Raw genomic sequence first — 243,793 nt, 5'->3', positions numbered from 1 at the left:
ACCTATTTCTCTTAAAATGGATAAATTTAAGTGGGTACTTCTATTTCCTAAGATATTTTAAAATATGAATTTGTACAAAATAAATTGCATTCAAGAACCAATTTGATTTTTACCTTTTGAACTTCATTTTAATTAATTATGTCTAAGATTTTAAAAATTCCAACTCCTACCATCACCTTGTTAGGATCGATACCTGTTAGCTCTGATACCAATGTTAGGATCGCTCAACAACGCACACACTCATCAAGATGGACACAAAGATTTAAATCTACCACATATAATCTAACAAATATATCTCTATCAAATCCTTTACCAAATATCTATCGAAATATTTTTTAAATATATCTCACACCTAACAAAAAAAAAATGTATAGCTCACCAATCAACTGAATTTTTTATTTTTAAAAATTCAATCAAATCAAAACTGAAAAAAAAAAAAAAAAACCATATCCAATAACTCACTAGGCTTGATATCCGTGTAGTCTTGTCTGTCCGTAATGGTCGTCACCGTCCTCTTCGTCGATTAGCTTTCTTGTCCTACTTATTTGCCTTCGCCTTCCTTCTTGGATTCCCGATTGCCTTCCTTCTTGGATTCCCGATTAGCTTTCTTGCCCTACTTATTTGCCTTCCTTCTTGGATTCCTGCACTTAGAGGTTGTAGCTACTTGGGGAGAGGGAGGAATGGAGTTCCAGGCAATTTCTTGCAAACCCCTTCATTATCAAAATGGAAAAGGTTGGATTGAGTAGTCTAAATTGGTCGGATTGTCGAGTTATATAAATACTTAGTCTAAATTGGTCGGATTGTCGAGTTATAAAATACTTTTAAGGGCAGGAGCGAGGACTCAAACTTCTTAATTAATTTTTTATTTATAAAAAAATTTAAAAAAAATGGATGAGCTTCCCTAGTTTAATGAAATAAAAATTAAGCTTATAAAACTATTTAATGAAATAACATTGGAACCAAATGAGAGAATTCAACCAAAAGAAATAATTATAAACATAGCTATTCTTCTTGCCATATATACTTCCACTGCATATGGGAGAGCCTGAAAATTGTGTGGGCTTTACAGAACATCAATGGCCCATTTTCCATACTATTTTGATCAATCAAAATTCATTCACTAAACCTATTTCGTCTTCCATATGCAAAATTTGTTCATGTGTACACTAGAACCTCTAATCCCTCAAGACATCAAATAATTAAGGAATACATCATCTTCGGGATGAGCTACGGGAAAACTTACCAAAATTGTTCTTCATGTGTCGATTGATATTGTCTTGCCCCGTTTCGTTATGTTATTACATCTTTCAAACTAACAATGCAGATGGGGTCTTCAATTTTTTTACTAGAATCATCATTTTCGTCATCGCTGGTACTGGTACTACTCTCATTCTTTTTGTATCTCTTGTTATTCGGCCAAGTCTTATGAAAGTTATACATATTGAGTGTTGTTTGATCTAGAGTCCCTTCTCTATAAACAAAATTACCTCCTTCTTCGTCCATTCGACGCCACTTTCTATTTCGATCATGGTTTCGATACAATGGCAGTCCTCTGCAAATAAAAGTAAACATTAATTTGTTTTCATATTTAGATTCACAATTTACGAAAGAAAAAAACACTTTACACGCATCATGAACAGAATCTCAAACAAAAAATTTTAGGAATACAACACATAGTTATACATAAAAAAAAAAAAAAAAAAAATACTAAATTAACAATTTTATATGAATAATAAAATTTATTTTAAAAAAATAGAAAGATAATAGTTGTGTTTGGAATAACTTTTGAGAATAATTATAGAGTGATTTATAAAAATAACTTTAAAATATATAGGAAGAAAAAGAATTGTAACCAATAGAATCATAAATATAATAGACAAAGAAATTAATTTGATTATAAAGAAATTTAAATTATAATGATGCTAAGTTACATAATTAGTTTTTGTATTTAGATTTAAAGGTAAATTTTATCCCTAGATTTAATTTTAGTTTAAAAGACGTTTAACTCCAATTGTGTTTATTTGAAACTAAAAAACGAAAATTTTGAAATTTAATTAAAAATTCAAAAATGTTCTTAAAAAATGTGAAAAACTCACCAAAAGCATAATGATTGAGGAAGCTAACAATAAAACAAAAAACAGAAATCATCATCAAACATTTTTTATACTTTAATCCTTACTTTAGGGAAAAAAAAACTATCTAATTTATGAAAAATATATTTATTATCTATACACGATCATCTTTATGATAGAGACATAAATATGAAATTTAATGAAAATAAAAAACCAAAATTGACTATTAAAAATTTAAAAGATTTAATTAAATTTGAATAAGTTAAAAGATCAAAAAAGTTCAATAATAAAATTTAAATTAAAAAAAAAAAAAAAAAAAAAAATTCATGAACTTTATAAAAATTAGATAAACTTTTTTTTTTTGGGTGGTCATGTGTTAGGTGATAAATGCAAAAAGCATGTGAAATTTACAGTATTATTGCCTCTGCCTGCACTACATCTACATGCAGGCGTGGAGTTTCGTGCTGTCCAATACTTAAATATAATCTTATAAAAATTAATTAATTAAAAAAAAAACAACAAATACAGAATAATAAATAAATAAATATTTCTCGTAAAAAGTAAATAAATCTTGTTTCCTTTTCAGCAGCGAAATTAGTTAAATAACAAATTTTATTGTTTGGATTTGAGTTAATGGAAGAAAAAAAAAAAATAGTAATTGTAAAAAAATCATAAAAAAGAATAAAGATATTAAATTTAAATTATGTAACTGAACACAATTTAAAAAAAAAAAAATTAAGATTTAAAATTCTTCACTACAATATTAATTTTTATTGAGTTATTTGATAATAATCTTTTCAGTTAGCTCTAAAATAAATAAATAAATAAATAAATAAATAAATAAATTTATAATTTTTTTTTATTGTTTTCTCAAAATTTAGATTTTAGAAGCAATTTTAGAAAGTTAAAAGAAAACTTTTTTTAAAAAAATTAAAATAGGAAAAATCAAATAAAATCAAAGAAATTAATTTGAAGTAATATTGCAAATTAAAATACTAGTCAATATGGATTATATATATATATATATATTATATACAGGTAAGAGTAATATATAAAAAGAAAATATTGTCCAAAATTGACTTTTCATACTTGGGAGAAAGGGAATAGCCTTAATAGCTTTACCATCTAAGAAAATAATAACTAATTTTACATATATTAATTTTTTTTTATTTTCCTAATTGAAATAAATATAGTAACAAAAAATAATTAAAGATAAATTAGAAGGAATCAAAGATTTCCATCTAATCGATAAGAAGAAAATTTTGCTTAATGTTATGATATTGAAAAGGAAAAGAAGAAGAAGAAGAAGAAGAAGAAGAAGAAGAAGAAGAAGAAAAACTGTCAATCATCAGAGACGAATCGAGTTAATATTTCCATACATATGAAATTCATTCGTTGAAAGAATTTGAAGAAAAAAAAAAACTGAATCAAAATATTATGATTTTTCAGTTCATTCTCGATCAAACCAGTAGTCAACTGTAACTACGACAAGAAATCTCCTAAAATCAGAGTTGAAATTTTAGAAAAGAGCAATCAATTTCGTCATAAACTTGAAAATAAATGAAATGGCGGTGGATGATGAAACGTTCAAAATCAACGAAAAGCGAAACAGCAGCGAAAAAAGCACAGAGAAATTTTCAACCAAAATTAAAGAAAAAGCACAAAAATTAAAAGGATTAAACAACATTGTTACCTAATATGGAAGAGATCGGAGATATCAAATTTCTCGAGATAAAAATTGACGGCATCGAGAAATGCTCTGTACGTATAAATATGAAGACCGTCGATCCTCGGATACGGCAGTCGCGGTATTGGCGGCGGCGGAGAAACAGACTTAGTACGGCAATCTGCGGCGGAGTATTTGTAGGATTTCCAGGAGATTCCGGCGCCGTTGACGGCCGGTTCCAAGGCGATAAAGCCTAGAGTAACCATAATAGGTTCGAGCTCGTCATGCGTCATGATTGGCTTGAAGGTTTTGGTTAACCAGAGGGCTAATTTTCGCATGGACTCCCTCAGGCAGTCCTCCATTATAGACGGCGGCGGCGCTCCGGCGGCTCAATCGGAAGAGAAACTGGAAAATCGCTGGGTTGAGTGAAGGGGAAGTAGAGGGAGAGGTTTTTAAGAGATTTCTTTGGGAGGAAGGGATCTTGAATGTAGGGATTTGAGGGAGAATTTTTTGAGGGGGCAAGTTTGAAGCGGACTGCTTTCATTTGCCCTCCATTTTTCATTAAATTACTTAATTGCCACTATCCTTTTTTTTTTCTTTTTTCTTTTTCCTTTTCTAGATTTTACCCAAAATAAAATAAAATAAAATAAAAGTTTATTTATTTTTTTTTTTTTATCCGCCTCTCGTGCCAAGATCGTTAAGACCTAAAACCTCAAAAAAAAAAAAAAAAAAAAATTTATCGGTATGCTCGGGTCGTAATATGTTGGGTCAAGAAAGTGTTCGATTTCTAATATTGCCTACGATTACAGTATCAGTCTGCCCGGGTCTTAATATGTTGTTCACCCAGAATCATTCTTATTTACAAAACACCTAAATCCGAAACTCGTTTTTTATTTTATTTTATTTTATTTTCGTATTACGTATGAAAAATTGTCACGAGATTAGTCTTTAGACCTAAACAATCAGTTAAAAGTTGAAATAAATTTTGCAGATAAAAGGGGAAAAAGGTGATAGATAAATTGAGAAAAAACCAAAATTAAATAAATGGTGTATTAATATCGTTTGAACGATTTTAATAAATTTGGAAAATAAAAATATTATGATTTAGGAAATAATTTCATCAAATTTTCCCTTAATTATTTACTTTTTTGTTATTGTCCATATTTTAAGGAAATAACGGAAAATTCCTAAATTTATTTGCAATATAATAAAAACAAAAATTGAGATTTAATTGAAGTTAACCTAAGAATTTTAATTTAATTTTCGATCCGTTATATATCTCTAGGTTACGGTTTCCCGTGTTTCGAATCAGTGTTGCCCATTTAAGTAACCGACAACTTTCTTTTAGAAAAATCTTCATCCTGCAATCTCAGGCGACACCCAGAAGTTGACAGGTGTTCTAATGACTCGGGTGAGATGCTAGATCAGGTGGGGCATACTGAACAGACATGGGTCTTGGGGGAGTTTGTCAAAAGGGTCAAAATGAGAAAGAGAGATTATTAGTTCTCTCGTAACCGCTCAATGGACCTTTCGGGAGTTATTCACCATCAGTGTAGCCCATTTAAGTAACCGACAACTTTCTTTTAGAAAAATCTTCATCCTGCAATCTCGGGCGACACCCATAAGTTGACAGGTGTTCTAATGACTCGGGTGAGATGCTAGATCAGGTGGGGCATATTGAACAGACACGGGTCTCGGGGGAGTTTGTCGAAAGGGTCAAAATGAGAAAGAGAGATTAATAATTCTCTCGTAACCGCTCAATTAGACCTTTTGGAAGCTATTCACCAATCAGGTCACTCAATCGTCATTGAATTTTGAACCGTTTTGCTCACGAATAGTGCATCTCGATAATCTATGTTTCAAGTACCGTAGAATCAACAACCATTAAATCGCTCCACTACTAGCTCATATTAGTAATATCTAATATATTCAAGAACAAATTTTAAGTAACCGACAACTTTCTTTTAGAAAAATCTTCCTCCTGCAATCTCGGGCGACACCCAGAAGTCGACAAGTGTCCCAATGACTCAGGTGAGATACGATCAGGCGGGGCATACTGAATAGACACGAGTCTCGGGGGAGTTTGTCGAAAGGGTCAAAATGAGAAAGAGAGATCAATAATTCTCTTATAACCGCTCAATCAGACCTTTCGGGAGCTATTCACCAATCAGATCACTTAATCGTCATTAAATTTCAGACCATTTTGCACATCAATAGTGCATCTCGAGAATCTATATTTCAAGTACCGTAGAATCAACAACCATTAAACCGCTCCATTACTAGCTCATATTAGTAATATACCAAGAACAAAATTTAAATAATTTAAATTGTTTTTATCTTCGTTAAAATTATTTTAAAATATGTTTTTATTAATTTAAAACTATATTTTAATAATTAATTATACACTTTTAAATATTTTTCGTACTATTTAAATTATTAAAAATATATTTTAAAGTAATTTTGGAAATTAGTTTTTTTTTTTTTTTTTTTTTAATTTGCTGTCGTCGTTGTAGAATAAAACGCACCGTTTCGATTTCTTGTGGGCCAGGCTAGAGAGCAAATAGCGGCCGTAGAAAGCCCGGCTCCAATTAGGACTAAGGTCCACTGATTCTTTCCTTTTGGGGCACTCTCTCTTTCTCTCTCCTCTCTCTCCCTCTCTCTCACATCCATTTTTCCTCTGTGAAGAAAGTCATTCATTCACCATCCGCCATGGCTTCTTCACATGCCGAAACCTAACCAGAAATTTCATTGCAGACGTTTGTGGAAGCTGGCTTAGATTCTCGGAGAGGTTGTTGTTGTTGTTGGATTGAGAAATTGAAGGTTTCGAAGTGTAATTGGGCGGAGTTGGCGATGTCTCTGAGAATAAAGGCGGTGGTGGATAAGTTCGTGGAGGAGCTCAAGGAAGCTTTGGATGCGGATATTCAAGATCGAATCATGAAGGAGAGAGAGATGCAGAGTTACATCGAAGAGCGTGAACGTGAGGTTGCTGAGCGCGAAGCTGCTTGGAAGGCTGAGCTCTCCCGTCGCGAGGTGCTCGATTGAATTCTCTTTATTTCCTCTTGTTTTCGTTTGTTTCTGTTTATCTCTCTGTATTTTTTGTTAGATAGGACCGTTCATTGGAGATTACCGGTGAGTTTCGATGGATATACGTGCACATTTTTATCGCTCACGCTATGTTTAATCAAGAAAAGTATTCTGTTTTCGCTACTTCTCTTATACATGCTCGATGTAACGTGAATGCTTGCCATCTGAGTTTTTTAATGCTTATGTAATGTGGAAATGAAGAGTTTTGCTACTCTATCTTACCGTTTCATAATTGATATTTTTTAGCCTTGTTCATAGCATAATTATTAGGGCTGAATTCTTGGTTGTTCTTTCCTAATTACGTTACACATTATCTTGTTGTGTTAGAAATTTCAGTTAAAAAATAAGGTAACGAGAGCTCATGTGTAGTAGGATGCCTTTCTGCTATCTATTCAAATTAAGCATTGCACCTTCTTTATTTCTTCCCCTGCTGTGTGTCTCTCACCTTTTGGGTAGTCAAATGCTTGTTTTCTGGACTTCACCAGCCATTACTGCATGAACTATAGGATGCCCGTTTCCCTTGTTTTTTTATTTTCATGTTTCCCTCCAAATCCAGGAAGAAAAGACAAGGAATGCGGGATGATAAGTTCCCATGGGATGTTTGACATATGTAGTAGTTGGTCTGGCCCTGAACCTACGTGCCTATGACTTCGTTTCTCAGGAAATCCGTGGGAAGATCCTGAATTTGAGACTTTCTATCTATACACCCAAAATCTTCTCTTAAACGAAGTCGTGCTTGGATGGCGGCTCAAGATCAGCCTCATGAAAACACACCTTACCTTATATTACCTGAGGAGGTTCTACCCCGTGGAAACGCTCTTTAATGGGAAATTAGATTTATGGGGCCTGGAGTTGGATAGTCCAAGTTCATATGGTTTCAAAGAGTTTGAAACTTAAGTTTATGGAGCCTTGAGTTGGAATTGGATGGTCTGAGTCCATATGGTTTCAAAGTGTTTGGAACTTTAGGTTTATGGAGCCTGGAGGGTTTTAAAGAATTTGGAACTTAGGTTTATGGTGGTTTATGGTGCATGGAGTTGGATAGTCGAAGTCCATATGGTTTTAAAGATTTTGGAACTTAGGCTTATGGAGCCTAGAGTTGGATAGTTCGAGTTTATATGGTTTCAAAGAGTTTGGAACTTAGGTTTATGGAGCCTGGAGTAGGATAGTCCGAGTCCATATGGTTCAAACAGTTTGGAACTTAGGTTTATGGAGCGTGGAGTTGGATAGTTCAAGTCCATATGGTTCCAAAGAGTTTGGAACTTAGGTTTATGGATCATGGAGTTGGATAGTCCAAGTCCATATGGTTTCAAAGAGTTTGGAATTTAGGTTTATGGAGCGTGGAGTTGGATAGTCCGAGTTCATATGATTTTGGAGCCTAGAGTTGGATAGTCTGAGTTTATATGATATCAAGTAGTTTGAAACTTAGGTTTATGGAGCTTGGAGTTGGATAGTCTGAGTTCATATGGTTTCAAAGAGTTCGAAACTTAGGTTGATGGAGTCTAGAGTTGGATTGTCCTGAGTTCATGTAAAGGAACGAGCTATAGATTCATGGGTTGGTTTATAGGTTCGTAGGTTTATGATCGACATAAATTAGTAACTAGTAAGATCAGTAAACCTGTGGTTTAGGACAAACAAATAGACTTGGTTTCTTAAACTTCAGGTTATATAAAGTCGACTAGTGAACCAAACTGGCAATTCTATTAGTTTTAATGGTGCAGCACAACATAGTAAATTCAGCTCTAGCTAGACAACTAAGTTAGCAACAATCACATAGATTATCTTCTCTTGCCTTCAAGTCTACGAGTTAGGTGCAGAACAACTCGAAGTTACCCAATAGGTATGTAACAGCCTAAGCCCATCACTAGCAGATATTGTCCTCTTTGGGGTTTCACTTTCGGGCTTCCCCTCAAGGTTTTTACAACGCGTCTACCAGGGAGATGTTTCCACACTCTTATAAAGAATGCTTTGTTCTCCTCCCCAACCGACATGGGATCTCACATATACTGGTTGTATCGAGTAGTCAATAGAACAATTCAAGTAAAGAGGTGCTTGATTAATGTTTTTCCTCCCCTTTTTGTGCTTCAATCAATTGACCCATTCATCCCTCAAGATTCTTAAAACGCATCCGCCAAGGAAATGGTTCCATACTTCTTATACTTTGTTCTCCTCCCCAACCGATGTGGGATCTCACATATACTGGTTGTATCGAGTAGTCAATAGAACAATTCAAATAAAGAGGTGCTTGATTAATGTTTTTCCTCCCCTTTTTTGTGCTTCAATCCATTGACCCATTCATCCCTCAAGATTCTTAAAACGCATCCGCCAAGGAAATGGTTCCACACTCTTATAAAGAATACTTTGTTCTCCTCCCCAACTGACGTGGGATCTCACATATACTTATTGTATCGAGTAGTCAATAGAACAATTCAAGTAAAGAGGTGCTTGATTAATGTTTTTCCTCCCCTTTTTGTGCATCAATCAATTGACCCATTCATCCTTCTAAAAAGAAAACTTCTTCTACTGCTGAAAACAATGATAATGATAAATGTGAAACCAAAGATGGCTTATCATCATGTTTTGATTTCCTTTTTTCCTCTGCTCTTTTAGGCCGAGATCGCCCGACAAGAAGCGAGGTTGAAGATGGAGAAGGAAAATCTGGAAAAGGAAAAAAGTGTACTAATGGGAACTGCATCAAATCAAGACAATCAAGATGGAGCTCTTGAAATTACTGTAAGTGGTGAAAAGTACCGATGCCTTAGGTTTGCAAAGGCAAAAAAATGAGGCTGACATAATTATAGAAAAAGGTATTGTCTTGTTTGTGCCATGTTCTTCCTCTTAAGCTTCTTATAATTTTTTACAAAGCAAAATCATTAGGGTTGATAGCTTCTAAGATGTACATGTAGGTAATTATTTGCTACATTATCATGATGCTAGCCCTTTTATTAATCATTCCATTTCATTTATTTAGTGAATGAAATCAACCTCCATCCCCATCCTCTCTAGAGATAGACTTCTCTCTTCTCTTTTGGCAAGAAAATGCATAAACACGAACTACTTGAAGATAAAACAAGATGATTGTAACGACTCAAGCCCACTGCTTACGTTTCTTTTTTAACTAAAATTGATAATATCTACTAGCAGTGAGCTTGAGCTGTTACAAATGGCATCAGAGCCAAACACCTGTTGGAGATCCACATCGGTTGGGGAGGGAAACGAAACATTCTTTATAAGGGTGTGGAAACCTCTTCCTAGTAGACATGTTTTAAAACCGTGAGGTTGACTGTGATAAGTAAGACGATATCTGCTAGCGGTGAAATTGAGCTTGATTATAGATTTTTCGAACATCCTCAATCTAAAATGAGAACAAATTATTCAATGCGGCTATCTCGTAATAGCACTTGAATGAGAATCTAAAATTTGCAGGTTCTTTAATAACCACGAACAATAAATTTAATGTACTTTCAAGTTTCTCTCATATGTTTATTAGTGCAAAATTATCAGCTACATTGCGATGACATTTGGACATTTTTCAAATCCGTTCCTCTTGTCATAACAGGAAATCAACTTGAGAATCATAAACTCCGTAATTTGCTATGGCAAGTTGAAACCTATTCCATTTTGGTAAAGCTAAGACGATTTGTATTTGTTGACAATAACTCGAGTCTCTAACTTTTGATCGAGGATATGAGCTAGTCTTAAGTTAGCAATTGGGTTCTAGAGTTACACGAGAGTGTCGTCGGTTAAAAATGCCTCCATTTTGACATAATTACCCCTCATGTTTGTCAAAGTTTTCCATTTCTGCCCTTCCCTTCAACCCTCTCATTCTAAAACAGCTTAAAATTTATCTCTTTTTATTTTTTCTCAAGCATATGCTTAAATATTCGATAAATATTTAGAGATTTAGAAAAAAAAAAAAAAGAAAAAAAGGGGGTAAAACTTGTTTTATTGTAAAAAAAAATTGGGAAATAATTTTTAAAATCAAATCTTAAATCATAAATTAGTATATAAGATTCAAATTTATGGTATGAAGTATGAATGAATGAATATATACGAGAGAATCTTCCATATTGCATGAATCAAAAAGAACAATGGCGCGCAAGGCACACGATCTCCCTGCAGTTCTTTCAAGTAACTCCCAATCTCAACCTCCTCGCCGGTCTGGAGGTCCGACGAGCTTCCGGTTGCCGGAGCGATGGCCGATTTATTTCTCTTTTCCATTCCTGCGACGGTTAACAACCAGAGACTTAGTGGGGGGAAAGGAGTTAGCGACAGTTAACAATGGCGAATTCAAAATCGCCTCCATTTTCTCAGCATCTCCGATTGCGAATTTAAAGCCAAGTACTCTTCCATTCATGAATCAGTAAGTTAAAACAATCTCTTCCGATTTCAATTTCACTGAGCAGAAGCAAGGTTGTTAAGCTATTGGCATGAATTTCCCCTTTCGCACCACACTGTTCTTGGTGCTCTCATCTTCCTGTTTTAGCTCAGTTCTTAGTAAAGGAATATTGGAAGCAGACATTTCAGGAAGCTTATTGCGTTACAGAGCTAAGAGTTCTCGTGTTTTCAGTGTTAGAAGCTTTGGTGCTCGAGCAAATGGCTTAACTGATGATAGCAATGTCTGTTCTATGTTTGTTTGTGTTGATTTTCCTTGAGATTTTATTTGATGAACCGAATACCTTAATCTCTGTTTCTCCCTTCACCCGTTGAGCCTCGTCGCTGCTGCAATTTCCTGTAATTTTTGTGCCATTTTTTGCTTTTCCGTTAAGTTCATTGTTCATCAGGATTTCCACTAGCTGTATACTCATATTTAGAATTGTTGAGTCACATGTGTTCTGCTACTTAGCTCAATTTCTTGCTTGCTGGAAATGAAAAACCAGTTTCCTTCCAAATGGAGAGTTTGATTCATTACTTTATGTTTGATTCAATCCTGTTAAAAGGGGTTTTAGGTGCTCCCCTAACAATCACAGGGTTAAAAGTTACTATATATGTAAGATTTCTCATACACCAATTTGTTTTGTTTTCTAAACTCAACAATATATTATGATGTTCTTGAGTAGGAAGTGGTTTTGGTCCGGCAAAAAATGCTCTCAAACACACCCTTAAAAGAGTAAAAGATTAAGAACACTTTTCAGAAGTTTTCATTTGCTTGTGATTCAGGCCTTCTCAGAAACATGGAGAATGGCCTGTGGTTCAGCTGGAGTGGTAACTTTCCTGATTCCAAAAGGAACCTATTTGGTTGGTCCAGTTAAATTTTCAGGCCCTTGCAAAAATGTGTCGTCTCTAACGGTTAAAATGAAGGCAAGGGTCTAATCTTCCACGTATTTTCATCTTTGACGTCGAGTCCGTTTGGTCTGAGCTCGAATTTTCTTTTGCAGGGATATTTGAAGGCATCAACAGACCTGTCAAAGTATGGTTCTGGTGCAGGCTGGATTGAGTTCAGATGGATGGAGGGGCTAACGTTGACTGGAGGTGGAACCTTCGATGGCCGAGGCGCTGAGGCGTGGCCATTCAACAACTGCCTTGATGACCACAATTGCAATCTCCTTCCTACTGTAAGTTCCATTCCACATTTTGTTCTGTTTGATTCTTAACCAATTCGTGTCTTGAAACATTAGAAATTGTAAGAACTAGTGAAATTATTTCAAAGAATCATTTCAAACTCGTGCCTTAAAATATTAGGAATTGCAAAACTGTTCTGTTGCTGTTGTTGTTGCTGCCATTTGTAACATTAGCAAGATTCTTACAATGATTCAGTTCTTTTTCAGAACTTGAAATTCGTGGCTATGAATAACACGGTTGTTCGACGCATAACTTCGCTAAACAGCAAGTTCTTTCACTTGGCTTTAGTACAATGCAAGAGGTTCAGAGGTAGCAATCTCAAGATTTCAGCTCCAGCAAATAGTCCTAACACGGATGGTATCCACATCGACCGAAGCTCTAACATCCATCTTTCTCGATCACATATTCAAACTGGCGACGACTGCATATCCATTGGACAAGGGAACTCTCAAGTCACAATCACCGGGATCAATTGTGGACCGGGTCATGGGATCAGGTATATAGATTGCTGCCAACAAGTATTATGCTTCTGTCATCATGAACTTGTATTCAGCTTACTAGAAACAGCATTCTGGACAACATGTGTTTTGTTCATTGCAGTGTTGGAAGCTTGGGAAGATATCAAAATGAAGGAGATGTAAGCGGATTAGTAGTTAAAAATTGTAGCCTCACAGGTACCACCAATGGGATCAGAATCAAGACATGGCCAAATTCTCCTGGCAGCAGCTCAGCCACAAACATGACATTTAAGAACTTCGCCATGAACAATGTGTCCAATCCAATTATCATTGATCAATCATACTGTCCATTCAGATCATGCTCTTTTAAGGTATGCCAGTGCTCTCTCAACATATATATTTCTTTTTTCAAAAAAGTGATTGCAAAGTTTCCTTCACGTGAGAACGGTAACGGTATAATATTTGTTAAGTTTATATCTCATTTTAGTCCTTAGACTTTCAACTTCGTTTATATCTCATTTTAGTCCTTAGACTTTCAAGTTCATTTATATTGCATTTTTAGTTCTTAGACTTTCAAGTTTGTTTATATCTCATTTTAGTCCTTAGACTTTCAAATTCGTTTATATCTCATTTTAGTCCTTAGACTTTTAAGTTCGTTCTTAGACTTTTAAGTCCGTTCTTAGACTTTCAAGTTCATTTATATCTCATTTTAGTCCTTTGACTTTCAAGTTCATTTATATCTCATTTTAGTCCTTTGACTTTCAAGTTCGTTTATATCGCATTTTTAGTTCTTAGACTTTCAAGTTCGTTTATATCTAATTTTAGTCCTTAGACTTTCAAGTTCGTTTATATCTCATTTTAGTCCTTAGAATTTGAAGTTCGTTTATATCTCATTTTAGTCCTTAGACTTTGAAGTTTGTTTATATTGCATTTTAGTCCTTAAACTTTCAAGTTCGTTTATATCTCATTTTAGTCCTTAGACTTTTAAGTTCATTCTAAGACTTTTAAGTTCGTTCTTAGACTTTCAAGTTCATTTATATCTCATTTCAGTCCTTAAACTTTCAAGTTCGTTTATATCTCATTTCAGTCCTTAGACTTTCAAGTTTGTTTATATCTCATTTTAGTCCTTAGACTTTCAAGTTCGTTTATATCTCATTTTATTCCTTAGACTTTCAAGTTCGTTTATATCTCATTTTATTCCTTGAACTTTCTGAGTTCGTTTTGTCTCACTCTCTGAAATTACAAATTTGTTCAATCTTCTATTAAGTCTTTTAGTTGCCGAATTTCCAAGATGTCTAGTTTTTAGCTATTCTGATACCTACATTTTTCTAGTCGGTGGACTTTCAAAAAAGATAACTGATAAAAGTTTCGAGACACCAAAATAGACGTTCTCAAAACGAAAATGGACATTTTGAAATCTTAAACACCAAAAATAGAATAAACACGAAAGTTTATGGGCAAAAAAGATACCATCTTAACATATTTTTTTGAAAGTTCGGTTCATAAAAGATCATTTCCTAAACAAATTTCAAAATCATTGCAAAAAATGATTATATGAACGTGATTCATTTGAACAGGCACCATCTCTAGTGAAGCTGAGTGATATTTACTTCAAGAACATAAAAGGAACCTCTTCCTCTAAGGTGGCTGTGGCATTAGAATGCAGCAAGGGATTCCCATGTCAGAATGTGAACCTTGAAAATGTTCACTTGCTTCTTTCATCAGGTCAAAATCACCCTTCTTCTACTTGCAAATATGTTAGAGCCAAATATATTGGCACCCAAATCCCTCCCCCTTGTGCTTAGCCTTACAACAAATCATATGATTTTACCTTATTTATGTTGCAAGCCATGTTCTTACGTTTTTAAACATTGTCTTATGCACTTATAGCTTGTGAAATCTTGAAACCAATATCCTTGATGCAATATGGCTATGTTCTTGCTTATTGCTTCGGTGTTCTGTTAGAACTGGTTGATGGAGGGCCAAGCTGTTAGAATCACGACTCTCCACAATAGTATGATATTGTCCACTTTGAACATAAGCTCCCATGGCTTTGCTTTAGGGAAAAGGCCTCGTACCAATGGAGATGTATTCCTTTCCTATAAGCCCATGATCATCCACTAAATTAACCAATGTGGGACTCACTCCCAATAATCTTCAACACAAGCTTGCAAACTCAAGAGGTATTTGAAGCTTTTCTTTTTTATAGGATTGTTTGAAATTGTTCCTGAGATCAAAATATGAAGATATGATATGCAAAAATATGTGTCGAAATATATTTATATGTATATCGGAGATCTTGTATCTTAGTTATCAAGTTATATCCAATTTCGGTTGTCTTTGGTAAGATGATTTTTCTTTTAGGAATATGCAATATTTGATTTTTTGGTCGTCGAGAGTATGTACTTTAACTTGTTGAGTTATGTTCGGTTTAGGAAAAAATTCAACTGGTTTAGACATGCACCATCGACCAGAAGGGCAAAAGTTTAAATCTTCAATCCCACCCGTTGAATAGAAAAATGTCCCTTGTAACGCTAACGCCCCAGATCCACTGCTAGCAGATATTGTCCTCTTTGGGCTTTCCCGTCTACTAGGAAAAGGTTTCCACACCCTTATAAATGGTGGTTTGTTCTCTCCCCAATCATGTGGGACATCACAATCCACCCCCTTCGAGGCCCAGCGTTCTCGCTGACACTCTTTCCTTCCTCCAATCGATGTGGGACCGCCCTCAAATCCACCACTTTTTCCCTTTCAGGCTTCCTCTCAAGGCTTTAAAAACGCGTCTACTAGGGAAAGGTTTCCACAATCATGTGAGACATCACAATCCACCCCCCTTCAGGGCCCCACCTTTACTGGCACACCGCCTCGTGTCTACCCCCCTTCGGGGAAGAGCGAGAAGGCTGGCACATCGTCCGGTGTCTGTCTCTGATACCATTTGTAACGCCTCAGATCCACCACTAGCAGATATTGTCCTCTTTGGGCTTTCCCTTTCGGGATTCCCCTCAAGGTTTTAAAACGCGTCTACTGGGGAAAGGTTTCCACACGCTTATAAAGGGTGGTTTGTTCACCTCCCCAATCAATGTGGGACATCACATCCCTACATAGTCAAAAATCTCGAAAAAAAGACAAAAATATTCTTAAGGTCAGCTGTTGTAAGGTTGGAGTCTCGAACCATTAACCTTCGAGATATTAATTGATGTATCTATCCACTAAGCTATATTCAAATTGGGATAAAGAACTTAACGACATTTTATCTGCATTTTGGTTTTAATTGGAAGACTTGTCAAGTTGTTGAGGTTTAAATTTGCAAAAAAATTGTATATTCCACCGTGTCAATGTTTTTATTTGTTGAATTTAACATCATATGAAGGTCCGAAATTTAGATATTTGATCTATTAACCGAGAGCATACGTCTTAACTAGTTGAACTATGCTGACGTTGACATATTAATAAATGAGTAAGAGTCGAGTTAACATGTGGCTAATTGTGGTTAACTCAATTAATTAAAGCATTAATCACGCTAATAAACATCAATTAAAGTTAAAATTTGTCAAATTAATAAACTATTAACATTATTAATAATTAAGTAATATCAACAACATTACATAAAGGAAGGAGGACTATGAGCGGATCATATAAATACATAAAACGACACGTCGTTTCCTAATATTTCCCTCTCCCAGCGTGGTCCGATTTTCCTCTTCCCTCCGCTGCTTCGATTGCTCTGCATGAGCCTGCGTTTCAAGCGAAAAACCTCGGGAAGCTACCAAGATCGCAGTCGCATCACATCTTAGCTCGCCGGAGATGGAGAGCGCATCGGAGCTAGTGCCATTTCCACTGCTGCTCACACCGATTGAGTCCAATTACAGAGCCTGCACCATCCCTTACCGTTTCCCTTCTGATAATCCTCGCAAGCCCACGCCCATTGAGCTCTCATGGATCGACGTCTTCTACAATTCCATCCCTTCCTTCAAGTACATCTGATTTCTCTATTTCTTCAATTTCGCTTCTGTTTCCGTCTCTTTTAATTGCGTATTCGATCAATCTGTTCTAGTTTGCGATGTGGATGTTGTCTGATTTATTGAATCTTTGTTTCTGTTTAATCGGTTGCTCGTCTTTTTGAATGCCTAGCAGATAGAGAGATTTCAGTCTGATTGATAGTCGAGATTGGTTTTCTTTCGGTTAAAAAAAATTTGTTGGATCTAACTCATCGTTCGTTTTTCTTGTTTAACTTGTGCAATCGGCAATATACAGCTATCTTTGTGATTTTTTCTTTGTTCTTCACTTTTTCCATGAAGATTTTCTGCCCTTTCCTTGTTCCCTCACGTTGTTTTCCCGTTTTTTTTTTTGTGTTTATAAGTGTCAAGTTTAGAAAAATATTGATGGCTATCTGAGACTTTGGTGGTACTTCCCCAATCTTATTGATATTGGTTTGACATTTCTAGAGAACGGGCGGCGAGTGATCCCACAGTCCCAGATGCCGAGGCTAAAGCTGAAAAATTTGCCCAGAGGTGAACTTCCTTTGCATGTTGTTACATCAAATATATTTTTTTTTCATTCTGCCTCATTTTTCAAAAAAAAAATTACTTTGCTTCTTCCTAGTTAGGATCATGATCAACATATTAGAGCAAGCAGAGCTGCTTTATTTAGGAAATTGTTCTTGATTTAAAGAACTAATCGTTTGGATCATATCAGTTTTTCAGCTTAAGATTAGCCTTCCTGCACCTAAAGAATACACTAGTTCTATGGTGTTTCAGCTATGGGACTTATCCTAGAAACAAATGATATGGGTCTCATTTTGTGCTTTTGTATAATTTGTTGAAGGTATGCTCAAATACTTGATGACATGAAGAAAGATCCTGAAAGTCATGGAGGACCTCCCGATTGCATTGTAAGCAAATTTTAGTATTCCTAAATAAAGAAATAAGAATATGCTCAGCTGACGCCTTTTAGTTTTCATGTACTGACTAATTAAAAATTGTAGCTTCTATGTAGACTTCGGGAGCAAGTCCTGAGAGAATTGGGATTCAGAGATATATTCAAGAGAGTGAAGGCAAGTATATATGTTTCTTCTCTTGCTTCAAAAAGAAGAAAATTGCAAAACTGTCACCTAGAAATGGTGGGAATTGGAAAATTCTTACGTCTTAAAGGGGGACAATAATGATTCTTGTAACTGATAGAAATCAATTTACACTCTTTAGAGTGTAGACTAGCATGGATACCCTATGACTTGATAAAGATGTAAAGGTCCTTGGAACCACTGGTTTAAAATCTCCCTGGGGTCAAGCAATCAGGGTTATTGAAGATGTCATGAGCTTCTAATTTCTAAATGTTACATAGCTTGGTGATATTCACCATTTTCTCCGATATGTTGATAGCTAAGGGATTTTGGATATAAAAAAGAAAAAGAAAAAAAAGGGAGTAATGAGTCATATGACATCATTTATGATTACACACTTCTGATGTATTTGTATCTTGCTTCCCAACTAATAGGATGAAGAGAATGCAAAGGCTATATCCTTATTTGCTGAGGTCATTCGCCTGAATGATGCCATTAAAGATGATAGTAAGCGCTTGGAGAATCTAGTTAAAGGAATATTTGCTGGGAATATTTTTGATCTTGGTTCGGCTCAGGTGTGTCAACCTTCCATTGGGAAGTGTTGTTCATATTGTTTCTTGATGCATGCACATCTTTATTTTTTTCTAATAAATATAACTGATTCTAATTACTTGAGGTCATTTTGAATGTTAGTTTGATGTGAAATTAATTCATGTTTTGAAGCTAGCTGAAGTTTTCTCAAGGGATGGTATGTCTTTCTTAGCGAGTTGTCAAAATCTTGTTCCTCGACCTTGGGTGATTGATGATTTGGACACATTCAAACTCAGATGGAGTAAAAAGTCATGGAAGAAGGTTAGTTCTGAATGTGATTTTCTGCATGTGTTCTATTTTTTATCATGAAAGTTCATATCTACTCATAACTTGGTTATTTGTTGAAGCGAATGTATAACAGGACTTTTTTACATTATTACAGGTTATAATATTTGTTGATAATTCCGGTGCGGATATTATTTTGGGCATTTTGCCATTTGCTAGAGAGTTACTCCGGCGCGGAACTCAGGTTTAGCTGTAGATGTGGTTTATGCATAATACACAATCATTCCATTTGCAAACTCTAAAATTTACAATCGAATTCTTTTTTGTCAAATTAGACTACATGTTTTTGTGCTAGTTGAAATTGATTGAAATGTTATGTAACACACAAAGAAGAGAAAATTGTATTTTGTTGTTCATAATTGTACCTTGCATGATTGCTCTGTTGAATTATTCATTTGATGCTTATGTCAAGGAGTTATAGATTATCTATTTGCTGTCTGAACTCTGTACAAAGGAAAATTATATTCAAACTCAAAACTTTTAGATTCAGCACGGAAATAGCTGTACTGATTAGGTTGTAAAAAGAAATCCCAACTCTTACCTTCCCCAAATTGGCGTGTTTTATCGTTTCTGAACTTGTAAACTATGGTTCCCCTTTCTTCTTGTACCATGTGTTCTTTTTGTTTAGTGAATATTGCTCAATTTATGCTACCTATGAAGAATAATCTCTCATCCGGAAACTAGTGATCGAACCTGTGAATCAGTCTTGTTGACATTTTAGTTTACTTGGCAGTTAATACTTATACTTTTACTCCCCCCGAGGATAAATCCCTTACGTATGAATCATTCTATATCTGAGTCTACAGGAACTTTTATAAGTTTCTATGATATCTTTTTCTTGAATGATACCATAAAGCTTTTTTCAATTCCAATTGTGTACTTTTCTGGAAAAAAAGGTTGCTTTTGTAATTAACTCTTTTTCTATGTTGCCAGTTGAGTATATTTAACTTGTTTTCTTTTCATCTGCAGGTTGTCTTGGCGGCCAATGACTTGCCCTCGATTAACGATGTAACTTATCATGAGCTAATTGAAATTTTATCTCAGGTAGCTGAGAGTAATATTTCCTAGTATTTATGAATTCAGTTTATTTATCACTTCTAATTTAACATTTGGCAACTTATCAGCTGAAGGATGACCGTGGAGAGCTTGTGGGCGTCAATACTGCCAACCTTTTAATTGCCAATTCTGGCAACGATTTGCCGGTAAGACATATGTAGATTTTTATGTTAAACTTGTTGAGTGGATTCATTGGTTTTTCATATTGTTCTATTAGTTATGGGTGAGTAATTTATGTTTTTGTTTCCTTTAAGGTCATTGACCTTACTCAAGTATCCCAGGAGCTTAGCTACCTGTCAACTGATGCAGATCTAGTTATCTTGGAAGGAATGGTGAGTTCTTATCAGTTCATCATGCTCTACTAAAATTAAATCTGAAGTGAATTTATTGTGCTTTAAATTATAAAACTGTCTTATTATCTTACTAATGTCGCAGCAAATTTTGGTTTTCCTCTGTATAGTTCTTATTCAGTTGCAGTTTGAAACTCATTTGACAATATTTGAGGATGTTATTTAGAAATACTTCAAAGCTTTGGGAGTAGATGGTAAAATGGAACTCTTCGAAGTGGCATAATTGAAATAAACCCCAAACTTTAGGAGTACTTTGTATAATTTATCCCACTCTATTTTTATATCATTTGCTTTTCAGTAATCTTAAAATGATTAAAAGCATAGAACATTTCTAAAAGAGTCCTAACTTTGGCTTTCAAAGTTATGACTTTTTTTTCTTTAACGACACGGTGAACTGAATTATTTGAACATCCCCTACCTAGTAATAGATATTTCTACGAGTGAACCGATGACTGATGAGATGTTTGTTTTTTTATTTGACATTTGCAGGGTCGTGGAATTGAGACAAATCTTTATGCTCGATTTAAGTGCGATTCGCTAAAGATCGGCATGGTAATGATTTCACTTTTGTGATCATGAATGTTGTTGTCTCAAAGTTAGCCTAAGCAGTAAACAGATTTGTTCATTTACCAGTGCTTTTTCTGGATTTACAGGTAAAGCATCTGGAGGTTGCACAATTTCTTGGAGGAAGGCTCTACGATTGCGTCTTCAAGTACAACGAAGTTTCTAGTTGATCATCCTTTGGTATATTTTACCTCATTTTTTTTATATCATTAACTATTTGATCCTTGTAGGATTATTTAGACCCCGCTGTTGCTTGAAAAATACCTTGCTTTATTTATATGAACGAACTTGAGTCCATTCCGTAATTATGAGGAGACGGGAGGGATGTATTTTTTTTTTTTTTAATCTTAGAAATTAGCAAATAAATATAAAAAAACCTGGAAAATTGTTGACATGCTGCAGTGAGTAATTTCCCTAGTCTGCTGCATATGAATATATTTTTATATATTAGGTAAAACTTGTCTCCAGTAAGTCTTGCCATTCATATGCCAATTGGATGGGTTTTTTGATGTTTTTCTTTTTGGTTCTTTTGTTTCTTTGTATAATGGCTTAGGGTTTCCCATCTCTTCTCAAGTGGGTTATTTCTTTGGGAAATTGTGCTTAAATTCATATGTGACAATTCACCCCAGATCTCTTCTTTAGTTGGGGGAAGAATCCGCACGAATTGAATCGTTTGAGGAACATATCGAGAGAGGATTGGATTTGGTTAGACAATGTGGTTGGTAAACAAGGATCGATTTTTTAGCAAGGTACGGAATGTCTTGTCAAATATTCAATATGATTCCACGAGATTTCCTCTTCTCCTGTTGTGATTTCATTTATCAATGAAATTCCTGTTTCTATTGAAATCTCCAAACTATATAGAGAGTTTGCTTCATTGGATTAATTCTCTTTGGTTAGATAAGAAGCCATTTGGTTGATTCCGCAAAGTCCTTCGGTTTTTGGTCCATATGAATTCTTTACTGTAATGTAGTTTGTTCCCTGTGATGAACCATACCCACCGGCTGTCACGCCGTGATCCATGTCGGTTCCACAACGTCCCGTGAAGTTGAAGGACAACCCAATGATTTCACAGTTGGGTCTTGATGAAACCATCCATTTTGAATTGTTTATCAAGGGAAGTACGACGGTTTATGTTCTTACCCCTTTATAGAATTGGAAATCTCCACCAGAAGCCTCAATGGCTACGATGATAGGTTGATGACTCGATCAATACTTTTAGGAGACTCTGTTCATCGTTTGCTGGCACGTCTTCATAACCGCTAATGGTTACTACCTCAAATCGTTCCTAGGGATTATAGTAACACTGTTTTTAGTAAATATCTGGAATGCAACCTTCATTTATGTGTGTGTTTAGAAGATTAAGTATTTACCTTCTCTGATACATCTTCCTTCCTCCATTAGATATGGATAGTCTCCCTCCCTTACGAAGTCCAGAATTAGACATTATGTATTCGAAGGTGTGATCCATCGAACCGCCATAGCATCCATTGTTGAAGCTTCGGTCATGGTCGACCAAGCAGTTTGGTTTATACTCCGCACTGCTGCTACGGTCGAAAATGCCTCGAAACTTCCTGCATTGCAATCATACTTTCATCATGTGGGGAAATTTTGAACTCTTACCATAACTAGGTAGAGATAAATAGATAGGAAAAGAAAGCGACCACAGGAGCCTTAGTTCTTGACTGGAGTAACAGCTTCTCTACTTCTCCAATCAACCCAACCGACTTGAGCAAGTCCACCACATCTCTGTAACTAAACCCATGAGTCGACCTCTTCCTCGGAAACTCGACCTTCAGTCCCAAATATTTACTCTTGTACTCTTCATGGCTCAGGTCTGCAAAATTCATTCATCCCCAACCAATAGCTAGAACCCTTCTTGTTTGTCTCTTCAATGTGCTTCAAATTGTCAACGAATGTCCCAAATCTATGGAGCTTCTCTTCAATGCTCTGATACGTTTTACTGTGCCTCGACATGCATTACTCAAACAGCTCGATGGGTTTATCCATGGATGCTAAGTGCTCGGGGTAATAGCCTACAGTCGAGAAATCATGAGCGATAGCGTTGGTGATTAATAAAGTTGCAGAGAAGATCAGGGCTGTTATAGGAGGAAAGAAAAGGAAAGGAAAGAGCTTGGTGAATGAGTAGAAAGGGGTGAAGATTCTCTTTATATAATACCCATTTTTGAAGCAGTTTATACCATTTTTGTCAATACTAAATAGCTATTTTCAATTTGTTTTTATTTAAAATTGGCTCAAAATAATTTAAATAATTTTTAATAAAAAAAAATCCATAATATATTATTATTATTATTAATAATTAAGTGGAGAAAATAGGAGAAGATGAAAATATGAAAAATTACTATTCTCTATTTGGTTTTCAATTTTTTTAATTAATATTAATTTTTTTATTTAAAAAAAGTGTTATACACCTATAAAACTTTAATTACAACAAAAATTTAATAGAAAGTTTAAATTGATTTAACTATAAAAGTTAAGAGTTTAATTTAAATGTAATAATTAATTAAGAGTTTTAATTGATATTTTTCGAGAAAAATCATAAATAACAATCGTGTAATATTTAATTCTTAGATAAATATAATTTTGTATCTATTTTAAAAAATATCAAATAAATTTCTCAAATTATAAATTTTTGTTTTAACAAATATTCGACAGAGTAACAAAAATTAAATTAATTTATCGAATAAATATGAAAATAAATTTTATATCTAATAAAACATTAAACATATAAAAAAAATTTAAAAAATATATATTAAATATAAATATAAAATTTATGTTTAATGAAACTAAAAATTACGAATAAGCAGTAGTTTATTAGAAAAAAAAAAAATATATATATATATATATATAAAAGATAATTTAGGAGCACTAATTCTTCGGTTTTAATAAGACTTGAACTTTTTTTTTGGGTTCGGTCTCGAATTTCTAAACCGAACCGGTCCTTAACCCGAGTTAAATACTTTAGACCTTTCCTTTTTTTTCTTTTCGGATTTTAATTTCGCTAGATTATTACGTCACCTTCTTCCTATTCTTCTGTAAATAAAACCCTTTTGGACTGTAACATTGGCCAAGCACCATGGAGTTTTATCAGACGGATTCTCAAGCACTTTTGTCACAGCTTCGTCGTCAAGAGGAGCTTTTGAAATCGAAAAGAAGGTATGTGTTTTTTACGTAATCGGCTTACGATTCCGTTTGCTTGCGCTCTGTTCTTACGATGTGTGGAGGAATCAGAAAAATATATAAGGAAGTTTTTTAATTATTGATATGAGAATTTTGACAACATATTTCTCTGTTTGAATTCAGTTTAGTTGCTGAATGTTTGCATATAAATGTAGTGCTCGGACGGCATTTGTTTATTTTAGTCGTTTGGATGTTGATGCTGCAGTTTCCGATTTGCCGGAAACGGATTCAATAAGTTTAGAGTGTGGCATTGATAAATATCATCGATGGTTATGGCATGTGATTTTGGATGAACGGCTAACAAACGGATTGGATTTGAATGATATCTGATTCTCTTTTTTGAATTTATAGTTGGAGATGGTGTTTTAGAATTTTTGTATTTCATTGTGAACTCATGAGGGAGTTTGTAAGTAGGATTTTCTGGAAGAACTGAATATGTTGAATGTATGCAGATGGCTGCTGGGGCTTCCTACTTCTGTATCTGGACCGAAGTATTCTGATCATTCAGACATTTTGAATAAACGGTAACTGAAGAAGATGTATTTGACTAATCATATATGAAATCAGTACATTGGTTTCCTTACTCTAATGAATGATTCGTGGCTTTCTTGTTAGAAACTTGCCTGAATCGTTGCTGAGAGAAGATGATGTAAGTTAGATTTTCCCCTTTTTCATTCCTTTGATTACTTTACTTTGTACAAATTTGAATGCAGTAGTAAACAATTCTTCCTCTTTTTTTCCTCAAATAACTTTGGATCCTTCTCTACTATGCTAGGTTTAAGTCCCAACTTTACAATATGATTTATATAATTATCCATTTTTTTGAAAATGTGAACCATATCGTCTGTGTTTTGTCATTTTGAATCTCTCCTTTTCAGGTTTTTTTTGGGACTGTCAAAACAAGAGTTGAAGAAGCTTTTGGAGTGTTAAATATTGAAACAAGGCATCTTGGTATTCGAGCTGATCAAATATTAGATACTTGCAAAGTTAGAAAACTCATCTTGTCATGTCTCGATGATCTGAGCACCAGGGGACTTTACGGTCTTGCTAAAATACTTTCAGAAGACTCGGTCAAATTGGAAAAAACTCGATGGAAGCTGAAAAGGGTCATCAGAGAATTTATTCCAAAAGTTCTAGGAAGGAAAAGTCAAGATTGCTATCAATTGGAAACTTTTAAACGAATGTCTCAACTTCTCAATGACACAACAAATTTTCGAAGAATATGCTCAGCAACTTCGACTTCCAGTACGACATCATTCCATGATGCTGCATCACAGGTACTTTATGGATTAGGAGACATGCCCACCCAAGTTCTCTTAGCTATGCGTCGAAAACTTGAAGGAGTTCGATTTTTGCCTCAGATAAAATATCGCAAGCCTGGGTGGGGTCGTGATCGTCTTATTAATCTTCTTACAAAAATTAGTAAGAAGATGCTTTCATCGCTTGGTGAAGGAGATGAATTGCAAGAATCACTTGCAAAGGCCATGGCAGTGGCTGATTTATCACTCAAACTAGTACCAGGTCGTCATAATTCGTCCGTAATTGAGTTTTATCCCTTCTCACCCCAAATAAAAACCTTGCACAATGAAATAGTAAAAGCCATATGGTTTGTTAGTAAGAATTGCAACATTGAGAAGCTCAAACGGTTGAAGTTTTTGTTGGATCCTGATGCTGAAGTGTCTCATAGGTGTCTAAGATCTGGTATTAAGAGGATGTTAACAGACTATCTTTTTGAATGTAGTGATATGGACACTGTGCCAAAGTCTCTTTTGAAAGCTTTAGCTATGATAAAAACAGATTCTCGAAGTGCGCCACATTCAGTTCTCCCACAGGATGAAATTGGAGACGAGGTTGAATATGTATTTAGTCTGAGTGCTCAGATGAAACAAGTAGTTTGGGACTTACTACCTAACTGTGACTTTGAACATGACTTTGCTGATGCATATATGGAAGAGTTAGAAGAGAGTGACGATGATTATGATGATAACGACGATGATATTTTTGATGGCTTGCCTCAAGAAGACCATGGACCCCACTCTGTTTTCGTTGAAGGTATGGGGGAATCAATGCCAGCCAATCTGGATTATGCATCAGTGGGGAATATCTTGTCTCCTAGTCAGGCGTCCTTGAAAAATGCAGATGTGGAGCGTTTCGAATGTTCTAAACCTACCCCATTTACTAGGGAGGGTTCTTTAGATTCTTCTTTTATTTACCACCCTTCATTCATGGAACCCAAAGTTCAGCCAGATACATATAACCTATCTTCTAACCAACAAGTAGGGATCAAAGACACGCCAAATACTTTGTTGGATAATCGCACTACGAGTTATACCTCAAAATCAACCTGTTTAACTTCTTTGAACATGTCGTGTCCAATACCCCAGATGGAGCCTAGTAAACCAAGCACGTTTAAGAATCATTACCTTGTGGTTCAAGAAGTTTGTGATGAAACTAGCATGATTGCTTATAATTTCATTGGCCGCTTGCTAGAAGAGTATGCAAAGAGTGAAGGCATAGAGTTAGATTGGTGCGCTAATTTATATCTAAGTTGCAACTCTTCAGTTGAAGAAGACCTTCCTGGTATGTGTTCTTAAATTATAGATGCCTTTGTTTGGAGTCTGATTTGAGGCCTTTACTACAGTATTTATTGAATATTACATGAAAAGAACCTGTGAAGGCCTAGTTGACAATAGGGTTGAGGCACTTATTAGGTTGACAAATCAAAGAAAAGCATAACTAGTTAGTAATAAGTTGATTTTTTCCCTGATAGAAAATTATTTTAGTTAGACTAAGTTTGTTAGTTTCATTTTGTATTGTCAGAAGTTGAACAGATTCGTATTAAGGCGAAGGGAGGCGGTTCAGTAATTATTCAAGTTTGTGAGGAGTTAATACCTTCTCTTTCTAAGAGGTATGACGATTTAATGATTTCTATGTTCGTGTTCGGTAAAAAAATACTCGTACGTTGACATTCCACTTTATACATATGCTTTATTTTCGTTTCGGCCATTAAATTTTTGCATGAATCTAGAATAGGATCTGAAACATATTTGTGTGTGATCATGTTGGCAGTGGAACAAAGAGACTTGAACAGTTGCTGATGACTGAAACAAAGGGATTTTGTTTGTCTGAGTTAGAAGTTGGTCTTTGGGCAGTCTGATGGTGGAGCAACCAGAATCGAATCACTCGAGTTCATCCCAGGGCGCAATGAAGCAGTTGATATTGTGTTTGAGGAAGTTCGTATGAGGCGTTTTGGTAAACTTATGTAAGTAGATATATCTTATTATGAATTTAATAGCATTTTCCTTCAGTAGAAGATGCATCATTGTGAGTTTGATATCCTGCAGAACTAGTTAGTGATTTATAACATTCGTTTGTTACCTGTTCTTAGAAATGATTTTGAAACGGTTAAAATCACTTTTTTCATATTCAAAATCACTCCTAAACATAATCTTAATCTTTTAATATTCCGTTTGATGACATAAAAATTGCGTTTAAAGTTGTAAAACCAAACATTAAATTGATTTCGAAGGGTAGTTTTAACTATTTCAAATCCCTTCCAAACATGCCTAGAATATACTCTAACTAGTTTTCTAATTCATTAACGGGCACGATATCGATATGTTCATATCACATCTTCATCATGAGATCGAAAAAACTTGTGCCATTGAAACATTTAGTATTTACAAATAGATCACACTAACACAATGGCTTTCTGGCACAGCAAGAGGCAAACTAGAATGGCCGGAGAAGAAAAGGACAGCCTCATAGTCCGGGGAGCTGAACCACTTCTAGTAGAGTTATTTCTTCTCTACTTCCCTCTCTCTCTATCTCTCTGAACTTACTCGCTCGAGTTACGGGGTTTCATTACCGTGACGGTAAGGTTACGATATAACTTGAAAGTAATTAGTCCGAGGACATTTTTAGTGTCCTTAAGCTGTGACTTGATGAACCCTCTTTATTATGCAGAGCTTTCAATACCCTTGGCCTTCGACGGGTCTCGTTTAAAATAGTACCGATTCTAATTGGTTCGATATTCAATCTCCGATGTCGAAAACCGAGTCGAAGGGAACAGGAAAAGGTGGTTGCAGTAGCCAAATTCTTCTGTTGTGTTGATGATGAAAGGTAGATAAAAATGAGGTACAAAACAGCTGAAGTACAAGATGAGGAGGAAGGGGGAACTTTTGAGTTTATTATTATTCTTTTTTTTTTTTCCTATTTGGATAATATCCACTTTTAATTATTTGTATTAATTTTTTATTATTTAATTAAATCAGTTTTAACGATTGTACTTCAAATTTACCATCTTACCCCTAAACTAAAAAATGTTGCAATTTCAACGTTCTAATAAGTTCTCGCTCAAAACATTGTTAATTTTTTTAGGTTTCTTAATTTAAATTTATTGATTTTGTGTAAATGAGTTATAGAGTTTATAGAAATTTTTAAATTTTTTTAATTAAAATAATTGGGTGAATTAGCTAAAATTAAATAGAGAATAAAATTTTCAAAAATTATTTTACTTGAGACTATTTTAATAAAATTTAAAGAAAATTGATATAAGGGCAATTTTGGTAGTTTTGCAAAATACAAGGAAATAGGCCCAATAAGGGCCCAATTCCCAAGTGTCGTACATTCAAACGGGTCGGAACTTTCGAGGGTTAAATTGGTAACAGCGCCTGAAGTTCAGCTACGAGAACGCTCATCTGACTCCAACTGTTCGGCAATGGTACGACTCAATCATCTTTCCGATTCTCCATTTTCATGGATTTTTTGGGTCTAATTCTTATACCATACCTGGTCGGAATTGTTGACCGAATGCTATCGCTTCAATAGTTGCAATCTCGAGTTCTAGGTGCGTATTTTGTGATATAATTGCTCTACTATCATTTTCTGGATTTCGTTGTTTGTATGCTTACTTCGATTGTTCCGTGAATAGTTTTTTGGTTATTAGTTTTGAATTTTTCATGCGTGTTTTTTAAATTTTTTTGGAGAATACGTTTTTTTACATCTAGGATTAGCTGATTTGATGATGTTTTATGTGGATTTCTGTGATTCGTCTTGCGTTACTGATGTTAGTGTATTAAGCGATCATAATAAGTGGAGAAGGCTTACTACTATTTTTTTAAATTCTGGAGTCTGAAAATTCTACTAATATGATTGTTAGCAGCAGTGGGAGAGTGAATTGAATTTCCATTTCTTTGTGAAAAATGCGAAGAAAGAGACTAGGAAGGAAAATTAACTGAAGGAAATACTAAAACTAAGCGGCTAATATCATATTGGGAGATAACTTTGGGGCGGGGCGAGCGTTGTGGCGGGGTGCCGTTGTAGGAAGGAAAATTTTCAGCTGTTTTGATGGGTTTTATGCTTCTTGTTAGTCATAGGTTATTCCATTTTACAAACTTGTCCTGTAACTTTTTTTTTATCATGTCCTCTGCTTTGATTCATGGGTAATGTTCTTGATCATTGAACTGGACATGGGCATGTCGATGGCTTGTTGCTCTTGTAAAATTTCTTATTTTTCAATATCAAGTTAATAATGTATTACCTGCTGATAGTTCCGAAATTGTATTGTTTTCACAGGCAGTTGTTTAAATCTTGTTTTACTGTTGCTGTTGTGAAAAAATGGTGGGAGATGCTCGTGTGCAGGTTGCAGCATTTTCTGTGGCGTTACCCTCATCCTTGGTTACCCTTCCACATAGATCTTCAAATAGGTTGTCTTATCATCCCCCATTTGGTCTAAAATCCAAAGTAAAGAAGATAAAGGCTTCATCTGCTGATGCTGGACATAGTCAGCCACCCTCATCTTCAGAAAGAAGGAATCCGCTTGCCCTTTTTCTCGATGTTCCTCGTACTGTATGGAGGAGAACATTGCGTCCATTGAGTAATTTCGGGTTCGGTCGAAGGAGCATATGGGAAGGTGGGGTTGGGTTGTTCCTAGTGTCAGGTGCTATACTTCTTACACTCAGTTTGGCTTGGTTGAGAGGCTTTCAATTACGGTCTAAATTTAGAAAATACTTGGCTGTCTTTGAGTTTGCTCAGGCTTGTGGTATTTCGACTGGAACTCCTGTAAGAATTAGAGGAGTTACTGTTGGCAATGTCATTCGTGTTAACCCTTCCTTGAGATGTATTGAAACTGTTGTTGAGGTATGCTTCTAATTCATACCCTTTCTCTGATTGACTGTAACGTCGTATTTTATCTTACTAAGAATGTGTTTGAGATCGCTTTTGAAAAAGAAAAGCTTTTAAACAAAAGCACTTTTTCTATTAATACTTTGGGAAGAAGCATTAACAATTGTTTCTCCTAGAAGCACTTTGATTGCTTTTAGAGTTTTAGAAGTCACTTTGATTATCTAATCAAAACTATCAAATCTTGATAGATATTTTAATGAACTAAAAGGTAGTCTATATAGGCTTGTTAACAAAGAGGGTTACCATTTTTTTGTGCACAAACTAAGATTTACCTCCCGTTTTGCAGGTTGAAGATGATAAAATCATTATACCCCTTAATTCATTGGTTGAAGTAAACCAATCTGGTCTTCTTATGGAGACGATGATTGACATTACTCCCAGGGATCCTATTCCAGTGCCTTCAGCGGGACCACTCGACTCCGAATGTATTAAAGAAGGCTTAATATTATGTGATAAGCATAAAATGAAGGGACATCAAGGGGTAAGTTTGGATGCATTAGTTGGAATATTCACTCGGCTTGGACGGGAAGCGGAGGAAATAGGGCTTACCAATACGTTTTCTTTAGCCCAACGAGTTGCTTTGGTTGTTGAAGAAGCGAGGCCTTTGCTTTTAAAGGTGTGACTCCTTACAATTTCATGCTTTAATCTTTATTTTCTATCTTGGTTTCTGGACAAATAGTTATTGGAGTTATGTATGCTCATATTTTTTAAATGTTGTAAAAATGTATTTTGTTGGTAACTCGATGGGATGCTTACAGATTTCTTGAAGAGGATGGAAGGCTTATCAAAAGAATAATGAGTAAGGACTAGGAAGTATTCGTATATCAGTATCATGGAATCTAATTACATTTTTTTTTTTTTTTTTATAAGAGACAATTTCATAGGGATGTAAAATCCATGGTGTTTACAAAATACCTTCCCAATTTACGATGAGGGAGGTATAGTCGGAGGGAGTAAAAATATTAGACAGTTTATGTGAGACCCCACATCGGGTGGAGAGGGGAACGAAGTACTCCTTATAAGGGTGTGGAAACCTCTCCCTAGTAGACGCGTTTTAAAACTGTGAGGTTGACGGCGATACGTAACTGGCCAAAACGGATAATATTTGCTAGCGGTAGGCTTCGGCTGTTGCAAGTGGTATCAAAGCCAGACACTGGGCAGCGTGCCAGCGAGGGCGCTAGGCCCCCAAGGGGGGTAGATTGTGAGATCCCACATCGGTTGGAGATGGAAACGAAGTATTACTTATAAGGGTATGGAAACCGATCCCTAGTAGACGCGTTTTAAAACCGTGAGGCTGACGGCGATTCGTAATGGACCAAAATAGACAATATCTACTAGTAGTGGCTTCGAGCTGTTACAGTATACATGGACCGTTATAGTAGGTAGGACCTTGATTGTAGCTCAAAAAAAATTCTTAAAACAGTAAATATTATAGAACATGTTTAGTTCGACATAAATAAGGAGCTGCATTCGTTTAGAAAATGGGTGTTTGCTTGGGTATTCTGTTATTGGCCTCTGAAAAGAACCAAGAATTTACAGCTTTAAGTTCCTCGAAAGCTTTAATTTTTTGTATTAAAATGTATTAGGTTCGTGTTTTACGGTCTATCTTGGTGAGTTCGATATATAGTCCCACGGATCTAACTATCTTCTCATGCACACTGTTTTGATTTGATGTAGTGATGTCTCAGATTCAAGCCATGGCTGAAGATGTTCAACCTTTGCTTGCTGAGGTTCGTGACAGGGGTCTTCTAAAGGAGGTTGAAAACTTAACTAGCAGTCTTTCACATGCCACAGAAGATTTAAGGTGAACTTTTCCTGAAGTCTGATATTACAATTTTAATGTTGATGAACTCTGATTTCTTAATGGACTATAATCTCTCGGTTCTTTCACAATTTTCGCCTGAGATTAGTCGAAAAAGATAATAATATTGTAAATTATTATGAATTCCTTTTACACGATGTATGCTGATCGAGACTTTCTTACAGAAGCGTGCATGCGTCGATTATGACCCCGGAAAACACCGAACTTCTTCAGAAGTCCATTTATACGCTAATTCATACTTTGAAGAACATAGAGGTGAGATCTTAATTGCTGAAACTCCTCTTGATTTATCCGAACATCAGTGTTTTTTAAAGCTCTAGGTGCACTAAAGCACAATAAACGGGACTTCATTAAGGGAGCTCCGCTTCTTCGAAGCGAGACACCGCGCACGCTCCAGTTGACTTTTTAAAACACTGCTCTTGATAACTATATCTCTCTAATTCCCTCTTTGGTTTATCCTTCCTATCTCGTTTCAGAGTCTGAGCTCCGAACTTCTTGGGTTCACGGGTGATGAGGCGACAAAACGGAATTTAAAACTGCTGATCAAGTCTCTGAGCAGGCTACTATGATAATACACATGTGATGGCAATGGTACTTGTATGAATTCGGTATTAGGCGACAATTTATTTTCAATCCTTTCATATTTCGGGTGCAAAGCTTACACGTCTAGACATGTTTTCGTATGCTTCCCTAGGGAGGAGGGAGATCCATAGTTCATGCTAGCATAGAGATATTTGTGAATGTTATTAGGTTGTAGCCCTGTTTAAACAGAGGGAATTTACATTCTTATTATTCACACATTGCTCCTTCATTTCTGTTATAAAGACATTTTTCTTTCTGGCTACAGCCTTGGCTGGAAAAAGCTATGGATGATGATGGCCATTTACTTTCCTATCATTGGGAAGCGCTCACAGGTACTGATTTTTTTATAAATTAGGTCGTGTTCGTGTTGGAGTGAGGGATCGAACCTTCGACCTTAGAGAGGTAATTTATCCCTTCGACTGGATTGACCCAAAAGTTTTACATTTTGAACGGTCTAATTTTGGGTTAGTTGGATGGATTGACCTAATTTTTCGTCCAAACGAAACTTTTTTTAGGAAATTTTTATGGCTCTCTTCCCCTCACCTTTTTCGTTATGCACCAACGAACCACAACTTCAATGACACACGTTCTACAATAGCGATCTATGTCGTGTTAAGTCGATTTACAATAAATATGTTAAGTCGATATATAAATGATCCAAGTTTAGAACCGTGGTTGAGATATTTAAAATATACTCAAGATTACGGTTTATATTATACTAGATAATCGATTAATTATTATTATATTATACTTGATACTTGATTATCTTTGAGGGGTATAGTTGCAAATTGGGTAACTAGTATGAAAAAAAAAAGATTGTCATTTATTGTATATCGTCATAGTCGAACTGTTATTTGGAAGAGCACAAAATTTGATGTATAATAATAATTTTCAATATATACGTCAAAGACATAGTACCATAAGACGTGTTATTTAATGTTCTAGGACAATTTATTGTAAAATTGACATGTAAAAATGTTTGAGGTTAAGATACGTAACTCTCTTAGTCCTTTTAAAAAAGGATGTGGTATTGTATGTGGGATTGTCGGGATTGTGTATAAAATTTAAATACAGGGACATAAAAGTTCAAAGATTTATTAGTTCAAAGATTTATTGGATAAAAAATTTACTGTACATAAAATTTAATCCTTAGATTTTAAAATATTATATTTTATCCTTCGGTTTGAGTTTAATCTCAATATTATACCCTTTGAAATAAGATTTGCTTTAACGTCTACAAACACAAAGATGAATTAAAAATTAACTAAAATTTAGGGGTAAAAATATAATATTGTAAAATTTAGGGACTATATTATAAAATTAAAATACCTTTTAAGTCTTTTTTTTTATTTTTTTATTTTTTTTACTTGGATGAACTTTTTCGGCCAGATAGGTCCAAAACGACAGCTGATTGGGCCAGGCCAGTGGAACGTCCGCTGACTGACACGTAGAGGAGTTCAGCATGTGGTTGACGGATAGCCCAAAGCGACGTCGTTTTATGACGAACAGTTCACATGCCAAACTGAACTCAATTTCGCATTTTCCTCTCCATTTATTTATTTATTTTCGCGATTTTTCTTCCACGAATATTCTTCTCAGACTGCCTTCTCCGGTTCTCTCTTCTCCTTTCAGAATTCTCCGATTTCTCTTCTGCTCCGGCGAGGCTGGGGCTGAGGAAACCGGAGAGTTTCATAGATTTCATCTAATCACAAACTAGTATTGAAGGTTTTTTTGTTAGGATTTCAATGGCGTTCGCTTCTTCTAGTAGTGTTATCTGTCAGAACAGAGCCTTGTCATCCTCCGTCGTTTCTTCTCCGGGACTTTTACACCATCGCTGCTTCTCACGGCTTCAATCGCAGCGTATTCTTCATTGTAATCGTCGTTTGTCTTCGAACATCGGGATAAACGCCGCTCCGTCTCTTTCTTCGGCGCCCTCTTCCGTCGTCGCTAAAACTGCTCTATCCGATGCTCATGTTCAAAGTCAGAGCTCCAGTTCTGCTCCTGGTACTGGTAAGTGTTGTTGGAATAATTTTCTGTTACTGTTTTATTTCGTGTTCATCATTAGTTCTTATTGGAATGACTTGCAATGTCAGTTTGACTGGATTTTCAGTGCTTGGTTTCTAATTAACTGAATCCATCCGTGTTTTGTGGTATTTTTTTTCATGGTTTTAAATCTTTGACACAAAATTTGGCTCGAGTGTTGGATATTTGGAGAACAGACGATTTATTTTGTGTATCCATTCGTTTTAAGGGTGGTCTGATTTTGCCAAAAACGTCTCTGGCGAATGGGATGGATATGGTGCGGATTTTTCTTCTGGAGGAACGCCAATTGAACTTCCAGAATTCGTTGTCCCCGATGCTTATAGAGAATGGGAGGTTAAGGTTTTCGACTGGCAGACTCAGTGCCCCACTCTTGCGGAACCTGAGAAGCCCTCTTTCATGTACAAGACAATAAAGCTACTTCCTACAGTGGGATGTGAAGCCGATGCCGCAACCCGTTACAGCATTGATGAGAGAAATGTTGGAAATGGAATTGGTTCAAATGATGAAGTGACTGCCTTTGCGTATCAACGTAGTGGATGTTATGTAGTTGTTTGGCCGGTTAAGGTTGGGGGTTCTTATAAGTTAATGGAGTTGGAGCATTGCCTGGTTAGTCCTCAAGATCGTGAATCCCGTGTGAGGGTTGTTCCGGTTGTCCGAGTCGAAGGCACACGGCTAGTGTTGCAGAGTATCAAAGTTTTCTGCGAGCAGTGGTATGGACCATTCAGAAACGGAGAACAGCTTGGTGGATGCGCCATCCAAGACTCATCATTTGCTTCTACAGCTGCCTTGAAAGCTTCTGAGGTTGTTGGTTCATGGCAGGGTCCTGTCTCTGTTGCCCGATTTGATGGTTCTCAGACTGTAAGTTATATAATCTTCCTTTGCTTTTGATCATCTTTTACAGCACGGTGAAGTGATCCTAAAATCTCAGTTTTTAGTTCGATGCTACCATTTTTAGTTTTGCATTGCCTAATGCTTTGGTGTTGATCCATAACTTTTGTTTTTCTTTTCCTTAAGATTCTTAGAAGTCAATTTTTAATCTTTCGCTTAGACAAAATCTTTGATACTATGAATTTTCAGAAAATATCAACAAATTTTGTGACTTCTATGCAAGGGTGATTTCTCTTGAATGATTGATTACAATTTACAACTTTTTTCTAATGATATTTGCCCACACCCCAACATTTTTTAAATTATGATGGCAAGTTATGTGTTAAGCTGAGGTCTTGAACCTTAATTTTGTTGACCGATGGAAAAATGTGTATCGAAGTGTTCGTCTGGTCAATTATCAGTGGGAACTAGCTTATAGTTTGAACAGCATCTATCCATTCACCAAACTTTTGATAGCATATTTGGAGTAATCCTTGAGCAACTTGTTGTTTACTTTGATAACAATTTCCTCATTCCATTTTTTTTCAAGACATTTAGTCTATGGTGTCACTGTAACCATGCTAAAGTGAATTTAACAGGCACAATATAACTCCGTTTCCTGTTTGAATATGTATTGGAAAATTGACTGCAGAATGTTATACAAGAACTTTTGGCTGACAATGTGCAAAAGTCGGTGAGAACTGAATCAGAACTCAAGGTACTTCCCAAGCAACTATGGTGTTCCCTTAAAGAAAGTGAAGACAGTGGGGATACTTGCTGTGAAGTAGGATGGCTTTTTGATCACGGGCATGCAATTACATCAAGATGCATCTTCTCAAGCTCAGCAAAATTGAAGGCAAGTTTTTGCGTTTAAATACGCTGAACAGTTTACTCTCAAACGTTTAAATGATCTTCTAAAAAAATACTTTGATGCTTGTGTAACGGCCCAATTCCACTACTAGCAGATATTGTCCTCTTTGGGCTTTTCCTTTCGGGCTTCCCCTCAAGGTTTTTAAAATGCATCTGCTAGGGAGAGGTTCCCACACCACACTCTTATAAAGGGTGTTTCCTTCTCCTCCTCAACCGATCCTCAACCGATGTGGGATCTCACAGCTTGTCTGTACATGTTTATATACGCTCCCCACCAACCAAAATTAGCATGTCCAATTTTTAACTTATACTGCAACTTAAACTGAAGAACAGAACACATTACCTCTGGCTTTCATGCATAGTTGTGGACTGGTAACCGTCTAAGTTTTTTCTCTACCCGCTATGCTTTCGTGCTTCGTACCAAATGAGCCTCTAAGCTAGTTGGTCTCCTGAATCATGTTTGTCTAGGGATATATATGCATTTCGTTTAAGACGGTTTACATTCACATGTCGAAATGCTTATATGAGAGAACTGAAGTTTGTTGGCCATACAAGTTTAATTTCTATTTCTAGGCTCTGCATTTCTTCTCATATCCCAAATACTTGGATTTGGTTGGAGATTTTTTTTAGTCGTTTTCTTAGGTCTCTCTTTTCCTTGGTGGGTAGTGGTTGAAGACAAAACAATCTTAGTAATAAGGAAAATTCTTCGAAATTTAAACTTATATATTTAGGCATAAATTTTTCGTCTTGTCTCGTCTTTTGTTCTTCGGCTCATCGACATGTGCTTAATCAAGTTTGACACTGCCTACTTTTCCCCATGCAGGAAATATCGATTGCAAATGAGACCCTTGCTTAATATGGTAACCAATGGACAACGGTTCAATCGAGCTAGAGAGAAGGCACCGATTCCTTCATTAGCCATCACATAAGCGTTCGGATTACATCAAGGTGACGTTGGATAAAGTATAAGCTCTGAAATAAGTATGCTATGTATTTGCCATTCTACAGAATGAAGTATAAATATATAAAAACTCACTTGTAGTGTGCAATCGTTTCCAGATCTAGTAACAATCTTATTGTTTCTAAAGAAGCTCTATATATGACCAACTTCTCCACATGATTTTGGTAGTGCTAGCACGATTTAATGTACGTTGAACCTTTCATACTTCAATATATATATATATATATATATACATATACCACACACATACATATACACATGTTCATTTTTGCTATATTTGAGTGTCAAGAAAACTCGTAGGAGATTCTTTTGAGATTATCTCATTGAACAATCCGACCCTATAATGTTCGAGTGATAAGGAAATTCTATTACATCTTAGGTGGGTGATCATCATAGATTGAATTTTAGGCTGATCATTAGGTCGATGCATGACCTCCCATCTATAAGAAGAATAGTTCTAGCTCGCTCGAAGTCGATTATCTTTAGTTGTAAAGCATAAAAACAAATATGTGCATATACATTACTTCCTTTAGGTGTAAGGAATCACAAGTAGGAAAAATTCTCACAAGCTGCAATAAGATAAAACTATTCATTTGGTCGAACAATGGAATTAGCAATGGAGAAAAGTTACAATATTGGAACGAAATCCGGGCCAGAGGTAGAAGATGGTATCTATACAAACATTTAATAGTCCCCAATTGAAAATGTTATGCAAAAGAACCTAGCAACTCAAACAGCTCTTGCAATTTCACACACTCAGATGTTCATATACCACATCATCCTTTGGCTATACAGCGATAAGAAGGAAACGTTAGAGAAGTGCTCGAGAAGAGTTCTCACCACAGAAATCCTTGGCAACGATCCTAGAAGCTAGGAGGAAAAGAAGCTCAATTGTGTCGGGAAAGAGTCGATTCCCCAGCTTTACATCCGCTGTACAACCTGCAGAATTCCAAGGCGTCATATGTATCGATAATCTCGGACAACAAAACCTATGCTGTCTTTAAAGCTTTTTTGCATTAGCCTAGATTGTTGAGTTCAGACTTGAGTCATAGCAAGTAGCCATCATTGTAAACCACTTAGTTATCTACTCATCAAACCTGATTCTAAGTTTTTTAGCCTCCCAACCTCTCGAAAAGGGATCAAACCGAGAAGTACATGTCGATAGGCGCTCAGTACCTGTATATCAGGCACATGATTCGGAAACTAAAGAGCACCAGGTCCGTCTCTCATGCTCAAATTCAAACTGTTTCTCATAGTTCGTCTTCCAATTCCTGCATTGCCTTTCTGCATCATGGCAACAAACTCGCTATAATCAATCCTTCCATCCTGCATTACACAACAAAAAGTCATCACTTTGTTTGCCCATTTAATCAATAGATCTTCTGCAAGGGAAACTCAACCAAGATGCATTATGTTTTATCAATAATCCAATGTTACTCACATACGCTAGACTAATCCTCAGTTTTCTCGAGTTCATTAGAACCCCGTCTCCATTTTTCTTTTCACACCATGCCCCAAAATAGTTCCTCAACAGCATGGAAAAACTTGAGTAATTTATATGCCTAATCGAACTTATCCTAGTGTCCCAATCTAAGACCATGAACATATAATCATGATATAGACCCAGTGGATAATCAACATACGGTCATGACCGAAACTCTACCCCAGTTAGATTCTATTTATAAAAGATAAGTAACGAGATTGATTCTCGAATAAGTTTGTGAGAATTACATTATCTTGATCAACTTCTCTGATTATGTCTTCAAGGTACGCGTCGGTCATATTATGTTCTGCACAAGCTTGCTGCAGTTCATCTACTGTGATGTAACCACTTCCATCTTTGTCAAAGTATCTAAACGCTGCAACAAGGTGTTCTTCACGCTCTAGTTTGTTGAGATGAATGGTTGCAGCAATAAACTCCCCATAATCAATAGTCCCACTATTGTCAATATCAGCCTGAAAGAAATTTAAGTAAATTTTCATGGGGTTCAACAACTAGTAAGCATAAGAACCATACAGATTCTTATGAAAATTCAACAACCACATCAAACAAGATATTTCCCACTGTTCTAGTAGCTATCAAAAACAAAATAATTAGCCTCGACACCACCAACTATACTATGCCCGGTGACCCTTAGTCTTCCGCTACTGCAGCTATATCGTATCCACATGTACATTTGAAGTTTCTCCACAGTAAGATGCACTTAATGCCTTGATTGACTAAGAATGTGACTAGTTAATCTCAAGGAATTAAAATGCGAGTTCTATGAATATGAAATTTCTTGAATCAAATAACACAAGGTAAAAGAGATGTAGCACATCTAAACCCGATAAAAATGGAGGGGAAAAAATTAACAATGTCTATGTAATCAGTGACGGTGAAAATCATAAATATGCTCGTGCAAAAGAAATGTAAATTTCCCACAAGGCATGCAAAAGTTACCGCTTCCATGAGGTCACGTATTTCGGTATCTTTCAAGGTTGAACCATATCTTCTCAAACCAGCTTTGAGTTCATCAAACGTAATTGCACCACTGTTATCAGTGTCCATAGCTGTAAACATTTCTCTTAGGCCAGCAATCTCCTCTTCAGAAAGGCTTTCAGCAATCACCTAATGGTACAAACAGTGCAGATTAAACATCAATGTTGTTTAAGACAATAATGTGGGTGAGTGCGAGCATGCATTAAGCCTTTCCAATAACAAGATATTTGATCCATGCAAACTTGAAAATAACATTTAAATAGGTGTCCAACTTCAGTTCTCCCACCTATGCGAAAAGTATGTTGTACACTTACTCGTAATGCCATCTTCTTCAACTTGTTCATTGCAGAGAATTGTTTGAGTCGAGAAAGTACAGCTGGATCGAGAGCCCTATCAGGAGCAACTCCATTTTCGCAAATCCAAGGGTGGCCTGTACAGATTATTAAGGTATAATAATTCATTCAGATTCAGTATAATATGAATAATGAATGCAATTACCCCATTTGTAACAACAAAACCATAATTTTCGAGGTATGAAGAAATGCGTGTAACAGCTATGATGTAAGAGAGAATGACATTATGTCTTGGTCCGTCAGAAAATTCAAGAGATGTTAAAAGGATTCTTTATTTGTTCATTTTTTCTTAATAAAAAATAAACTGACCAAAGTACATAATACTACGTTCAGAAAGGTGTGAAAATACACATTTCAGAAAGGAGCATCTGAAGTTATCTAGAACAGTGTGAAAACGCTTATTAAAGACCTAAAACACCTAAAACGAAACTTTTTTTTTCTCTAATACCATATACTACATTCATAAAAACTTAGACATGTAGAGAAGTAAACATACATAATACTTCATGTGCACTCAACCGATCTGATGGTCGAGAACATAGCATCTTTCTTATTAGATCCTTTGCACTGTCAGATATTAGGGGCCAAGGGTCAGAGTCGAAGTCGATATGTCCCTTAAGCACAGCATCAAATATTCCTTGTTGAGTTTCTGAGTATGGAGAAGAGGGAGAAAAGAACTATTTAGCAACCATACATAATAACATGTTCATTTGTTACCTCTTTTTATAAACATGGTGCTGGACCCCACCCCACTAGTGCCTAAAGAGATATCTAGAGCCTTGATAATACTACCTACCAGAGATATCAAAGGTTTCCTTAATAATCAACTTGTCCGAATGATCGATACCTAGGATCTGGGAGCCATTACCACCCAATACCCCAATTCCTCAACCAATAGGCAACAACCCATTCAGGTTCTTAGTAGTGTTTTAATTTGAAAACTACAATTACCTGCCCAAAACGGTGGCACGCCACTTAGCAATATATACAGTATAACTCCTGCAGTCCACACGTCCGCTGCTGGCCCATAATGCTTGAGCAGTACCTCTGGAGCAACATAGTATGGGCTTCCAACAACATCAGTGAAGATTTGACCTGAAGTGGTTTTGTGCATATTAGCAATGAGAAACCATTTGATGCAGTGATTACAGCAATGTGCATGGAAGAAAAAGAAGCCTAAGTAAAGTAACCTAATCTGAACCACGAAATAAACACAATTAAGGAGAATATATTGCTGAACCGTGTCGAATACGACTCATCAATAAAACACAAAAGGAAAAGGGTAACTACTGCTCTTTCTTTTCACCTGGTTTGAAGAAAACAGAGAGGCCAAAATCGATAGCTTTAAGAGAGAAGTCATCATCCTTATTAACCAACAAGAAATTCTCTGGCTTCAAATCTCTATGCATAACTCCAAGCGAATGGCAAGTCTCAACAACACCAACAATAATCCTGGTCAATTCAGCAGCTTTTCTCTCACTGTAATGCCCCCTCTGGATGATCCTATCGAACAACTCACCGCCACTACAAAGCTCCATAACAATATGAACATACAAAGAATCTTCATAAGCACCCTTGATGGTAACAATATTCTTATGACCTGCCAAATGGTGCATGATCTGAATCTCCCGCCGAACGTCCTCCACATCCTCCTTTGCAATCAACTTCCTCTTGGAGATAGACTTACAAGCATACTCAATGCCAGTCGTAATCTCAGTGCATAAATAAGTAGTTCCAAACTGTCCTTGTCCTAACTTCCGACCGAGCGTATACAGATCTCGAATATTGGCAGTCTTATGACCCAAAACATAATAGGCTTGATTCTCGGCGCTTTTCCTCATTGTGTAGTCTTTCTTGCAATCGTTGTCCTTCGATTTGGTTTTGTTCTCTTCAGCAAAGGCTTGGGAAATTAGATTGTTAGTGTTGACGCTGGAAGGGGAATGGTCAGAAGAACCGTTGATGTTGCGCTTATAATTTGGGGTTGAACTCTCCTCGGGCTGGCTGTAGCCCTGAAATATATTCCCTTTGAAAGATCCACGGCAGGTATTGCCCATGAAACACAGAATCGCGCTTCGACTCGGACCCTCACGGTCTCTCTCCCCCAAACTCACCAATTATGCCTCATCAATAACATCATCAATCACGAAACCCTAAGGACGAACAAGTCAAACAAACAAAAAAAAAAAAAAAAACCAAAATCAATCCAAAATCGAAGAAATTAGAGACTCTGAATTCTTCAGATTAACCAAATCACTACAAATCGAAGGAAGAAGAACTAGATCGGGGCTATAAACTCATGATCATCATCATCATCATGAATCTCAAAAAATCGAGAGACAATCAAAGATGATGAACTGAGATGGAAACAAAACCAATGGGAACAAAAAGATTATATTCATGAGAAGGAAAAAGAGAAGAAGTACCGTGTTGTTGATCTGGCAAAGAAGGAAACAAAAATGGATTCCATGAACAGCGAAAGCAGATGAATTGTTGGAGCTGGAAAACTAAAAAAAAGGATAAAAATGGGTAATATAAGAGGATGAAGAAGAAGTTATATAATAATAAAATAGGAAAAGAAATCGGGGGACCAAGTCCGATTTGTTATTTCTGAGGAACATCGGAATTCAGTGCTCACCAGCTACTCTTCCTCTCTTATTTATTTTTTTATTTTAATTTTATTTTATTTTTATTTTTAAGTTATAACGAGATTACATCGGAATGAAAGTGATACGAGGGTTAAAAAAATGCTTAAAAGAGTTGAAAGTTATTCATGTACTAACTGTTAAACGTACAACAGTTCATATTTGTGATGTCCCATATTGGTTGGGGAGGACAATAACCCACTGTTTATAAGAATATGGAAACCGGGAAGCCCTAAAGGAAAAGCCCAAATAGGACGATATCAGTGGATCTGGACTCTTACAATATCTATACAAGAATTTACGGATTTTCTGGTTTGTTACCGTCATTAGGGCGGCCCACCATATATTTTAAGTTCCTGTATGATTACATGAACTTAAATGATTGTTTTGCTTGAAGTAATTGTATGTTTAGGCGACTTCCTATAAAATTTGTTTAGAAACATGTGAGTGAAGATAAAACGTGCTAAAATGAGCCATATTGGTTTGTGGGAATAACCTTCGCTCTTAAAATCAGCTCAAGACATGGTCATGTCGCTTAGTGAGGATAAATGAGCCATATTGGTTTGTGTAAATAATCTTCACTTTTTAAATCAGTTCAAGACATGGTAATGTCATATGTTGGAATAACTCGTACTGGTTTGTGGAGATAATCTTCACTGTTCGAACTAGCTCAAAAATAGTCGGTAATGTAGTAATATCGTAAGAGAGGCAGAAAATGATAATAATATAATTAAGATTTTTAAAAACTAATAATTTAAAATTTACATTTACATTCAAGAGAACTTTTAAAAAATCTAAATTAAATAATTAAATATTTTATTTTCCAACTCATTAGTTATAAATTAAAAAAAAAAAAAAAAAGGAATTTCGCGTTTTAGTGGGAAAGAGAGAGAACAGATCCCGTTTGACTTGCGCTCACGTGTATGAGGCTCAAGAATGAAAATGGATCCAACTTTTACAACTTTATATTATTATTATTTTTCTTTTTTATTATTATTATTATTATTATTATTATTATTATTATTATTATTTTAATATTGCTTTGTGCTTGAATATTCAACCAATAGAATTTTTAAATAATATTTAATAATTTCTAAACTTTTGATATGATATTAGTAGATCTTAAAGTATATCAAATAATAAACTTTTTGATATTAGTAGATGTTAAAAGTATATAAAAAAAAAAGTTTATTTTAACCGAAGGTATTTTCTTACATAAAATTGTTTAATTAAACCAAACCGCTTATAAAGTAAAGTTAAAAGACCAAACCCGGCTCCTAAAGTAAAGTTAAAAGTCGAATGAAGATCGAATCAGAACGGTGTAAATTGATTTTTCTCATTCAGAGACAATGAATGAACCGTGAGAAATATACCTTGAATCATTTAAAAACGGGATCTCAAAATTTTAAAAATCAACTTAGTATTTACAAGTATCATATTTGGGTACCATTAAAACTAATTTTGAATGCTTAAAAGAAGTTTTGAGCTTCCATTGAAACCATTTCAAAACCAAAATGTAAAGCTAGAACATGAAACATATCTGAAATCACTTTTCTTTAAAAGCACTTGAAAACAGTGAAGTAAAGCTGTCCTTTTGAGCAAGAATTATTCTCCTTTAGTTAAAATGGCTAGCGCCAGTGGATTGTTTCATGTTTGTTGCCCAAGATTCTTGGACGAAGAACCGATATGAGAAGATGCTGAACAGAGACCATCCACGTTTTAAAAATCAGATGCTGATTCTGTTGATCATCAAGTATTGAAGCAACAAAAGGTAATCAAAAACCCATACGAAATAGTCTTTAAGGAACAGAAAATCAGCACAAGATTTGTTACAAACCATGCCTCTGCAACCAAAAAGAACCAACAAAAAAGCCATGAGAATTCCGCATAAACAGTAGGTTTCAGAGCTCATTTCCATGGCGGAATCATATCATGATTTATTAACCAGTCCTATAATGGAGCCAGAGTAAGCACTAGAATTAGAAGCAGCAGCAGCAGCAGCAGCAGCATCAAAGCATCATAAACAAATTCTCTGATTAAACTCTGTCTATGGGAGTGGATCCGATGAGCCTTGCACCAACTCGATCCAGTCTCTTTACAGATGCCACAGCTTTCAGATTCCCTTCCCTCATAAACGCCATAACCATACTTTCACCGATCTCCTTCCCCCTCTCCTTGTTGTCGGTCACTGCCACCGCCGTCGGCCCTGCTCCACTAATGGTGCATCCGAATGCCCCGGCTGCAATGGCTGCCTTCTTGACCCCACCCATCCCTGGAATCAACGGAACCCTCGTTGGCTCTACAATTTTGTCGGAGGACAATGCTTTGCCCAATCCTATCACGTCTCCCTGCAGCACAGCCGCTACCAACGCCCCTGCTTGGCTGCAATTCCAGACATGGTGCGGCATCCCAACTTCAGCTGGCAGAGCAGCACGCATTTTCTTCGTTGGAGCTTCGAATTCCGGGCTTACCAATACGAAGAACAGCTCCTTCTCAACCGGGAATTTCAGGCGGATCAATTCCAAGGGTTCGTAATTCCGGATCAGAATGAAACCGCCCATAATCGCAGGTGCGACATTGTCCGCATGGTATCCAGAAACTTTCTCTTCCGATTTCAGCCCTGCGAGAACCAAATCCTCGACTCCTAATTTTCCGCCGAACAATCCATTAACAGCAATCGCCGCAGCAGCGGCACTCGCTGCGCTCGATCCCAATCCACTCCCCAGCGGTAGACCTTTCTCAAGCGAAAGAGAAAGACCGACAGATCGAATCCCTAGCATTTTCATAACCTCAATGGCGGCGATGCCAGCGCAATTATACAGAGGGTTTTTACTGAGTTTATTAGGGTCATTGCCTGTAATATTAGCGATTGCGACCTCACCTGGACGAACATTGGAATCAACGCTGAGAGAGACGAAATCGCCCAAGCCATCAACGGCGCAGCCAAGGAAATCAAAGCCAGGGCCTAAATTAGCGACGGTTGCCGGAGCGAATGCCTTCACAGAGGCGAAGACTGGTGCAGGTTCAACGGCAGTAACGACGGTTCTGGATGGAAGAGACAAACTGCAACAGACGGCGACAGATTTAGGGTTATATGAAGGAACTTGAGGAACCGCAAACGACTTTAATGGAGGCTGAAAAGAGATCATCGCCATGGAAGCAAGTGAAACAGAGAAGGAGATTCAGATCGGAACCTGAAAATTTCTCAGGGATGAAAATTTTCAGCTTCAGAGGCTCAGCGCAGTCACGGAAGAGAGAGAACTTCAGAGATGAAACGAAGGTGGAGGACCTGAATCCTTATATAGGGGCAACCAAATGACCATTTGAGGCAGTTTTCTGAAAGAGAGAGGTTGAGAAAGGCGTTGAAATTCTGGGTAATTTAGTCCTTTCACTGGTAAGTTTTCTCGAAGAGAGAGATTGAGAGAGGTGTTGCAATGATGGGGGCAATTTGGTCATTTCCTTTCGACAGTACGATGCACACAATTCACCTAAATTGTATGTACTCTTTAAAAAAAAAATTAAAATAATAAAATATTTCAAAATCAATAATTTAATCCAAGCCCTAGTCAAAATGGAATCAGTGTGTATGTTGGACCCTTAAAGCCGACAATATTTGTTGGTGATAGACTGTTCTAAATAGTTCCTTTCGAACTCATTTATTAAAGAAATTTTTATAAAAAAATTATTCTAAAAGAGAAAATAAAAAATTAGAAGGGAAATATATATATATATAAAAAGCATAAAATAAAAATATATTAAAAAATGAAAAGGAAAAAGGTTAAATTAAAAAGAATATTAAAAAAAAAAAAAGAAGTGAGAAATCCTAGGTTATCCCTAGTATATGTACACAATCGTTACAGAGTCTTGACTCTAATTCTTCAAAATCTTATATCTTAAAACTAGATTAGTTTTTTATTTTTTTATTTTTTTATTTTTGACGAGTTACGTTTTCCATAATCGAAAGAACTCACAGTTCATCGTTGAGCATATGTAGATAAAGATATACAATTACGTCTTCACTAAACTCTGACACGTTTTTCATCTATCCAATAGGTTGAGGTCAAAAAGAAGATCGGTCATTTTTCAATAAGTCAATACAATAAAGTAAAAATGTTGAAGAAAAAGATGGAACATTTTCTACATTTTTTATAAGATTAAAATTAGAGTTTGATTAGGCATTAGGGGTCGATAAACACCCAAACCTTAATCTAGATGCCTAAATCTAGGCCAAAATGACTAAGGCCAAGATGACTCAAATACCATCCATGCATGCCTCAAACATGCCCCTACCTTAGAGAAGAAGAAGTGGGCGTGGGATGGCTTAGTATTTATGGCAGTAAATGAAGAGCATAACCCAAAAAATGGTTTAGATCTAACAGGTTTGGATTGGTCAATCTAGCTCACTAATTCGAAGCAAGCATCTAAAGTGCAATCCTGACACACTATACCACAACTTCATGAAGTTTAGTTAAATTAAGTACAATGCTGACACACTATACCACAACTTCCCGAAGTTTAGTTAAGTTAAGTAACTAGATTTCCATAAATGAGTTACAAAATAAAGCCCACTTGATGATCACTCTCACTTATGGAGCACACCTCGGAAGAAAAAAGTTCAACACACGAAATCACCCTACGAGGTAGAAGACAAAGAAAAAGCATAATACTCGAGGTTTATATCCCTGTCAAGCTCATGAAAACTCCAACTTAATCTTATGAATGAATTTAGCTAAGATGGTATTATAATTTAGAGAATATTCAAACACTTGAGAAGTTTGACTGGAATTTATTTGGGTATTGGATTTGGGGATCTAATTTTATGTTTTACAGTAAAGCAAAATAAAGAGTTGTCAAGTTATTCTTGGAATCAAAGATTTGAGACTTTTCCCTCTTTTCCCTATTCCCAAGACAGACAAACCAGGGTTTACTATTCTCATGTTCTTCCAGGAATCCAACTCATGTTCTTACAAAATGCTAAACAACCTTGCATCCATGGTTTGTTTTGAAACCTATAAAGATTCGAAACAATATTACTACTTTGAAAGAATCAAAAGATTCTTAAAACAAAAGACAAAAGTTCAAATTAGTGTCTAGGATTTCTAACTTAGTTTCAAATTAGTCCCTAAGATTTAAGGGTTCGCAGCCACATGCAACACATATGAGCCACACATGACATAAAAAAAGATGCCAAAAAGAGGCCTCCTTACCTTGTTTACTAGAGACAAGCCAACCTCAGAAAGATGCCAAAAAGAGGCCTCATTTAATGGGGTAATGCCAACAGAGTGGTGGGGGCCCTGACATTGCAAAATGGTCTCTAATGGAAAGCAAAAGAGGATAAGTTAATGTACAAAAAGCTAGATCCATTATCTAAATCAAGACCGACCCTCACGGAGCCTTTTCAATGAACTAAGAAGCCGCTTAACTCTTTTAATCAATAATAATTCATCAATCAAGGGGCGTTTTCAATTGAAACATGAACAATCTAACATTAATCCTTGAGATTACCCACCTAAATTTACCAGAAATCAAAACAAATAGAACACAATAAAACAGTCCATACTCGAATCAAAATTCAGATTATAAGTCTTCAAAACTCTGTCGAATTAAATATGGCATACAACTCTAAACAGTTGCTGTTTTTGTATCAAAAGAGGAAGCCTACGTTATTTAAATCCCTGCAAAAGCCTTCTTCCCACTACTTGAGGATCCAGCAGGAATGACCTTCAACACATTGAACCTAACTGTCTTCGACAATGGCCTGAAATTCATTCAAACCCCGTAAATGTGAAACAAGTCTTGGAAAAAAAAAAAAAAACAGAATAAAAGATATAATAACAGCAATCAATGGAAAGAATTCTTCATATCTTAATGTACCTGCATTGGCCGATAATAACGTGATCTCCCTCCTTCACACGAAAGCAAGGAGATATGTGGGCAGGAATGTTGGAGTGCCTTTTCTCATACCTGAAGGAGAAAGAAGAAACACAATATGTCAAAACCACGAAAAGAAAAATCAGATGGCGGTGGCAGTGGTGCCAACTGTGTGTGGGTAGAGTGGAGTTCAGTAAAGCACCTCTGATACTTCTTAACATAGTGTAGATAGTTCCTCCTGACAATAATGGTCCTGACCATTTTAGCACTATGACATGTTCCAGCTAAAATACGTCCCCTGATAGAGACAGTTCCGGTAAAGGGGCATTTCTTATCAATATATGTTCCTGCATGAATGTAACAGAATTGGAATAATCAGTAAGTAAATAGCATTCTCATATTCAGCAACAATTCAAAAGAACATAATAGCAAGATATGCCTAAATAGGGTCTTAAAAACTTAGAGATAAGGATGCATACAATACATAGGGTAAATGAGGATGCAATATTGCAAAGAAATTCCCCTTCACGGGATGCATTCTTATTTGCAGCAACAATTCACAGAACATGAGAGCAAGATACGCCTAAACATTGGGCCTTAATAAGAATGAATACAGTACATAGGGTAAGTGAGGATGCCAAGCCTAGAATGGGGATACGGCATTAGCATCCTAATATTCAATCATGAATCTCTCGATAAACGCAATGCTGTGACAATTTTTCTTAATCATACATAATTGATTGGAGAGAATGAATACAGTACATAGGCAATTTTCCTTAATATTTTGGACTACCTCAACCATCCATCTAGTAGATACTGTTGTATAAAGGCAGAAACATACACCTATTCTAAACAAAAGATAATAAAATCCTCAACACAACTATCCCTTCAGCTCATTACGTTTTTTCAATATTTTTTTTCATCAGAATTGTATCCTCTCAGCATTCGAACAAATGGCAATTCAATAGAGAATACAATCAATGAAGCTCTATACAAGGTTAAAAATGATCGAAGTACAAGGTTTTTTATTGTGGATAAAAGTACAACGGGAAGGTTCAGAGCAAACAATGAGTCTGGCTTCCAGTGTATGATACTCGAGCAAAGTCGAAAGACAAAAAGACTAAAAACGTTCATATTAGCAAGCCAACAAACACAAGGTGAACAGAGTTGTGAAAAACAGAACCTTCAACGGCTTCCCTTGGCGTCTTGAATCCTAATCCAATACTCTTCCAGAAACGGTTCCCGCCCTTTCCAGGTCTCTTCCCCTTCCCGCCCTTTTTAGAGCTATTTTGAAAAAATGAAAGAGATTAATAATTAGAACAACACAAATCATAAAAACAAAATCAAATCGGGATATAAAAGCAAAACAGAACAACAATTCAAAAAATAAGAACACAAACGCATGTCATTCAAAAACTGAACAAAAAACAAAAAATTCAATTCGTTTACCAGAGAAAAACCTTGGGTTGCTTCAAAAACGCCTTCTCGGTCTGCGGAAAAAAGATAAAGAGTACAGAGATGTTAAAGTCACTGAAATGAAAAAGGAAATGAATGTCGCCAATTCAATAGAAACCTGCTCCGCCATGATTAGGGCTTCCGAAGAGATCAAGCGTTCTGGTTCGCTCGGGCGGCCGAAGGAGCAGAGTTCGATTACAGAAACCCTAAACCTGCTTCAGAGAGTTATAGAGCAGACGACAATAGACGGGCTTTACAGGAGAATTGGGCTTACCATATGAAAATGGGCCAAAATTTTCTTTTGAAGTTTTAATAAAGATATACACTCCATAAATCTTAAATTTAGTCTTTTAAAATAATTTATTTTTAAATTTGGTATAAAAAGTTAGTTTTGTTCATGAACAGCTTGATAAACTGCATCAAAATTAAGTGCGATTTTCAAGAAAATCTTCAAGATTGAGAAAATCATAGCTGTTCTTAACATGATTTTGGGAACCTACTCGCCAATCCAACTAGCTCGGACTCTAATTCTTCCATTTTTATTCCTTAACAAGCGGATATAGATGATGAGACCAGAAATTGTGTACAATTCATAGATATACTAACAAGAAAATGCATACGAAAATAAGAACGAGCCATTAAGTGTAGAAATTTCTTTCGATAGTGAATTTGATCAATGCAGGCACGATTTGATCATTTATATAAAATAGCATTATTTATGCATAAAATTTGCTTATTTCAATAAATGAAAAAAAAAAAAAGAAAAAAAAAAGATGCATCTCGACTCTTACATACGATGGCGCGATCTGAATTTGCAAAGCACTAATTCTCTCCGCGTTCACTCGAGAGTGTATCTTCGATCTTTCTCTTCGATAAGCCTCCTCTCTTTGCATCTGCAAACGATAAGAATTTGCGCAGACGCGTAGGGTTGGAAACGCGATTGCTCGAAGCTTCTGGATCTTGCTTCAAATGGCGGTTGAATTGGCACATCGTCAAGAAGAAATGCAGGAAAAGTGCGAAGAGACATACGCCGGCACAAATGGAGAAGAGTCCAATGAAACTCTGCAAGTGAAGTTGTTCTTGATCGAGATTGGAATCTCCAGAACTGCAAGACTTTCTTGAGAACCACTGATCGTGAATCTTTTGAAGACCGCCATTCTCAGATAGAGTGAGTATGGCCGTCGACAAGTCTCCCGCCAATGGAGAGTCTCGCGGAAATGCCTAACAAAAATGCAAAATATAAAGCCATTTTTTTAAATTTATATATAATAAGAATTTATTATACCATTTTTAAATATCTGGATCTTATTAGACGCAAAATTTAAAATATAAAATTTAATAAATAAAGTTACTAACGGGTGAGAATTCAAAACTCGAAATTAGTCCAAATACACATTTTGTTATGAGAAACTATGACTCGGGTAATTATTATTAACACTTACAATTTTATATTGATCAATATCTAGACCAGTTTACGCACATCTGAACTATTCTTATCGAATCACTGGTACACTAGTTTACGCACATCTAAACCAGTTTTCGTCGTGAAAACCACCCGAGCTACAACATTTGATTGCAAGGTAATTCGTCGGATATTGAATCACTGGCTACCATAACTTGAACTCATTTGTTTTCGGGTGTGTCGACAATGGACCACGTTGTTTTGGTTTTACTTCCATGTTTTCTTAGCTGAAAAATGACCACTTTAATGCTGAAAAAAAAACATCTTGTCTTGTTCAAGTGGCTTCTCTCCGAGCCGAGTATGTATTCATCATATCCGTTTCCTTATCTCAAATAACCTAAATGTAACGGCTTTTAGCAAATATTGTCTTTTTTGGACTTTTCTTTTCGGGTTTCCCTTGAGGTTTTTAAAACGCGTTTGTTAGGGAGAAGTCACAATCCACCCCCTTCGAGACCCAGCATCCTCGATGGCATTTGTTCTCTTATACAATCAATGTGGGGTCCCTCAATCCACCCCCTTCGAGACTCAGTGTCCTCGCTGGCACACCGCTTGGTGTCCACCCCCTTCAGGGTTCAGTCTCATCACTGACACATCGCTCAGTGTCTAGTTCTAATGCTATTTGTAACGGCCAAACCCACTGCTAGCAAATATTGCCCTCTTTGGGCTTTTCCTTTCGGGGTTCCTCTCAAGGTTTTTAAAACGTCTCCTAGGGAGAGGTTTCCACACCTTTATAAAAAATGTTTTGTTCTCCTCTCCAACCGATGTCTCAGATGGAGGTGGATTGTGCATTCTTTATGAGGGTATAGAAACCTCTCCCTACCAGACGCGTTTTAAAAACTTTGAGGAAAACCTCGAAAGAAAAAGCTCAAAGAGAATAATATCTGCTAGCGGTGGGCTTGAGATGTTACACTAAATGATTTATAACTGAGAAAACTTTAGTAAAACAGTATTTGTAAACGCAAGGAGATGAAAACTTGAGAGTTATGTCTGAGATATACTTACAAATCCCCATCCACTTTTGGTGAACTGTTGGCCTTTTGTCGAATAATCGCAGTACTCGGCGAGAAAAACATCGATGTATGGCTGCTCGTCAACGATAGCGCCCACCGTGCCGTTCTTGAGAGCAGCAGCATACTCTTTTGGGGATCCAAGAGCAATGAGCCTTGACTTGTGGACGTTAAGTTCCTCACTTAAATAACTTTCAGCAAACGAACCAACTTGGAATCCTATACGGACATTGGTAGATATCAATGAATCAATTCCTGTGATAGGTGAGGTTGCTAGCTGTACCGTGAATATCGACGTTAGACTAGCGGTGTAGCTCGAGTTTATAATTAGAACCACAAAAAGCCATATGACAAGCACGAAACGACCGGGCGTGCTCATGACGTTTTCTCCTGAAAATGAGAATATCAAAGACTGAGGAGAAGTTTGGTTTCAAACCGTTGTTCAAATCTCGAAATGAAAGACTTACTTTGTGCAAAAAACATAGTAGAGAAGCCAAACCTGCATGACAATATAAGAAACACTGAGATGAGGATGGATACCAAGATTGAAGAACAAGCAATACATTGCCTTGTCTAAATCGATATGGAGAGATGAAATTTCGACACGCTCGAGCGATTTTTAGCTAAAAGAACCGAGTTTCCTTTCGTTTTTTCTCAAATCCATCTCGTTTATGGTATTGGATCGGTTTATCTTTGTAGCTAATCAAACAAACATACGAACAAGAAGAAACTTTCATAAGAATGCCCGTTGCTCTTGGAGTGTTCATATGACACAATAATGGTGAATGCATAAAACCCTAGTTTTCGGGTTCTAAAAAATGAAGGGTTTAAGTTGATGTCAATCATAGAGTTAACGTGTGAGATCCCACATCAGTTGGGGAGGAGAGCGAAACATTCTTTATAAGGGTGTGGAAACCTTTCCCTAGCGGACTCGTTTTAAAAACCTTAAGGGGAAGCCTGAAAGGGAAAGCCCAAAGATGACACTATTTGCTAGCGGTGGGCTTGAGCCGTTACAAATGGTATCAAAGCCAGATACTAGGCAATGTGCCAGCGAGGAGACTAAGCCGCGAAAGGGATGGACACGAGGCAGTGTGCCAGCAAGGAGGCCTCAAAGGGGGGTAGATTGTGAGATCCCACATCGGTTGGAGAGGAGAACGAAACACCCTTTATAAGGGTGTGAAAACCTCTTCCTAACAAACGCGTTTTGAAAATTCAAGGGTAAGTCCGAAAGGGAAAGCCCAAAGAGGACAATATCTACCAGCGGTGGGCTTGGACCGTTACAAATGGTATCAGAGTCAGACACTAGGTGATGTGTCAGTGAGGAGGCTAAGCTCCGAAGGAGGTGGACACGAGGCAGTGTGCCAGTAAGGACACTGGGCCTCAAAGGGGGAGGGGTCCTACATCGATTGGAGAAGGGAACGAAGTGCCAACGAGGACGCTGGGCGCTGAAGGGAGGTGGATTTTGGGATCCCACATCGGTTGGAGAGGAGAACGAACAAAACATTCTTTATAAGGATGTGGAAACCTCTCCCTAACAGACGCCTTTTAAAAACCTTCGGTGAAAGTTCAAAGAGAACAATATATGCATGAACATCTCATAGATCACAAAACAACCATAGATCTATATAATACTCATTCTTTGTTTAGATCGAGAGCTCACCAGAGGATCGTGACGAATTGCTTCCTAGGATGTCCTTGGAATTCGTCGTTATCTCGACGTTCCAAAATCCACACGACTAATCCAATGAGAAGGAAAAAGGCTGCCGAGACAATCCACAACATTGGTGTGAACGGTCGAAGGAACGCCAAGGGACTCGAGTTCAAATTCTTCACAGGGGCCAACACTATTAGCCCCGACTCGATATAAGGTTGCGTAAAATCGACAATCTTGGTACGACTCGTCACAATTGCAATATCACCAACAGCAGCATCAAATTCCTACAAAACCAATCTCCCACATTTAGTCATTACAAAACAAGAAGCCAAAATGCATCTTAAAAACATACTTACTTTCAATGCAACATTATTAACAAGCTCAAAGTAGCTAGGATTCTCCTTGCCATCTCCAAACAAAACAAACTCATAATTAACAGCATATGGAAGCAACTCGACCGCAGCAACGAACACGTCAATGCAGTATCCTTTAATCGTTTCGTTACCACTTCCGGGCGTCACAAACTCCTGATAACTAACTCGGCGTGGAACGCCAATTCTTAACCGTCTTCCATCGAGTGGAAGAACCCAACCACGAGGCTTTGTTGTCAATCCCCCAGGCCACACCGTGGTGCCTAACTGTTCGGTACGATTGACTGCTTTTCCATACAGCGTTTCGGGCGCCACGACAGATAGCCCCGAATGGTTCGACCAATATCCAATCCTCTTCATACCAGATTTCACAACATTCAAGATATCATATGAGGGATGTAAAGGGTATCTATCTTGAAACTGAATAGGCCCTGTCAGGCCAATCATACTGATATTCAATAGATTGTTAAGCAGCTCATTTCCCTCATTAAACACTCCTAGTGAACTAAAATCCAAGCTCTCTCCACTAAGACTACCAGCATGTGTATATTTGGAGAAAGAAATGGTACCATTTTGATCAAATAACTCTTTCAATCCTCTTGCAATCATCCAAACAGTATCATATGCATATAGGCCATAAGTATTCAACCCAATCGAGCCATTACTCAGCTCGTTCCAATGAGATATAAACGATTGCTTCCTTTTCGACTCGGGTGTATGTAGCCGAAGCGTAAGAACGCCTTGTATGGAGTTAGCCATTTTCAAGGGAAGAGGTGAAGTAGAATCTATAACTGTTGATAGCCAACTAGAGGTTATCCAAACATATCCAGCCTCCATCATTCCAAGGCTTTTAGCCATTTCGAAAACCAAGAAACCTGTTTTCGAGAACGTATATAATACGATAACTCGAGATTCCATCATTTTAATCTTTACGAGCGCGTTGTGAACTTGAGTTCTTGTGGCTGTTGGGTAAGGGGGAAGTGCTACTTTAGAGGGTATTTTCAAGCCTTTTTCTTCGATTTTGTCGCCTAATGCGATCATACTGTTTCGACATTGATCATCGTCGGTGAAAAGCACGACGACGTCGTGCCAACTGTAATAACTAATCATATCTGCTATTGCTGTCATCTGGAATTGATCATTTGGAGCTGTTTGAATGAAGTATGGATATTGCAAAGTTGAAAGTGTTGGATCCAATGCTGTAAATGATAGTAATGGGACATGGAGTTCATTTGAAAGATGTGAGAGTATATGTCCCATAGTAGCATCTTGTGGACCAAGGATAGCAACCGTGTCAGATACCATGTACTTTATTGCTGTCATCACAAAAGTTTCAATATTAGCTTCTGATTCAGATATTCATATAGGCAAGATACAAACTTCTAGCACCTTATTTTGGTACTTGTACTTTTCAAAATGGACTATAAATTCTGTGAGGTCCCACATTGATTCGGGAGGAGAACGAAACCGTCTTTATAAGGGTGTGAAAACCTTCCCCTAGTAGACATGTTTTAAAACCTTGAGGGGTTAAAGCTCGGAAGGAAAAGTACAAAGAGGACAATATCTGCTAGCAGTGGGCTTGGGCTGTTACAAATGGTATTAGAGCTAGACACTGGGATGTGCCAACAAGGACGCTAGGTCCTGAAAGGGGGTGGTTTGGGGGTTTCACATCAATTGGAGAAAGGAACGAGTGTCAGCGATGACGTTGGGCCCTAAAGAGGGGTGGATTGTGAGATCTCACATTGGTTGGGGAGGAGAACGAAATATTTTTTATAAGAGTGTGAGAATCTCCCCCTAGCAGACGCGTTTTAAAACCTTAAGGGAAAGCCCGGAAGGAAAAGCCTAACGAGGACAATATTTGCTAGTGGTGGGTTTGGGCTGTTACAAATGGTATCAAAGCCAGACACCGGGTGATGTGCTAACTTGGAGGCTAAGCCCCAAAAGGTGAGTGGACACGAGGCGGTGTGTCAGTAAGGACGCTAGACCCCGAAAGGGGGTAGATTGGGGAGTCCCACATTGATTGGAGAAGGGAACAAGTGTCAGCGAGGACGTTGGGCCCTGAAGAGGGGTGGATCGTGAGATCCCACATTGGTTGGGGAGGAGAACGAAGCATTCTTTATAAGGGCGTGGAAACCTCTCCTTAGAATACTCATTTTAAAAACCTTGAGAGGAAGCCTAAAGAGGACAATATCTGCTAGTGGTGGCTTGGGCTGTTACAAATTCTATGAAGAGACAAGAGAGAAAACAAAGGGGCTAGGGACGAAAACGAACACTTCACAACGACTAGGACTAACGCTAAAATAGACCGAAGCTGAAAGTACAAAGATCAAAATAGTCGAGTCCACCGACAAAAGAGAAGAATCGGCCTTCGTGGGCCGAGGCGTACCTCCTGTGATACCAAGAAATCCACTGTAATTTGCATCATGTATGGATATAGATAGCTTTCTTCCACCAAGAACACTTGGATCAGAGTTCACATCTTTCTCAGCAGCCTCAATGGCAATCTTGGACACTTTTCCATTAACAGAACGAAGTGAAAATATAGCTCCAACTTTCACTACTTCAGTTCTTGAGGCCCCTTCGGAAATTCCTAGAATACAAAGAAGTAATGAAAGCAACCAAACCATATTCATAGAGATTAAGCTGAAAAATGAGCTTTGTTTGATAGAATATCACAACAAAATCGTTCTTGGGGCGACGACGACGACGACGACGACTCGTTCAAACGTAACAAATCAATAAAGAACAGCATGCTAGAACAGTAAGCAGCAACAAAATCCAAAAAGAAAAACACAAGGAAAGGGACCAACACAAATGGTACTAGAATGTCAGAAAAAACCAAACATCAAGCTCTCCGGCAACAAGAGGACAAAATACCTTGTTTTCAAATTCAGAAAAACACAAATAAAAAGAAGTTCAAACTTAGCTGTTAAGTTAAAGGAGATTGAAGTTGGAGGAGTAATGAAGATCCCACAATAAAGCAAATACAAGAAGTAGTAGCCAAGAATGCTATTAGCCAAAAAACAGAGAAGCCAATGCTTTGTGCTTTTGATATCAAGAAGCATAAGCTTTGTTCTTTTAAGAACAAGAAGCATATATTGAGCAATAAATGTGTTCATAAGGGCTTGAGATGTCTACAAAAAGGCTTCAAACTCTACGCACAAGGTAGCTATTGAAATTCTTGTTATATCCAAAAGCTAAACTTTTAGCGACGGTTTTTCTTTAAGTAAGAGATTGGTCATCGCTCAAAGGCAGTCGTTTATGCCCTTATGCAATAAAGAAAGCAAGTGAGGTGGCCTCTGCATGCCGAGGCCTTAGTCGACCACTACTAAATAAAGAGAATCGTCGATCGAAACTGGTACACGTCGAGCGACAAAAACAAGCAGGAGTTAAAAGTACAATTGTGGATATAATACAAAGTGTTGGGTCTTCACCGTATAAGTTTAAATAAAAAGTTATAGAAAACAAGAAGCATATGAACAAATGCTAAAAAGGCTAAAAATTAGTTGAAAGCAAGAAGCTTAAAGGTGAAGGCCAGTGGCCACCAAGCTTTGTGATGGCGCTTTCCAATATAATATATCATACTGTACTTTATCGTTGTTGTCCTCTTTAGATTTTTTCTTTTAGACTTTTCATCAAGGTTTTTAAAACGCGTCTGCTAGGGAGAGGTTTCTAAACCCTTATAACGTTCTCATCCTCAACCGATGTGGGATCTCACAATTCACCCCCATTCGGGGCCTAGCATCCTCAGTAGCACTTGTTCCCTTCTCCTATCGACGTGGGACCCCCCAATCCACCCCCTTCAGGGCCTAGCATCCTTGCTAGCACACCACCTCATGTCCACCCCCCTTCAGGGTTCAACCTCTTCGCTGGCATATCGCCCGGTGTCGGGCTCTGATACCATTTATAATGGCCTAAGCCTACCGCTAAGAGATACTGTCCTCTTTGAACTTTACCTTTCGGATTTCCCCTCAAGGTTTTTAAAACACATATGCTAGGGAGAGGTTTCCACACCTTTATAAAGAATGTTTCATTCTCCTCCCCGATCGATGTGTGATCCCACAATCTAAATCACTTTAAAACTTTGGATAGAAATCGAGACCTTAAATGGTGTTATAATGGTGTGATGATCAGTTAACCAAAACATAATTTGGTAAGTTGAGAATCCACTAAGTCCTTGCAGATGAATAACCCAAGTAGGAAATCTCTTCATTCTGCCATATCCAATCCCGAAGGTCCCAACAGGATTTGTCAGCTCCACTGAAGCAATGGTGACCAGCAAAACCTAGGATTCAAAGACAATTGATTTTCTCTTTGTTTCTTACACGAGGGGAAAAGAACAAGAACGACAAGAACACAAAAAAAAAAACAGAACATGGGTGTCTTTTCAAACAGGTCGTAGGAATATTCTGAGAGAAACAATCCCATTTTCGGACCTTTCTTCTGAAAGGGATGGAAGGAACTGGAAAAAACATTCCCATTTTCTGTCGTTTCTCTTTGAAGTTCATAGGGAAAAAGGACACGTGAATTCTAAGAACAACGATGGAAAAGGGAAGTGGGTGTGTGGAGTATAATAGAAATGAGAATAGGAATGGGAATGTGGAAAAGAATACCTCTTTTCTCTTCCATGGCCGGCAATATTGGAATCCAATTCAAAGTCTGTACATATTCTCAATGTCCACCATTTCCACACCTTTTCCTTTTTAGATCACCAATTATGTAAGAGAATTTGGAGCTTTCACTCCAAACAAGTCTTTAAACTATAACTTTCATGGTACTCCTTATACTTAACTTACTTGAAACACTTAGCTCGAGCGGCCGTCGAACGAGTAGTTAGTGGTCAATAGCGTCCTCACCCTTTATAATGATAGGTGCTGGTGCGCTCCAATTGGTTTGATTGATTGAGTAGTAGAATCAGGGGGTGAGTTCAAAATTTTGGTCTTGCATCGACCATCTAGTTGACCCCTCTCTATCGAAAGAAATGTTCTTTCGATTTTCGAGTAGTATGTGAGTAATTTTTATACTTTATATATTTGTGAAAGTAATAATTTAATCTCTGAATATTTAATTGTAACGATTTAGTTTAAATTGACATGTAATTTTAATGAAATCTTTCACGTTGAGAAAAGTATATATTATTCATTAAAGTTGAGTTACAAATCTCATTTTATTGAATAAAAATTACCTTCAAATTAACAAACTTAAACTAACAAGTATGGGTTTAAAGGGTTTACTAGAAGTATAAACTAAATCTAACCCAGTTCATGAGCTAACCACTGAAGTTAAGTTCATTAAACTTCAATATAATACACAGTTTTCAAATCCATATGGTTGGAAATATAAAAGAGCATTAGAAACTACAAAAATGTGTACTACTACTGGCAAAACGTTAAGAATTGCATCCAATTCCCACGAACATAAATAAAATACAATATTAGAGAACTTCAAAAGTTGTATCAGAAACGCCAATGGATTCCTATGAATGAATAAATACAGCAAAACTGGTGCGAAAAATGGACTAATGAAGGAAATATGACCTCTCCCTTTTGTACATGGAAAGGCTGCAAAATTGACCTGCCACTCTGGGTGATAAACTGCTTCAAAGACTCAAATCTTCCATGACAAAGATGGGTAATCCAGGACCTGGCAATTCGTATAAGCGATTTGTTTTTCTAACATTTTTCGGTTCTTTCCCGAACACAGTTCTCTTGCGGAAGGAAACAGTGTCCTAATGTTCTCGAGTTGAAAGAGGTGAAGAAACCTGGTTTGGGTTATGAGCTCTCTACGCGCTGTCTTTTTGCAGGAAGATGATCGCTGCCTTCGATATTCTTCTCACTGTGTTCGTGATTGAAACTCCAGCCAGGGAAATCGGACTCTGAGAATAACGAGGTGGGGATTGCTTGGTAGAATGCCAGAGGGACTCGCTTCATTTTCTTTTTCAACTGCAACCAAAGATAACATTCACAACCAAAATAATATTCGAATTTCATTCTATCCTATTTTGTTCTTTCTATCCTACTTTATTCTATGCAGCCGATGGATTTTAGAGACGACATCAAAAGTTGTAAATAGCTGGGAGATTCATCCCGAACAAATGAGAAAACTTCCACTCTTTCCATGGAGTAAAATTCAATAATCTAACCATTATAATTTCAAAAGGGGCAATTTATCACCTTATAAGAAAATATATAATAGCTAACTAATTAAAGAAAAATTACTAAACCAGAAAAAAAAAAGGGCTAGACTTACCTCTTGCCCGAGTATTGTCGCGTATGAACCAGCAACGAAATCCTTAACATCAATTTCAGTTGTTTTCGACCTCACGGTCAGATCATTCTCAAGCGACAAAACTAACCTACAAGAACATACATAAGGGCTAGTTTTCAGTATGCAATCCAAAACAAATGGAAGTTTCTGGATCAATATTAAACTGCATACCTTGAAACGGGAGGGCAATAATGGTGTCGAAGACAATCAATTTCCCAGAGTGAACTTCCTGTACCAATAATTCTTGTTAACAAGACAAAAATTAAGCCACCAAAAAATAAAAAGAAAGTGTCCACCAGTAGCATCGATGTCATGGATTAACTCAATAAGGGACAATCCAAAAATTGAGCACACATGGACTCTTGTGAAAAAATCATCACGTGACACGTAGTTAACAGTATTTTCGGTTATTAAATTTGACAAGACTTTATATGAATTAAAAGATCCTGTGTAACCCATTGAATAGTCAAGAAAGAAACTTTGACATGTGATGTGATACTAACAGTTTTTGCCACCTTCCATCCAACAAAGAAACAATCGACTTGGAAGGCATGGAATAAATTTTCAAACACATAATGATAAGAATATAATCCTTTGGAGTAGAAATACCACTAATCTACAAAGTATGCACCAAGACTAGAAACTTTTCTCCTAAGTAAAAATAAAATGATTCTAGAAAGGTAAACTGTAATTCATTAATCATAACACAATCACCAAGAATGGTTAATGTTTGGAACCTCAAATTAAGTGAATTTAGACTTTGTTAAAGATTACACTTACTCAAGGCACTAGATTTTATGGGATCAGTTTCCTCGTAGTTAAAACGGTCAATGCCTGGTTTCATGTTGGGTGTATCAGCTTCAACTTCTGAAGCATCCGTGCCTTTAGCAACCTCTTTACTTGTTGAATCGTCATTCTTACTCTCGCTAACATTTTCCTGCCCACATAATATAACGTAAATTACATCCAGTATAAAACAAGAAAAGTTGACGCAGGTTGTAGAATCTATCTATAACAATAAGATTAAAAACTGTGCTCACTTCAATCATAACCAATATCCATAAGTCAAGGACAGTTCTCAAATAGAGATCCAAATCCACCTAACGACTTTTCAAGAGGTCATAAGATTTCACTACCTACCTACTCTACCTAATCAGAAGAAGAAAATAAATTAATTACCCGGTGAACCAAACAGTTGATTGAGGGATGTCTTCGTAAGAGATTGTGAATAAGAGCTATAATGATAAGGGATCCTGATGGAGGAACAACAAGTGATAGCCTACTCAATTTCTTAGCAAAAGCGGCAGCCAAGTATGCTGGAAGAAGTGGTGACTTCAAGCAGGAATCAAGAAGCTGCCAAGAAAGGAATCACATGTTAGGAAATCACCTAAAATGAACCATATATATAGAAAAGTCAATAGTCATATTACAACTTGGTTTCCATCATTGATGACTACAAACCCCTCGGACATATGTGTCATTCTATGAACAAAATAAATAAATTGGAGTAGCTTCAATAATTAATCATTTCCTCAATCTCCTACAATTTTTCTTTAGTACACACGGACCAAAGATCTCTCTATCAATCCAAATACCCCCCCCCCCCCCCCAAAAAAAAAAAAAAAAAAAAAAAACATGCCAAAGGCCCTCCCTTTACATTGTACTATCTATTAGAATTAACTCAAACTAAGTGAGCCAAATATAAATTAGGAGATAATAAAACTCCGTAGTTCGAAGAGTATTTAAAATTCCAAGAGATACTTGAAATCACTATCCATACTCCTGAAAAAAAAATAATTTCTGAAAAAGATAATGTAAAAATAATTGACAAACCACTCAACTTTACCTGAAAAAACTTGGCCCGATGTTTTGCCATGAATATTGAAGGAACCAAAAGAGCATATAGTTTTTCATAGAAGTTTGGATACTCTAAACCATATTTTGTCATAAGGAGGAAGAGGCTGCTAAGAGCCATAACACTGACAACGCCACCCATATCATAGGATTTTGTTAAGAAGTCGCTGCATTTTGTTAGGTAACAGATGTGTTAAATGAGAAATACAAACTTTAATTGTAAGGGAGAACATACAAGCCACACTATCACTAACCATAATATGATTGGATTAGAAAGATAAGGAATGACTTCCTGATCAAGAATTACAAGAACCTGCGTAGCAAATGGAAGAGCAAAATAATATTAGATGAAAACAAATCCCAAAAAGGCCAAAAAAGAATTAACATGTGAAGACAATGGGAAGGGAAGGTTGCTACACAGACGGCCGTAAAAGATTTTCGAAACAAACAGACCATGTATTTATTAAGAACAAGTAGTAGAAGAAAAAAACAATAATATGGTATAGATGAACGATGCAGTATACGTACAATGGTACAAGAAGTATCTGTGCAGAAACACAGAGAGAAACTAGGATAATAAAGGAAGTGAGAAAAGTAACTACACAATTTCTTACCTAAATTAGATGGGATCAATCATAATAAGTTCGCAAAAGATCGGCAGGATTTTCTTTTTAGGCCTAATCTCAGACAATAAAGCTAGAAAATAGTTACCGTTGAGGTGGTTTTCTGAAAATTAATTTCTTAGAGTTGTTTTATGAAAACACGTTATACAAAAATGAATTCTTATATTATTTCATGCACTACGATGTTCTTGAGCCCATTGACACAACTTATGTTTTAAGTATAATATATTATCAAAAATACTCAACCAAAACAACGTAAAAGATTTACAGTCCAAACATTTATATATTAGAATACAAATTGTTTGAAATTGTTGCGAGAAATCTTTTATCAGTATTTCCAAACAGCTGAAAATTGTATGATATAAATTTTCCATCTGGCTCAAAGGTAAAATGAGATGTAAAATTGTTTCCAGAAACAATGTTGACTTTTCAAGAAGTCGAGTCATCTATAACAGGGGTCAAAAGCATGATATGCAGACCAATTTTCTAATAATGAAAGCTTTTTATACAAAGCCAAAAATAAAGATGAGTGGTTACCTCCTTGTACACATCAATTGGAAGCGGTAACCTAAGAAACGAAATCCATGCTTTCGTAAATTTTGGTTTCATTTTTCTTACAATCTTTGATGCCGTTAAGACCTGAAGGATGTTGTCAATAATGTTCTTAAAAGGAGGAATAATGATAGAATTTAATGTAGCCAATCCAAGGCCGAATAGAGAGAAAGAAAAAACAGACAAAGAATGAACTAGTTGTAAGGACCTCTTCATCATTTTTCCTCATCTTAAGCTGCTTTGCTTCTTGATTGTCAGAGAGCACTTTGTTGTCACCTTTAATTGGAAAAATAATGACTTTAGCAAAAACTCTGGTCCATAAAAGGAGTGCTGACAGTAAACGCCAAAGATAATTGCAATTCTCAACTTATCTAGCCGGATAAAGGAGTGTTTGATTAAAAATACTAAAACTTCTCCTGCTGGATAAAAGAGTGTTTAGACTATAAATGCTAAAACTTCTTCAGCTGGATAAAAAAGTCTTTTTACTAGATATTACAGGGAAGTTTCCTAGTCAACCTTGATTATCACTCACTATTTTGCAATTCAATAAATAATCTTTTTTGGCCATTTGGCTGGAAGGCCCCTTAACAACAGTTATTTTTGGAATGCACCACGAGGGTTTAAACATAAAAATGAGTGATTCCAGGTGTAAATTTGTTTTAAAAGATGAGAAGAAATAACCTAAAAATTCAATTACTCAAATGGGCCCAAGTACAAGATTGAAAGTTTGGCCTGCCATGGCCATTTTGGAAATTCCTCATTTTAAATTGGAGCTCATGATGCCATTTATATGCCCAAACTAAATTACAAGTCAATATGAAACTAGAAAAGTTCCATTATGCCTCCACAAAATTCCAGCACTTGTTGTAAAAAAGTAACCAAACAAGATTATCAAAATACCCTTTGAGAAGGTTAGAGACGTTAAACTCGACATGTTGAGAAATCAAGATCTATGCATGCAGTTAGAAGGATAGGAAATTATGTAGCTAACTGTATTACAAAAGGAGACTGTGTGAACAACTAACTTTTACACGCTGATTTAAAATGGACAGTATCAACAACCAAACATAAATGAAATCTATGGAAATTACCTGATTCAACCCACATAGTGTAGTCAGATTGATTTGAGTTTTCTAAAGGGGGAATGGAGGATATGATAGAGTGCACAATGTGTATGAACTCCACTCTGCATGGAAAAAGGTAAATTCCATGTATTCAATACAAGCGTTACAAGAGATGAAACAATTTTTAAAAAGATTTCATAACCCAAATGCCTTAAATTATTTTTCAATGGGGATGATGCAAAACACAAAATTGTTGTTCAAGGTGATTAAAAAATATTCCTTGAGATCTAAATATCGTATAACCGACAAAGAATTGAAGAAATTACACTTCTATTAAATTAACAAACTAATGTGCGGAACATGTCCCAAATGTCAGTTGTTCGAACCCCCACTCCCAAATGTCAGGATTTTCCCCATTCCCTTAGACAAAGTACACCAACTCCCTCCCTCATCATATATAGGAGTAACTATAATCTTAATGTACTTCAATTCAAAGAAAAAAGAAAACCCCGTGCATAAACAGAAGTATAATGATTAGAGATCAAACATTTACCCTTCTCTTGAATGATCACCATCATCGGCATTAATCCTCACACTTCTATCACCTACAAGAAGAAAGTAGTTTCAGTGAACGAAGCAATCAGAAAATAAAAATAACAAAATGTCAAGTAATATGTGGGAAAAATACCAGACATGTACTCAGCCTCAAAAGTCCTCGTGAGTTTTTCGATGCTAATATATGTAAAATAACTGCAAAAGAGAGTGGCAGGTGAAAACGGATCTCTTAGGCATTCTAAAGCATGCCTCTCTTAACCTAGAATCTTAGACGTGAAAATTTCAACAAAAAAATTGGGGAAAAAACTAAGGCATGCATTATTTTATGGAATAGAAAGCAATAATTTAGGGAAAATGATGCAATATACAAAGCTAAAGAGGATAGAAATAAACTTTAAAATGAATCCCAGTCAGTCAGTGCTCAAGGAGCTGAAGGAAAATATTTTGAACCTTAAACTGGAAAACGTAAACTTTATAGTGACATATAGGCCCGGGATGGTAAGGGTGAAGAAGAAGAAGAAGAAAAACATACCGGACATCGAGGTGATTGAAGTACTTCTTGACAAGCAAGGCTATCAGAGTATTAACCGGAGTCGAAGAATGAGCCTACAAGCAAGAACAAAGGTTAAATGCTCAGATATAGTGCAATCAGCAACGCACAAACTAGCAATGGACGATAGCGATGTAACTTACAATACTCTGTAGAAACCTGTGATATACAGCAGAGTGGAATTTCCCCTTGTTACCAACTTTAACAAACTCCATAATCGCATCCAACACAATTTCCTAAAACACGCATTACAACAGAATAAGGAAAACGCACAATTAAACTAAATCACCAAACCCAAAACAAAGCAGATAACAAACAACACAACGATTTGCAAAGCAACGAAAGGCCACCTTGAGAGTATCGTCGCATTCAGAAGAGACAGAAACATCGATGAGCGACTTAACGAGTTCATCAAACTTGGAACGTAGCCAGGTCCGGTAAATCAACTCGGCGTCGTCCTGAACATCGGCGGCAGGCTTGGAGGAGGAAGGGAGGGAGGGGAGGACCGTGATGAAAAAGGACTGGAGGGAGAGAAGGGCTTCGAGGACATATTGAGGAGGTTTAGAAGGAGAAACGAAGGTGAGAAGCAGAGGGAGGTTGTTGATGTGAGCTCGAGAGGAGAGAAGTTGGAGTCCTAGGGTTTTGAGGTCGGAAAGCTTGTGATTCTTCTCATTCTTCTTCTTCTTCTTCTTCTCGCTCTGATTCAGTGAGGGAAGGGACGCCATTGCAGCTCCTGTGAGAAAGCTTTCGGCGGGAACAGAACTGTGTCAGAGGCTTTGGTAGAACACAGCGCTGGTTAGGTTTTTGAACTGAAAGAGTTGACCCGTTTGTGTGTTGGGGCGTGGTACTCCTTTCCTGGATAAGACTTTATACCTAAACCGGAATATGATATCCTTCGCGCTCTTTTTTTATTTTATTTTATTTTTTTGGAAAATTATACTCCCTTGTATTTAGTTGTTTGAGTTTCGAAATTCAATTATTTAAGTTTACTTTTTGTTTTTATTTAATTCAATTATTTAAGTTGTTTGAGTTTAAATATTTAAAATATTTAATTGATCAATTTTATTTAATTGTACTTGAGAGAATTCTAATCAGACGTCTCTTAATCGATAATACATATTTTGTATCAATTAAGGTATATTTATTTTAATAATAGTGGTATATCTTGTACTAATTACGTAATTATTAAATCTTTTTCCAAAACTTTACTTAAAGTACAAATTACAAGTGACCATGTTATGAATGACGACTCTTCACAATGGTATGATATTGTCCACTTTGAGTGTAAACTCTCATGGTTTTGCTTTGGGCTTCCCCAAAATGCCTCATAAAGCTATTCTTCACTTATAAACCCATGATCTTCCACTAAATTAAAATAATCCTCAATAATCCTTGTTCATACAGACCTCGATTTTCGAATAATCTACATAAGGTACCTAATAAATAGATCAACTATTCCACAAGAAAATTTGACTACAAATATCATGCATTGTTTTAGGCTAAATTAGAAAATGACCCTTTTAATCTTATCATTTGTTAACAAGTTACGATGTTATTCTTGACTGAAGTGGCAATTGGAATGTCAAACATAAATGAGAACCTAGAACGATGTGGCAATGACCTAAAATAGAATTCTGGATTGCATTTTCTTCGTTTTAGATCTCCTCCACAACATTCTAAGTCTCAATTTTCATTTGTCATTCAAAGCAATTTATCCTCTAATGCTAGTTTTAAAACGTTTACCAAAGGTGTAAACGTAAAAAGATAATATTGTAATGTTCGAAAGAATACAAATTCGTTCTATAATTTAACCACATTTCAATAAAGTCAAGGCAAACAACTAAAAAACCTACCCAAACCAACATTTGAGATATAAACCAAGTTAGAATTACACAAAAGAAAAACCTGTTGTAAGAGTATGAATGTTGGACAAAGCAAAGCAAAGCAAAAAAGAATTGTATGATCTTCAAGTTACAATCCCTTTCAGATTCAAGCAAAACCAGCATGCCAACAAAGAAGGCTCAGATTTAAGTTGGAACCTACAAAATAAGAATGCATCTGTGTTCTGTTCTATCTCTCTTATTTTGCAGTAGTGAGAACTTGCCAAAACCCCACCACACCTTGAAAGAAACATTTGAATTGACATCTAGATATGAAGCTGACTATACCTTAACATGCTAATTTTCAACAGCAACTTCACCTTATCAAAGTAAAATGCTAACAAATTTAAGCCAAAAGGACATTTTTTTTTCTTGCCTGTGACCAGCAGCACGTTTGCCATCGTCCCCGAGAAAAAAACCAACCAGTGGAACGCGAAGAATTTTGCCTATGCAGTAAGTTGAGAATGGGCTGTTAGAGAAGTTCACGAGATCGAATAATTAGTAGGTCGACCGTGCTCTGTGTCTGCATGGAGTGGGAGAGGTAACACGGCTTTAATACTCGGGCGAGTTATGGAGACAAAAACCGTTAACCTTAAATCTATGCAATTTGCTAACTGAATTCAAACTTGGTACATTATCAGATTGTTAAATTTAGGAAACTATTGTAGCATTGCATTAGAGTGAAACTAAAAGGAATTGCATCATCCCGGGGGTTTCTTCGAACGAGGTTACACGGTGGAAAACTAGGCTGGTTATAGATAGGAGATTACTGACCTCATATATCAATGCGTGCTTTATATTCCCAAACGCTCGAGAGAATCTGGGCCAACCAGGAATATACGCCTTTGTGTTTGGTGCCTAAAAACCACCACTCCTTTATACGCGGTCCTTGGAATACCATCCTGGGAAACGAAAGAAGAACATGAGATAGCTTTTAATTAACAAATGCGTTCACCAGCATATTAAGTTATAAACCTGCATTATTATAGGAACAATAAACTACGATGTAAAGAAAAAGGTTAAGTTACAAATTTAGTCCCCAAGATGATCTTGTGTCTATTAGGTTTGTAGACTTTAAAGAGTGTCTATTAGGTTTGTAGACTTAGGTTTTGTGTTTAATAGGCCTCTATACTTTAAAAGTGTGAAATAACTTTCTAAACTTCCAATTTTATGTAGGGACGTTTGCATTTTGTGTAATAGAGTTCTAACATTTCAACTTTGTATCTATAGTTACGTAAATTTTAAAAATAAATGTCAATTAAGAATAGACCTATTAGATACAAAAGAGAAAGTTAAGAGATCAGAGGTTCAAAAGTTATGAGACAAAACTTATAATTCAATCAAAGGAAAATTAAAATATCCAATTCCAACCACTTCGAGAGGCTTGGACTTTTCCAGCAAAACTCTAAAAAAATTCTACACATTTCCAAACCCTAATGCACCCTATTTATATCACTTTTCACTAGCCAACTTCGAATATGCTCTTCTAATATCCTAGTAACATGCCTGATATTTCCCTACAAAACTCCTAATAGGAAGCATTTCATTTGGCCACAAAGAAATTGCAGAGATGGAAAGGTGGCGGACAATTACCTTCCACTCTTCAAAAATACCAAACTGCCGAGCAATGTTTTCAAAGTCTGATTGGTCTCGGTACTCAATTCGAACATCACCCGCAACATTAAAAGCCTTCATAACTGCATCATTTCCATAAACAGGTTTTGCTTTTTTAACAACATCTGCAAAGTGCTTCACGTATTTGTCCTACAAAAAGGAATAACAATTAGTGATAGTTATTTTTTTTAAAAAATTCATTTCAAATACATAAGCATGCACATTACCTCCATCAGGTAGCTCAAATCCATAGACATCCAGTCGATCTATAGCAAGCAAAAGATAAAAACTTTAAATTCAGTTTCAATTTCGACTGAATGACAGCGAGAAGACCATACAGAGCTTACTTGAACGTCGTTCAACTTGATTGGCTCAAGGTATTGCTTGAAAAATTGACCCATACTGGAACCCTGCAAAGGATCCAGGCATTCAGAAAGACTAGCGTGAAAATGCAGAAGTATAGAAAAGTTGTCATGACACGTGAATGTTAAATTAAAATACATTTATCCTCTCCTCGTGGCTCAAAGGAAGTGAATAAGTCAAAAGTTACTTACATGCTCACCAAAATTATATGTTCTGCACACTTCTGGACGAATAAATTGGCGACCTTTGTGATTCTCCTTCAACCTCAACCAGTCATCCCAATAAGTTTAATTTTGTCAAAGAAACAGTTTTAGGGAAAGCTTACCATACTACATAGATCATTTTGAACCAGATTCATAACTAAACTAAAAGTAAAGGATATGCCTTGGGCCACTTCGGTGATAGTTCATCCCAAATAGACTTGGTTAACATCCAACCAAGTCCTGGAAAAAAATCTGAGCGATACAGTAAATCTGCAGGGCATATGAAGGTGGATACAAATAAGGCAATTCACTAAAGATTGAAATGTAATCATATTGATAAATGTCAAGCAACCAAGTTATAATACAAAATCTTGATGAGAGTGAACTTTAGTAGCTTGCATTATTTAATTGACTGGTAATCTATCTTTAATACCAATAAGAGTTCAAGCTACTGAAGTGTTCTAATTTTCCAAAAGATTTCTGGCAAATATAATTTATTCCCAAGTGGAATCCAGTTCAGTTTTGGCCTAGACGTCTTCTTTTTTTTGCTTCATGTTGATTCCAAAGAATGGAATATCCCATTCATAGCGTGTCCTTTTGGAATCAAGTGTTGGAAAAGGCTAAAAAGCGGCTGTTTTGCTGGGAAGGGGCTTTATTTTCTATGGGTATGACTAACTCTCATTCAGTCGATCTTAGGTGGAATCCCAACATACTTTGGTTCTGTATTTAGAAAACTGGTAGCAGTGAGCAAGAGCATAGAGAGTTATGAGGAATTTTTTATGGGAGGGGGAGGGCAAGGGAGGTGGTTTGCATCTGGTTAATTAGGAGGTGGTCTCAAAACCGTTGGAGTTGGTAGTTTAGGCATTATGAACTCAAGACGTAGAAATGAAGCTTGGCTAAGTGGTATGCAGTTCTATTTCGAAACCAACACTTTGTAGCAAAGCTTCTAGTGAGCAGATATGGTCCATGATTTTTCGAGTGTACATCAGCCTATGAGGCTAGGGGCTACTCAAAATGTCCCCAAAATGCATTTTTGTTGGTTTATTTTTTTTTTTATTATTATTATTATTTTTTTATTATTTTCTTTTTTGCCTCCCACGGCTTGGTCCATTGGGAATGGCTGATGGGTCAAAGGTCGTGGAAGGAGATGACCGTCTTTGTTCTTTGTTCCCTCAGTTATACCATCTTTCTGGCAAGAGGTTGCATTTTGCGGCCACTTTTATTCCTCCTATTGATTCAACTGTCATCTTCATTTGTCTCTTTGGATTTTAGTCGTTCTTCGACAGATAAGGAAGTTGTTCTTCAACTCCTCCTTTGTGATTGGCTCACAATGGAGATCTCTTTGTCATGGAGTGGTAGAGGATTTGGATCATATTGTGGGAAAATGTTAGTTCACCCTTTGGCTATTTGGAAGCATTGTTGGGCCTCGTTCAGGATCAACTGGGTTTAGAACAAAGGCAGTGATGCTATGATTGAGGACTCTATAAATCTCCCTTTTCAAGATGAAGGCAGAGTCATATGGCAGGCATGTGCCTTTGCTATATTTTGTAGTTTGTGGCTAGAGAGGAATAGTGGGATTTTTAGGGACATGGAGATGCCTGCAAGTGAGGTTTGGGAAATTTTCAATTAATACCTAGCTGTGGGCGTCGGTCTCTCCATTGTTTTGTAGTTATTAATTAGGATTATTCCATTGAATTGGAGTCATTTCCTTAATTAATTTAGAACTCTTTCAAGGGGCCAGTTTCTTATAAAAAGAATAAAAATAAATAACGTATGGTCTCATTCATGCAACAGCCATAGTTATTTAAATATAGAATTACAGTTCTTGAAATATTCTATGGGAAACATGAACAGTGGCACATAGACAGAGGGAGAGGGAGAGGGAGATGGGAGGCCAGTGAACCCATCTACAGTATGAATTATAGATATTGTGCACTAAAAGGGAGAGAAAATAATTCCATCCTTAAACTCTGGCAATGCTCTCGAGAAGAATATTTTACGATAGGAATTTTCATATCAGATCCACAAACGTATGGAGAAAGAATCTACAACTAACTTACAAGGATCATGCACAAACTGCTTTTGTCCATTGTCATTCCATGAAGAGACGGCCATTATGGTCCTGCCAGTGTTTAAAGGAGTTAAAAATTTTGCGATGTTATAGTCAATAGAAAGAACAGAAAATGAGGTTGAATGATGTATTGGACACACTTATCCTTATCAAGTAGCATTGCAGCAGCCTCAAAGTAACTGAAAAAATCCGGAGCAATTTCCATATCATCTGTATAAAAATAAAATTATTTATCCACAAGCAACAAAATAGAGATAAAAGGAAGTAGTAAAAGTCAACCTCACCTTCAAGTATAATTACTCGGCTGAACTTATGGATATAGAATAATTGATCCAACGCCCATTTGTAATGACCTGGGACAACCAATTGTTCGCATGTTAAAATGTTCCACAACTCAAGAGATTATGAACTGGTATTTCTTTAAGATATCATGAAGCATGGGAATGGGGCTAACGAGTAAGTAAATCTAATTAACCTTCCAAAGCATAAGTACAAAAAGTTCTCACCTTACACGATCATAGAAAACTTTCAAACTTGGTGGCCTTTTGTAATATTACTATAGATATAAGGAAATGGAAAACTTCCATTTTCCTCAGAACATATCTATTATTTGAGAATATGTTTAGAGATTCCTTACATTCTATATGATAAAGAAAAAGAAAATGAAAATGAAGCTAGTCATAGAGGCCAAAATTTAGTTCGGTGGTGTTTATGTGGGGGGTAGTCCATTCAATGTTTGTGCCTCTACAAATTTCGACTGTAAATATTTTAGTACCAATTCATTCCCGTTCAATACATTCAATATGGTAATGAAATTTTTTGTTTGGTAGCTACTTACGTGAGTATGTAATTAAATTGAAAGTTTGGACAAATCATGAGAGTGGTGGCTAATTAACTTTTGCATTTTTTAAAAGTTTCAAATAGATTCTTCAACTTTCAAGATTGTTTCTTTTGGTCCCTTTAGTCTAAAAAGAATCTAATAACTTTCAAAATTTTATGCCAAATAAATCTTTGTCCTTAACTCCAAGTCTTAAGCTCAAACCACCCATGGCTAAATTGTAACAATCCAAGCCCACCGCTAACCGATATTGTCCGCTTTGGCCCGTTACGTATCGTCGTCAGCCTCACAGTTTTAAAACGCGTCAGTTAGGGAGAGGTTTCCACACCGTTATAAGGAATACTTTGTTCCCCTCTCCAACCGATGTGGGATCTCAACAACTCATCCCCCTTGCAGGCCCAACATCCTTGCTGGCACACCACCCGGTGTCTGGCTCTGACACCATTTGTAACAGCTCAAAAGCCCATTGCTAGCAAATATTGTCTGTTTTGACCCGTTACATGTCGCCGTCAACCTCACGGTTTTAAAATGCATCTGTTAGGGAGAGGTTTCCACACCCTTATAAGGAATGTTTCGTTCCCTCTCCAACAAAACCTACTGCTAGCAAATATTGTCTTCTTTAGGCTCTCTTTCAGACTTCCCCTCAAGGTTTTTAAACGCGTCTACTTTGGAGAGGGTCTAGCCCTACTCCGACCAATGCCTCGAACCGTGTGGTGACTGGCTCTGATACCGTTTATAACAACTCAAGTCCATCGCTAGCAGATATTGTCTGCTTTGGCCCCTTAAATATCGCCGTCAGCCTCACAGTTTTAAAAGGTGTTTGTTAGGAAGAGGTTTCCACACCCTTGTAAGGAATACTACGTTCCCCTCTCCAACCAAGGTGGGATTTCACATAAACCTACCACAAATTAACCCAACATATAATATTTCAATAATGTCAAAATGATATTGTCAATGTAGCACATAAGCACTAAACAGATGAAGTTAACCATCTTGACCAAAGACAAAAAAAATAGATTAAAAATTTTTAAAAATACAAGAACCAACCTTAAATGCTCATAAACTTATTAAAAACTTTTTAGAGTACAAAGACTAAATTAACACAACATTTAATGTTAATGGACCACACGTACAACAAAGAAAAAATAACCTTACGTGCAATTTTGTAATATGCAATCAACTCCCCTGGCCTTTCAGTTTCCACTTCTCCATAATCTAAATGCTGCAACAAACAGAAGTCGGAGATGATGAAAGAAAAATGGCCTGTAAAGCAAGATTATCTTGAGCTTGTATGGAGAGCTTATCCATCTAAAATCACGCATCAGACCCAAAAATAGGTTTCCAAGAAGTGTACACATAACTCATTTGATTGCCCGTGTCCATCATTTTCTTCAAAAAGAATCCTCATGTTTATGCCAAAGAAACATTTGGCATAAGCAATAACCGAAGGGAGCAAGGAAAGATGAGATATTCTACCCCATTGCATGCAAATCTAGATTACAAAGAGATCTCCAATTGGTTCAAGAAAAGGAGAATAACTACCAAAGAATTTTAAAAGGAGCTTGAGGCCACCTATATGCATCACCTATGCTAAGAGGAAGAAAAGGAAGGCTAGCAGGTGAGCGTGTCTTAGTAATGTTTCATCTAATTAGATTGCGGCTTAGGACATCTAAGTTTTTTGCTTACAAGTATCACTAGGCAGGAGTGAGCATAGGAAATTTGGTTAGGTATCAGTATTTAGTTCTTAGTAGTGCAGTTGAGGTGGCAAATATTTTTTCGTCCTAGAGAGCTAACACTAGAAGGGAGAGCCCAACCTCTTGGAAGCTCAGATGTTCGGAAACTGCTTCCAGAACAGAACTCAATTTTGTTAGAATAGAAGTTTCATAAAAAGGCGTTTGGATAACTATTTCTGAAGTTTTCTTTTTCATCCCTGCGAGTGTTCAGGCCAGCTTGTTTTGAGATGATTTTGTCGTAGCTCTTGATTTCAGCTGGTCAACTACCCTTATTTGCAATTAAAATGGAGTTAGTAATTTGTCTACCACGAATATGGACCAACTCGTAAAGCAAATTTTTTGCATTAAGGATCTTTTCAAACAAGCTGCTAGAATTTGATCAAGATTTTACAAACTGATGTAATGAGGTTAATTCTTCTGAAATCCTCTATTTCAGATAGTCATGGGAATTCGGGGGGGGGGGGGGGGGGGGGGTTCTTTTTCTTTTTCCTTCTTAACATATATACTCATAATAAATTTAAATAATTTTTTTTTTAAAAAAATCCTTCAGAGTTTGTGGGTAAGAGAGATCGGCTTAAGGAAAGGGGTTTTTGGGAGCATGGTTCTTCGGAGAAAGGAGGCTGTACTACTTTCTTTGTTGTTTCAATCATGCGTTTGTTTATCACAGTTATCAAAAGACGATTACATAAGAAATACAGGTCTAACAGAAAAAGTTTGCCAAAAAAAAAAGAAAAAGAAAAAGAAGAATGGTCTAAACAGGTATTCACCAATCGCCAATACCAAGTAAATAAAAATAGTTCCAATTAGCTATAATAAGGAAAAGGGAAAAAAATAATGAAACTCCGGAGTGTGGGAAGACCAAACAGCTGCGTCAAAGTGCCCCGACTCCCAAACCTCTTCTATCCTCAAAATTCGCCACTATTAATTAAACATTAGAGAAGAGTGTACTAGAAGCGCAATTTGACCAACTAATTTGAAGAAATTAGGAAATGGAGATTGAAAGTCCTGGGGATTTCCCATCTAAGGAGTGGAGTTCCTTGTACGGGGAATCACTAATCCCAACCACACTACAAAATTTCCAAGATAAAAAAGAATGGGGATACAAACCCCTGAACAACCTATCCCATCACATCATCATCCTACACCCAAAAATTGCATAATATATTGACGCAGCATTATCACCTCAAAATATATGTACAGATGCGCACACACAAACGATATCAGTATAGAAAAAACATAATGAGTAACCATGGTCAAATCATGGCACCGTATACAGGATTATTGCTTAACTAACCTGCATATAGGCCAGCCGATCAAAGCTAAGAGCCTTTTTTTTTACATCTGGGTTTGAACCATCCTATGAATAAATACAATTTAGAAATATAGATTACAAGTACGAACATAGATTTAAAACACAAAAATACAGTAGTTTCTAAAGCCACAGAAGAATTTAAGATACATACCTGCGAAACAAAAACAGGATATTTTGAAGCAACAGGTGTTTGATATCTGAATAATATCACGCAGCTGTTAGTAAAGCCAGAGATCTATAATGCATTGACTACAACGAGCAACCAGAATGGTTAAGAGGTCTAATAAGACGTACTTTAGAACAGACTTAATAGTCTTGTCCAGATAATCTGCACGATTGCATGCCATAATTACAACAGCTGCCACAGGCACCTAAATAATTCAAGCAAAATAATTTGTAAATTTAAGGTGAACAGAATTTATAAAGCTTACAGTCGGAAGGAAAAAAGGGTTAGAAGCACTTCATTTAAGTATACCTGTGTTTTGTCTGTGAGTTGCTGCAGACCTTTCCCTACAGATTTTAGAAAGAGAAAAACAATCAAAGAGCCTACAAGATAATACTTATGAGCAAATGTCGATTTGATCCTATGAAGGGAATTGTAAAAAAAATAACAACATAGAGTTGTCAGTCTTATTTACAGAACATTGAAGTCGTTTCCTTTTGTTTTCCTCTCTTCAGATGGTAAGAAATTTATGGAACTAAAGGGTGAAATAGAATGCTTTTAGAATGCAGAAGCCAGTGCATCATTCGGCCTTATCAATCAAATAGAACTACGAGCATTCAAATCAAACCACTTTTAATGTTCAATGGAGGGCTCATTTTTTTTTTTATATATTTCTACTTCAGTGATTAAAGACCTAAAATTCAGACATATGACATGAGCCACATCCATAAAAGACAAAATATCGCAGAATGGGTTTTCTGACCTTCTTAACAAAAGAATATGGGTAAAATTCAGGAAGTAAGCTGTTAAGCAGAAAATGAAGTCTACTGAAGCGCATACTTTCAAGATCTTGAAGGAGAGTCTTCATCTGGAGGCGTTCTTCAAAGTGGCGTTTCCTTTCATCTGAAGATTAAGCAGTTTTATTAGAAATAAGTGTAATAATTCTGATGGTTTTGCCTCCAATCTCAGAGAGAATATCAATATATTGATTCTTATTAACAAAATAAAAAAAATACGAAAGGTTAGAGGGCTGAAAATAAGTAAAATAAATAATACTGTCGATTTTCTTCTGAAGGGGCATATCATTTCGTAGTGAGGAAGATATTCTAGCAAGACGATAAGAATACAAAGAAAAACACTGCAAGTGAAAATGATAATAAAACAAAATAAAATAAAAAGAATAGAGTTGGTAATGATGGCATAATAATCACAAACAACCTCAATGTATCTGAATGAGAAGGAACAATGATACTGAATGGAGCAGCCACATGTCACTCTTTTTGTACAATATAAATTTGTGAGCTAGAACGGAATCTCGCAGTGAAACACATTCTGAGCATCAATAAAGAGCTGAGAAATATGCTGTGCTCTCAATTTTACCATTAACATACTTTGAGCTGCTAAACCTACTAGATGTATAATCAAAACTAATTATTTGGTTCTTGTTTTTCTGACGAAGACAGTCTCATAGTATGGTGGATTCAACAAGTTGGCCTGAGATCCAAGTATAGATGGGCAAGTTGAAAAGTTTTCTAAACCAGCTACCAGATTTGATTGACATTTTCATCATTTTAGATTGAAAATTTGCAAATTTGCATGCCAAATTCAATTAAGCTTAACGCACTATGACAGACACCGCACCTTCAAAAGCCACTATTTGTCCTTGTTGCATGCTTATCTGATCAATTAGTAATCGCATTTGACCGGTACAATGATTCTCTGATTCAACCTGAAATAAGGAATAGCCCTTATAAACCGAAATTGCACTCACAGAAGACAAAATTGATCAAACTTGAGCATAATTCAACTAACTAAGGCATAGAGCCTCAACCAAAATGTATGTGGTTCGAAATGTATGTGGTTCGATTTTCCAGATCCACACATTGTCGAACCAACATAATGTTTCTTCAATTCTTTAAAATCGAACATTATAATAATGTAACGATTGTAATTTAGTTTATTGTTGTCCACAGCATCCATCCATTCGAAATGTGTTTTCGGTAACACAAAAAAGAAATATTGAGTCCTCAAAAACTAATTCATAGGCTGTCCGTTAAGAAATTTCGACAGAGGAAATCAAGAAAGCTATCATTGATAACACATTAAGGAGACTTCAATTGTAGAATAACATAAACTCTTATCATGCATTGACTACAGTATTAATCCCACGCAATATTAGAGAAGAATGAACGACGTACTGCCTCAGCTAGCCGATCTGCGTATTGAGATTGTGTCGCGAATAGCCGCATCTAAATAAAACAATAATTCGTCAAAGATAAAAATGCCAGTGGCTTCGTAAATTAACAAGTAGGAAACGAGTACTAACTTTACTGATTCAAAACAACACTAGTTCAGCTGAAAACCAAATGAATTTCGCATAGACAAAAACAAAAAGGCAGCCATAAACACAATTTCGTGAAGGATTTGATTCGTACTAAAGCCAAATTCAAATCTAAACAAAACGAAAACAAAAGACGATCGTTAATCTCAAAATTACGACAAACTCCGTGAGAGCTTGATAGGTACCTGGATGTAGATGAACACCACAGCTGCAATCAGAAGTAGGAAGCGAAAATCGCAGAACAAATTCGCCATTTCTGAACAAAAGATCAAAAAAAAAAAAAAAAACGACAAAGCGGATGATAATTATAATCCGAATCGCTGAATTTCTTTCAGGAATTGATCGGATTTTCAGTCGCGACGACTGCGAGTCAATTCAGTTCATCAGGCTGAACAAAAAAAAAAAAAAAAAAAAAAATTAGAAATTTAGAAATAAATCTAAATGGTTTGATCCGCGCGGCTTACCATTAACCAATATCTTATTTTGTTTAAGAAAAAAACAATAAGATTTGGTAAATTAAAAATAAATAATTAAAAAAAAACCCCAAAATAGACAAAATACATAAATTTTTCCATTTAATCTTAAAATTTTTAATTTAATTTCTAATGCATTAACAAATTATTAATATTATTTAATGCTAAATTAAACACGAGTAAAATAAGGTAAATTTAGATAAATAAATTTAAAAAATTACATTTTAGGGAAGAAAATTCTAAATTTCTACTAATATTTAAAAAAAATTAATATTTAATTTATTAAATGACATTTTTGTCTGTTCATTATGTATTATGACAGATAATTTTAAAAATAATTAAATCTTTATTTATTTATTTATTCTATATTTGAAATTTTTTTCTCTTTAAATTATGGAAATTATTATTATTATTATTATTATTATTATTATTATTATTATTATTATTATTATTATTATTATTTTATTTTTAATAAAAATAATGTATAAAAAATAAATATTAAAATGATATGCGATAACTGATCACCTCCGAACTCCACCAATAATTGTCTTCCCCAACTGATCTTTGTACGGCCAATCACAAACAGCGATAAGCTCTTTTGCCGGAATTAATGGGGAACGAAAGGAGCGCCGCCGTGTACGATTCGGCTCACAGCCGGAAACCATCTCCACCGGGAGAAAACACGCCGCTCCTCGGCGGCGGACTGCCTCGATCCTCTCAAGCCAAGACGTTCGCCAACGTGTTCATCTCGATTGTCGGCGCCGGTGTTCTCGGCCTTCCTTACGCCTTCAAGCGCACCGGATGGGCTACAAGCTTGATAATGCTTTTCTCCGTCGCCGCCGTCACATATTACTGCATGATGCTTCTTGTCTACACTCGTCGGAAGATCGTTGCCGACGGTTCCTCCGAGGTTAATTCATTTGGCGATTTAGGTTTCTCGGTCTGTGGCTCATTTGGCCGAGCGATTGTCGATATTTTGATTATTTTGGCACAAACTGGCTTCTGCGTAGGGTATTTAGTCTTCATCGGCAATACGTTGAGCAATTTGTTCGATTCATCCACCATGGCTTCGGGCTCTGATTTTCTCGAAGCTTCCCCCAAGATCTTGTACATACTAGGCTGTTTACCGTTCCAATTAGGCTTGAATTCGATCAAAACACTGACGCATTTGGCTCCTTTGAGTATTTTTGCAGATGTGGTTGATTTAGGAGCTATGGGAGTGGTGATGGTTGAGGACATTTCTATTATCTTAAAGAGAAGGCCTCCAGTGGAGGCTTTTGGAGGCTTATCGGTGTTCTTCTACGGCATGGGAGTAGCTGCTTACTCCTTCGAAGGAATCGCAATGATTCTTCCTCTAGAATCAGAGATGAAGAACAGAGATCAATTCGGGAAGATCTTGGGATTGTCAATGGCGTTTATAGCCGCTCTTTATGGTGGATTTGGTGTTCTTGGATACTTCGCGTTTGGACAAGAAACAAACGATGTGATTACTTCAAACATGGGTCCAGGATTGTTGAGCGCCATTGTTAAACTAGGTCTCTGTATAAACCTATTCTTCACCATGCCATTGATGATGAATCCAGCATATGAAATCATCGAGAGGCGATTCTCAAGAGGAAGATACTGTTTCTGGTTGAGATGGTTGCTGGTTGTAATGGCAACTTTAATGGCGATTTGGGTTCCTAATTTTACAGATTTCTTGTCATTAGTTGGGAGTGGATTGTGCTGTTCATTAGGATTTGTGGTGCCTGCATTTTTTCATCTGCTGGTTTTCAAGGATGAGATGGGATGGAAAGGTTGGTGTTTGGATTTGGTGATTGTGGTTTCTGGAATTGTTCTTGGAGTTGCAGGGACTGTAAGTGCTGTGGAACAGATGTATTTTGCAAACTAGACCTCCATTTTAGGTTGGAAATGGAAGCTTCTCTGAGCTTCAAATTTGAAAATGGTGAGTTTCTGTTGCAGAGGAGACATTCAAGGCTAAGATTTTGTTCATAGTTTGTGGGATTTCTTTCTTTGTATTATTATTTGATACTGTACAATGTATCATAAGTTGTTGAATTACTATGAATTTAAATAATTTTGTGTTGATGTTTTAAACTTTTGAAATATTCATTTTGGTATCTTAAACAAGATTCGGTATGTTTAGCAAAAAAGTTGATCATTCTCGAAGGCGTAACCCTAATCATGAAGATGTTGAGGGCAATAGTAATGATTGATGATGAACGTCACTTTCAACAACGCGATTATACTCGAGGGTTCTTTTTTAGCGCTCCTTAAAAAAAAAAAAAAAAAAAAAAAAAAAATGGAAAGGCCACCATAATGTAGTTAGCAGGTTGAACTATTTAATGAAAAATGATCGACGTCTTCTGACTTTGCGCTCGAGGGTCAATCTCTATTTGATCCGAGGAAACCTTTGCATGCCTCCGTTACCTTTTGGGAGACCTTCGCCCCATAGAAAATGTCTACCTAAGACTATCCCTTGGCCTGTAGGTCGTGACGCTCTTCTGCCTTTGCACTCAAGGACCAATCTCTGTCTGACGACCAGAGATTAACCCTTGGCCTGTATGTTTGTAGGTCGTGACACGACGACCTGAGATTAACCCTTGGCCTGTATGTCTGTAGGTCGTGACACTCTTCTGCCTTTGCACTCAAGGACCAATCTTCATCTGACGCAAGGAAACATATGCACATCTCCGTTACCTATGCACATCTCTGTTACCTTTTGGGCAGCCTACGCCCCAAAGTAACTGTCTACCTTTAAAATTCTAACTCTTTGCACTCAAGGACCAATCTCCATCTGACGCAAAAAAACCTGTGCACATCTCCGTTACCTTTTGGGCAGCCTACGCCCCAAAGTAACTGCCTACCTTTAAAATTCTAACTCTTCTAGAGTGATATCTCACCGATGACTCGGCCCCTTTAATTCTAGCTCTTCTAGAGTGATATCTCACTGATAGCTCGGTCCCCGAAAGGAGGCCTTCTTCGCCCTCCACAAATTACTTTGTAATACTTTATTATAATATATGCATATTCTTATTATTTTTTTTAGCGGTCATTTTTCTAATTTATTTGGTAAAATATAATTTCAGTCTCAAAAATTTAAAACATACTCAACCTTTATTGATATTTGAGTTTAATTTTTGGACACATGACATATTTAGTTTTTGAGATTCAAATTCAATTTCTAAATGGTCTCTCATAATTTAAAACTTGTTCGTAAAAGATCTCGAAGTAGAATTAAATCGATAATATAATTGTTTTACTAATTTTGTTTCTCATTCTAAAAAAAAAATCATACAAAAAAATGTAAGCCACTTAACAATAATATTAAAAAAAATAAAGTTTAACAAAATACTTAAAATAAAATAAAATATATATTACTGAAAATGAAAATGAAAAACTAAAAGCACATTACGAAATTTAAATAAATAAATAAAAATCTCTTCCACAAAAATAAATTCCACTAATTGGCAAAATTAATGCAAAATAATGAAATTATCATACATGGAAGCAAAGCCAGCCTCGCTCAAGGCTCGGCGGTGGGATCATAATTCAACATGAACTCTGCAAATTAATCAAATTCTCTCGCCAATACTGTAAAGCATCATTCTCTTTTTAAAAAAAAAAAACAAAAAGAAAAGTCATACAAATGAATTTAAAATTTATATAAAAAATTGAATACACGAGGTGAGCAGAAGAAGCATCGACCTGAGGCAAACATGGCACACACTGAGGACAAACCTACGTCTCAAATATCATATCATATCATATCATATCATATATCATCCCAGCTTAGCTTAACCCGTTCTAGAATGCTTTAGACAAAACATATCATTCGTAAAATTAGTATTTCAAACCTGGCTAAAAGGCACTCCAATTATCTGATCCTTTCTTTGGAGTTTGATTATCCAGGGACGCTCTAAACGGCCCTGTTGATCCAAACGGGTCTGGATCATCGAACGATGGGAATCCGTGACCTTGATCGAAGTCTTTGCTGCTGCGCATTGAGTCGAATCTTGCCAATGAAGGGAATCCCTGGTCAAAGTCCTTGCTGCTACGCATTGAATCAAATCGTGACAATGAAGGGGATCCCTGATCGAAGTCCTTACTGCTGCGCATTGAATCGAATCGTGTCAGTGATGAGGATCCACCCTGATCGAAGTCTCTGTTGCTGTACGTTGTATCGAATTGACTGAATGAGGAGAATCCAGGACCCTGGTCGAAATCTCTACTGCTGCGCATCGAATCGAACCGTGTAAATGTGTCCTTGGGAGGGAAAAAACCACTGTCATGCACGCTGGAAAAATCGAACCTTGAGAAGCTGTCGAAGCTTGGTTCCGATCCATCATGGTAATTATTTGGTGAATTTCCTGAGTTGACGAGTGGGGTGCTAGGAACAGACTCATCAAAAGCAAATGTGCTTCTCTTAGCCTGGAATGGATCTGTTCTAATAGGATTCAAGCCGAAATCCCCAGAATCGAAAAAGTAGCTGTCCCGGGTTACATCATTGTCGGCCTGTAAATAGTAAATAGCAAATTAAATGTATGCATCAACAGGTCTCAAGAACAGCTGAATAAACAAACGCTGGAGCAAAATGAACATTGGCAACAAGCACAACATCACAAGTAGATACAGGACCACCATACAAAACGATGACATATTTATAACACATAATAGAAATGTCAACTAAATAGGTACTGAATATACGTATATATTGATATTATTAACACTTCTAAATAATATGCGTATATTTCCTAAGTCTCAAGTATACGAAACTGAATGTATCGAGAGGAAAGTTTAAGGAGAAAAAAGCTGATAGGATAAAGTGAAGAGCTAAGAAGCACGGATACTTTCAGTTTGCCTCGCGTGTTTGCATCTGACACTTGTTCGACACATATCGTACATTTGGTAGCACAATAGACATTGTTAGACATTAGTTTGTACAAAGTCAATATAGGTACAACATTTGTCAGGCATGTATCAAAGTCATATTTTTAGCATATAAATGCATAAAGTTGTTGATTTTAATAAATGTGTTCTTCCCGTGTCTGTGTCCTAGATTTTTTAAAAAGTGGCGTGTAATCATATATTGTCGTGCCAATATCTCATATTCGTATTCACGCTTCTCAGGTGAGGAGCATTTGTGCTAATTGAGTTGTCAATTATGAAGTACAATTTTCTGCTCACCTTGGTGGAACCTCCTGCGTTAAAGCCCCAAACAGAGTCAATATCATCGTTCGCATCAAATGCTCCCCAAGCTGGTTCGTCGTAGCTCTTGTCACCAGAAAACACAGATCCTGCACCTCCATGATCACTGAAGAAATGGTTCGGGTAAATTATTTATTCAAGAGCAGAGAGTATACTTCAAAGAGAAAAAAACCATAAGAATGGTGGTAGTTATGAACTCCTTTTGCAACTCTAATTTCTTACTAAAAATGAACTTCTTCTGCAACCCTTATTTCTTGCTAAAAGAAAGTCAAGTGTTTCCTGTAATTCACGTTCTCACGGAACACCCAGGCACTCCTTTTTTCATCCACCTTTGTGAATTGTTGCATGTCTTTTAAAAACATGTAGATAACAATGGTAATCAATTAAGGACCAAGACCAAGACCCATTAACCACAAAGAAATGTTCAAACAGAAACAGGCTATAGAAGTGAAAAATAGAAACAAAAACTCTTAGAGAAATAGACAACCAAGAAGAAAAGTTAGATACCTTAAAGCGTCCTTAGCACGGGGTGAAGCATCAAAGCCAGCAGCCTTTCCAAAACTGGAATCCATATATTCCTTGGGACTTCCAATAACACTACTTGCAAAGGGGCTGCTAGGAGCACTTTTGGGTGCGAAGGGGCTGCTAGGTGCACTTTTGGGTGCGAAGGGGCTGCTAGGTGCAATTTTGGGTGCGAAGGGGCTGCTAGGTGCACTTTTGGGTGCGAAGGGGCTGTTAGGAGCACTTTTGGCTGACCCATTTTCACTTTTATTATCATGTGCGGAACCATTTTCAACAGCTGTTTCATCCATAGAGGGCAGTTTCTCTCGCTTGGTATCAGCATCTGGTGCAGAACCTCCTTCCTTGGTATCAGCATCCTCTGCAGGTGTAACGTTTTGGCTGTCAACGGCTGAACCTTTTTCTTTTTGTACTGACTTAGATTTCTGCTTAGGAGGGGCAATGACATTTTGTACATCAAGAGTGAGCTCCTTGACAACAGAGAAACCTGAAAAGAAAGTATGAACGATTCATCCACGGCAGTCACCACAAATAAGGTAATGCAAGAAGGCATAAAAAATCATTAAATGCCTAATATAAACTCCTCAGGCATACCTTCCTCTTCGAATTTGTCCCAATCTTCATCCCAGTCAGCAGCACCCACTTGGATTCCAGGTTGCCAGCCTTCATTTGAAACATTGAGGCGAAAATGATCAAACAACGACAAAAAAGAAAAAAAACAAAATAGCAAAGAGATCAAATAAAAAAATCTTAAGGAGAACAAAGAAGAACATAGAGGAAGAGAGAGAGAGAGACACTATTTTTAATGGTGATGTGAAAGTAACGAATATTAAGACTTACGAATGCCAATAAACGTGATGATGATTAGGGTTTCATTACATAAATGATGTAAAGTAATGAATATTAATTTTTAGTGGTGATGTGAAAGTAACGAATAGTAAGACTTACGAATGCCAATGAACGTGATGATGATTAAGGTTTCTTTACATTGAACGTGATGATGATTAAGGTTTCTTTACATAAATGATGGTAATGTTGATAAAAAATATCATTGGATAAAATAGTTAAATGCAACTTCAATAACCACTAAACAATTCATTAGTTGAAAAGAAAAGGATGATGATAATTGAACGGTGAGTTTTTCTTCCACGTACAAATGCAACTAGATGTTTTATTGTCATAGGCATGATTAGAATGGTTGATAGTGTTGAGTATCAAATTGAGTTTTTTATTAGAGAAAGAAGCAAGAAAAGGCGAGATTATGATCTCCATGACTAAATTCCAATCCGTTTATAATGTACCCAAAACTGAATGGTCTGTAAGAAAATTTACATTCACTTATTTCTCGTAGTTAATCGTAGTGAAGATATCAAATAAGCTTAAAAGAAGTACATGCTCCCAAAATTTTGTAATTTAAGTTACATGAGGGGTAATTTACTTTTTGCTTTGAATGCAAATCATTCACAACCAAGACATCTTGATTGCCAGAAAACTTAAAATTGGCAGAGGACTAAATAACACAGTACAAGAAACTTACCAAAAGGAAGTTCCGTCAGAGTTATTGGTTTTGCACGCAAACCATAACTCTTGCAGCGTTCATTGAGAACTTTCACCAACTCTTCAATATCTGACTGAATACGATCAGCACGAGCCTGATATTTGGAATATAGAAACGACATTAGATGAGTTCCTGCAGGGTTCTATTGGCCCAGAAAACTATATTTACCTGAAGAACACCATCTTCACTAATATCTTGTTCCATCTTTACAATCGTGTGATACAGTTCCATCTTCTTTTCCTAAACCAGCAAACAACAGCATCCAATATAATTAGTTTCTGAATGCATATCAAAATTGAAATGGCTTCTCACAATCTGATTTACAAACAGTATTGAACACCTGTATATCACGGAATGTAGCTTCTTCAACGGTTAATCTGGAGGCTACATCACCAGATTGTTTATATTTCTCTTCATATTTCTTGGCAAGGGACTCTACCTGTTAGAATCAAAACCTCCGTTGAATTCACTGTAATCATTTAAATTAAACACAGATGAACTGCACGTTGTTCCATCAAATAGATACCTCACGTTTCTCTGAAGACACTCTTTCAGATATTTCATTCAACCGATTGTCACATCTGCTCTTGTACAAAATCTTGTTGAGAGGAAAAAAAAAATCAAGAAAAAAAGCAGTAGGGTAATCAAACGTTGTAACTGTAAAGCACCTGTCATATACAACTAACAAGTACACAACTGTGCGACGTATTAAGAATTGAAAGCCGAATTTTAAAGAAAAAGAATGAGGGATGTCCTCCATCACCAAAATATAAAACCAGTGTAATGACTCGTGACTTTAAAACGCTTTCAGTGGTAATGATGTAAAATATAATACCTGAATTATCTGAAAATAAAAAGTATCTTACAAAGAATGTTGATGTATTATGAACTAAATCCATCTTCAATGAATGTATACGGTACAAAAGAAATCTTTAGCAAAAGCATAACAATAGTTGGTACTTGTAAAAACATAAACCTTTCACTCAAACATATGATAGCTGCTCAGTTACATTTCCAGTATTTTATTATGTTTCATAAGAAACAAAAACTTTTAATTCATTGAATGAAAATAAATACAAGGAAAAAGACGCAAAATTCCTTGCTTGTGTTAAGTATTGGGGGCGTCTCTCAACAACAGAACCATCATCTTTCCAAAACTTTTCCGACCACACTCCATTAAGTTCCATATATAAGCATAACCATGAATATCTCATGGCTAAAAGAAAAAAAAAATGCATAAAACAATTCTTTAATACTTACAAGTTCCTGCATTTTAGTACGATAATACTCAATTTTCTGTCTAGAGTCCAAAATTTCTTTCTCCAGTTCTTCAACCTTCATTGAATAAAACAATATATGTCAGAAACATGAGTGACAGACAAATCAAAGTATTTAATATTAGACCAAATGATGATATTGCTTAATTTGTAATAATGTGAGAATCTTAATCCACATGATAGCTATTACCATAAACTTCCATCGAAACTTTCTACTACATGAGAAAAGACAGAAAAGAAAAAAAGATAAGGGAGAAAAACAACCAACTTCAAGTTGTCCAATCCACGAACCTAATTTCAATAAATAGAAAGAAAAAGAAAACATCTATGCATAAAAAGTGAGGTGTTTTATTTGTCATTTCATGATAACCCGGAACAAATCTAACCAAGACCACAACTATGTCCATATCTGAGGATAGAACAAAAGTAAGACATATAAGGAAGTAAATGAGGTGCCTTTTTCTCAGCATCTTCTGCTTCTTGGAACTTTGAGTTGAGGGAGTTCTGCTCTTCTGTACTAAGTTGACTAACAAGATTTTTATCCAGCACGGGAACCTTTGATTTAGGTTGATTGGTCTGTGGCTCATCCTCAACCGGGAGGGCAGCAGCAGGTATAGGTGGACGTACGCCAATTGTAGGAGCTCCATGAAGATTACCAGACCCAGGAACCCCTTGGTGCTGTTGGTGACCTTTTTAATAAAAATTAAAAAAAAAAAAAAAAAAAAAAAAAAAAAAAAAAAAAAAAAGAGAAGTTAATATTGAGGAAAATATTGTCCCACCTAGAGGTGTCCAACAAATTGCAAAAGGCCATGAAGTGACTCGTCATAGAGATTACCAGCTGTCGTTCTCCAAGCTGCATTGCTATGGTTAGATGCAGCTGGAGTCACAGGATGACCATTGCTGGGAAAATCAAACATGATGTTGCTAGGAAGCATAGCAGGAAGAACATGTCCTTCCCTATGCCGCTCCAACAAATAAAGTGCGATACAGAACTCCCTGACAGAAAGCATGCTATCATTATCTTGATCGGATAAGTCCCACACTTGCATTAAAACCTCTGACAGATGTCAACAATAATATACACGTGAGAATATCATTATCAACCAAGAAAACAAAATAACATAAATTTATCGAACAAACAAACAGCCATTCAATGGAGAAAGATAGAAATTCTATACTGACCATCAATGAAACAATTCTAATTTTTCAAACTTCTAGAGAAAGAATTATTTGGCGTAGTACTAACCTCATAGTAACTAAAGCAAGTTCGGGAAATTTAAAAAAAAAAAAAAAACAATTAACATTCCGCATGAAAATAAAATTGTTTCTTATCCAAAGAAGAAGAAATAAGTATCAACCAGGAGAAGTAACAGAGTATTCTACGTTAAAATAAAAGGTCAAAGGGTATTTCTCTCTCCTACATCCAATGGTACAAAATTTTCAGCCAGATTGTTCCAACTTTCTTGAATAATTTCTCCACCATTACACTACTCAAAGATAATTCTTGAATATCACATGAAGTAATCCAAAACTGGAAGCTACATTCAACTTCGTGTTTGAATGTGCTTTATAAGTCAACTAAACAGTCTGAACTTGTTCATAACAGACTCAAATCAAAATAAGAATCGGGAATGATGATAAATAGGACATGAAAAAGAACTCAGTAATTTTGCAAATTTTAAAATGAAAAGGTAAAACTCTCCTCTAAAGGGATTTATACCTCTTGGCAGCCTCCAACTCAAGAACAAGTTGCGTGCTTCTTGAGCGGTAATTTTTCCATCTCTATCTTTATCCACCTCAACAAAAACTTTGGTATACTTCTGCACATCAGTCTGTGTCATTCTAGGCCAAGGGCGCTGAGACTGTCCATAAACAGAGTTCTGTAATCCTGTTGATAATCCAGAGGAAGCAGGTTGCAATATGCTCTGTTGATTGGGCTTCACATGTGGCTGGTTCCGTAGGGCCTGATTAGCGAGAGGCGGTTTCATAAAAGAATTCTGCAAAGAATCAAGGGAAGTTGCTCTAACTATTGGTTGTGTAACAGAAGACACAGGAACAGTGACTGATGTGGAAGTCTTATTGCCAGTAGGGACATCTTGTTTTGAAGAAACTGGGGTTGCAGGAAACGCATCTCTTCCAAGATAAGATCCAGAAGCAGTCCCATTTCCAGAAATACCTTGCACTTTACTCTCCACAGGTGATGATGCAGCCGGCATTACTCCAGGAGCAGACTGAGGCCTTTGGGGTTGAGAAGTTGTTAGTCCAGCACTTGATTGGCCAAATCCGACCTGCATTCCAGCAGGACTGACTCCTCTGTTCGGAGGTTGCAAGGGTGTCCCCTGAGTTCCACTGGCACGTTCACTAACCCAATCATTTGAGATGATTGAATTTGTCGGAGGTGGCCCCGAGACAGTGCTGACTCCTGAAAATCCCTGCGCTGGACGGAAAGCAGAATTTGAAGTTGCCAACGGAGGCCTAACTAACTGACTCTCTCTAGAAGAAACCAGCGGAACGTTCGTAGTGACGTTTCGTGGAACCTGTAATTCCAACCCAGAACTTTGGGAGGGCGTAGGAGTACCAATGCCACTCAGAGGTGTAGATACTGGTGCAGTAGAATTGAACTGAGGTGCAGGCTGAGTATTGAAATTTATTTGTGGTGCTGGTATTTTGGATGCAGCTGGGCTAAACAACGCTGCTTTCACAATATCAGGAGTTAATTCCCTCTTACTCTGTGCTACGGTGACCAGCCTAAGGGCATTATAAAACTCCGCCCGACCGAGGAAGCCAATCTGTCTAGGGTCTGAAAGCGCCCAAATCTGCAGATAGATCAACAAAACAGTAACAAAAAGAACAAGAGCTGAAGCCAAATAATCAAGATACATGAGTAAAAGTTGTCAAAGATTCTCGGACTAACAAAACCAATAGGTATCAAAATTGCAATTCCAACCTCTAAGAGAAGAAAGACCAACAGACCTGATTCAAATCTCAGTCATACTCAACCCAATCAAACAGCAATTAAAAACCCACCACCCAGAGTGCAAAATTACACAAACCCAGAAGAAAAAAGAACAAAGAAAAAGGAGGAGCGATGGAGTTACCTGAAAAAGAACCGGTTTGGGCAATCCAGAGCCTTGAAAGAAGGAAACCGCTTCAGCGCCACTAATTCGACCATCGCGATCCAAATCGGCACGTCGAAAGTAGGCATCGAAGAGATCCACGTTCGGCGCTGGGTTCTGCGCCGATGCCATTGCTGAATTCAAAATCTGCAACTCTTGGATCGGAGCAACGAGCCAAGGGAACCACGTCACACGCGCATGAGAAATCAAAACAGATCAAAACACATGGATTGAGCACATGTCCTAAGAACCCTAAGGGAACGAAATGGAGTGATTGGAACGACCCTCCCAACCAATTCAGAGAAAAATCATTCAAAAGAAAAATGGAAATTGAAATGGGATAAACACTGACGCGCGAGCAGGGTGGGAGATGGGGGAGGGGCGAGGTTTCTGTCGCTGAGGGAAAAGAAAATAAAAAAATAAAAAATAAAAAAATAATAATAATCAGACGCTTTTGATTTCTCCGCTTCAGAACTGATCCGGATTTGTTGATCTTATTTACAAAACTGCCATTTTTCTTTTCCTTTTTACATATAATTCTAACCTCAATTAATTCTATTTTACGTATTAAAATATCAATTATTATTATAAAAAAATGTATGTAATATATATTTGAAATGTTTGGAATGGTAAAATCGATACAAATATGAGGTCAGAGGTCAAATATTCAATTGTAGATAATGTAATAAGTATTTTTTAACATTAATGGTTAATGTCGGTATATTAAATTTGTAATTAATCGATACAAATATCAAAGACGTATTGATATTTGTCCGATAATAATTTATTTCGTCCAAAAATGTATGTAATATATATTTGAAATGTTTGGAATGGTAAAATCTAAATATTTAAGGTTTTGTTGGATAATTGTGTTGGTTTTCATTTTATTTATTATTTGCTTATTTTCTCACCATTAAATTAAAATAATAATAATAATTAAATTTTTTAAAAAATCCAATAATTCGAAATTAAATTACTTTTAAACACGAGTTAGTGTCACAATTCCAAAACTACCCTTTAAAGCCAATGTATAGGCCCAATTTTGGGCCCATTTAGTTTGTAGCTACCTTCATTAGTGGGCCCATGTCAAAGCCCAAAAACACGCTTGAGCAGTGGATTCGATTCGTGGCGCTATTTAATTGGGCGGCAATAGATAAAAAGAATTTTGCTTCCGAAAAAACGCTCTCTCTTTCTAACTTTAATTTTAAAAATATAGCTTTTTTTTGCTTTTTCTTTTTGTTAAATTTATTTTTTATATTTAAAATTAGTTTATAATTCGTCTTTTAAAATTTAAAATACAAAAAAAAAAAAAAAAAAAAGCAACGAGTTCAAATATTTGTTTGAGAAATGTAACAAAAGGGTTGGTTTTAAAAAATATATAAATTAAATATAAAATAAATTCTACTTTATTCTAGAACTATTATTAAACTTTCGATATAATTTATTTTCAGTGGAATTAGAGTAACGATTCGTTACATATAAATACAATAATATTTCATATAAAAAAATTTATATAATATTTTTAAAATTTAATATTACTATATAGTTTTAAAATCTATTTTCACTCTGCATTCTGAATTAAAATTAAAATATTTTAAAATAAAATGACGAAAAATGTTATTGTTATTATTATCTTTGAGATAATAGTTACTAAATTGATTTAAATATTTAAAATTTCAAAATTGACCTTAAAAATTTGTCTAAATTATTGAGAACAACTAATAAATTAATTTCTCCACTTGCCAATATCATGCCCCTAATTTTCCAATTTTATTAAATTATTATAGTTTTTTCCCCTAATTAATTAATTAAAAAAATCAAATATTGTTTTATTTATTTATTTAAAATTTCACTATAAATTCAAATGTTTTGTAATAGTAACAACAAAATTTTAAAAAATAAAATAATTATTAAACAAAAGTTAAACAATAGATATTAAATTATTTATTTTCGTTCCATATAAATTTACCTCTACAATTACTAAAATATTTTAATTTTAATTATAAATAAGTTAACTAAACTAAAAATATAATAAAAAATTTAAAAGTAAGGTACAAAATTAAAATTAATTTCATATAACAAAAAAAAATAAAAAAAATATATAAACATTTTAATTTAAAAAAGAAAAAAATCAAAACATATTTTTGTGTTGCAACAGTAGTTCAAACATGTACGATGTACACATTCGTCCGAGAAGAAAGTCACGTGTCAAGCACGCGTTCCACCTCCTCAAAGTTACAAAACTCCTTTAAAAAAACAATTAATTCACTGAAATAAATAAATTTACATAAATAACTTTTTGAGTTTATTTCCAATTATATATATAAAGTTTTATTTTTATTTTTTAATAACAATAATTGACGTAACGACAAAATTAAAAATCAAAACGAAATAATGACGGGCGTAATTTTAAAAAAATGAACAATTTTCTGTAAATCTATGTAAAATTATTCGGTAAGTATCGATATTTGTCATATTTACCATTTATTTGGTAAAAATGTCGATATTTGTATTTATAATTTGACAACTAAATCAATTTTTATTATTTATTTTTAAAATAAAATTATTAAAAAAAATAAAATTTGAATAATTTTAAATGAAATAGAAATAAATAACTTTTGAATTTATTTCCGGTTATATATATATATATATATATATAAAGTTTTTTTTTAATAACAATAATTGAGGTAGCGACAAAATTAAAAATCGAAATTAAATAATGACGAACGTAACTTAAAAAAAAATGAACAATTTTTTTTTTGTGTATCTGCGTAAAATTATTCTGTAAGTATCTATACTTGTCACATTTACCATTTATTTGGTAAAAATGACGATATTTGTATTATAACTCGGACAATCGAGTCAATTTTATTATTTACTTAAAAAATAAAATTTAAATAATTTTAAACGAACATAGAAATGAATTATTTGTTAAATTAGAGTGAAATTAATATAAAAGTCATAAAAAAATTGTAATAATTGTAAAAAGAAATAATAATGAAAATAAAATAAAAAGAATAATACGGCTTTGTTTGTTTTATCTCTCCGGGGAGAGAGAGGAGAGAGACGCGGGCTGGGAGAGAGAGAAACAGAGGAGCAGCAAAAAATGGGTAAGGTAGTGGAGAGGAAGAAGAGGAAGAAAGGGCGGCCATCGCTGTTGGATCTTCAAAAGCGGAATCTCAAGGAGCAGCAAGAGCAAGAAGAGCAGGAGCTGGAGCAGAAGCAAAAGCATCACCACCAAACCAAGCGAATCAATACCTCCACCGGAATTTCCAACCCTAATTACGCTTCTCCAACTCCGCTGCGGCGATCTACTCGCCGGAATCCCAACCCCGACGCCCTCACTCCCGATGAGGTCGCTGATGACCACGAGGATGCCGAATACAACGACCAATTGACTGCGAACCACCGCGAGAGGAAACTCAAGCTCGTCGTCAGATTGCACTCCCCCAAATCTCCGGTTAATTCGTCGTCTCTCAATTCCTGTCGTTCCGATTCTAATGCGGACGTGGACGGTAATGCTGCGTCGATTAACAAAAAGCGGAAGATCGACACGATTGGGGAGGGATCTAGGATCCAACACTCCGAGAAGGTACTGCCATTTTGGGTGTTTTTGATTCGCTGCTTATTTTGGGGGTTATCGTATTGGTTTTCCCCCTCTTTTCTGGCGGTGAAGTAATTGTCAAGGCGCCAAAGTTCTTGGGAGATTTGTACGTTTTTTTTTTTCAAATTGTGGGAGAGGGGAGAAAAATTCGTTGACGGTGTCTGAAAGAGATTCCTTGAATTTCGCACTTTTGAATTTTGTTGTTGGGTTTTCGAGTATCTCAGTCAAGGGTGGTTGACTTGGCCAATTTGAGATGGCTGGCTACGCCGGATTTAATCTGCGGTGCAAATTCTTTTGTTCAGCATATTTAATTTTGATGATTTATTAGCATTTATCTTCCTTAAAAACGATATGATTTGACTGTCCTATTTTGAACAAAAAAGTTCGGATTTGTCTTTTCCTTCCTTAATTATTTCTCAGGTGATAGCTGCGTTCTTTTTCGCAATCGTGGCACACTGATTCCTAGTCCTGTTTACCTTTTTATTTGGTCCAGTCTGTTTTTCTGGAGCTCACCCATAATGGGAAAGTTATTTGTCGAATGTAACTGTTGGCGTTGGTTTATTCTTTTTGATGTTTCAGGATGAGAAGTCCATGTCTGCTACAAATCCCTCGGAAACCCTCCAAGGTTTTTGTCAATAATCGCACGCCACTTCTTTGAAACTCATGTTTGCGACTGTTTTTCATCATTATGAACATGATTACTTGCAGGGTCGCATATGGATTCGGCACCCTCGACGCCTTTACCAGATAAGAAGCTTTTGGTTTTCATCCTCGACAGGCTTCAAAAGTGTGTTTTTTGAGCTCATCTTTCTCTGTTTTTGACACTGTGTTTGTGCTTTTTATTTAATGGTGCTTTAATTCCAGGAAGGACATCTATGGTGTGTTTTCTGAACCAGTGGACCCCAACGAGGTTGGTTTTGGGAGTGATGACACATCAGCTGACCTGCTTTGTCTTATCTTTACATTGATTTTACTTTAAAATTATTATTTGTAGCTTCCAGACTACCACGAAATTATAGAGCATCCGATGGATTTTGGGACTGTTCGGGAGAAGCTTACTTCTGGAGCTTATAGCTGCTTGGAACAGTTTGAAGTACGATCAGTCTTTATTGTTTTCTGCTTGGTTTAAATCGTTTTGGTCCACTTCATGATTGAAGTTATGCTAATCGAATTGCTTCTTTGTGAATATTCTTATTTATATTTGGCAAGTTGGAATAGAATAGGGTGATTCAATTGATATTTTGTTGGCATTCTGAATAGTGAAGCTTGCAAACATCCATCTCGTGATTTAATCATTGGAATACAGAGCTTTTTTTCATTTTCCTTTGTGTTTATTTGGTTTGAAAATTGCATCTTCTTTTGCATCCAAAATCTACCGACCATATGGTCTATGGATCGATTTATATTAGTGAACAGGGATGCTTGATTCTGAACAAACTGGTTGTGGGAATTAGAATCCTTGTTCTAGAACTTGGTTCGAAATTTAGTAATGCTTATTTTGACGAGACTTCAAAATGAGTATGGTATAACATTTCATGAGGTTTCTCCTTTATTCTTTGCAATCTGTTCTACCCTCTATCTGTTGATCTTCCGTGGACTATTTTCTTGAATTATCTTATATCCAATGATTGACATAAAGGTTTCTCCTTTATACATATTGCTTAATGGCGTCGTATGTGCATCGTCTGTTCTTGTAAATGGTTATTTCTTTCAATTCAGACTTGTGTTATCTCCTTGGATATAGATTTTTACCCGTTTGTTTGTCGACCTCGAGTTTTAGCCCAACAGCCTTTTAAATGCTTTTCTAAATTTATAAGAATTCTATCCTTTGTTTAGTAGAGCATTGATTTAATGTTTGTTCTGTTTTCCCCTTGTAGAAAGACGTTCTCTTAATCAGTTCGAATGCAATGCAATATAATTCCTCAGATACTATATATTATCGGCAGGTTTGATTTTCACCGAACTTCTTTATTGTCATTTATGTTTTCACTTTGCACAATTCGCATATAATAGAAGTTATTATACTTTTGTCAGGCGCGTACCATACAAGAGTTGGCAAAAAAGAGTTTTAAGAACTTGAGACAAGATAGTGATGATAATGAACCAGAACCTAAAGTCGTGAGAAGGGGTAGACCACCGACTAAGAATTTAAAAAAACCATTGGGTAGACCTCCCTTGGAACGTGCGGGTTCCGAGTTTTCCCCAGATGCCACTCTTGTTACTGGTGGCGAAAACACAAATCGGTCCAACGATTTGAGGAAAGGATTTCATCATTTTGAAAAGCCTGGTTTAGCTGATTTTTCTGGCAGATTCTCCTTTTCTTCCAATAGTGAAGCTGCATTTAATTTGTTTAACCAGAACAGATTTGATAGAAGCGAGGACATGACAGGTAAGAAATCTTAGTCAAGCATTTGTGTTCTTGTTTCCAGCCATTTTGGTTCATATATTCTTTTTTCCTGGCAGGTTCTGCACTGAGATTCAATTCAGTAAGACAAGGGAAAAAACCGATTGTCTCCGATGAGAATAGGCGTGACACATATAAGCAATTTCAAGCGGCAACTGCTTTACTGGAGCCCTCTGTGCTGAATACATTTGATAGAGAGAGGAAGGTTTTAATGCCAGTATGTATCTAACTTGATTACTGTTAACATCATCTTTTAAGTGCCATGCTTGGAATGACTGTATAGATCTAATACTGGCTTAAATATTTACTGTTCTTATATATCTAATATTGCCTAAAACATGCTGCTGCTATTTGGAGCCTATATAGACTTTTTGGTGGGATAACTTACTCTTTATGTGAATCAGGTTGGGCTTTTCTTGGAGCATGCTTATGCACGAAGCCTCGCTCGATTTGCTGCAGATCTTGGATCTGTAGCATGGAGAGTTGCTTCTAAGAAAATTGAAAGAATTTTACCCACAGGTTCGAGTTTTGGTCCTGGATGGGTTGTAGAAGATGATACCACACCAAAGAGGGTGTTTCTACCGCAAGCTGAACTCGGTCAAAAGTTGCATGAAAGTTTGGCTCCTGATGTAAAGCCTCTTGCTCCTGAACAAAAGACGGTTCGATCATCCGACAACTCTGAAGCTGATACGTCGTCTAAGATGCATGATGAGCCTTCTCATGTCCCCAGTTCAGATGGCTATTTACCCTCCAGGCCTCCTGCTGAGTTCTCTGCAGCTTCTTCATCATCGCCATCGAGTACTCGACAATCTTCAGAGCCCTGCAGGGGACAGGCGGAAACAGTTGAAGGATTAAATCCCAGTAGTGATTATAATGTATTGGAAAGTAGTATTCCAATCTCAAGGCCTTCGTTACAGAAACACGAGAATCTAACAATCCGCCATGGTATGAATGGATTCAATGGTGCTTATGGCTTTGATCTCTCTGCTCACAGGGGGAAACTAATAGGCGCGTCCGAGCCTGCTGGTGTAAAGCCTCAGTCATCATCTCAAATGCTCGAGATGATCTCGAGGACTAATGCTAATTTCATCCTTCCAGCAATGGCAACCAGACTGAATCTGAAAGAACCGAAATGTCCCGAAAACAATCTTGGTACAACAAACTCTTCCAGTTCATTGCTCGGGTCAGGGAACGAGACTCTTATCGAAACACCATGGCGGCAGCAGCAGCAGCAGCAGCAGCCGCAGGGGCCATCACCAGCACCAGCACCAGCACCAGAAGAAACAGCAGTAACAACAACAAGAACAACAACAACAACACTATACAAACCCGAATCCGTTCCCCCGGACCTGAACGTGAGATTTAAATCTCCAGGATCTCCTCCTCCTCCTAGCTCTAGTAAGGTGGACTCTGCTCACCCTGATTTAGTTTTACAGCTCTGAGGATTACTAATTATTAATTAATTTTCAACTTCTTGATTGATTAACCATAGAAATGGTGGGTTTGAGATCTGTTGCTCCTGGAGTAGAGACAAAGATGGAGCCTTATCAACCCCTACCAAATTGTGTTGTAAAAACAATAGAAGAGGGATTCTTGTACAGATTTATGTATCCTAATTTTTTAGGTTCAGGGGGAGAAAAAAAAAAAAAAAAAAAAAGATAGGTGCCAATTTCTGTTCTTGGAGAAGTGTAGGAAGATTTTCTTTTTTTTTTTTTTTTTTTTTTTTTTTTAAATTCACATATTTATATATATTGTTTATTTTCTATTTCTCATCTTCAAATAATCTCAGGGAATGGCACGATTTGGTTGATCTTGTATCGATTTTTGGTTGTGACATAGCTTGTTTGTTTGAGGATCGAATTATCGATTTTTAAGATGTTAATTAATGTCTTTATTACTTGAGCTATGTTCGAGTAGATAATAAGATTTAACGAAATACTATTGTAATAATGTATTTTATGGAGATGGTTAATTATAAATATTATTATTTAAATGGAATCTCAAAATTTCGTTTAGTGGTAATATGCTCGTCAAAATATTTGAATGATTTATACGTTTTCAAAATATTTGAACAATTAGGAAAACGTTAAAATGAATGAAACGAGCATTGAATGAAGTTGAATGTTCAGTTTGGCTAAAAAAAACAAGTGAACGTTGAACGCCCTTACGTTAAAAAAAAATTATATTTATATCCTTGCACTTGATTATTTATTTATTATTTTTTTTTTTTGGCAATACGAAAAGAGATAATGTTTATAATATTATTCATGTAAATAGACGTGACAGTTAATGTAACAAAAAATTGATTTTGTAAATAATCATATAATATTGATTTTGTAAATAATCATATAATATTTTAGAAGCTGGCATTGCTAGTTGACTTCTCTTCGCAGATAACCAGTCAGCAGTTGTCGAGACTTTCTTGTTTTACAATATTTTAAATTATAATATATAGTCGAAACTAGGTTGTAAATTATGTTGTACACGCTTTTCAACTTTCACAATAAATTTAACCGAACATAATTTTATTTGTGTATAAAATTTAAAAAAAAAAAATATTTAAAATATTCATATAAAAATTTATGGTCAAATACAATATATATATATATATATATATATACTCTTTTAATTTGTGGTCAAATAAAACTAAATTTAATTTATTTCTTCTACTTTAGTTTTCTTGTAATTTATTATTATCATAAATGATATGTTTGAATTTCTTTCCTTTTAATTTTAACAAAATATTTTAAAACAAAAAAACAATATAAAGTAAAGGTTAAATAAATAAATAAATAAATAAATAAAACTTTTAGATGGAAGACTTTCATTTTTAAAAGTGTTTAAAAAATAAAAATATCAAAATTTTAAAACACTTTAGAATTTCTAAAAAACTTTAAAAATAATCTTACATTAATATAAAAATTTAAAAATATTAATCAACTTTCAAAATTAATATTATAAAATAAAATAATCTATGAGGTGGGTATTCTTGAATTTTTAAAAAATGTTAAAGAATATTAATAAAACTTTTTAAAAAATCAATAATAATAATAATTATTATTTAAAATTAAGAAATTCCTTCTTTGCCCTCCCTTCATGATTAAAAATTCTAGACAACTAATTAATTGTCTTTTGTTCTAAGCTAGACAGAGACATTTTATTTTGATTTTATTACTCATATTTATAATCGATCTTCTTTTTTTAATAACCAAGAATTATAATTAAACTATCATAAATTAATGAAAATAATATATATATATAATTATCTTTTTAAATTTTCTTTGTTAGTGGTACACGTGGCAAGGTCAATTTTGCCCTTTTTTTTTCACATAATAAAATATAATCTCGTCCCAAGTCTAAAACATATCCAAAACAAGATTAGAGACACGAAAAAGACATGCCAAAACATATAAAATAATAACGATTTTTATCCAAAACTAATAATACATTTATTTTTGTAATTATTTTAAAATTTTAACGATATTTTTTAACTTGACATTTTTTGAAAATTTAAGAATTTTTATTTTATTTTATTTTTCTTTATAGTACTAAATAATTTTAAATAAAAGGGTGGAAAGTTTCTGATCCCGACTTTTCAAAAGATAAATAATATTTAATTAATTTTAAAATTATGGTAACGTTGACACATTATTTATTTTATTAAATTAAGCATTTAATGTCTAAATGTGAGAAGACAAAGTTGAGTAGGAAATCTTTTAATTTTTTTTTTTTTTTTTTTATAATAAATAGCTTCCTAAATATTATTTTATAATTCAATTCTCTATGGACAAACAATAATTGAATAAAAAATAAATTAAAATAATTTTAAATTCAGCAATTTAAGGATTAAAACTACACTATTTTAATGGAAAAATAAAATGTAAATAAAAATGGATAATATTTTTTAAATTATTAACCAAAATGGATATTTAAGAATAATTAGATATTTCAAGAATATTTCTTATTAATTTTGTATGAGTAATTTCGCTGTCATTTTAATTAAATTATAATTAAATTATGACGTGGGTGGCTTCATCTTGTCCGCTTATTCATAGATAAATAAATAAATATACCAATATATATATATATATATATTAAATTTGATTTATTTAATACCAATTTAATTAGTTTAAATACGAAAAATGTCATGACCATATTAAAGAAAAAAAAATAGTAGGTTAGGACCTAAGCTTGGTGACGATTCTCAAGTGGCGCTCGTTCAACAACATGAGGACTAAGGTAGATAAGTGTTACGATACAACTAGATGCGGCGTTGTATATGAGGGACGTTAGCTTGAAGTAGAGGCAAGGTCGAGCCTAAGGACTTGACCTAGAGATGCGCAAGTCAACTATAGCTATAAATGATTGAACGTATACGCACATTCGAAGTGTGTGGTCAAATAAGCTTAGATTCTGCACGAATTATGTTTAGTTGGCGAAAGAGAAACTCACATAAGGTCCGACGAAGTCAGCCTCACTATTTTAAAACGCGTCTCGTTACACATTGATGTCGGCCTCACTGTTTTAAAACACGTCTACTACGAATAGGGTTTAGCCTTACTCCGACTAGTGTTCGCACTATTTGGTGACCTGCTTTGACACCATTTGTAACAGCTCAAACTTACCGCTAGCAAATATTGTTCGCTTTAGTTCATTATGTATCGCTGTCAGCCTCACGGTTTTAAAATGCGTCTATTGGTGAGAGATTTCCACACCCTTATAAGGAATGTCGGTTGAGATCTCACAATCCACCCTTTAGGCTCAGTGTCCTCGTTGACACATAGTTGTGTCTAACTTTGATACTACTTTTAACAACTCAAGTCCATCGATATTATCAGTGGAGTTCTCCTCTTGGATCAGCATAAAAAGTAAGACTGTAGGACTGCAAGACGTGGCCTCCAATGGCGGAAAATGGCTACCCCATATAAGACCTCGACCCCAACATCTCTACTTTTCAATTCTCCGTTCCCTTTCGTTATCTTTGAATTCAATTCTGCACGTAGCTCGATAGATTGAAACCAAGCAACCATCATGCACGGCAGTTGACTATAAACAAACCGACAGATTTTCAGTCTGTTATCATCTTCCTTCTTCAGTTTCCACCAAATTTTCAGTTCTGCGACTCGTTCAATCTTAAATTAATCCCAATTTTTTCCACTCCCCTGTGTTTCCACCGCAATGGCCATTCATCGCTGCTGATATTTCCATCGTATTTGCCCTAAAATCCCCATTCTTCGGATTATATTTGTGACGTTGATTGAGAGGTTTCTGAATTAATTAGTCAAAACATGTACAGGTGGGGATTCGAGAGAAATGAAGCATTGACTAAGAAGTCTGGATTGCTTTTATTTAATTTCATAAAGGCTTTCCGTAATCATCTTCTTCATTTTTGTGCTCCACAGGAAGAGATAGAGAGAGATAAATGGGGACTTGTTGGGGTTCTCCAGTTGATAATCATACCCCTAATACCACCGGACATCTCAGTTCAGGTAATCCAGCAGATTTTCTCTTATATCACTTCATTATCTTGAACTTTGTTGCTGAAATTTAGTTCTATCTCAAAGTTTGTGCTTAAAATCTGCAAGTTTTGCCCTAATAATTTTCCCCCTTTGGAATTGGAGTTCTTTGATGGAGTATTTGTTTGTTTAATCTGTTTGGAGTTTCCTAGCTTAGCTTTTGAATCTCTGGCTGGTTTTTCCTTTGAATTTTGATCTGAGACTAAGAGCTACGTGCAGATATTTCCATATAGGATATAATTGATAACTCAGATTATCCCTTTCTTGCAATAGATCTGGTTGGAAAAGTGTTACCGAATTTATACTGTCGGCTATTTCATATATGATTACAGGTCGAACAAAAACAAAATACTTTTTCTTGGTAGGTGTGATCTACTAGACATAAATCAATTTTTTCATAACCGTTAAAATATCATCACTATCCCAATAGGGTTAAACTCAATAATTGTATGAGGTTTATTTTAGGAAAATGATTTAGGTATTTTGGGAATAAAGATCGAGAAATTTTAGGAATAAATTGTCAAGGCTCTACTATACGTACCCCTTCACCCTAACCGCACAAAGTGCAGTAGTATTCTACAAGGTGTCTTATAATCTCTTCTCGATTGATGTTAATAAAAAATGCGAGTGTTTCCCACAAAAAGTTGTGTTCAACAGTAACGATGTATTGTTTATGATTTAAATCTGTGGCTATAACAGTGGTATCCCAGGCAACAGCATCGACTGTGAGCAACATCTCGAAGAACAGTCAGTTCTCGGCAGCAAGTGGAGATGAAGCTTTTCCACATGGCCAGAATTTGGTCTCTCCAAACTTGAGGGAGCATAGCTTGGCAGAGCTCAGAGCTGCAACCAAAAACTTCAGAGCTGATGCATTGCTTGGTGAAGGAGGCTTCGGCAAGGTTTATAAAGGTTGGCTCGAGGAGAAGGGCCATGGAAGGAAGGGAACTTCGATGGTTATTGCGGTCAAAAAGTTGAAATCTGATAGCTTACAAGGAATTGAGGAGTGGCAGGTAACTTAGCCTTAGGATGAGCTAAGCCTCTTTGAGTGAACCATTGACATATAATGAATGACCTTGTCTGGTTGGTTGTGCAGTCAGAAGTGGGCTTCTTGGGAAGCCTTTCACACCCAAACTTAGTGAAGCTGTTGGGTTACTGTTGGGAGGATCATGAGTTGCTTCTTACTTATGAGTTCATGCAAAAAGGAAGCTTGGAGAATCATCTATTTGGAAGTAAGGAAACTAATGGATGATATTATGCTATAATTGTTAGTGTTCTTACTTTCTGTGAAATACAGGGGGCTCAGCAGTTACACCATTAGAATGGGATACTCGGCTTAAGATCGCCATCGGTGCAGCCCGAGGGCTGGCCTTCTTGCACGCATCGGATAATCAAGTAATTTATAGAGATTTCAAGGCTTCTAATATTCTGCTTGATGGGGTAAAGTTCTGTTTATTATGAGCCTTTTAGTTATTTTTGAACTTTTGTCGACAACCTTTGTAACAGTCCAAGCCTACCGCTAGAACCGCTAGAAGATATTGTTCTTTTTTGGGCTTTCCTTTTCGAGCTTCCCTTCAAGGTTTTTAAAATGTGTCTACTAGGGAGAGGTTTCCATACCCTTATAAAGAATGCTTTGTTCTCTTCTCCGACCGATGTGGAATCTCACAATGTGACGCTGGGCCCCGAAGGGAGGTGGATTGTGAGATCCCACGTTAGTTGGAGAGGGGAATGAAACATTTTTTATAAGGGTGTGGAAACTTCTCCTAATAGACGCGTTTTAAAAACTTTGAGGGGAAGCCCAAAAAAGGACAGTATCTTCTAGCGGTGAACTTGAGCTGTTACAAATGTTACAATCTTTCTCCTGATCGTCGTCTCCTTTTTTAGTATTTGTTGTAAAACCGAATCTGCCTTTACCTGCAGTCATATACAGCAAAGTTATCTGACTTTGGCTTGGCAAAATTGGGTCCTTCAGAGAGTAAATCTCATCTCACGACTCGAGTTATGGGCACTCATGGTTATGCTGCTCCGGAGTACGTTACTACAGGTAGGATAAAAACCTTTCCATATGGACTGTCTAAAAACTGGAGCCTGTTATCACGAAGATATTTCGAGTTGACGTTTATTTATGACACAGGACATCTGTACGTTAAGAGTGACGTATATGGCTTTGGAGTTGTATTGATTGAGATATTGACTGGTTTACGCGCTCTTGATGAAAACCGTCCAACCGGGCAAGAAAACCTGGTGGATTGGATAAAACCATACTTATCAGAGAGGAGGAAGCTGAAAAACGTGATGGACTTCCGGTTGGAAGGAAAATATCCATCCAGATCCGCATTCCAAGTGGCTCAACTGGCTCTACAATGTATTGAGAAAGAACAGAAAAACCGACCGCCAATGAAAGACGTCGTCGAGACCTTAGAACAGATCGAAACGAATGAGAAACCAATCGAGCCTAGACCCCGTGCTTCTCGTCTGGCATCGAACCGCAATGCTCATCAGCCTCTTCACCATAATTCTCCAATTCACGTGAAGCAATATGGAGGAATCCATGCTTATCAAACAACACCACCCAGGTTGAGATAGATTTCAGCTGTTCTTCATTTCTTCATTCATGTTTCTTATAGAATGTTAGAATGAAGTTTGTTCTCTGTGCTATAAGGTTGTAGATAAGTACTAAGTTGTGGATGTCCGGAATTAGGATAGCCTCAGCTGCTCCTATTTTCTGCTGTGAAATAGAGAGATGATAGTGTTTGGAGAGTAGCCAATATGCGCATAGCTCAACTGAATATTATATATATCCTCGATCGAATGATCAAAGTTTGAATTATTTTTAGTAGAGTATGAAGAACGTTTAGGTACGTTCTCCACGAAAAATATTCGTTTTTAATTTCATTGTAAAATCCCGGTCCTATAGTTTCTTTAATTTACTTAGTCATTGAATCATTTTTAGTATAGTATGAAGAGCGTTATGTATATTGCCCACTCCGAAATTTTAGCTCTATGTTTAGTAGGTCCATGTGACAACAAATTTTAAGATTTAAGTTACCTATTAAACTAAGTTAAGATTTTAATAATTTATTAGATATTTTATAAAACTAAGATTGGAATTTATTCCACAACTGAAAAAATCGAGGTTATTTGTATTCTTCAAAAACACCGCGTGTGTACTAGGGCCAATGTGAGTAGAAAAACCCCGCCCGTGCATTAGGGCTAATGTGAGTAGAAAAACCCTGCCCCCATTAGGGCCAATGTGAGTACGATTGAAAAAACGAGAATAAGGGAAATACATTCAGCTAAAAGTCATGCTTCATAATTGAAAAAAACGAGAATAGTGGAAATACATTCCACACCGCTAAACAAAGATGATTGATTGAAAAAACGAGAATAGGGGAAATACATTCCACACAGCTAAAGAAAGATGATTGAGAGTCAGCCGAAATGGACACTAAATACTTTTCGAGAAATCTCCTCCAAATCACTAGTACTGCGATCGAAATCGTGAGCATCAACGTGAAGGTTCCAAAATCTCCTCCAAATCTATGGCTATCGAAATCGTGAGAGTCAGCCGAAATGGACACTAAATACTTTTCGAGAAATCTCCTCCAAATCACTAGTATTACTATTGAAATCGTGAGCATCAGCGTGAAGGTTCCAAAATCTCCTCCAAATCACTAGTATGGCTTTGGAAATTGTGAGTACCAACCGGAAGATTCCAAATCCAAGTGATAGTATCAGCACCTTTATCTATTGTTGTCGAGAAATGATCCGATCTGGCCCATTCCTCGAAAAAGTTTTTACGAGATTCCTATCTACCAAAATTTTTGACTTAAAATCAAATAGAACGACTAATTATAATTTATAAGATGTGAACTATTAACAATTGAATTTCGAAAATAGTTACCACAAATTATGATTTAAAAAATAAATAAATGGTTTGATTCTAATAAATAATAAAAACTATTGATATTATTATCATCTTCCTCCCGCGTTTTCCACTGCAAAACGGAGCAGAATCAGCAGACACGCGCGAGAGAGCTTGTAAATGGACCGAGCAGCCATGCTCTCTAAAGCCGTTTACCTGAATTCCAAAAGCCCCGAATTAGCATGGCTTCTCTTCAAGCGAGTTCTTTCTTCCCCCATCTCTGCCTCCTCTTCCTTCTTCAAAACCTCCCTTCAATCTATACCTCTTATTGCCCGCATCCTCACCACTGCAAAAATGCACCCACAGATCGATCACCTTCACCAACTCCTCTTGTCGCAGCACCGGGATTTTGCTCATCCATCTGGATTTGCACTCGTTCGAGCCTTGGCTGATTTGGGTCTCTTCGAAAATGCCATTTCTCAGTTTCGATCGCTTCGAGCCAGGTTTCCTAATGACCCTCCAGATATTTCTTTCTATAATTTTCTGTTTCGATGCTCTTTGAAGGAGAGCCGGGTTGATTTTGTGATTTGGCTTTATAAGGATATGGTTTTTGCGAGAGTTAACCCACAGACTTATACTTTTAATCTGTTGATACGTGCGCTTTGTGAAATGGGGTACTTGGAGAATGCACGTGAAGTGTTTGATAAAATGTCTGAAAAAGGGTGTAACCCTAATGAGTTTAGTCTTGGACTTATAGTTCGTGGGTATTGTAGAGCTGGGCTCCATGATCGAGGTATTGAACTTTTGGACGAGATGAGGAGCTCTGGTGCTCTTCCCAATAGGGTTGCATACAATACTGTGATATCTTCTCTTTGTGGAGAAGGTCAGACTGGGGAGGCTGAGAAATTGGTGGAAAGGATGAGAGAGGTTGGTCTTTCTCCAGATATTGTAACTTTCAATTGCAGAATTGCTGCCCTCTGTAAATCCGGGCAAATTTTAGAAGCTTCCAGAATTTTTAGAGATATGCAAATAGATGAAGAGTTAGGGTTACCTCAGCCTAATACCGTAACATATAATTTAATGCTAGAAGGATTTTGTAATGAAGGAATGTTCGAGGAATCCAAGGCTCTCTTTGATTCTATGAAAAAATCTGAAACTCATTTGACCATGGAGAGCTATAACATATGGTTGTTAGGTTTGGTTAGAAGTGGAAAGCTCCTTGAAGCTCGTTTAATTCTTAATGAAATGGCAGAAAAGAGTATAAAACCCAATCTTTACTCCTATAACATTTTGATTTATGGCCTTTGTAAATATGGAATGTTTTCTGATGCAAGATCTATAATAGGTCTAATGAGAGAGAGTGGTGTAGCTCCAGATATTGTATCTTATAGTACCTTACTTCATGGATACTGCTGTAGAGGAAAGATACTTGAATCCAATTATGTTCTTCGCGAAATGATACAGGTTGGTTGTTTTCCCAATATGTATACTTGTAATATCCTGCTTCACAGCCTGTGGAAAGAGGGGAAAGTATCAGAGGCAGAAGAGTTGCTACAAAAGATGAATGAAAGAGGTTATGGCTTGAATAATGTAACTTGTAATACAGTGATTAAGGGCCTCTGTAAATCTGGGAATCTGGACAAAGCTATTGAAATAGTGAGTGGCATGTGGAACCATGGAAGCGCTTCTCTTGGTAATCTTGGAAACTCTTTTATTGGTCTTTTTGATATTGGCAATAATGGGATGAAGTGTTTACCTGACTCGATCACATATGCAACCATAATAAGTTGGTTATGTAAGGCGGGGCGGGTTGATGAAGCAAAAAAGAAGCTTCTGGAGATGATTGGGAAAAAGCTATCTCCGGATTCGCTAATATTTGATACTTTCATACATAGTTACTGTAAACAAGGAAAGTTGTCATCTGCTTTTAGAGTACTCAAGGAAATGGAGAAAAAAGGGTGCAACAAGAGCCTTCGAACGTATAATTCATTGATCCAGGGTTTAAGTTCCAAAAATCAAATATTTGAAATATATGGGTTGATGGAGGAGATGAAAGAAAAAGGGATTTTTCCTAATGTTTACACTTACAATAACATTATTAGCTGCCTTTCTGAAGGTGGGAAACTGAAAGATGCCACCAGTCTTTTGGATGAAATGCTGCAGAAGGGGATATCTCCTAATATATATACGTTTAGGATTTTAATTGGAGCTTTCTTTAAGGCTTGCGACTTTGGAGCCGCTCAAGAGTTATTTGAGATAGCTTTAAGCATATGTGGCCACAAGGAATCCTTGTATAGTTTTATGTTCAATGAGCTATTAACTGGAGGTGAAACATCCAAGGCTAAAGAGCTTTTTGAAGCTGCATTAGATAGATCTCTAGCCTTGAAAAATTTTCTTTACAGGGACCTAATTGAAAGGCTTTGCATGGACGGAAAGTTAGATGATGCTAGTTTCATTCTTCATAAGATGATGGATAAGCAGTATAGGTTTGACCCTGCATCATTCATGCCAGTGATTGATGGATTAGGTAAAAGTGGGAACAAGCATGCAGCCGATGAATTTGCAGAAAAAATGATGGAAATGGCTTCAGAAACTGACATCAACCAACATGAGAATAAGATTATCCGAGGAAGATCAAATAATGATGATGAAAGAGATTGGCACAAGATCGTTCACAGGTATAATTCTTTAAAAATATACTTGATGTGGTTCTTATTTATCTCCATGCTGCATAATCGAGTATTTGGTTGAGAACATTGGTTATCTGACATTATTCAAATTCAACTGAAGTGTTTCCTAATTTCCTGTTGTTCTTAATATACTGTAAGAGGAATATAAGTTAATTGGTGGCAATTTTAAGTTTTAAATACGTATCACTTATTTTGGTCCAAATATTGAATGAGTTCATCGATAGGATTTTAGCATCCAATCATTACCCTTAAGATTCTTGCAATTTGTTTATCCTAATAATCCACAAAAAGAATCATAAAGATATACTTTTTCCCTGCATGATGCATATTTTTAGGCAGTTCTTTTTTTCCACGGCAACACGTAAGATGATCCTTTGAGGGTCTTTTAATGTCACAACCTTAACTATAGAGTTAAATCCCTCTGGAGACGACCTCTAGTAGTAGATTGTAATTTCCAGTTATCAAATCAGTTGAACATTAGGCCAAGGATAGTTAAAATAATGAGGCTATTCATTAAATTAATTTATTTTGTATGGTCAATGAATGTTTAATTTTCTGTTCCATGTGTGTCATGTGCTTGGCTTGGACCTGCACAACTTCAACAGAAACGATGGCAGTGGGATTGCACAGAAGACTCTTAAGCGTGTGTTGAAAGGATGGGGTCAAGGAAGTATATCAACTTCGCAGCCACAGAAATTTAGCACACATGATTGCTGGGATGGTGTTGCTTAAAGCTTTTAAAGTTCTTGAGGAACAGGCAAATATGGGAACATGCTCAAACCTGCTGAGGCATCAAATCTTCAAGTCAGGGTGCTTAAGGACATCAGTACATCAGGTAGAGCCATTTTTTCTGGATTTTTTTAACAATGAGAAGATAGGTAGAGAACGATTAACTTTTTTCTGGGTTCTGCATGCTTAATAATTTCCAATTATTCTTCAATATTTAATCAAGGGTTTTACCTATATTAGACTTGAATTGGAGGTGGGCTCAAACTTCTAATTGTAGTGAAAGAACTAGGAATGAATGAGATTCATTTTGCTATAATGGCTGATTGATAGTTTTATTCTGTTATATACATTTTCAAGCGATAATGCAATTTTTATCTAGTGATACCATTTGGTAGAGAAGAAAAGGAATAATAAGTACACAAGCACTGAGCTTTTGTATACATTATGGAAAGTGGAAACTCGAGCACCATTTGGTAGCTTTACTCTGTCAGCTTGGAGAGCTATTAGAGAGTAGTCTGGGAATAATTTCTTCCACGTTCAAATGATTTGGAACGCTTACAAGTTTTAAACTCGAGCACGTTCTGTTATGTTATTTCTAGATCTTATAGCCTAGTACAATGGAATATGGAAGGGAGCGTCGAACTAAGAAACGGTGAGCAAGCTACATTGCCTTTTTCATTCACTTTTTTTTTTTTTTTTTTTTTTTTTTTTTTTTTTTTTTTTTTTTTTTGAGTTTTTAGACTCTGGAACTTCACTATAGCATGAAAGAAATATAAATGCACTGGGGCCATCACATTGTTATGTGTTGACATGTAAAATATTACATTAATATCACCGTATGCACTTCGCGAAGTATGTCTATTGTGAAATACGGTATTCATTATGAAATGTTGTATAGACAAGTAATTATATGATTTTTGGAGGTGGGGAATGGTTTAAATTCACATAGAACCACTGGCCTTTCATGTAATCCCTCGACTAGGTAGATCAAAAGTTCGTTCTTATATGACACGTACCTAGCCTGAAAGTTTTACAAGCATCCCAATATGTTATATTTATTTTCTCTACTATGCCATTTATCTTCTAAAAAGGATAAAAGTAACTCTTTTTCTGCTACAAAAAGTGACTTTGATGTTAGTTTAGTCTTCAGCTGAGTATCCCACAATTAGCAACTGCTACGTTATGAAAAATAACTGATAAGTTCTCTAAAATAGTAAGTATGATGGTTTCAGGATGGACTGCTACTGCCAAAGAAAGAAATCCATTAGAGGCAGATTCGACAGTTTCACATGTGAGTAGAACTGATTCCCCATGGTTGTCGACATACCTGATATCGACTCATGTAATATTGTTCTAGCAAACCTCGAAGACCCCAATTTTGGTGCATCAACCTGATTTTTTCTTCACCAAAAGTGGCTTTCACTTTCAGCGCACCCCCATCTCGTGTTCGGGCGCCATGTAAGGGAGGTAACTATCAGGATGTTCGCTAAATGATAGGGGCTGTGAGATCTTAGAGTCTTTGGGTCCCCCCTGACATGGTGCGTACAATTGTGCTTTAATGCACGTTTTATTTAGCATTCCAACAGGCTCTTCTGACTGCCTGGACCAGAAGTCTGACTACATGAAGAGGTTCGGGATGTTAGACAAACACGACTCTCCAGAATGGTATGATATTGTCCACTTTGAGCATAAGCTCTCATGGCTTTGCTTTGGGCTTCCCCAAAAGGCCTCATGCCAATGGAGTTAGTATTCCTCACTTATAAACCCATGATCATTCCCTAAATTAGTCGATGTGGGACTTCCATCATCCAACACCTCCCCTCGAACAAAGTGCGCCTCCCCTTAATCGAGGCTCGACTCCTTTGGAGTCTTAGTCATTTTTGACTGCCTTCGAGGAGGGGCTTGGCTCCTTTTCTTTAGGAGTTCTTTGTTCGATATTTGAGGATTTGAGGATTTACCAATCTAATCTATTGGCACGACTAAGTTTAGGGCATGACTCTGATACCATGTTAGACAAACACGACTCTCCAGAATGGTATGATATTGTCCACTTTGAGCATAAGCTCTCATGGCTTTGCTTTGGGCTTCCCCAAAAGGCCTCATGCCAATGGAGTTAGTATTCCTCACTTATAAGCCCATGATCATTCCCTAAATTAGTCGATGTGGGACTTCCATCATCCAACACGGGATATCGCAGGGGATCCATGGCTGAATGAGCCACTTTCAGCTTGATGGTTTATTTTACTCATGATGGTCACTCATCTTCATGGATGAATAATGGCCAATCTCAGGAAAACTGGGAGAGTTCAACTGTGGGAAGCTTTTATAGAAAGACCCATTCTGTGTTGCACCATCAGCACGTTCAACCGTGTCGATCACGAGCTGGAGTTTCCTTAGAGAATGGCCTACGTTCTTGATCTTTTGGGAAGGCCACCTTGTTATCCATGTTGCCTCCATATCATTTTCAGAGTAGTTGGACAAACTACACAAACAGGAAGTTCGAGCAGACAATGGCCAGGTAGCTAGTACATTATTACTCGATTGAAAAAAAACATAGAAAAAAATTCTAGTGGACTCATGCAATAAAAAAGTTGTCTGTGTATATATATATATATATATATGTATTGTTCATATTCAAACTACTTTTTTCTGTTTAACCAGACTATTCTCTTCCAAATCAAGACATCAGTGGTACTGCAATGGATGTCTAGCATGGGACAAAGGCATCTCAATGGTGAAGGTAAACTTATTCAACTGATCATCAGCAAAAGATTGGACAGTTTTATTAATTAAACAGCTCAAAATAATTATGTTTCAAGAAATTTTATAACATTAACAAACATTAAACAAGAAACTAGACTCTTGAATTATAGTTGTTATTTATTTATCATTATTTTTTAAAAAAAGATTCCCTTCTTAGTTGATCTCAAACACTAAAACGGCTCTTTTCTTTTGAGGATCTCAACCTATCTTCACAGTAGTACGATGTCGTCTATTTTAGCCATAAACTCTTATGAATTTGCTTTTATACCATTACTCTTTCGCTTCTCCAGCCATGGTGAGACTTTATTTGCACTCCAAACATCAATATTAAGGGGGGAGAAGCTGATGTTGGAGTCGTTTTGTTGCAGCAATTTCTGCCTCAAACCGTTCGTTCTTCTATTCATGTAAGAGTTTTTCAATGGCTCTCATTTTGATTTTAGCATGAACTAACTTATTTAGAGTCCAAAAATTTATGAACATCTTAGTTCATATAGTATTTAGAAGAGTAAACGAAAAATGATTAATTAGTGTCTGAAAATTCTTCCAAATTCACGAGCTGCTGTTTATGAACTAAGTTCAACCTTTTGTATTACCGGCCTCAACGACAACATATTTATATAACAGGGTAAGAAAAAAATAGTAAAAAATGTGTCTCAAACAAGGTTTAAAAGGTTGATATCGATTTTTTTTTTTTTTTTTTTAAAGTAAAAATAAAAAATAAAAGTATAAATAAGCATTTTATATTATATTCATATTTAATAATATTTTATTGATTATTTTATCATAGTGTTTTTTTTAATGTTTTTTTTTTTTAATGATATATTGAACATGTCAATTTACCATTTATATTGATATCAAACTCATAAGCATAAAAATATGAAATATTGAGAAAATTTAATCATTTCAGTTAAACGAGGTTTAATATATATATATATATATATATATATATATATATATATATATATATTATATATATATATATATATATATAGATAAAAGTAGTTGATTTAATAAAATTTAAAAGAAAAATAATATAACAATAATTTTAAAATAAATAGAAACATTAGAACAGTGCAGTCTATCAGTAGTAGTAGAAGTAGTCAACAAATTCTCTAATCTCGAATACTTTAGCCATCAAATATCTAGAAAGTATAAAAACTTAACATGTCAAGAGCTTTTTTTAAAAAAGAACAGACACGAGCAAAAAATACATAATACATGAATCAAAATTATGTTTATGCCAAGAATCCTAATAAAAACTTTAGTTTCTTCGAAGTGTTTTTGTTATAATTGTCTCCTAATAAAGGCATTACGCTCGATTGAACTCTTGCTGACCCATAAGTCACAATAGCTCTTTTTTTTATAGCGGACTTACGATCGTACGATACTCACTTTTCAGCAACAAGTGATTTAGCCAATTCGTTTGCGCGCTGTACGCCTACGGCCAGACAGCGTATGCTCGGGCCTTTGACCCCGATTTAACAGGGCAGAAAATTTTTCAAAGAGTTTGAAAGCAAGATTTAAAGAGCGATTGAAAATGGTGGTATATAGCGTGCAAGCAAAGGCAACAACAACGGCTTAGCAGTATATAACTATTCGGGTAGGGGGATATGACTACTTTTACTTTCCGCTATGGCCATTGTTTTCCTAACTAGTAACTCCCTGTAATCTACTTTTTGTTGCATAATCTCAAAGTAGGTTTGATGCATATGAAGACTCAGTGCTGGCTAAGCTTGATATCTCAAACAACATTTGTCAAAGCATCAAGGATTGCAGCACAGAAGCAATTAGGATCAGTCAGACATGGAGGTTGATGTTTTTCTTTGATAATTTCAACTGTTTCTCCATGGAATCTGTGACCCCATGTTTCCAGTTGCTCAGGAGTAGGACAACCAAATCACCTATCAACAAGGATAAATGGAGGAGTGGACTTGGAGATCCAAAGATCTAAACTGAGTAGCTAGAATGTTGGACTGCATTGAAACTGACTTCAGATCTTGATCTTTTATGGAACATTGTCTAATCACTTCATCTTATTTCATATGGAAGGGAGACATAGAGGGACGGTTCATGAGCGAAGCAGCTCAACTGTAAAGGAGAGGAGGCACAACGACGCAATTATCAGGGGCGTGCTTTACCACTGAGCTAATAGCCCGTTGTGCAGACCTCCCGAGGAGAAAGGAGGCTCCGCGCGAAGAGGATACCTCGTCCTCCATTTCAACCACCACGTTTTCATTATGGTCTTACAAAACGACAATTACTTAAATACGTTCGTATCGCCGGAACAAAAACACAGGTCTCTGCAAAGTCGTAAGACCACGTATATCGAATAGTCTCATGAAGCTAAAAAGATGTCTCTAAATGACAAGCTTAGATTAGTTTCCCCTTTCAGGGAAGCAGAGTAAATGCCTTAGTTGACATGTTCGAAACAATTTTCCTAGCACCAGACACTTTGATCATATCAACTATCAAATAGAACGGGCACACGGATATCAGCATCACATCACAGAGGTTCTTGCTTCTAAATTTTGGTAAACTGAAATGTGGAGTTTCTTCATTTAGAAAGTGGCTAATAGAAATGAAGATTATTTCTACTTAGTGACCCAACTAAACTGTTCTTATCGACATGGTTTTGGTCAATCCATGAGGTGGATTGGATACTTGGGCTTCCTTCAACAAATCAAGCAAATGAAGAGGTTCCTTTATATGATTGAAACTCGAAGTCCTTGGTGTGGATCTGAAAGCCATATGGCAGTAGGATGATTTTTGGTCAAATTGTTCTAGTAATAAAGGAAGTGACGAAGAGGGCTTAATAGCTAACTAAAGATGTGAGATCCCACATTGATTGGAGAGAAGAACGAATGCTAACGAGGACGCTGGGCCCTGAAAGAAGGTGAATTGTGAGATCTCATATCGGTTGAGGAGAAGAACGAAACATTCTTTATAAGAATGTGAAAATCTATCTCTAGCGGAAGCATTTTAAAAATCTTGAAGGGAAGCGTAAAAGGGAAATCTCCAAAAAAAAAAAAAGATAATATTTGCTAGTGGTGGGCTTGGGAAAGATGCAACCGAGTTTTTTCCACTTGGGCTTACTACATGTAACAGCCCAAGCTCACTGCTAGTAGATATTCTCCTCGTTGGGCTATCCCTTTCGGATTTTTTCTCTCCAATTAATGTGAGATCTCACAATCCACCCCCTTTCTAAGTCCAACGTCCTCACTTGCACTTGTTCCTCTCTCCAACCGATGTGGGATCTCACACTACATGTCACTCAAGATCTAGGAGCACTCTAAAAATCTACTATTTTTAAGTCTATCTATTAGGAGACATCCCCTCAAGAATGGTAGAAAGGAGACTCCCATTAAGCTCACTCATGTCCAAATGACACCTAACTCACATTAGTAGACAATGTGCAATAACCACGAGTAAAGGAGGTACGAGTAAAGAATAGAAGGGATTACAACCAAAAGAAACTTCAAAAAGAACATCATACAGAGCAAACTTGAATCTAACCATATTCAGTGGATCAAAAATGGAAAGCAAACTCAAAATCAGACTCCTCAACAAGCAAGAAAATGGGGTACCTACTCAGATCTTAACTCAAAGCTAAGCATGATGAACAAAAATGAAGGAGAAACCATTCACAAATCTAAACTGCACAGCTAGGCATGGTAATTTATTAATAAAGAGAAACAGCTTCTCAATTTATGTGAAAGAAATTTGCAAATGTCTACCTAAAATGTGTAGCCAATAGAGCCAGAAACAGATATGAATGTTACAGCATATACGAAAAGCCTAAATTACAACATATCAACAAATTGTGATAAAGAGCCTAACACACAGAAGAATGAAGGTTAGTTTCAGAGGCCCAACCTAAGATCAAGAGTGAGACCTGATGAATACGAAGAAGAAGAGCCATCTTCAACAGGGGCAGGCATGTTCAAGTCCAAGTTAAGAAACCCCTCTTCTGTAGCTGCATTCTCCTCCACTCTCTCCCAATGGCATCTCATATGGCCACCAAGTGCTTGACCACTCGCAAAAACCCTCATACATAGACTACACTTATGCCCTGCTGCTGTTCCTAAAATCATCGACATTTTATCCTCCAGATTGATGCTCAAATCATGACCACAATGTCCAAACAGAGCATCATGTTCTATTTCTTCATCGCTCTTCGCCATGGCGGAACAGCCTCTCACATTCTTGTGACTTGCCCTATGTCCTCCAAGCGCCTGGTGCGATCCAAACACTTTTTTACAACTCGCGCATTCGAATCGAAAATCGGAAACCCTAGCGATCGCACTAGGGCAATCGGCAAGCACTAACAAGCAATTAGCGACGTCCTGTTCCTCTTCCGTAAACGCCGATTCTTCCAAATCAGCTCTAGGTCTAAAAGGAGAAACCGAAACCGAGCGACGGAAACTAACCGGCGGATTAATCCCTCGCCATTGTCGTTCAGGATGACACCTCATATGACCAAAAAGCGCTTTATCCGACCAAAACCTCCTCCCACACTCACTACACGGAGGAGTGATCTTCGGCGCAGAAGGATCCGGCTTCTTTCTATACTTAGCCTTGGAGCCGACGACAGCAGTGGAGGCATTTTCAGTTCTTGACCGCTTCTTGCGTGGATTATGGCGGCGCTTGGAATCGAAAGTAGTTTCGACGATTCCGAGTTGAAATGGAATAGCGAGGTCCAAGGCAGAGCTGCTACTACTGGAAATGGCGAGGGAGTTGATATCTGAATTCATGATTGGAAGAAGAGAGAAGAAAGGGAGCTGAAAGTGGAAAGAAAAACAGAAAGTATAACAATGGCGGAAGGACTTTGGATTTGAAGGCTGTGAGACGGTTACAGGTTCTTCTGTCACAGACATGGCGGGTTTTTTTCTTCCTCTTCCCTTATTTCTTCAGTTAGTTATTGCGGTAGTTACAGATCTTACGGGGGGAGATAATTTATTTATTTAAAATTATTTTTTTTTTTCGCGCTCTCTCAACTGACTTCAGTCTTATCTGGTCAAATTTGATCTTGACCGTTCATTTTCGTATAAAATAATCTAAAAATTATATATTTATATCAAATTAATATAAATCTTTTTCGATAATATCCTAAACTTTCAAAAGTTTCAATAATGTTTCAGACAACTTTTAAAAAAATACTCTTATCATTAGTTTTAGATAAAACTCGTTAATATTTTAGTGCTTTGAAAATATTCTTACGGTTTTCGTCCATATATTGACGATAGGAAATTGGGTCGTTGTTAATAAGTTTAATAAAGTAATAATGTATCATCGAATTACATTTTTTTAATTGGAAATGATTATGTGCTTAAATTTAAAAAAATATAAATGTTAAGTTACTGCTATGATTAACAAACACATTAAAAAATATTTTTACGATTTTCAGTCCTTGTTAATGAGTTTAATACAGGAATAATATACCATTGAATTGCATTTTTTTTAGACGGGAAATAGTCATATATTTAATTTTTTTAAAAAATTTAAATGTTACTGTTAGTACTATGATTAAAAATGTCTATTGAAAAATGTTTTCACGGTTTTCATCCATGTATTGACGGTAAGAGATCTGGTCCTTGTTAACGAGTTTAATAAAGTAATAATATACAATTAAATTGCATTTTTTTTAAACTAAAAATAATCATATATTTAAATTTTTTAAAAATATAAATGTGACCGACTGTCAGTACTGTGATTAAAAATTTATATTTATTTTTTGTAATTTTTCATTACGGGCCTGACTAAGGCCCAATAATGTACGGGAAAATCCAAACTAAGGCCCACAGATCGAAACTCTCATCTTGTCGGACTGGAAGGAGCAAAATCCAGGCCCGAAAATAAGAAATGGAATATGGGATTCAGCTCCATTCTTACTTCATCCATTTCTCGAATCACATGATCACTTTACGCGAATTCGTCGCTGTCTTCTCAATCTCTACGCACACTTTTCCATTCATTCAATTCTCCTTTTCTTTTTGTTAATTTTTTTATACCGTAAATACTCCAAATTTGATTTTGTGTTACACAATTATTCTTTTTTCTCTTTCGTGATTGTATTGCATTAGATACTTTGTTTTCTTTCTCGCTTTTTTAATCTGCGGTTTTCGTTATCCTTTCGGGGTTTTCGATGATGTTTCTTTTGGGATAGGGTTAGTGTTGGGTTTTTCTTTTTTGTTTTGTTTTGTTTTGTTTTGTTTCGAGATTCTTTTGCTGATCGATCTGCGTTAAAGGGATATGGGTGCCGACGGTGATTCCAGCGAGCACCGGGTTCATGGCGACGGTGAAGAAGGGGGAGGTAGTGTTACAGTTAATATTCGATGTTCTAATGGTTCGAAATTTTCGGTGAGGACGAGTCTTGATTCCTCGGTTGGGACATTTAAATCAATTCTTGCTCAGAATTGTGACATTCCAGCTGATCAGCAGCGCTTGATCTACAAGGGTCGCATCTTAAAGGACGATCAAACCTTAGTCAGTTATGGTATGTTAATTCTTTTTTGTTGGGGTTATTATGTGATATAAAATTGTTTTTCTGGAACTCTGTGGACTAAATTTTGGTGGATAATTCTCGTTTTGCTTTGTTCATTATAATTGAGTTTTTTCCTCAATTTTTTGTTCTCTTTGGAAGGATATGCGAGTGTTTTTTTGGGTTGTTCTTCAAGTTTTAGCTGAGTTCATTTATTCCCAAGGAACTCCCCTGATTGATTGGATTGTAAGCACCTCCTGATTCCTGTCGGCTCTTTGTCTCAAATGTTCCTTTTTTTTGGTACAGGGTTTGGCGTAAGCCAAGTATAGATCCTTTACTGGGAATTGCTGGTAAATTCTTTATATTCATATTCTGTTGGGTCTGAGTATAGTTTAATTGAAGGTATCGAGTATATTGCAACAGCTGCAGACGTTGTGTTTTGGTTTGTAATGTTTGAATCGAGTATACATTTTGGTTGATGATTCTCTCTTTCCTTGACTTTCTCAAGCTGACAAATTTGTACGATTAGCTTATCGAGATATATAGTGGGAGCTTTCGTTTTCCATTCCATTTCTAGTGTTGGAGTTCTTATGTTCATAGCGAAAATTGGCCGAGTTATACAATACAATCTATTTGTTATTTAGTGGCTATTGTGCGACGTATTACACTGATAAATTGTTCTTAGTATTTGCAAGTTGTCTGTAGACGTGTGCGCGTTTGAAGATCCCTTTAACCTCGTACCATCGACACTCGCATTTTGTGCTGTAGTAATTGGCATTGAGAATATGTTTTCTTGTTGACCTGAAATTGTGTTTATATCTTTTTTCCTTTTCGTTTTTGAAGGTTTACAGGCAGATCACACTATTCACATGGTTCGAGGTTTTGCCCAAGCTTCAGCACCACCTTCTGCACCTGCTTCCAATGTTAATATTAGAAGTTCTGACACTGCTCCTGGCGTTACAAGAGGTGTTGGTTCTACTGAGAGTGGTGCTTTTGGAAATGCTGGCCTTGGTGCATCATTATTTCCTGGACTGGGTTTTAATCCTCTTGGCGGGGGTGGAGCTGGACTTCCGGAGTTCGAGCAAGTGCAACAACAGTTGACTCAAAACCCGAACATGATGAGGGAAATAATGAACATGCCTGCAATTCAGAACTTGATGAATAACCCTGACTTGATGCGGACCTTAATTACGAGCAATCCTCAGATGCGGGATATTATTGACAGGAACCCAGAGCTTGCTCACATTCTCAATGACCCTGGTATCCTTCGACAGACGTTAGAGGCTGCAAGGAATCCTGAACTCATGAGAGAGATGATGAGAAACACTGACCGAGCTATGAGTAACATTGAATCTTCCCCCGAGGGATTTAACATGCTGAGGCGGATGTATGAAAATGTTCAGGAGCCATTTCTAAATGCAACAACGATGGCTGGAAATGCTGGGAATGATTCGAGTGCAAACCCATTTGCAGCTCTCTTGGCAAACCAAGGGGGTGCACCAGCGAGGAACGAGTCTAATAATTCTTCAACTACAGGATCAGAAACAACAGGAAATGCTGCTCCAAATACAAATCCACTTCCTAATCCCTGGGGTAACAATGCTACCTTTATTGACTAGTAAAGTATTATTTTTGTTGCAATTCTATTCTATTCCTCCCATTATTTAACTAGAGGACGCTTTTGCGCCTTCAAATGATATGACTTACCTTTTTCTTTTCACATTCAAACGAGATTAGATTGAGAAATCATTTACTTTTTCTACGAATTGATATATGTTAGACAAGATTTGTAAGTTTATGTGGTTGTTACTTGAAGGTATTCTTGCTTATCGATATTCTGACGTCTTATTCTTGCTTATCGTATAATATTTCTTTGCCTAAATTAAGCGCATGACTATCTTGCTTGAGTTTACTCGAGCTTTTTTGGCTTATTCCACTGTAAATTTGAATCTATTACCATTCATTTGGAAATCTAACTTTCCCGTGTACTTCATCCTATTAACATGGTTTCATCACATCTTTACTGAATAGTGGCATATTTCAATGTTAATTTTCAGGAGGAACTCAGACAACAACCACACGGCCTACTCCAGCTGGTGATGCAAGGGCTCCTGGTATCGGAGGATTAGGAGGGGCTGGCCGTACAAATGTGGATCCTCTTGCTGCTGTTGTGCCAGACGCGGCTCAGATGAATCAGTTTCTGCAAAATCCAGCTATTTCACAGATGATGCAAAGCCTGCTCTCCAATCCTCAGTATATGAACCAGGTGCTGTGCTTATATGATGATGATTACTGCTAAATTAGTTTAAATGCCATTTGAAAGGTTTTGTAATTCCCATTTTCTTTGATTTGAACTGTAGATCCTCAATCTGAACCCACAGCTACGGAGCATGGTTGATATGAATCCTCAATTAAGAGAAATGATGCAAAATCCAGAGTTCGTTCGCCAATTAACTAATCCTGAGATGATTCAGGTACAACTACTCGGACATCCCCCGCCCCACTGCACCCGAAAGAAAACGAAAGAAACAAACACAAAATCTGTATTCTAAATTCTAATTTTGATTTCATTGTTTGGAATCAATTGGCATTCATGGTAATATGTAATGATGGTTCAAACGAAGCATTCTTTATAAGGGTGTGGAAACCTCTGTCTAGCAGACACGTTTTAAAAACCTTGAGGGAAGCCAAAAGGGAAAGTCCAAAAAGGACAATATCTGCTAGTGGTTAGCTTAGGCCGTTACATTATCGATATCATTTCCAAATTTTTGTTTTCTATTAAAATACATTTACAGTTTTCTTGGTTCATTTCTGCATTTTCTTCTTGCAGCAAATGCTATCAATTCAGCAGTCACTCCTCTCTACCTTAAATCGACAGCCGTCAGCTCAGTAAGTCCAATTTCCTCTCTAATTTATATAATTGTACACCTTTGTAGCTCAAATACTAGGATGTTTGAAACGACCGTCAGGATCACATTTTATATTGAATGCTGCAGATTCATCGTCATATACCGAGCTGTTTTTATTCATTGTATAATCAAACTTCATCTAGAATGAATTCTGTGGCCTTATAACTGTATGGTAGTTTAGTAGTTTGATGGAATTTGACCAAGATGTTGGTTTTGTACAATTAATCCGCGTAAATTGTATGATTATTGTATAGCTAAGCAGCATTGGTTCGTTATTCACGCTGAGTTTTTTCGCTCCACGTCGAATATTGATTACTTGCTACTTTTGCAGAGACTCTGCTCAATCAGGTGCTGCTGCTACAGGTATGGTGAAGGATAATTTCAGATTCGATGTTCATCGTTTTCTTTTACACGACCAATGTTTCTAAGTCACCTAAGTTATAGGTGTTCCTAGCGCTGCTGGATTGGAGATGTTAATGAACCTGTTTGGTGGGCTCGGTGCTGGCGGGTTGGCTGTTTCGAACAATCCCAACGGTTCGATTATCTGCTCGCTTTGTTGTTTTCTTTTCATTGCTGCAGCTCACCTTGCTGGGGCCTTTAAATATCAAATGAACTTTCTTTGCAGTGCCCCCAGAAGAACTATACGCAACTCAACTTTCACAGCTCCAAGAGATGGGCTTCTTCGACACCCAAGAGAACATCAGAGCTCTACGCGCTACTTCCGGGAACGTTCATGCTGCTGTCGAACGACTGCTGGGAAATCTCGGGCAGTAAATCGATAAGATCTTACCTCTTTTCTTTTGAAATTTAATTGGGATTTGTCATGTAGTAGTGAAATTTTAGATCTACAGTCACAAAACAGCAGCTGCACATGCCACAGAAGAGACACACAGGTTACGTTTTGGAATCTGAATAATTGAAAGTGCCCCATGAGATAGAAATACATAGACTTTGTGGATATTGTTATGGATCACTATATTAAATTTGCCCCATCCCTCCAAAAAAGACTTGTAAATACATTTTAAACGTTTCAAATTTCATTGGAACTCGATCGGCAGCAGTTTTTTTAGTTTCTTTTTATCGAGTTATGGCTTCATTATGCTCATTTTTGTTGGATAAAAGATGTTCATTTTGGGTTCAAGTTCGTCGTTTTGACGAATATTTTATAATTTAGTCTCTAATCTTTGAGATTATTTGGTTTAAATTTTTATGAGCGTCAAGAAGTTTTTTTGGTCGATCGATTTATAAAAATGCTTGGTTTAATAAAATATGTTGTCGAATGGAGTATATTGACTATTTTTTAGGTGAAAGTCAAACTATCGACTCTTGAAATAATAGTAATTGTTGTCGTTGAGTTATTAAAAGAATAATGATTTTAATTTAAAATATTGACTATGTTTAAAGTGAAAATCGACTTGATATAATAACGATTTTAATTTAAAATATTGACTCTTGAAATAATAATAATAATTGTCGTTATTTACAGAATAATCGTTGTCTTTTATCTATAAAAATTGAAATAATAATAATTATTAAAGTTAATTAAATTTATAATTAACATTAAATCAGAATATATACGAGTACTTACCAAAATTAAATTAAATTAATTAATAGTTTGAATAGAATATCCATTTATTTGAATTAGGAATATTTTGAAAAAGAAAAAGAAAATTAAATGATTATTGGAAATAAAAAAAAAAAAGAAAAAAAAGGATAAAAATAATTGAAAACCAGACCTTGAACACCAACTTTACCCGCGAGATCAAATTCATATCTCCCATCCCTACCTCTCCGTTCCGTTCTGATCCCAACCACTGCCGCAAATCGAGTTAACTTGCCGTTCTAGGAACGCCGGCGAGCGGTGGACGATGCGCGTCATTATGGCTGAGAGTGACCAAGATCGCTCGCTCCAACTTTGATGGTAACAGGATTTGACAGAAACAGACGGGAGCGATAGAGGTTCATTGGTGCTTAGTAATTGGCGGAATTTTCTTCCGCACGGTCGTAGTGGACGGGACGCACGGGACTCCAAAGTCACGTGCCTTCCCCGTGCTTCTGCTGCACACTTCCCTAGGGTTTATGCCAGATTCGGGCAAGAAATACCGTATTTTCGATTCTCTGGCCAATCAACTGGATGAGGCTTTACGGCGTCGTTTATTGACTGTTCTGTCGTTCTGTACTTCTGTTTCCTTCGTGCTCCTCATGGTGATTTCTTTTCTTTATTTTCTTATCCTGTTTCTTTCTCTTTTTTGTTTTTTTTTTTTTCCTACCCCTAATTTTTTGTGAGAAATTGCTTGCTTCTATCATCCCCATTCCCTTTGAAGTTTGAATGATTTTATTATTGCATTCAGTTTGTTTCGTAATTCCTGGTTTTCCCAAAATTTATCATTATCTTGTTAGTATTTATGAAACTTTGATTTCCATTTCTACTCCTCGATCTCCTTCCATCTGGGTTTGTGGAGTTGATTCAGTTTCTTTCTTCGTCGAGGTTAGTTGAGGCATCGGTACCCTTTTAATTAAACAGGTGAAATGAGCATAATTTTGTGTCTGGCCATTGCCACCGAACTAAACCAATTTACTAGCTTCCATCCTTCCCTGTTTCATCGGAGTAGCTGAGGCACATGATGCCTTGTCTGAAATCAAATGATCTTATTGAAATCAACCCTTGACGTATCTATCTATCATAGCAAATTCGATTTCTTTAAGAACATTTTTTTTTAAGAAACAGGAACTTCATTGTCAAAGGGACAAACAGAGCGGGGATGAGATATCCCCATACCCCAAAGGATTAAAAAAAGAAAAGAAAAGAAAAAAAAAAAACAACAAGAAGCCTCCCAGCTAGTGGGTAATTGAGCTATGCTTTAATTACAAAACAAATTAGAAGTCGATCAAGTAGAAGTAAAATTTTTAACAAGTTCCCAAACTACTTCCTGTTAGATTCTTGATCATGAAAGACTTCTTATATTTATGGAGTTGTAATTAGCAATGCAATCAGTTCTTAAAATGTTGAGTTTTCTTTAGAATTGGTAAAATTTAAGCTGAAAACTATTTAGACCTTATGACGTAAATTTTGGTCCATTCTTCAATAGCACTAGAAGTTTCTTACTTGTTCCACCTTATTCTTAATCAATGATTAATTGAGAATGTTTGGTTATACATATTTCTAACACTGTCTGTGCATTTCAACAGGTTTTTATGTTTTCCTCCTTTCTTCCAATTGAATAAGGTAATAGATATTAGAGACGGAAGCTTTTAAGTGAAGGTATTGACTTATTTCAACATATCAATGACCTATACACCTCCAACATGGGCGACATTTGCTGCTGCTGCATTTGTTATTCTGACTCTTGTCCTTTCACTATATCTATTGTTCGAGCACCTTTCTGCATATAAGAATCCGGAGGTTCTCTTATTCCATGAAGATGCTTCCTTGTCTTGTAATTTTTCTGATTTTCTTTCAATTAGTATAACTATTCCTGGTTATCATTTCTCAGGAGCAAAAGTTTTTGATTGGTGTTATCCTAATGGTACCAACTTATGGTGTAGAATCAGTAAGTTCTTAACTGAAGGCTTCCTTATGACATGGCAAATACTTGGAGATAAATTTCTTACTTACATTCTTTCTATACCTTATTGAGTGTTAGTAATCCAAACCTCCCTCAAACTAAAGCTTTATGATTGAAATAGCAAGTTCCAATATCCAACTCAACTATTTGTTCTTCCCTGAATATTGGATATCATAATAACCTTATTTCAAAATAGAGTTCATCGTGGAATGAGATATTGACTAGAGCAGTTGAAAAACGTAATCTTAAGGACGCATTCCATATATTTGCAGTCTAGGACTGTGAAAATATGGGACCTTGTAAATTCGAGGTTCTAATTGATTTTTTGACATATAATCAACACGATATTTTCTGCTGGTATTTGATATTATTTTTAAACATTGAAACGTGTTGGTTGACTTAATTATCAGAATTTATGATAATACGATATAGTTTTCCCTTTGTATTGAGTTTTGCTGTTCTTTCTCTGTTTTGGATGCAGCAGATATCTTGTGGAAAATTTACACCTTTTTTTCTCTTACTTGGTTTACTGTGAACAGTTTGTATCATTGGTGTACCCATCAATAAGTGTTTATCTTGAGATCCTACGCGATTGCTATGAATCCTTTGCAATGTACTGCTTTGGACGATATCTGGTTGCTTGCTTAGGTACGTTCTTTATAAAATATTTCTGAAAGTATTGTAAGATTATGACAGAGGCTATGGGTTTTAATTTTGCAGGAGTCTGAACTTAGTTTCAGCTATATTTTCGATTAGTCATTCATTTTTATCTCTCTTGCAAAGTTCCAATTTTTTTTTTTCTTTTTTTGCAGTTTTCTCATGGACCAAGTCATCTACTGACCCCTTTGTTAATGTTTTGTGTTTTCACTAGGTGGGGAAGAAGGGACTATTGTATTTCTAGAGAGAGAAGGACGTTTAAATACCAAGACACCATTATTAGAACATAGCTCAGAGAAGGGAACAATCAAGCATGTTTTCCCTATGAACCTTTTCTTAAAGCCATGGAAAATTGGTGGATGGGTTTACCATGTTATCAAAATTGGGATCGTCCAATATGTATGCCTGCCGTTGACCATTGATGCTCTGTTATCCAATGCCTTTTAATATGATTAAAGAAGACTAATGGGTTTTCTGTGCAGATGATGATAAAGTCCCTCACTTCTATTTTAGCTGTAGTTCTTGAGAACTTTGGCGTTTATTGTGAAGGAGATTTTAATTTCAAATGCGGGTAAAAACCAAAATTTCAAGTATCTCTGCCGTTGCTTACTCTCCTTCATATTGGACTAACTGCATGTCAAGTTTTAAATTTTCTTTGTGGGGTTTTCTTTAATTTTCATTTTTACACGGCATTGGATGTTTGCTCATGCATATTGTTACTGTTAACTTTGAAATGCGTATGTTTTTTTTCTTTTTTCACATTCTTGATTTGAGTTATCTGTCAATTGTATGTGTGCATCTGTGGAATATATTGCTATGGATCTGTCATGTTGACATATCTTTCCTATGATCTTTCATGTTGAAGTTCTACTTTTTTTTTCTGTTAGTTTCTATATTATTTGTTTCTGGACTGGTTTTGTTTTGCTTTAGCTGAATTAAATATCAATTAGTGTATAAGGTAGCAGGTGGTCGTCTGAAATTTTGGAATACTCCCTCTCATTATGTTATCTTATGAAATACTTCTGGGCGGGGAGTGCTAAGTAGATTTTATAACTGCATCTGACTATTATTGCTTTTAAAAAATGACTGAAAAATATTGGAGATTTTAAAGCTGAAATTTTCGATTGATGGTTTTAGCATTTATTTTGTAGGTATCCTTATATGGCAGTGGTTTTAAATTTCAGTCAATCATGGGCATTGTACTGTCTGATTCAGTTCTATGCAGTTACGAAGAAAGAATTGATACATATAAAGCCATTCGCCAAGTTTTTTATGTTTAAATCTATAGTATTTTTGACTTGGTGGCAAGGTGTTGGAATTGCTCTCCTATCTTCCCTCGATTTGTTCAGTTCTGTAGCCCAAGGGTTACAGTTTAAGTCAAGTGTCCAAGATTTCATCATTTGTATCGAGGTAGCCATTTCTTTCTCCTGCATCTTTTTTTTTTTTTTTTTCCTTCAACTGATTCAGATCTAATCTTGAATGGTGATGCCATTGAGTAAGCAACTGTCGTCAGACTTGTCTAATAATATTTTCTCTTTCTCAAAGTCACTTTACCCTTTAATGTGAGTTTCCTATCGTCTTTCTTTTTTGTTTTACTCTTCGCGGATGGATAAGACGACAAGTAGAATTCAAGTTTATTCTACCTTTCTTCTGCCCAAATTGTAAACTTGATTGTTGAAACTTGATACAGGAACAGCAAACTTTAGAAACCAATAGTTGAGTTTGATTTACTTTTATACATATGATGGTATAGAGATCTTTACAGGTGTAGCTGATTGAACTTGTTCATTAAATAGCGGAAGAATTGTGATGATGGTGGTGCTATATTGACGATTGGCATCCTTTAGTAATTATTTCTTGATTTCTATCTACTTTTAAAAGCGACATGTGTATTAGAATTTGACTGAGTTAATATTCTTTTTTCTTTTCCTATTACATTTTATTCGTTGTGCTGACGACTTCATCTGAAGAATCAAATAGTTGAGAACGTTATATTGTTTTCTCATTTAATCGAGCACCACTTTGTCTCTTATGTTTCTCATTCTTGTTTTATGAACCATCCTTTTTTTTTTTTTTTTTTTTTTTTTTTCTGTTGGTAAGTGTTTCATTTCCGTGCTTTGAAGAACGCAGTTTGGAGTAATTTTTTTGTAGTGAAAACAGGTTTTTGTTGGTAAGAAATTAACAGATGTTTTCTTCTTGTGATTCACCTTTTTATTTACTCATTCCAAACGTGTCATCTGATTATTGATGTTTTTGTATTCACAAGACTGAATTTTAACACATCTATAAATTTATCCAGCACAGATGGCCATTGCTTCTATGATTCACTTGTATGTATTTTCTGCAAAACCCTATGAACTTATGGGGGACCGTTATCCTGGAAGTGTTTCTGTTCTTGGCGATTATGCATCTGTCGACTGTCCTTTAGATCCAGATGAGGTCAGGGATAGTGAGCGTCCTACAAAGTTACGCCTACCCCAGCCTGACCTCGAAGACCAAGACCCCAAGATGGGAATGACAATCAAAGAGAGTGTCCGAGATGTTTTTGTTGGTGGTGGGGGCTATGTAAGTTATCCCCTTCACTCTATATATTACATCCTTGACTTCTCTAATTGATGGAAATTAATATCTTGTGGTGTTTTCTGCTTCTTAAGATAACTTGCCACATTATTTTGGCACTGAATACGTACATACAAACAAAAACAATATACATGTAGGTACGCCCATATATATTCTCTCATGGGAAACTATTTTAAAGCATGCACTATGGAACATACATTTTCTCTTTTTCCATTGACCATAATGACTACTTCCGGCGGGCCAAAAGTGCCTTTGGAAGACAATAGATACTTCTTACACAAAAAGATTCTCAGTAGGTTTACATTTGAAATAATTTTTTGGGGCCTTTTTTGTTCATATTTCTTCAGTAATTCCAGTTATTTCTACTACCTGATATGACCTTTTGAACTGCCTTACAGATTGTGAACGACCTGAAATTCACAGTGAACCAAGCAGTTGAACCTGTGGAAAAAGGAATAACGAAGTTCAACGAAAAACTGCATAAGCTCTCCCAAAACATTAAGAAACGAGACAAGGATAAAAAAAAAACCAAGGATGACAGTTGTATTAAGTCGCCCACACAAAAAGTCATTCGAGGAATCGATGACCCTCTTTTGAATGGGAGCTTCAGTGATAGCATGGTCGTTCGGGAAAAGAAGAACCGTCGAAAATCAGGTTATATAAGTGCAGAAAGTGGCGGAGAAAGCAGCAGCGATCAGGGTTATGGTAAGTACCAAGTTGCTGGCCGCCGATGGATCACCAGAGACTAGTAAAGAATAGGTACTTCTCTTTATAATCAAAGCAAGAAAAAGAGGAATGGCTGTGGTTCACTTATCAAGTGGAGTCCCAATAGATGAGAGATGTGCCTGAATTTTAGAGCATTCTGCTTAATGTGAACCCTCTCCAAATGCAGTGAGGCATAGCAATGATGGGAAGATTCCATAGAAAACTCCTGGTATGATGTGCAACCAGATGCCAAGGTAATTTCTTGGTGCACAGAGGATTTTACTTTATCTATTATGGGTTAGTGTATCATGATTACAAACTATGTTGGGCTTTTACCATTCTTGTAAATAGCTGGGGCTATGATAATCAGAACTGGGATATTCTGCACAATTTATTTCTGGGGTGGACATATATATATATATATATATATATATATATATATATATATATATATAGTACAGAGATCTGTTAAAAACTTATCATTTAAATGTGCTTAACAATCTTGAGAGTAGCATGCTCCTGGAATCATGCAGTGAGGGAGCAGAGATGAAAAGCTTAATGAGTAATTTTCTTATTTGTACTTTATGTGGTAGCCTTGTATAACTTGTTTTTAAGCTTAATTTTGAAAAATAAATAATAAAAGATCAAATCGCTATCGTACTAAAACTAAGTCTCAACATGAGATTCTCGTTGTCGTTCATCAGTTTGTTAAGAAATTTTTTAACATTTTGCTTGCGTTCGCTCTTGCTACTAGCTCGTTTTTTAAATCTACGTGTTGCACTCCTTTCTCATTTTCTCCCTTTATTCTCATTCAACACAATCAATCATTGAGATTCCTTAGTTTCTTACTTCTTTTTCGACATTTCGTCTAAGAACAAGTTAGAACACTCCTCCAAAGCTCGAATCCAGCGCTCGATTCATTTTCCATTTTTGTACGTTTTAGGTTTAAATATGTTTTTTCTTTTCCATTTCCACTTCGCTTCTGTTTTTGTTTCCATTCTCAGTTTACTTTTAGTTGGTCTAGAAGAACATATTTAAACACTTCCAAACATCCAACAGCAACAAAAACTTAGGCTAATGCAGAGCAAAACCAGGAAGCTCACTTACAGGACAACAAAGAACAAGATAAGGACTCTTTTAAGAGATATTGTTCTAAAATTCTCAACGAAAACTAAACACTGCATGGCGTTCACAATCTACGTAACCCTACACGATTCCATCCCGGGAAGAAGATTCCAACTCACCAGGAGTGCATACTCGACAGTAACTCGAATCAACTCTAACCCAGAAATAGGTTCAGGGCTGGAACCTGGTATCCAAGAGTAAATGCAGTTTCAAGACTAGGTACTGGCTGACATCACTTATCTTCCAATCGCTGCAGCACTGAATCGGCGAAGCTTTGTTGCTTTCGTTCACGGTATTTAGGGCTTGGACGGGAGTGCTTCAAATATCCATCCCATGGAACCTTCTTAAGACCTGCCCGAGCACATATTATGTCCCTAACCCTGTTACAAACAATGACATCCAAAATTAGAGCAGCATAAGGCCAGTGGAACAAGAAAGGTTAGCAGAAAGATTTGATGCTGCTGATAGTAATAGTAGAACTACTACAGCATTGCAGGTGGAAACTAAGGTTACCTCTCTGCAAACTCGATGGGTGTTTCTCCAGGCTTCAAAACTTGGGGCTCCAGATACCAGACATCACAAACAACAGCCCAAGAAGTCATAAGCTGCAGCAGATGCATGGTGAAAGACTGCCTGAAAAACGATAATAGACGGTCTGGGAATCATCTACTTGATATAACGACCAATTCCATGCTAATGCATAACAAAAATACCATCATTGACAGGCACATACACTACATGTATAATTCTGTGTCAATCAAATTATAATTCCAGCCAAAAAGTGCAGATTCACAGAGTTACTCAGAAAGAGAACACCAGGATGAAGTGGTGAGACTAGATGAATCAAGACGATCTAACAAGGGAAGATGCTTGTTTTGAAATATCCATTGATTTCTTCCCAGCTATAGTTAAAGGCAGAGGAGAGTGAAACCCATGACAAACCCTGGTCTAAGCATGTGAGATCCCACATCGATTGGAGAGTGAAACGATTGCTAGCAAGGACGATGGGCCTCGAAGGGAGGTGAATTGTGAGATCCCACATCGGTTGAAAGGGGAACAAAGTTTGCTTTATAAGGGTGTGGAAACCTCTCCCTAGCAAACGCGTATTAAAAACTTTGAGGGAAAGCCCAAAAGGGAAATGCCAAAGAGGACAATATCTACTAGTGGTGGGTTTGGGCGGTTACAAAGCAAGTCTATAATTTGTTTATGTTCTTGAAGTTTCCTAAACAAATAATATGTCAAACATGTTTTCATAAATTTGAAAAGTATTTTCTGCCACTTAACTGGACAATCAAACAGGAATTAAGTTTCTAACAACAAAAATTAATCAAATAACACATGTAATATTCCTCCACAAAAAGCTCCTTACTTCCTGCTGTTCCAAAAAGCGTCGACGAAAATTTTGTTGTATTTGATTGCGATTGGACAAACAGAGCAGCCAAGTTCAAATGCACCCTGACATCATTTAGGTTAAACCAAATAAATAAAATAGGCAATCTCAAGAAACAAGCTAGAACAAAAAGTGGACTGATAGCCTTAATGTACATCAAATATTATGGTCACCAATTAGATTAAAGCCTTGGCAGCAAATTTAAGAAGTACTATAAAAGCAATACCTTCTTGAACATAACAGAGTAGTGGTTATTTACACAAGTTCCTTCAGGAAATATAAGAAGAGGATTGTTGTCAGCCCCTTGAACGTGATCATTTAACCTAAAAGAGAAGAAGTTTCAATAATCATTCATTTCTTAATCATTCCACTAACACCCAGTGTTTATTGTAATTCTTGTGCTCCCACAGTATGGGGACACTTACTTCTTTGCTACGATTTCACGGTCCTTCAACTCGGTACGGTTGAACTCTATGCATCCTATGCTCTCCAATATAGTGCTTTGCAACAGTCCTTCAACAACATATAACATACAGTAAGAAACAATATGAAGACCCTTATATGGCCTTCCTTGATTACTCACTACGCCGACCGTTCCTAATTGTAATAACTAATAGGAACGGTGACGAATATGGCAACTGGTTATTAATAGCAAGAGTTCCTCTTTCAAGCTTCAATTAAATCTTCATTTAACATCTTTTGCATAATAAATACACTCACCAACCCACCCAGGATGTTTCTGCATAATAACAGCAAAGGCAGTCATTTGCTCCAAGACTATGAAATCAATCATGGAAGTGTGGTTGGCCACAAAAACCTACACAATGGAAGGGAAAAGAACAATATAGCACTGAAAATGATGCTCAAAATCTTGAAAAAGGAAAATATGCTATCACATTTGCAAAATGTAGCCTAGAATCCCAAATACCTGTTTTGGTCTGATGCTAGGCCGTGGCCCATGATACTTGACAACTCCAGTCCAAGATGCAACAAAGAAGCTGCAAATCAACTCCACCAAAAACCTCTAACAAAGGAAATATATAATTATTACACAGAAGAATTCTTGACAGACAGGCTAATAAGAACAGGATAAATATACTGTTGAGTAAGAAATTTTGAGGGAAGACGATATGAGCCAAGACATTAATCATTCAATGTAAACTTCAAGGAAGATGGGAAGAAAACGCTGTCAAAATTATAAAAAAAAATGTTTCAATTCATGCCACATCGAAGAAGAATCAAGTTTCATTGTTATAAGTTTTGGGTAGATCATAATTTAGAGCTATGATGTTTCATTAATACATTTTAGGACTTTTTATTTGCTTTATTTATGGCCCTAAAGTATAAATGTTACAACTCTTGAAATGCCTAATGGAGGTCAAGGGTACTTTTTATTTGCTTTATTTATGGCCATAAAGTATAAATGTTACAACTCTTGAAATGCCTAATGGAAATGCCTAATGGAGGTCAAGGGTTTTATTTTGAGGCTATATAAAGCCATGTATGTTGTATTTGTAAGGAGACTGAAAATGTAGTAAAATGAGTATTTGTGCTTTCCTTTAGCTAACGACTAAGTTTCTTTGCAATTCTATATAGTTTAGGTTGCACGTAGAATCATTCAAGCTTGACATAATCAATCTTTCTTATGGAATAATTCGAATCTCAAACAAGTGTTCTTGTCTTGAGATATTCGATCAACAAGGTAATCCGAATCTTACTTCCCTTGTAGTGATTCCTTACCAGAGGAGGATCAAACAATTGACCTTTAAAACCTTGATAGGTGTCTTATCCACTAAGTCATGCTCAGATTGGTACACAAGATATGTAATTAAAACACGTAACGGGGAGAATAAAAGAATAAGCAGACAAGATATATAATTGAGCATTCACACCTCTAACTTAGCTCTCAGCTTAGGATGCCCTTTCAGAAGTAGATTCACAGGAATGAATGTTGAAAGGAATATTATCCATCCTATTGTCAATATGAGAACCCTGCACCATTAGCTCAACAAAACTTAAGTTAGTTCCTATAACTTGAAGTAAACATGTCATTATCAGATCAACGCTGCATGTACTCAACAGTGAAACAAAAATTAAATTCCGAAACAAGCTAACCTCGCTGGGAAGAGAATCAGATACCGAACGACGACTCCAAAGCACCACAAAGGGAACAAATAAATATTCCAATTCCATGGCTCCGGTGGGTTTGATTTGAAACACCGAGTGAACGAATCCTATGCATTCATCATCAAAACAAACAAATTTTAAAGATCAAATTGGAGGGGAACTTTCAGCTCTGAAAGAATTGAATTCCAGGACGAAAAGGAAACAACCAATTAGCGATGAATGAAAATGACAAGAGAAATTGAAAACGATGAGGAGGGAAAGCTCACATCAACAATAGCACCAGCAGCTTCGGTGAGCGTCGGCGAAATATCAAGCAAATCGCGCCTAAGAAGTATCGACAAGTTAATAAGCTAATCAAATCTCTAAGAAATGACAATCAAACGAATCGGATGACACTACGAAATTGGAAAAAAAAGAGAGAGAATGGGAGATTACAGGCGGAGTTTCCCAGTGGGTTCTTGGATTGAGGATCCGGAAGGCAGGTAATCTTCAATATTGGGACGATCCAAGTCCAATTCAGAGCGGGAAGTGTTGAGAGAAGCAGCGCCACTCATAATTGTAGAAATCTACCTGCTCTGCTTCTTCTTCTTCTTCTTCTTCTTCTTCTTCTTCTTCTTCTTCTGGTTGTTGTTGATTATGAGGGCCTGAGAATTGGTTTTGGATTGATTGGTTGGGTTGATTCAGTTACTGATATTGCTCGACACAAACCAATGGAATGGGTCCTCTTTCTTTACCTCTCTTTCTTCCATTTTGATCTCCCCTGCACACATGCCACTACTTTCCAAGGTTGCGGTATACCCTATTTATGAATCCTTACCTCTACCCTCACACCTACCTGCGATCTAAGGTTCGATTCCTATGAGACGGTTTCAATGTTTTATTTGACACCGAATTTCCACATCGACCGGAGAGGGGAGGAAACCTCTTACCAGTAGACGTGTTTTAAAATTGTAAGGCTGATTGTGTTACGAAACGGCCAACAATATCTGCTAGCAGTGGGTTTTAGTTATTATGAATTGTATCAAAACCCGTCACTAGATGGTGCGAGACACTGGTTGCACTATGACTATACTCTCTCTAGAGTAGACGCGTTTTAAAATTGTGAGACTGATGACGATACGAAACAGACCAAAGCAGACAATGTCTGCTAGCAGTGAGTTTGGACTGTTACGGATGGTATCAATGCCAGTCATCAAACGGTGCGAGGCACTAGTTGGAGTAAGGTTAGACTCTCTCCATAGTAAATGTGTGTTTAAAATCGTGAGGGTGACGGTGATAAATATTTGCTAGTAGTAGGTTTGAACCGCTACGACTGGTATCATATAATCACGGACATCATATAAAATTAATTAATAACGCATTAAATGAATCAAATTAATAAATTAATTTATTGAAATATCTACATAATTAGTAATCTATTATATGTGTATGACTAAATAAAGTAATTTAGTTTCAATAATTATACATTATTATTCAATTAAAATAATATATCTATTATATATGATCAATTAATGCATATAGTTTAATGTCTATTAAATTAGTCTCACAAATATCCCTTATTCTTATATAAAAAAATATATATATAATTTTACATTAAAAAAATTATAAAATAAATATAGGATAATTTAACTAATTTAGTTATAAATTTTTAAAAAATATATAATTAATTTTTTAGATGGCTTAAAATCTCAAACTAATAATTATATAAAATAAAATCTTAAAAAAACATTAATTATATGACTTTTTAGTTTTTGGTTTAAAAAATTATATGGTCTCATGGGCCCAACTTAATTTTACAAATGGGCCGACTAAAAGCCCAACAACTTAATTTCCTACTTTTGGGCTGGCCCAAACTACACCAAGTAAAGCCTCAAAAAAGCAAAAAGTTAAATATATTTATTCTTTTATTTTATTTTTCGTTGCCATATTTCAAATTGGTTTTAATTCTTATTTTATAATTTACATATAAAAATTCTCGACTACACGGGTACGTATACTTTTTCTATTTATTGTCTATCACGTCAGCGTCTTTCTAAAAACGATGAACAGCTTACTAGCATTAAAAAAAATATTAAATTTTAATAAAATGAAATATGAGCGACTAATAAAAACCTAAATTAGAGATTAAATTTTAATAAGAATAAAATGGGTTCGAGATTAAAAGTTAAATGTTTTTTAACTTGATGGACGTGTTATGGTTAAAGAAGGTGTTATTTTGCTACCAGAAGAATATTAGTGGGGTGAAAAAGTAGGGTAGGAGTAGGTGTTTGACTTGAGACAAATTTTTACTGCGGATAATAAATGGCATTTAAAAAAGGGTAAAATAACGGTACATTCTTTTGGGCTGCAGTTAAGGAATCTACGGTTCTCTAAAATGTAAGGTAAGGAGAGGTGTCGAGTTCCCATTGGGCTGTTATAGCCCTAAATTTGTAGGGGTGGGTGACCCTTCTCCTTACGTACTTTGGGGCCTCCCCCCTCCTACGCCCGCTGCTTGTGCCACTACCTAGGGCTACACTTGTCATTTCACCCTTCTTCTTTTTTTTTTTTTTTTTTTTTTTTCTTGGCGATGGAACGAGTAAAAATAAATGACTAATTTAATTATAATTAGATTAATCGAGATAAAAAAACAAGACCCATATATACATTAAACCCTATTAATCTCTTAAATTATTGTCGTCAACCTCACGATTTTACAACGTGTTTGTTAGTGAGAAGTTTTCACACTCTTGTAAAGAATGTATTGTTTCTTTCTCCAACCGATGTGAGATTTCACAATCTACCCCTTTGAGGCTCAACGTTTTTGTTCAAAGTGGATAATATCATACCATTGTGGAGAGTCGTGTTCGTCTAACATGATATCAGAGTCATGCCATAAACTTATTCGTGCCAATAGATTGGTAAATTCTCAAATGTCGAACAAAGCACTCCAAAAGAAAGAGTCAGGCCTCCTCAAAGGTAGTAAAAAATGACTAAACTCTAAAGGAGTCAAACCTCGATTAAGGGGAGGCGTACTTTGTTTGAGGGGAGGTGTTGGATGATGAAAGTCCCACATCGGCTAATTTAGGGAATGATCATGGGTTTATAAGCGAGGAATACTAACCTCCATTGGTGTGAGGCCTCTTGGGTAAGTCCAAACCAAAGCCATGAGAGCTTATGGTCAAACAATATCATACCATTGTGGAGAGCTATGTTCGTCTAACATCAGTGCCTATCGTTTTGAGTCCACCACAAATGAAATATTTTTCTATAAAATTATAATAAAATCAGTCAAAAACTCCATTATACAATAATAAAAATGTTTCATTTTTGTAGTGTTCATAGTACCCATCAAATAAATACATCTCACGACACTGTTCAGATAGCAGTTCAACCCCACCACTAGCAAATATTGTCATATTTGGACTTTCATGAGACACTAAAGAGAGGTTTCCACACCCTTACAAGAAATGTTTCGTTTCTCTCTATAATCGACGTGGGATCTCACAATCCAGGGGCTCGGTCCTCATTGGCATATCATCTCTGGCTCTGATACCATTTGTAACCGTCCAAGCCCACCACTACTAGATATTGTCCTCTTTAGGCTTTCTCTTTCACGCTTCTCCTCAAGATTTTAAAACACATCCACTGATGTCCACACCCTTATAAATAATGTTTCGTTCCCCCTCCAATTAATGTGAAATCTCACACGTCAATTACATTGTTAGTATAGGTAATAAACAACTTCATTTCTTTTAAGTCTTTCTCAACCATCCTATTATCAGGATCACTTTTATTCACATACAATCTTCTGTTCATTCATGTCCATTCCTTTCCTCGAGTTTCGCAAAAAAGTATCTTGAAGAACCCTAATTTAGAAAACGAGATAGATACAATACCGATTCATTCATGTATGATTTATGTACTCGAGCATAACCCTAATTTAGAAATCGAGATGAAAAGAAAGGGGTAAAAGGAAGTGGAAACTTTCCCATATTCCTAAAAGAGCATTATGATTGAAAATTGTTGGCAATGAATTTCATTGGAACACACAAACTCTTCATCAGATCAACTTTGGTGTTCAAAGAATATTTCAGAATTGGATATTCATTTCATTCTCTCAAAAATAATAATAATAATAAATAATAATAATAACCCAAAATCTTCTTTTCTTTTCATGCAGTTTTTCATAATTGAAGGAATATTCACAATATCTATACTCTATAAATTAAATTAAATTAAAATAAAATAAAATTGGTTTCTCTTTGTTTTAGGGTTTATAGATAATATAAAAAAAAAATTTTAAAAAATTAAAAAAAATTAAAAAAAGTACTCTCAAAAGTGACAAAGATCCAACATCTTTCTAACAAGATTCTTCTGTCTAATCTCCATCTCTTGGTTAAAAAATTAATGTTTCCATAAATTTCTAAACTTTTAAAAAACGGCTCTCATCCGTTTCTAAATTTTATTTTTTAATTTTAAAATTTTTTTATCTCATAGATTTCTTACCTATAAAGATTTTGAAATTGAACTGTTTATTAATTTATCAGACATAAATTTGATTTTTTTTTTATAATACTTGGAGCTTTTAATGATGTCTAATTGGTCAGTAAATTAAAACCCGATAAAATATGTCAAAAAAAAAAAAACTATCCATATAAAATTGAAAAATCGAGAATTAATTATATAAAAAATTAAAAGTTTAATGGCCTATTAAATGGACTATACTAAACCTCTTTTTAAATTTGAAAACAATGTTTATGAATTTAAAAATTTAGTCCCTAAACTTTTATTAAAGGAATTATTTATAACAACTTAGTCCCTGTATCATAAAATTTATAACAATTAAGTCCATAAATTTAATATTTGTAACGACTCAGATCCACCGCTAGCACATATTATCATCTTTGGGCTTTCACTTTCAGGTTTCTCCCCAAAGCTTTAAAACACGTCTGTTAGGGGAAGGTTTGTACACCCAGATCCATTGCTAGTAGATATTGTCCTCTTTGGACTTTCATTTTCAGACTTCTCCTCAAGGCTTTAAAACACGTTTGTTAGGGAAAGGTTTGTACACCCAGATCCATTGCTAGTAGATATTGTCCTCTTTGGACTTTCACTTTCAAGCTTCTCCTCAAGGCTTTAAAACACGTATGTTAGGGGAAGGTTTGTACACCCAGATCCATTGCTAGTAGATATTGTCCTCTTTGAACTTTCACTTTCAGACTTCTCAAGTCTTTAAAACACGTCTGTTAGGGGAAGGTTTCTACACCCAGATTCATTGTTAGTAGATATTGTCTTCTTTAGGCTTTCACTTTCAGGCTTCCTCTCAGGGTTTTAAAATACGTTTACTAGGGGAAGATTTTCGCGCCCTTATAAATGGTGATTTGTTCTCCTCTCCAAACAACCCGAGACATCACAATTTTACTTTTACAAAAGATTAGTTATATAAAGGCAAAAGTATTATTAGAGGTAAAATTAAGCGGGTAAAATAGTAATTTCTTAATAGTTAAGGGAGTAAAAGTGATATTTAAGGTAAATTTGATGAGTTTCTCTCTCTAAAGACCCTGAGCCTAACCCCATCTGGTTCTTTTGTTCACCCACTTGCAGTTGAAAAGAAAAGGAAAATTCAGAAATATATTCAAAGTGTTCGTAGAAACCCAAAAAGAAAGTGAAAGTGATGGTTAAAGACTTGTCCTTCTGACTCAACTTTTTGCCAATAAAGCTACCCCTCTCTCCTTCTCTCTCTACTTTCTCTCTCTACTTTCTCTCTCCAATACGTGTCTGCATGTACTTTCCTCACATGGATACAACTACAACTACAACTGAAGGGTACCCTTTAGTTTTTAAGGGTAGAGAGAGAAAATAAAGGAAGGGTACCCTTTAGTTTTGAGGGTAGTAGAGAGAGAAAATAAAGGACTTGGAGGGTACCCTTTAGGTATGAGGGTAGAGAGAGAAAAAGAAGGGTACCCTTTTGTTTTGAGGGTAGAGAGAGAAAAGAGAGGGGGATTAAGGGTACCCTTTTGTTTTAAGGGTAGAGAGAGAAAGGAAAGGAAAGGACGCTCAATCCTATACTTGACTAAAGGACAGTTTTGGGAATAAAATAATAATGGAAGCCAGAGCAGAAACGTACCCTTATTGTGTGAGGCAGTGTGTCCTTAATGTGCCCTTAATGGGATGAGGTGGTTTCTTTTCAAAAGGCTCAATTTTATATTTATATTTTAAATTCTAAATTTTAATAATAAATTAGTGTCCGACTTTAATACAGCTTAAATCCAACGCTAACAGAAATTGTACTGTTTCAACTTTTCTTTCGAAGACTTTCTCTCAAAGTTTTAAAACGATTGGGATAAGTTTCACACCCTTGTCAGAAATACTTCATTTTTCTCTCCAACCGACGTGAGATCTCACATACACCTATTTGATTTGATTTTCAAAATACTTGGTAGATGACAAGAACGACCTAAAAAAAACATAGAACGAATTGTAAATTGTGGTTTTTTTTTTTTTTTTTTTTTTTTTTTTTTTTGGGTTTACGACATTTTTCGTTTATGTAGATACTTTGACTTCAGATATTCTCGTGGTAGTTCAAATTTAAAGTAACATTATTTTAATTTATAAATTTGAGCTTTTCGATCTATCGATCCATCATATAATAATAGTATAATAATAATAATAATAATAATAATAATAAAAAAAAAGCTAAAAAGGAAAAGCTTTTAAAAAGTTGTGTTTGACTTAATTTAAAAAAATGCTTTAAAAAACTTAACCACCAAGACAATTTAACATAAACAAGATAATAAAATAAATTATTATGAAGAAAAACTTTGATATGTTGTTATTTAATGTAGTTCAAAAAATAATTATAAAAAAGAAAATAATATCTCTTTCCTATAAACTCGATCGTGGATAAGTGTATATATTTGTAAATTTTGTAACGTCTCGGATACATTATTTAGAATATAGATTTGGCATTTGATGGTCTCGACATTCTCTCGAACATGACTACATTATCTATTTGTTTTAATTGCTTACAAGAGTGAAAAGTATCATACAAATCAACACGAGTCATTTTAACATATTTTGTCTAGAGATGTCCACGGGGAGAGGCGGTGACGTCTTCCCTGTTCCATCTCCACAAAATTTCTCATTTAAAACCCTTTAAATTTTTTCAAGTACGAAACTTTTCCTATTTTTTTTAAAAAAAGAACCATAAAAATTCAAACAACTATAAAGCTATGATCTAAAATATTTTTTCACACGGCCTCAAAAGTCATAAATTAACATAATGAGAACATGTGGGACGGAAATGACATTTCACGTAACATGATAAAGTGAACTCAACCACCGAAATTATATTCGTAGACGTTTAATCTCAACTAGCTATTATGGATCTGGTCGTATTTGTTGGATGATGAAAGTCCCACATTGGCTAATTTAGGGAATGATGACGATGAGTTTATAAACAAACAATCCTCTCTCTATTAGTATGAGGCCTCTTGGGAAAGTCCAAAGCAAAGCCACTAGAGCTTACACTCAAAGTGGACAATATCATACTATTGTGGAGAGTCGTGTTAGTAACAGTATTTACTCGAGACCCTATAAATTAATTCTTAACGGAGCAAAAATCAGATGTGAGTTGATGTATATTTGATGATCAACAAATGATGATGCACACATCATCATAACATTGGATACTCTTTTATTTTCATCATGTTTTTTTTAATTAATTAATTTAATTTGTAGAGAGAGAAAGAGAAGATACTGTGTTTTAATATTAGGGTACAAAGAAGAAATAATAATTGGGGCCTAAGTATATGGTATGGCACACACAAATTTGCACATGATGGGTGGATCCCCCACTTATTATTATTTATTTATTTATTTTTAATTATTATGTATTTGATTTCAATTTTCTCATCATTTTTAGATTATTGGCTAAGTTATTTCCATTTTCCATTAATATTATTATGATTTTTTGCCAAAAAAATCAAAATTTGACAAAATTAATGAAAATAGTAAATTAGGGACCAAAAATAGATTGGTTCGAGTTTTTATGAGTTGACAGGGGAAGCACTGCTCAAAGGCGGCTCATTGAGCTGGTCATTTTGACCTTGTTTTATGAAAGGAGTGGACCTGACTCGAACGAAAAAAACCCTTGAGAAATAAATTTAAAAAAATGTTATATTATTGGTTTTTTTTATATATATAATAAACTCATCAATAATAATAATATAATCACTCGAAAAATATGTTTTTTTTTTTTTTTTTGGTAAAAAATATGTTGTTAGTAGTAAAAAAAATGCTCGAACATCATTCCGTTACAATTTATGAACACATTTAACTACATCTCTGGTTAGACCAGATGAATTGGGTAAGTTAAAGTTCTTACTTCGGTATGAATACTAAATTTTAACGAGGTACAAAATCAAATATCAGGAAAAATAAAATAAAATAAAATTAAAAGTGGTTGTGTGACAAGTTACATTAAATATAGGAAAATGTTGGGATCATCGGGCCCTAATTGAGGCACTTACAATATTTTTCAACGAAACTGTAAGGAACGTTTAAATTTGATGAATTTGACTAAAACAAGAAAACAACTTTTCTGAACGAGTTAATGACCCTCGTTTCAAACAGGAAAAAAAAAGTGCTAATGTTAACACCTATGGAAAATGACTCGAAAATGGCCCGAAAATGAAAGTGTTTAAGTTTTGTATTTTAACTAAACATATGTGTCAAATTCATCAAATTTGAGCGTTCACAGATTTCAAATTCCTAGCTCGAACCCTAAGCTTGGAGCGTTACAGTTTGATATCATAAAGTTGATAGTTGAATATTAGTTGACTTAGACGAAGAACGTGACGATCAGTCGATATCAATATTTTTTTTAATTTTAACGAACAATTTTAAAAATAAGTTTAAAGGTGGGCGAGTTGGAATATCGTATGTAATTATTGAATAAAGATTAAGGTAATAAATTAGTAATTAGTGAATTAGATACAACTTTTTGGTTAAGCTTTGAATATGCAGCAATATTCATGCCTTGATGTGACCAACCTTTTTCTATACCTAACAATTGCATGTGGGCTAATTGATTGTTTAACCCAAATAATTAAATAAATAAATATTGTTAATTAAACTCTCTCATAAACTGATCTCATCTCGAAACTTTATCTTATTTTAAGAAATTCCCACATGTAACCTAATTTTTTAAATAATATATATATATATTTCCATGCAGTGTCGTAGCTAACGTGTTAAGTATCCCGTTTGGGGAGTATGCTCGCACGAATGAAACTCAAATGAATTGACGTGGGCTCGTACAAGCGTGGACCATTTCTTTGTCGCTCGAGCTCGAAATCTTCTTCGCCCAGACTGGATTCTAGTGGTTTACTTGAAAGAAAGGGCATTGGGGTAGGCCTTAAAAGGAGAAAGAAGACTGAAATGTCGATAGACGCTTAGTATTGAATTCACCAAAAGCACTTATACGTGTGTGTTTTTTTTTAATGGTTAAATCAAATTAACACAAATTTAAAAGTTCATAGATTGAACGTATGATTTAACTATTATAAATTTTAACTTTTTTATCGGGTGGATTGTGATGTCCCACATTGGTTGGGGAGGAGAACAAAACACCATTTATAAGGGTGTGGAAACCTTCCCCTAGCTGACGCGTTTTAAAGCCTTAATAATAGTAAGCTCAAAGAAGACAATATATGTTAGCGGTGGATCTGGGTCGTTACAAATGGTATCAGAGCTAGACACCGGACTATGTGCCAGCTTTCTCGCTGTTCCCTAAAGGAGGTAGACACGAGGCGGTGTGCCAGTAAAAACGCTGGGCCCCGAAGAGGGATGGAACGAGGTGGTATGCCAGTAAAGACGCCACCGCCAGTAAAAACGCTGGGCCCCGAAGAGGGATGAAACGAGGTGGTGTGCCAGTAAAGACGCTGGTCTCCGATTTAGTAAAATTTTAAAAATTACTGAGGGTGGTTAAAAAGTAAATATTGGGAACAAGATTGTGAATTAATTCATCTGACATTGAAATCTTTACCTAAAATGGATTGAGAACCAGAAATAATGGTAAAGTTGGGTGAAAATATTTGGTGTAATTAAGGTAGAGGTTGAAGACAAAATTTCAAACAAACTTTATAATAAAAGTTTGTGGTCCAAAAAAACATGAACTCGAGTTGGTTTCTTCCATTTTAATTTTCATTTATATTGGCTCAAGATCCCATGATGATGCATTTTTTTTAATATAATATAATTTCGAACCAAATATTAAAATTCCTTTTAATTTTTTTAGCAACGTCGGAGCAGGTGTAACATAAAGTTAATATAACCATGGGACTGGCGGGCAATATGTAATGGGCTAATGTGTACAATATCTACTAGCAGTGGACTTGAGCCGGTATAAATGGTATTAGAGTCAAACACTAAGCGGTGTACTAGCGAGGACGTTGAAAATCTCTCTCTAGTAGACATGTTTTAAAATTGTGAGGTTGACGCAGCGATATATAACGGGTCAAAACTAACAATATCTAGTAGCGGTGGGGAATGAAACATTCCTTTTAAAAGGGTGTGGAGACTTATTCCTAGCGGACCCGTTTTAAAACTGTGAGACTGATGGCGATATGTAACAGACTAAAGCGGACAAATGAGATAAGAAATTGTTATTTTTTTGTCAAAACGTGTTTATCTCACAAAACATATCTCTTTTGAATCTAGCTTTCTAAACCTTTTTTAAGTTACAGAGTTACCGAGCCTGTGACCCAAATGGCTAATAATGCGATTTCTTATTCCTATTTCGCTCTTGGCCTCACTTTATCAAACTCAATTACTCAACCCCAAATCACTTTTTTGAGCCATAGGGCCTTCTTGATCATGAATGATGGCAAACGTGGGAACCAGAGTAGAGCAGCAACTAGCTGGTTAAAGGATCCAAATCCAAAGACAGCGATGCCGAACTCTCCGCATTGGGCGCCAAAGGATCAGACATCATCATGCCAAATAGTTCCATTCTTCCCATGTTGATTTGATGTAGACTTAAAGCTCTTTCCCCTGCGCCATGGCTCTGCCGATCAACTGTTCGACGAAATGCCTGACAGAAAATAGGTTTGCGTTTTCCTTCATTTTGGCTGGCTTTTCATGAGTTAAACATCACTATTGGTATCTAGAATTAATTTGATGCATATTTCAATTCATGAATGAAGTTATGCGATTGGGTTGATAACGAAAATATATGCAGATACTTGTTTTAGGTGAAAAGGGTATGACGGTAGGATTCGATTAACTAGTTGAGTTAATTTCAATCACATTGGGCGCCCCACTATTCTTTATGATATTTGGTCTAACTCAATAATTTTTTTTTGGGGGCATAAATGAGTAAAAATCGAAAAAAAACCTATTAAAACTCGAAGATTTGATAGGCATGGCAATAATTCAAAAGGGTCTTTTATTGTATAGTGTTGTGCAAGATGCAAATGGTACCATTTGCATAGACAATGACACACCATTCCCCATTAGGGCAAAGAATTAAATGCTTGGCTAGCCTTTGGTTGCTCTCACTTTTTTGCTTCTCCCCCACACCTTGTGTGTGCGCCCTTTGCATTTGAGCCCACCACGATCACCATTCACGGGCTATTTGCTTCTCTTCTAGACAGATGACAGCTTATGTAGTGGTTGACTTTCCTACCGGGATGCCTCCTTGGTCAAAGAGCCCTTTTACTAGTACTAGTAAAGATATAGGAAGCAAAAAAATTGTGCTAGGGACGTTCTCCTCTGTCTCCTCCTCTCAAAAGATCAAGGGAGAGATTGCATCTCTTTTCTTCGGTAGCTCTCTAGGTTTCATAAAGATAGCGGTAGCTAAGGGCGTTTCCGTGGCTTTGTTTGTAAGCAAAACATGACCCGAGGTTAAATTGGGAATTTTGATATTGAAACTTTAAAAATAAATTAAAAAAACCCCTTAGAATTATTATTATTATTATTATTTTGAAATAAAATGACATATTGGAAGGATCATAAATTCAATGATTTGGAATAGTTTTGTATTGATGAGGAATGGTCCCCTTTGGCTGTTCTTTATATCTACATTGTCTTTTCCTTCCTTCTATACCCTTTATCCCCCCTCTTCCCTTTTCTTATTTCTTTTCTTTTCCAATAATGCCCCAAGGTTAAATTGGTAATTTACTCCTCGAACTTTAAAATTTTTGTTTATCTAGTCCTTAAAGTTTCAAAATTACAAATTTAGTCTCTGAACTTTAAATTTTTAAAATTCACAGATGTACTGACATAAAACTGAAAATTTAAGGTTCAATTAGACATGATCGATCAATTATTTTTAAAAAAAATTAAAATGTTTCAAGAACCTTTGAAGTACAAAATGACAAGATGTTCACTTGAGGAGCTTGTGTCGGATGGTCAATGATTTATGCTGAGACCGTTGACCGATCAATATATTGTGATTTGAGGAGATTTAATCAAAAGAATTATAAGAATCTATCCGATTTTTGGAAAATCTAATGATTTGATCTGGACGTAACGGTCAGTGAATCTATGCATTAACTTGTTTTCGTAAATATAATTTAAAAATAAATAAAAGTGCATAAAATTTAAAAACAAAATATTTATATCAAGGCCAAAAAAATAAATATTAAATATTCCGGACTACAAATTTTATACCCAATAAAAAAAATGAAAATTTAAAAATACTAAATTCTACAGTAAGGGAAATTAAAGAAAAAATGATGTAAAATAACGGCAATTTAATTTCCCAATAATAATAATAATAATTTTACATGAATGGCATTTTCGAAATTTTGTGGTCTATGAGGGTCAGAAAATTATCTCTCGAACGAAACACACCAAATTTCCTCTCTTTTCTCGCCCAGTGTCCGGCTGTAGTCTAGTTGAGAACTTTTGTAGCTATGGAAGAACCTCCTTTGGAGTTTGGACTGAAGAATATTTTGATTTAAACCCTAAACTGTACCCATTTGATTATAATTGAAAATCCACAAAAAGAAAAAGTTGGAAAAAGTAGAGGAAAAAAAGGGGGAAAAGGAATTGTATTATAACCCAGAATTTGGAATGGAATTGTTCTTGATCTTCTTCTTCTTCATTGTTACTGTAAATTCCAATCCCCAAATATGAATTATGGAGTTTTAAAATGGGTATTAATGGCGTTCAAAACAGTACTCCCAAGATAATAGCCTTTATTTTTTAGCCCACACCGACGCATAAACAAAAAGCACACTCACTCACTCACTCACTCACTCACTCTCACTCGTACACTTCTTTCTCTCTCTACTTTCACTGGTGGAAGCGGACGACTGACGACAAACTCCGCGCTGGCAAAAGATTCCCTCACCGCCTTCTTCTTTTTTCCTTTCCTTTCTTCTTCTTCTTCTTCTGGTTGAACCCTAATTCGATTTTTTTTTGAAAAAGTTGTAAGGAAATTTTGATGGGGTTTGAGTTTTTTTGTGTTTTGAGTTGATGGGTATGATTTTCTTCAGTTTTTGGTGAAACCCATTTCAGTAATCGGTGGTTTGATTTGGTTTTATACGAGGGGTGTGTGTGGATGGGCTGTTCGAGCTCTAAGGTCGATGAGCTTCCGGCGGTGGCGCTCTGTCGGGAGCGTTGTGCGTTTCTTGATGAAGCGATTCATCTTAGATACTCACTTGCAGAGGCTCACATGGCGTATATTCAATCCCTTAAAGGGATTGGTCATTCGTTGCATAATTTCATTGAAGAGAGCGTTGTTGTTGTTGGTGTTTCTTCTGGGTCTCCTCTGTCTCCGAAGCTTAATCTTCCTCCTCATCGGAAGGGTGATCCTGCAATTGAAGAATCTGCTTCTCCTCATCACCATCTCTCTCACTCTAATTCCGGTTCCCACCTCCATTTTCACTCCGATTCCGATGATGAATCCGGTTCCGATCGCTCCCCGCCTTTCGACCTGCAGCACGGTGGCCATATGGGTTATATGCTTCCGGATCAGGGTGGTTTAGGTTCATATCCCGGCGGCGGTGGCGGTGGCGGTGGTGGTGGCGGAGGTGGAGGGTATATGCATATGAATTACATGAGGAAATCGGTGACACCCTCTGTGGTATACGAGCAGAGGCCTATGAGTCCAGAGAAGGTTTATCATGTCGGTGAATCGTCTTCTTCTTCAGGGCATTACCCTTATCCTTACCCAAACTTGCCTTATAACAATCCTTATGGTTACCCCCAAGACGGTGGTGGGTATTATGGTGGCTCTGTTTTTCCTCCTGCATATGGTTCAATGCCATCTGCCGGAGCTTCAGGTTCGTCGTCTAAGCCGCCACCGCCGCCGCCTTCACCTCCAAGAGCTTCCGCGTGGGATTTCTTGAACCCATTTGAGACTTATGACAAGTATTACAATGCTTACACGCCGAGCCGGGACTCGAAAGAGGTAAGGGAAGAAGAGGGGATTCCTGATTTGGAAGATGAGGATTACCAACATGAGGTTGTTAAGGAAGTACATGGGAATCAGAAATTTGTCGATGAAGGCGGCGGTGGCGACGGCATTGGAAAGGGTTCGAAGATAGCTGCAGAGGAAGAGCGTGGTGGTGGTGATGATCCAACGACCTCGCTTTACCAAACGAGGCCGAGTGCTGCAGTTGAGGACGATGCTGTCGAATATGAAGTTCGTATGGTTGATAAGAAGGTTGACAAGGCGGAGAAGTCTGAGGAGCAAGGCAATGGTGGTGCATTCAAGGGCAGGCCTGGCTCACGAGATGTCAATGAGGTTGCCAGAGAAATTGAGGTTCAGTTCGAGAGGGCATCCGAGTCCGGTAACGAAATCGCCAAAATGCTAGAGGCTGGCAAGCTTCCTTATCAGCGCAAACACGGTGAGTATTATAGCTTAGATCCAATAAATACTATGTTTTTGCTTGATCTGGTAGATTTGAAAAACTTTAGATGGCTATTGTTTTTCTGTTCATGAACCTAACATTTGGATTTCTGGCAGTGTCGTCGAAAATGCTGCACGTTGTCGCTCCTTCGCTATCAATGGTAGCTTCCCAACCTTCGACGTCGAAGAGTGCCGATCCTTCGTCTTCTGCAGCTGAGTTAAGTTATATTGAAGAGTTCGGGATGGCCTCTGGCAACCTGTCTTCTACCTTGAGGAAGTTATATCTGTGGGAAAAGAAGCTCTACAATGAAGTTAAAGTATGATATACTCTGCCATTTGGGTTCCTTTCAAAGCTTTTGATACATACATTGCATTATTATATATAAGGAACTGCCCAGAAATGTGGACTGTTTAGCTGATTGTCGTTTTCGTAGCTCTAGGATGTTATCTGAATCTCGAGTTTCTGGAAATCCGTTTTGTTGTATCTGTGGTTCTTCAATATATATCAGCGTTTTCGTGTCAGTTTCAGTAGTTTATGTATGTTGATGGGGTTTACGATTATGTTCGTCGAGGTTTAAAGTTTGTGCTTTAATGAATTGTGTTCTTAGGCGGAAGAAAAGATGCGGGTAATTCATGAAAGGAAGTGTCGAAAGCTGAAGCGTTTAGACGAGAAGGGTGCTGAAGCTCATAAAGTTGATACCACTCAAGCTTTAGTGAGGAGCTTATCTACAAAAATTCGAATCGCCATTCAGGTGGTCGACAAGATATCCATGACGATCAATAAGATTCGGGATGAAGAATTGTGGCCACAACTGAATGAATTGATTCATGGGTATGTCTAGTTCTTCGGAGCGTTCCATGTCGTCCCAAATTCTTTTCTCATTAGTTCCTTTGCATTTCAGATTAACCAGGATGTGGAGGTGTATGCTCGATTGCCATCGTGCCCAGTTCCAAGCGATCAGTGAATCGAAAAGCTTAGGTCCCATTGGATCGGGTAAAAATAACAGTGAAGCGCATCTCGGAGCGACCAAGGAGCTTGAGCACGAGCTTCTAAACTGGACAATCAGCTTCTCTAGTTGGATCAGTGCACAAAAGGGGTACGTTAGAGCCTTGAATAACTGGCTTCTGAAGTGTCTTCTGTATGAACCCGAGGAAACGCCAGACGGTATAGCTCCCTTCTCACCTGGAAGAATAGGCGCACCTCTCGTATTCGTGATCTGTAACCAATGGTCACAGGCTTTGGATAGACTCTCCGAGAAGGAAGTAGTTGATTCGATGCGTGTGTTCAGTATGAGCGTGCTTCAAATATGGGAACACGATAAGCTAGAATTGCGACAGAGATTGTTGGAAAACAAAGATTCGGAGAGAAAGGTTCGAAACTTGGACCGAGACGACCAAAAGATACAGAAACAGATTCATGCTTTGGACAAGAAGATGGTGATGGTTTCTAAAGATGAGAAGCGTGTCTCTGTTTCTGGAAACGCTGTGTATCAAAGCGAGATGAGCAATAGTAGCTTGCAGTCGAGTCTGCAACGCATTTTCGAGGCTATGGAGAGGTTCACCGCAGACTCCATGAAAGTGTATGAAGAGCTTTTACAACGGAGCGAGGAAGAAAGATTGAATCGTGAGCAGGAAAAAGTCGTATAAGGCTCTCTACTTCATCTGGTTGACGTGTTGTCGTATTCGATCGAGCAACCGTTGCTCGATGATAGAATGCTAGCGGGAAAGCTACCATTGGTGCTAACAACCGATCCAAAGCTGCTAACTAGCTAGCACACTCGCACCAGGCAGACTCCTGTGAAAAGTAGTCGTTTTTTTCTCGAGAGACTCGAATTCTCGGGTTGATGTTCGAGGAGCAGGAGTGATGGAGAAAAGTCATGAAAATGACAGAAGATGAAGATGATACATATGTATTTTTTTTTAGTTTTATCAGAACTTTTTTGTGTTCTTTAATCTTTGAGTTATTTTTCTATGTATTCAATTATTGTACATAAGAAAAACCATTTTTGATAGCAGCAGAGTTCTATGGAAAAGCCTTGTTATTAACTATGAGCCATCACAGATACTCTTTTTTCTTCCCCCCTTTGTTGGTTTTAATATCTCTAAGCCTCACTCACTACTCACAAATGGTGCCCTTTTCCAACCAGCAGGTACTTGTTCATCTTTTGTGTATATTCGGATAGGTTTTATAATGCATCTACTAAGGATAGATTAACACTTTTATAAGGAATGTTTTGTTCTTTTTCAACCGAGGTGGGATCTCACGTTATCGGCTATGGTTAGGTTACGCTTTTTGCATAACAATTCCGTCATTAGTTTTCATGCTTGTTTTCTGGAACAACCCAAATCCCTATTAGCAGATATTCTTCTCTTTGTGCTTTTCTTCGGGTTTTTCCTCAAAGTTTGTAAAATATGTTTGGTAGGAAGAGGTTTCTACACCCTTATAAAGAATGTTTCGCCCAAAATCTTAAGTTAAGAGATATCAGGACTAATGTTTACATCCAATAAAGAGTAGCTTTGATGAGCGAGAATGTTAAGTTATCTCATATTGGTTGCAAAAGATGCAAGAACCTAGCTCTGGTCTTAACTTTTAGCATGAGGACACTCATTTGACATCGATAAGTGATATTAGATGTATGAAGTTTTGCCGTAAAGAGTAGCTTATGCACTTTTAGCGGCTTATATGTGGGATCCCACATTGGTTGGAGAGAGAAACGAAATATTTATTATAAAGGTGTGGAAACTTCTTCCTAGTAGATGCGCTTTAAAATTGTGAGGTTGATTGCGATACGTAATGAGTCGAAGCGGACAACATTTGTTAGCAGTTAGCTTGGGCTGTTGCAAATGGTATTAGAGCTAAACACTGGGCGGTGTGCTAGCGAGGATGTTAGGTTTCCAAGGAGGTAGATTGTGAGATCCCACATCGGTTGGAGAGAGGAACGAAACATTTATTATAAGGGCGTGGAAACTTCTTCCTAGTAGATGCGCTTTAAAACCGTGAGGTTGACTGCAATACGTAATGAGCCGAAGTGGACAACATTTGCTAGCAGTTAACTTGGGCGGTTACAAATGGTATCAGAGCCAAACATTGGGCGGTGTGCTAGCGAGGACGTCAGGCTTCCAAGGAGGTAGATTGTGAGATCCCACATTGGTCGGAGAGGGGAACGAAACATTTATTATAAGGGTGTGAAAACTTCTTCCTAGTAGATGCGTTTTAAAACCGTGAGGTTGACTGCGATACGTAACGAGTTGAAGTAGACAACATTTGCTAGCAGTTCGCTTGGGCTGTTACAAATGATATCAGAGCTAAACACCGGGCGGTGTGCTAGCGAGGACGTTAAGCATCTAAGGAGGTAGATTGTGATATCCCACATCGGTTGGATAGGGGAACGAAACATTCCTTATAAGGGTGTGAAAACCTCTCCCTAGTAGATGCGTTTTAAAACCATGAGGTTGATTGCGATACGTAACGGGCCGAAACGGACAACATTTGCTAGTAGTTAGCTTGGGCTGTTACAAATGGTATCAGAGTGAGACACCGGGCGGTTTGCTAGTGAGGACGCTGGGTCTCCAAGGAGGTAGATTATGAGATCCCACATCAGTTGGAGATTGGGAACGAAATATTCCTCATAAGCGTGTGGAAACCTCTCCCTAGTAGACAAGTTTTAAAACCATGAGGTTGACTGCGATACGTAACGAGCCAAAGCGGATAATATCCGCTAGCTGTTAGCTTGAATTGTTACAAATGGTATCAAAACCAAACACCGGGCGGTATGTCAGTGAGAACACTAGGCCCCCAAGGGAGGTGGATTGTGAGATCCCACATCGATTAGAGAGAGGAACGAAATATTCCTTATAAGGGTGTGGAAACCTCTCCCTAGTAGACGCGTTTTAAACTCATAAGATTGACTGTGATACGTAACGGGCCAAAACGAACAATATCTACTAGCGGTTACAAATGGTATCATAGCCAGACACCAGACAATGTGTCAGGAAGGACGTTGGGCCTCCAAGGGAGTAGATTGTGAGATCCCACATCAGTTGGAGAGGGGAACAAAACATTCCTTATAAGAGTATAGAAACCTCTCCCTAGTAGACACATTTTAAAACCATCAAGTTGACCACGATACATAACCGACCAAAGCAGACAATATCTACTGACGGTTAGCTCGAGCTCTTACATTAATAAGTCATTAAGCAGGTACAGACACAGGCAAGACACTAAAGCTATCATCTTCATAACATTCAATGGCAATCAGATCTCTCTTATCAAGAGCACCGCTAGATTCATGAACAAGTTCATTGGTTCTTTGTGTATGCAGAGAAATAAATAAGAAACAGAGAGATATTGCATTCTCTGTAAGCTATATGCATGTTAACAGCTTACAGGCCAGCTTTTAACATGGTGGAAGGGAGACATGGCAGGAACATTGCTGATATGGTGTTTCAAATCCATATTCCAATCATTTAGTTTAGGTTCCTTCTGTCCCCTTGGCCTTAGTTATATAAACTTCCCTCATGCCAGAAAGTGACCATAAACAGAAGAAAAGAAGATGGATTTCTCTGCTATGAACCAAACAGACTCTCATCATCTTCGCTCGAACAGCTTGCCTTCAAAGCCGCACCCGTTCATCGATCAAGTCGACGAGCATTTACACAGATTCAAGGAGGCTTCAGAAGCTACATCTTCTTGTTCTTCATCTGAACTAAGCCATAAACTAAATGGCCTTCAGGAGTTACATAATTGCATTGATAACTTGCTTTTGTTACCTCTCACACAACATGTTCTTGTTGAAGATAGCGATACGAAACCGTTCGACGACTTACTCGAAGGATCTATCAGACTCTTGGATTTGTGTGACATAGCTAAGGATGCATTGCTGCAGACAAAAGAATGTGTGCAAGAACTAGAATCAGTTTTGCGCAGAAGAAAGGGAAGTGAAACATTCATAGCAAGTGAGCTTCAGAAATGCCTAAGTTCTAGGAAGTTGATAAAGAAAACAATCTATAAAGCCTTAAAGACAGTTCAAACCAAAAGTTGTGAGCAAACTCAAGCCACTCCAGCCATTGTTAGCTCGTTGAAACAGGCCGAGGACGTCGGTTACAACGTCGTTGAATCCTTGTTGTCTTTCCTAGCAGGACCGAAGTTTCGATCGAATTCGAGCCGTTGGTCTCTTGTTTCCAAGCTTGTGCAATCCAAAAGGGTAGCCTGTGAAGTTGAAGAAACAAGTAGAAACGAAGTGGCATTGGTTGATGCTGCATTACATTCAGTTTGCAGTCAAAAAACAAAGAAACATGATTTCTTAGCTCAAGTTGAGAATTTGCAGAGCTCATTGAAGATGTTTGGATCAAACATTCAAGAACTCGAAGGCGATCTCGAGGCTCTATACCGACGCCTTATTAAAACCAGAGTCTCAGTCCTTAATATCTACAACTACTAAGCTGTAGTATCATGGGCAAACCCATGAGTATCCATTTTTGTAGACTGTAAAAAACAAACAGTAAATATACAAACTTTGTTCTAAATTTATGGTTTCATGCATGTTCTTGGGCTCTAATTTTGCCATTACTTTAACCATTCCAATAACCAGGCCTGATGAACTGACAAGAACAAAATCATCAGCTTTTTCCTAGCTAAAGTTCAACTAATGATGGAAGTTTGCCAGCTATTGAGATTCTATTTGTCATAAGCCTCGAGCTATAATGATATTGTCTCTCACCTTCATGACAATTTGATCTAATAATTTGATATAATAATTTTGGATCTTCGCATCTCTTTCACCTCAACCAATCCATTATTGATTGATTAAGAAATCAAGTTTTGTTTTTGAGGGGTACCCACCAAAAACAATGCAGAGTATGTAGTTTTAAACACGAATATAATCGTGCGAAGTGATTTGATTTCATAAAATATGTTCATGAAATCAAAGTCACGGTCATGTTTGTCTAAGGCGTGTTGTCCATGGCTACATGGCAAATCCCTTGTGTTGTATCATTTTACTGCTTTCTTTTACCGCTTTCATGATGTATAGCTTCTTTTTATATTTCTGAAGTGTATGACGTTTCGGCATAATCATGTCTACGTCTCGTAGATCTGAGATGCCTCAAAGTGTACTATAGGAGAATGAGACTAGTCGTCAATTCTTTCTACTCGGAGTTATATGCTATCTAAGCCATTGTGTTGTCTTTCTTGATCTCTTTCGAAAATCTCTTTCCACCGTTTTCAAAAAAACCTTCTTCTCAAACAGAGGCAGAGGCTTGAGGATACGTTGTTTGACCGTAGGCGACATGATTCCGAGTTGGCTGATTCACTCGGTGCTGAGAGTGAGTGCCGCACAATCGCTTATAAACATCTCGAGGGGGTGCGATTGGTTTGTGCATGTGGGCATGTGATGTCCCACATTGGTTTGGGAGGAGAACAAATCACCCTTTATAAGGGTGTGGAAACCTTCCTTTAACAGACGCGTTTTAAAGCCTTGAAGGGAAGCCCGAAAGGGAAAACCCAAAGAAGACAATATCTGCTAGCGGTGGATCTAGGTCGTTACAAATAGTATTAGAGCCAGACATCAGACGATGTGCTAGCCTTCTTGCTGTTCCCCGAAGGGGGGTAGACACGAGGCGGTGTGCCAGTAAGGACGCTGGGCCCCGAAGGGGGGTGGGAGAACAAATCACCAATTATAAGGGTGTGGAAATCTTCCCCTCGCAGACGCATTTTAAAGCCTTGAGGGGAAGCCCGAAAGAGAAAGCTCAAAGAGGTTCTTGCTGTTCCCCGAAGGGGGGTAGACACGAGGCGGTGTGCCAGTAAGGACGCTGGGCCCCGAAGGGGGGTGGGAGAACAAATCACCAATTATAAGGGTGTGGAAATCTTCCCCTCGCAGACGCATTTTAAAGCCTTGAGGGGAAGCCCGAAAGAGAAAGCTCAAAGAGGACAATATCTGCTAGCGGTGGATCTGGGTCGTTACAGGGCATGACCTTAACTAATAATGTAAAGGAGATGGATCAAACACATGAAAAGTTTTGTCAAGACAACTGGTGGGGCTTCATATTCTATGAATTGACTTAACATTGTAATAGCAGGAAGGTGCATAAGTTATGAGGTAAATACCTGGTCTGGGAGGCATGGCATGGAAATGGCTGTAATATCACGTGACAGTGAAGATAGAAAGTTCCTGGAACATCTCACACGTGTGTATTTGGGGAGGAAACTTCTTGTCTGAATTAAAACATGTTAAACTAGTTTATTTATGAGTTGGAATGTTGGAGGAGAATGGAGATCTGAAACATTGCTTGAACAACGCAAAGGTTTTAAGATTCAAATCGAGCTGGACTTATATGACAGCAAGTTTAAGAAACGTCCAAGCCCACCGCTAGTAAGAAACGTCCAAGCCCACCGCTAGTAGATATTGTTCTCTTTAGCCCGTTATGTATAGCCGTCAACCTCACGATTTTAAAACGTGTCTCCTAGGGAGAGGTTTCCACACCCTTATAAAGAATGCTTTGTTCCTCTCTCCAACCGACGTGGAATCTCACAATCTACCCCTTTAGGGCTCAGCGTCCTCGTCGGTACACCGCCCAGTGTCTAACTTTGATACCATTTGTAATAGCCCAAGTCCATCTCTAGCAGATATTGTCTGCATTGGCCCGTTACGTATCGTCGTTAGCCTCACGGTTTTAAAACACGTCTTCTAGGTAGAGGTTTCCACACCCTTATAAAGAACGCTTCATTCCCCTCTCCAACCAATGCGGGATCTCACAATCATCCCCCTTGGGGGCCAGCGTCCTCGTTGGCACACCGCCCGATGTCTGGCTCTGATACCATTTGTAACAGCCCAAGTCTACCGCTAGCAGATATTATCCACTTTGACCCATTACGTATCGTTGTCAGCCTCACAATTTTAAAACGCGTCTGCTAGAGAAAGATTTCCACACCCTTATAAAAGAATGCTCCGTTCCCCTCTCCAACCAACGTGGGATCTCACAATCCACCCCCTTGAGGCCCAGCGTTCTCGCTGGCATACCGCCCAATGTCTGGCTCTGATACCATTTGTAACAACCCAAGTCCACCGCTAGCAAATATTGTCCACTTCGACCCGTTACGCATCACTATTAGCCTCACAGTTTTAAAACGCATATGCTAAGGAAGGCTAGCTATTGAAAACGAAACTTCACGCGTGCACTTGTGTGTTTATGACTTTCATGAATAAGACAAGGCTGTCTCTTACAAATAGCAACAAACAAATGGATCTTTCAAACAATATCTATTAAAAAAAAGGCACATAATTGAACAAGATCCATTCGTGTGATTATAGAGAAAATACAATGAATGCCGGTGAGTAAGAACCTGGTTGGAGGGAGACATTGGTTAGACATAGCTGAGACGATGATTCCCCTTGTTTCTTCAACACTTATATATACCACCATCATTGCCAAAACATGAACCCAAATCAAAATTGCTCGACTCATTGGTAACTCAATCACAGAAGGAAGATGAGAAACTCTCAGCATGTTCGTTCAAAGAGTGTGCCTGAAAATCCAAACCCAATCATCAGCCAAGTAGATGAGCAGCTGAGCAGATTAAAGGATTCTGAAGCCACTTCTTCTCTATGCATCAGACTAGGCGCCCTTCAAGATTTGCACGAGTCCGTGGACAAGCTGCTTCTTTTGCCTCACACCCAACAAGCTCTGGTTCAAGTGAGTGACAAGGAAGGGCTGGATGACTTACTAGAAGGCTCTCTCAGGCTTCTGGATTTGTGTGACACAGCCAAGAATGCCTTGTTGCAAACAAGGGAATGCATATATGAATTAGAGATGGTTATGCGTAGAAGGAGAACTGAAATGGGGATTTCTAGTGCAGTTCAGAAGTGTTTAAGTTCCAGGAAGATGATAAAGAAAGCAGTCCATAAAGTGTTGAAAATGGAAAGAAAACAATGTCATAAAGAGAATGGATGTCAGCTAAAAGAGGTTGAAGCAGTCACATACCACAGCATAGTAGCCTTATTGTCCATCATAGCAGGAGCAAAGTTGCCTGCAAAATGGAGCTGCTGGGCTTCAGTTTCCAAGCTTGTTCAATCCAAAAAAGTGGCCTGCATAAGCGAAGAAACAAGCATAAGTGTTGTAGAAAGGTTGGATTTGGCTTTGAGTTCAATTGCCAATTACAGAACTGACAAGGAATTCCAAGTTCAAGTTGAAGATATGCAGAGCTTGCTCAGGGATTGTGGAGCAAGCGTTAAGGAAGTTCAAGAAGAGCTTGAGGGCCTTTATAGGTTCATAATCAGAACAAGAATCTCCCTTCTTAACATCTTCAACCACTAAATGAAAAGAGTTGAACAATATCATGTAGAGCACTTGAGGATGTTTGTTGTTGAATGAATATGTATAAATATACACATATGATACTCTATTTTTTAGTTTAATGAAAAGCCTTTCGCAACCCTGCTAAATTCTGAGTTTTTTCCGTCCTTAGATTTCACGTCGGTTGGGGAGGAGAGTGTTGAGAATGAAGCATTCTCTATAAGGTGTGGAAATCTCTACCTAATAGACGCGTTTTAAAAATCTTGAGGGAAAGTTCAAAAGGGAAAGCCCAAAGAGGACAATATCTACTAGCGGTGGGCTTAACTGTTACAAATGGTATCAGAGCTAGACACTGGGCGGTGTGCCAGCAAGGACGTTGGGCCCTACAACGGGGGTAGATTGTGATATCTCACATCGGTTGGAGAGGAGAACTAAGCATTCCTTATAAGGTTGTGGAAACCTTTCTCTAGTAGACGCGTTTTAAAACCGTGAGGCTGACCACGATATGTAATGGGCCAAAGCTGTTAGGATCGCACAACAACGCACACACTCGATCTAGATGAACACAAAAAACAGGATAGAGAAAATTCAAGGAGAATATTGGCTACAGAATTTGTATTGATGACCTCACATATGTACCGTAGGAGAGAATACAGAGAATACAAAAATACATTTTCAAAGCTCCGAGAGAATATGTATATGGTTTATCTTACTATATACAGCTTTACCAGATATAACCATCTACTATATATAACTATTTAACATATATAGCTTTACCAGATATAGCTTTTTACTATACATAGTTATTTACTATTTATGACAATTTACTTTATACGTCATTTACCAAATATAACTTTACTATGTATAACCGTTGACTCAGCTATAAATAAGCAGCATGCTCCATAACCTAATAAAAGCGGACAATATCTATTGGCAGTGGGCTTGGCTGCTAGGGGAGGTTTCTGCACGCTTATGGTGAATGCTTTCTTTCCCTCTCCAACCGATGTGGGATCTCACAATCCACCCCCTTTGGGGTTTAGCGTTCTCACTGGCACTCGTTCCCTTCTCCAATCAATGTGAGACCCTCAATCCACCCCCTTCGGTGCCTAATTTCCTTGCTGGCACACTGTCTTGTGTCCACCCCCTTTGGGGCTCATCCTCCTCGCTGGCACATCGCCTAGTGTCTGAAAATGATACTATTTGCAATAGCTCAAGCCCACCACTAGTAGATATTGTCCACTTCGGTCTGTTACGTATCGTCGTTAGCCTCACGGTTTTAAACGCGTCTGCTAGGGAGAAATTTTCACACGCTTATAAAGAATGTTTCATTCCCCTCTCCACCCGGTGGGGATCTCACACTAGTGGTCTAAGGGGGGATAGACGCCGTCTACAAAATAAGATGGGCTTCAGAATAATCCATAAGGTCTAAATCTAACCAGAAAGTTTGTATAAGCAAGTAGTTCTATAAAAATCAGGCATTCGTGTGCAAGGAGGTGTGATTGATAACATAAACGAGTCAGCCTTACTTTCTGATACCAATTATGTCAACAGCACTCGTGGGCTTCAAATTTAAGCATCTCCACGGAACAAATGACAGATTAGATGTATGCAATAAGGCAATAAGTACATAAATAATGAGCTAAGAACCTGGAAATGGGGTGAGATTTGGTGAACATTGCTCGACATGTCAATGAAAACAGATAGATAGCTTCCCCCAAGATTGCACGACTCCTGCAATGAATCAAAACTGAATTTTAATTAGTTTATGAGTTGGAAAGATGGTGGAGAAGAGACATCACCAAACATTACAGCTAAGAACTTTAGATCCAAACCAGAAGCACCTTACAATATAATTGAATACTCAGTAGCCATGCATGACTCTGTTCCATTTCTTTATAGCAATAAAATTTCATCATTTGGCAGATACATGCATGTGAGTATAAAGAAATCATGGAAACAAGTGGGAGGGAGGCATGGCATGGCTGTCTAACCCAAGTTGTATATATATATGCTTCCCTTGATGCCCAAAGATGAACAAAGAGTGAAATTCTCGACCCTTTTTAGAGCATTAGCTAGCCTTTTGGGTTCTCCAAGTGAGAAAGAAAATGGATTCCTTTGCTGTAAACCCAAAGAAATCACTCCACATTCGCTCAAATAGCTTACCCTCAAAGCCACATCCAATCGTTTCCCAAGTTGAAGAACATTTATGCAGATTGAAGTCCTCTGAGGCTACTTCTTCAACTTCTTTCTGCCACAGACTCAGCAGCCTTCAAGATTTGCATGATTCCATTGAGAGTTTACTTCTTCTACCATGCACCCAACAAACTCTTGTTCATGAGACTCATAATAAATGGGCTGATGACTTGCTAGAAGGATCTCTAAGGCTCTTAGATTTGTGTGATATTGCTAAGGATGCATTGTTGCAGACACAAGAATGTAGCCATGAACTTGAATCCGTTTTGCGCAGAAGAAAAAGTGAAACAGTTATCATAAGTGGTGTTCAGAAATGCTTGAATTCTAGGAAGATGATAAAGAAGACAGTCCACAAAGCCTTGAAGGGAATTAAGAGCAGAAATTCTCAAAAGAGTGAAGAAAGCTCTGCAATTGTTAGCTTGTTACAAGAAGTGGAAGCAGTCACTTATAGCACTGTTGAATCAGTGTTGTCGTTCATAGCAGGACCAAAGGTGCCATCAAAGATGAGCCGATGGTCTTTGGTGTCCAAGCTGGTACAACCCAAAAGGGTTGCCAGCAAAGATGAAGGTGCATATGCAAACGAGGTGGAAATGTTGGATGGCATACTATATTCAATAGCTAGCCACACAACAGATGAATCCTTCAGCTTGCAGGAGTCGCTGAGGAAGTTTGAGTCAAGTATTCAAGGTCTTGAAGAAGATCTAGAGAGTCTAACTAGGCATCTCATAAAAAATAGAGTATCCCTTCTCAATATCTTGAATCACTAATGGCAATGCCATGAGAATTCATTTTTGCTAAATGTAAAGATCAAAGTGTATATATATACATTGTTATGAGAATCAACTCTTTGAATCAAATTCGGGTTTTGAGTTTAGTATAAACATTTTTCCTGTTAAGAATCACGAATCTCCACCGTAGTATGATATTGTCCAAAAGGCCTCATACCAATATAGATGTATTCACTCGTTTATGTTAACTAGAGGTCAACAACTGTGGTTACCTGATGTAGCTAAGTGTCAAGATTAGCGTTGCTGTCAGATTCCAATTGCCCCAATCATGGCAATAAGCACAAGAAGCACATGGTAAGTTGCCTTTCAACTAAGAGACAATTTTCCCAATTATATATAGTAAAGTTGAACAGTTTCCTGCTAATGAAAGTCATCTTCAGCGATCATGGCGGATCTTGCCGCCTCTACCACAATAATCATCATTTCAACTGATTGATCAAGGAGTTGCATGAATAGAGTACAATGAGGACATCTGTGAGATCCCACCTCGGTCGAGGAGGAGAACGAAACATTAAGGGTATGGAAACTTCTCCCTAATAGACGAGTTTTAAAAACTTTGAGGGGGAGTTCGAAAGAGAAAGCCCGAAAGGGAAAGCTCAAAAAAGACTATCTTTTAGCGGTGGACTTGGGCAATGTGCTAGCGAGGAGGTTGAGCCTCGAATGGGGGTGGACACGAGGCGGTGTGCCAGTAAGGACGTTGGACCCTGAAAGGGGTGGATTGAGAGGTCCCACATCCATTGTAGAAGGGAACGAGTGTCAGTGAGGACGCTGGCCCCGAAGGGGGTGAATTGTGAGATCCCACGTCGGTTAGGGAGGAGAACGAAATATTCTTTATAAGGGCGTGGAAACCTCTTCCTAACAGATGCGTTTTAAAAACATTGAGGAGAAGTCTGAAATAGAAATGCTAAAAAGGACAATATCTACTAGCGGTGGACTTGGACTATTACATTTTCCCAACAATTATGATTGGTTGTCTTGAAGTAATTTTATCAAATGCAATAAGGCAGCACCATTCCTTTCTGGATGGTGCCAACAATGTCAACAGCACTCGTGTGCATTCATAATTTACAAGCTGTTCGACAATCTATAGCAGAATATAAAGCATATTACAAAGGGCATTGAGCAAGCGAGAGAAATACCTGGATATGGGGGAACACATCACAAACATTGCCATGATATCTCTGAAAATAGATAATTAATTCAATGCATTGGGAGGAAGAAGATTCCCACACGCTTGCATGTGTAAATCAACATCTTGTCCTCTGCAGAAGGAGACCCAGATCAGCATTTTCAAGACGAGCCAACAAAACTGATGCCACTGCCTCCATTACATAAAGATGCTCGCTCTTGCAAATTTACAATACAGCTATGGCTTTTAAAGAAATGGATCATGTGTCAGATACATCCATTTGAATATAAAGAAATTAGCATTAATAATGGTGGAGATAAGGAAAGGGTGGGAGGGGAGCATGCCATGAACATTGCTGCATTATTTGTTTCTGCAGAGATGAGCCTAAGATTCCTCATGTCTCCCTCACCCAATATAAATAGGCCTCTGAGGCCAAAACATGGAAGTCAAGTTGAAACTGCTTTAGCTGTTCTTTTGTAAAAGAAAAATGGATTCCTTTGCTACAAACGCACAGAAATCATTCCACATCCGTTCAAACAGTTTGCCTTCAAAGCCACATCCAGTTGTGGATGAGGTTGATGAACATCTCTGCAGATTGAAGGCCTGTGAAGCCACTTCTTCATCTTCTTCTTTGTGTCAAAAACTTGATGGGCTTCAATATTTGCATGATTGCATTGAGAAGTTGCTTGTTTTGCCACTCACCCATCAAGCTATTGTTGACAACAAATCAGTTGATGAGTTGCTAGAAGGATCTCTCAAGCTCTTGGATTTGTGTACTATGGCTAAAGATATGATATCACAGATGAAAGAATGTGCACATGAACTCGAGTCATCATTGCGCAGAAGAAGAGGAGATGACATTGTAGTTGATGTTCAAAAGTATATGAACTCAAGGAAGATGATGAAGAAGGCAATCCACAAGGCCTTGAAGGGAATGGAAAGAACAAGTTCCCAAAAAAGCAATGAAAATTCAGAGATTGTCAGTTTATTAAAAGAGACAGAAGTGGTCACATATAGCACCATTGAATCCTTGTTGTCCTTTCTAGCTGGACCAAAGTTGGCATCAAAGATGAACAGATGGTCTTTGGTTTCTAAGTTGATGCAATCTAAGAGAGTTGCCTGCAAAGATGGAAATGAAGTAGAGATGGTGGATGCTGCATTATACTCAATCATCAATCACAAATTTGATATCCTTGTGCAAGGTGAAGATGTGCAGAACTCACTGAAGAAATTGGAGTTGTGTATTCGTGACATCGAAGAAGATCTCGAGAGTCTATATCGACGTCTTATCAAGAACAGAGTCGCTTTTCTAAACATCCTAAATTACTAAGGATGAAAGCTTAGGAAATAGTTGCATAGTCCATTCCAATGGAATCCATTTTTGTCAAATGTAAACACCACAATACATATACAAATACAGTTCATAACCTTTTTGCAAAGCAAACCATCTTCTTCTGTAGCTAACTTTTTGCTATATTAGTATTGTTGATAGCTAACTATTTGAATCCAAAGAGTAAGATCATAGCCAACTTAGTCTAAAGTGAACGATATAATCATGGAGAAAAGATCAGGAAAATCTACATCTACTAGGGAGAGATTTCCACACCATTATAAAGAATGCTTCGTTCTTCTTTCCAATCGATGTGAGATTTCATAATCCACCCCTCTTGGGGGCCAGCGCCCTCGCTGGCACACTATTTAGTGTCTGACTCTAATCTAATACCATTTGTAACAACTCAAGCCCACCGCTAGAAGATATGGTCCTTTTTGGACTTTCCCTTCAAGGGCTTTCCCTCAAAGTTTTGAAACGCGTCGGTTAGGGTTTCTGGTAAGACTTAAACTGTGGTATGTTAACTAGAGGTCAATTAGTTAACCAAGGTTATGTAATGAAGCTAAGTATTTGGCATTGCTGTCAAATATTCCAATTGTCTCAACAATGGTGATGAACACAAGAATCACATGGAAGCCCAGATCTGAATACGTTTAATTTAATATAGATATGAGTTGGAGACTTGGTAGAGAGGAAACATTGCCACCGCAGTGTCCAAAACCAAATGGAAGATACGTAAACGTGCGCGGATTCCTCAAAAGTCAAAGCAGATAAGGTTCCAATTGCCTCAAATTGTACTAAAGGATCGTTTGACTACTTGTCGACTCCTCCTTTAATTTAATTTTGTAGGACTGTTCGAAGAAATCACGTTTAGGCTTGTTAGATCTGAATTGCCTTAAAATGTACTATAGGGGATGCGACTAGTTGTCAAATTCTACCTACCCGAAAAGTTATATGCTATTTAAGCCATTGTGTTGCCTTTTGGCTATAGTTATATAACGATGCTTTGAAATCTTCTCTCGTTCTTACTTTCAAACTCTCTTTCGAAAATCTCTCTGCCCCACTTTCTAAAACCTCCTTATCAAAATAGTGCCAGAGGCTTGAACATACGTTGTCCAGTCGTGGCGATGCAAATCTAAGTTGGCTTGACTCACTCGATGTTGGAGTGAGTGCCACACAATCGCAAAGTACACAATTTCTCTACCATCTACTGCATCATATAAAGTACGAGCATCCCCGGATATCTCTGAAAATTAAAAAATTAATTCAGTGCATTGGGAGGAAGAAGATTCTCACACGGCTGCATGTGTAAAGCGACAATCTTGTCCTCTACACAAAGAGGTGGGAGGGAGACAAAACGTGGACATTGCTCAATCATTTGCTCGTGCATATCATTAATTTATTTCAATTAGATGAGTTTGAGATTCCTTGTGTCTCCCTCGGTGATATAAATAGCCTCCTGAAGCCCAAAACATGAAGTCAACTTGAAACTCCTTTGGCTGTTCTACAATTCATTGGCTTAGCCTTTTGTAAAAAAGATGGATTCCTTTGCTGCCAACTCCAAGAAATCATTCCACATCCGTTCAAACAGTTTGCCCTCAAAGCCACATCCAGTTGTGGATGAAGTTAACGAACATCTCTGTAGATTGAAGGCCTCTGAAACCACTTCTTCCTCTTCTTCTTTGTGCCAAAAACTTGATGGTCTTCAGGATTTACATGATTGCATTGATAAGTTGCTTCTTTTGCCGCTCACCCATCAAGCTATTGTTGACAACCAATCAGTCAATGACTTGCTAGAAGGATCTCTCAAGGTCTTGGACGTGTGTGCTTTGGCTAAGGATGTTTTATCACAATTGAAAGAATCTGCACACGAATTTGAGTCGGCTTTGCGCAGAAGAAGAGGAGATGAAACTGTGGTTGACGTTCAAAAGTATTTGAACTCAAGAAAGATGATAAAGAAGACAATCCACAAGGTCTTGAAGGGAATGGAGAGGCCAAGTTTCCAAAAAAGTGATGAAAGTTCAGAAATTGTTAGCTTGTTAAAAGAGGCAGAAGCCATCACATGTAACAGCCTTGAGTCCTTGCTATCATTTGTAGCAGGACCAAAGGTGCCATCAAAGATGAGCAGATGGTCTTTGGTTTCCAAGTTGGTTCAACCCAAGAAAGTGGCTACCAAAGATGAAGACTCAAATGGAAATGAAGTACAAATGGTGGATGCTGCATTGTATTCAATCACCACTCACAAATCTGGTTTCCCTGTGCAAGTAGAAGATGTGCAGAACTCACTGAAGAAATTGGAGTTGTGTATTTGTGACATCGAAGAAGATCTCGAGAGTCTATATCGACATCTTATCAAGAACAGAGTCTCCTTGCTTAACATCCTAAATCACTAAGGATGAGAGCTTAGAAATAGTATCATAGACAAACAGAATCCATTTTTGGGAAATGTAAACACCACAGTACATATACAATTTATACAAATACATTTCATAACTTGTGTGCAAATGCGAACCAAGATTTTGAATTCAATATCATCCTCTTCTCTAGCTAACTTCTTGCAATATCAACATTGTGTTTCTCTCTTCCCAAGTGAAACTGTGAGATCCCACGTCGGTTGGAGAGGTGAACGAAGCATTCTTGATAAGAGTGTGAAAACCTCTCCGTAGTAGATGCGTTTTAAAACCTTGAGGGGAAGTTCAAAGAGGACAATATCTACTAGTGGTGGGCTTGGTCTGTTACAAATTGTATTAGAGCCAAAAATTGGACGGTATGCCAGCGAGGATGCTTGCCTCCAAGGGGGTGAATTGTGAGATCCTATATTGGTTGAAGAGGGGAACAAAACACTCCTTATAAGGGTGTGAAAATCTCTTCCTAGTAGACGCGTTTAAAATCTTGAGGGGGAACCCCAGAAAGGAAAGCCCAAAGAGAACAATATCTGCTAGCAGTGGGCTTCAACTATTACAAATGGTATCAGAGCCAAACATTGGGCGGTATGCTAGCAAGGACGTTGGCTCCCAAAGGAGTGGATTGTGAGATCCCACGTTGGTTGGAGAGGGGAACAAAAAATTTCTTATAAGGATGTGAAAACCTCTCCCTAGTAGACGCATTTTAAAACCTTGAGGAGAACCTCAAAAGGGAAAGCCCAAAGAGAACAATATCTGCTAGCAATGGATTTGAGCTATTAGAGCTATTATAGAAACTAGGAAAAAACTAGGAGAAAGAAAAGAAAAAGATTGTGTTTCTCTCTTCCAAAGTGATTTCCCCCTCTACGCTTAAACTGTGGTATGTTAACTAGAGGTCAATTAGTAAACCATTGTTACGTAATGAAGCCAAGTATTCAAATTGGCATTGCTGTCAAAGATTCCAAGTGTCCAAACAATGGTGATGAGCACAAGAATCACATGGACGCCTGAGATTAGCATTCATGCAACGTTTTGCAGGCTGTCTTTCATCTAACAGACAACTTGATTCAATTATATTTACAATAATAAAGCTAATCAGTCTGTATATCATCACGAGGAACATTGTCGAGATATGATGCAAGATTGATTACCAATTTGATATACAAAATTGAAAAGGATTCATTATGCCCCCACAGTGGCAGACATATATCATTTTTCAGGTGTAATTTAATACAGATATGAGTTGGGGACTTGGTAGAGAGGAAACATTGCACCAGCAGTGTCTAGATCCAAGCGCCAATTCCTGAAAAGTCAAAGCAGATGAGCCTCTAAACGTCTCCCTTGCTAACTGGTATATATGTGAGCAAATTAAGAGGGGAAGAACACAGAGATAGCTTATAGAGCTTGCAGTTGGTTGGATCGTTCAGGCTGTTGGATATTTGTAGTTAAGGTATGAAGGCATGTCTGTATGAACATTGGTTGGCTGTTCACCAAAGATCAGAGGTTGAAGCAACAAAGATATGACACTGCAGCTATGATTTATCCTGTTGATGGTTGTGGAATACTGCAGCCATGGTTATATATATCAGTTTGAAGGGTAACAATCTTTGTTTGTTTGAATCATTGTTAGTTCCTTATATCTGAAGCAACAAAATCTATGGATGTTGGTTGGTTTAACTGCTCATGGTGATGCGTTTCATATGGATATTATGTGAAGAACTATTTAGGTTGAGGATGCAAATAGAGCTGGACGTTAATTAGAACTGTGGAAGATCTGTGGTGTAAAAGTAAGTACCATATTGGCTATGGGAGGGAGAGGCACATGGTATATATGTAAGGACAACTATTTCCACTAGGAGGAGGTTTTTTTTTGGGGTGAAATCATCGGTAAAGAGGACTTATTCCTAAAATGGACAATATCATACCATTACAAAAGTACGTGGAAGGTTTGTTGTTCTTAACTGTTGGTATCAAAACTATGGTCTATACCTAGTTGTGTGTCTAGAAATTCTGAGTTTGAGAAAAGAGAAATAGTAGGCCTAAGTCGTGCTCTATCTAGGTGTTTTCCAACTCGCTTTCATAAGAGCAAATATAAACTCTTCTTGTTAATTGGTGTAATTTGTGCTTGTGCTTGGATTGTAACAACCCAAGCCACCGCTGACAGATATTGTCCACTTTGACCCGTTACGTATCTTCGTCAGCTTCACGGTTTTAAAACGCATTTACTAGGGAGAGGTTTCCACATCCTTATAAGGAACGCTTCGTTCCTCTCTCCAACCGAAGTGGGATCTCACATAAATATTGTTTTGATGTGGAATTGTTGTTGTGAGTGGACGTATTTGTCCGAGGGGAGGATTTTTAGGTGCCACAAAAGTTCCACATTGGCTAGAGAGAGATCCGTGACATATAAGTGAACACAACTACCTCTATTGGTATGAGGTCTTTTGTATGAAACTAAAAGCAAAGCCATGAAGATTTTTTTCATCCCAAAGTAGAAAATATTATATCACTGTGGATATGTGGAATGTCTATATGAACTTCCATTCACTATTCATTTAAGACCAAGGGTTGAAAGCAGACTGGAGATTGAGATTATGAGGTGTTCGTCTTCTAATATACCTGGAATTTGGTAAACACAAATATGCAGATGCAGATTGTTAGCTTGAAACCCGAATAGATTGTATATGAGAAATCCACAAGGTAATGGACGGATCCAAAGTTGTAAATAGCTGAAACCAAAGGCAACCTCCCCCACGAGGATAGGCTCAGCATGCAGCATAGAAGTAGAAGAAAGCTCTGCCTCAAGAGAGATAGGTTCAGTGTTACGGTCATGCATGTCTAGAGCGTGTTGCTCATGACCGCATGTCTATGTCAATCTGAACCCTTTATTTAATTTTATGTTGTATTGCCTTACTATTATATTTTCTGTTCGTACGACTACTCGGCGAAATCATGTTTAGGCAGACCAGACCTGAATCCCCTCAAAATATACTATAGGGGGTGGCTAGTTGTCAACTCCTCCCCTAATTTTGTATGACCGTTTGACGAAATCACGTTTAGGTTTACCAGACCTGAATTGCTTCAAAATGTACTATAAGGGATGTGACTAGTTGTTAAATTCTCCCTGCCCGAAAAATTATATGTTATTTAAGCCGTTGTGTTTTCTGTTGCTTATAGTTATATAAAGTTACTTTCAAATCTTCTCTCCTTCTTACTTTCAAACTCGCTTTCGAAAATCTCTCTGTCCCACTTTCTAAAACCTTCTTCTCAAAACGGAGCCAGAGGATTGAGCATACGTGCACGGCCGTAGGCGGCACAAATCAAAGTTGACTTGACTCACTCGGTGTTGGGGTGAGTGCTGGGGTGAGTGCTGCACAATCACAAAGTCCACCGTAAAAAAAAAGTGGATTGTGCCAAATAGAATTTGAAATCTATCATGGATTCGTCTAGTAGTTGAACTTTGTCAAATTTAAGAGGCAGAAAATGCGAGAATGAATATGGCAGCGCCCTTGCTTTCTGTATGGTGCTAACCCAACACACTCTCATGGTTCATAACTTACAAATTGCTAGACAATCTACTGCATCATATAAAGTATATAATAGAGGCATTGAGCAAGCAAGCACGAGCATCCCCAGATATCTCTGAAAATAGAAAATTAATTCAGTGCATTGGGAGGAAGAAGATTCTCACACGGTTGCATGTGTAAAGAGACAATCTTGTCCTCTACACAAAGAGGTGGGAGGGAGACAAGACGTGGACATTGCTCAATCATTTGCTCGTGCATATCATTAATTTATTACAATTAGATGAGTTTGAGATTCCTTGTGTCTCCCTCGGTGATATAAATAGCCTCCTGAAGCCCAAAACATGAAGTCAACTTGAAACTCCTTTGGCTGTTCTACAGTTCATTGGTTTATCCTTTTGTAAAAAAGATGGATTCCTTTGCTGCCAACTCCAAGAAATCATTCCACATCCGTTCAAACAGTTTGCCCTCAAAGCCACATCCAGTTGTGGATGAAGTTAACGAACATCTCTGTAGATTGAAGGCCTCTGAAACCACTTCTTCATCTTCTTCTTTGTGCCAAAAACTTGATGGTCTTCAGGATTTACATGATTGCATTGATAAGTTGCTTCTTTTGCCGCTCACCCATCAAGCTCTTGTTGACAACCAATCAGTCAATGACTTGCTAGAAGGATCTCTCAAGGTCTTGGATGTGGGTGCTTTGGCTAAGGATGTTTTATCACAAATGAAAGAATCTGCACATGAGCTCGAGTCGACTTTGCGTAGAAGACGAGGAGACGACATCGTCGGTGACGTTCAGAAGTATTTGAACTCAAGGAAGATGATAAAGAAGACAATCCACAAGGTCTTGAAGGGAATGGAGAGGCCAAGCTCCCAAAAAAGTGATGAAAGTTTAGAAATTGTTAGCTTGTTAAAAGAGGCAGAAGCCATCACATGTAACAGCCTTGAGTCCTTGCTATCATTTGTAGCAGGACCAAAGGTGCCATCAAAGATGAGCAGATGGTCTTTGGTTTCCAAGTTGGTTCAACCCAAGAAAGTGGCTAACAAAGATGAAGACTCAAATGGAAATGAAGTACAAATGGTGGATGCTGCATTGTATTCAATCACCACTCACAAATCTGGTTTCCTTGTGCAAGGTGAAGATGTGCAGAACTCACTGAAGAAATTGGAGTTGTGTATTCGTGACATCGAAGAAGATCTCGATAGTCTATATCGACATCTTATCAAGAATAGAGTCTCCTTGCTTAACATCCTAAATCACTAAGGATGAAAGCTTAGAAATAGTATCATAGCCAAATAGAATCCATTTTTGGGAAATGTAAACACCACAGTACAGATACAATATATACAAATACATTTCATAACTTGTTTGCAAATTCGAACCAAGATTTTGAATTCAATATCATCCTCATCTCTAGCTACCTTCTTGCAATATCAACATTGTGTTTCTCTCTTCCAAAGTGAAAATGGTGAGATCCCACATCGATTAGAATCGAGGGGAACGAAACATTCTTTATAAGAGTGTGAAAACCTCTCCGTAGTAGACGTGTTTTAAAACCTTGAGGGGGAAGCCCAAAGAAGACAATATCTACTAGTGGTAGGCTGTTACAAATTGTATTAGAGCCAAACATGGGATGGTATGCCAGCGAGAATACTTGCCTCCAAGGGGGTGAATTGTGAGATCCTATATTGGTTGGAGAGGGGAACAAAACACTCCTTATAAGGGTGTGAAAACCTCTCCTTAGTAGACGCGTTTTAAAATCTTGAGAGAAACTTCAGAAAGGAAAGCCCAAAGAAGACAATATCTGCTTGCGGTGGGCTTGGACGGTTACAAATGGTATCAGAACCAAACATCGGGCGGTATGCCAACGAGGACGCTGGCCCCAAGGGAGTGGATTGTGAAATCCCACGTTGGTTGCAGAGGAGAATGAAACACTTCTTATAAGGGTGTAAAAAACTCTCCCTAATAGACGCGTTATAAAATCTTGAGAGGAACCCCATAAGAGAAAGCGTAAAGAGGACAATATCTACCGGTGGTGGGCTTGGGCTATTACACCAGAAAATGGCAAACTGTGATAAGGAAAAGAAAAAAAAAAGAAAAAAATAATGTGTCTCTTTTCCAATGTGATTTTCCCCTCTAGGCTTAAACTGTAGTATGTTAACTAGAGGTCAATTGGTAAACCATGGTTACGTAATGAAGCCAAGTATTCAAATTGGCATTGCTGTCAAAGATTCCAAGTGTCCAAACAATGTTGATGAGCACAAGAATCACATGGACGCCTGAGATTAACTTTCATGCAACGTTTTGCAGGCTGTCTTTCATCTAACAGACAACTTGATTCAATTATATTTACAATAATAAAGCTAATCCGTCTGTATATCATCACGAGGAACATTGTCGAGATATGATGCAAGATTGATTACCAATTTGATATACAAAATTGAAAAGGATTCATTATGCCCCCACAGTGGCAGACATATATCATTTTTCAGGTGTAATTTAATACAGATATGAGTTGGGGACTTGGTAGAAAGGAAACATTGCACCAGCAGTGTCTAGATCCAAGCAGAAGATGCCTAAACATGCGCCAACTCCTGAAAAGTCAAAGCAGATGAGCCTCTAAACGTCTCCCTTGCTAACTGGTATATATGTGAGCAAATTAAGAGGGGAGGAACACAGAGATAGCTTATAGAGCTTGCAGTTGGTTGGATCGTTCAGGCTGTTGGATATTTGTAGTTAAGGTATGAAGGAATGTCTGTACGAACATTGGTTGGCTGTTCATCAAAGATCAGAGGCTGAAGCAACAAAGATATGACACTGCAGCTATGGTTTATCCTGTTGATGGTTGTGGAATACAGCAGCCATGGTTATATGTATCAGTTTGAAGGGTAACAATCTTTGTTTGTTTGAATCATTATGAATTCCTTGTATCTAATGCAACAAAATCCATGGCTGTTGGTTGGTATTAACTGCTCATGGTGATGCGTTCCATATGGCTATTATGTGAAGAACTATTGAGGTTGAGGATGCAAATAGAGCTTGGCGTTGATTAGAACTGTGGAAGATCTGTGGTGAGAAAGTAAGTACCATATTGGCTATGGAAGAGAGAGGCTCATGGTATATATATGTAAGGACAACTATTTCCACTGGTAAGAAGTTTTTTTTGGGTGAAATTATCTCACGAGGGCTTATTCCTAAAATGGACGATATCATACCATTGCAAAAACACATGGAAGATTTGTTGTCTTTATCAATTGGTATCAAAACTATGGTCTATACCTAGTTGCGTGTTAAGAATTGCTCTGAGTTTGAGAAAAGAGAAATAGTAGGCCTAAGTTGTGCTCTATCTAGGTGTTTCCCAACTCGCCATCGTAAGAGCAAAAATAAACTCTTCTTGTTAATTGGTGTGATATGTGCTTGTGCCTCGATTGCAACAACCTAAGCTCACCGCTAGCACGTATTGTCCGTTTTGATCCGTTACGTATCGCCATCAGCTTCACGGTTTTAAAACGCGTCTAGTAGGAAGAAGTTTCCACATCCTTATAAAGAATGCTTCGTTCCGCTCTCCAACCGATATGGGATCTCACATGAATATTGTCTCGACGAGGAATTGTTGTTGTGAGTGGACATATTTGTTCAAAGGGAAGATTTTTAGGTGCAACAAAAGTTCTACCTTGGCTAAGAAAGGGAAAGATCCATGGCACATAAGTGAACACAATTACATCTATTGGTACGAGGTTTTTGGGTGAAACTAAAAGTAAAGCCACGAGAGTTTTTTTTCCATCCCAAAGTAGACAATATTATATCATTGTGAAGATTTGTGAAGGCTCGTTGTCCTTAACGATCATGCTTATTATCCTACATTACTTATCTCGACAAGAAAAGTCAATCACATCATGATGATTGAGAACATCATGAGTCAGCGTTTCTGATCTTTTCCTTCTTTGTTAGCAGAAATTAGAAAGCAAAAGGAAAAAAAATGTATTAAAATGTGAGATCCCACGTTGGTTGGGGAGGAGAACGAAACATTCTTTATAAGGGTGTGGAAACCTCTCCCTAGCAGACGCGTTTTAAAACCCTTGAGGGGAAGCTCAAAAGGGAAAGTCCAAAGAAGACAATATCTGTTAGTGATGGACTCGGACCGTTACATATGACTAAATGCCTTATGGCTCCATTCTTCCCTGATTGAAGGACCTCAAAGTACGGAAGGCTGTCTTAATGTAATTTTATCAAATGTAAAAAGCTGGAAATGACAAAATAAATATGGCAGCACCATTTCTGTAAGATGCCAACTCTGTCAACAGCACTCTTGTTTTTCATAATGCACAGACTATTCAGCAATCTATTGCAGACTATGAAGTAGATAATAGAGGCATTTAGCAAGCGACTAAAGAGGGGAAAACCCTTTACATTTCAATGCATTGGGAGTAAGAAGATTCTCACAGATTTGCATGTGTAAAGCGACAGTCTTGTCCTCTGCAGAAGCAGACACAGTTCTATATTTTTATACAGCTCAATTGGCCTTGTATATGTAGGAGACACTCGATTTCAATACAGCTATGAGTTATGAAGAAATGCCTTTTGTGTCAGATACATCCAATGGATTATAAAGAAATTAGTATCAATAATGGTGATAAAAAAGAGGTGGGAGGGAGACATGGCATGAACATTGCTGAATTATTAGCTTCTGCAGATTAATTACTTAATTATAATTAGATGAGCTTGAGATTCCTCATGTCTCCCTCAGCCAATATAAATAGGCCTCTGAGGCCAAAACATGGAAGTCAAGTTGAAACTGCTTTAGCTGTTCTTTTGTGAAAGAAAAATGGATTCCTTTGCTACAAACGCACAGAAATCATTCCACATCCGTTCAAACAGTTTGCCTTCAAAGCCACATCCAGTTGTGGATGAGGTTGATGAACATCTCTGCAGAGTGAAGGCCTGTGAAGCCACTTCTTCATCTTCTTCTTTGTGTCAAAAACTTGATGGGCTTCAAGATTTGCATGATTGCATTGAGAAGTTGCTTGTTTTGCCACTCACCCATCAAGCTATTGTTGACAACAAATCAGTTGATGAGTTGCTAGAAGGATCTCTCAAGCTCTTGGATTTGTGTACTATGGCTAAAGATATGATATCACAGATGAAAGAATGTGCACATGAACTCGAGTCATCGTTGCGCAGAAGAAGAGGAGATGACATTGTAGTTGATGTTCAAAAGTATATGAACTCAAGGAAGATGATGAAGAAGGCAATCCACAAGGCCTTGAAGGGAATGGAAAGAACAAGTTCCCAAAAAAGCAATGAAAATTCAGAGATTGTCAGTTTATTAAAAGAGACAGAAGTGGTCACATATAGCACCATTGAATCCTTGTTGTCCTTTCTAGCTGGACCAAAGTTGGCATCAAAGATGAACAGATGGTCTTTGGTTTCTAAGTTGATGCAATCTAAGAGAGTTGCCTGCAAAGATGGAAATGAAGTAGAGATGGTGGATGCTGCATTATACTCAATCATCAATCACAAATTTGATATCCTTGTGCAAGGTGAAGATGTGCAGAACTCACTGAAGAAATTGGAGTTGTGTATTCGTGACATCGAAGAAGATCTCGAGAGTCTATATCGACGTCTTATCAAGAACAGAGTCGCTTTTCTAAACATCCTAAATTACTAAGGATGAAAGCTTAGGAAATAGTTGCATAGTCCATTCCAATGGAATCCATTTTTGTCGAATGTAAACACCACAATACATAGATAATATATACAGATACATTTCAACCAAGATTGTGACTTCCCTATCATCTTCTTCTCTAGCTAACTTCTTGCAATATTAGTATTGTTGATATTGTTGGGAATGCGAACATAGTCATTTGTGACATAGAAGTGAGGACGATCCTTAGTATGTAAGGATACTAACTCCATTGGTACGAGACGTTTTGACTTGTACTGTAAACTTAGTCCAAAGTAAAGACTTCCCATCATCCATCTCACCATTTTGGTCTTTTAACTCTACACGTTATTTGTTTTAACCGTCGGGATTGCAAACTGTTTAAGAAAATGAAGTGTAACAGCCCAAGCCCACCACTAGTAGATATTGTTAGGAATCACGACTCTCCATAATGATACAATATTGTCCCTGTCACGGTCCTACATTTCTGAACGTGCGGCGTCGTGATCTTGACACACTCACGACTAGCCTTAAGGGGAATTAAGCCTCATATATATTTTTCGCCTCGGCTTTGTGGCTTCATCGGACCTTAAGCGAGGTTTGTCTTCGTCAATCGAACATCGCTTGTGCGGAATCCAAGCTTGTTCGACCACACACACTGCCTGCGCATGCATGTTCAATCGTCTGCGACACATCCGACTTGCCTCTACACTAGGCCAAGTCATTCGGCTCGACCTTGCCTCTGCTCGGGCCAAGGTCTCTCAATGCAACGTCGCATCTCATCTTGTCATCTCGATCCCTATCAACAGGGTCCATATGTCTTGACGCCATCATAACTCGTTCGGTCATGCCATCGAGAATGGGCCCGCGTCGTCGTTCATCTCATCAGGACTTCCCGAACATCCATCCATCCGGGTTCTATCGAGGCATAGGCCCTCCCGTGCCCATGCCAAGTCATTTACGAATACCGTACCAGATAGCGGGTGTATGTAGCAACCTCCACAACACACGGGCTAGGGCGCAATACCGGCACACCCGTGCCGTCCGATACTGTCCTTCAAAAACCCATTTCAAAGGAAGTCACCTGAGACACTCATCTCGGCACGCTCGCTCACATTGTGACACACGTATGTGCCACAGGGTAGCTCACTTAGGCCATAGGGCCCTCCCATGGCTTTGCTTTGGGCTTCCCCAGAAGGCCTCATTCCAATGAAGATATATTCCTTACTTATAAATCCATGATCATTTCCTAAATTAGTCAACGTGGAACTCTCTCCCAACAATTCTTATCAAATATTGTCCGCTTTCACTCGTTACGTATCGTCGTCAGCCTCACGGTTTTAAAACGGGTTTGTTAGGGAGAGATTCCCACACCCTTATAAGGAATGCGTTCCCCTCTCCAACCGATGTGGGATCTCACAAGAAGGGAAAAAAAAGACTAAGAGGAGGCTACTTTTTCCCTTCATATCAGACATTTCTTGTACTAAAATGTGTTTGTCTCTTCCAATGTGATTTTCCCCACTAGGCTTAAAGCCTTAAACTGAGTTTTGTTAACTAGAGGTCAATTAGTTAACCAAGGTTACCTAATGAAGCTAAGCATTGAAATTAGCATTGCTGTCAAAGATTCCAATTGTCTCAGCAATGGTGATAGGCACAAGAATCACATGGAAGCTTGTCATGCAGGTTGTCTTTTATCCAAGAGACAATTTGATTTAATTATATACAACAATAATAAATTTATTAGGTTGTATCTCATAATGAGATTCCTCATGTCTAGCCAAAGTTATATAAATATGCCTCCTTGAAGGCCAAAAGATGAAACTGCTCTATCTCTTTTGTAGTTCATAAGCTTCAGCTTTTGTAAAACAATATGGATTCCTTTGCTGCAAACCAAAAGAAATCATTCCACATCCGTTCAAACAGTTTGCCCTCAAAGCCACACCCAGTTGTGGATGAGGTTGATGAACATCTCTGCAGATTGAAGGCCTCTGAAGCCACTTCTTCCTCTGCTTCTTTGTGTCAAAAACTTGATGGTCTTCAAGATTTGCATGATTGCATTGATAAGTTGCTTATTTTGCCACTCACCCATCAAGCTATTGTTGACAACAAATCAGTTGATGAGTTGCTAGAAGGATCTCTCAAGCTCTTGGACTTGTGTGCTATGGCTAAGGATGCATTGATGCAAACAAAAGAAAGCACACATGAACTCGAGTCGACTTTGCGTAGAAGACGAGGAGACAACATCGTTGGTGATGTTCAGAAGTATTTGAACTCAAGGAAGATGATAAAGAAGACAATCCACAAGGTCTTGAAGGGAATTGAAAGGCCAAGTGCCCAAAAAAGTGATGAAAGTTCAGAAATTGTTAGCTTGTTAAAAGAGGCAGAAGCCATCACATGTAACAGCCTTGAGTCCTTGCTATCATTTGTAGCAGGACCAAAGGTGCCATCAAAGATGAGCAGATGGTCTTTGGTTTCCAAGTTGGTTCAACCCAAGAAAGTTGCTAGCAAAGATGAAGACTCAAATGGAAATGAAGTACAAATGGTGGATGCTGCATTGTATTCAATCACCAGGAAATCTGATTTCCTTGTTCAAGTTGAAGATTTGCAAAACATGCTGAGAAACTTCGAGTCGAGTATTCATGATCTCGAAGAAGATCTCGAGTGATTATTTAGGCGTCTTATCAAGAATAGAGTCTCCTTTCTTAACATCCTAAATCACTAATAGCCAACTTCACCAAAGTTCATTTTTGTAGATGTAAACATCACAATACATGTTTAATACAAATATAGATACCTTTCTATAACTTTTTTGCAATTATGAATGTCTTTTCCCTTTTGGCTTAAACTCTTGTATGATAGCCATGTAGATTCGTTCCCATGGTTCGATCCTTCCCAGTAAAACGCGGCATGTTCAAATTCAAATTGGCACTCCTGTCAAATATTCGAGTTGTCTCAACTCTCAACGATTGGTGATAAGTATAAGAATCACATGGAAGCCTGTGATTAACTTTCATGTAGGGTTAGGCAGGTTGCCTATCATCTTAGAGACAACTTGATATAATTATATGTATAATAATAAGGCTAATCAAGTTGTATCTTCATGTGGGACTTAAGTAATCAACAACTAGCTGATCTGAACATGTTTAGCTTTAACAAGTGTGAAGAAGATCTTTTATGATATAAACAGATCTGAATAGGTTATGAGTTGGAGATTTGGTAGAGATCGTAAAAATCATGATGATTTGTGAGATCTCACATCGGTTGGAGAGGGGAACAAAGCATTGTTTGTAAGGGTGTGGAAACCTCTCCCTAGTAAACGTGTTTTAAAACTGCAAGGCTAACGGCGACATGGGCCAAAGTGGACAATATCTGTTAGCGGTGGGCTTGGACTGTTACAAATGGTATCAGAGCCAGATACCGGGCAATGTGCCAGCGAGAACTCTAGGCCCCCATGGGGGGTGGATTGTGAGATCCCACATCGGTTTGAGAGGGGAAGAAGCATTCCTTGTAAGAGTCTGGAAACTTCTCCCTAAACATACGTGTTTTAAAACCGTGAGACTGATGGCGATACGTAACGTGCCAAGGTGGACAATATCTGTTAGTAATGGGCTTGGGCTGTTACAAATAGTATCGGAGCCAGATACCGGGCGGTGTGCCAGCGAGTACGCTAGTTCTCCAAGAAGGGTGGATTGTGAGATTCCACATCGATTGGAGAGAGGAACGAAGCATTTCTTGTAAGGGTGTGTAAACCTCTCTCTAACAGATGCGTTTTAAAACCGTGAGGCTGACGGTGACACGTAACAGACCAAAACAGACAATATCTACTAGTGGTGGGTTTAGGCGGTTACATGATTTGAGCTCAAAATCAACAATATCATGAAGTTATAGAGATATGGAAAGGCCCATCATCTAAAGATACACCATGCTCGCCTTGAACAAAGGAGGGTAAAAAAAAAAAAAAACTACCCATCATCCAACTCACCATATTGGCTTAGCTTCATCAGGTAACTTTGGTTTACTAGTTGCCAGAGTTTAAGTATTCAAACTAGCCATGCTATCAAAGATTCCATTTGTCTCAACAATGTTGATAGGCACAAGAACCACAAAGAAGCCTGTGATTAAGTTTATTGTAATGTTATGCAGGCTGTGTGTCAACTAAGGGACAGTTTGATTCGATTATGCATATAATAATGAAGTTAAATAGGTTGTAACCAATCGTGTAGGATTAAACTAATGAACAATGAGCTGCAATGGCACATAACCAGTTTAATATGTAAGACAAAAGAAGATGCATTTTCAAGCTTATCACCAATATGCATATGCGAAGCAACCTTCTTGTATCCGTAGTAGCAGAACAAGTTAAATTTTTTATGCTATAAACAGATCTGAAGGGATTTATTTTAGTTTAAACGTGAGTTGTAAGCTTGGTAGAGAAGAAACATTGCCACATCAGTGTCTATATGTCCCAAAGGAAAATGGCTAAACATGCACTGATTCCTAAAAAGTTGAAGCAGATGAAGTTCAAAGTTGTCTCCCTTGGTTGCTGTATATATTAAGCAGATACAGAGGGGAGAAACACACAGAGTTCTTTTCGGGTAGGTATAATGCAAACAGGCCAAGCTCGGTGCACAGAGAACTGTCTTCGGTCTTCCCAACGGACTTACTCGTGGCAACCTTCCGGCTACCTAACGACCTATAACGTTAGTCAGTACTCCCACTGGGGTTAGGAAGTAAGCCCCAAGAAATGGGTCAGCCCCTGGTCCAGGTTTAAGAGATGAATAGGGTCCCAAGTAACGAGAGATAGGTAAAAGGTAGGTCCTTACGCCATCTCAAGTTCAATGTAAACCATCTCCAAAGCAAGACTCCTGTGTTCGGTGAGCCAGCAGTTGGGTAGATAGCTGAGGGTGTTGGATGTTTGTAGCTAAGGCAAGGGTAATTTCAGTGGAAATGAAGGGATGTCTGTATGAACTTGGGTTGGCCATTCACCATTGATTTGGAGCAGCAGCTGACTGTAATAAAGGTATAGCACAGCAGTCATGGCTAGCCAAGGTTGTGAAATCCGTGGTCTTGGTGTGTTTGGGTTGAATCTATAAACAAGACCATGCTGTCTTAAGCTCAAAATAGAGGATATCAGATTCTTTCTCTTGGTCTTGAAGTTGAATATTTAACTTGTCTTCAAAGTCTACGGGTATTCAAAGAAAAATTCCATCTTTAAAGCATTCTAATCTTCAAAGTATGCAGATCTTAAAGTCTTCTAATGTTCAAAGCATCTTTGGTCTTGGAAGAGTCTTTGATCTTCAAAAGTTTCAGAGTCCGTTCAAGAAGTGTTATGACTTTCTAGATGTCTTCCAAGTGCTATTGAATATCTTTGGGTTCTTAATTTGAAAATGGAGTAGATGCATGGCATATTATAGGCTTGAGCTTTGATGGGTTGGGGCTTGAATTTGTGGTTTTAAGCTTAATTAATTGGATTTGGGCTTTGAGTCGAATTGATCTTGGGCTCATTTGATCTTGAACCTAATTTCAATATATATATATATATATAATGACAGTTGAATTGATACTCATACGCTGCTTGAGGAATCAGAATTTTGCCCCACCTAGCTCAAGCCCACCCTAGATATTGTCTGTAAGATTTCACATCGGTTGGGGAAGAGAATGAAAATTTCTTTATAAGGGTGTGGAAACCTCTCCCTACTAGACATGTTTTAAAAATCTTGAGGGGAAGCCCGGAAGGAAAAGCCCAAAGAGGACAATATCTGCCAGCGGTGTACTTAGGCCGTTACAAATGGTATCAAAGTCAGACATCGAGCGATGTGCTAGCGAGGAGGGTGAGCCTCGAAGGAGGTGGACACGAGGCGGTGTGCTAACAAGGACACTGGGCCTGAAGGGGAGTGGATTGGGGGGTCCCACACTGGTTGGAGAAGGGAACGAGTGTCAGCGAGGACGCTGGCCTCAAAGAGGGTGGATTGTGAGATCCCACATCGATTGGGGAGGAGAACAAAACATTCTTTATAAGGGTATGGAAACCTCTCCCTAGTCGACGCGTTTTAAAAACCATAAGGGGAAGCTCGAAAGGGAAAGCCCAAAGAGGACAATATCTGCTAGTGGTGGGCTTGGACCGTTATAGCTTTGGCCTGTTACGTATCACCGTCAACCTCACGGTTTTAAAACACCCTTATAAGGAATACTTTGTTTCTCTCTCCAACCGATGTGGGACCTCAAAATTCACCCCTCTCAAGGTCTAGCGTCCTCGCTGGCACACTGCCCGGTATCAGACCTCTGATACCATTTGTAATAGCCAAAGCCCATTACTAACAGATATTGTCACTTTAGCCCGTTATGTATCGTCGTCAGCCTCACGACGGTTTTAAAATGCCTCGGGTATTAGCCACAGCTCGTATTCATTCAGTCATTTTACCCATTCCTTATAAGGGGAAGCTCGAAAGGGAAAGCCCAAAGAGGACAATATCTGCTAGTGGTGGGCTTGGACCGTTATAGCTTTGGCCTGTTACGTATCACCGTCAACCTCACGGTTTTAAAACACCCTTATAAGGAATACTTTGTTTCTCTCTCCAACCGATGTGGGACCTCAAAATTCACCCCTCTCAAGGTCTAGCGTCCTCGCTGGCACACTGCCCGGTATCAGACCTCTGATACCATTTGTAATAGCCAAAGCCCATTACTAACAGATATTGTCACTTTAGCCCGTTATGTATCGTCGTCAGCCTCACGACGGTTTTAAAATGCCTCGGGTATTAGCCACAGCTCGTATTCATTCAGTCATTTTACCCATTCCTTATAAGGGGAAGCTCGAAAGGGAAAGCCCAAAGAGGACAATATCTGCTAGTGGTGGGCTTGGACCGTTATAGCTTTGGCCTGTTACGTATCACCGTCAACCTCACGGTTTTAAAACACCCTTATAAGGAATACTTTGTTTCTCTCTCCAACCGATGTGGGACCTCAAAATTCACCCCTCTCAAGGTCTAGCGTCCTCGCTGGCACACTGCCCGGTATCAGACCTCTGATACCATTTGTAATAGCCAAAGCCCATTACTAACAGATATTGTCACTTTAGCCCGTTATGTATCGTCGTCAGCCTCACGACGGTTTTAAAATGCCTCGGGTATTAGCCACAGCTCGTATTCATTCAGTCATTTTACCCATTCCTTATAAGGGGAAGCTCGAAAGGGAAAGCCCAAAGAGGACAATATCTGCTAGTGGTGGGCTTGGACCGTTATAGCTTTGGCCTGTTACGTATCACCGTCAACCTCACGGTTTTAAAACACCCTTATAAGGAATACTTTGTTTCTCTCTCCAACCGATGTGGGACCTCAAAATTCACCCCTCTCAAGGTCTAGCGTCCTCGCTGGCACACTGCCCGGTATCAGACCTCTGATACCATTTGTAATAGCCAAAGCCCATTACTAACAGATATTGTCACTTTAGCCCGTTATGTATCGTCGTCAGCCTCACGACGGTTTTAAAATGCCTCGGGTATTAGCCACAGCTCGTATTCATTCAGTCATTTTACCCATTCCTTATAAGGGGAAGCTCGAAAGGGAAAGCCCAAAGAGGACAATATCTGCTAGTGGTGGGCTTGGACCGTTATAGCTTTGGCCTGTTACGTATCACCGTCAACCTCACGGTTTTAAAACACCCTTATAAGGAATACTTTGTTTCTCTCTCCAACCGATGTGGGACCTCAAAATTCACCCCTCTCAAGGTCTAGCGTCCTCGCTGGCACACTGCCCGGTATCAGACCTCTGATACCATTTGTAATAGCCAAAGCCCATTACTAACAGATATTGTCACTTTAGCCCGTTATGTATCGTCGTCAGCCTCACGACGGTTTTAAAATGCCTCGGGTATTAGCCACAGCTCGTATTCATTCAGTCATTTTACCCATTCCTTATAAGGGGAAGCTCGAAAGGGAAAGCCCAAAGAGGACAATATCTGCTAGTGGTGGGCTTGGACCGTTAAAGCTTTGGCCTGTTACGTATCACCGTCAACCTCACGGTTTTAAAACACCCTTATAAGGAATACTTTGTTTCTCTCTCCAACCGATGTGGGACCTCAAAATTCACCCCTCTCAAGGTCTAGCGTCCTCGCTGGCACACTGCCCGGTATCAGACCTCTGATACCATTTGTAATAGCCAAAGCCCATTACTAACAGATATTGTCACTTTAGCCCGTTATGTATCGTCGTCAGCCTCACGACGGTTTTAAAATGCCTCGGGTATTAGCCACAGCTCGTATTCATTCAGTCATTTTACCCATTCCTTATAAGGGGAAGCTCGAAAGGGAAAGCCCAAAGAGGACAATATCTGCTAGTGGTGGGCTTGGACCGTTATAGCTTTGGCCTGTTACGTATCACCGTCAACCTCACGGTTTTAAAACACCCTTATAAGGAATACTTTGTTTCTCTCTCCAACCGATGTGGGACCTCAAAATTCACCCCTCTCAAGGTCTAGCGTCCTCGCTGGCACACTGCCCGGTATCAGACCTCTGATACCATTTGTAATAGCCAAAGCCCATTACTAACAGATATTGTCACTTTAGCCCGTTATGTATCGTCGTCAGCCTCACGACGGTTTTAAAATGCCTCGGGTATTAGCCACAGCTCGTATTCATTCAGTCATTTTACCCATTCCTTATAAGGGGAAGCTCGAAAGGGAAAGCCCAAAGAGGACAATATCTGCTAGTGGTGGGCTTGGACCGTTATAGCTTTGGCCTGTTACGTATCACCGTCAACCTCACGGTTTTAAAACACCCTTATAAGGAATACTTTGTTTCTCTCTCCAACCGATGTGGGACCTCAAAATTCACCCCTCTCAAGGTCTAGCGTCCTCGCTGGCACACTGCCCGGTATCAGACCTCTGATACCATTTGTAATAGCCAAAGCCCATTACTAACAGATATTGTCACTTTAGCCCGTTATGTATCGTCGTCAGCCTCACGACGGTTTTAAAATGCCTCGGGTATTAGCCACAGCTCGTATTCATTCAGTCATTTTACCCATTCCTTATAAGGGGAAGCTCGAAAGGGAAAGCCCAAAGAGGACAATATCTGCTAGTGGTGGGCTTGGACCGTTATAGCTTTGGCCTGTTACGTATCACCGTCAACCTCACGGTTTTAAAACACCCTTATAAGGAATACTTTGTTTCTCTCTCCAACCGATGTGGGACCTCAAAATTCACCCCTCTCAAGGTCTAGCGTCCTCGCTGGCACACTGCCCGGTATCAGACCTCTGATACCATTTGTAATAGCCAAAGCCCATTACTAACAGATATTGTCACTTTAGCCCGTTATGTATCGTCGTCAGCCTCACGACGGTTTTAAAATGCCTCGGGTATTAGCCACAGCTCGTATTCATTCAGTCATTTTACCCATTCCTTATAAGGGGAAGCTCGAAAGGGAAAGCCCAAAGAGGACAATATCTGCTAGTGGTGGGCTTGGACCGTTAAAGCTTTGGCCTGTTACGTATCACCGTCAACCTCACGGTTTTAAAACACCCTTATAAGGAATACTTTGTTTCTCTCTCCAACCGATGTGGGACCTCAAAATTCACCCCTCTCAAGGTCTAGCGTCCTCGCTGGCACACTGCCCGGTATCAGACCTCTGATACCAATTGTAATAGCCAAAGCCCATTACTAACAGATATTGTCACTTTAGCCCGTTATGTATCGTCGTCAGCCTCACGACGGTTTTAAAATGCCTCGGGTATTAGCCACAGCTCGTATTCATTCAGTCATTTTACCCATTCCTTATAAGGGGAAGCTCGAAAGGGAAAGCCCAAAGAGGACAATATCTGCTAGTGGTGGGCTTGGACCGTTATAGCTTTGGCCTGTTACGTATCACCGTCAACCTCACGGTTTTAAAACACCCTTATAAGGAATACTTTGTTTCTCTCTCCAACCGATGTGGGACCTCAAAATTCACCCCTCTCAAGGTCTAGCGTCCTCGCTGGCACACTGCCCGGTATCAGACCTCTGATACCATTTGTAATAGCCAAAGCCCATTACTAACAGATATTGTCACTTTAGCCCGTTATGTATCGTCGTCAGCCTCACGACGGTTTTAAAATGCCTCGGGTATTAGCCACAGCTCGTATTCATTCAGTCATTTTACCCATTCCTTATAAGGGGAAGCTCGAAAGGGAAAGCCCAAAGAGGACAATATCTGCTAGTGGTGGGCTTGGACCGTTATAGCTTTGGCCTGTTACGTATCACCGTCAACCTCACGGTTTTAAAACACCCTTATAAGGAATACTTTGTTTCTCTCTCCAACCGATGTGGGACCTCAAAATTCACCCCTCTCAAGGTCTAGCGTCCTCGCTGGCACACTGCCCGGTATCAGACCTCTGATACCATTTGTAATAGCCAAAGCCCATTACTAACAGATATTGTCACTTTAGCCCGTTATGTATCGTCGTCAGCCTCACGACGGTTTTAAAATGCCTCGGGTATTAGCCACAGCTCGTATTCATTCAGTCATTTTACCCATTCCTTATAAGGGGAAGCTCGAAAGGGAAAGCCCAAAGAGGACAATATCTGCTAGTGGTGGGCTTGGACCGTTATAGCTTTGGCCTGTTACGTATCACCGTCAACCTCACGGTTTTAAAACACCCTTATAAGGAATACTTTGTTTCTCTCTCCAACCGATGTGGGACCTCAAAATTCACCCCTCTCAAGGTCTAGCGTCCTCGCTGGCACACTGCCCGGTATCAGACCTCTGATACCATTTGTAATAGCCAAAGCCCATTACTAACAGATATTGTCACTTTAGCCCGTTATGTATCGTCGTCAGCCTCACGACGGTTTTAAAATGCCTCGGGTATTAGCCACAGCTCGTATTCATTCAGTCATTTTACCCATTCCTTATAAGGGGAAGCTCGAAAGGGAAAGCCCAAAGAGGACAATATCTGCTAGTGGTGGGCTTGGACCGTTATAGCTTTGGCCTGTTACGTATCACCGTCAACCTCACGGTTTTAAAACACCCTTATAAGGAATACTTTGTTTCTCTCTCCAACCGATGTGGGACCTCAAAATTCACCCCTCTCAAGGTCTAGCGTCCTCGCTGGCACACTGCCCGGTATCAGACCTCTGATACCATTTGTAATAGCCAAAGCCCATTACTAACAGATATTGTCACTTTAGCCCGTTATGTATCGTCGTCAGCCTCACGACGGTTTTAAAATGCCTCGGGTATTAGCCACAGCTCGTATTCATTCAGTCATTTTACCCATTCCTTATAAGGGGAAGCTCGAAAGGGAAAGCCCAAAGAGGACAATATCTGCTAGTGGTGGGCTTGGACCGTTATAGCTTTGGCCTGTTACGTATCACCGTCAACCTCACGGTTTTAAAACACCCTTATAAGGAATACTTTGTTTCTCTCTCCAACCGATGTGGGACCTCAAAATTCACCCCTCTCAAGGTCTAGCGTCCTCGCTGGCACACTGCCCGGTATCAGACCTCTGATACCATTTGTAATAGCCAAAGCCCATTACTAACAGATATTGTCACTTTAGCCCGTTATGTATCGTCGTCAGCCTCACGACGGTTTTAAAATGCCTCGGGTATTAGCCACAGCTCGTATTCATTCAGTCATTTTACCCATTCCTTATAAGGGGAAGCTCGAAAGGGAAAGCCCAAAGAGGACAATATCTGCTAGTGGTGGGCTTGGACCGTTATAGCTTTGGCCTGTTACGTATCACCGTCAACCTCACGGTTTTAAAACACCCTTATAAGGAATACTTTGTTTCTCTCTCCAACCGATGTGGGACCTCAAAATTCACCCCTCTCAAGGTCTAGCGTCCTCGCTGGCACACTGCCCGGTATCAGACCTCTGATACCATTTGTAATAGCCAAAGCCCATTACTAACAGATATTGTCACTTTAGCCCGTTATGTATCGTCGTCAGCCTCACGACGGTTTTAAAATGCCTCGGGTATTAGCCACAGCTCGTATTCATTCAGTCATTTTACCCATTCCTTATAAGGGGAAGCTCGAAAGGGAAAGCCCAAAGAGGACAATATCTGCTAGTGGTGGGCTTGGACCGTTATAGCTTTGGCCTGTTACGTATCACCGTCAACCTCACGGTTTTAAAACACCCTTATAAGGAATACTTTGTTTCTCTCTCCAACCGATGTGGGACCTCAAAATTCACCCCTCTCAAGGTCTAGCGTCCTCGCTGGCACACTGCCCTGTATCAGACCTCTGATACCATTTGTAATAGCCAAAGCCCATTACTAACAGATATTGTCACTTTAGCCCGTTATGTATCGTCGTCAGCCTCACGACGGTTTTAAAATGCCTCGGGTATTAGCCACAGCTCGTATTCATTCAGTCATTTTACCCATTCCTTATAAGGGGAAGCTCGAAAGGGAAAGCCCAAAGAGGACAATATCTGCTAGTGGTGGGCTTGGACCGTTATAGCTTTGGCCTGTTACGTATCACCGTCAACCTCACGGTTTTAAAACACCCTTATAAGGAATACTTTGTTTCTCTCTCCAACCGATGTGGGACCTCAAAATTCACCCCTCTCAAGGTCTAGCGTCCTCGCTGGCACACTGCCCTGTATCAGACCTCTGATACCATTTGTAATAGCCAAAGCCCATTACTAACAGATATTGTCACTTTAGCCCGTTATGTATCGTCGTCAGCCTCACGACGGTTTTAAAATGCATCTCCTAGGAAGAGGTTTCCACACCCTTATAAGGAACGTTTTGTTCCCCTCTCTATCCGATGTGAGACCTCACACCTACCCGAGGAGAGAAAAAAAGAGCATGTGCACATATAATTAAGATGAACAATGCAAGCATGTCATTGTTTTCCATTTGATATTAAAAAAAGGCAACTCTTTCAACACCGCTCGTGCATGGCAGATTTTGCGGAATACTCAAAAGGATATTGAAGATATAAAGAAGCTATTGACATAGTGGTGGGAGACATGGCAAGAACAATGCTGAGATATCATTAATTGCACATAACCCCTTTGATAAAGAGAAGGAACATGAATTCTCAATCTTCCCCCATGTGTTCATGTGTAAAACAACCTTCTTGTCTCCATGGAGGCAGACCAGGCTGCCTTAGTTTATGTTTCTAAGAGAATCATGTATAATAATTAATCAAAATCCCAGTGGTTAGCTTGTTCATGGTGGTTTAGATCCAAATCTCGTTCATGATATCTTGTTCTTATCTCCTTCACTTACTGATATATATTGATGAACAAAGACTTGTCAATATTCATCTTCAAGCCTCTCTTTCTCTCTTGTTGAGATAGAAACATGGCTGGCTTTCCTTCAAGCAAGCAAACCAAATACCATACTCGCTCAAACAGCTTGCCATCAAGACCACACCCTCTCATTTCACAATGTGATGAGCACTTGACTAGACTAAGAGACTTCGATTCGTCGTCGTCGTCATCCTCGTCCATAAGCCAACAGCTTTGTGGCCTAGAGGATTTGCACGAATGCGTCGAAAAGTTACTCTTGCTACCCTCCATTCAAGAAGCTTTGGTTAGACAATGTGGAGAGAAATGGTTTAATGAGTTGTTGGATGGATCTCTTAGGCTGCTTGATATGTGCAGCTCAGCTAAGGATGCTTTGATCCACACAAAGGAATGTGTTCGTGAGCTTAACTCGGCGATTCGACGAAGATCCGAGACGACAAATGAGATCAAGAAATATTTAGCCTCTAGAAAAGTTGTAAAGAGAGCAATCCAAAAGGCTCTTAATACTAATCGGAGCATCGACATGAAAAGGAACACGACGGTCGGTAGTGACAACAACGTTATAGCCATGGTTAGCTTGTTGGAAGAGGTGGAAGCAATTAGTCTTGGACTTTTTGAGTCCTTACTTTTGCTTATCTCAGGGAAGAAAACAAAGACAAAGACAAAGTCTAGTTGGTCAATTCTTAGTGTAATGCATAGCAAGAGAGAAGTGTGTCCTGAAGTAGAGGCAGAACTCAATGAATTTTCCAATATGGACAATGCATTGAACTCTGTTACATACCAAAAGCCAAGCAAAGGCAAGGACACTACTCAAGCGTTTGAGAATGTCCAAAACCATCTTGAAAAGTTGGAGCTAGGCACTCGAGATTTGGAACGAACAATCGAGCGCGTGTTTCGACGATTGATCAAAACTAGAGTATCCCTCCTCAACATTCTTAGCAACTAGATAAAAACATTATGAATACTGTACATGATATCAGCAATGTTCATGGCATAGATTTTGTACAATTTTGAGTTCATAATGATACTTTTCTTTGCCATACCTCCAAGTTTTTGAGCAAGAATCTCTATTTTTCATCTCATAATTGTCTTGATCCGATTAAATCATGTAAGAAACATGGGGTCAGGCGTGAATTTGGCCATTTTCAGGGTAAAGATTTGATCCATATTAGATAATATCTGTCAAGAATGTTGTATGCAAGTAAGATATTTGGATCTTGCTAATCAAACAATGTGTTATTATTTTCAAATGCAATAAGGCTTATACAAGTTGGATGAACTTTGAAGTTTCTTGCCTACCATACATGGAGAGAGTCACAAGGTAAATTTAAAAGCCAACTATTAGTCCAAACAAACAAATCGAGGGAAACGTTTGACATGAAAGGGTAGGTGTAACAGCTCAAGCCTACCGTTAGCAGATATTGTCCACTTTGGCCCGTTGGGTGTCGTTGTCAACCTCACGGTTTTAAAACGCATCTACTAGGGAAAGGTTCCCACACCCTTATAAGGTATCAGAGCCAAACACCGGACGCTGGGCTCCTAAGGGGGTGGATTGTGAGATCCCACATCGGTTGGAGTGGGGAACAAAGCATTCTTTATAAGGGTGTGGAAACATCTCCCTAACAAACACGTTTTGAAATCTTGAGGGGAAGCCCGTAAGGAAAAGTCTAAAAAAGACAATATCGGCTAGCGGTGAACTTGAGCTGTTACGATAGGAAATTTACAGGTGATCTACAACCTATATATTTGGGGCTATGGGGCTATTGCTATGCATAAACGTTAGAAATTAAGCATGTATGGGGTCAAAGTTTGAAGCCATGGACTGTTAAGTTGACTCCAAAATAGGTCTTGGGACCAGTCCATGTCCAGTTTATCCAGCTCTGATGGGATTTGCAAAGGTGTATAGGTAAATTTTGGCTCCACTGCTTTCTCTTCCTTTGTTCTAGCCACCATGGCTGCCACTTCTAGTTCTTTCTTGAGAACTTCATGGGTTGGGATTACAGAAGGAACCATTTCTTCCTGTTGGCTGCAAAAGGAAATGGACTCAAATGGTGATGCAGGTGGTGAAGAGGAAGCCTGAAAATGCTTAGCATCTTCCTCCTCCATGGCTGCCCTTTGCTCTAGCACTTTCAAGGAAGTTGCTTTTCTATAGATTTTGCATAGTACCATGTCCTGCATTACAAACAATGTAAAACATGATGAATCATTACAAAGTTCATAATAACTTCTAAGTGAGATGAATAGCAAGACACGTTCCAGTAACAACCGACGCTCACCGCTAACAATAAGAGCTCGTTTTCACTGGGCTTCCCCTCAAGGTTTTAAAATGCATTTACTATGGAGAGATTTCTAGACCCTTATAAGGAATGTTTCGTTCTCTTCTCCAACCGACGTGGGATCTCAGAATCCACCCCCCGTGGGGACCCAGGGTCCTCGCTGGCACATCGCCCAGTGTCTGGCTCTGATACCATTTGTATCAGTCCATGTGCACCGCTAACAAATATTGTCCTCTTTGGGTTTTCCTTCTGAGTTTACCCTCAAGGTTTTAAAACGCATCTACTAGGGAGAGATTTCCACACCCCTTATAAGGAATGTTTCATCTCCTCTCCAACCGACGTGGGATCTCACAATCCACCCCCCTTGGAGACCCAGCATCCTCGCTGGCACACCGCCCGGTGTCTGACTCTAATACCATTTGTAACAGCCCAAGTCCACGACTAGCAGATATGGTTCTCTTTGACCTTCCCCTCAAAGTTTTAAAACGCGTTTACTAGGGATAAGTTTCCACACCCTTATAAGGAATGTTTCGTTCTCCTCTCCAACCGATGTGAAATTTTACCATCCACCCCCCTTGGGGTCCAGCATCCTTGCTGGCACTCCGCCTAGTGGCTAGCTCTGATATCATTTGTAACAGCTCAAGTCTACCACTAGCAGATATTGTCCTCCTTCCTCTCAAGATTTTAAAACGCGTATACAAGGGAGAGGATTTCACACCCTTACAAGGAATGCTTCATTCTCCTCTCTAACCGATATGGGATCTCATAGTTCCTAATTCCCAAGAAATAGTTATGAAACACATTTATGTTAACAAACGCTCAGATACCTTTGACAATGGTGAGTTATCAGGAAAACGATACTCATTCATGATCCAATCAGTCTTGCTTCCTCTAGTCGCTCTTCCCGAGTAGAACACAAGCGTCTTTCTCAATCCAATGAGTTGTTTAGGATCCGATAACCGAACAATCTTTCGGTCCGATCCAGTAGCTTTCCAGTAACCATTTTTGGTGGTTCTATTAGGCCTCCCACCCCCACCAAGCTTCCTATCTCTTGGCACAAAAAAGTACCACTCTCTCTCTCCAATCCTTGCCAATCCTACACACAAAAACACATCACATTTCAATCCATTGAATCAAACAGAGCAGTAAACAATGTTTTGAACAATGCATACCAGGCAACTCCCAAGGATCATGATGATAGATATTAAGAGTTCCAATAGGATCAAACTGCAGCCCCTTGCCAGAAACCACATGTTTCAGATAAAACTCAAGAAGCTCTTCTTCTGTGGGGTGGAATCTAAACCCAGGAAGATGATCAGTTTGGTGTGTCATTTCTGTGCTACAAATGTCTGGTTTTTAGAGTGATCAACAGTGTTTGCTTGTTTTAGTACAACGAGTTATGAAGGTATTGGCCCATGCACACATTTATAAGCCAAGTTATAGATGGTTCAAGCTACAATTTTGGGAGCTTTTCTAAAGTCTTGGCTCATAAAAGAAGACTTGAGACTTGGTCAAGAAACTCAAGAACAGAAACTTTGAGTTATTTTTGTGGCCACTTCACAACAAAAAGGGAGAAAAAAAGAAAACAAAGTAGAGCCCACACGGCTTCTTCTCATTGATTCATCAAATTTGGGCTGTTTGGTTCTTTGCCAAACTTTTTTTTTTTTTTTTTTTTTTTTTTTTTTTTTTTTGTCGTCGTCCTCGTCTAGATTCTATGTTAGATAAAAGCCGGTTGGTTTTCTTAGGTAGGTTTACACGTATTAATTAGTTTGATTAAATATTTTCCTGTGACCATTTGACAAACACGTCGAATGGATTAACAATTTTAATGGCACACATGTAGTTGGCCACTCTACAGCATTTTGAAGATAGTTAATTGTTTAAATAGGTGAATCGGTTGACAAGAAAAAATCACCTCCTCTTTAGCAAATCAAATTGCAATTCTCTCTCTGTTATTTTTACCCGTTTTATTTTCTTCCAACGACTTTCCTCTCTCCTCCCGTCAAACGATTTCCTCTTACACCAGAAAAGGATTTCCCTCCGATTGTCGAAAAACAACATTCTATAGGAACATTCTTCGGTGCAACTTTCCTAGTCCAAGTCCAACGCTAGCAAATATTGTCTGTTTTGGCTGTATCGTCGTTAACTTCACGATTTTTAAAATGGGTCTATTAGAAAAAGGTTTCCACATCCTTATAAGAAATGTTTCGTTCCCGAGATCTCACAATTTCTCGTGATTTTGATGATTAGAGGAATAGGAAGAAGAATATGGGAGTTTCAAATTCAAAACCCAACAAGTCTTAGTCTCTTCAATACTCTTGTTCTTGGTTGAATGAGTCTTTTGACATTTGGTCTTTGCTTGATTATATTGTTGGAATCCCAACACTTGGAAGATTGTTTGATCACTTCCTCCATGGAAAATAAGCCTCCCCATATCTTTATTTTCCAATAGTTTAAATATATTATTAAATTTTCACCTTAATGATTCAAAAAGTGAACGGCTAGATCAATAGATAATTGGGTTCTGTAAATCTTATTCGTGTCATTATGTTATCGACTCTAAATTTTGTATTAGTCGAATTTTTTTTCTAATTTTATTTTACCCCATTCATGTACATCTCTAATTTTGATAGTCAAGGAAACGATCAAAATAATTCTTCGTTTAAAAAAAAAAAAAAAAAGCTAAAGTCGAAGGATTTTTTAATCAATAGGACCAAGTCTCTAAAAGAGAGAAAGAAAAGAAAAAGGCAATAAAAAAGAAAATCACAAATAATTGACCATTTAAAAAAAAAAAAAGTAAAATATAATAATAATAATTCAAAAGAAAAAATTGATGATTATTTGACTTTGGAGTCTTTCTCATCAATCCCACTAAACGATTGGCCCTCAATGTGCCAAATTGCTTTTTTTTTAATTTAATTTTAAAATCTTGTTTACAATTTTATTTAAACTGGTTGCTAGCACTCATTCTATTCTCCAATGTGCGACTCCCAATCCACCCCTTTGGTTCCCAATGACCTTGCTGACACACTCCTCGTGTCCACCCCCTTTGGAGCTCAACCTCCTCGCTGGCATATCACCCGATATCTGACTCTGATACCATTTGTAACAACTCAAGCCCACCATCAATAAATATTGTCTCTTTGGGCTTACCTCTCTCGACTCCCCTCAAGGTTTTTAAAACCCATTTGATAGGGAGAGATTTTTACATCCTTATAAAGAATGTTTCATTCTCCTTCCCAATCATTGTCGGATCTCATACATTAGGTATAGAGTTAAGCTCTATTGTATGGGGACTATATTTATGTTAAGAAAATGATTTAGAGATTTTAAGAATAAATTTATGTAAATGATTTAGATATTGTAGGAAAAAAGTTGAGAAATTTTAGGAATTGATTACTTATCATCGAGTATACCCCTCCACCCTATTTAGTTTATCATCCCAAGAAATCTCAAACAATACAAAATAGTAGTTTTTACGAGTGTCTTGTAAATCGCTTCTCGATTGGTCTTAATAAAGTGTGCGAGTATTTCCACGTAGAGTTGTGTTCAATATAAACATGATTATATCAACATAGTACATGTACAAGTAACATGTTAAATGTGTCATAGCACATATATGTTATTCATACATCAAACAATTTCATCTAACCTAATCCACACATATTCCAACCAGTCATTTACAGTTTCGATCTCAACTTTATGCTTTTGAAACAACCCTAGATGTTCGTTCTTAGGTTCGGCTCAATAAAAAACGGGGCAACTTTTCAAAGGTGGTAAGCGAACCGTCGTCTAATTGGGTCGAGCTAAAACTTATGAAATGATGAGAAGGCATAGTTAAAGAGAGGAAGAGTGAAAGGAAGGTCCCAAAGGGTTTGATTTGAAGGGAGAGGGAGAGATGAATCCAAATGAATGTGGGGGTTAGAAGGAGAGGTATGTAGGGGAATGGAGGAGACAGACAAGAGGAAGAAGATGGGTTTTGTCAGTGGGGGAAGCAAAGATGTGTGGTTTGGTGGGGATGGGAATTGCCACTCTCACTCTCACTTGAGAGGAATTTGCATCATTTTCATCACCATTCACTTTTACCCACTGTTTCACCATCATCATTTTCATCATCTTCTCTATTCCCCCACTTTATTTGTTAGCTGACTCGTTCGTGTTCGGCCTCCAAAAGTGTATACGAGTTGAGTGGAATTGGGTTTGAGAAATCTTTCGAGCTTCAGATCAACTCGAAATTTCGGATTTGGTTGAGTTCGTGTCCTGAGCAACCCGAATAATATTCACACTTACCTCCCTGTTTTGAGAAGGGTTAAGTTTGGTTGTAACCCTATTTTCAGATTTTCGACAAAATTTTTTTAACACAACTCAATTTTTTTTTTTTTTTTTCAGTTTTTCGAAATTTCGAGTTGGTTGAGTTGGTGACCTGAGCAACTCGAATAGTATTCATAACTTACCCCTCAGTTTTGAGTAGATTTAGGTTGGATTGTAGCCCTATTTTCGGATTCTCGACAAAAAAAAAAAAAAAATGTTTACCCAACCCAGTATTTTTCAATTTTCAAAAAATTCAGCCCAAACAAAAAAAAATTAACCCAACCCAACATTTATGGTTTAGGTTTGGTTGGGTTGGAGTAATTCGAGTGAGTCGGTTCTTAGGTTATAGGAACACCCTAAACCCTAATAAATATTATAACTATGATTATGTATGAAAAAGTACAATGTATAATTCTCTTGCATTCAATTGAGCGCCGGAGTTAAATGTTTAGCCATTGGTGCCACATGAAAAAAGAAAAAATAGGGTTGTTTGAGAATCATTTGAACGAGTACAATTGAAATCAACATAAAGCAGGGTGAGATGTGAGATGTCGAACTATGCAATGATAATTGATATCGTTATCTACTAAGCTGCTATATACACGTTACGTTACCCTTATTCTTATGGGTTGACCCAGGTGGAGAAATGAAGTGAGTAGCAATCCCAAACATGTTAAAGGGCACCAAAGGAGACGCTACCACAGTGTGATGGATAGACATGGAGACCACCACACACAGACACACCAAGTTGACAATAAGAGACAGCCAGAGAGGAAAAAGGGTCCCCAGTTAAGGTCACGTTGCACCAAAAAACAAGGACCCTTCTGCCTGTACATACTTTGTTAGGGTTTGATCACCCCCTCATGGAAATAGAACTTTACGTGTCTTTCATGGACCCAAAATGCAAGGATAGGGTACAACAAATACAACCCCACTTTCAGTTCCCTTTTTCCTCAAGGGCCACCCATGATAATGCTTATAAGTTATCCCTACCCACATGTTCTTAAGGCGTACCTTATCATTTTAGATCTCCGTGTTTCAATCATATAAGTTTATATCGGTCGAAAAGGGGAACGAAACTTAAAATCTCTCTGTAACAGACGCGTTTTAAAATCGTGAAGTTGACGGTCATACACAAAGAGGAGTGGATTGTGTGATTGGACATCAATTGGAGAGGAGAACGAAACATTTCTTATAAGGGTGTGAAAATCTCTCCCTAATAAACGCATTTGTAGCACTACATAACGAGACAAAACAGATCATATCTGTTAGTAGTGAGTTTAGGCTGTTACAAATGGTATCAGGACTAGACATCAAAAGATTTCACTCGTATGCTCAATTGAACGAGTGTGTCGGGGTGTGTCTTTATGGATAGAACTATGCTCGAAGTGGGTATCTAATAGAGATTTTGAAAGTAATGATGGGATGATGAGTTAAAAGGGGAATTGCAAATTGGGGAATGGGACAAACAAAAGAACCCAAAATTGGGCAATGAATCATCATCTCTTACGATCACTTTGAACATAAAAAGTTTGAATCTTCCTCTCTCTTGGAGTTTCCAAAACAATTACTCTCTCTCTTTCTGCAAATTTGCAGAAGAATGCTTTTTCAGAAGGGGGCAGAGAAAGCAGCCATGGGCTACAGTTTAAAAAACAAATATCTCTGTCCCTGCAAAAAATGAACCTATTGCTCTTGTGGTACTACATTTATGATCAATCATCACCTCTCAAAACCCAACACCCACATTCACTTAACCACCACACACCTAAAAAATAAAAAATAAAAATCCTAACTTTAGATGATTTACGAGAAAGATGGCACGATTCAAACCTATGGCTCGTTGTTAGGTTGGGTAGCCGAGTTAGCACCCATCATTGCTTTGGAACACGAAACAACATGTAACCTTAGTAACCCATGGATGATCTACAAGAAAGATGGCAAGATTGACCCTTGAATTGTTAGGTTGGGTGGCTAAGTTAGAGCCGAAACAACATGTAACCTTGTTTCATCTCTACCCTATTCCAGTCATGCCATTACCAATCGTGGGTAACATCTAGACCAGCTCCCTCTAGCCTAATTCCAGTCATGCCATTACCAATCGTGGGTAACATCTGGATTGGCTGCCTCTAGCCTAGTTTCAATCATGTCATTACCAATCGTGGGTAACATCCGGACCGATTGCCTCTAGCCTAATGTCAGTCATGCCATTACCAATCATGGGTAGCATCCGAACCGACTACCTCTAGCCTAATAAGAACACCACGTTACTTACTTCTCTAAAGATAGTTCGACAATCTCAACCAACAACTTGTTAGAAAAGTAGGGTTTAATTCGACAAAATCCAACCAAAAGAGGAAAAAAAAAGATCAACTTGTCATTTGGCACTATGTGATTTGAAAATCATGCTAACATCCAAGCATTACTTTTTAAAAATTATATTTCGATATACGACAAGATTACAAGACATTTTCTATAAATAAAAAGAAAAACTAGTCGAGAGAGACGAGGCGGTATCAATTAGGAATTTGTTTTGGATTCCTATATATAATATCTTTTTTTGTACATAAAGGCATCATCAAAATACAAGGTTTAGTAAGCCATAAATCAACCAAACTACAAAACAAAAGGCAAAAAAAAAAAAAAAAAAAAAAAAAAAAAAAAAAAAGAAGTGAGTGGCAATTTTCTTGTTTGATCGATTTCTAAATTTTCGAGCTTACCATATCGGTTAAGGAATGATTGATGTGATACACAAAATGATATCAAAAGCAAAGGGTATTAATATTTAAACCCTTTTTTTTCTTCTTCCCTTGTGTTAATTTAGAGGGCTATCTCGGTGTGCATAGTGGTGGCACTGAACCCCACTTGTGGCTGCTGTTGCTGCTGCTGCGGCTGCTTCTGCTGCTGCTGCCCAACTTCCCACATTGCCTTAGCTATCACCCCATCATGAACAGGTACATATTCCTAACTCACCCAACTTTAGTATTACTCTCATCATATATCCATACATAAAATATCATTTTCATCTCAATATTCAAACAATTCAATCTATTTTTCTTCATTGTTTTTTATGGAAAAGCTAGAAAATCAAGAAATTTTTAATATAAACTTCATTAGTGTTCTTAAAGTTTGACCACAACAAACAAGTTCATAATTACTAAGATAATCACTAAACAATTGTATTAATAGATATAATAATGGAACAAATCGTTCGTTCTTTTTTTTAGCTCAAAATTACGAAAGAAACTTAAGATGACAATTTTTTCGACTCTAGTAAACTTTTACTATAAATTTACTAACATATCTTAAATACCCACATGAAAAAATAACTTTTACTATAAACTTACGAACAAATTTAAATACCCACATGAAAAAAATAATTTTTACTATAAATTTACAATCAAATCTAAAAAACCATGTGAAAAAATAACTTTTACTAAAAATTTAAGAACAAATCTAAATATACACATAGAAAAATAACTTTTACTATAAATTTAGTAACAAATCTAAATATGCACGTGAAAAAAAATAACTTTTACTATAAATTTATGAACAAATCTATAATAATAATAAGGATACATGTCTCGGTGTGAACTATGCATCAAACACAATTAAGAAAAAGAATGGATTTTGAAGAAAAGGGGTGAAAGAGAAAGTATTAACCTCAAGCTTTTGGACAAGTTCTTTGGCATTTGGTGCAGAAACTATGATGCTTCTCTGAGATGGCTTTATAAAGCCATCATCCACAGCTTTGTCAATAAAAGTCAAAAGATAGTTATAATAACCATCAACATTCAGCAAACCCACCTAAAAAGTTTAAAAAAAACACATCAAAATCAATTCAAAACCAAAAAATTACAAAGATTTAAAGGCGTTTTGTTCATGTTCTTAACTGGTTTATCATGAATTCCAAGCTGAGCCCAAGTGATTACTTCCAATAACTCCTCCAAAGTCCCATAGCCACCTGGGAGAGCTATGAAACAGTCAGAATGGCGGGCCATTTCTGCCTTTCTTTCGTGCATGTCGGCCACTGGCTTTACCTCCCCAACTGTCTCGCCAGTTAACTGCAAAAACTCTTCATTTAAACCACAAACCATAACAAAAACACATACCCATTTCGATTTTGTGCTCAAAATTTTACCTCTTTGTTCATCAATGTTCTTGGGATTATCCTACAAACCAAACCCACAAACCCATTTCAGAATAAAGCATTATGTAAGGGATAGCCATAACTTTTGAGGGTTTTTGACTAACCCAATGACTTTTCTTCCACCTCTATGAACAGCTTGAGATACCAAACCCATAAGTCCTATACTTCCACCGCCATAAACAAGGTCCAATCTTCTTGAGACCTTCAAAAGAGATTCAGATATGAAAAAAGTGATGAAATTTTAGAGAGTTTGAAAAGGATTGAAGAACTCACAAGCTCTTGAGCTAATTCAATGGCGGCATCTCTATAGCAGTTCCTCTTCCCTGTACTACTCCCACAAAAGACACAAACCCTTTTGAATCTAGACTTCGCCATTGCTTCCATTCTGGTTCTTAGAGAGATGTTGGGTTTATATAAGGGAAAAGATTCTGGTAGTGAAGAAGATGTTAAGGCATTTGGCTGGAAGTGGTAAAAGGGAATGAAGAGGGTAAAGAGTTGTTTTTTTTTTTCATTTTTTACTTCCAATCAAGATTTTAAAATGCGTCTACTAAGGAGAGGTATATCACAATCCACCTTCTTATGGGTCTAGTGTCCTCGCTAGTACACCGCTCAGTATCTGACTCTGTTACCATTTGTAACCGTCTCAGCCCTATTTCACAATTCACCATTTGAAGGTCTAGCGTCCTTACTGATACATTCTCTAGTGTTTGGTTTTAATATCATTTGTAACCGTTTCAGCCCTATCTCACAATCCACTCCCTTGGCCCGACTTCCCTCAAGGTTTTAAAACGTGTATTGCTATCTCACAATCCACCCCTTGTGGGTCCAATGTCCTCGTTGGTACACCACCTGATATTCACCCCTTTGCACTACCCAACTCGTTGGCACATCATCCAGTATCTGGCTCTGATACCATTTATAACAGGCTTAGTCCTATCGCACAATTCACCCCTTGAGAGCCCAACGTTATTCATTATTTGGGAGCTCAGCGTTCTCGCAGGTACACCGCTCAGTGTCTAGTTTTGACACCATCTGTAACAACTTAAGCCCTATCTCACAATCCATCCCTTGGGATACCAGCGTCCTCGCTGAAATGCCGTCCAATGTCTGGCTTTGATACCATTTGTAAAAACCTTAGCCCTATCTCATAATCCACCCTCCTTGGGAGCCAGCGTCCTCGCTGGTACACCGCTCGCAGATATTGTCATCTTTAGACTTTTTCTTATGAACTTCCTCTCAAGATTTTAAAATAAGTTCACACGTTTATTTACTCTCAAGATTTTAAAATAACTTCACACGTTTATGAGAACGTTTATGAGAAATGTTTCGTTCTCATCTACCTTCGATTACTTTGATTTAAAAAAAAAAAAAAAAAAAAGAGAAATTACAATCCCCATTTTCACACTTGTCACAACATGGTTAGAGAAAAAAGGTTTGGTTTTTTTTTGTGTTTTTAAAATTATGAGGCCTTGAAGAACACACCAAGAAGAAATGTGTAGGTGGGTCAGTGAGGTGATAGAGTCATCTTCTTCATTTCTCCATGTCTGAGGCCAGCCATTAATGCACGCAATCATAACTATGGTGAGCTTAGACACGTGCAGACCCCTTTTTTTTCTTTATATTTTGTGTGGAAAATCGGGATTAGATTTTTAGGGTTTTAGAATTAGGGTTTAGGGTTACAGAAAGAAACCAGCTTTTGGGAGTATGGTCCAATCAATGGAATTAGACGAAAAGGTGAAAAGGGAATGAAGAGGAAATGAAAGCTATTACTCAATCATACAATTAGGGTTTCACAACACTGGATTATACACATCCCTAATTCCTTTTTCCTTTTTTCTTTCTCTTTTTTAATTCATGGATATAAATGGTAAAAGCCATATTACCATTTTAGTCTACATCCTTCAACCTTCTTTTCTCACATGCTTTCTATTTTACCCAAAACCTCTTAGGGTCAATTTAGTCTTTTATCTACTTAGTATATATTGTCCTCTTCGAACTATCCCTGTTGGGCTCAAATGTTTCATTCTACTAATTCACCCCTTTCGAAACCCAACTATATAAACTAAGAGATATCAATCATACAATATACTTCAATGAAGATGGGAAGAAAATATTGTTGAAATTATCAAAAGATATTTCAATTCATGCTACATTGAAGAAGAATGAAGTTTCGTGTTATAAATTTTGGGTGGATTACATTTTAGAGTTATTGTATTTCATTAGTGTATTTTAAGACTTTTCATTTACTTTAGGTTATAATTACATAATGGTTAATTATGACAAGTATGAATGTTACTCTTTGAATGCCTTTAATAATTTCATTTTGAGGCTAGTAAAACCATATGTGTTGTATTTGCTGGGAGACTTGGAAAATACGGTAGAATGAGCATTTGTGCCTTCTTTAGCCAATGGTCAAGTTTTCAAGCTAAATATGATCGATCTTGCTTGTGGAGTGATTCGAATCTCAAACAAGTGTTCTTACGTTGAGATATTTGATCAACAAGAATCATTCAAGCTAGACATGATCGAACTTGCTTGTGGAATTATTCGAATTTCAAATAATGTTCTTGCCTTGAGATATTCAATCAACAAAATAATCTGAATCTTACTCCCCTTGTAGTGATTTCCATGTATCACCAACTCGAATCTACCGGACATGAAACTAAAAGTTTAGGGTTAGGGTGGAGAAGAAGGAAAAGTTGATAGACACAGAAAAAGGGTTAAGGAAAAAAGGTAAAATAATAATAAACACATTGCCCAAATCCACTTTAAGAAGAAAAAATCAGGTGATATCTTGAGATTGAGGTTTTCCAAAAGAAAAGAAAGAAAGAAGAAGAAGGCATTGTTTCTGAAATAGGCACTGCATGAAGCTGCACCCATTGCTCTGCAAATGTTACATCATCTCTTCCTTCCTTACAATCATTAGCTATCATTACTAGATATCACCCCTCTACCTTCCTTCTACTTTCATTCATACATATCAAAAATTATAAAATCACAACCAAACATTCTCCCTATCCGTGTATACATAATATCTATTAGCGATAGATTTTGGTTGTTACAAATGCTATCACAGTCAAGCACTGAGTGGTGTACCAGTAAGGATGCTGGCCTCCAAGAGGGGTGGATTGTGAGATCCCACATCGGTTAGAGAGGAGAACCAGGAAACCTCTATCTAACATGTGTGTTTAAAATATCGTGAGGCTGATATCGGTATGTAACGGTCTAAAACAGACAATATCTGTTAGTGGTAAGTTTGGGCTGTTACAAATGATATCAAAGCCAGACACTGATTGGTATGCCAGCGAGGATGTTGGCCTACAAGGGAAGTGAATTGTGAGATCCCACATCGGTTAGAGAAGAGAACGAGGAAACCTCTCCCTAACATGTGCGTTTAAAAAATCGTGAGGCTAATGTCGATACGTAACGGTCTAAAACGGACAATATCTGTTAGTGGTGAGTTTGGACTATTACAAATGATATCAAAGTCAGACACTGACTAGTATACCAACGAGGATGTTGGCCTACAAGGGGGGTGGATTGTGAGATCCCACGTCGGTTGTAGAGAATAACGAAATATTTCTTATGAGGGTATAGAAACCTCTCCCTAGCAGACGTATTTTAAAACTGTGAGGATGACGACAATATGTGACGAGTCAAAAGCAGACAATATCTGCTAATGGTGGGCTTGGACGGTTACAAATGGTATCAAAGCCAACCCTCAGGAGGTGGATTGTGAGATCTCATATTCTTTATAAAGGTGTGGAAACCTCTCCTTAGTAGACACATTTTAAAACTATGAGGCTAACCACGACACGTAACAAGACAATGCAGCCAAAATGGATAGAATAAGCATGGTTGTAATGTTTGTGAAGGAGAAGTTTAGGGTTGAGTGAAGGGTTTTGTGTAGGGTCAAATCATTTTGATTAGACGAAAGAACAAGATGGCTAGAGAAAGGAAGTGGAAGTTTAAGAAGTTGATGATGGAGGGTGGAAGAAGAAGCAGAAGCAGAAGTAGAAAGAAATGGCGTAGGGTTGTTTGATTAGGTTGCTGATTGATAATCAAAATGATGACATCTGAAGCACAAGCTTTTTAATGGCTCTTAACAATGGCACCTTTCCTTTCCTACTAGGTACGGTGGTTTCTTCATTGCATCTTCTTCCATTTTGGCATCCCTTTCATTTCGACCAAATAATAACGTTCTTCATGATGTTCATGCAAATTCAATAATGGGATAGCGATCGGAAAGTTTTCGAAAGTAACTACGATATATACGAGAATGTGAATATTTGATCTGATCTAATCTAGATAGATCAACGTTTGGCACTCAAGTGAAATATGACTTTAAATGATGAAAAAATAAATCGAGTTGAGCTCATTTGACATAACTAACCTTCAATGACGGGAACAGTCGTAAATCCGAGAATGTCACCTTTAGAACTTGTTTCTTGGTAACCAAAGCGTAGCGTTCCTCCGACCACTTTTGTACTTTGTTTATTGATTTTTGCCGCTCATGGGAATTGACATTTGATTTCCTTGCGGGTAGAAATGAACGGATTAGAGATTAAGTTTGGTTCATAGGTACGTTAGAACAAATTACTAATTTAGTTTAGATTATTAATTTTCTTATCGATATTTACAGAAAAAAATCGTATAGGGGTGTTTAAAAATTTCAATGGCTCGAAAAAATCAATCAAATTTATATGGTTTTGGTTGGGTTTAAATGAATGAAAATTTATGAACTATGCTAACTCAAACTTGCATGCTTGCCACATAATCCCACAAAGGAGTAAAATTTGCAAATATGACTCTATAGATAAAGTGATCAAGGTACATGAAAATTCTTCTCGAAAAACTTTGAGAAATTCTCTCAAAACTCTCTCTTTACATATACTAAATTCCTATCAAGTTTCGTCACTCACCGGATTCCACAATCTCGTTCTAAGGTCAAAGAGCAGTAGGGGAGACTAGTGGTGGTCCGAAACGGATTCGTGCAAAAAAAGGAATTTAAACTACAAAAGGTTAGTAATATACTTAGAATGCCTAAGATCCAAATTGCTTCCCCACGTGTTATAGTAAAATAAATAAATAAATTTTCAAAATTGAGTTGCGAATTTTAACTCAAGGTTAGACGTATGTATTATCAGAAAAAGTTTTTTTTTTTTTTTTTTTTTTTTTAATAAACATATCGAATAACCTGAATCAACTCAATTCAAATGTTTTATAATCGTGTTGGTTCGGTTTATTATTTAATAAATTTAAATTTTAAAATAGGTGATAAATTATATATAATAGGATGGGGAATGTTTGATTTAGCCCCAGCACGAGGCGGGCTTCTTGTCGTTTGGTCACCATACAACTTTATCTACTTTGGGAATGTTGATATTTATAAAATATTAATAAATTACTTTATTATAAAAATATTTCTTTTTTTAATTTTCATATCATTTCCATTATAACTTTAAATCAAATGTAAAATATTATAAACTTTATGATTAATTATGTTTTACTTCAAATATTATAAAAATTTGTGATAAGCGCCAACAATGCTGGATTTTGCAAAGCTAGAGGCCATTCTAGAATCTTTGCAAAACGTTCACAGAGAAAACAAACTTAACGGATTGATTTCAACCAAGAGCTGGTTAGAAGATGAATGACTCTTAGATCGAACTTGGAATCTATGATGGTCACTCTTACGTACCAAGACAATTCACTCCAGAATTAGCTTGATCAAAACTAATTCAATGAAACGATTTAAACATCAAACCTAAGCCAGGTTTGAAAAAGAATAACACAAAAAGGTATCAAGAAAACACAAACGGTTTGTTTGTATTCAACCATTCAAACATGAATATTACATGCCTTTAAATAGGCCCAAAAGATAACGATAATATAATAAAGTCCAGGTACCCACCACAAATCACTAATAAATGCTATTAAATGCAAATGGAAGAAATTAAGGCATTCATAAATTGTCTTAATTGATAATTCAACCACCAATGACAAGTCTTCTAATCACTTTCCAATGTCAATCACTCCATTATTTTCTTGATTTGATACTTGAATCTTCTTTGTATTGCTTCTTGTAAATGCTCGTTCGGGTACATGGAAGTGGTCAGTTGTTGGATTCATATCAATTTGTTTGTTGGATTCATATCAATTTGTTAAATGTTTCATGTGAATTTCTTTAAATTTTTTTTTTTTTTTTTAAATAACATTTGAGCGAGAACAAATAATTTAAGACTAATAAATAATGTGATCATGTCACAGAGACTATCGGAGTTTTCAAGTGTTAAACTCAAATTTCAAACATATTTTTCGAATGGGTTGGATTGGGTTGATCGAATTTTTCGAATCATCCCAATTTTAACCTTAAAAAAATATAACTTAATTGATTATTTAAAATTATAATATGAAATTAAAATGTTAAAAGAAGAAATTTAAGCCCAACACACCATTTTTAAAAAAAGTAAACTATCAATTTCGATGATATACATTTATATATATTTTAGTCAACGATACGCGTTAGTTGAACTATGTTCATACTTCAATATCGAACCATAATTATTATTTTATTTTTTTAAAGAAAACTCGAATAAAAAGAAGCAATATTTGGCCAACTATTTTTTTGCCTTCGTTATAACCATTATTGATAGTCCGTTACGTATTGCCGTCAGCTTCACAATTTTAAAACGTGTCTATTAGGGAGAAGTTTTCACACATTTTATAACAAATGTTTTGTGCTTCTCTCCAACTGATATGGAATCTCATAATCCACCTCTCTTGGGGGTCCAGCGTCTTTGCCTGCACATCGCCCATGTCTGGCTCTATACTATTTGTAATAGCTCAAACACACTGCTAATAAATATTGTCCGCTTTAGCCCGTTATTTATCGCCGCCAGCTTCACAATTTTAAAACAGATCTGTTAGGGAGAGGTTTTCACACTCTTATAATAAATGTTTCGTTCATCTCTCCAACCGATGTAGGATTCCCGATACATAGAACGTATTCCTTAGCCCAATATTTGAATACTCCACGAGATACCCTAATTAATTCAATTTGAATAGTTTTGACATACAATTCTACTCGTGAATTGCAAAATTCATGAATCTCTCCAAAACTTGAAAGAATCACAAAAACTATACCGATTCATCGTAATATATTTTGTACGGGATGATGATCTGATCTGATTTTATCTCATACAAAATCCTAAACATAGGACAAAAATAGTTCCCTTCAATATGTCACTCGTTCATATTATGCTTTTATTACCTTTATGTGTTCATATCCACGAAGTGAATGTGAAAACAAGACAATTTTAAATAGAACAAGACCATCCAATTGGAACCCATAACTAAATATTATACCATTAATAATTCATATACTTTATTATTTACTTATATTTATGATACAACACCGTTCATCTTTATTTCTCTTACGTTACGTTACATTACATGGCATTAGACATCAAATACCATAACTTTATATATAACATATATGTGATGGACCAATCAAATATACTTATCGTCGTCGCCACTGTCCATCACCACATTGCTCTGTCGGACAACCTTCCTTAGCAATATCATAGATTTGAACTCCAGTATCGTAAATGAGTCCAGGTCTCCAATCAGCAGGAAGCACATACTTAGCCCAAATCCACTTTCCATCATATCCAGAAGTCACCACGAATCGCAACTGCAATGGCCCTTTTGGTAACGGCTTCTTAGTCTCCCACACAGCTCCATAGTTCCTACCCATATAATCCCAATTCGAATAACCAACCTGTCGTATGTTCTCAACTCGTTAGTAACGATATGTTTGAGAGTAATGTTTTGAAATAGTAAAAATTACTCGACCTGAGCTATATCCATCCCGACAATTTCCGTTTGACCACCTTGATAAAGCAATTTAATAGCTAAGTAACTTGGATATTGACTCCATTCTTCCACTCTAATCAACAAGTTTTGGTTCTTGTATTCACAAGGAATCCTACAAAAACAGAAACCCCACTAAGAACAAACATCAAATTTGGATAAGATCATAAGATAAACCACTTTTTAATTGGTCCACATCAAGGTGGGTGATTATATTAATCAATCAAAACGGTAGGTGTAACAAAACCCATCATTGAAAACCAAGACACCTTTTGAATTCCACGTCCACAACTCCATAACTCAGAAGCAATCCATCTTTCCCACTCACAGCCATTTCACCAAAAGCCTTTTGGCTAAGAACCAATCCGGTGTATGTGTTGTCATTTCGATCCGTCACGACAAATTTGGTCCCTTCTTTGGTGCAAATTTTGTCATTCTTGCACCGTACCTGCAAAAACAGAGCATTTCCGATCACGAACAAGCAAAACAGGGGAGGTGAAACAGGGGAGGTGGAAACAGGGGATTGTTTGGGAATGTTTACTTGAAAACAGGCGCCACAGCCAGCGCCGTACTTGTAAAGGGGAGGCATGATGGCGGAGAAGTAGCCATTTGCGAGCGCCGGTGTCAGATCGCCATAGCCACAGGCGCCTCTGTCTGCAAGAAATGAAACATACCCAGTTCGTTAATTGTGGAAATTTGATCTGGGTCGAGCTTGGATTTGTGTTTTAGAGCGGAAAATTGAAGAATTTAAAGCGTGGGGGATGGGAAATGTACATGCTCCGGCGGCCTCGTCCTGGTAGAAGGCGGCTTTGGCTTGATGAACACAGCGATCACAGGCGGTGGCGGCGGAGAGGAGGGAGAGGAAGAGAAGGGGGAAGAAGAAAGGCATTTTTTTTGGAAGGATTTGGAGTGAGAGAGAAGTAAGGGGAGGGAGATGTTTTTATAGGTGCTTAATGCCAATGGTGGAATACAGGTGGAATAATGATAGATTTTTTGGATTTCTTAATTTTTTTTTAATCAACTAATATATTAGTCATAAAATTTATTAACGGAGCGAGATCTCACCTTGGTTCGAGACTGGAACGAAAAATTCTTTGTAAAGATGTGAAAACTTCTACCTATTAGACTCGTTTTAAAAATCGTGAGGTACGGTACCATATATGTCAGTGACACTAGCTTGAGTAGTTACGGTTAAAATTTGTTAATAGAAAAAAATTAGTAATTTAATATTATTTATGAAAAGAAAATCGAATTGGTGAGAGATTTCACATTGACATTTCTACGTCAAGATTGGAAGGGTGAACCCAATAGGGACTTAAAAGAAATGGATAAGAATAATGGGTCTGAGTTGGAAATAGTTGTAAGTTGAAATTCCGTCCCGAAGAGACCAAAGTGTAACAACTCAAAGACACTATGTAAAAGTCTAAGTCTACCCGCTAGTAGATATTGTCCCTTTAGTTCGTTACGTATCGTCGTTAGTCTCACGATTTTAAAACCCTTCTTCTACATAGAAATTTTCACATGTTTCGTTTTTCTCTCTAATCGAAGTAGAATTTCACCGTGCAAATATATCTTTCACAATTTATAAAGTAAATTCTAATAAAAATTAAGATTTATTGACAGTAGATCGACTAGGAAAGAAGATCGATTCAAACGCGTGAAGGGAAGGAGATATTTTGAGGGTTGAATTTGAGTGGAGACTATATGGGCCGGCGGCAGTGGCGCACGCACCGACCCTATTTGGGCTGCGCACTAACAACTACAGCTGAGCGTGGCGCTTTTGGATGGGTTATATTATATAGCCACTTGTTCTTTTCAACGCACTATACATATAGGTAGGGCTTACTACTAGAATCAACTCAAAACCCCCCTTTTCGTGGGGGATGACTATGCACCAATATGTCCAATTTTTCTATTTTTAATGTTAGATTCAGTTGTTTCGATGTTCTAAAATCATGAGACTGATGATGATATATAACAAATTAAAGTCAACAATATCTGATAATGATGGGCTTGAAGTATTGTATTTAATCTTTAACTAAATTTTTAGTTGATGATATATGTTTTATTCAATTAATAAGCTATTGTTTCATTAAAGTAGCGTGTTTAGATTGTGGGATAGCCGTGTTGCTACGGATTTGTAGTGATTATTAAAGAATATAGAGTCCATCAAACGAAATTGAAGAAATAAAGAGAATTAGAAGAAAAGGAAAACAGCATAGTTTGGGCAACTTCTCGATGATATGCATCGTTTTTAATAAAAACACAAATTTACGAATCGTGAGACTTCAGAAGCAACTTTGAAGCTTAGAAATATGAGTTTTAATGTGAGATCCTACATCGGTTGAAGAGGAAAACAAAAACACAAAACTTGACCCGATATGAAATGGTAGAGGCCTATCTAAGATGAAAGCATGAAAAAGGGGTTTGGAACGGGCATGCAACCATAAACAACATGCCTTGGACAAACATGACCGTAACATCCTCCCCCACTCAATTGGTTGGCGTCCCTGTCAACCGACTCGAACAAGTAAGACTGGGACATTTGTCATGCAGCCATAAGCAACATGCTTTGGACAAGCATCCTCCATGTCAACCGACTCAGACAAGCAAAACAGGGACATCTGTCATGTGGCTATAAGCAACATGCTTTGGACAAGCATGACTGTGACATCCTCCCAGTCAACCGACTCAGACAAGCAAAACTGGAACGTCTGTCATGCAATTATAGGTAACATGCTTTGGACAAGGATGATCGTGACATCTAACACTAAGCATTAAGCATTTTTATGTGTATCGTGTATCAAATACAAAATTAATAAATGATATATAAATGATTAGTGGGTATTTTATATGGATTCATAATGATAATTATAAAAGAGAAAGAAGTAAAATATAAGAAAGAAAAATTAGGTGAAAGACAAATATTAATGTTCTCCACTACTTGAATTTTGATTGTTTTATTAATAATGATGAAGATTTTATATTCAATATTAAGGATGCTCTTGCTTTCTATGTGCTCAAACCCATATTTTCAAAAATTTTCTCTTACATTATGAATCGATGGTCGAGTAGCACATTTGAAATAATTGAGACCTAAAAAATGTGATTGTAACACGATATAAATTATAGTCCGAACATTACCACATGATTATAGGTCTTAAATTTTTCTACTGTAAAGTAAATTTAAAATATTTACGAAATATAAAGAGTAATATTGTCCCGTCAATATAATGAGTAATATTGTCGGATTTTAAAATATTTATGTTTGAAGTACCAAAAGTTGCAATTCTTTTCTTGTACTATAATGAATTTTGAATGTGTTCTTCAAGAGTAAATTTCCCTTTTAAGAGTTTGCTTTAAGGATTGTTTAATATACTTTAAAAAGTTACTATTGTAACGGTCCAGACCCACCAATAACAGATATAAGTTACTATTGTAATGATTTAGGCCTACCGATAGCAGATATTGTACTCTTTGAACTTTCCCGGAAATATTGTACTCTTTGGGCTTTCCCTCCTGGACTTGTCTTTTAGAGTTACACAACAGAATGATGCTCATCCAAATACTGTCCTCTTTGGGTTTTCACCGAGCTTCCCCATTACCTAAAGAAAGGTTTACACACTCTTACAAAAAGTGTTTTGATCTCCTCTCCAGTTAACGTGGGATATCACAACTTTCATCACACTATTCAACTACGTGACACGTACTTCAGTAAATTTCCATTTAAATTCATGTCAAAGGATCAAGATCATACAAAGTGTGTATATTCAAAACATTTCATCATTTGATTATGGAATTCTATAGAATTCTTTATTAATACATAGATGAGTATATGAACATATTTGTTCATTTCCATGGCTTATCACCACATTGCCAAGGCGGGCAACTCTCTTTAGCAACGTCGTTGATTTGAACTCCAGTATCGTAAATGCCTCCACTTTTCCAATCAGCAGGAAGCACTGATTTTGCCCAAACCCATTTTCCATCGTAGCCTGAAGTCACCACCATCCTCAATTGTAATGCTCCTTCAGGGATGTTGTTTGTTTCCCAAACAGCTCCATAATTTCTCTTCATATGGCTCCAACCTGAGGTACCCACTTCAGCTATGTCCACGGCTACCATGTCTGTTTGCCCACCTTGGTATAAGAATTTGATAGCTAGGTAATATGGGTTAGAACTTGGTTCTTCCACTTGGACTAACAAGTTCTTGTGTTTGTATTCACAAGCCACCCTACAAAAAGAGACGTTTTTTCGGGTTTCATTTCATATATTCGTGCGTTAAAAGATGATATCTGTTAGGTTAAAATACCACTTTGATCTTGTACTTCAGGTTTTATTAGGGGTATTGAAAAAACCTGATCAACCCAATCCAATCTGTACCGTTTAGGCTGAGTTATGAACTTATTTGAGTTGAGTTCAAATAAATGAAAATTTTATAGATCAAGTTCGTTTATGAGTTTCGTAAAACTAGACTAGGTTGAATCAAACCAACCTGATATTATACGTGGTTAATTTTAAAAAATACATTTTTACTAACTGCACCTATTTATTTTATTTTTATCCAACTACGCCCTCTCTTTAAAGTAATTTGTAAATATTTTGAAGGTATTTTTTTAAAAAAATAATATTGAAATTGAGTTGCAAATTTAAATGTTTGAAGGTGAATAAATAGATATTTTACAAACTAATGTTTTACTTTTATTAAAAACAAAAAATTTGAATAAATGATTGGAACACCTTGCCAGCCCAACCCAAAGAAAGATTATAGTTGGGTTAGGTTAGGATTGTTGCTTGTGTTGGATCTAAAAAATGTTTCAACCCGACCTAACCCAACCTTGCATACCTGTAAGTTCGATTCTATTTAAATCTATCAAATTTGATAAAAAAGACGTTATGAGAACATATTTTCAAATTTTAAAAGGAAATGTTTTTCTTTTGAAAAATCAACAAAAGAAACGGATCACATGAACTGTTTTAAAGATTTATCGAAAATATGTGAACACCTGAAGTATAAGAACTAAAATGAATATCTAACGAGTATAATGAAGCTTCACCTCTTGTATTCAACATCGACAACGCCAAGATTGAGCAGGTCGGCACCTTTACCATTGAGAGCCATGGTAAAGAAAGCTCTTTTACTAAGAACAAGGTCTGTTGCATTGTCATTGTTTTGATCTGTCAACACCACTTTAGTCCCTAATGTGTTACAAAGCCTTCTATTTTTGCATCTCACCTATAAAAATCAAACCAAAAAACGTAAGCCCAGTTGCCAATTTGTGGTAGGAAATTGAAAAATCACCTGATAGCAAGCGCCACACCCAGCTCCTTGTCTGTAAAGGGAAGGCACCGCAGCTGCAAAGAAGCCATTAGAGAACTGCAAGGCCACGTTGCCATAACCACATGCTCCCCCATCTGTTCCAAATCGATAAACAAATTGATCATATTATGAAAATCGAGTTGCCCATTTAACTTCTCGAGCTGAAATCCTCGTTTAAATGGAGAATGAAAGAAGGAAGAGAAGGAGAATTCTATCTGTTCACTAAATAGAATCGAGAATAGTGATTACTTTTGTCATCCCCATTCCCGACCCACTTCAATTCCTTTAAAAATAGAAATAAATTTTTACTCATTAACTAAATAGGGTCGAGAATTGGGATTATTTTCGCTATCTCAATTCTCGACCATGCTTTTCAATCCCTTATAAAATAGCAATCCCTTATAAAATATTGAACAGTAATATTGAAATTTGAATTTTAGAAATTAGGTTGAAATAAATTATTCACTACAAAATTATTTGAAAGGAATATAATTTAAGAAAATATATAAAAAATGGATAAAAAAATTCAATCTCATAGAACCGGATTCCCATGAACTCTCAGATGTGAATCGCCGTCCTATCCCGTGAAAGTAAATAAAGAATTTTATGAGGATGAAAAAATGAAATAGGAGGTGGAGATGGAGACAGAGAAGCTTCCTTGTCTCTACCCTGCTCTGTTCTACGAACATCTGTACATGCAATTATCCTAAGAACGAGAAAGAGTATAATAAGAATGAAATATTTTACATGTAGTTGGAGAATCATAAAGATGGCTAGCCTTGGATTGATAAACACAACGATCACAAGAATTAGCAGAAGAGATGAAAACGAGGAAGAGAAAGCCAAGAAACCAAGCCATTTCGTTTAGGAAATTGTTTGATGGTTGTATGACGATGAACGCAAAGAGTTATATAGGTGACTCAGAGTGGATATCAATTGGGGATTGACCTAATTTATGATCAAGAACCATTCATTAAACAGCTTTGTTTGGACTTAAAGAGAGTAAGAATCCATCTCCTCGAGTCAGCTGATTAAGTAAAGTTTTGATCTTTAGTGCACTTCCTCCTAACCTTCAATTTTAACTATAAATTAAATAAAACTAACCATTTGCTTACATTCTTTAATATAATTGTCATTGATTTGGCGTGATATAGATATAACTAAAAAAAGAGGTACAGAATAAACCGAGATTACGTCCTGATTAAGAACAATCTTAAAAATAGGATTACTAAGAAAGCTTAAGAGAATTGAAAGTTTTTAGTTGTATAATTTTCGGTGGCTCAATCATAAAAACTCCAAAATTAAGCATATTTTGCTTCGAGCAATTCTGTGTTGGGCGATCGAAATTTTTTCTTATGAAGCACGCGAGTGAGGTCAAAACATATTGAAACCAAGACTACGTCTAAATAAGAGCGATTTTGAAGATAGGATAACTAAGAAAGCTTAAGAGAATGGAAAGCTGCTACCTGTACCCTTTTCAGCCGCTCAATCATACTTCAGAGCTAACTGTATTTTGCTTCGATCAATTATATATTAGGTGATCTAAGAATTTTCCTATAAAGTATACGAGTGAGAACAAAATATATTAAAATGACCCGTATTGATGTCTAGGGATAGTCTTCACTCTTCGTAGAGAAATGACCGGTGTAATGTCGTTACCACTTTTTAATTTTTCTTTCCATTGTTTTATACAAAAAAAAAAAAAAGCAGTGTGAAAGAAGAGAAGAACATAATAATTGATAATGTATGTTAGGCTGTCTTGTCGCAGTTTGACAATACAATGGTCTTAGTTTGTTTGTTTGTTATTATTAATAATTATTTGTTTGAACTCAGTCTTCTTATTTTATTTTCTTTAATCAAATAATAAATGAAACTTAAATCTTCATCTCGAACGTGAAAATTTTTAAAAAGGAGAATGAAGGATAGAAAATAGGTAGAAATTTCTCATCATTAGTTAAACGGGCAGAAGAAATTATATTTTTCGTTCCTACCCATTTTGTATATTTTTAAAATTATGTAGATAAAAATTATATTATATTTTCACTTATAAAATATTATTGAATTTATCAAAATGTTTCGAAATTATATCGAAGCTTTGGTTACGAAGGTTGGCGGGGTCTAGGTTTATGGATGGATTCAGTCCGGTCTTCCTTTTATGTGAATTCGTAGAGTAGGCGACTAGGGAAATTTCTCTAAGGAGGCATCTACAAAGAAAGCATGGCCGATGGGACTAGACTTCAAAGATGAACCAGAAGCGTCCCTTGTTTCAAAGAGAGGAGAACGGGTTATTCACATTTCATTGTCGCCGAGTTAGTTCTTATTGCCGAATCCGCAGCAAGCGAATGCCGGATTCTCTGATCAAAATAATATAGAGATTCTTTTTCTTTTTCTTTTTCTGGTATGTAGCTCCGCGAGCTAGGAAGGCAAAAGGTGGATTATTCTCTTCTATTTTCTCGGATTGGCTTGTTGTGGTACCCAAAATCAATGATTGTGATCCTCATTGTGTACATAATGAGTGTTAGGATCTACCAACAATGGCTTGATTGAACCAAGCCTCCGCAATTTAATCTTCCAGTCAAATGACCTGTTCTCCCCGGGCTATTAGTTCCTTAGAGAGAGTTGTCGAATAATTAAAAAAAAAAAGAAGACGGAAATCTCAGTTATTATTAAACATATCCTCTAGTAGATAAATGTTTTACGTACTTTTGTAAGTAACATTAATACCATTAAGCTTTTTAATATTGTTCAAAGATATTTTTAAAACAAAATAATAACAATTTTCATCTAAAACTAACGAACAAACTTATTTTTGAAATTTTAAAGTATTTTTGAGACAGAGTAGAAAGTTTGACTTTTAAACTATAAATTCGAATACACATAAACTTGTTTAATGGTTTATATTTGTTTTAATGTATTTTATATATTTTATTACATATTTATACAATAAATTTTATTTCCACTCAAAATAAATTCAGGATAAGTATATATTATCTGCTTTAATCCATTACTGTATAGTTATCGATCTTTCCACGACATTATAAGGAATGTTTCGTTTCTCTCTCTAATCGATATGAGATCTCACACAAACGAACTCTTAATAATAAATTTACGACCATAACGTTCTAAGATTCATTCACACAATATTAATATTTTATTTTATTTTATTTGGTAATAGAACTCTACTGAATTCTTACAATCCTCATTACACAAATAATAAACACCTTATTTTTTTGGGGAAATTAAGGAATAATACACACATTTATATGTAACTAAGCTCTGATGTTTATAAAGTTGCTTCATTTCCATGGTTCCTCGCCACACCGCCAAGGATTGCAATATTCAGAAGCAATATCCTTGATTTGAATCCCAGTATCGTAAATTTCTCCATTTTTCCAACCAGCAGGCAGTGCATAATCTATCACGATCCCCCTCCCATTGTTATACCCAGAAACTACGATCACCACTAGCTTAATGGCCCCTCCAGGCACATTATTGGTCTCCCAAATTGGTCCATAGTTCCTTCTCATGTACCGCCCCTCGCCCGAGCCATCCTACACCAAATTTAACCATTTGAAAAGTTGTAACAATTCAAGCCCGCCACTAACAGATATTGTCTGCTTTGGCTCGTTATGTATCGCCCTTAACCTCACAGTTTTAAAATGTGTCTGTTAGGGAGAGGTTTCTACACTTTTAAAAGCAATGCTTCGTTCCTCTCTCTAACTGATGTGGGATCTCACAATCAACCCCCTTGGGGGCCCTAGTTTTTGCTGACACACCGCCCGGTGTCACACTTTTAAAAGCAATGCTTCGTTCCTCTCTCTAACTGATGTGGGATCTCACAATCAACCCCCTTGGGGGCCCTAGTTTTTGCTGACACACCGCCCGGTGTCTGGTTCTGATACTATATGTAATAGCCCAAGTTCACCACCAGCAGATATTTCCTCTTTGAAATTTCCCTTTCGAGTTCTTCTCAAAGTTTTTAAAATGCGGCTACTAGAAGGAGGTTTCCACACTCTTATAAACAATGCTTCATTCATCTCTCCAACCGATGTGAGATCTCACAATCAACCCCCATGGGGACCAGCGTTTTCGCTAGCACACCGCCCGGTGTCTGACTCTGATATCATTTCATTTGTAACAATCCAAGTCTACTGCTAACAAATATTGTTCTCATTGGACTATCTTGCTGGGCTTACCCTCAAGGACTTAAAACATGTTTACTAGGAGAGGTTTCCACACCCTTCTAAAGAATGCTTTGTTGTGGGATTTCACAATCCACCCCTCTTGGGGGGCCAGCGTCCTCGCTGGCATACTGCTTAGTGTCTGGTTTTGATACCATTTGTAAGAGCTCAAGCCCACCATTAGCAGATATGTCCTCTTTGGGATTTCCCTTTTAAAACGCGTATGCCAAGAAGAGGTTTCTACACCCTTATAAGGAATGTTCCGTTCCCCTCTTCAACCAATATGAGACTTCCAAAAAAGTAGTTCTAAACAAGAATGGTCACGAGAGTTCTTTTTTGAGCTAACCTGAGCTGCTATATAGACGGCGGTTATGTCGGTTTGGCCTCCTTGGTAGAGGAGTTTAATAGCCAAATAGTATGGTTTGTGGCTCCATTCCACCACTTGTATTGATAAATTTTTGTTGTATTCACAAGGTATCCTGCAACGAGGGGATGCCAAAAAAATGAGTCCCTTTTGATGATATTATATGTCAAAATAGTATGTGTGGTTTTTTTACCTCTTGTATTCCATATCAACAATTCCAGTTTTCAAAAGTTCTTGGGATTTGCCTTTTAAAGCCATAGCAGTAAAAGCTTTTTTACTGACAACAAAATCTGTTCTGTTGTCAGAATTTTTGTCTGTCAAAGTTACTTTAGTCCCCATTGTGTTGCATAGTGTTGCATTCTTGCATCTTACCTGCAAAAATAATATGCTCATGGTCAATAATATTTTTGAGAAGCAAGTGAATTAGGAGCAAATTTATTAAGTAGACGGAGGGTTTGTTTCGATTGCTCGTGAAAAAAGTGTTTTCAAATGTCAATTTACTATAAGAAACGACTATAAAACTGTGAGATCCCACATCCGTTGGGGAGGAAAACAAAACACTTTTATAAAATGGTGTGGAAACCTCTCTCTAGTAAACGCGTTTTAAAAACATTGAGGGGAAGCCGGGAAGGAAAAGCCCTAACACCCTTTACAAGGGTGTGGAAACCTCTTCCTAGCAGACAACTTTGAAGGAAAGACCGAAAAGAAAGGCCCTAAGAGGACAATATCTGCTAGTGGTGAGATTAGGCCGTTACGTAAACACTATGACCGGATGGTCTTGGTGGGTGGCAGCCGTTGTTGATAATGGTGAGGTGGTGATGGGTGGCAACAACAATCGTGGAGAAGTGAGAATATTTTTTAAAATTTCACTAAAAAACATATTTTCTAAAATTTGGATTCAAGGGTTTCTCATATGGTTAAACACGCTCACTTCCACCTCAAGGGCTCAGGTCTATTGACAAGGTCGAGGACGGAAGCTTGACAGGAGACATAATAGGAATCAGGCTAGTCCTCGAAAATGCTTGTTCCTTTATCGTTGGGGTCCAAAATCTTCCTCATTAAGACTTGACATTCACTCGGGGGATCCGAGCAGTCTAGGAGGATCACCTCCGCCTTTGAATCTACGCTTATTTTTAACTCCTTATAGCCGTTGTGCCCAATTTTAATCTTATTTCTCAAACTCATTTTGAGTCGAACATTTTATTTTTCGAACCTAAACCCTTAAAAAAGCAATCCAAACACATACAAATCAAAGCTAAATATGCATAATATACCTGATAACATGCACCACAACCCATCCCTTCTCTGAAAAGAGAAGGCACAGCAGCTGCAAAGTAGCCTTGGGACATCTCCAACCCCAAATTTCCATACCCACAAGCGCCTCCATCTATATCAACTCAATCACACCCAACAAATCCATCATTAGCATTGATATTAAAACTAAAACTATTTGATATCTATGACTCATTTTGGATTCAACCATTCAAGAAGTAAATAGAAAAGACACATTTTTTTACATGAAGTGGGAGCATCCTCGTAGTAATGAGCAGCCTTGGATTGAAAAATACAACGATCACAAGCATTAGCAAAAGATGCAATAAAGAGAAGAAGAACAGTGAAAAACCAACCCATCTTTGCTCTTATTTTGGAGAAAGAAGTGTGGGAAATGATGCTTATATAGATGGTCAATATTTTCAAGAAGCCAAATTGGATTTGAATTGATGATGATCTTTGGCACGCAGCTTTTGAATTGCTTTGGAAGAGAAAATTCAATCCCCTTAGTATATATCAATACAATATTATCTCAATTCGAGCATAGTTCAGTAGATAAAAACACCAATTATTATTTTAAAAGTCAATCGTCTCATCTTTTCGTATGGAATTTCATTTTATTGTTCTAAATCCATGTCCATTGAAAAGAAAAAAAAAAAAAAAAAAACCATGGATTACATATGGGTTTTAAAAATTAAGATTTATGAACTTTACCAAACATGGACATGGGTTTTGAAAGTCTACAAGAAATTGAACCTTTTTGGGGTGATACTATGAGCATGATTCTTAATAAATATATAAAAAAGTAAAGTTGATTGATTTAATTTTTTTTTTGGGCTAAATTAATGAAACTACTTTTAATTTTGCATTTTATCTCAAAAATACCAACTTTAAAAAAATAACAAAAATGTCCTTAACGTTAGTTTTGGATCAAAATCCTTAACAATTTATTTCAAAAACACCTTTTAAATTTTCAAAATTGTTTCAAAAATACCCTTTTAATGTTTAAAAAATATTTTTGTTTTTTTTTTTTTAAACTTCAAAAATACTTTTAAATTTTTTTTTCGAAAAATTTTAAAAAACATATTTCAATGTTAAACCCAAAAGAATATTAATTAAAAAAAAAAAAAGCAAAAGAATAAAATAAGAGACCATAGTATTGACTTAGGTCAAACCACGGCTCCCATAGGTAATTTAGTATTATTATTATATTAGCCTAAAACATGATCTAATCTTCTTTCTTCTTTTAATTTAATAACTTAGGGTCCAATTTGGATCAAATTTGGATCATGAATCTTTTTAACTCGGGAACACTTTTGGTACATTCTCTACTTCAATTCATGTACCTATTGAATTCATTTTGTTCATCTCTTCGTAATTCATATATGAACATTATGCTTAAATAAAGGTTTATTTAGTTTTGTTATAAAATGTGGAATGATTGACATTTTGTATTTGTCAAGAGGCAATTGAGAGAAATTTTATAAATGAGACTTTATAACGTGAGAATGTGAGAGATACACTCGTAAACACTTTGATTATAGTAATTGGTTACCACCCATGGAAGTAGGAGAATTTATTCTTTTTGAACCAACGTAAATCTTTGTGTCTCTTTATTTGTTTATGTTCGTAGGTATGTGAGTACGATTGATCTTGTCATGCTCAAATTATTACACTAACAGTTTTGAATATGGATGCTTTTAAGCAAGTGGTAAAGTAGAAAGGTTGTTGTTTTGTTTGACGTGGTGTTCAAATCAAATCAACTCGCCCTAGAACTTTTAGTTAATCCATTGACTCTAGAAGACGGATTGTTACTTCAAACATCAAACACCAAACATAGTTCCATATTTGGAGTGTTTCATGATCAATATTAACTCTCACACACTCTAATCCAATCTCAAAATCATCACTTTTCAAAACCCATCTACGCAAAAAGCAAGCCTTATTTGTGTTTTAATTAGGCAATTCCCCACTATACTTATCCACTCCTTGAGCTTCCTATATAACACTCATCCTCCTCCATCATCATCATCAAACAACCATTACACAATTTCCTTTGCAAAATGGCTTGGTTTCTTGGCTCTCTCTTTCTCGTTTTCATATCTTCTGCTACCGCTTGTGATCGTTGTGTTTTTCAATCTAAAGCTAGTCACCTTTATGAATCACCTACTACATGTAAGGGATTTCTCATTTTTATTTTACCTTTTCTCTTTGATATACTAAAATCCTTCGGTTTAGCATTTTTTGCAGTCTACTTAGTCGTCCGACCACAGTTTATACTCTTTGTGAAATCCCACATCGGTTGGAGAGGGGAACGAAACATTCTTTATAAGAGTGTGGTAACCTCTCCCTAGTAGACGTGTTTTAAAAACCTTGAAGGGAAGCTTGGAAGGGAAAACGGTGAGAATCCCACATTGGTTAGGGAGGAGAACGAAACACCCTTTATAAGGGTGTGGAAACCTTTCCCTATATATGTGTTTTAAAGCCTTGAGAGGAAGCCCGAAAGAGAAAGCCCAAAGAGGACAATATCGAGTAGTGGTGGACTTCGGCTGTTACAAATGGTATCAGAGCCAGACACCGGACGATGTGCTAGTGAGGAGGCTGAGGTTGTTCCCTGAGGGAGGGTAACACGAGGTGGTGTGACAGTAAGGACGCTAGGCCCCGAAGGGGGTGGATTTAGTGGGGGTCACACATCGATTGGAGAAACGAACAAGTACCAGCGAAGACGCTGGACCCTGAAGGGGGTGGATTGTGAGAATCCCACGTTGGTTGGAGAGGAGAATGGAACCCCCTTTGAGGGCAGGCCCAAAAGGGAAAGCCCAAAAATGACAATATCGGCTAGCGGTGGACTTAGGCCGTTATACTCTTTTTTCTTCATTGTTAGAAAAAGATGGGTGCAGCACACGATGCACATACGTCATAGCTTGCGATTAACACGGTCAAAATATAACTTTTGTACTATTGGATTGACACAGATGGGGGAGCATGTGGTTATGGCAACTTGGCGTTGCAATTCTCTAATGGCTTCTTTGCAGCTGCTGTGCCTTCTCTCTATAAACAAGGAGCTGGTTGTGGTGCTTGCTATCAAGTATACATCCATTGTTCTTCCCTTTGTAAACATATTTTAATTTTTATCTTGAAAACATGGTAACAATAGTCTTGTGTTTTCACTATATATATTTGTAGGTAAGGTGCAAAAATAGAAGGCTTTGCAACACGGTAGGAACCAAGGTGGTACTCACGGATCAAAATAATGACAATGCAACAGACCTTGTTCTTAGTCAAAGAGCATTCTTTACCATGGCTCTCAATGGTAAAGGCGCCGATCTTTTGAATCTTGGAGTGATTGATGTTGAATATAAGAGGTGAGCTTTTAGGCTAAATCACACACAAAAAAAAAATACTCCTCCACTTTTCTCTTTCTTTTAAAACATCTCGTCATTTAGAGTCATTTAGAATGGGACCGTAACGGCCGAAGCCCACCGCTACCAGATATTGTCCTATTTGGACTTTCTCTCTCGGGCTTTCCCTCAAAGTTTTAAAACGGCTAGGGAGAGGTTTCCACACCCTTATAAAGTGTGTTTCATTCTCCTCCCACACTCCAACACACTTATAAATGATGTTTTGTTCTCCTCCCAACCGATATGGATTCTCATAATCCACCCCCTTCAGGGCCCACCGTTCTCGTTGGCACTCGTTCCTTTCTCCAATCAATGTGGGACTCTGTGAGATCCCACATCCGTTGGGGAAAACAAAACACCCTTTATAAGAGTGTGAAAACTTTTCCCCCGCAGACGCGTTTTAAAAACCTCGAGGGAAACCCCAAAGAGGACAATATCTGCTGGTGGTGGGCCTAGGCTGTTACAAACCACCAAATCCACCTCCCTTCGAGACCCAGCGTCCTTGTTGGCCATATTACTTCATGTCCACCCTCCTTGAAAGCTCAGCCTCCTCGCTGACACATCGCCCGTTGTCCGGCTCTGATACCATTCTAACAGCCCAAACCCACCCTAGCAGATATTGTCCTCTTTAGGCTTCCCCTCAAGAATTTTAAAACGTGTCTAAGAGTGAGAGGTTTCCACACTCTTGTAAAGGGTATTTCGTTTTCATCCCCAACCAATGTGGGATCGCACAATATATTATGAAATGTAAACATTGTTGTTATATATTTTGGCAGGGTTCCATGTGAATATCCAGGTAGAAATTTGTTGGTGCGAGTGGAAGAATCAAGCTACAATCCATTCAAGCTGGCTATTAAGTTCTTCTACCAAGGTGGCCAAACAGACATGATTGCTGTGGACGTAGCTCAAGTTGGAACCTCTGATTGGAGCCATATGAAGAGAAGCTATGGCGCTGTTTGGGAGACAGACAACGTTCCCGAGGGCGCACTGCAGTTGAGAATGGTGGTCACTTCAGGATATGATGGGAAATGGGTTTGGGCGAAGTCTGTGCTTCCTGCTAATTGGGGTGTCGGGGCCATCTTCAACACTGGTGTTCAAATCAACGACATTGCCAAAGAGAGTTGCCCTCCATGGCAATGTGGTGATGGCCAATGGAAATAAGCAAAACCTCATGAATACATGTAATATAAACCATGAGAAAAATATCTCATCTATCCAATCATAAGGGATTCAGTAGAATTCTATGATTATTAAATAAATAATGAAATAATTTTAATATGGTACGTGTTTGATTCTCTTTTATCCTTTCTCCCGTCCAATAGTAAACTATTTGTGACATGCTATATCGGTTGGAGAGGGGAAGAAAATATTCTTTATATAAGAGTGTAGAAACTTTTCCCTAGTAAACGCGTTCTAAAACTGTGAGGCTGACGGCGATACGTAACGGGCTAAAGCGGATAATATCTATTAGCGATAGATTTGAGCTGTTGCAAATAGTATCAGAGTTAGGTACCGTGTGGTATGCTAGTGAGGACGCTGGGCCCCAAAGGGGTGGATTGTGAGATCTCACATCGGTTCGAGAGGGGAACGAAACATTTCTTATAAGGGTGTGGAAACCTCTTCCTAGTAGACGCGTTATAAAATCGTGAGGTTGACGGCGTTACGTAACAGGTCAAAGCGGACAATATTAGCTAGTAGTGGGCTTGAGCCTGAGATGTTATAAATGATATCAAAAGTAGACACTGGGAGGTGTGCCAGTAATGACGTTCGGCCCCCAAGGAGAGTGAAACAAATTTTTTCTAAAATCGTAAGGCTAACGAAGATACGTAGCGGACTAAAGTAGACAATATTTGTTAACGGTGGGCTTGGACTGTTACAAATGGTATCCGAACTAGCGGTGGGCTAGGATTATTGAGCCCGATTAAATGGTGAATTAATTGAATTCTATTTATTTAGTAATGAGTTTAGATATTTCATTTATTTAGTAATAGAATTCTATTGAATTCTTTGTTGTACAATGGAACACAAAGGAGTAATAGTGCACACATTTTCCTCACTTTTCCTCACTAGTGTCTAGAGGAAACTTATTGAATAATGATATCAAGAAATTTAAAGACAACCCATATATATAGAAGAATATGGGTATTAAACTCATTCAATTTGGTACATTTATTTCCATGGTCGATCACCACACTCCGATGCCGGGCAACCTTCTTTGGCAATATCGTCTATTTGAACTCCAGTATCGTAAATGACTCCAGTTTTCCAATCAACAGGAAGCACATATTTTGCCCACACCCGTTTTCCATCGTAACCTGAAGTCACTACCATCCTCATTTGTAGTGCTCCTCTCGGTACTTTATTGGTATCCCACACAGCTCCATAGCTTCGGCTCAATCTCACCCAATTGTATGAACCAACCTATAGTAACAATCAAATCTTTGAGTTTTCGAACATTTTTCAGAGTGATTTTTAATGGGTTATATAAAAAACCGTGTTTAAATACATGTTTTGAAGTGATTTTGAATTGTTTTTTAGCTTACCTCAGCTATCTCGACAGCCACTATCTCAGTTTGGCCACCTTGGTACAACAATTTAATGGCTAAATAGTTCGGGTTATAACTCGATTCTTCAACTCGAACGGCCAAGTTTTTGTTTTTGTATCCGCAAGGTATCCTGCATCATAAAAACTCCGAAAAAGAATGAGCTCGTTTTCGTTAATTGAGTTAATGAAAATATCCATAAACTTTGTATTTTATCTATAAAAATATACTTCACCTCTTATATTCTACGTCCACAATTCCAGTGTTCAAAAGTTCTTGACCTTTTCCTTTTAAAGCCATGGCCGAAAAAGCTTTTCTACTAAGAACAAAATCGGCTCTCGTATCATAATTTTGATCAGTCAATACCACTTTCGTCCCTGCTCCATTGCATAATCTTTTGTCTTTACATCTCACCTATTAAAAACACAAATTTTCAACAATCCTGTTTGATAATCATTTCGTTTAAGTTTATAAACACTACCATGAATAAACGTATATTTGTACCTGAAAACATGCACCACACCCAGCTCCTTGTTTGTAAAGAGAAGGGATAGCAGCTGAGAAGTAGCCATTGGTAAATTCCAATGCCAAATCTCCATAACCACAGGCTCCTCCATCTATATCAAATTATCATAACAAAATCAAGAGAAAAACATTCAAGTTTTGAGAATCTTAATCTATAAAATGGAACTCGGAATAAAAATGAAATGTTTTTACATGAAGTTGGTGAATCTCCATAGTAATGAGTAGCCTTGGATCGATGAATACAACGATCACAAGCAGTAGCAGACGAGACGAGAAGGAAGAAGAAGAAGCTAAGGAACCAAGCCATTTTTTGAAGAAATTGGTAGCTATGATATGATAGAGATGAAGGAGGATGGATATTTATAGGTTAAAAAGATAAGGCAAATCCCATGAGTGTTCCATAATTGACTTTATAATTTTAATGCTCTTTGGATTTGAATAACCAAACCTTGATGAAAAATCAAAAACATGGGATGCTTTATCACGACCCAATTTCTTGAAACCTCGAAAATACTGTGAGATCCCACATCGGTTGGAGACCCAATTTCTCGAAACCTCGAAAATACTGTGAAATCCCACATCGGTTAGAGAGAGAAACGAAACATTTTTTTATGAGAAGTAGAAACCTTCCTCGAGCAGACACGTTTTAAAACATTGAGGGGAAGCACGAAAGTAAACTTTCGTATGGTTGGACTGCACTTGGAAATTTTAAAGTGGTACCAAATTACAATTTATATTTTAATTGGCTGAACTCAAATATTTAATTTTTTTTTTAAAAAAAATTGTATATGGACGAAGAAATAGTCAAAACTTAGGTATCTATTAATAAATGTGCCCAATGTATTTGATTTTGTTATAAAATTGAATTACTATGAAGGAATTGGTAAGAACACCAAAAATATTTAAAATTTTATTTATTGAGTTGAAATGGTAAAATTCGTGTGTCATTGTTGACCATAGATTATTAGGAAAAACAAATGTCAGCCGTTGATTCATAAGATGGTTTGTACTTCTTCAACTTTATCTTATACCATAGGAGACTTTATTATTATTATTTTCTTAAATATATAAAATTTAAGAATATTGTAATTTTAATTGGGTCAATGATAAGAAATGACTTTGTGGTCATGAAGTATATCATTGATATATAAATTCTTAAGCTAGTGTCCTCAAAATATTTTTGTGATACCCGAGTAAAGGAGAGGTACATGAATGAACCGAGACTGTATTTAAATGAGAGAAGTTCTAAAGATAAGATGACTAAGAAAGATAGGAAATAAAAGTTATTACGTGTACCAACAAAGTGCACCTTTCATTTCGGTTGCTTAATTGGAGAAACTCAGGTTGGTCTATGAGATTAGATTCTTACCGTTCATATTTCTAATGAAACTGGTTGAATTTGTGTTAATAGAAAATTGTTAATTGTATTTAGGTGGACAAATTGAGTGTGAACAAGAACATGAATAATAAGTAAGGAATACATGCCAACTTACGATTACATTTCATCATATTACACGCTCCTAAAATGAGTTCTAATAAATTATTTGAAGTGTTGTAACGAGACTGCCATTCTGGTGGTTTAGGAACACCTTCAAAGTCGTTCATGCATTCAGTTACATAGCTAGCAACACTGAGAGCTGGCAAGCCATAAATGTCTTTCCCCGTTTCGGTTAGCAATTCGTGCATTGATTGTTGCAAATCAATAGTTCCTCTTTCAAAATTTTCCAAACAAGTAACGAACATCTCTTTCGTTTCACCATTTAATTTTCCTGACTTTATCTCTTTTTGAAGGAACATAATATTATCGTTGAAATTGCTGATACTATGATTAACGAATATAATTAGAATACCTGTTAAATTTGACTTCAAATCTTCACGAGAATCGGAATCAATCTCAGGAATGCACAACTTATACAATTGTTCAAATTGAAATCTGTTGTAAGTATCATGAGCAAAGTTATTGTTGGTGCTTCTATTCTCTTTTGCCATGACGAACATAGAGGGATTGAAAATAGATAGCAAAAGAAGGGTAAAAGCACCCAGAAGTAGGAGAGAAGGAGACATGCTATTCATCTTTGATCAGTAATCAGTTTTCGACCAAGAGATTAAACGTTCGAGTAGAAAACGTTCATAAAATTTAAATGTTTTATTGATATTTATTGAGTAAAAGAAACACATGGTTTATTTTAAATCCATGGTTGATCACCACATTCCCATGGAGGGCAAGATTCTTGAGCAATATCATTAAATTGAGTTCCCATATCATAAGTGAGTCCACTTTTCCAATCAGCAGGAATGATGTTGTTGGCCATTATCCACTTCTCTTTGAACCCTGAAGTTACGATCTTCATCCATAGCTGCAACGCTCCTTCAGGCACTTTGTTTGTCTCCCAAATAGCTCCATATTTCCTATTTAGATACCCCCACTTTGATGAACCAACCTACAAACATTCAATGTATACCAAAATCAAACCTCACGTCGTTTAGGGTTCATCATTTTCAAACTAGATGTAACAACTCACCGTTAACAGATATTGTCTTTTGTGGATTTTTCCCTAAAATTTTTAAAACGTTGGTAGCAAGAGGTTTTCACACATTTATGAAGAATATTTTGTTCTCCTCTTCGATCAATGTGAGATCTCACTCTATCCAGTCACCGAAAACTGGTAGCTTAGGTATGTTTTAATTATTTTACGTGAGACCCCACATCGGTTGGGGAGGAGAACGAAACACCCTTTATAAGGATGTGGAAACCTCTCCTTGGCGGACGCTTTTTAAAAACCTTGAGGGAAAGTCCAAATAGGACAATATCTACTAGCGATGGACATGGACTGTTACAAATTGTATCAGAGCCAAACACCACATGATGTGCCAGCAAGGAGGCTGAGCTCCGAAGGGGTAAACACAAGGCAGTGTGCTAGTACGTACACTGGACCCTGAAGGGATGGATTTGATGGGGTTCCACATCGTTGCCAGCGAGGAGGCTGAGCTCCGAAGGGGGTAGACACGAGGCGGTGTGCCAGCAAGTATAATGGGTCTCGAAGGGGGGTGAATTTGGTGGGGTCCCACATCGATTGAAGAAAGGAACAAGTGCTAGCAAGGACACTCGCCCCGAAGGGTGGTGGATTGTGAGATTCCACATCGGTTAGGGAGGAGAACGAAGCACAACAAACACGTTTTAAAAACCTAAAAACGTTGAGGGAAAGCTCAAACACGACAATATCCGCTAGCAATGGGCGTAGGCCGTTAGATTTTATCAATTTTTTAGGTTACCTGAGCGATCTTAACAGCGAGAATTTGTGTCTGACCACCTTGATACAAGAACTTAATGGAAAAGTAGTATGGTACTTTGCTCCAATCTTGAATAAAAATGGTCAAATTTTTATTTTTGTAGTCACATGGTATCCTGCAAGTTAAGATTGAACCCAACAAAAATGGATTTATAATGCTAAAAAGTAGAGAGAACAACAAAAGAAAACAAAAAAAGGAAGACAGACCTCTTGTATTCTACATCGATGCTCGTGAGGTTTAAAAGCTTTTGGATGTTACCCTTTCGAGCCATGGCTGAGAAGCCTTTCTTACTAAGAACAAAACCTGTCCTGTTGTCTTGATTTTGATCTGTCAAAACCACTTTGGTTCCTTTTGCTGTGCACAATCTTCTATCCTTGCATCTCACCTATAAACATCGTTCATATTTACTAAGCACATCGAACACAACTTTATATGGAAAACACTCGCACACATTGTAGAGTACTACTATGCTAGACAATTTATTCCTAAAATTTCTCGATCTTTTTTTATTTTTTAAAAATAAATATATAAGGGGCTCGTACAATTATTGAGCTTGACCCTGTTGAGCTAATGATGATATTTTAACCATACGTACTTTATAACAGGCACCGCATGTAGCTCCTTGTCGATAAATGGATGGCATAGCGGCGGCGTAGAAGTCTTGGGAGATTTCCATAGCCCAAAAGCCATACCTACATGCTCCCCACCCATCTGCACACACCAAATCAAAGACGCTCAATGAAATAAGAAGAAGAAGTCATTGGAAAAAGAAGTTAATGATTTACTTGAAGTAGGTGAATTGGCTGAGTAGTAGGCCGCTGTGGACTGATGGATGCAGCGATCACAAGCATTAGCATAAGAAGCAAGAAGTAGAAAGAGTAAGCCAAGAAGCCAAACCATTTTGTTTTGGGTATGTGTTTTTTGTTGTGGGTTATGAAGTATGATGGATGATTGCTTTTATAGGACCTTTTAAGTTATAACATTAGTTTTAGAAAAATGGTGGGTTTCACTTGGACTTTTGGAAACATTCTTGAATTCTTCGATTTGAATGGTTAATTTGGATAATCATGAAAACCGTGGCTCATTCGTTAGTATTATATTTAAGATTATGTTCGAGAGTGATTTTGAAATAATTAAAATCACTTTTGTGAGATTTCACGTTAATTGGGGAGGAGAACGAAACATTTTTTATGAGAGAGTAGAAATCTTTCCCGTTTTAAAAACCTCGAGTGAAAGTACAAAAGAGAAAGTTCAAAGAGGACAATATCTGTTAGTGGTGCACTTGGACCGTTACAAATGGTATTAGAGCCAGAAACCGAGTGATTTGCCAACAAGGACGTTGGGTTCTGAAGGGAATGGATTGGGAGGTCCCACGTCGATTGGAGTAGGAAACGAGTGTCAGCCCCGAAGAGGGGATGAAATGTGAGATCCGAGAACCAAACATGATTTATAAGAGTGTAGAAATATCTCTCTAACAGACGCGTTTAAAATAACTTTGAGAGGAAGTCCGAAAGAGAACGTTCAAAAAGAACAATATCTATTAGCTGTGTATCGTTGCAACTTTTGTCGAGTTTAAACCGTTGTCGTGTAATTATCGAGCATAGTCCTGGAAAAAACTTGATATATTGATTGCTTGCTTTATTTTATTTGCGTTTGCCATCTGTTTTTGACAACAATCAAAATACTTTTATAATGAATTGTTTGAAGAAAATCAAGAGGCAATCGTCGGTGGTCAAACTTAGTGGCCATGAAATCCTACAGCTCACAAAGCATTGGTTCATTTGCTTCGTTGACTCTATCTCTTTTGATGACGTTTTTTCATGATAAGACCAACTCTTCACTTGATCATATACATTCAATATCTCCAATGTTACCTCACCCTTGTGAGGGCGTGGAATCCTCTCCTTGCAAGATATATTTTAAAATCGTGAGACTAGTAATGATATGTAACGGGTCAAAGCAGACAATATTTGTTAGCGGTAGGGTTGAGCTGTTACAAATGATATCAAAACACCAGGGCGGATTGTGAGATCTATCATGAGGTCGACGACGATGTATAACAGCTAGCGGTGAACTTGAACAATTACATGTTTACCCATCAGAGTATAATATAATTGATAAAAATGAATTTGATATGAAAATTGTAATGAGTTGAAATTAGGAACCTTTTGGTGTGAATTTCTAATACACAAATACTAAAACTCTTTAATCTATTCGTTTTCGATTTATGATCAAGAGAGGTAAGAAGAACTAGTTTCCTGCTCAAGGTTTAACACTCGAAGCAAATTGATGACACTTAGTTGGATTTCATTATACAGCTTTTGAATAAGAACGAAAGAGTGACTTTTAAGTGTAGAAACACCACCGTTTTTTTTTTTTTTTTTTTTTTTTTTTTTTAATTTAACGTACTTATCTCCAAATAACTTAGACTTTTAAATAGCCAATTTGATAGCTGAACTACCATTATCAATAGTGACTCCATGAAAGAAACGCTAATTTCGTATCCAGAATATCCTCACTTAAACATGCGTAGAAAAATTCAGAAATATCAGATCATACGTCTATAAACATTATATTATAATAATAATTTTAAGTATTGTATCATTTTATTTGATAATGGAACTCTAATGAGTTCATAAAGTTATTGGATACATTATAAGAAGAAACTAAATCACAATAATGTTTGGGCATTACTTCCATGGCAAATCACCACATTGCTTTGGTGGACATTTTTCGTTGACAATATCATCGATTTGAACTCCAGTATCGTACATCTCTCCATTCTTCCAATCATCGGGAAGGTCGTAGGTTGCCCAATATATGTTCTCATTGTTGTACCTTGAAGCTACAACTATTTTCAACTGCAATGCTCCCTCAAGAACCTTGTTGGTATCCCAAATGGCACCATAGTTTCTCTTCATGGATTCCCAATTATCAGAGCCAACCTCAGCTATTTCTATGCCCTTTATTTCTGTCTGCCCACCTTGGTATACCAACTTAAGTGCCAAGTAGTATGGCTTTTGGCTCCATTCCTCTACTCGTACCATCAAATTCTTGTTTTTGTACGTGCAAGGTATCCTGTTTGCAACATCAAACTCACCCAAATGAGAAAACATCCACTAAAGTGTTGAGAATAAGAAACATGCTCTGACACCATGTTAAAAATGACTGATACGACGCTAAGAATGAGAAACATAAGTGGAATTGAAAGTCCACCGTGGGATCGAAAGTCCCACTTATGTTTCTCATTCTTAACATCGTATCAATCATTCTTAACATGGTGTCAGAGCATGTTTCTTATTCTTAACATGGTGTCAGAACATGTTTCTTATTCTTAACATGATATCAGAGCATGTTTTTTTTATTCTTACCATGGTATCAGAACATGTTTCTCATTCTTAACATGGTATCAGAGCTTCTTATTCTTAAGATAAGGATTTAGGATAAATGGTCACCTTTTATATTCCACGTCGATTGTTCCAAGATTCAAAAGTTCTTTCGTCTTATTCTTTAAAGCCATTGCGGAGTACCCTTTCTTACTAAGAACAAAATCATATCTGTTATCGTAGTTTTGATCGGTAGCAACCACTTTAGTTCCAACAGAGCTGCAAAATCTCTTGTTCTTGCACCTTACCTTTAAAATCAACACACCCAGTTAGCAAAGAAGTCTGACGTTGGCTAATATAGAGAATGATAATGTGTTTATAAGTAAAAGAATACATCTCCATTGGTACGAGACCCTTTGTGGAAGCCCAAAGCAAAGCCACAAGAGCTTAAGCTCAAAGTGGACAATATCATACCATTGTAAAGAGTCGTGATTCCTAACATGTACCTGGAAACAGGCGCCACATCCAGCTCCTTGTCTATAAAGGGAAGGCACAACGCCAGCGACATACCCATTGGACAATTCAAATGCCAAAGGGCCATATCCACACGCCCCATCTGCGCGTTAAAATCAAATGTTCTAAGTTAACAATGGATGAAACAATGGAAAAACACAATAAATAACGAATCTTTACGTTGAATAGGTGTATCATCGTAATAATAAGCAGATTTGGATTGATGAACACAACGATCACAAGCAGCAGCGGCGGAAGAGACGAGAAAGAAGAGAAGACCGACATAAAAAGCCATTGTTTTTCAATGAGAGCGGTGAGAAGTGAGAAAGCAAGCAACAAGGATAATATGCTTATATAGGCTTTCAAAGCTACTCATTGTTTTTCAATTCGATGGAATGTTTATCCATAGGTTAGTTCATGGTCAAAATCCTTGTAATATTGAATCTTTACCTAATTTTCAATTCCCATTATAATGCGTGACACGTGTCGACTTAGGGAGGTGACGCGTTGCGGGAAGCGCAAAACATGGATACGCGGACTTCGGGTCGGTTTACCGGATCCATAGTATATATATCCATTACCCGACGTTTTTTCAATCGTTCCCTCTCCCGCCGCCGCCGAGAAACCCTAAATATTTCCGTCATCTCCCCCGTTCATTCTTTCTCCGATGCCATTCCACCTCCCTCTGGACCTACTTAGGTTCGAATCTGAGCACATTAGAGTTGTTCTAGCAACCAGTTCATCCTCTTGGCCGGCAGAGCTACGACACCGTTTTGGTGGTAATCGCTCGTGTGTATCAAGGCGTTGCACTATTGAAGGAAGGGGGTTTTTGTCTCACCGGAGATTATGTCCGACGTGATAACCGTTCGTATTCCGTCGTTTTCTTAAGGTCCAGTGTCGTTCTATCTCTTCTTCTTTACTCTCATTTATTTTAATTGTAAGTAGAAGACTTATGAGCATGAACTCCAATTTTTTCTCCTACGATTAATTTCTCAAACACTAAAAGTTATAAAAAAATTCAATGAGATTGTCACAATGTGACTGCATGTTGGATGTGGATTCAAAATATAGTAATTGTTTCTTTTTAACATTCAAAATTAATGAAACAGTAGCACATGGATTTTGACTGTGACAATTATGATAAAATCGAAGGCCACAAACCTATTTCTAGTTAATTTGGATTGAGAGGTTATCTTGTTACTAAGTAAAAGGCATTGAGAGTTAGGAGAGCTATGAAGATGAACTTTTAGTTTCATGTTAATTAGAAGATATAGAAAACGGTGAAGAGAAAGAAAATGAAAATAAACAAAACCTGTCTGAGAATTATATGAATGTGATGAGAGTCCCATAAAAGAAGACATTAGATAGTGATAGAAAACCATGAAGTTCGAAAAGGGAAATAAATAAAACCTCCGAAGCTAAAAATGGAGATGAGAGTGAATAGATGAACAATCCCCTTATGAACTTTTGGGTATTTAGAGTATGAGAGAATAGTGTGGATTTAGAATATTCTGCCATTTATTTGATAATGATCCCTGCAGTTCTTCATTAACGATGCTGTATCTGGAATATTATGTTCTGTTTTAATTATGATCCTTGTTCATTCAAATAAACTTAGTCCATTTTTAAATTAAAAAAACTTTGAAGAACTCATGCTAATTCCCTCTATAAAATGACCACCATGAAGCTGTGAAAATCACATCCTCTTGCTTGATCTGATAACCACATCCTCTTGCTTGTTCTTTTACTTTACACAGTTCTTGTTTGTTCTTGCTCTTGTTTCCTCTTCATCTTAACTTCAAAGATGGCGTTTTTCCAGCTGATTTCATGTTTCTTTTTATGCTTTCTCAACTTTCTGGCTGTTGTTGATTCCACCCATTTTAATGCAACAGTAGCATTAGACGGAACGGGAAACTTCAAAAGCATTACTGATGCAATTGCAGCCGCTCCAAACAACTCCAATACACGATTTTACATTCGTGTATCTCCTGGCATTTACCATGAACATCTTGAAATTGCATCAGCCAAGAAGTTCATTGCTTTGATTGGCGAGAATGAGTTTACAACCATTATCGTCGACAATAGAAGTAATGCCGGTGGATTCAGAACCTCTGAATCCGCAACCATGGGTAATTACTCTTATTCTTTATTTTTATGAAATAATTTGTTTGAGCAAAATAAATCTTACCTCTGATAAAATGGGGTAAGGTGTTAATATTTAGCTAAAAAACTTGAATCCATATGACAATTATTTTCTCCTTTTGAATTAGGCTTTCTTTTGGAGAATCGTATGTAGAATAATATTGTTTGAATCCTTACTAATTTCTTTATTCTTATTTGATGCAGTGGTCAAAGGTAACAACTTTATGGCCCAACATTTGAGTTTCGAGAATTCTGCAGACCATCAAGACGGCCAAGCAGTTGCTGTTCTTGACGATGCCAAATACACGGTTTATTACAAATGCAGATTCCTGAGTTTTCAAGACACCCTATATTCGAAGGGAGAATATCAATTCTTTAAGGGGTGCGACATCTATGGAACGGTGGATTTTATTTTTGGCAATGGACTTGCTATGTTCCAAGACTGTAACGTATATGCTCGGTTACCGAGCAATGACTCTACAGTCACTGCACAGTCCAAGAAACAATGGACCCAAAGTGGCTTCTCCTTTCAGAACTGTACAGTCACAGTTTCTCCGGAGATAGCTTCCTGTAAGGCCTTAGTTAAAATCTATCTTGGTCGGCCATGGAAACCATATTCAACAGTTGTGTTCATGGAGTCATTTTTGGATGACAACGTGCAACCACAGGGATGGATGTTGTGGCCAGGGGTACCAGTAAACAACCTCTTTTATGCTGAGTACAACAATAGAGGTCCTGGTGCTAACACAACACACCGAGTTAATTGGCCAGGTTTTCATGTAATCAATAGACAATTAGCTAAAAGTTTTACGGTAGAGAACTTTATTAATGGGACTTATTGGTTGCCCGAAACAAATGTACCCTATACAAGTGGACTTTATTCTTAATGAAATTGCCTCATCAACATTGATAAATATCCATATGCATGTAAAAGTTTTATTGTAGAGAACTTTATTTTTTTTAATGAGCACATCTCAGGTTTAATGAAAAGGTTAAATAAAAAATATTATTTAATTAAAAAAATATTTAAGACTTACCTTTTACCTTAAGATTCCTATTTGACCTTATGAATTGTTATATACATCCATTCCTAATTAAATGTGCCCGAACTAATTTCCTAATTAAATGTACATGAACTAATTTCCAAAACAAGTTGGGAAATTCATTAGTTTTGCACTATAAATTTCTACTGTGTCTAAATAGGATTATTGCCAAAGATGAAGAACACGTCTTCTTCCCTCACATTTCTGGGTGCTTTTACCCTTCTTTTACTATCCATTTTCAACCCTTCCATGTCAGCCAAGGTCGAAGAGACTAGAAGCACTTTTGTACATGATACTTGCAACAAATTTCAAATTGAGCAATTGTATAAGTTGTGCATTCCTGAGATTGATTCAGATCCTCGTGAAGATTTGAAGTCAAATTTGACAGGTATTTTAATTATATTTGTGAATCATAGCATCAGTAATTTCAACGACAACATTGCGTTCCTTCAAAGAGAGATAAAGTCGGGAAAGTTAAATGGTGAAACAAAAGTGATGTATAATGGGTGTTTGGAAGATTTTGAAAGAGGAAATGGTGATTTGCAAGAAACAATGCATATACTACTTACCCAAACGGGGATAGACGCATATAATTTGCCAACAATCAATATTCCTAACTATGTAAGTGAATGCGTCGATTTTTATGAAGGTGACCCTATACCACCCGAGTGGCAGTCTCGCTACAATATTTCATGGAACTTATTGACTCTTATTGGGGTAACGTCTAATCTCATGAAATGTAATCGTGACATTGCATGTATCCCTTAATTCTTATTTATAATAAATTTGTCTACTTAAGTATTTACTATGTGCGTTTGTTTTCTATATTAACCCGAACTAAATTAAATTACCATTCTGCCCATTTAAATTTAAATTATCAATTGACAAAATTTCATTGTAATAAACAAATTACCTTTATAGTATTCTAAAAAAACAAAATCAGCTTAAATATTCACCATAATTGTCAATTTAGTTTCACCACATTGGTGGTTCTACTCTCTTTTGCCGTGGCTAACACGGTAGTCGTTTTTGGATTAACGTGCAACCACAAGGATGGATATTATGGTCATGGGTACGGGTAAACAACCTCTTTTATGCTGAATTCAATAATCGAGGTCTTGGTGCTGACACAACACACCGAGTTAAGTGACCAGGTTTTTATGTAAACGAAAGATATAAATTTTAGGAATTGATTAGTTGTCTGAAACACGTGTACCATTTAAAATTGGACTTTATTCCTAATGAAATTGTCTTACTTTTTTTTTTTTTTTTTAAGTTGTGATGACCAAAAATTTAACATATAAGAAATTAAATTAAAAATTCGATTGAGTTAAATTGAGAAAAAGACCTAATTATTAAAATACAAATAGTTAATTTCAAAACAAATTAGAAAATCAAATTTAATATATTTTCATGAAAGGAAGAACTAATTTTAATATTCTTTTGTTTCTCAAATAATTAATTTTGATGAGATATTCACTTCAAATACATAATTAATATATTAATTGTGGGGAATATATACGAATAAAAAAGTAAATTAATTGGTACTTCACTCATGGGATTCGGTTGGTCCGGGAGGACCACCTCAGCTCCTCTCTTCTCGAGAATCCTTACATCCCTTATCAGTATATGGACAGCTATCTCTCGAGCACAGGTTTAGGTTCGGCCTCAATGGAAAAATAAAACGGAGAACCTAACAACGTATCTTCACAGACCAAGAACTATGAGATCGTCCCTTTCATTCTGGGGTGACGGAGGGATCATACCATTCGAACCTTTTTTTTTTCATACTTTTCTTGGAGGTCTTAATAATATTACCATGTTAACTATACATAATTATTAACTTCTAAAAAAATTTGGTAGTGGTTGTTAATAATATTACCATGTGTTCATACCATGAAAGATAGTTTTGTGGGCAATATTTAGGAGTTTTATGTATGCTTAAAAAAAACATAGCTCACGTTGGACGGAAGGTCAAATAAAAAATATTATATATGGAAAATAATAATGGTCGATTACTTATTTTATTAAGTTTTGACATGCACACCAATTCCTAATTAAATGTGCATGAACTAATTTCCTAATTTGTGATGTCCCACATTGGTTGGGGAGGAGAACAAATCACCCTTTATAAGGGTGTGGAAACCTTCTCCTAGTAGACGCGTTTTAAAGCTTTGAGGGGAAGTCCGTAAGGGAAAGTCCAAAGAGGACAATATCTGCTAGCGGTGGATATGGGTCGTTACAAATGGTATCAGAGCCAGTCACCGAACGATGTGCTGGCCTTCTCGCTGTTCCCCGAAAGGGGGGTAGACACGAGGCGGTGTGCCAGTAAGGACGCTGGACCCTAAAGAGGGTGGATTTGGGGGCGGTCTCACATTCGATAAAGGAACGAGTGCCAGCGAGGACGCTGGACCCTAAAGGGGGTGGATTTGGGGCGGTCTCACATTCGATAAAGGAACGAGTGTCAGCGGGGTGGATTTGGGGCGGTCTCACATTCGATAAAGGAACGAGTGTCAGCGGGGTGGATTTGGGGCGGTCTCACATTCGATAAAGGAACGAGTGCCAGCGAGGACGCTGGGCCCCGAAGAGTAGACGCGTTTTAAAGCCTTGAGGGGAAGTCCGTAAAGGAAAGCCCAAAGATGACAATATCTACTAGTGGAGGATCTAGTGGGTCCTTACATAATTAAAGGTGTCCGTAAGAGAAAGCCCAAAGTCCGTAAGAGAAAGCCCAAAGATGACAATATCTACGGAGGATCTTGGCAATATCTACGGAGGATCTCGGTCCTTACATAATTAAAGGTATATGAATTAATTTCCAAAAATGGCTGAGGAATTCATTAGTTTTCCACTATAAATTTCTACTATGTCTAAGTATGATTATTGTCAAAGATGAAGAACACGTCTTCTTCCCTCCCATTTCTGGGTGCTTTTACCCTTCTTTTGCTATCCATTTTCAATTCCTCCATGTTAGATAAGGCAGAAGTGAATAGAAGCACGTTTGCGCATGATACTTGCAACAGATTTCAATATAATCAATTGTATAAGTTATGCATTCCTGAGATCGATTCGGATCCTCGTGAAGATTTGAAGTCAAGTTTGACAGGTATTTTAATTATATTTGTGAATCATAGTATAAGTAATTTCAAGGACAACATTGCATTCCTTCAAAGAGAGATAAAGTCAGGAAAGCTAAATGGTGAAACAAAAGAAATGTACGATGGGTGTTTGGAAGATTTTGAAAATGGAAATGATGATTTGCAAGAAACAATGCATATACTACTTACTCAAACGGGAATGGACGCGTATAGTTTGCCAACAATCAATATTGATAGCTATTTAAGTGAATGCGTTGACTTTTATGAAGGTGAACCTATACCACCTGAGTGGCAGTCTCGTTACAACACTTCAGAGAACTTATTGTATCTCATTTTAGCAACGTCTAATCTTATGAAATGTAATCGTGACATTGCATGTATCCCTTAATTCTTATTTATAATAAATTTGTCTGCTTAAGTATTTACTATGTGCGTTTGTTTTCTCTATTAACCCGAACTTTAATAGAAAAAAAAATTAAATTACCATTCTGCCCATTGTGCTCTCTCGGTCATTATAGATTAAAAAAAAAAAAGAAAGAAAATGAAAAAAAGAATGATGGAAATTACCATTGTGCCCCCTTCCCCCACTCAATTCTTTTTCCGATACCCTTCCACCTCCCTCTGTACCTACTAAGGTTCAAACCTGCGCATATAAAGTTGTTCTTGCAACCAATTCATCCTCAGGATGGCAAAGCTGCAACACCATTTTGGTGGTAATTGCTTGTGTGGATCAAGGTGTTCCCTGGCTCGTTAGTCCTCTCTTCCATGGCGTTGCACTATTGAAGGAAGGGTGTTCTGTCTCACCGGAGTTTATGTTTGACGGGACAAACCGATCATATTCTATTGTTTTCTTAAGGTCCGGTGTCGTTCTATCTCTTCTTCTTTACTCTCATTTATTTTAATCGTAAATAGAAAACTTATGAGCATGACCTCCAAGACTGTAACATCTACGGAACCATAGACTTCATTTTGGAGATGGACTTGCTATGTTCCATGACTGTAACATATATGCTCGGTTACGGAGCAATGAAACTACAATCTCTGCACAGTCCTAGGAACAATCAACGATCCAAAGCGGCTTCTCTTTTCAGAACAGTACTATCATAGTTTCTCCAAAGATAGCTTCCAGTAAGACTTTAGTTAAAATCTATCTTGGTCGGCCATGGAAACAATATTCGACAGTTGTGTTCATAGAATCATTTTTGGATGACAACGTGATTGCACAGGGACGGATATTGTGGCCAGGGGTACCAGTGAACAACCTCTTTTATGCTGAGTACAACAATAGAGGTCCGGGTGCTGACACAACACATAGAGTTAATTGGTTGCCCGAAACAATGATTGGTTGGTTGCCCGAAACAATTTTACTGTATCAATGGGACTGATTGGTTGCCCGAAACAAATGTACCCTATAGAAATGGACTTTATTTTTAATGAAATAACTTTTCATTTTTCTTTGTTTTAAATATTTATCAAATGTATGATAGAAATTTAGGTAAATAAGTTTAATTTCAAAACAAATTAGAAAATCAAATTTAATTACTTTCATACCATGGAAGACACTTTTGTGGCCAATATTTAAGATCATTGTTTTTTCTTAATATTTGTAAGGTAATTACTTTATTACAATGAAATTTTCTTCTTTGATAATTTTTTTTCTAGTAAATTTATCTTTTGCTATCTTATTCCTCTTTTCAATATAAATGATAATAAAACTATATTAATTATATGATTTTGTATAGTTTTTTTAAAATGCTAGAAAAAGCCTAGCTCGTGTTGAACTAAATAAAAAATATTATTTAATTAAAAAAAAAATTTAAGGATAAAAGAAAAATATAAACATCGATCTTTATTTTATTAAGATTCTTATTTGACTTTATGAATTGATATACCTAAGAATTCCTAATTAAATGTGCATGAACTAATTTCCTAATTAAATGTACCTGAACTCATTTCCAAAAAAGGGTCGAAAATTCATTAGTTTTCCAACTATAAATTTCTACTATGTCTAAATATGATTATTTCCAAAGATGAAGAACACGTCTTCATCCCTCCCATTTCTGGGTGCTTTTACCCTTCTTTTGCTATCCATTTTCAACCCCTCCATGTTAGCTAAGGCAGAAGTGAATAGAAGCACATTTGTGCATGATACTTGCAACAAATTTTAATATAATCAATTGTATAAATTATGTATTCTTGAGCAACAAATTTCAATATAATCAATTGTATAAATTATGTATTCTTGAGATTGATTCAGATCCTCTAAGATTTGAAGTTAAATTTGACAGATATTTTAATTATATTTCTGAATCATAGGATCAGAAATTTCAACAACAACATTGCGTTCCTTCAAAGAGAGATAAAGTCAAGAAAGCTAAATGGTGAAACAAAAGAGATGTATGAAGAGTCTTTTTTTCTATGGTTAAATTTGTTAAATTAATGATATAGAGGTATGTTTGATGACGTTATTAGACCCATAGTTATAAATTTGAGATTCCATCTTAAGTTCATGTCAATCCATAATTACCAATTGAAAAAATATGTTGTTTGTAACAAAGGAAAAAAAAAAAAAAAAAAAACTATCCATTTGGCGATATAGAAGAGTTTATAACGAATGATAAATACTCTTATTAATTTTGATTTTACTATTTGGTGTATAGAAGAGAATTACTATTTGGAGGTATAAGTCTTCTATTTAAAATTAAAATAAATGAGAGAGTAAAGAAGAAAAGATAGAATGACATGAACCTTAAGAAAACGACAGAATACGAACGGTTTATCCCGTCGAACATAAACTCTGGTCAGACAGAACACCCTTCTTTCAATAGTGCAATGCCATGGAAGAGAGGACTAACGAGCCAGGAAACACCTTGATACACACGAACGATTACTACCAAAACGGTGCGGTAGTTTTGTTGGCCAAAAAGATTTATTGGTTGCTTGAACAAAGGTTTGAATGTTAGTAGGTAGGGAGGAAGGTGGGAAGGGTATCAAGAAAAGAATGATCGTGGAACTAGGGATGTGGTAACGGCGGGTGAAGGGAAAATAGATGATGGAGATATTTAGGGTTTCTCGGCGGTGGCGAGAGAGGAAACGAAGTCGAATGAACTTGTTAAACGAACACGACTTTCCACAATGGTATGATATTATCCACTCTGAGCATAAGCTCTCGTGGCTTTGCTTTGAGCTTCTCCAAAATGGCTCATACCAATGGAGGGTGTATTATTTGATTATAAACTCAATACCATTCCTATATTAGGGAATGTGAGACTTTCATCATCCAACAGAACTAACTATAGGAACCACACCTACATCCTTTTAATATGTTTTGTATGCTCTTCACAAAGTTTCTAATATTTTAAATTAGAAAGTTTCTAAGATTTTAAATTGTCAAATTTTTATTAGTGAAAGGATGCATTTAAAAAGAAAAACAAACTAACAATTAATCTTCAAATTTATTTAAAATAAGAGCATGAGTTATAATCAAGGAATACATGCGATTACACGATTACATTTCATGACATTACACATTGATGTAATGAGAAGCATCAAGTTCCACGAAGTGTTGTAACGAGATTGATATCCTAATGGTTTAGGGACATCTTCAAATTCGTCCACACAATCTCTTGTATAGTTAAGAATACCAATCACGGGCAACTCATAAGGGCCTATCCCTGTTTGGGCATGTAGTATATGCATTGTCTCTTGCAAATCACGATCTCCTCTTTCAAAATTTTCCAAACATGTATCTAACATATGTTTTGTTTCACCATTTACCTTTCCTGACTTTATCTCTCTTTGAAGGAACACAATGTTGTCGTTAAAGTTGCTGATGCTATGATTCACCAATATAATTAGAAGACCTGTCAAATTTGTTTTCAAATCTTCACGAGGATCCGAATCAATCTCGGGAATGCACACCTTATACAATTCATCATATGTAAATCTATTGCAAGTATCATGGACAAAGTTATTGTTGTTGCTTCTATTATCATCTGCCTTGACTAACATAGAAGTGTTTAAAATGGATAGCAAAAGAAGGGTAAAAGCACCGAGAAGCGAGAGGGAAGAAGACATGTTCTTCATTGTTGTCAATAATCATACCTACACTGTGGATATTTATAGTGGAAAACTAATTAATTCCGTAACCTTTATTTGGAAATTAGTTAATGCAGATCTAATTAAGCATCTTGTTTTTATCCATTGATTAAATTGAGAAATTTACTGTTAATTTTAGCCTTAAATACTTTTAAATTCTTTTAGAGGTTAAAAAAAAGTTTGGAGTAAATATGTTCAAATTTTTGACGTTTTGTTGGATGACATATGTCTTAAAACTCTACCTCTAAATGTAAATAATTAATTTTTTAATCATATATATATTATTTTTTCGAGGTAGAACTGTGTATGTTTCTAATCATATCAAAATTATTCTTCGTTTCTATTTGATTTTCTACATCGTTTTGAAAATAACTATTTTTACCAAAATTTCATTAAATGCAACAATCTAATCTCATATATTGATTATTATCCATGTTCTTACTGCAAATGAATTTGTCCGCTTGGTTGGTTGTTCATATGAATTTGGTTTTTTTATCGTGTTTTATAAGATTAAATAGAAGTTTTCTATTGACGATAACACACCAAAAGCAATTTCATTAGAAATAAAGTCCTAATCTATAGAGTACACCTGTTCGGGACAACCAATGAGTCCCATTAATAAAGTTGTCTACCGTAAATTTTATAGCTAATGAATATTCTAACGTTCTCCTTTAAATATTTTAAATTAATTGCTATATTTATGAAATAATTTAGAGGTCTATTAAAAAAACATTAATATAATCTTAATTCAACGTAGTTTAAGATAATGAATCGTTTTTAAATACATATAAACGATTTAAATATATGGAAACTTTTCTATGATTCGATTTGTTAAGCTAATGTCAGAGAAATATCTTTAGTCGTGTTATCAAACCATCTATAATTACCAATACAAAAAAATATATTATACATAATAAAAGAAAAAAACTATCCATTTGGCAATAAACTATTTTGATTTCTCATTGAATTTATTTTACCACTTGATTTTTAGCATGAATAAAATAAATTTTACAATATTATAAGAACGACAATAGAATTAAAATAAATTAGAGAGTAAATCAGAAATAGAATGACCGAATTAACCATTGAAGTATATATGACAAATTTATTTTGAAAAAGAACATGAGTAATAATCAACGCATACACTCGAATTGTTGATTACATTTAATAAGATTAGATATTCCTCCAATGAGAAGTACCAAATTCCATGAATTCTTGTAACGAGATTGCCACTCTGGTGGAATAGGGTCACCTTCAAAATCATCCACCCACGAACTTATATGATTACCAGCAATCATCAACGGCAAACCATACACGTCTCTACCCGTTTGGGTTAGCAATATGTGCAGCGCCTCTTGCAAATCACTATTTCCCATTTCAAAAGCTTCCAAACACTCGTCATACATCATTTTTGTTTTACCATTTAGTTTTCCGGACGTTATCTCTCTTTGAAGAAACTCAATGTTGTCGTTGAAATTGTTGATACTATGATTTAAAAATATAATTAGAAGACCTGTTAAATTTGACTTCAAATCTTCACGAGGATCTGAATCAACCACGGGAATGCACATCTTATACAGTTGCTCATATTGAATTCTATTGCAAGTATCATGAGCAAAATTATTGTTGATGCTTCTCGGCTCGACTAATAGAGAGGGATTGAAAATGGATAGCAAAAATAAGGTAAAAGTAGCGAGAAGTGGAAAGGAAGAAGGCATGTTTTTCATCTTTGACGTAATCACATCTAAGAACAGTAGAATTTATAGCCAAAAACTAAAGAATTCCCTAATCTTTTTTTGCATTTAATTAGGAATTCTTGTATATATCAATTTATAACGTCCAAATTAAAAAATTGACAGTTTT

General features: G+C 37.0%; 40 protein-coding genes, 1 non-coding gene and 1 pseudogene across 72 annotated transcripts; 24 read left to right on the top strand and 18 right to left on the bottom strand.

The window, feature by feature from the left end:
- Positions 1-457: 457 nt before the first annotated feature.
- On the bottom strand, positions 458-4,248 carry LOC111811813 (tubulin-tyrosine ligase). 2 transcript variants are annotated; one of them, XM_087117900.1, is made up of 3 exons: positions 3,766-4,248; positions 1,488-1,552; positions 458-710 (listed from the first exon to the last, which is right to left on the bottom strand). In XM_087117900.1, the coding sequence occupies exons 1-3, from the start codon at positions 4,098-4,100 to the stop codon at positions 661-663; spliced, it is 450 nt and encodes a 149-aa protein (XP_086974026.1). In that variant the 5' UTR covers positions 4,101-4,248; the 3' UTR covers positions 458-660. The 2 variants fall into 2 exon arrangements, with proteins under 2 accessions (XP_086974026.1, XP_023554620.2); XM_023698852.2 differs by lacking the exon at positions 458-710 and having other exon boundaries at positions 965-1,552.
- Positions 4,249-6,335: 2,087 nt separating this feature from the next.
- Positions 6,336-9,798, top strand: LOC111811832 (uncharacterized). Its single transcript, XM_023698874.2, has 2 exons — positions 6,336-6,768; positions 9,430-9,798. The coding sequence occupies exons 1-2, from the start codon at positions 6,589-6,591 to the stop codon at positions 9,601-9,603; spliced, it is 354 nt and encodes a 117-aa protein (XP_023554642.1). The 5' UTR covers positions 6,336-6,588; the 3' UTR covers positions 9,604-9,798.
- A 112-nt stretch (positions 9,799-9,910) lies between these two features.
- Positions 9,911-14,764, top strand: LOC111811746 (Pectin lyase-like superfamily protein). Of its 2 annotated transcripts, none has more exons than XM_023698768.2 (6): positions 9,911-11,182; positions 11,980-12,120; positions 12,198-12,374; positions 12,588-12,877; positions 12,982-13,210; positions 14,417-14,764. In XM_023698768.2, the coding sequence occupies exons 2-6, from the start codon at positions 12,001-12,003 to the stop codon at positions 14,642-14,644; spliced, it is 1,044 nt and encodes a 347-aa protein (XP_023554536.2). In that variant the 5' UTR covers positions 9,911-11,182; positions 11,980-12,000; the 3' UTR covers positions 14,645-14,764. The 2 variants fall into 2 exon arrangements, with proteins under 2 accessions (XP_023554536.2, XP_023554538.2); XM_023698770.2 differs by lacking the exon at positions 9,911-11,182 and adding an exon at positions 11,191-11,438.
- Positions 14,765-16,493: 1,729 nt separating this feature from the next.
- Positions 16,494-21,138, top strand: LOC111811722 (damage-control phosphatase At2g17340). Of its 2 annotated transcripts, XM_023698737.2 has the most exons (12): positions 16,496-16,813; positions 17,285-17,350; positions 17,664-17,730; positions 17,824-17,892; positions 18,333-18,473; positions 18,622-18,750; positions 18,872-18,958; positions 19,744-19,818; positions 19,899-19,976; positions 20,085-20,162; positions 20,670-20,732; positions 20,834-21,138. In XM_023698737.2, exons 1-12 carry the CDS (start codon positions 16,644-16,646, stop codon positions 20,912-20,914), a joined length of 1,104 nt encoding a protein of 367 aa, XP_023554505.2. In that variant the 5' UTR covers positions 16,496-16,643; the 3' UTR covers positions 20,915-21,138. The 2 variants fall into 2 exon arrangements, with proteins under 2 accessions (XP_086973914.1, XP_023554505.2); XM_087117788.1 differs by lacking the exon at positions 18,872-18,958 and having other exon boundaries at positions 16,494-16,813.
- A 2,622-nt stretch (positions 21,139-23,760) lies between these two features.
- Positions 23,761-28,270, top strand: LOC111811661 (uncharacterized). Of its 3 annotated transcripts, XM_087117833.1 has the most exons (9): positions 23,761-23,921; positions 24,398-24,469; positions 24,561-24,594; positions 24,824-25,222; positions 25,307-26,525; positions 26,766-26,853; positions 27,015-27,207; positions 27,667-27,820; positions 27,912-28,269. In XM_087117833.1, exons 1-7 carry the CDS (start codon positions 23,842-23,844, stop codon positions 27,100-27,102), a joined length of 1,980 nt encoding a protein of 659 aa, XP_086973959.1. In that variant the 5' UTR covers positions 23,761-23,841; the 3' UTR covers positions 27,103-27,207; positions 27,667-27,820; positions 27,912-28,269. The 3 variants fall into 3 exon arrangements, with proteins under 3 accessions (XP_086973959.1, XP_023554419.2, XP_023554418.2); XM_023698651.2 differs by having other exon boundaries at positions 24,824-26,525; positions 26,769-26,853; positions 27,912-28,270; XM_023698650.2 differs by having other exon boundaries at positions 24,824-26,525.
- A 317-nt stretch (positions 28,271-28,587) lies between these two features.
- On the top strand, positions 28,588-33,077 carry LOC111811726 (protein TRIGALACTOSYLDIACYLGLYCEROL 2, chloroplastic). Of its 4 annotated transcripts, none has more exons than XM_023698743.2 (7): positions 28,611-28,794; positions 29,523-30,086; positions 30,418-30,747; positions 31,820-31,935; positions 32,118-32,208; positions 32,430-32,544; positions 32,801-33,077. In XM_023698743.2, exons 2-6 carry the CDS (start codon positions 29,565-29,567, stop codon positions 32,520-32,522), a joined length of 1,152 nt encoding a protein of 383 aa, XP_023554511.2. In that variant the 5' UTR covers positions 28,611-28,794; positions 29,523-29,564; the 3' UTR covers positions 32,523-32,544; positions 32,801-33,077. The 4 variants fall into 4 exon arrangements, with proteins under 4 accessions (XP_086974071.1, XP_023554511.2, XP_023554512.2 ...); XM_023698744.2 differs by having other exon boundaries at positions 32,430-32,550; XM_087117945.1 differs by lacking the exon at positions 32,801-33,077 and having other exon boundaries at positions 28,588-28,668; positions 32,430-32,777.
- An 821-nt stretch (positions 33,078-33,898) lies between these two features.
- On the top strand, positions 33,899-37,430 carry LOC111811725 (glycerol kinase). Its single transcript, XM_023698741.2, has 4 exons — positions 33,899-34,545; positions 34,787-35,436; positions 36,098-36,301; positions 37,139-37,430. The coding sequence occupies exons 1-4, from the start codon at positions 34,281-34,283 to the stop codon at positions 37,169-37,171; spliced, it is 1,152 nt and encodes a 383-aa protein (XP_023554509.2). The 5' UTR covers positions 33,899-34,280; the 3' UTR covers positions 37,172-37,430.
- A 421-nt stretch (positions 37,431-37,851) lies between these two features.
- On the bottom strand, positions 37,852-42,738 carry LOC111811678 (calcium-dependent protein kinase 26). Its single transcript, XM_087117944.1, has 9 exons — positions 42,535-42,738; positions 41,418-42,261; positions 41,063-41,206; positions 40,608-40,760; positions 40,073-40,188; positions 39,720-39,887; positions 39,008-39,232; positions 38,453-38,602; positions 37,852-38,215 (listed from the first exon to the last, which is right to left on the bottom strand). Exons 2-8 carry the CDS (start codon positions 42,163-42,165, stop codon positions 38,480-38,482), a joined length of 1,677 nt encoding a protein of 558 aa, XP_086974070.1. The 5' UTR covers positions 42,166-42,261; positions 42,535-42,738; the 3' UTR covers positions 37,852-38,215; positions 38,453-38,479.
- Positions 42,739-44,525: 1,787 nt separating this feature from the next.
- HSK (homoserine kinase) lies at positions 44,526-46,039 on the bottom strand. Its single transcript, XM_023698753.2, has one exon. The coding sequence runs from the start codon at positions 45,906-45,908 to the stop codon at positions 44,790-44,792; it is 1,119 nt and encodes a 372-aa protein (XP_023554521.1). The 5' UTR covers positions 45,909-46,039; the 3' UTR covers positions 44,526-44,789.
- Positions 46,040-48,310: 2,271 nt separating this feature from the next.
- LOC111811821 (small ribosomal subunit protein uS17) lies at positions 48,311-50,310 on the bottom strand. The gene is made up of 6 exons (XM_023698861.2): positions 50,198-50,310; positions 50,074-50,114; positions 49,808-49,908; positions 48,827-48,971; positions 48,628-48,717; positions 48,311-48,511 (listed from the first exon to the last, which is right to left on the bottom strand). Exons 1-6 carry the CDS (start codon positions 50,207-50,209, stop codon positions 48,421-48,423), a joined length of 480 nt encoding a protein of 159 aa, XP_023554629.2. The 5' UTR covers positions 50,210-50,310; the 3' UTR covers positions 48,311-48,420.
- On the bottom strand, positions 50,198-59,332 carry LOC111811645 (glutamate receptor 3.2). Of its 5 annotated transcripts, none has more exons than XM_023698605.2 (8): positions 59,187-59,331; positions 56,960-58,858; positions 54,559-55,889; positions 54,209-54,486; positions 53,016-53,047; positions 52,544-52,938; positions 50,871-51,300; positions 50,198-50,291 (listed from the first exon to the last, which is right to left on the bottom strand). In XM_023698605.2, exons 2-7 carry the CDS (start codon positions 57,204-57,206, stop codon positions 50,902-50,904), a joined length of 2,682 nt encoding a protein of 893 aa, XP_023554373.2. In that variant the 5' UTR covers positions 57,207-58,858; positions 59,187-59,331; the 3' UTR covers positions 50,198-50,291; positions 50,871-50,901. The 5 variants fall into 5 exon arrangements, with proteins under 5 accessions (XP_023554373.2, XP_086974069.1, XP_023554374.2 ...); XM_087117943.1 differs by lacking the exon at positions 50,198-50,291 and having other exon boundaries at positions 50,723-51,300; positions 56,960-57,163; positions 58,676-58,858; XM_023698606.2 differs by lacking the exon at positions 50,198-50,291 and having other exon boundaries at positions 50,723-51,300; positions 56,960-57,163; positions 59,187-59,332.
- Positions 59,333-59,838: 506 nt separating this feature from the next.
- On the bottom strand, positions 59,839-66,872 carry EMB2762 (CCAAT-binding factor). The gene is made up of 15 exons (XM_023698666.2): positions 66,389-66,872; positions 66,182-66,274; positions 66,021-66,094; positions 65,622-65,683; positions 65,487-65,538; positions 64,961-65,055; positions 64,078-64,145; positions 63,855-63,956; positions 62,949-63,007; positions 62,687-62,861; positions 62,020-62,193; positions 61,621-61,777; positions 61,012-61,069; positions 60,823-60,928; positions 59,839-60,515 (listed from the first exon to the last, which is right to left on the bottom strand). The coding sequence occupies exons 1-15, from the start codon at positions 66,761-66,763 to the stop codon at positions 60,345-60,347; spliced, it is 1,821 nt and encodes a 606-aa protein (XP_023554434.2). The 5' UTR covers positions 66,764-66,872; the 3' UTR covers positions 59,839-60,344.
- Positions 66,873-67,879: 1,007 nt separating this feature from the next.
- CGL1 (alpha-1,3-mannosyl-glycoprotein beta-1,2-N-acetylglucosaminyltransferase) lies at positions 67,880-78,981 on the bottom strand. Of its 4 annotated transcripts, none has more exons than XM_087118043.1 (19): positions 78,742-78,981; positions 78,414-78,464; positions 77,857-77,944; positions 77,056-77,118; positions 76,528-76,562; positions 76,347-76,423; positions 76,204-76,249; positions 76,035-76,097; positions 74,163-74,229; positions 72,454-72,522; positions 72,310-72,379; positions 72,159-72,220; positions 70,279-70,368; positions 70,087-70,181; positions 69,880-69,942; positions 69,760-69,798; positions 69,512-69,682; positions 68,693-68,820; positions 67,880-68,441 (listed from the first exon to the last, which is right to left on the bottom strand). In XM_087118043.1, exons 1-18 carry the CDS (start codon positions 78,808-78,810, stop codon positions 68,713-68,715), a joined length of 1,326 nt encoding a protein of 441 aa, XP_086974169.1. In that variant the 5' UTR covers positions 78,811-78,981; the 3' UTR covers positions 67,880-68,441; positions 68,693-68,712. The 4 variants fall into 4 exon arrangements, with proteins under 4 accessions (XP_086974169.1, XP_086974170.1, XP_086974171.1 ...); XM_087118044.1 differs by having other exon boundaries at positions 67,880-68,387; XM_087118045.1 differs by having other exon boundaries at positions 67,880-68,364.
- A 565-nt stretch (positions 78,982-79,546) lies between these two features.
- Positions 79,547-81,126, top strand: LOC111811707 (amino acid transporter AVT3B pseudogene; annotated as a pseudogene).
- A 1,547-nt stretch (positions 81,127-82,673) lies between these two features.
- Positions 82,674-91,107, bottom strand: LOC111811634 (uncharacterized). The gene is made up of 13 exons (XM_023698580.2): positions 90,690-91,107; positions 89,312-90,407; positions 88,427-88,648; positions 88,048-88,280; positions 87,575-87,649; positions 86,841-86,912; positions 86,655-86,753; positions 86,483-86,554; positions 86,294-86,408; positions 85,351-85,419; positions 84,745-85,243; positions 84,217-84,343; positions 82,674-83,544 (listed from the first exon to the last, which is right to left on the bottom strand). Exons 1-13 carry the CDS (start codon positions 90,837-90,839, stop codon positions 82,891-82,893), a joined length of 3,483 nt encoding a protein of 1,160 aa, XP_023554348.2. The 5' UTR covers positions 90,840-91,107; the 3' UTR covers positions 82,674-82,890.
- A 2,672-nt stretch (positions 91,108-93,779) lies between these two features.
- Positions 93,780-98,536, top strand: LOC111811650 (uncharacterized). Of its 2 annotated transcripts, XM_023698622.2 has the most exons (10): positions 93,780-94,299; positions 94,891-94,936; positions 95,020-95,098; positions 95,176-95,221; positions 95,306-95,404; positions 96,189-96,257; positions 96,346-96,700; positions 96,775-96,932; positions 97,120-98,118; positions 98,208-98,536. In XM_023698622.2, exons 1-10 carry the CDS (start codon positions 93,814-93,816, stop codon positions 98,220-98,222), a joined length of 2,352 nt encoding a protein of 783 aa, XP_023554390.2. In that variant the 5' UTR covers positions 93,780-93,813; the 3' UTR covers positions 98,223-98,536. The 2 variants fall into 2 exon arrangements, with proteins under 2 accessions (XP_023554390.2, XP_023554389.2); XM_023698621.2 differs by having other exon boundaries at positions 97,120-98,536.
- A 3,080-nt stretch (positions 98,537-101,616) lies between these two features.
- Positions 101,617-105,131, top strand: LOC111811714 (putative serine/threonine-protein kinase PIX13). 2 transcript variants are annotated; one of them, XM_023698728.2, is made up of 7 exons: positions 101,617-102,011; positions 102,118-102,204; positions 102,931-103,241; positions 103,325-103,460; positions 103,526-103,668; positions 104,149-104,272; positions 104,363-105,131. In XM_023698728.2, exons 2-7 carry the CDS (start codon positions 102,138-102,140, stop codon positions 104,812-104,814), a joined length of 1,233 nt encoding a protein of 410 aa, XP_023554496.1. In that variant the 5' UTR covers positions 101,617-102,011; positions 102,118-102,137; the 3' UTR covers positions 104,815-105,131. The 2 variants fall into 2 exon arrangements, with proteins under 2 accessions (XP_023554496.1, XP_023554497.1); XM_023698729.2 differs by lacking the exon at positions 101,617-102,011 and having other exon boundaries at positions 102,120-102,204; positions 102,942-103,241; positions 104,363-105,067.
- A 1,071-nt stretch (positions 105,132-106,202) lies between these two features.
- LOC111811646 (Pentatricopeptide repeat (PPR) superfamily protein) lies at positions 106,203-114,734 on the top strand. Of its 13 annotated transcripts, none has more exons than XM_087117964.1 (9): positions 106,203-108,771; positions 109,389-109,618; positions 110,745-110,803; positions 110,870-110,979; positions 111,804-112,030; positions 112,174-112,252; positions 112,566-112,679; positions 113,642-113,875; positions 113,974-114,734. In XM_087117964.1, the coding sequence occupies exons 1-2, from the start codon at positions 106,274-106,276 to the stop codon at positions 109,513-109,515; spliced, it is 2,625 nt and encodes an 874-aa protein (XP_086974090.1). In that variant the 5' UTR covers positions 106,203-106,273; the 3' UTR covers positions 109,516-109,618; positions 110,745-110,803; positions 110,870-110,979; positions 111,804-112,030; positions 112,174-112,252; positions 112,566-112,679; positions 113,642-113,875; positions 113,974-114,734. The 13 variants fall into 13 exon arrangements, with proteins under 13 accessions (XP_086974090.1, XP_086974092.1, XP_086974089.1 ...); XM_087117966.1 differs by lacking the exon at positions 110,870-110,979 and adding an exon at positions 110,112-110,164; XM_087117963.1 differs by adding an exon at positions 110,112-110,164 and having other exon boundaries at positions 110,870-112,030.
- Positions 114,735-115,945: 1,211 nt separating this feature from the next.
- On the bottom strand, positions 115,946-117,294 carry LOC111811764 (zinc finger protein ZAT3-like). The gene has a single exon (XM_023698790.2). It carries the CDS (start codon positions 117,147-117,149, stop codon positions 116,136-116,138), a length of 1,014 nt encoding a protein of 337 aa, XP_023554558.2. The 5' UTR covers positions 117,150-117,294; the 3' UTR covers positions 115,946-116,135.
- An 875-nt stretch (positions 117,295-118,169) lies between these two features.
- Positions 118,170-122,731, top strand: LOC111811679 (ubiquitin domain-containing protein DSK2b). 2 transcript variants are annotated; one of them, XM_023698674.2, is made up of 9 exons: positions 118,170-118,439; positions 118,521-118,768; positions 119,597-120,346; positions 120,811-121,019; positions 121,114-121,227; positions 121,584-121,642; positions 121,994-122,025; positions 122,107-122,196; positions 122,288-122,731. In XM_023698674.2, exons 2-9 carry the CDS (start codon positions 118,525-118,527, stop codon positions 122,434-122,436), a joined length of 1,647 nt encoding a protein of 548 aa, XP_023554442.2. In that variant the 5' UTR covers positions 118,170-118,439; positions 118,521-118,524; the 3' UTR covers positions 122,437-122,731. The 2 variants fall into 2 exon arrangements, with proteins under 2 accessions (XP_023554442.2, XP_023554444.2); XM_023698676.2 differs by lacking the exon at positions 118,170-118,439 and adding an exon at positions 119,060-119,103 and having other exon boundaries at positions 118,627-118,768.
- A 668-nt stretch (positions 122,732-123,399) lies between these two features.
- Positions 123,400-129,607, top strand: LOC111811694 (protein LAZ1). Of its 2 annotated transcripts, none has more exons than XM_023698690.2 (9): positions 123,400-123,867; positions 124,852-125,065; positions 125,157-125,213; positions 125,768-125,876; positions 126,100-126,284; positions 126,368-126,456; positions 127,037-127,295; positions 128,190-128,450; positions 128,864-129,607. In XM_023698690.2, the coding sequence occupies exons 2-9, from the start codon at positions 124,949-124,951 to the stop codon at positions 129,212-129,214; spliced, it is 1,428 nt and encodes a 475-aa protein (XP_023554458.1). In that variant the 5' UTR covers positions 123,400-123,867; positions 124,852-124,948; the 3' UTR covers positions 129,215-129,607. The 2 variants fall into 2 exon arrangements, with proteins under 2 accessions (XP_023554458.1, XP_023554459.1); XM_023698691.2 differs by lacking the exon at positions 123,400-123,867 and adding an exon at positions 123,885-124,150.
- Positions 129,608-130,221: 614 nt separating this feature from the next.
- On the bottom strand, positions 130,222-134,601 carry LOC111811730 (glycerol-3-phosphate acyltransferase 9). The gene is made up of 11 exons (XM_023698751.2): positions 134,248-134,601; positions 134,079-134,136; positions 133,801-133,919; positions 133,578-133,677; positions 132,614-132,709; positions 132,406-132,502; positions 132,111-132,198; positions 131,912-132,008; positions 131,665-131,750; positions 130,809-130,928; positions 130,222-130,675 (listed from the first exon to the last, which is right to left on the bottom strand). Exons 1-11 carry the CDS (start codon positions 134,364-134,366, stop codon positions 130,528-130,530), a joined length of 1,128 nt encoding a protein of 375 aa, XP_023554519.1. The 5' UTR covers positions 134,367-134,601; the 3' UTR covers positions 130,222-130,527.
- A 12,085-nt stretch (positions 134,602-146,686) lies between these two features.
- Positions 146,687-150,700, top strand: LOC111811649 (uncharacterized). Its single transcript, XM_023698620.2, has 4 exons — positions 146,687-148,652; positions 148,772-148,971; positions 149,263-149,486; positions 149,557-150,700. The coding sequence occupies exons 1-4, from the start codon at positions 147,362-147,364 to the stop codon at positions 150,299-150,301; spliced, it is 2,460 nt and encodes an 819-aa protein (XP_023554388.2). The 5' UTR covers positions 146,687-147,361; the 3' UTR covers positions 150,302-150,700.
- Positions 150,701-152,819: 2,119 nt separating this feature from the next.
- On the top strand, positions 152,820-154,229 carry LOC111811765 (uncharacterized). The gene has a single exon (XM_023698791.2). The coding sequence runs from the start codon at positions 153,208-153,210 to the stop codon at positions 154,093-154,095; it is 888 nt and encodes a 295-aa protein (XP_023554559.2). The 5' UTR covers positions 152,820-153,207; the 3' UTR covers positions 154,096-154,229.
- A 2,630-nt stretch (positions 154,230-156,859) lies between these two features.
- On the top strand, positions 156,860-157,966 carry LOC111811774 (uncharacterized). The gene has a single exon (XM_023698801.2). It carries the CDS (start codon positions 157,142-157,144, stop codon positions 157,964-157,966), a length of 825 nt encoding a protein of 274 aa, XP_023554569.1. The 5' UTR covers positions 156,860-157,141.
- Positions 157,967-159,802: 1,836 nt separating this feature from the next.
- LOC111776434 (uncharacterized) lies at positions 159,803-160,995 on the top strand. Its single transcript, XM_023655869.2, has one exon. It carries the CDS (start codon positions 160,051-160,053, stop codon positions 160,903-160,905), a length of 855 nt encoding a protein of 284 aa, XP_023511637.2. The 5' UTR covers positions 159,803-160,050; the 3' UTR covers positions 160,906-160,995.
- A 1,491-nt stretch (positions 160,996-162,486) lies between these two features.
- On the top strand, positions 162,487-163,477 carry LOC111776433 (uncharacterized). The gene has a single exon (XM_023655868.2). The coding sequence runs from the start codon at positions 162,543-162,545 to the stop codon at positions 163,383-163,385; it is 843 nt and encodes a 280-aa protein (XP_023511636.2). The 5' UTR covers positions 162,487-162,542; the 3' UTR covers positions 163,386-163,477.
- A 1,406-nt stretch (positions 163,478-164,883) lies between these two features.
- On the top strand, positions 164,884-165,862 carry LOC111776429 (uncharacterized). The gene has a single exon (XM_087118269.1). It carries the CDS (start codon positions 164,924-164,926, stop codon positions 165,776-165,778), a length of 855 nt encoding a protein of 284 aa, XP_086974395.1. The 5' UTR covers positions 164,884-164,923; the 3' UTR covers positions 165,779-165,862.
- A 3,830-nt stretch (positions 165,863-169,692) lies between these two features.
- LOC111776431 (uncharacterized) lies at positions 169,693-170,655 on the top strand. The gene has a single exon (XM_087118266.1). The coding sequence runs from the start codon at positions 169,721-169,723 to the stop codon at positions 170,573-170,575; it is 855 nt and encodes a 284-aa protein (XP_086974392.1). The 5' UTR covers positions 169,693-169,720; the 3' UTR covers positions 170,576-170,655.
- Positions 170,656-174,136: 3,481 nt separating this feature from the next.
- Positions 174,137-175,079, top strand: LOC111776427 (uncharacterized). Its single transcript, XM_023655863.2, has one exon. The coding sequence runs from the start codon at positions 174,138-174,140 to the stop codon at positions 174,978-174,980; it is 843 nt and encodes a 280-aa protein (XP_023511631.2). The 5' UTR covers position 174,137; the 3' UTR covers positions 174,981-175,079.
- A 1,692-nt stretch (positions 175,080-176,771) lies between these two features.
- Positions 176,772-177,760, top strand: LOC111811772 (uncharacterized). Its single transcript, XR_015411986.1, has one exon. It is a non-coding gene; the product is annotated as an uncharacterized LOC111811772 (transcript).
- Positions 177,761-188,260: 10,500 nt separating this feature from the next.
- LOC111776425 (uncharacterized) lies at positions 188,261-189,241 on the top strand. The gene has a single exon (XM_023655861.2). The coding sequence runs from the start codon at positions 188,263-188,265 to the stop codon at positions 189,151-189,153; it is 891 nt and encodes a 296-aa protein (XP_023511629.2). The 5' UTR covers positions 188,261-188,262; the 3' UTR covers positions 189,154-189,241.
- A 189-nt stretch (positions 189,242-189,430) lies between these two features.
- On the bottom strand, positions 189,431-192,046 carry LOC111811776 (NAC domain-containing protein 6-like). Its single transcript, XM_023698803.2, has 3 exons — positions 191,656-192,046; positions 191,311-191,579; positions 189,431-190,379 (listed from the first exon to the last, which is right to left on the bottom strand). Exons 1-3 carry the CDS (start codon positions 191,813-191,815, stop codon positions 189,987-189,989), a joined length of 822 nt encoding a protein of 273 aa, XP_023554571.1. The 5' UTR covers positions 191,816-192,046; the 3' UTR covers positions 189,431-189,986.
- A 5,261-nt stretch (positions 192,047-197,307) lies between these two features.
- On the bottom strand, positions 197,308-199,399 carry LOC111811809 (cytokinin riboside 5'-monophosphate phosphoribohydrolase LOG5-like). The gene is made up of 6 exons (XM_023698847.2): positions 199,215-199,399; positions 199,046-199,143; positions 198,933-198,963; positions 198,685-198,855; positions 198,455-198,598; positions 197,308-197,755 (listed from the first exon to the last, which is right to left on the bottom strand). The coding sequence occupies exons 1-6, from the start codon at positions 199,323-199,325 to the stop codon at positions 197,612-197,614; spliced, it is 699 nt and encodes a 232-aa protein (XP_023554615.2). The 5' UTR covers positions 199,326-199,399; the 3' UTR covers positions 197,308-197,611.
- A 6,904-nt stretch (positions 199,400-206,303) lies between these two features.
- LOC111811778 (expansin-like A3) lies at positions 206,304-207,750 on the bottom strand. The gene is made up of 5 exons (XM_023698806.2): positions 207,591-207,750; positions 207,358-207,470; positions 207,086-207,264; positions 206,799-206,931; positions 206,304-206,724 (listed from the first exon to the last, which is right to left on the bottom strand). The coding sequence occupies exons 1-5, from the start codon at positions 207,703-207,705 to the stop codon at positions 206,464-206,466; spliced, it is 801 nt and encodes a 266-aa protein (XP_023554574.2). The 5' UTR covers positions 207,706-207,750; the 3' UTR covers positions 206,304-206,463.
- A 2,810-nt stretch (positions 207,751-210,560) lies between these two features.
- Positions 210,561-213,003, bottom strand: LOC111811782 (expansin-like A2). The gene is made up of 4 exons (XM_023698809.2): positions 212,884-213,003; positions 212,119-212,231; positions 211,874-212,052; positions 210,561-211,050 (listed from the first exon to the last, which is right to left on the bottom strand). The coding sequence occupies exons 1-4, from the start codon at positions 212,993-212,995 to the stop codon at positions 210,666-210,668; spliced, it is 789 nt and encodes a 262-aa protein (XP_023554577.2). The 5' UTR covers positions 212,996-213,003; the 3' UTR covers positions 210,561-210,665.
- Positions 213,004-215,358: 2,355 nt separating this feature from the next.
- LOC111811784 (expansin-like A2) lies at positions 215,359-218,324 on the bottom strand. Its single transcript, XM_023698812.2, has 5 exons — positions 218,199-218,324; positions 217,956-218,068; positions 216,875-217,053; positions 216,664-216,796; positions 215,359-215,687 (listed from the first exon to the last, which is right to left on the bottom strand). Exons 1-5 carry the CDS (start codon positions 218,311-218,313, stop codon positions 215,433-215,435), a joined length of 795 nt encoding a protein of 264 aa, XP_023554580.2. The 5' UTR covers positions 218,314-218,324; the 3' UTR covers positions 215,359-215,432.
- Positions 218,325-219,998: 1,674 nt separating this feature from the next.
- On the top strand, positions 219,999-222,613 carry LOC111811796 (expansin-like A2). The gene is made up of 4 exons (XM_023698830.2): positions 219,999-220,128; positions 220,929-221,041; positions 221,140-221,318; positions 222,131-222,613. The coding sequence occupies exons 1-4, from the start codon at positions 220,017-220,019 to the stop codon at positions 222,513-222,515; spliced, it is 789 nt and encodes a 262-aa protein (XP_023554598.2). The 5' UTR covers positions 219,999-220,016; the 3' UTR covers positions 222,516-222,613.
- An 885-nt stretch (positions 222,614-223,498) lies between these two features.
- LOC111811785 (expansin-like A3) lies at positions 223,499-224,738 on the bottom strand. The gene is made up of 5 exons (XM_023698813.2): positions 224,615-224,738; positions 224,402-224,514; positions 224,133-224,311; positions 223,898-224,030; positions 223,499-223,775 (listed from the first exon to the last, which is right to left on the bottom strand). Exons 1-5 carry the CDS (start codon positions 224,727-224,729, stop codon positions 223,524-223,526), a joined length of 792 nt encoding a protein of 263 aa, XP_023554581.2. The 5' UTR covers positions 224,730-224,738; the 3' UTR covers positions 223,499-223,523.
- Positions 224,739-226,589: 1,851 nt separating this feature from the next.
- LOC111776424 (expansin-like A2) lies at positions 226,590-228,632 on the bottom strand. Its single transcript, XM_023655859.2, has 5 exons — positions 228,499-228,632; positions 228,309-228,424; positions 227,920-228,098; positions 227,696-227,828; positions 226,590-226,863 (listed from the first exon to the last, which is right to left on the bottom strand). The coding sequence occupies exons 1-5, from the start codon at positions 228,611-228,613 to the stop codon at positions 226,609-226,611; spliced, it is 798 nt and encodes a 265-aa protein (XP_023511627.2). The 5' UTR covers positions 228,614-228,632; the 3' UTR covers positions 226,590-226,608.
- A 1,665-nt stretch (positions 228,633-230,297) lies between these two features.
- LOC111811781 (expansin-like A3) lies at positions 230,298-231,860 on the bottom strand. Its single transcript, XM_023698808.2, has 4 exons — positions 231,733-231,860; positions 231,546-231,655; positions 231,169-231,347; positions 230,298-230,791 (listed from the first exon to the last, which is right to left on the bottom strand). Exons 1-4 carry the CDS (start codon positions 231,845-231,847, stop codon positions 230,404-230,406), a joined length of 792 nt encoding a protein of 263 aa, XP_023554576.2. The 5' UTR covers positions 231,848-231,860; the 3' UTR covers positions 230,298-230,403.
- Positions 231,861-232,984: 1,124 nt separating this feature from the next.
- Positions 232,985-234,608, top strand: LOC111811749 (putative pectinesterase/pectinesterase inhibitor 7). The gene is made up of 2 exons (XM_023698773.2): positions 232,985-233,681; positions 233,899-234,608. Exons 1-2 carry the CDS (start codon positions 233,357-233,359, stop codon positions 234,579-234,581), a joined length of 1,008 nt encoding a protein of 335 aa, XP_023554541.2. The 5' UTR covers positions 232,985-233,356; the 3' UTR covers positions 234,582-234,608.
- Positions 234,609-243,793: the final 9,185 nt, after the last annotated feature.

This window comes from Cucurbita pepo, chromosome 15, assembly GCF_057944985.1.
Source record: "Cucurbita pepo subsp. pepo isolate OVF chromosome 15, ASM5794498v1, whole genome shotgun sequence".
In the NCBI taxonomy this organism is placed as follows: Eukaryota; Viridiplantae; Streptophyta; class Magnoliopsida; order Cucurbitales; family Cucurbitaceae; genus Cucurbita; species Cucurbita pepo.
The sequence above is the reverse complement of the archived record's forward strand: the minus strand, read 5'-3'. Positions and strand labels throughout refer to the sequence as shown.

Bases quoted from the DNA above. Each gene is read 5' to 3' on its own strand.
- LOC111811650 (XM_023698621.2), top strand. From the start codon at position 93,814: ATGGGTAAGGTAGTGGAGAGGAAGAAGAGGAAGAAAGGGCGGCCATCG. The intron at 94,937-95,019 runs GTTTTTGTCAAT...GATTACTTGCAG, and splicing joins TCCCTCGGAAACCCTCCAAG to GGTCGCATATGGATTCGGCA. The intron at 96,933-97,119 runs GTATGTATCTAA...TATGTGAATCAG, and splicing joins AGAGGAAGGTTTTAATGCCA to GTTGGGCTTTTCTTGGAGCA.
- LOC111811821 (XM_023698861.2), bottom strand. The intron at 49,909-50,073 runs GTAAACGAATTG...TTTTCAAAATAG, and splicing joins CAACCCAAGGTTTTTCTCTG to CTCTAAAAAGGGCGGGAAGG. The intron at 48,512-48,627 runs GTACATTAAGAT...AATGAATTTCAG, and splicing joins GTTATTATCGGCCAATGCAG to GCCATTGTCGAAGACAGTTA.
- LOC111811774 (XM_023698801.2), top strand. From the start codon at position 157,142: ATGAGAAACTCTCAGCATGTTCGTTCAAAGAGTGTGCCTGAAAATCCA.
- LOC111811722 (XM_023698737.2), top strand. From the start codon at position 16,644: ATGGAGAGCGCATCGGAGCTAGTGCCATTTCCACTGCTGCTCACACCG. The intron at 18,474-18,621 runs GTGTGTCAACCT...CATGTTTTGAAG, and splicing joins TTGATCTTGGTTCGGCTCAG to CTAGCTGAAGTTTTCTCAAG. The intron at 20,733-20,833 runs GTAATGATTTCA...CTGGATTTACAG, and splicing joins ATTCGCTAAAGATCGGCATG to GTAAAGCATCTGGAGGTTGC.
- LOC111811645 (XM_023698605.2), bottom strand. From the start codon at position 57,206: ATGAATATGGTTTGGTTGCTTTCATTACTTCTTTGTATTCTAGGAATT. The intron at 55,890-56,959 runs GTACGCCTCGGC...TTGTGATGACAG, and splicing joins ATTTCTTGGTATCACAGGAG to CAATAAAGTACATGGTATCT. The intron at 53,048-54,208 runs GTGAGCTCTCGA...ATTGTCATGCAG, and splicing joins CAATTCGTCACGATCCTCTG to GTTTGGCTTCTCTACTATGT.
- LOC111776429 (XM_087118269.1), top strand. From the start codon at position 164,924: ATGGATTCCTTTGCTGCCAACTCCAAGAAATCATTCCACATCCGTTCA.
- LOC111776433 (XM_023655868.2), top strand. From the start codon at position 162,543: ATGGATTCCTTTGCTACAAACGCACAGAAATCATTCCACATCCGTTCA.
- LOC111811809 (XM_023698847.2), bottom strand. From the start codon at position 199,325: ATGGAAGCAATGGCGAAGTCTAGATTCAAAAGGGTTTGTGTCTTTTGT. The intron at 199,144-199,214 runs GTGAGTTCTTCA...TCTCTTTTGAAG, and splicing joins TTGAATTAGCTCAAGAGCTT to GTCTCAAGAAGATTGGACCT. The intron at 198,964-199,045 runs GTTAGTCAAAAA...TTTGGTTTGTAG, and splicing joins GGTGGAAGAAAAGTCATTGG to GATAATCCCAAGAACATTGA.
- LOC111811646 (XM_087117965.1), top strand. From the start codon at position 106,274: ATGGACCGAGCAGCCATGCTCTCTAAAGCCGTTTACCTGAATTCCAAA. The intron at 108,772-109,388 runs GTATAATTCTTT...CAACTTCAACAG, and splicing joins TGGCACAAGATCGTTCACAG to AAACGATGGCAGTGGGATTG.
- LOC111811749 (XM_023698773.2), top strand. From the start codon at position 233,357: ATGGCGTTTTTCCAGCTGATTTCATGTTTCTTTTTATGCTTTCTCAAC. The intron at 233,682-233,898 runs GTAATTACTCTT...TATTTGATGCAG, and splicing joins CTCTGAATCCGCAACCATGG to TGGTCAAAGGTAACAACTTT.
- LOC111811778 (XM_023698806.2), bottom strand. From the start codon at position 207,705: ATGCCTTTCTTCTTCCCCCTTCTCTTCCTCTCCCTCCTCTCCGCCGCC. The intron at 207,471-207,590 runs GTACATTTCCCA...CATTTCTTGCAG, and splicing joins GGACGAGGCCGCCGGAGCAT to ACAGAGGCGCCTGTGGCTAT. The intron at 206,932-207,085 runs GTGTCTTGGTTT...CTGTTTTTGTAG, and splicing joins GTGGACGTGGAATTCAAAAG to GATTCCTTGTGAATACAAGA.
- LOC111811796 (XM_023698830.2), top strand. From the start codon at position 220,017: ATGGCTTGGTTTCTTGGCTCTCTCTTTCTCGTTTTCATATCTTCTGCT. The intron at 221,042-221,139 runs GTATACATCCAT...ATATATTTGTAG, and splicing joins GTTGTGGTGCTTGCTATCAA to GTAAGGTGCAAAAATAGAAG. The intron at 221,319-222,130 runs GTGAGCTTTTAG...ATATTTTGGCAG, and splicing joins ATTGATGTTGAATATAAGAG to GGTTCCATGTGAATATCCAG.
- LOC111776425 (XM_023655861.2), top strand. From the start codon at position 188,263: ATGGCTGGCTTTCCTTCAAGCAAGCAAACCAAATACCATACTCGCTCA.
- LOC111811661 (XM_023698650.2), top strand. From the start codon at position 23,842: ATGGAGTTTTATCAGACGGATTCTCAAGCACTTTTGTCACAGCTTCGT. The intron at 24,595-24,823 runs GTAAGTTAGATT...TCTCCTTTTCAG, and splicing joins CGTTGCTGAGAGAAGATGAT to GTTTTTTTTGGGACTGTCAA. The intron at 26,854-27,014 runs GTATGACGATTT...TCATGTTGGCAG, and splicing joins ATACCTTCTCTTTCTAAGAG to TGGAACAAAGAGACTTGAAC.
- LOC111811634 (XM_023698580.2), bottom strand. From the start codon at position 90,839: ATGGCATCGGCGCAGAACCCAGCGCCGAACGTGGATCTCTTCGATGCC. The intron at 90,408-90,689 runs GTAACTCCATCG...ATCTATCTGCAG, and splicing joins CCAAACCGGTTCTTTTTCAG to ATTTGGGCGCTTTCAGACCC. The intron at 86,754-86,840 runs GTATCTATTTGA...TGATTCTAACAG, and splicing joins TGTCTTCAGAGAAACGTGAG to GTAGAGTCCCTTGCCAAGAA.
- LOC111811725 (XM_023698741.2), top strand. From the start codon at position 34,281: ATGGCGTTCGCTTCTTCTAGTAGTGTTATCTGTCAGAACAGAGCCTTG. The intron at 34,546-34,786 runs GTAAGTGTTGTT...ATTCGTTTTAAG, and splicing joins CAGTTCTGCTCCTGGTACTG to GGTGGTCTGATTTTGCCAAA. The intron at 35,437-36,097 runs GTAAGTTATATA...AATTGACTGCAG, and splicing joins GATTTGATGGTTCTCAGACT to AATGTTATACAAGAACTTTT.
- LOC111811764 (XM_023698790.2), bottom strand. From the start codon at position 117,149: ATGTCTGTGACAGAAGAACCTGTAACCGTCTCACAGCCTTCAAATCCA.
- LOC111811784 (XM_023698812.2), bottom strand. From the start codon at position 218,313: ATGGGTTGGTTTTTCACTGTTCTTCTTCTCTTTATTGCATCTTTTGCT. The intron at 218,069-218,198 runs GTAAAAAAATGT...GAGTTGATATAG, and splicing joins CGAGGATGCTCCCACTTCAT to ATGGAGGCGCTTGTGGGTAT. The intron at 216,797-216,874 runs GTAAAAAAACCA...CCCTCGTTGCAG, and splicing joins GTTGATATGGAATACAAGAG to GATACCTTGTGAATACAACA.
- LOC111811678 (XM_087117944.1), bottom strand. From the start codon at position 42,165: ATGGGCAATACCTGCCGTGGATCTTTCAAAGGGAATATATTTCAGGGC. The intron at 39,233-39,719 runs GTAACTTTTGCA...AATTTCTTTCAG, and splicing joins TACGTGACCTCATGGAAGCG to GCTGATATTGACAATAGTGG. The intron at 38,603-39,007 runs GTAATTCTCACA...TGTGTAATGCAG, and splicing joins GAGAAGTTGATCAAGATAAT to GATGGAAGGATTGATTATAG.
- LOC111811746 (XM_023698770.2), top strand. From the start codon at position 11,250: ATGAATTTCCCCTTTCGCACCACACTGTTCTTGGTGCTCTCATCTTCC. The intron at 11,439-11,979 runs GTCTGTTCTATG...CTTGTGATTCAG, and splicing joins GCTTAACTGATGATAGCAAT to GCCTTCTCAGAAACATGGAG. The intron at 12,878-12,981 runs GTATATAGATTG...TGTTCATTGCAG, and splicing joins GGACCGGGTCATGGGATCAG to TGTTGGAAGCTTGGGAAGAT.
- LOC111811649 (XM_023698620.2), top strand. From the start codon at position 147,362: ATGGGCTGTTCGAGCTCTAAGGTCGATGAGCTTCCGGCGGTGGCGCTC. The intron at 148,972-149,262 runs GTATGATATACT...TTGTGTTCTTAG, and splicing joins AGCTCTACAATGAAGTTAAA to GCGGAAGAAAAGATGCGGGT. The intron at 149,487-149,556 runs GTATGTCTAGTT...TTTGCATTTCAG, and splicing joins CTGAATGAATTGATTCATGG to ATTAACCAGGATGTGGAGGT.
- LOC111811765 (XM_023698791.2), top strand. From the start codon at position 153,208: ATGGATTTCTCTGCTATGAACCAAACAGACTCTCATCATCTTCGCTCG.
- LOC111811726 (XM_023698743.2), top strand. From the start codon at position 29,565: ATGGTGGGAGATGCTCGTGTGCAGGTTGCAGCATTTTCTGTGGCGTTA. The intron at 30,748-31,819 runs GTGTGACTCCTT...GTGATGTCTCAG, and splicing joins CGAGGCCTTTGCTTTTAAAG to ATTCAAGCCATGGCTGAAGA. The intron at 32,209-32,429 runs GTGAGATCTTAA...ATCTCGTTTCAG, and splicing joins ATACTTTGAAGAACATAGAG to AGTCTGAGCTCCGAACTTCT.
- LOC111776427 (XM_023655863.2), top strand. From the start codon at position 174,138: ATGGATTCCTTTGCTACAAACGCACAGAAATCATTCCACATCCGTTCA.
- LOC111811694 (XM_023698690.2), top strand. From the start codon at position 124,949: ATGACCTATACACCTCCAACATGGGCGACATTTGCTGCTGCTGCATTT. The intron at 125,214-125,767 runs GTAAGTTCTTAA...TACTGTGAACAG, and splicing joins CAACTTATGGTGTAGAATCA to TTTGTATCATTGGTGTACCC. The intron at 125,877-126,099 runs GTACGTTCTTTA...TGTTTTCACTAG, and splicing joins ATATCTGGTTGCTTGCTTAG to GTGGGGAAGAAGGGACTATT.
- LOC111811813 (XM_023698852.2), bottom strand. From the start codon at position 4,100: ATGGAGGACTGCCTGAGGGAGTCCATGCGAAAATTAGCCCTCTGGTTA. The intron at 1,553-3,765 runs GTAACAATGTTG...TTTTATTTGCAG, and splicing joins TCCGATCTCTTCCATATTAG to AGGACTGCCATTGTATCGAA.
- LOC111811714 (XM_023698728.2), top strand. From the start codon at position 102,138: ATGGGGACTTGTTGGGGTTCTCCAGTTGATAATCATACCCCTAATACC. The intron at 102,205-102,930 runs GTAATCCAGCAG...TGGCTATAACAG, and splicing joins CACCGGACATCTCAGTTCAG to TGGTATCCCAGGCAACAGCA. The intron at 103,669-104,148 runs GTAAAGTTCTGT...CTTTACCTGCAG, and splicing joins CTAATATTCTGCTTGATGGG to TCATATACAGCAAAGTTATC.
- LOC111776434 (XM_023655869.2), top strand. From the start codon at position 160,051: ATGGATTCCTTTGCTGTAAACCCAAAGAAATCACTCCACATTCGCTCA.
- LOC111811832 (XM_023698874.2), top strand. From the start codon at position 6,589: ATGTCTCTGAGAATAAAGGCGGTGGTGGATAAGTTCGTGGAGGAGCTC. The intron at 6,769-9,429 runs GTGCTCGATTGA...CTGCTCTTTTAG, and splicing joins CTGAGCTCTCCCGTCGCGAG to GCCGAGATCGCCCGACAAGA.
- EMB2762 (XM_023698666.2), bottom strand. From the start codon at position 66,763: ATGGCGTCCCTTCCCTCACTGAATCAGAGCGAGAAGAAGAAGAAGAAG. The intron at 63,957-64,077 runs GTCCTTACAACT...AACATCCTTCAG, and splicing joins TGAGGAAAAATGATGAAGAG to GTCTTAACGGCATCAAAGAT. The intron at 62,194-62,686 runs GTAAAGTTGAGT...CTTTCTTGGCAG, and splicing joins ATCGGGCCAAGTTTTTTCAG to CTTCTTGATTCCTGCTTGAA.
- LOC111776424 (XM_023655859.2), bottom strand. From the start codon at position 228,613: ATGGTTTGGCTTCTTGGCTTACTCTTTCTACTTCTTGCTTCTTATGCT. The intron at 228,425-228,498 runs GTAAATCATTAA...TGGTGTGTGCAG, and splicing joins AGCCAATTCACCTACTTCAA to ATGGGTGGGGAGCATGTAGG. The intron at 226,864-227,695 runs GTAACCTAAAAA...GAATGTTTGTAG, and splicing joins TCGCTGTTAAGATCGCTCAG to GTTGGTTCATCAAAGTGGGG.
- LOC111811730 (XM_023698751.2), bottom strand. From the start codon at position 134,366: ATGAGTGGCGCTGCTTCTCTCAACACTTCCCGCTCTGAATTGGACTTG. The intron at 131,751-131,911 runs GTATTGCTTTTA...AAATGATGTCAG, and splicing joins ACTCTGTTATGTTCAAGAAG to GGTGCATTTGAACTTGGCTG. The intron at 130,676-130,808 runs GTAACCTTAGTT...TGTTTGTAACAG, and splicing joins CCCATCGAGTTTGCAGAGAG to GGTTAGGGACATAATATGTG.
- LOC111811782 (XM_023698809.2), bottom strand. From the start codon at position 212,995: ATGGCTTGGTTTCTTGGCTTTCTCTTCCTCGTTTTCATCTCTTCTGCT. The intron at 212,232-212,883 runs GTAAAATATTTC...GATTTGGAACAG, and splicing joins TTATGATTCTCCAACTACAT to ATGGGGGAGCATGTGGTTAT. The intron at 212,053-212,118 runs GTGATTTTTCAA...TGATTTTTATAG, and splicing joins GGTGTGGCGCTTGCTATCAG to GTGAGATGCAAAAATAGAAG.
- HSK (XM_023698753.2), bottom strand. From the start codon at position 45,908: ATGGCGATGATCTCTTTTCAGCCTCCATTAAAGTCGTTTGCGGTTCCT.
- LOC111811781 (XM_023698808.2), bottom strand. From the start codon at position 231,847: ATGGCTTTTTATGTCGGTCTTCTCTTCTTTCTCGTCTCTTCCGCCGCT. The intron at 231,656-231,732 runs GTAAAGATTCGT...TTTAACGCGCAG, and splicing joins CGATGATACACCTATTCAAC to ATGGGGCGTGTGGATATGGC. The intron at 231,348-231,545 runs GTACATGTTAGG...TTGATTTTAAAG, and splicing joins GATGTGGCGCCTGTTTCCAG to GTAAGGTGCAAGAACAAGAG.
- CGL1 (XM_087118043.1), bottom strand. From the start codon at position 78,810: ATGGCGAATTTGTTCTGCGATTTTCGCTTCCTACTTCTGATTGCAGCT. The intron at 76,250-76,346 runs GTACGTCTTATT...GATATTATTCAG, and splicing joins ACTATTAAGTCTGTTCTAAA to ATATCAAACACCTGTTGCTT. The intron at 72,523-74,162 runs GTAAGGTTATTT...TGGTTGTCCCAG, and splicing joins TGCATATTACAAAATTGCAC to GTCATTACAAATGGGCGTTG.
- LOC111776431 (XM_087118266.1), top strand. From the start codon at position 169,721: ATGGATTCCTTTGCTGCCAACTCCAAGAAATCATTCCACATCCGTTCA.
- LOC111811776 (XM_023698803.2), bottom strand. From the start codon at position 191,815: ATGACACACCAAACTGATCATCTTCCTGGGTTTAGATTCCACCCCACA. The intron at 191,580-191,655 runs GTATGCATTGTT...TTTTGTGTGTAG, and splicing joins TGATCCTTGGGAGTTGCCTG to GATTGGCAAGGATTGGAGAG. The intron at 190,380-191,310 runs GTATCTGAGCGT...TTTGTAATGCAG, and splicing joins ATAACTCACCATTGTCAAAG to GACATGGTACTATGCAAAAT.
- LOC111811785 (XM_023698813.2), bottom strand. From the start codon at position 224,729: ATGGCTTGGTTCCTTAGCTTCTTCTTCTTCCTTCTCGTCTCGTCTGCT. The intron at 224,312-224,401 runs GTACAAATATAC...TGTTTTTAATAG, and splicing joins GGTGTGGTGCATGTTTTCAG to GTGAGATGTAAAGACAAAAG. The intron at 224,031-224,132 runs GTGAAGTATATT...TTTATGATGCAG, and splicing joins GTGGACGTAGAATATAAGAG to GATACCTTGCGGATACAAAA.
- LOC111811679 (XM_023698674.2), top strand. From the start codon at position 118,525: ATGGGTGCCGACGGTGATTCCAGCGAGCACCGGGTTCATGGCGACGGT. The intron at 120,347-120,810 runs GTAACAATGCTA...GTTAATTTTCAG, and splicing joins TCCACTTCCTAATCCCTGGG to GAGGAACTCAGACAACAACC. The intron at 122,026-122,106 runs GTATGGTGAAGG...CCTAAGTTATAG, and splicing joins ATCAGGTGCTGCTGCTACAG to GTGTTCCTAGCGCTGCTGGA.